At 38.5% G+C, this 244,438-nt stretch overlaps 26 protein-coding genes, 2 long non-coding RNA genes and 4 pseudogenes across 62 annotated transcripts; 17 read left to right on the top strand and 15 right to left on the bottom strand.

The window, feature by feature from the left end:
• Positions 1 to 22,392: 22,392 nt before the first annotated feature.
• On the top strand, positions 22,393 to 23,668 carry LOC126630051 (ribonuclease S-7-like; annotated as a pseudogene).
• A 5,295-nt stretch (positions 23,669 to 28,963) lies between these two features.
• Positions 28,964 to 38,173, top strand: LOC126630044 (F-box protein At1g30790-like). Its single transcript, XM_050300215.1, has 5 exons — positions 28,964 to 29,072; positions 29,294 to 29,419; positions 35,815 to 37,394; positions 37,523 to 37,571; positions 37,660 to 38,173. The coding sequence occupies exons 2-5, from the start codon at positions 29,326 to 29,328 to the stop codon at positions 37,854 to 37,856; spliced, it is 1,920 nt and encodes a 639-aa protein (XP_050156172.1). The 5' UTR covers positions 28,964 to 29,072; positions 29,294 to 29,325; the 3' UTR covers positions 37,857 to 38,173.
• A 7,376-nt stretch (positions 38,174 to 45,549) lies between these two features.
• Positions 45,550 to 48,222, top strand: LOC126630037 (uncharacterized). The gene is made up of 5 exons (XR_007625930.1): positions 45,550 to 45,792; positions 47,136 to 47,351; positions 47,451 to 47,599; positions 47,666 to 47,744; positions 48,037 to 48,222. It is a non-coding gene; the product is annotated as an uncharacterized LOC126630037 (long non-coding RNA).
• A 24-nt stretch (positions 48,223 to 48,246) lies between these two features.
• LOC126630024 (ACT domain-containing protein ACR4-like) lies at positions 48,247 to 49,450 on the top strand. The gene is made up of 3 exons (XM_050300206.1): positions 48,247 to 48,522; positions 48,627 to 48,751; positions 49,160 to 49,450. The coding sequence occupies exons 1-3, from the start codon at positions 48,458 to 48,460 to the stop codon at positions 49,264 to 49,266; spliced, it is 297 nt and encodes a 98-aa protein (XP_050156163.1). The 5' UTR covers positions 48,247 to 48,457; the 3' UTR covers positions 49,267 to 49,450.
• An 831-nt stretch (positions 49,451 to 50,281) lies between these two features.
• Positions 50,282 to 53,589, bottom strand: LOC126630013 (receptor-like protein EIX2). Its single transcript, XM_050300196.1, has one exon. It carries the CDS (start codon positions 53,409 to 53,411, stop codon positions 50,346 to 50,348), a length of 3,066 nt encoding a protein of 1,021 aa, XP_050156153.1. The 5' UTR covers positions 53,412 to 53,589; the 3' UTR covers positions 50,282 to 50,345.
• Positions 53,590 to 67,093: 13,504 nt separating this feature from the next.
• LOC126621689 (light-harvesting complex-like protein 3 isotype 1, chloroplastic) lies at positions 67,094 to 68,725 on the bottom strand. Its single transcript, XM_050290240.1, has 3 exons — positions 67,979 to 68,725; positions 67,730 to 67,867; positions 67,094 to 67,591 (listed from the first exon to the last, which is right to left on the bottom strand). Exons 1-3 carry the CDS (start codon positions 68,331 to 68,333, stop codon positions 67,341 to 67,343), a joined length of 744 nt encoding a protein of 247 aa, XP_050146197.1. The 5' UTR covers positions 68,334 to 68,725; the 3' UTR covers positions 67,094 to 67,340.
• Positions 68,726 to 68,840: 115 nt separating this feature from the next.
• Positions 68,841 to 71,723, bottom strand: LOC126621619 (glutamate dehydrogenase 2). Its single transcript, XM_050290158.1, has 8 exons — positions 71,324 to 71,723; positions 71,091 to 71,204; positions 70,256 to 70,552; positions 70,031 to 70,147; positions 69,693 to 69,943; positions 69,501 to 69,576; positions 69,331 to 69,417; positions 68,841 to 69,235 (listed from the first exon to the last, which is right to left on the bottom strand). Exons 1-8 carry the CDS (start codon positions 71,429 to 71,431, stop codon positions 69,050 to 69,052), a joined length of 1,236 nt encoding a protein of 411 aa, XP_050146115.1. The 5' UTR covers positions 71,432 to 71,723; the 3' UTR covers positions 68,841 to 69,049.
• A 1,856-nt stretch (positions 71,724 to 73,579) lies between these two features.
• Positions 73,580 to 76,506, bottom strand: LOC126621712 (mediator of RNA polymerase II transcription subunit 31-like). 8 transcript variants are annotated; one of them, XM_050290290.1, is made up of 7 exons: positions 76,394 to 76,506; positions 76,109 to 76,206; positions 75,908 to 76,029; positions 75,708 to 75,786; positions 75,333 to 75,607; positions 75,145 to 75,206; positions 73,580 to 74,166 (listed from the first exon to the last, which is right to left on the bottom strand). In XM_050290290.1, exons 1-6 carry the CDS (start codon positions 76,416 to 76,418, stop codon positions 75,194 to 75,196), a joined length of 612 nt encoding a protein of 203 aa, XP_050146247.1. In that variant the 5' UTR covers positions 76,419 to 76,506; the 3' UTR covers positions 73,580 to 74,166; positions 75,145 to 75,193. The 8 variants fall into 8 exon arrangements, with proteins under 8 accessions (XP_050146247.1, XP_050146255.1, XP_050146236.1 ...); XM_050290298.1 differs by having other exon boundaries at positions 75,150 to 75,206; XM_050290279.1 differs by lacking the exon at positions 75,145 to 75,206.
• Positions 76,507 to 80,680: 4,174 nt separating this feature from the next.
• On the bottom strand, positions 80,681 to 81,915 carry LOC126621694 (uncharacterized). Its single transcript, XM_050290253.1, has one exon. It carries the CDS (start codon positions 81,864 to 81,866, stop codon positions 81,183 to 81,185), a length of 684 nt encoding a protein of 227 aa, XP_050146210.1. The 5' UTR covers positions 81,867 to 81,915; the 3' UTR covers positions 80,681 to 81,182.
• A 3,636-nt stretch (positions 81,916 to 85,551) lies between these two features.
• LOC126621708 (polyadenylate-binding protein 1-like) lies at positions 85,552 to 95,624 on the bottom strand. Its single transcript, XM_050290277.1, has 6 exons — positions 95,367 to 95,624; positions 95,162 to 95,264; positions 94,260 to 94,330; positions 86,810 to 87,001; positions 86,573 to 86,697; positions 85,552 to 86,129 (listed from the first exon to the last, which is right to left on the bottom strand). The coding sequence occupies exons 1-6, from the start codon at positions 95,496 to 95,498 to the stop codon at positions 86,084 to 86,086; spliced, it is 669 nt and encodes a 222-aa protein (XP_050146234.1). The 5' UTR covers positions 95,499 to 95,624; the 3' UTR covers positions 85,552 to 86,083.
• A 2,746-nt stretch (positions 95,625 to 98,370) lies between these two features.
• LOC126621583 (cell division cycle 20.5, cofactor of APC complex-like) lies at positions 98,371 to 101,727 on the top strand. 2 transcript variants are annotated; one of them, XM_050290125.1, is made up of 8 exons: positions 99,075 to 99,356; positions 99,505 to 99,603; positions 99,928 to 100,119; positions 100,204 to 100,473; positions 100,558 to 100,660; positions 100,734 to 101,050; positions 101,150 to 101,314; positions 101,470 to 101,727. In XM_050290125.1, exons 1-8 carry the CDS (start codon positions 99,282 to 99,284, stop codon positions 101,605 to 101,607), a joined length of 1,359 nt encoding a protein of 452 aa, XP_050146082.1. In that variant the 5' UTR covers positions 99,075 to 99,281; the 3' UTR covers positions 101,608 to 101,727. The 2 variants fall into 2 exon arrangements, with proteins under 2 accessions (XP_050146089.1, XP_050146082.1); XM_050290132.1 differs by lacking the exons at positions 99,075 to 99,356; positions 99,505 to 99,603 and adding an exon at positions 98,371 to 98,399.
• Positions 101,650 to 104,204, bottom strand: LOC126621668 (superoxide dismutase [Fe], chloroplastic-like). Of its 2 annotated transcripts, none has more exons than XM_050290213.1 (9): positions 104,038 to 104,204; positions 103,899 to 103,945; positions 103,675 to 103,752; positions 103,176 to 103,364; positions 102,738 to 102,909; positions 102,511 to 102,629; positions 102,375 to 102,401; positions 102,245 to 102,268; positions 101,650 to 102,135 (listed from the first exon to the last, which is right to left on the bottom strand). In XM_050290213.1, the coding sequence occupies exons 1-9, from the start codon at positions 104,126 to 104,128 to the stop codon at positions 101,929 to 101,931; spliced, it is 954 nt and encodes a 317-aa protein (XP_050146170.1). In that variant the 5' UTR covers positions 104,129 to 104,204; the 3' UTR covers positions 101,650 to 101,928. The 2 variants fall into 2 exon arrangements, with proteins under 2 accessions (XP_050146170.1, XP_050146175.1); XM_050290218.1 differs by having other exon boundaries at positions 103,675 to 103,749.
• A 1,195-nt stretch (positions 104,205 to 105,399) lies between these two features.
• LOC126621664 (metacaspase-1-like) lies at positions 105,400 to 107,288 on the bottom strand. The gene is made up of 5 exons (XM_050290207.1): positions 106,696 to 107,288; positions 106,291 to 106,621; positions 105,987 to 106,107; positions 105,704 to 105,883; positions 105,400 to 105,609 (listed from the first exon to the last, which is right to left on the bottom strand). Exons 1-5 carry the CDS (start codon positions 107,051 to 107,053, stop codon positions 105,553 to 105,555), a joined length of 1,047 nt encoding a protein of 348 aa, XP_050146164.1. The 5' UTR covers positions 107,054 to 107,288; the 3' UTR covers positions 105,400 to 105,552.
• A 6,089-nt stretch (positions 107,289 to 113,377) lies between these two features.
• LOC126621652 (metacaspase-1-like) lies at positions 113,378 to 115,639 on the bottom strand. The gene is made up of 5 exons (XM_050290198.1): positions 115,050 to 115,639; positions 114,294 to 114,624; positions 114,053 to 114,173; positions 113,740 to 113,943; positions 113,378 to 113,573 (listed from the first exon to the last, which is right to left on the bottom strand). Exons 1-5 carry the CDS (start codon positions 115,420 to 115,422, stop codon positions 113,514 to 113,516), a joined length of 1,089 nt encoding a protein of 362 aa, XP_050146155.1. The 5' UTR covers positions 115,423 to 115,639; the 3' UTR covers positions 113,378 to 113,513.
• Positions 115,640 to 117,311: 1,672 nt separating this feature from the next.
• LOC126621557 (uncharacterized) lies at positions 117,312 to 123,508 on the top strand. 4 transcript variants are annotated; one of them, XM_050290095.1, is made up of 15 exons: positions 117,312 to 117,909; positions 118,353 to 118,781; positions 119,020 to 119,400; positions 120,068 to 120,131; positions 120,429 to 120,577; positions 120,913 to 120,988; positions 121,065 to 121,154; positions 121,237 to 121,308; positions 121,443 to 121,529; positions 121,604 to 121,669; positions 121,847 to 122,008; positions 122,093 to 122,155; positions 122,262 to 122,357; positions 122,455 to 122,616; positions 122,687 to 123,508. In XM_050290095.1, exons 1-15 carry the CDS (start codon positions 117,409 to 117,411, stop codon positions 123,349 to 123,351), a joined length of 3,063 nt encoding a protein of 1,020 aa, XP_050146052.1. In that variant the 5' UTR covers positions 117,312 to 117,408; the 3' UTR covers positions 123,352 to 123,508. The 4 variants fall into 4 exon arrangements, with proteins under 4 accessions (XP_050146052.1, XP_050146050.1, XP_050146063.1 ...); XM_050290093.1 differs by having other exon boundaries at positions 121,847 to 122,017; positions 122,461 to 122,616; XM_050290106.1 differs by having other exon boundaries at positions 121,847 to 122,017; positions 122,729 to 123,508.
• Positions 123,509 to 123,840: 332 nt separating this feature from the next.
• On the bottom strand, positions 123,841 to 126,208 carry LOC126621685 (casein kinase II subunit beta-2-like). Its single transcript, XM_050290224.1, has 5 exons — positions 125,988 to 126,208; positions 124,743 to 124,964; positions 124,525 to 124,634; positions 124,225 to 124,390; positions 123,841 to 123,971 (listed from the first exon to the last, which is right to left on the bottom strand). Exons 1-5 carry the CDS (start codon positions 126,124 to 126,126, stop codon positions 123,841 to 123,843), a joined length of 768 nt encoding a protein of 255 aa, XP_050146181.1. The 5' UTR covers positions 126,127 to 126,208.
• Positions 126,209 to 133,354: 7,146 nt separating this feature from the next.
• On the top strand, positions 133,355 to 135,285 carry LOC126621635 (putative pectinesterase 63). The gene is made up of 4 exons (XM_050290182.1): positions 133,355 to 133,894; positions 133,978 to 134,184; positions 134,569 to 134,810; positions 134,900 to 135,285. Exons 1-4 carry the CDS (start codon positions 133,397 to 133,399, stop codon positions 135,063 to 135,065), a joined length of 1,113 nt encoding a protein of 370 aa, XP_050146139.1. The 5' UTR covers positions 133,355 to 133,396; the 3' UTR covers positions 135,066 to 135,285.
• Positions 135,286 to 138,238: 2,953 nt separating this feature from the next.
• On the top strand, positions 138,239 to 145,520 carry LOC126621644 (putative pectinesterase 63). Its single transcript, XM_050290193.1, has 4 exons — positions 138,239 to 138,982; positions 139,372 to 139,578; positions 144,841 to 145,085; positions 145,188 to 145,520. The coding sequence occupies exons 1-4, from the start codon at positions 138,479 to 138,481 to the stop codon at positions 145,336 to 145,338; spliced, it is 1,107 nt and encodes a 368-aa protein (XP_050146150.1). The 5' UTR covers positions 138,239 to 138,478; the 3' UTR covers positions 145,339 to 145,520.
• Positions 145,521 to 149,058: 3,538 nt separating this feature from the next.
• LOC126621700 (receptor-like protein EIX1) lies at positions 149,059 to 149,994 on the top strand (annotated as a pseudogene).
• Positions 149,995 to 150,447: 453 nt separating this feature from the next.
• Positions 150,448 to 152,631, bottom strand: LOC126621784 (uncharacterized). Its single transcript, XR_007623191.1, has 4 exons — positions 152,369 to 152,631; positions 152,199 to 152,267; positions 151,395 to 151,454; positions 150,448 to 150,628 (listed from the first exon to the last, which is right to left on the bottom strand). It is a non-coding gene; the product is annotated as an uncharacterized LOC126621784 (long non-coding RNA).
• Positions 152,632 to 154,853: 2,222 nt separating this feature from the next.
• LOC126621748 (uncharacterized) lies at positions 154,854 to 156,087 on the top strand (annotated as a pseudogene).
• On the top strand, positions 155,830 to 181,401 carry LOC126621758 (uncharacterized). Its single transcript, XM_050290338.1, has 6 exons — positions 155,830 to 155,908; positions 178,705 to 178,771; positions 178,926 to 179,008; positions 179,172 to 179,222; positions 180,239 to 180,362; positions 180,835 to 181,401. The coding sequence occupies exons 2-6, from the start codon at positions 178,756 to 178,758 to the stop codon at positions 180,948 to 180,950; spliced, it is 390 nt and encodes a 129-aa protein (XP_050146295.1). The 5' UTR covers positions 155,830 to 155,908; positions 178,705 to 178,755; the 3' UTR covers positions 180,951 to 181,401.
• LOC126621508 (receptor-like protein EIX1) lies at positions 158,495 to 185,713 on the top strand. Of its 4 annotated transcripts, none has more exons than XM_050290042.1 (2): positions 158,495 to 159,721; positions 159,791 to 161,991. In XM_050290042.1, exons 1-2 carry the CDS (start codon positions 158,799 to 158,801, stop codon positions 161,736 to 161,738), a joined length of 2,871 nt encoding a protein of 956 aa, XP_050145999.1. In that variant the 5' UTR covers positions 158,495 to 158,798; the 3' UTR covers positions 161,739 to 161,991. The 4 variants fall into 4 exon arrangements, with proteins under 4 accessions (XP_050145999.1, XP_050145983.1, XP_050146006.1 ...); XM_050290026.1 differs by lacking the exon at positions 159,791 to 161,991 and adding an exon at positions 182,896 to 185,713 and having other exon boundaries at positions 158,657 to 159,335; XM_050290049.1 differs by lacking the exon at positions 159,791 to 161,991 and adding an exon at positions 183,191 to 185,713 and having other exon boundaries at positions 159,342 to 159,630.
• Positions 162,380 to 191,722, bottom strand: LOC126621526 (uncharacterized). 11 transcript variants are annotated; one of them, XR_007623084.1, is made up of 10 exons: positions 191,388 to 191,722; positions 190,783 to 190,916; positions 190,336 to 190,521; positions 190,127 to 190,238; positions 189,998 to 190,032; positions 189,768 to 189,920; positions 187,773 to 189,654; positions 163,239 to 163,667; positions 163,003 to 163,089; positions 162,571 to 162,848 (listed from the first exon to the last, which is right to left on the bottom strand). XR_007623084.1 is itself a non-coding variant. In XM_050290066.1 (9 exons), exons 2-9 carry the CDS (start codon positions 190,851 to 190,853, stop codon positions 162,778 to 162,780), a joined length of 3,111 nt encoding a protein of 1,036 aa, XP_050146023.1. In that variant the 5' UTR covers positions 190,854 to 190,916; positions 191,388 to 191,721; the 3' UTR covers positions 162,380 to 162,777. The 11 variants fall into 11 exon arrangements, 6 of the variants coding, with proteins under 6 accessions (XP_050146023.1, XP_050146025.1, XP_050146012.1 ...); XR_007623085.1 differs by having other exon boundaries at positions 163,256 to 163,667; XM_050290066.1 differs by lacking the exons at positions 163,003 to 163,089; positions 163,239 to 163,667 and adding an exon at positions 186,956 to 187,042 and having other exon boundaries at positions 162,380 to 162,848; positions 187,259 to 189,654; positions 191,388 to 191,721.
• On the bottom strand, positions 169,446 to 173,474 carry LOC126621766 (uncharacterized). Of its 3 annotated transcripts, none has more exons than XM_050290357.1 (6): positions 173,210 to 173,474; positions 172,426 to 172,958; positions 172,293 to 172,343; positions 172,072 to 172,158; positions 171,932 to 171,997; positions 169,446 to 171,809 (listed from the first exon to the last, which is right to left on the bottom strand). In XM_050290357.1, the coding sequence occupies exons 2-6, from the start codon at positions 172,487 to 172,489 to the stop codon at positions 171,781 to 171,783; spliced, it is 297 nt and encodes a 98-aa protein (XP_050146314.1). In that variant the 5' UTR covers positions 172,490 to 172,958; positions 173,210 to 173,474; the 3' UTR covers positions 169,446 to 171,780. The 3 variants fall into 3 exon arrangements, with proteins under 3 accessions (XP_050146314.1, XP_050146305.1, XP_050146310.1); XM_050290348.1 differs by lacking the exon at positions 169,446 to 171,809 and having other exon boundaries at positions 171,816 to 171,997; positions 172,426 to 172,515; positions 172,592 to 172,958; positions 173,210 to 173,470; XM_050290353.1 differs by lacking the exon at positions 169,446 to 171,809 and having other exon boundaries at positions 171,816 to 171,997; positions 173,210 to 173,473.
• Positions 191,723 to 194,418: 2,696 nt separating the features above from the next.
• On the bottom strand, positions 194,419 to 197,960 carry LOC126625410 (uncharacterized). Its single transcript, XM_050294513.1, has 8 exons — positions 197,353 to 197,960; positions 196,559 to 196,706; positions 196,298 to 196,448; positions 196,024 to 196,149; positions 195,851 to 195,931; positions 195,497 to 195,689; positions 195,146 to 195,416; positions 194,419 to 195,006 (listed from the first exon to the last, which is right to left on the bottom strand). Exons 1-8 carry the CDS (start codon positions 197,554 to 197,556, stop codon positions 194,744 to 194,746), a joined length of 1,437 nt encoding a protein of 478 aa, XP_050150470.1. The 5' UTR covers positions 197,557 to 197,960; the 3' UTR covers positions 194,419 to 194,743.
• A 7,441-nt stretch (positions 197,961 to 205,401) lies between these two features.
• Positions 205,402 to 208,978, top strand: LOC126628541 (cytochrome P450 714A1-like). Its single transcript, XM_050298277.1, has 5 exons — positions 205,402 to 205,737; positions 206,929 to 207,155; positions 207,258 to 207,502; positions 207,627 to 207,978; positions 208,193 to 208,978. The coding sequence occupies exons 1-5, from the start codon at positions 205,440 to 205,442 to the stop codon at positions 208,619 to 208,621; spliced, it is 1,551 nt and encodes a 516-aa protein (XP_050154234.1). The 5' UTR covers positions 205,402 to 205,439; the 3' UTR covers positions 208,622 to 208,978.
• A 2,073-nt stretch (positions 208,979 to 211,051) lies between these two features.
• On the top strand, positions 211,052 to 217,610 carry LOC126632490 (uncharacterized). 8 transcript variants are annotated; one of them, XM_050302918.1, is made up of 13 exons: positions 211,052 to 211,546; positions 211,659 to 211,750; positions 212,436 to 212,481; positions 212,649 to 212,695; positions 212,855 to 212,948; positions 214,547 to 214,786; positions 215,119 to 215,161; positions 215,264 to 215,333; positions 215,507 to 215,552; positions 215,630 to 215,728; positions 216,064 to 216,132; positions 216,236 to 216,407; positions 216,551 to 217,610. In XM_050302918.1, exons 6-13 carry the CDS (start codon positions 214,577 to 214,579, stop codon positions 217,408 to 217,410), a joined length of 1,569 nt encoding a protein of 522 aa, XP_050158875.1. In that variant the 5' UTR covers positions 211,052 to 211,546; positions 211,659 to 211,750; positions 212,436 to 212,481; positions 212,649 to 212,695; positions 212,855 to 212,948; positions 214,547 to 214,576; the 3' UTR covers positions 217,411 to 217,610. The 8 variants fall into 8 exon arrangements, with proteins under 8 accessions (XP_050158875.1, XP_050158867.1, XP_050158885.1 ...); XM_050302910.1 differs by having other exon boundaries at positions 212,855 to 212,952; XM_050302928.1 differs by having other exon boundaries at positions 212,608 to 212,695; positions 212,855 to 212,952.
• Positions 217,611 to 219,076: 1,466 nt separating this feature from the next.
• Positions 219,077 to 221,893, top strand: LOC126630897 (receptor-like protein EIX2; annotated as a pseudogene).
• A 436-nt stretch (positions 221,894 to 222,329) lies between these two features.
• LOC126582587 (receptor-like protein EIX1) lies at positions 222,330 to 230,468 on the top strand. The gene is made up of 2 exons (XM_050247070.1): positions 222,330 to 222,514; positions 227,405 to 230,468. Exons 1-2 carry the CDS (start codon positions 222,330 to 222,332, stop codon positions 230,376 to 230,378), a joined length of 3,159 nt encoding a protein of 1,052 aa, XP_050103027.1. The 3' UTR covers positions 230,379 to 230,468.
• Positions 230,469 to 239,231: 8,763 nt separating this feature from the next.
• LOC126590353 (protein SRC2 homolog) lies at positions 239,232 to 240,559 on the top strand. Its single transcript, XM_050255847.1, has 2 exons — positions 239,232 to 239,820; positions 239,911 to 240,559. The coding sequence occupies exons 1-2, from the start codon at positions 239,364 to 239,366 to the stop codon at positions 240,501 to 240,503; spliced, it is 1,050 nt and encodes a 349-aa protein (XP_050111804.1). The 5' UTR covers positions 239,232 to 239,363; the 3' UTR covers positions 240,504 to 240,559.
• A 279-nt stretch (positions 240,560 to 240,838) lies between these two features.
• Positions 240,839 to 243,903, bottom strand: LOC126590069 (autophagy-related protein 18c-like). The gene is made up of 5 exons (XM_050255593.1): positions 243,626 to 243,903; positions 242,291 to 243,151; positions 241,859 to 242,114; positions 241,559 to 241,682; positions 240,839 to 241,071 (listed from the first exon to the last, which is right to left on the bottom strand). The coding sequence occupies exons 2-5, from the start codon at positions 243,044 to 243,046 to the stop codon at positions 240,978 to 240,980; spliced, it is 1,230 nt and encodes a 409-aa protein (XP_050111550.1). The 5' UTR covers positions 243,047 to 243,151; positions 243,626 to 243,903; the 3' UTR covers positions 240,839 to 240,977.
• Between the last annotated feature and the right edge of the window lie 535 nt (positions 243,904 to 244,438).

Raw genomic sequence — 244,438 nt, 5'->3', positions numbered from 1 at the left:
GATAACATTAATCCACCACGGTCATATTCTGGCCTGTTGTTAAAAGTGAATAAACTACAACGGTTTTTAATCCCGTGATGGAATATCAAAACCACCACGTGATATGCTTATAGTGGTTACTTCAAATGACCACACCGCCTTTTGAAAATTCACCACGCCATCGGCCGGTGGTGGATGTTTTTATGTTTTTTTTTTAATATAGTTAGAATCATTATATTACTTATTATTTATTACTCTATTGATTATTGATTGCAACAAAATATTTCTTTCATAATTTATTATTTATTACTATATTTGAAATACTACACTTTTGTTTAACTTTTAAATCCTATAACATCCAATAGTCCTAATTAAAAGTGATGCGGAGAAATTTCAATCAATAAATGACATGATTGTTACAAATAATGATAAATAAAATCTACAAAATGTGGAGGGAGGCAAGGAGACCTCCATTGCTTTCGTGACCACCCTAAACACCCAAATTTGGTTTTGTCTTCATTGCGATTTGACCAAAACAAATAAAAAGTGATAATTATAATTCAAAAACTATGTAAACAAATAAAAAGTGATAATTACAATTAAAAAACTATGTAAAATAAAAATAGTGTTGTAGACATAATTTACTGAACAATTATGGAGGCTATAGAGAGAAAGGGGTGCGGCATGGATAGAGAGAAATAGAGAGATGTGTAATTGTGAGGTGTGTGTTATTCCACCCCATTGTGCCTTTATTTATAGTAGTAGGAAGGGTAAAACCTTTCCCTTTAGGATTACAACATTTAATAGGTAATCTAATCCTAATAGGAATATAAGATACATTCTCAGATTTCCTAGGATTTACACAATCACATTCATATTCTAAATATGATTGCAACACTCCCCCTTGAGTGTGTAAATACTCAACAAACCATCATATCAGATCTTCAGCAGATAAGGTAGAATAGTTGATGAAGTCATCGGCACAACGGGTGATCGCGAGTCTCAAATTTAATTTGAAGTATGCATTTGTAAAAACTCACAAAAACCTCGCTATGGTAAAACCCAAGGAATGGGGAAAACCCATAGACTAAGGAGAAAAATAAGAAAATATGCATAATGTCTAAAACAATCGTCAAACTGGATGAAGGTAGTGAACTCAACGGAGTATGATTATCCCAGGATGGGTGCTTCGTTAAAACCTAGTTAGGTAGCAAAAACTCAGTGGGAAAAATGCTCCTAATCGAAGGGAAAAATAGTACATTAAGATCATGTGAGTATACTTCTAGATACTCCCCTGAGTTAGACATAACTTCTAAATAAGAGAACTACAAGCGATTCAACTCAGATAATTAGGCATACCAATTCCTCGGAAGGTTGACTTTGGCAGTGACGTCGTGTAGCGGTCGGCAAGGTTGTTTGGGATCGGTTTGCATGACTTCAATCTCTTGATGCTTTACTGATGTAGATGTAGACGCAATATGTCTTGGCGTTGACTTCGTTGATGTATCATGGTTTGGTCGGGTTGATACATGTGGCATAATCTTCATGGATCGTTATTGGGACTCAACGATAGATGAAAAATAGCAAGTACTTCGAATATGCTCAACAAGAACTCCTAACCATGTCTCACTTGTGGCGTAGTGAAGTGAGGTGAGTCTTGGAAAGATTCAAAGATTTTGCAACTAAGGTTATATCGTGGACCTCCAAGATATTGCGATATCCCTAATGGTAAAGACATAACCATTTGGGGATTTTGCCTTGTGTGGGTTTGATAAGTAACCAGCGTCAGCATAACAAACAAGGTTGGATCCGCTGAGATGCGTTGGGATTTGCCCATGTAATACCTTCAGGGTATGTCTTTAATACCAATTCAGTGGTTGCGTGTAGGCGCGGTGCTGTATCTTTACCAAGATTAACAGTGAAGGATATGTCTTGTCTAAATACAATGAGCTAAGTACAATGAAGCGCAAAGTTGAACTTAGATAAGGAATTTCGGATTCCATAACCTCTTCAAGGGTTTCATTTACATATAACGTGTGGACGATCAAAGGTATACTCAAAGGTGACACATTCGGGGTGTAGTTCGACTTGTAGACCAAAATACCGTCAGAATAATGCTTTAACTTCAAGTCAAGGCATAAGTCAGTTTTCCCAAGATCCTTCATCTCAAATTCCATCTTCAGGCGCGAGTCAGTTTTCTCAAGCTCTTCTAGAGTCTTAGTGAGATTCGTGTTTAACGACATAAACTGTAACTCTAGCAATTTGGAATAAGACTTCATAGTTTAACTCGCAAGGGCATAATTCATCCCTGACTGATCAAATAATCACTTAAGACGGGTATACCATATCTGTCGAATTGTAAGTGAACGTCTCAAACAAGTTAAGAGGGTGTTCCGTGGTTTTGGAACTATTTAAACCAATCCATGTAATTCTTCGGGAACTTACATGTTATTCTCCGTATCAATATCCCCATGGAGAAACACTAACCACATTTCATAATGCTGCTATTAATCACATGACGTTTGAGAGAAACCTTGCGTCGTAAGGTGTGCATCATATCGCACTATTTCATTCATCTCATAACGCTTCCTTTCCCATTTGTAACACAACGGAGTTACCTTGGGCAGTGTAGGAACGACAGGTCCAATACACATTTTGGTAAGGAATTTGACCTGGATTGTAACTTTAGTTATCCAATCAGTTCTATGTTGTCACTTAATCAACGGAACACAGTTCGATATCGTCACTTTTCATTTATGTCGGTAGCTACCATATAAGTGAAAACATCATCGATGATAATCTCATTTCAATTCCATTTTCTCATCCAAACTAGTATACTGGACCAAGAACTTCAAGTCTCGGGAGTAATCTGGATTAATCTCATGAGATGGAAATGATTTGAGACAACGATCGAGTTTAGATTCATTATTGTGCCGTGTCTTCCTCTTCTAGGGAAGTGAATCCTACGAACCGAATGATCTGTCATGCTCCAGGCTAAGACAGATTGATTGGTTATCCGTCGGTGTACCGGACCGTTCAACAGGAGCGTCCAAACCGTCCAACAAGGACGGCACACCATCCAGGGATGTTGACTCGACGTCTGTTAAGTACGTTTATCCTTGCAGGCATGTTTGCAGCTTGTATATGATCTCGTCACTTTAGCTAGATCAAATAAATGCGTCTGAAGCAACATTCTGAAATCTAGAATTCATCGCACTTGCTTATCACACTTGTGCGGTATGGGGATCGAGATGAGACATAGTGGGCAATGTTCACGCAAATTCGCACCGTTCTACAGGAATGTTGACGTTCTTATCTCCCCCTAACGGCGGGAAGACGGTTTCATTAAAGTGACAACCCGCAAATGAGCGATAAAGAGATCGCGTGCAAGGGCTCGAATAGAGCTAGTGTGAAGGAGAATCATGATCGACAAAAGATTCCCATCCTTCTTTGAGGACCCAAGGTGGTATGTTGCGGCGGCACAACTTGGCACATGGAATGCACACCCAAATGCATAAATACGAAAATCGTCAGGTTCGTACCCAGTAACCAACTGTAACGTCATATAGGTTGGGTGGCAATGGGCCTCAAGGAAAACCAACATAACTGCGTACAAAGATTGCATAGCCCTAGGCAGAAACTGAAAACTTGGTACGTTTACCAAAATTCGGGCGATCATTTAAATTGCGCTTTATGATCACTAGGCGAGGCTATTTGGGGTGAACATGGGAATTCGATGTTCAATTAGAAACCCAAAATACATGCAATACTTTATCGAAAACCGTCGATGTAAACACTCCGGCATTATCCAGTCTCCGGGACCTTTAGGGATAAGTAGGGTGGTTAACCCATAATCGGCCCAGAGGTTTAGCATCAATGTGTGTGGATAAACATGTGACCAGTTTGTCGATTCATCAACCAAAACATAAGTATTTATATGGTCCACGTTTTGGTTGGATTAGTCCACATATATTCCCTTGAATCCACTACGAAAATGGAGTTGTTTCGTATCTTTGCTAGGAATGATTTAGAAAATCAATTTCCCTAATGAGCATGCTTGGTAAAGTGTGCTTGTAGGCATAAGATCCTTACTTCGGGTAAGGAGATGTGTTGTAGCATCATTGTTCGACCTAAATGTCCCAAAAGGTCGTGCCAAATCAAGTAAACTGCTCAATCACCCAGCTCTAGGTCGGCCACATGTGGTGTATTCCCAGTTGGGAGACAACCCATTGGCTCCAAATGAAAGCTTCAGGCTCAGTGTTATTTTTTTTTGGAGGTGGTGCAAAGATATTTCACTCTATTTTCTTTAGTGGTTTCATTTATGATCATTGTCATCTCGAATATCCTTAAAAACTCAATGTCAGGGAAAATTTAAGGTCCTTTAAATGGTGATGTAGTACCATTCATATAACGAGGAGCGTGCCAAATGCTCTTAATCAGGTTGGATATACCTGAAGTCGTTGTTAGAGATGTGATTTAGGTGTAAAGTTAGTGTGCGTAGTATGCATTCATCCAGACAACTAACTTTCCCACATTCCCACCTAATCACGTGGTCAATTGAATTGGTCACATGTATTCAAGAAACATGATTCAATTAACTCATATGTGAGGACAATATCAATAAGATTATCCATAAGTAAAACATACACCAAACTTGAATCCAAGAACATGGAAAAATGTTCACAAAGTAAACCAAAGTTACTTTGGTGGATTCGGCCAACAAGGCCATTCATGTCACAATTTTGCTATTCCAACGATATTCAGTGGAGCAAAATCAATCTCACATATTGAGTACTAGAATGGTACTCCTCAACAACATTGGTAAGGGCACGAACAGGTGCATAACCAATGGTCTATTCAATCAAGATAGAAGTAGATTTTGCAGGGTTAAGGTTTGGGAATATTATCCCGTATTCTTGAAGTTTTAGGTCTTGGGTGCCAAGGATCACGCGTCGGGCATGATGCCACACCTTGGCAGACCCTGATTCTACCATATGTTTGTCAAAACAAACTCAAAATTGGATTGTGAGAGAGTATGCCATTCAGTGTATCCTTGCCGAAGCAGTGCATCACCATTTAGTAGGCTTTGACCAAACTGGGTCCATACCTTTCTCTCACGTTTGTGGTAGTAATCAGATCTGAGAATTTGATAAACTTCTGCTATCTACACTGCTGCTTCAGGGGCGAGTTAGAAACAAGGAATGACGATAAAAGTATTCTCCAGTCAAAATTCGATCGGATTTATAAACTTCATAATTGTATCATTCATGGACGTAATCATGGTTTGCTTTGGGCAATATCTTTCATGATTAGACGGTCCGTAGAAGCAAGCCAAAGAGCCATGGAATCCTCGTTCGGGAGGTACTTCCATTTGTAATGCTTTGAGCATAAGTCTTCGAATGAAGATCATGGCAGAGGCTTATTCAGCTCTTCCATGCCATTGTTGGCTTCAATGATTTCTCAGCTTCTTAATAGTCATGTGGAGATTCACATCTTGTACCCCACATAAAGTGGTTTCTATTGGAAACGTCCAAATCAGGAAAATCAAACTTGTGACGGTTCGACAATTCACTGAATTTGAGGGAACAAGATTGTGATTGGTGCTATGGGAATGAATCATCCATAAGCATCAAAGTTAGAACATTCGAGTTCTAAGAAATGGTTTTCATGAAAATCGTCGGGTTTTCATGGGTGTATTGTTTTATGAAAACTTCTGGTTTCAAAGGCACTAAATTCGAAACTACAGGTTCGATTTAGTTTATGAACATTTAGTTCATAAAAGAGAGGTTCCTGCAAGAAACTCAGAATGCAATATACTAACTTAGTGTAGTGGATTTGAGTTGTCTTCGGGAACTCAAGTGTGAGAGCTTCGTTTCTACGAAAGTATATGACGGTTCAAATAAGAGAAATAAATTATTGAATTGTTAATGTCCAAAAGTGATCTTCAGGTCAATAATTTTGGATTCATTATCAGATTAATGGACTGCAGGTCACTTTTAATTAATTCAATAAATCGGGCCATACATGGTCGATTGTAGAAGCTAAATAATATTAACATACAGGTTAAATTATTTTCGAATGCTAGAATAATAGCTTGTGGGTTGAAAAATGCCCCAAAATAATTTGGGCATGGGTGCCGTGAAAAAAAAAGGAAGGCACGGGTTGCCTTGAGTAAAAACAGCAAGGCCCAAAAGGGCCTTGGGGTATGGTTGTAGGCCACCGGGGAGGGAACGAAACCCCAACCGTAGCTGGGTGTCGGTTTTGGGCTGTGGGGAGTTCACAGGCAGGTCCAGCTCATGCTGGCCTGTGGGTTGTCATGGGGATCCCAACGAAGGTTGGTTGCGTGAAAACAGCCCCATAGTGACTGCAGGTCACGGGCTTGGGTATGGGTGGCGCAGGGACAAGCTCAGCATATGCTAGCTATATGTATGCGGGCCAGAGCAACAAAACCCAGCAACCAAAAAGGTTGCAGCGTGTGTATGGGAGGACAACCCAGACAATTGGGCATGTTGGATGGCTGCGGGCCAAGGCCAGTGTGCATAGGCTCAGGGCTACAGGCCTACCGAGGTAAAATCCAGGCCTAGGCCTGGTGATTATTTGCACAATGATGGTGAAGTGGTGTGCCGCACCATGTCCTGATTCCCCCATTTTTTTCTTCAAATCCTTTAGGGTTTAGGAAAACCCTAATATGCTTCTAATTTCTTTCGATTCTTTGACTCACAAATTCCACATAGCAATTATTGCGTAATGCATGAAACAAATATATATATTGACAAATATATGAAACATATACAATATATATATCGGAAGGTAAATATAAATGTAGGGGGTTCATGCATCATGGGGAATGTTTTCATGCTTCATGGGTCGTTTCAAATATCTTCCTTTATTTTAAGCATACCTGAGTAGCAGAAAACGAATAAGCCTTTGAATTTGTAGAAGATCCTTCTCCGAAAGCCGAAATTGCATCTCCAATTCGTTGTATCACGTTCAACATAGAAAAATTAAATTGAATCAATAGCATGTAGATCAATTCAATAAAATAATCAAATTAATCATGAAAATAATGATTAAAGACGTAATACTCCCCAGATTGAAAATCAAACTCTTTTGTCAGCGCATCGTCAAGAGCGTACTGATAACGTGTTGTTGGCATAATTTACTGAACAATTATGGAGGCCATAGAGAGAGAGGGGTGCGGCATGGATAAAGAGAAAGAGAGAGATGTGTAATTGTGAGGTGTGTGTTATTCCACCCCATTGTGCCTTTATTTATAGTAGTAGGAAGGGTAAAACTTTTTCCTTTAGGATTACAACATTTAATAGGTAATCTAATCCTAATAGGAATATAAGATACATTTCCAGATTTCCTAGGATTTACACAATCACATTCCTATTCTAAATATGACTGCAACAAATAGAACTATATATGTAAAATTTAAGATATCAAATTTTTACCATAATTACAACATAAAAACTGGTATATATAATTTTATTTAAATTTATTAACCCATTAATGGGTGTTGCGCCGTATCAGAGTCGGAATATACTTTTAGTTTTATGGCTATAAGAGGGTTCCAATGATGATATAATTGTAAAACAACTAACATAATAAAAGTTAATATATTTTTTATTGGAAAGAAAACATAATTAAAAACCCACGAAACGGAGAAACTGTCGTTCAAGTTCCCACCAGTCGCTTGCAGTTATATTTGGTTATCCCCACAATTCTTCTTTTCACATCGTTCTTTTTTTCTAGGTCGCAAAAGATTATTCACTGATCTCTCTCTATAAATTTGGTATGAATTGAGTGGTCTTGTAGTTGCATTTGGCTCTTTTGCGATACTCTCACGATCTCTCAAGCTCGCAGCCCTCTCACTGTCTCTTTCTCTCAGTGAGTTTGATTTGGATTGTCTCTCTCTCAGGTTAGAATCTCAGTTTCAGACTATATGGTCTCGATTCTGGTAATTTTTCTTGCCTCTTGATTCTGGTATGTCAGTTTCCTAGAGTTTCTTTCTACGAATTTTCTTGGTATTTCATCATTTTTCCACAAATTCTAACCCTATCTATTCTCCATAAGTTCTCTCGTTGTTTAGGGTTTTTTCGTTTTTTTATATGTTTTACTTCCTCACTAATTGCTAATATTGAGGATTTTTTGTAATTGGAGCCATTCTAACCAGTTCGCTGGCTCTTTTTTTTTGTATATATATATATTTTTAATTGTTTTTGTCATTTGTTATCACTGATGATTTATAATGTAATTGTTGTTTTGGGATTTTAAAAGTATGTTGAGGAGGTACGTTGATGTGCCATCAATGTCAGAGGAACAACAAGGATTGGGTAGTTCGCTGTAAAGAGTGTAAGAGGAAACGATTTTGTATTCCTTGCATACAGAACTGGTATGCATTAATCTGCTCTATATTGCTTTAATATTTGTGATTATAACTTACTAAAGATCGATGTTGGGTTGGTAGAATCCAGTAAATGACCCATGCTTAATTACTGTAATGTAAGCCCCATGGAAAACTGCCATCTCTCCACTCTCGCTCTCTCACATACACACAGGAAAGCATGCACATTGATATTCATATGCTTGATACTAATACATGAGGTATATTTGTGTCTCTCTTTCTAGATTTTCACTATTGTTTTTCATGTCACAATACTCTAGCTAGTAAGAAAGTTAATCTATGATAGTTGGTTTGAAATAAAAAAAGGAGCCTTTAATTCTAGCGATCATTTATTTTTTACAGGCACCATGTACTCAATTGGACCATGATTGCTTGCGCCTTTGTGTAATTGATTTTGTGGATTTAATTTTTTTTGTATATGATGTCCTTGAGTGATAAGTTTTGATTTCTAAGCTTGATATTTCTCCTTATGTCTCATAGGTGGTTGGTGGTTCTAATTCATGAGGGTTTATAACTCATATCAACTACTACATTTACAGATACCTGCAAATTTGAAGTGTGATTGGCGTGCTGGAGATGTGTGTCTTCTTGAAGAAACGATTGTAGGGAAGACGAATATCATTGGAGTATCAAGGTTGGAACTAGGACTTGATCAATTTTGTTTTGGAGTGTGAAACAAAGTCTATACATGTTTTGGTACATAAATGTAAAATAAAACTTAGTGAATTTGTGTAAATGTGCAATTTTGTAAATAAATATCTTTATTATATATTTATATATTTATTAAATAATATTTTTTATATTTTTTATTTTTTGATTTTTTTTAATAACGGGCACTAGCTGTGATCAATTTGTAATCCACAATGGCCATAGCACGTGATGTTAGCTCTCAATCTATCACAGACATAATTTGTGGTTACACTGCATTTGACAACGGGCATAGCCCGTGGTAGAAACAAAGACTTTTTACCACATCCAGAATACTAACGAGCATGATGCCCATGGTAGATTGTAATTTATCATGGGCATCCACCGTGATAGATGGGCTTTTTTCTTCTAGTGACTGTTTTCGTATTGAAATTTTAACACATTATTATATAAGTTTTTACACTCAAAATATCTTTATATATATATATATATATATATATATATATATATATATATATATATATATATATATATATATATAGCAAATATATAGTACTGTATTGATGATAGTAACGACTGTGATGACTTGGATACGAAGCTGGAACTTCTATGATGAATGTGCCAACGATGACATGAAATAGACTTATAATGCAAGCTAATTTAAAATGAGCCTTGGAATCCAGTTCACTACAGGTTCTCTAAGCCTGATCATGATAAGCCGCCTAGCGCATTGGACAGCAAGTGAAACAAAAGTGGGCAAAACTGAAGTGAACACAATGATATATCCCTATCACCGGCTTCACTCGGGAAGATTAGTAGAAGATCAAGAGGTGTGATACTGTACCATCTAATAATTTCTCCTGGTTTACAGTGTCTACTTCCAATGCGCTTGGAGTAGTTCCATAGCCAACTAACCATTCCACCACCTATGAAGATTCTCAGCTTTTTATATATACATTTTTTTTTCAATTATTCTAACCACATATCTTCTTTTGTGCTCTGACCAAATATTATTTTTCCTTCATATCTTTCATGTTTTAACATTGGCTCATAATATGTTGATAAGGTTGGATTTGGTCAAAATTTATGAAATAACTTGGTATATCTTTAACAAATTGGTATTTGTAAAATAATAATGTCAACATTTCTAGTTTGAATAAATTCTGTTTCAAATTCAAAGGAAAGGCCGGTTTTATGAGTGTCAGTTGCTTAAGATAGTGTGACCGCTCTTTTGCATTCAAGTTTGAATCTTTACTTTGTGGACTATAGTAAATTAAAATAAGGAAATTATATAACTTCACTCTAGATCCACTTTAAGCTTTAAATGTGATTGTCACTCTATTGTACAATTACTATTAAGTACAAAATGAAATTAACAATAAAACAAAAATTTATCAATAAACCCACACCCAATAGTCAAACATTTACTATCACACAATCTTTCTCTAATGTTCTATTTGGCTAAATCTTGAAGACGCTCATCAAGCACTTTTTGACGAATGGGTGCTAGTTTTGAAGTTTTTGATCCTTCAACTAAGGTATGAATCGATTTATGCAAGTTTTTTTAATTTATTGTTTTGGTTTCTGAGTAGACGACCAAATTGGGCTGCTCAATCTTCTCATTCTATAGCCTTGAATTTCTTACACCCCAAATGCTCATAAAAGCATCAGAAAGTGGGCAAAAATGGTGTTATCAAGCTTTTCCAAAATGGTAATTGCATAAAGGATGGCTTTATGTCATCTTCCGATAAATTAATTCTCACTAATTCTTATTAGTTTTGATTTTTATAAAATAATGAAGAAATGAAAGGAAAGACGACTGACATGTTGGAAGAAGACAACGTTAGAGGAGAGGACATATGTTTTGATTTTGGGTTTTGTTTTATGAGGTTTATTTTGGGTTTCTGAGGATAGTTTAAATGGATCTAACAATTTCTTACATGATACGAAAATGATAAGAAAATAACGGGTTTTAGGTCAGCATGATAACTAATCGGATCGTTATTGGGTCATCCTTTAAGAACCGTTAATAACAGGTCCTTAACGGGTTTACACACAAATAACCCATGGGTAACCCGTTTCTGCCCACTAAGAAAAACATTATTCAAAGTTAAACTACTAAAAAAACTTACTATAAAATACAATAGTCATAGTGTGTGTGTATATATATATATTGTGTATATTAAATATGTATTATTGTATTATTCTCTGTATAAGTTTTAAAAAAAAATTAAGTTTTGTTTATTTATTTCTGTTATGAGAGTTTCTTATTAGGAGCTGCGACACGGCCATATGAGCCGCGACGTCGATCCAACCATGGAGCGAGGCAACATGGAGCGAAGTGTGGTGGGAGGGGCAGACCGATGAAGAAGACGTAGATGGGAGGGAAGAAGTGGGGAGGGGCGAAGGTCTAAGGGCTGGTTTGGTATTGCTGTGCTTTGAAAAAAAGCTGCTGTGAGAATAAAGCAGCAGAGTGTTTGGTAAATTTTTTTGTAAAAATGTTTTTAGAAAAAAAAAGCTGTATGATAGCGTTTGATAAACTTTTATGTAAAACAGCTGTGACTGTGTGAAATGACCAAAAATAGTATAATACTCTAATAATTTAATTTTCTTACCAAAAAGGGTATAATATTTTATTTTTAGAGTTTTTGTTATGTAAGTTAGTTTTATCGGCACGTTGGAATTCTTTCTCATTAGCAGTATTTGCAATACATGTGCCTTTGTTAGTCCATATTTATCTTTTAGTTGATTAAAAGGAAAATAACCCATCACAAAATAGTGTGTACAAAATGACTGAGACCTTGTTATATTAATGAAGACTCGTAAATAAAATGGATCCCTCAAGATGGATGGATTACTCGCTAATAATTATACGATCATCACACTAGATCCAAATTCTGTCTGCCGGTTCCCAACCCCCTCCCCCCAATACATTTGTATATGCATACTTGCAATAAGGGAAGATGAACAAACGTTATGACCATGATTTGTGATTAAGCTGTATGAATTCTGCTTATTTCTTTCTATTTTTTCTTCAAAGCAGATGGAGAGCACACGTTTCTGCACAGTCGGTCAATGGATGGATAGCAACGGGGACAAGTAGCGTTGTTGAAAGCATCACGGTACTGACTTTGAGTCCACAATGGGATGATCTTTGGCTGGTCGGCTTTGAAGGCAGCAGGAACACATGCGGTGATGATGTTGACTAGTGATTTGGTGAAAGCAAAGCCAAAGACAGTTTAATAAATACACATGCATTTAAAAGATCCTGCATAAATACAATAATAGCATCAGTGCATCAGAATTATAGAATTGAGATTCTTTCCGGTTCTCATTGTTTGAAGGACAAGGACCAGCAAATTCAATGCATAAATACAATGCTAGTTTTGTTCGCAGTAAACCAACAACACACACAGACCATAATAGACACATTTGGCAAAAGTTTAATCCTCACTATAATAGTGATCTGTTAGACAACTACCAAACCAAGTTTGCAGGAGAATTCAGAAACTCTCCATAACCAAGTTTCATGTAATGGTGGAATGAACAATCCTCAAAGTAATAATGAAATAACATTGACATGGGAAAGTAAGAAAAGGAAAGTACAATATGAGCTGTTGATTTTAAATTTATGCAGCGAGCTCAAGAAAGGATATGAGGGCAGACTCAACTGAAAACGAAAACCAATAGCGCAAAAGTTTCAGCGTCCTGATATCAACATTGTGTACTACCTACACCAGAAGAACAATCCCGAATATTTTTCTCCAGCTTCAACCATATAAAATACCAATAATGAACTATACCCCAGAAGGTTATTAATCAAACACAACCAACCATAATCACAGAGGCCAACTCTACAGCTTCGAAAAGTTTAGAACCATAAACTTTTCCCAAATTGTTCGATTGAAAAATTAGCCGACTGAACCTTTATCCGCACTCAATTTGTCATCAATCAATGTGAAACCGAATCAAGTTTCAGGGTATGATCAAATCCCCATACCATACAATAACCAGCATGAATACTAATGGCGAAATAACAAAAAAATTGAGATCATTGATTTCCGATTCTCAAATACAAATGCACCAACGAGCTATAACACTTACCCAAATCGTACCTAAATTTCATATCAAAGAATTCAGAAAAAAAAGAAGAAGACACATAGCATAAATGAAGAATTCAGAAAAAAAAAAATATGTAAAACACGATAGCACTGAGAGAGAGATAAGATACGAGCACTGACCCGGAGGTTGGAGTTTCAGAAGAGACTGCGAGAGCTTTAAGAAGACGATGAAACGGCGTCGAAGAGGGGTGAGCTGAATTGCAAGACACGCATGACAAATCAGAAGCACAGTTCACAGATCAGAAGCAGAGCAAAGCTTTATAAGAAATTATCCCTTACCTAAACCCAAATCAGAAGCAGACCTTCTAAAAAAATGAATAGAGAAGTAATCAAACTTCTCTCTCAATTTTTCTTGTTTCCTCCACAAACCCTAATTTTTTCCCCAATTAATTTTTTCCCAATTAATTTTTTCCACAAACCATGTCACCTTCCCCATTTAATTTTCCCCACCCTCCATCCCCAATTGTTTTTCCCGACACCCATACCCTCATCCCTTTGCTCTTCCCACTCCTCTTTCCCTCTCAATCTCCCATCCCCAAATTGAAAAATCCAAACAAATTAATAAAAAAATTTTACAAGAGAAGCTTGCCAAAGGAACCTGGAGAAACCTGGAGAACGAGAGAATGAGAGAGATCGCTGGTTTTTGGAATGAGAGAACGAGAGGACGAGAGAGTGGTTTACCAGGGGTCGGGTATGCGAGAGCTGAAGGCGAGAGGGAAAGGAGGGCAATTTTGGGTTATTGAAAATTTCATTAAACATACAACTGTTCACCCTTGTTTTCGAAATAAGTTGTTTTTGGAAGCTGCTATTTGCAGCTTCAGGTTTTGGGCTTTTTTTCACCCCTAACTTTGAAATAAAGTTGTTTTTGAAAGTTTACCAAACATCAAAAATCCTCACAGTTTTTTTTCATCACAACTTTTTTATTAATCACCTCAATCCCAAACTGCACCTTAGCAGTCTTTTTGATTTCGAGGGTTCTCGTTGGCTAATGAAGCATATAGTTGAGGTGAGTCCCTATCAGTCTCATTAAAATTAGTTCATGCGAATAATAAACACGGGATTACATTAGCTAGTATTCCTAGCCAGTCCAGTAAAACTTAATGAGGCCAAACAAACGCGTCCTTAAAGTCTTAGTGACTAGCAGAATCAACAACGGATTTTGGAAAAACTAATTTCTTGTCTCAAGTAATAAAATGGTTGAAAATTATTGTATGGGTCGCGTTCTTTTTTCTGCTCTTGAAGTTTTGTCCTGCAAATTTTTTTTTGTAAAAAAAAAAAGTTTTTTCACTTATGCTCACCGATAGATTACGTCATTGGAAGAAATAGTTTGGAACCTTTGTTGACAGGGCATGAATATTCTGTAATACCGTGGTAATGATATCCATTACCAATAATGTACCATGAAATTTTGGTACGGTACAATACCGTATCATTACCGATTGGTACAAAAAATTTGACACAAAATTGGTATGGCACAGTTGGCAATTTGGTTGGGACGGCAATTTGGGAAAAAAAATCGACCCCTAGAGAGAACAAAAAGAAAGATAACGACATAAAATTGTAAATGAAAAAGTAATTAAGAAAAAAGAAATTTTTTAGGGTAAAGTACAAAAAACTACCTCAACTATTGGTGTCACGACACTTTCATACCTCATCTTTTAAAATTGACAATGTCATACCTCATCTTACGAATTTGTGTCAATGTCATACCTCCGTCAGTTTTTCTGTTAATTTCTCAATTAATTGCTGACGTGGCTTGATTCGGGACCCACTTTCTATTAAAAAATTATTAAAAACTAAAAAAAATCATTTAATATTTTTTAAATATTAAAATAATAAAGAAGGTTATTAAAAAAAAAAAAACCAAACAAAACTTCCCCCATGCGCCCTCTCTCTTCTCCCCCATCTTCATCTCCCTTCATCTTTTTCCTACCTATTGCAACCTAGAAAAAAAAAAAATTATTTGTCCCTTACCCCCCAGGCGACCTCTCTCTTCTCCCAATCTTCATCTTCTTTCCTCTTCTTCCCCCTATTTGCTGCAACCCAGACAAAAAAAAAAAAAAAAACAAACAAACAAACAAAACTCCCCCCCCCCGCCCCCTCTCTTCTCCCCCATCTTCATCTCCCTTCCTCTTCTTCCTACCTGCAGCAACCCAAAAAAAAGAAAAAAAAAACTAAACTTTGTCCCTCCCCCCCCCCCCAGCGGCACCCTCTCTCTTCTCCCCCATCTTCATCTTCTTTCCTCTTCTTTCCCCTATCTGCTGCAACCCAGAAAAAAGAAAAGAAAAAAAAAACAAAACTTCCCCCCCCCCACCCAACCTGCAGAAGAAGAAGAGAGAGAAGGAAAAAAAAAAGGTCCCTCCCCCCCCACCCAACCTGCAGAAGAAGAAGAAAAAGAGAGAAAAGGGAAAAAAAAAAAAAAGAAGGATACCAGTTCGTCCATCCCCCACCCCCCCCGCGCGCGCGCGCGCGTATCCACCATTTTCCCTCCACATCGATTCCTCCCATTTTCTCAGCGCCTAAGTTCTCAACGAGATCTGGGTTTTTTTTTTGGGAACTTTAACGAAAAGCACCCGGTACTGTTCACTTTAACGAAAAACCACATTTTTACACTAAAAAGTCAATCCTGGTACTATTCACTTTACCCTTTATTTTGTCCTTATCATTAAAACTCAAAGTTTTCAAGCCCTTTTCATTAGTTTTCCTTTTTTTTTTTGGGTTGCAGGTAGTGGGTACGAGGTTGGGTGCAAAGGGTGGGTGGGAAGGTGGGGAGGTTGGGTGCGGAGAGTGGGTGCGCGGAGAAGAGGGGGTGGGGAGCGGGGAAGACAAATTGGATTTTTTTTTTCTCTTTTTTCTGGGTTGAAGTTGCAGGAAGGGGGAAGAAGAAGATGGGGAGAAGAGAGAGAAGGGGGGGGACGAATTGATTGTTGGTTTTTTTTTTTAAATTTTAATATTTAAAAAATATTAAATGATTTTTTTGAGTTTTTGATAATTTTGTAATAGAAAATGGGCCCCAGATCAAGCCACGTCAGTAACGAACTGAGAAATTAACAGAAAAACTGACGGATGTATGACATTGGCACAAACTTGTAAGATGAGGTATGACATTGTCAATTTTAAAAGATGAGGTATGAAAGTGTCGTGACACCAATAGTTGAGGTAGTTTTTTGTATTTTACCCAATTTTTTATTGAGCTTGGAACATGGGTGGTACATCACGTGTCATTATATATATAAGGGAGAAGTTTTGTTTTTAAGGTGTCTAATTTTTTAATACAAATATCTCACCACTTGTATAATACACCTATGAGATGACCCACACATGTATAATTTTTGTCACTATCTGAAATAAATAGAAAACATTATATCTCTATAAAACATAGCTTTATAATTTATCTTTATGTGTAATTGTTCCTTTGAATACAAATATAACAAGGATTAATTTGTAAAATTAAATAATTAAATAATAACCAATCGTACCACATAGAGACTATATGATAAAAGAAAAACTAATGAAAATGGCTTGAAAACTTTAAGTTTTAACAATAAGGACAAAATAAAGGGTAAAGTGAATAGTACCATGATTAATTTTTTAGTGTAAAAATATGATTTTTCGTTAAAGTAAACAGTACCAGGAGTTTTTCGTTAAAGTTTCATATGATAAAATCAAAGGAACTTTAACGAAAAGCACCGGGTACTGTTCACTTTAATGAAAAACCACATTTTTACACTAAAAAGTCAATCCTGGTACTATTCACTTTACCCTTTATTTTGTCCTTATCATTAAAACTCAAAGTTTTCAAGCCCTTTTCATTAGTTTTCCTTAAAATCAATTGGCGCCCTTCATTACTTCTGGTGTGAAACTCGATATTAAAAAGTGTGTGTCAAAAGATAAGTACGTGTAAAAGAAAATATGAAAAAATGTGTACCAAAAAAATGAAACCTGACAGAAAAATTAGAATTAATTGCTAAGGGCATTTTTGTACAAAACTGTAAACAAATCAAATCTGAAAAGTAAGAAAACCAACCGACAGTTGGGTAACAAGGGACACACTAGCAAGATGCGTTCCCAGTTCACCGAAGAAGAAGAAGATATGACGCGCGCGAGTTCATGGATTTTAGTAGTGGTGATTGGTCCAGGGCATAAGACGAGGTGCATGCTCAGACTCGGACTCAGCCCCGGGACGACGATACCGCCATCCCCGACCTTGACGCTGACGGCGGTTTCTCTTCCCTGGAGGGAATGTTACAGCGGGCCACATGCCACTCCGATACCGTCCAATTGAAAGAAAAGGCGCGAGATGTCCAGCAATTGTGTCCCGCCGACCTAAAAGGCCGGCTTGAGATAAATCAGCTCATCGTCGGATGGGCAGCTGATGCAGATTGTGATTGAAAACTTGAGGAAACCGTCGCTGTCGTTGGGAGATCGGCATCGTGGTCTGGAGGGGCTGCTGGTGCTGGTGGAGCCGATTGATAATGCAAATGGTAAGTTGTGGGAGCCAAAAATTACTCCTCCACTAAACAAGCCGCTAGCATGCTAAACATGAGGAGTGAGGCTAAAATAAAGGAGCATAATCAGATCACTTCATGAAATGTGGAATGTGGAACATGGAGAAATAGAAGGAAAGTGGGACTTACAGCCCAAGACTTGAATGCCTATAAAAGGCTAATAATCCCACCAGAAAAGGCAGAGAGAGGTATGAGATCGTTCTATATTTTACAAGCACCTTGAATAAAAACTGACTTTAGCGTCGGAGTGTTTTCTTGCAGGTCCCCCACTCTCATTGATGGCAAGCAAAGATGATGCTTAAAGCTTCTCAACGTATTCAAGATTACTTGTTGGTGGAGAATTGAAGTATCTGAGATTTTCCGCTCCAACGGTTGGTGCCGTCTGTGGGAATTCGTACAAAAAAACCGTATCGAGAAGTCGGTTTCCACCTAAGCCACAATGGGGGCACGGGCCAAAAACCCCAAACAGGGAAGCTTTCTATTCACTCTCTCTATTATTTCACTGACAGCAGCACAACATATATGATATAATTATACATCTTCTTGCCATAGCACAATGTGGGAAATGATTGTTGCAATCCTTTGGGCTTTGGAGGATCATGAAAGCACTTTTGTGTAGAAATCTTGGACTCCAGTTATCTCCCTTTTATTTTGTCAAATATATTTACCACTTGAATTTTGGAGGTACTGATGTAGTTTCACTTCCAGCTTGGGGAAACGATCCCAAATTGTGACGCACAAGGTTCTATTGTATTAGGGGGTAGGGTCCTATGAAGCCAAGCTACCGCATCGTCATGTAACACCAAAAAGAGCCCAAAGTTGGATGCTCGACATGCTCATTATCAGTGGCGGATCCAGGATTTCAAGATCGAGGGGTCCCAACATAAAAGCTCAAAAAAAAAATATTAGACTAATTTGGTTCCATATTATTATTTTCTACTGAATTTGGTTAATTGAATAAATCAAGATTAATCTCAAATGTAATAAAACCAACAAATTCTCCTCAGCAACATATCGCAAATAGTGACTCTACAAAGATAAAAGTTGTAAATGTAACATATATCTTATTAATTGGGAGTTGGGACTCTAGAGCTAGGATTTAAAAACTTATATAAATTTGGAAGAAATAAAATTAGGCAGCTAAGGGCGGTGGAACGGCAAATGGTGGTGGAGAATAGGGAAACTTGGGTTTAAAGTTGGAAGGTTGCAACGATTAGGGCTGTGAGTTTTTAAATATAATTTGGGGATACTGGAAAAGGCCGGAGATCTCGGGCTCTATAGAGAAAACATAGATATTTTAGTTTTTATAATGACCCGGCTCAAACTCCGCCGTGTAAGTTTATCTTACATTGCCGGTCCCAAGCCCGGATAAAGGAGGAGGGGGAGGGCGTCAGGTAGTCGACAGCCGGCACTCCATGATCACGTCGAATCCTTATGAAAATGAATCCAGAACAAAATCGCGATAAAGCTAGGGCGTCACCCGTAAGTGGCACGCTGTGTGGCCCGAGCATAGTGATAAGTGAGCAAGGGTCGCTGTATCTCCATCGGCACCCGGATGCAGTGTTAAATGAGTAAGGGGGCTATAGAAACTTATTTTCGAACGACTCCACTCAAAGTTGTTTGGGAGCATATGCTCCTATCAACTTTACACGGGACACACAAAAGAAGTACTTTGATCCTATTAGACGGGGAAGGGTGAAGAAGCTATGACAGAAGGGTAGAGTTCAAGAGAGCAAAATGCGTTTAGGAACGTGGAATATAGGAACCTTGACGGGAAAATGTATGGAAGTAGTAGAAGTTATGGTGAGGAGAAGGATAAATATTATGTGCCTACAAGAAACTAAGTGGGTTGGTCGTAAGGCAAAGGATCTAGAAAACTCAGGGTTTAAACTATGGTATTCGGGCACAAATAGAACGAGAAACAGTGTTGGCATCATCGTGGACAAGACCTTGACACAAGATGTTGTAGATGTCAAGAGGGTAGGAGATAGAATCATGGCAATCAAGATTGTAATAGGACAAGAACTTATCAATGTGATTAGTGCGTACGCACCTCAAGTAGGGTTGGATACGAGTTCGAAGGAGAAATTTTGGGAAGACCTTGCAGACTTGGTGCAAGGAATTGCTCAGACGGAGAAGTTATTTATAGGAGGAGATTTAAATGGACACGTGGGCAGGGAGACAGGCAACTATGGAGGTTTTCATGGTGGCCATGGTTTTGGGGAGAGAAACGAGGATGGGGAAGCTATCTTGGATTTTGCAATGGCATATGATCTCTTCTTAGCCAACACCTTCTTTAAGAAGAGAGAAGAACATGTGATCACCTACAAGAGTGGGTCGTCAAAAACACAAATAGATTTTCTTCTAATGAGGAAAGAGGATCGTATAACTTGTAAGGATTGCAAAGTTATACCAGGAGAGAGCGTGGCTAATCAACATCGCTTGTTGGTGATGGATGTACATATCAAAAGAGTGAGAAAAAAGAACAAGACTTGGAAGTGCCCAAGGACTAGATGGTGGAATCTAAAAGAAGAAAAACAAGCCATTTTCAAAGAGAAAGTAATCACCCAGTGTGTGTGGGATAGAGAGGGGGAAGCTAACCAAATGTGGGATTCCATGGCTAGTTGTATCCGAAAAGTAGCAAAAGAGGTATTAGGAGAGTCTAAGGGCTTTGCCCCACACCAAAAGGAATCTTGGTGGTGGAATGAGGAGGTACAAACAAAGGTGAAGGCTAAGAAGGAATGTTGTAAAGCCTTATACAAGGATAGGACCGATGAAAATGGTGAAAGGTATAGAAAAGCGAAGCAAGAGGCGAAGAAAGCTGTGAGAGAAGCTAAGTTAGCGGCTTATGACGATATGTATAAGCGACTAGATACCAAAGAAGGAGAGTTGGATATCTATAAACTAGCTAGAGCAAGGGAAAAGAAGACAAGGGACCTAAACCAAGTGAGGTGCATCAAGGATGAGGATGGAAAGGTTCTTGCTACATAGAACGCGGTTAAAGACAGATGGAAAGGTTATTTTCATAATCTTTTCAATGAAGGACATGAAAGGAGTGCTTCTTTAGGGGAGTTGAGTAACTCAGAAGAGTGTAGAAACTACTCTTTTTATCGTAGAATCCGGAAGGAAGAAGTGGTTGTAGCTTTGAAGAAGATGAAGCATAGAAAAGCAGTAGGCCAAGACGATATACCAATCGAAGTGTGGAAAGTTTTGGGAGAGACAGGTATAACATGGCTCACTCACCTTTTCAATAGGATTTTGAAAACGAAGAAGATGCCAAATGAGTGGCGAATGAGCACTTTGGTGCCTATCTACAAGAATAAGGGCGATGTACAAAATTGCATGAACTATAGGGGTATTAAGCTAATGAGTCATACAATGAAGCTTTGGGAGAGAGTCATTGAGCATAGATTGAGGCAAGAGACACGGGTTTCGGACAACCAATTCGGGTTCATGCCAGGGCGCTCAACCATGGAGGCAATCTATCTCTTACGAAGATTGATGGAAAGATATAGAGATGGGAAAAAGGATTTACACATGGTCTTTATAGATTTGGAAAAAGCGTATGATAGGGTCCCAAGAAACATTCTTTGGAGGATTTTAGAGAAGAAAGGAGTACGAGTAGCATATATCCAAGCTATACAAGATATGTATGAAGGAGCAAAGACTGCCATAAGAACTCATGAAGAACAAACCGAAAGCTTTCCCATAACTGTAGGATTACATCAAGGCTCATCCTTAAGTCCTTACCTTTTTGCGTTGGTAATGAATGAGTTAACAGGACATATTCAAGATGATATTCCTTGGTGTATGCTTTTCGCAGACGATATAGTGTTGATAGATGAAACTCAGGAAGGGGTAAATGCAAAGCTTAACCTTTGGAGAGAAGTGTTGGAATCTAAAGGTCTTCGCCTAAGCCGATCAAAGATAGAATATATGGAGTGCAAGTTCAGTGCAAATGGAGGCCAAAACGAGTTAGGGGTGAGGATCGGAGATCAAGAAATACCAAAGAGCGACCGTTTTCGTTACCTAGGATCTATCTTGCAAAAGAACGGAGAATTAGATGGAGATCTCAACCATAGAATACAAGCTGGATGGATGAAGTGGAAGAGTGCATCCGGCGTGTTGTGTGACCGCCGTATGCCACTGAAGCTCAAGGGAAAATTTTATAGGACGGCAATAAGGCCGACGATGCTGTATGGCACAGAATGTTGGGCGGTGAAGCATCAACACGTACACAAAATGGGTGTAGCGGAGATGAGGATGCTTCGTTGGATGTGTGGGCACACGAGAAAAGATAAGATTAGGAATGAGGATATCCGGGGTAAAGTAGGAGTAGCCGAAATTGAAGGAAAGATGAGAGAAAATCGGTTAAGTAAATATTTTTCATAGAAATAGCCTCTACAATTCAACAAAAAACAAAAAGAAGAAAAGAAAGTGTTTTAAACATCAATACCATGGGTAAATGATTTGTATATAATTAAGAATTTTTCAATTTAATTCCATATTTACCATAAAGGGAAGAAAAGCCATAAAACTAAGTGGGTTTCTTATTGAATGATATTCATGACATTCAGGTCGAATGAAATTGGAAATTAACTTATTCTTTAGATGGGGAAGGTGGCATGTGTAATGGTCGTGATGGAGTACTTGAAAATGTATATGTTTTATTTGTTGGTGAATTCTTGAAATGGAAACAAAACAATAATCTGTGTTGGATACAAATTTCTCACAGCATGTCCACACATGCATGCAGTTTCTTTTGCCTACAAATTGAAAACTTGATGGTGATATGTAACAAGTTATATACTGAATTGCAGACTTGTATTGATTTTCATTTGTAGTGGGAGTAGGAATGTTACTTAAGTTTTTCACAATTTCACATCTGTTTCGATCGTTTCATTTTAACCCCTCCACCACCTCCACCTCCCTCCACCCCATAGGTACTATAAATACATGCAACTTCGTCTTCAAAACATCAGGTAGAAATAGAAATGGAGTCCAAGTTAGTGCAAGTCATATTTTTCTTCTTGTTTCTCACTGTTTCATCCGCTTACACACCATTCCAATACTTTATGCATGTTCAGTTCTGGCCAGCTGCTGAATGCCAAGATAAAGGGGGGGGTGAATAAATGCCACATCATGCAACCATCTCATCTTCGGTTCACTATTCATGGTCTCTGGCCTGCGAATAAATCATCCTCTTCATCCCTTAACTGCATGGGGGATGCCTTTAATGTGAATGAGGTAATTATTCACAAATTAAGTCTCAATAGTTAATATGCATGTGTGTCCCTACGTGTGTGTATGTATGTATATATGTATCATTATATATCTCCCTACATGTGTACCGTATATGTACGTGTGTTTCCGTGTATGTACGTGTATTCTTAACTAGTTTTCTTCTTATGTTTTAATTAAATAATATATGTAGATGGATGATGCACTGAAAAAGGACCTACTCAGTTCGTGGTGGGACTGGAAAGATGGGAACCATGTCGAATTCTGGCAAAGAGAGTATGATAAGCACGGAAAGTGCTCCGACAATGTGTTCCCGAAGAGCAAGTACTTCCGGAAGACCCTAGCGACGTACCGTGATTTTGATATAGCTCAAATCCTGCAGAAGGCTAATATTGTACCCCAACCACTTCAGCCCAAGATGTCGTTGTACAAATTGTACTCCATCGATCAGATAACAAAGGCCATTGAGTCCGAAACCGGCGGACATTCCGTCAATATCAGATGCTATCAACAAGAACAGAAGAAGAGCAAGAAGAGCAAGAAGGGAAGTAATCTATTAATATTTTTGGCCCAAGTCGCCCTCTGCTATGATGAATCTGGCAATAACAGAATTGACTGTGATCCAGGCCAAACAACCAGTTGCAAGTTTAACGGCGGAGACCCGGAAACTGCACCAAGTATAGCCCACATAAAGCTATGGTAACAACTGTAAGATCAATATAAATGAAGTCAGCGGAATAGAATAAAGTGTTTCAACACTATCGTGACTGTTTTAGCTGAAACACCTATTATACAAATTCCTTGTCAGTTTACAATCTTAGTTAATTCCAATATCTTATATCCTCACGTCTCCAAACTAAAGATGATCAAGTGTTCAGCTCTCATTAGAACTTACATTATCCCACTAGAGCTAACACTTGATTCAACAGTAGTTCGCCTTATGTGAAGTTATTCTTAAATGGCCACGAAATCAGCACCAACTTGAATCACGAATACAAGTTCAGGTCATTAATTAGTATTCATGAAGAACTAAGGGGTAACCTGTTCAATTCGTCGAACAAAATCCCCATAATTACATTCACAAAACTGACTAACACATTGAACTCCCACAAGATTTTGTGTAAAATGTGTCTGTAGATGTATAGTTTCTCACATCCTGCACTTGGTCCCCTTAACAATTGATACATCAATTTATCTTAATGTTTCATATTGAAAATCTTGGTTGTTTGTCCTACTAACCAATCATAATATTGTCAAATGCCATTATGCATAATAAAATATACGCATACTGTCATAACTAAAGATGTGCGTCTAAAGGGAAAACTTCGAAACAACCACACGACTTTTAAGACTTCATTAGTGTGGAAACCTTATCAATGAAGAAGACTTTATTAATACTTATTCATAAATACCAGTCATGTGAACTAGTAACTGATAACAAAACACGTTCCAGGATTTACTTGCTCCCACTAGTAACTTTATTAAAACTTTATATGTAACAAGTTAAATACTGAATTGCAGACTTGCATTGATTTTCATTTGTAGTGGGAGTAGGAATGTTACTTAATTAAGTTTTTCACAATTTCGCATCTGTTTCGATCGTTTCATTTTAACCCCTCCACCCCATAGAAATGGAGTCAAAGTTAGTCACTACATGTCATAAAAAATAACAGAAGTGCGAATATATATATCTCACCAACAAGTTTAATGTCTGTGTTCTCCACAAACCACTGTGCTCCATCCCTCATAAATCCCACATAGCTGCTGTCAAACTCATTCTTGAACATAAGCCGCCTAAAATTGAAGTAAGCTCTAGTTAATATAATGTTTCTTTGATAAATACACCATAATCTCATGCCCTCTCGACGCAACAGGAAGCCAATTTGCAAACTTATTCCCAAAATTATAGTTCTCAACCCTAATTAAGTTATAATAGCAAACATGTAACAGCAATTGATAAATACACCTCTATAATCTGTACAGCACACCCAAATTCCCAAAAACCCTAGAATGACGATACATTTAAAAACGGAAACAGAAAATTAGGGATATTAACATGATCAATGAGGGGTTGTATTATAACCCATTAATTGGGCAAAAAAAAAAAAAAAAAACTTGTGTTCAATCTTGTGAAAAAAGGAATTTGAGTAGAACAAGTTTAACATGATCAATGAGGATATTAACAAGTTTAAAGAACACAAGGAAATACTTGTGTTCAATCCCCTATAATCTGTACAGCACCCAAATTCAATTTAAACTTGTGTTCAATCCTTGTGTTCTTTAAACTTGTTAATATCCTCATTGATCATGTTAAACTTGTTCTACTCAAATTCAATGTTTACCAAATTTCTGTGAGTTACTGCTAACTCATCCTAAGGTTGGTTCATAGTCCAAAAAACAATAGTGTTGATGCGTTGAATTCTCATTTTCCTTTCGTATTTCCTTGTCCTCTTTAAACTTGTTTTACTCAAATTCCTTTTGTGATTCAATTTGTATTTTGAAATATGTGGGGAATTGTTGGCATTTTTTATTGGGTATTTCAAAATACAACTCCTCATTGATCATGTTAATATCATTCTTAATGATTTTTTCCAATCTCAATTTCAGTTTTTTTTTCTTTTCGGAAACCAAAAACTGAAGCATTAAAGCGGTTATAATATTGGGGCTATAAATTACATTTTCTCTTTGAATATGCCATCTTGATTAACCCATTAATTGGGCAATTATATTTTTTGAAGAAAAATTGGGCAATTATATAGTCTAACGTTTCTAGACCATGCTTAATCATGTTTACTTTTCTCATGTTCTATATAAAAACAACTCTTCAAGCCGTGAGTATTATGGTTGATCTTTACCTAGACTACTCCTTCGCTATTGAACTTCAAATATTTTCTTTCCTCCAAACCTCATCTAGTCTCAGAATATCCAAACTTTCAGATTCCATGTCTTAAGCTAAGATTGTTATGTACTCCAATTTTGCCGGTTGCCTGGGAAGGTCTTATTGATGCCCTTGTTCACCATACCATGATATTACCCCATGAGACAAATGCGACAAAAAAGGACAATGGTATGGAACAAATAGGAACATGCAAAGGAAACGGTAGTGAAATTCAAAAAAACGGATACTTAAAAAGCACAAAGCTCATTATGACACCACTGATAGGCATCATGTCGACTAAATGTGATGTATCTGTTCACTTAGCGTGCTTGAACACGTGGTGTTATTTATTGCATAAACTTGATACCTCTCTCAGTGATTCTTCTATCATCAGAATGGTACTAGAGCCTGTTGTTGACGCAGTATTTCAAGTTGATCCTGATAGTAAGAAAATTAATCAAAGTTCTGATCTTAAGGCTTAATCAGTTTCCTGTATATGATTTTTTCTTCTTCTTAGAAATCTTAATTAAAAAGCTTAATCAGTTTCATGTATAATCCACCGCCAGCGATCCACAACAATTTTCAGGATGTGTCTTCAAGTCCGACTCTCTGGAGCTCATCAACAACATCAAGGGTGACTTCAAGAATGGAAACTGGATCATTTTTCCCTTGCTAATCCAAATTCGGAATCTCTCCATTCGTTTTCATTGGATCAATTGGCGGTGGTTCCTCGTCAAGCGAATTGTGCAGCGGATTAGGTTGCTTCGCAATGTAAAAGAGGGATGCACTCTGATGTTTGGGTCATAAGGCCCCCATACTCTCTGGTTCACATTTTATCCAAAGATGGTCTCCCTTGCCCCCCATAAAACTTTGGAAGTTGCGTTTGGGAAGGATAGCAGATTGGACCTCAGCCTCGCTTTTGTGTCGTGCTCTGCCTTCTTCCCAGGCTTAGCTATGGGCGAGACCTCTTTTGGCTTTCTTTGTTCTGTATTTCTTTACTTTTACTCTGCCTTGTTCTGTCTTTCTTCCTTGTATTGTTGTTTGGCTTATGGGCTCTGCCCTTAATGAAATGCCACCTCTTGTCCAAACAAAAAAAAAAATCGTTAGAGGGAGAGCGTGAGTGGTGTTGCAACAAAATGGGACAAGATATGTTGGTGAAAATTGTACTATCTCTGCCTCCCAAAACTCTGATGCGATTCAAATGTGTCTCTAATATGGTGAGTAAATTGGTAGACCTTTGGTGATATTCCGTCCCAAAATTTAGTTTTATTTCATTTTTTGAAGTATTTCAGAGATTGAATTGGAGATAGTTCATTAAACTCTCTGTTTTTTTAGAAAAGAAGGAGTGAGGGGTATTTTGGTCATTTCAAGTTAATGGGCACTTTAGTAATTTGACCACATTTCTATAAATGGAGGTGCGGCTTCTGAAAGACTCCAGAGGCTTTCCATAACGGGAAGGGACCTGCTGACCCGTTTTTAGGCGATCGGGTCGTCGACCCGCCAACTTGACCTGCTCATATCTGCTTCATTAGATAGATAAGATGCATGCATACCTTTCACCAAATTACTTCAGTCTAAAATAGAGGTTCAATTGCCACCAAAGGCCCAATTCCTAGTGTAGAACAAAAATATAGGCGTAAATATCAGTTTACTACCCTCAAGTTTCGTGGTTTTCAACATTTGGTACATGAAGTTTTTTTTTGTCCCAGAGGCATACCTAAAGTGTTAATTTTGGGACAGTCTCATACATCTGTTAGTCAAATTGTTAACTCTGTCGTTAATTGATGATGTGGCGCCTATGCTGGACAATGACTGGACGCCATGTGTCATTAAAGAGTCCAAGTGGAAATTAAAAATTCAAAAAAAAAATTTATTTAAAGAAAAGTTATTAAAAAAATTAAATAATAATAATAATAAAGCAAAACCCAGATGGTCTTCCCAAGTCCCCCGTGCCCACCTTCCCACCCCATCACCCGCAACCACTTATCTCCCCACCCTCCCTCCCTCCCTCACTTTTCCCTTGTTAAAATCTTGACCACCTTAACCTCTCCCAGAACCTTCTCACCAGCGTCCTCCCCGCCACCCTCCCTAACCTCAAATACCTCGACCTCACCGGAAACAATTTCTCCGGACCAATTCCCGACTCCTTCGGTCGCTTGCAGAAACTCGAGGTCCTCTCTCGTCTACAATCTCATCAAAAGCACCATCCCCCCGTTTCTCGACAACATTTCCACCCTAAAAATGCTCAACCTTTCCTACAACCCGTTTCACCCGGGTCGGATCCCGGCGGAACTCGGCAATTTGACAAACCTTGAGGTGCTCTGGCTCACCGAGTGAAACTAAGTTGGTGAGATTCCCGACTCGCTGGGTTGTCTAAAAAACCTCAAGGATTTGGACCTCGCCATCAACGGCTTCGAGGGGATAATGGGACAGGAGAAAGAGGGCGACGGCGGGATTGTTGGGATGGGGGAAGGGGGTGGGCTCGGGTGGCGACGACGGGATTTTTGGGAGCGATGATGGGGGATGGGAGAAGGTGGGATGGAGGCGCAATAGGGAGGGAAGTGGTTGCAGGTGATAGGGGTGGGAGGGTGGGCATGGGGGGATTTGGGGAAAAGGATCTGGGTTTTGCTTTTGCTTTTTTTTTTTTAACTTTTGTTTAAATAATTGTTTTTTTTGAATTTTTAATTTCCACGTGGATCCATTAATGACACGTGGCGTCCAATCATTATCCACATAGACGTCACATCATCAGTTAATAGCAGAGTTAACAGTTTGACTAACGGATGTATGAGACTATCCCAAAATTAACACTTTAGGTATGACTCTGGGACGAAAAAAACTTTATGTACCAAAAGTTGAAAACCATGAAACTTGAGAGTAGTAAACTGATATTTACCTAAAATATAGATACAATGAATGCATATCTCAATACATTAAAATTGACATGATTAAGATCTACTCTAAGAAATGCAAATATTATACATTTTTTTTCGAATAACGCATCTTCACAGTACAATGCAAGCTAAAATGAAGGCATAATCCACATTATGCCATGTTCACAGGATGTGACAGAAGAAATGAACTCGGGCTAAAATCAAATTACATGTTCCATGAGGCCCACAAAGAAAGCAATGGATAATATTAGGTGGGCCCAACTTTTGAGGTAGAGGGTTGAAGAAACGCATCTCTCACACTCGGTCTCTCCTCAGGGTCGTAGAGCAGAACACAAAGCCAGCTGGTGCGGCCTCCGTCGACTCCTTCTCCGGCGGGGGTCTCTTTCGTCTCCGGTAATTTCTGCAACAATTAATTAAAATCTTTACTTACTAATCCTAATCAGTTTCTATGGTGATGATATGCACACACGCAGATCAGGATGTATGTAATCGGACCTTGCTTCCGAGAATTAATCAAAGATTTGATCTAAAATCTGAATCAGTTTACTGTTTGTGATTTTTTCTTCTTAGAAATCTTAATTAAAAAGTTTTCATAATTTGTTGTTTATCGTTAGAGGGAGAGCGCGAGTAGTGTTGCAGCAGCAAAATGAAAATGGGACAAGATATGTTGCTGAAAATCCTACTAACTCTGCCTCCCAAAACTCTGATGCGATTCAAATGTGTCTCTAAATGGTGGTCCGTGTAAGAACAAGTTTATAACACCTTATTCAAGAATCAAAGATTCATCCAATTGAACCACAGCCGATACAAATTTTGTATTTTAAACAGATATGAGAGTCAAAGTTCTTTGAAACATACCTGCATTATTTGATCCTGATGAAGAAGCCATTCCAGTCTTCTTGCTCAAAACCTTCTCCTCTTTAACGATAAGAAAAGCTCTTCTAATCAATAGGTCTTAGAACTCTACAAGCTTACGATCGCAAGAGCAGGGGTTTGAGCTATATATATATATATAGCATTCCTCTGTCCATTCCCTATCAGAACCGGACTGAGACTCAAAGCTACAAACCAAACAGAATTATGAGACACTATAAAGTTCCAATACCGAGTCTTATTCCAAAACCAATTAGAACTTCTCTCAATCCTGTTAACCCAAATCAATAAGGATATCTTAACTACTTTAAACAAAAGACTTTTCTATATCAATCTTAAACGATATAACCGGTCCCAACTTATATTTCATACTCACAATCTTACATTCTCCCACTTGAGTATGAAACACAATAACCAGTATTTAAGATTTATAGAAGTGATCACTAAGTCTTATGCAAGCTCTAATCATCCTCTCAGATTACAATCATAATGCATCTCAAAATAAGGAACTGAAGAATCTACTCTGTACATCACAGAAACCAATTCAACAATTACTACTTATCCAATCTGCAATTAAGAATCGTATAAATCACAACACAGAGCACAAAATGTATAACTCTCACTTGAGTAATACAGCTCTCATAATTCGAATCAAGTCAATGATCTTTAACCATTCAACATACCAATAAGCATGCATCAACCAAATCACAAAACTGATTTCTTAGCAAACTTACTTTTATTGAATAAAACTTGTTTTCTGGAACAATTAATCACATTGGAAGAATTGAACACTTATTGAAAACCAAAATAAGCTACTTACTAAACAAAACACTAACTCAAATAAAACTATCTAGCTACGAAGACTTGCTGTCTTAATGTCATCAAATTCGAATGAACACTCCAACAGTCTTCCAATTTTGAAACAGTTTACTCCCACTGTTCAAAAGACTCTACCACCCCCATCTTAGCAACATGTCCCTTATATAAATTATTTGGCAAGGCCTTGGTAAGAGGATCTGCGATCATTGCACCGGTAGACAAATACTGAATATCTATTTCCCCCTTCTTGACCATCTCCCTAACTTTAAGAAACTTTACATCCATTAACCTCGAGGCCGAAGTTCTTTTGTTATTCCTTGAGAAAAACACAGCGGCATTGTTATCACAGAACATTCTTATAGGCCTTTTGACTGAATCTACAAGCTTCATATCAGAAATCAGGTTTCTGAGCCAAACTGCTTGTTTCATTCCCTCAAAACATGCTACAAACTCAGCTTCCATAGTTGAAGTTGACACAATAGTCTGTTTAGCACTTTTCCAAGACACAGCACCTCCACTCAACTTAAAAATGTATCCTCCAGTTGATTTTCTTTCATCTACATCCCCAGCAAGATCAGAATCAGTGTATCCAATCAACTCTAACGGATCACTGTGCCCATAAACCAACATAAACCCCTTTGTTTTCTGCAAATATCTCAACACTTTCTTGGCTGCCACCCAGTGAGCTTCTCCAGGATTTGATTGAAATCTTCCTAAAAGTCCAACAATGAAAGCCAAATCAGGTCTGGTACATATGTTAGCATACATAAGGCTGCCAACTAAAGAAACATATGGTTTCATCTTCATCAATTTAGTCTCAAGTTCATTTTTAGGACATTGATCACGAGAGAACTTATCACCCTTATTTACTGGAACATCAGCCTTATTGCAGCTTTCCATATTAAACCTGTTAAGCACTCTTTCTATATATCCCTTCTGAGATAAACCAAGGAGTTTCTGTCTTCTGTCTCTTATGATTTCAATTCCGAGAACATAGTGAGCTTCCCCAAGATCCTTCATTTCAAAGTTTGAACTCAGCATGCTCTTCGTCTCTTTTAGCAACTGTACATCCGAACTTGCAATCAAAATGTCATCGACATACAAGACCAGAAAAATGAACTTGGAACCCTTGAACTTAAGGTAGATACAATCATCCATCTTGTTTTCAATAAACCCTTGTGAAGTAACTACTTGATCAAATTTCAGAAACCATTGTCTTGAAGCCTGTTTCAAACCATAGATTGATTTATTCAATTTACAGACCATATCCTCTTTCCCCCTTTCAACAAATCCAGGAGGTTGTGACATAAAGATCTCCTCATCAAGTTCACCATTCAAAAATGCAGTTTTGACATCCATCTGATGCAATTCCAGGTCAAAATAAGCTGTCAAGGCCATTATCACTCGCATTGAGTCCTTGGAAGAAACTGGTGAAAAGGTGTCATTGTAGTCAACTCCCTCCCTTTGTGTGAATCCCTTTGCAACTAATCGAGCTTTATATCTCTCAATTCTTCCCTGAGCATCTCTCTTGGTCTTAAATACCCACTTGCAGTTTACTGGTTTAGTGTTATCTGATGGCTTTGCTAAAGACCAAACATTGTTGTTTGCCATTGACTCAAGTTCCTCCACCATTGCTTGCTGCCATAAGACTGCTTGAGGACTTTTGATAGCTTGCTGATAGGTCATAGGATCATCTATATCACCATAATCGAATTCCGTTTCTTGAAGATACACATAGTCTTGTGAGATCACAGGTTTCTTGATTCTGTTAGACTTCCTGATCTGTGGTTGGTCAGTTAAATTCTCATTTGTTTGAACATTGAGATTTTGATTCTGAGTCTCTGATCGATTCTCAATGCTTGCTTGATCATTGCTCTCAGCTTCTGCCATATCATCATCAAGATCATCGGCAGTTGGGTGAGATCTTTGCAATACTGGTACTTGATTGTAGGTTAATTGAGAACAATTTTCTGATTGCACCATCTCTTCAAAATCGAATGTTTCATGTGTCATATCTGATACATCTTCATCCTCCAGAAAAATGGCATTGTGAGTTTCTTGAATCCTTGTGTATGCTTGTGTACAATAGAATTTGAAACCCTTTGACTTTTCTGAGTAACCGATGAAATAGCATGTAGTTGTTCTTGGATCCAATTTCTTCTCACTTGGGTTGTAGAATTTTGCTTCGGCTTTGCATCCCCATACATGAAAGTGATTGAAGCTTGGCTTTCTGCCATGCCATAATTCAAAAGGTGTCTTGGGCACAGATTTTGAGGGCACTCGATTTATAATATAGCTTGCAGTTTTCAATGCCTCTCCCCAAAGAAAATTTGGGAGCTTGGATCTTGAAATCATGCTTCTCACCATTTCCATAAGAGTTCTATTCCTCCTTTCTGCCACTCCATTCTGCTGTGGGGTACCAGGAGTGGTATATTGAGCCACAATCCCTTGACTTTCAAGAAAATGAGCAAATGGACCCTTTTGTTGCCCTGCTTCTGTATGCCTGCCAAAGTATTCACCTCCCCTATCTGATCTAACAACTTTAATCACATGGTTTAACTGTTTCTCAACTTCACATTTAAAGACTTTAAAACATTCAAGGGCTGCCGATTTCTCACTTATTAGGTAAACATAACTAAATCTCGAGAAGTCATCTATGAAGCTTACAAAATAAGTATTCCCACAAATGGTTTTGACAGGAAATGGCCCACAAATATCTGTGTGAATGACCTCGAGCAATGCATTACTTCTTTTAGCATCTAATTTTCTAGTATTAGTCATCTTGCCCTTGATGCAATCAACACATTCTGCAGCAGTTTTAATGTCTATTGCAGGGATCAAATTCATTTTAGACAACTGAAAAACTCTTTCTTTCGAAATGTGTCCTAGCCTCTTATGCCAAAGTATAAAAGATTGATCAGAAGCATGCATCCTCTTAGTTGCAGTATTCAAAACATGTAAGTCCTCAAATTCTACATTGCACTGTATTTTCCAAAGATGGTCATGCTGAAATGCTTTTCCATGTAAAGATCCCCTTTTGAAAAACTTGACACACTCATCATCTCCTACAAAAACATACTTTTGTTTGACCAGTTTTGATGCAGAAACAAGATTTCTTCTCATTTTGGGCACATATAACACATCATTCAGTTGCATTGTAAAACCAGTGTCTAATCTCAGTTTGACAGTGCCTATGGACTCAACAGAAACTTTGGTTCCCTCTCCAACAAAAACATTAAAACTGTTTGTCTTCTTTTGTTCTTTAAAACCATGCAAAGTGTTAGTGATATGCACAGATGCGCCGGTGTCAAACCACCAAGAGTTTGTAGGAATATCAACAAGGTTTGTCTCCTCACAGACATAGACATCAGTTCTACCTTTAGATCTCAGCCACTCCTTGAATATTTCACAATCTTTTCGATAGTGACCCTTAGTCTTGCAGTGATGACATCTAATCTTCTCAACACTTTTAGTTCTTACCTTAAACTTATTAGACTTAGAGGAATTGAAACTTTTAGCAGGCATAACAGATTTATCATAAGATTGTGGTTTAGAAAATTTACCAACATTGGACTCCTTCTTTCCTTTGGCAACTTGGACAAAATTAACAATTTCAGACTCCTTTCCCTTTTCTTGTTTCTGTCTGTTCTCTTCTTGCACGCATTGAGCAATGAGTTCATCCACTGTCCAAGTCTTGTCTTGAGTGTTGTAGGACACTTTGAGTTGACTGAATTTGAGCGGCAATGCTTGGAGTATCATAAACACAAGTTGTTTCTCTCCAATATTAACTTCCATGGAGTTAAGTTTTTCAGCTGCATCAGTCATTTTCAGAATGTGATCTCTTATTGATCCACCACCTTCAAATTTATAAGAAGTCAAGAGGGACATATATTGAGCAATCTCAGCCTTCTCTGATTCTTTAAATTTGTTCTCAATGGCTTGGAGATAATCTTTTGCAAGAGCTGACTTCTTTATTCCACCACGCACAGTGTCTGTCATACCACTTTCTAGTATCGATAGTGCCACTTTGTTGGCCCTGGTCCATCTCTCAAAATCAGCCTTCTCAGCCTTAGTGCTTTTGTCTGTTAAGGCCTCAGGTTGTGGATTGTCAAGTGCAATGTCATACTCATTTAGTGTCAAAAGCAATTCAATCTCTCTTCTCCATCTTTTGTAATTGCTTCCACCAGTGAGTATTGGCACTGCTGCTAAGTTTAGTGATCTTAGTGAAACTGCATTAGACAACAATGAAATCATCACTATGAATCTTAAAGATTCTTGATTTCAGTCTTTTCACTACCAAACTTATTCATTGAATCAACTTATTCATACATATGATCTGATATTTTTAAAGACACATATAGAATAAGCAATTCAACGGGATTCATCAATATCTGCATTAGAGTCACCACAGATTGCACAATATACATATATATAGTCTCTGATGTCAGATATATAAGCGGAAGCATCTTTCAAGAACAATCTGTATTACTTTTGACTTATGCCAGATAATCATACATGAATCATATCAATGTTCATATAATCTGAAATAAATTCGAATTTCAAGTTCATACCTTTTGTAGTTAACTTTCAAGATTCGTCAATTTCAGCATCTATTTCGACTAAGAATCATGAATCAGAGAAGTAATCAGGAAGAAAAAAGGGTCGATCACAGGTGATAAGAGAGAGAGTCCTCTTCGAAGAACATACCAATCGACACCGTTTTTCTTTTAATTTTTTTTTTTTTATTTTTTTTTTATGACTTGTCTAAAGGCTATTTTAACGCAAACGGCACCGTTCTTAACTAAAGCCTCTAAGAACCCTAAGAGCCCAGTTCGAAACCCAGATAATATGTTTTCATGTTTTTTTTTTTTTTTTTTCGGTTGAATTCAATGGTTGAACCCTACTGGCTCTGATACCACATGTAAGAACAAGTTTATAACACCTTATTCAAGAATCAAAGATTCATCCAATTGAACCACAGCCGATACAAATTTTGTATTTTAAACAGATATGAGAGTCAAAGTTCTTTGAAACATACCTGCATTATTTGATCCTGATGAAGAAGCCATTCCAGTCTTCTTGCTCAAAACCTTCTCCTCTTTAACGATAAGAAAAGCTCTTCTAATCAATAGGTCTTAGAACTCTACAAGCTTACGATCGCAAGAGCAGGGGTTTGAGCTATATATATATATATAGCATTCCTCTGTCCATTCCCTATCAGAACCGGACTGAGACTCAAAGCTACAAACCAAACAGAATTATGAGACACTATAAAGTTCCAATACCGAGTCTTATTCCAAAACCAATTAGAACTTCTCTCAATCCTGTTAACCCAAATCAATAAGGATATCTTAACTACTTTAAACAAAAGACTTTTCTATATCAATCTTAAACGATATAACCGGTCCCAACTTATATTTCATACTCACAATCTTACAGTCCGCTCTCATCAACAATCCGGGTTTCGTGTCAAAGCACCTCTCCATCTCCGCGAACAACAATCTCACCACTCTCCACGTCTTTTTGGCGCGATTAGTAGTGCAGCGGCAGCATGAGGAGGTGGAGGAGGACCCCAAGTGTAACAGCACCACTAAGAAGGAGGAGATTGAAGAAGTCTTATCATTTCTTGAGTTTTGCAAAGACGATGATAATACTGATGACGAGCATGGCAATAGCTGCTCTCTTGTTGGTGTCCAGGACATCATTATTCCTCAATCTTTGATTCAAAATATCGGAGTGCCGGAACAACAATTTGGTATCGAAGGCCACTGCAATGGCATCGTTTTACTGTCTAGTGAGAGTAGCCTAGTTTTATGCAATCCCGGAATTGGGGAATTCAATCGTATTCCCGATGAGCCATGCCTTCCAATGTGGCCCTTGGACCAGCCGGATGATTACGATGGGCAAGACCATCTTGAAACTGGTTTTCATACTGGATTTGGCTATGATCCCATGTCTAATGAGTACAAAGTTGTGACCTTTACTACTTATTTTCAAGAGGCAGGTGAAGACAGCCGGAGATTTCTTAGTCGGCACAGAGCAGTGGTATACACCATGGGTTGTGATTTTTGGGAAGAGATCAACACAGATTCTTTAGAAACCGAAACTACTTTGTTTTGGCCTAAGCATTTCGAGATGTCCTTCAAGGGAATGTGTTATTGGCTGGGAATTGAGCAAGATAAGGAATTATTTCCATTTGACACAGCTGAGCATCGATTCCATGCGAATGGGACATTGATCATTTCCTTCGATACAAGTCGTGAGGTATTTCACGGTATACCCTTACCATCTGAGCTCCAACAGTTTGTCCGGTCGAATCACCTCTCTTTGAAGCTTACTGTTTGGAATGAATCAGTTGCTTTTTTTGCCCTTAGTGTGGACCATCGTCGATATCCTGAACCTTATGAAATGTGGGTGATGGATGATGACTTTAAGGGTGCTTGGACAAAACACTTGACTATTGAGGGCACAGATGATCAGATACGTAGGTCTAGACCTGTGGCGTTGTGGGGCGATGAGTGTCTTATGGTTGACAGTGATGGATACGATGGACACGTAGTTTTCTTTAATCTTTGTACCAAAAAGCTTAAGCATATTCCCATTGAAACAAAACATTATGAGAATGTTTTTGTTTATGTGAATAGCATAGTTTCGGTCATGGGACGCAGCCACAAGCTTACGAGCATAGAGAATACTTGCTCAGATAAAGATGAAGATGCGATGGTGATGGTAGACGGGGAGAGGGAAAGCTGCAAGAGGTTGTACTCATATTCGGTTTGGGCCATTCCACCGGCTGATGTTTCCCATAGAATCAAGAAGGTGATGGAGGGCCTCCAGGCAGAGTTTGGTGGGCCGGAGATCGAACCTCACATCCCCATCTTGGGATCCATCCAGATGATGAGTCGTGAGGATGCCCTTAACAAGTTTAGATTTGCTCCTATGGATGACATCATTGCTAAAGTTGATCGGGTGGTTACTAAGAATTACTATCACCAGTGTGTTTCATTATTGATGGATCGAGAGGTATATATTTTCTCGATCCCTTGTTAATAAATATTCATTTTCTTGATGTTTTGTTTCCTTGTCATCTTTCTCGTTTTGGTTTCTTGAGCTTGAATGGACTCATTTATCATTAAACCTTCTTTTCTTAGTTGTTTGAAAATGCCCAACGTTGGAGCTACCATTTCGGTTTCTACAATAGTAAGTTGTTGTTTACAGTAACTTAATTTCTTCTCGTATTGACGGGAATGTACGTATGTAATCTGCGTGTCTGCAATATTTGATGCAGGTTCTATGCCATATTTGAGTCTCCTCTACGGGAAGTTGACGGAAGAAGAAAGGAAAAAAGCTGGAGAAATTGTTAGTATTCTCGACGAGAGCATTACTAGCTTGACCTTCCCCATAACTCACTTTGCATTGTATGAAATGGACTACGATGACAGATCTCTGAAATCTTGGACCAAGATTGCTGAAATCGGTCGTTAGACAAGCTCTCTGGTTACATATATATGCATAGCACTTGGCACGCTACAAAAAGTATGGGCACCGCACACAATAAATTCGTTGGGCCCTTTGAGGCCGAAGAGCACCAACATATGTGCTAGTAGACAAATAGCAACAGTGCAGCAACAATAATTCTATGTGTGCCCTTTATGAGTGTGTTCTTTGGTCAAAGGACACAATAGAGTTGTTTGTGTTATTAAGGCAAAGCACTATAGAGCCTAATTTGTGCCTTCATTCTGATAGTTCTGACAACCCTTCTCAACTGATTGGGCACTTTTGTGTAATCGTGCCCTATACCAAATTTTTTTTCCGCATGAATTACATCCTGCCCACTTGCATACTAATTATATCGATCTATAATTAATAAACCTTAAGCTGCATCAGTTGAGAGGAAAATTGAAAAAAAACAAAAAAAAAAAAAACAAAGAAAAAACCTTAACTCAAATTCACAAATTGGGTGAGGTATGAACATTTTTTTTTTGGATGAATCCATGGTATCCCCCGCACATAGGCGAGGACTAATCCCTCGAGCCGAGTCAGACCCTATTCGAGGGGCAAGCTCTCTCCCAATGCTAGCTTATCCATTCACAAGGCTCGAACTCGAGACATTTCTCAAGGGGAACAAGCTCTTTACCACTTAAACCACCAAACATTGGTTAATGAGGTATTAAGATTAGAAACAATATCTGAAGAGAAAATAGAATGAGTTTAACTAGGTAATATCAAGTGAATGAAGTTGTCTAACATTTTACAAGATAACAGCATCTAAAATCTACCAAAATCGAGGTCCTCCTATCTCAACATCGACATGAATATCATCCAGTATTAATGCCAATATATTACTCTGGACAACCTCCACTGCCACTTTTTTTGCTAGCATTATACACATAATACAAGAGAGTGGAGTGTGAGTGAGAGAGAGAGATTCGATGAGAAATGAAGAGAGAAGTATGGTGGGTAAATAAGATAGTAGAGTGGTAAGTGATTACCTGAACATTACTATAAACCAACAATGCCTGATGACGAACTAAAATATAACAACCACCAAGACCATAACGCAGCGGGGTGCACACAAGGGATATCGCACGCATGCAAAATATCCCATACAAACAACAACCGGTCATCACCACATGCAATATGTGTGACACATTCGGAGAAACCGAAAATGACATTCAAAGTTCGCGAGTCTGACGCATAGGGTCTGATAAAAGGATTTACAAAGTGTTTCCGACCTACATGCAGCCGATTAAGTTCCTAACGAACTTTCGTTTAAGAATCAACAGTGGTTTTTGAACTCTGCCTCGGGCCCACAAGCTTACCTGTGTTTTCCCCCAACACTCCTTACTTCGAAAAGATTGACAGATTAAACTCTATTAATCGATTAAGAAGCAACTGTATTCATCATCATTACAAAAAATTTTGCACGACGTTCGAGATTGCACCACTGAGTCTGAAATGTCTCTGCTACATCGTACGAAATTGGATCATATACAAAGATAGAAGACCAAACAGTACGTATTCTAAAGCTGGAGAAAGGTTGATCGAAATAACATTACCTCAAAAGTCTGGTCATGACTCAACAACTCTGTGAAGAGTTTGACCTGACAGAGTAGCGATGCCACTATCACCTTGTTCCGAGACAATAGGTGAAATCCGAGTGACTCTGCTGATATGGCCATACTTGTTCCACAAGACATGAAATCTGACCCGAGCAATTCCAATTGTTGTCGGCGATGTTTCATCATCACTTTTTCCTTTACTAGTTTTGAAAAAAATGGAGTTTTTAGATTTTATGACTTAAATAAGATATTTTTATATTTTAAGATGAATCATTTCCTAAATCTAATTCAAGTATTTATTATTAAAACTTACCATATTTAAGCATTATAACATTTATAAACCTATTCTTAAGTCATGTATATTTTTATGCTCCAATCATACTAATAGATAAAGATTTATTCAAAATTGAAATTCTTATAATTAAAAAAAAATCAACAACAATACATAAAAAATTTATATGAAAAAAAACTCATAGGTATGGAGTATTGTTACAAATGTATGGGTACATAAAATTGTGGTACGAATACATTAATACATAAGTTTTAGTACAAATGTCTCACCTACGTAACTATAGTACACACATAAGTATGTAATATGCATATATATATATATATATATGGAGAAATTCACGCATAATGAAGAAATTGAACTTATCACAAACTCAACTATCGTTCACGTGCGCTACAAGCAAATCTGAAACCTTATCACAAACTCTTTCGTACAAATCCTTCCAAAAGTCGTGGAACTTCAAAAAATCCTCTCACATAAATACGTGGGACTTAGGACTCGTTTAACAAGGACTAGCGATTAAAAACGTTTTTAAAGAAATATTATTTAGTTCTAAAGACACTTGAAATATTTCTTACCATTTATTTAGGCGTAAAGCCCAACAGGCCCCAAGTTGATAAACCCGTCACCCTTTTCCGCGCTATGGCGCGAAAAGACTCCCAATTCCAAAAATCCAGTGCGACATTAGGGTTTCACCTCACATGCTACCGGTAGTCTGGGCACTGCTGCTTCCTCTCCCCCACCGCAACGATGTCCGGATTTTCAGACCAGCTCGAAGAAATCAAATCCCTGATTTCTTCAGCCGCCACCAAAGCAAACAAGTCATTCGCCTACTCCACCCTCTTACACCTCCAGCAGAAATCCTCCAACTGCCACGGTTCAATTCAAATGCTTGCACGGAGCTGCCGGAGCCTCATCCGTCCGACCGTCGCCGATGTTCGGAACAATGACGAAGAAATGTGAGTTCTTCCGATTCGAAATGTCATTTTTCTGGTTTTTTCATTTATTTTAATGGCATGGTTTAACTGAATACGTCTTGGATGTTTCTTTTTTATTTAAAAAATTTGCAGTGCAACTCAGGCATTGAAATGCTTGGGCTTTATAATCAGTGACGGATCCAGGATTTCAAGATCGAGGGGTCCCAACATAAAAGCTCAAAAAAAAAAATTAGACTAATTTGGTTCCATATTACTATTTTCTACTAAATTTGGTTAATTGAATAAATCAAGATTAATCTCAAATGTAATAAAACCAACAAATTCTCCTAAGCAACATATCGCAAATAGTGACTCTACAAAGATAAAAGTTGTTAATGTAACATATATCTTATTAATTGGGAGTTGGGACTCTAGAGTCTAGGATTTAAAAACTTATATAAATTTGGAAGAAATAAAATTAGGCAGCTAAGGGCGGTGGAACGGCAAATGGTGGTGGAGAATGGGGTAACTTGGGTTTAAAGTTGGAAGGTTGCAACGTTTAGGGCTGTGAGTTCTTAAATATAATTTGGGGATACTGGAAAAGACCAGAGTTATCGGGCTCTATAGAGAAAACATCGATATTTTAGTTTTTATAATGACCTGGTTCAAAAAGATTGTTGTTTTGGCTAGGTCATTTAAAACAAAAATTAAAAACCTCTTCTTTTTCTTTGTTATAAGTACTACTGCCTGCACATCCATGGAGGCAACAAGCCTTTCCACTGCACATGCCCAAATTATTGGAGGGTCCCGAAGGTCGATCATAAATGTTTCTTCGGGCTTTCGAAGGGTCCCGAAACCCCCTAGGTCCCTATATGGATCCGCCAGTGCTCATTATGGCTGCCAAGACCAAACCACGGTGACAGGTGCACTTATAATTACATAGGGATTGTACTGAAGCTTTCAGTCACTGGTTGAAAAACATTTATACAAAGCGAGGAGCAAATATTTCCAGTTATGCAGTGGAAGAGTTTATTTCCTCTATCTCTTTTACGATTTATTTCCTCTGTCTCTTTTACGATTTTGCATGAAATACAAATTCTATCAGTACATATTTTCGTCATAACAAGTTAAAGAGATTGTGCTTACCAATCCTCTATCGCTTTGTAATTTGACAAAGAAAAATCTTTCAGCGCTTTTAAATTCTACATGAAGAATATTCTTATCTGAGTTCATAATAGAATGTGTGTAGTCCATATTACGTTTTGGATGGAACTTCTAAACTGTTTCTGTTTCATGAATTGGCCAGGAAAGAAATTACTTGTCAGTCATTATTGAATTAGATTCTTTGGAGATTGTCAAAGGATTGAATATCTAGCTTATGTTGACTCGACTATCTTTCCATACTTGAATGCAATACGATCTAAACCTTTTCAAGTGCTTTTATTCAGAAGTGAGTACCATGATTAGTGAATCATGCAGAGTATGCACACCGAAAGTTGGGTTTGGAGACCCCTATTCTCGATCTATATTATTGGCGATGAGACCTTGCATTCAAATGAGATAGATTTACACTGGTCAAACTACACTAGGAGAAGGGTTTGAAGTTGCAGACCTTAGACCATTCTGAATCGTCCCGTTATTCTACTATAGGGAACCAAACATAGGAAGAAACACCATTGAAGAAAGAGAACATTGAGTAACATGTGAAGACACATGACAAGGTTGGACCAGAGGAAATTTCAACCTACACGAAATTATCGTCATTGCGTGGTGGCTAGTGTTAGTGTGCATCCCTTGGCTGCATAACAAAAGTTTGAATGGTGGGACAAGCCACTATTTAAGATGTTAGATTTATCAAGGTAACGTTCGCTTATGATCCATATTTGGCAAAATTGACTAGGAGATGATGCACAATGCAGAGGTACGTATGAAAACTGATGTTAGGCTGCGAGTATTGTTAGTATAGAGGCTATAGACTCAGTAATGCTAAATATGAAGGTGCAATGTATATCAATTAATTCGAGATTGATGCTTATTGGAATTGGAGTGGCCCAGCTGTGCTTTTCCTCGTGGATTCAAAGCTCTTATGTGAATACACATGGAAGATAAGCTCTCATGCCTCATTTGAACACCATCACATTTGATATTTGAATTGCTCTTATATGGACGAGTATGCATGATTCTCATGAAGGGACAAAACTTTTGCTTGACCAAGTTGAGTCTAAAAAAAATTGTTGAAAACATTCGCATGGTCAAGACATGGGCTACGGAGAAGATCGAAAAGCCACTTATATGGCTAAGTGAAGATGGTGTCACGTGTGCTTCTCAACAAAGCTTCAATATTACTGCTGGAGGAGACAAAAATTGATATCTTCAATTTAGCTAACATATTATACATCAGTTTGTGGTCTCCATAACATGAATTTCTCTAGTTAATTTATTATTCTCTATATGGCTATGACAATGAGAAAGTACGGAATTGGTAACTCGTGCAAGGCCAGATATGAATTGTGGAGCAATATGAATACTCAAGCGCTAGGGGAACCAATTGCATGCACACAAAGCTTCTAAGCAAAGAAATTGCAGGGTAAATTCACTCTGACAGTAAGGAAGTTGCCTGCTAGATAAGAATTTCTATCCTATATATGCTCATTGGTAAGACTTCCGCTAATTTGAAATACAATTACTTTGGGGGCATGTTAGTCATACACAAATGTATGGTCGAATTCCAAACCTCATGATCGGTGATCGTTTGACCGAGTGTTGAAGACCCAAGACCGAATCATGGCCGAAACTCGAGACCGAGGGTTGAAAATCCAAAACCCATGGTCAAATACCATATGATCGTAGCCAAAGGCTAAACTTTGACCGTATGATCGTAGCCAATGACTAAACATTGACCGTATGATCGTAGCCAAAGGCTAAACATTCACCTATGATCGTAGCCAAAGGCTAAACATTGACTGTATGGTCGTAGTCGAAGGCTAAACTATGATCGTATGAACGTAGCCGAAGGCGAAATATTGACCGTATGATTGTAGCCGAAGGCTAAACATTCACCTATGACCGTAGCCGAATGCTGAATTATGATCGTTTGATTGTAGCCGAAGGCTAAACATTGACCCCTTGGTCGTAGCCAAAGGCTAAACTATGACCGTATGATCGTAGCCAAATGTTAATTTATGATTGTGAGATCATAACAAAAGGCTAAGTTATGATCAATTGATCGTGGCCGAACGATAATATGACTGTGTGATCGTAACCAAAGGGTAAACTATGATCGTAGACACAAGCTAAACTATGATTGTAGCCGAAGGCTAAACTCATGATGATATCTCAAGTCAAATGAATTTTTGCAAAGAAAACATTTTTCCTCTACAAACCCTAAATGATATGTGTTTGCAAAGAAAAAAAGGGGCAGTGTGGGAGCCAAAAATTACTCCTCCACTAAACAAGCCACTAGCATGCTAAACATGAGGAGTGGGGCTAAAATATAGGAGCATAATCAGATAGTTCATGGAATGTGGAATGTGGAACATGGAGAAATAGAAGGAAAGTGGGACTTGGAGCCCAAGACTTGAATGCCTATAAAAGGCTAATAATCCCACCAGAAAAGGGAGAGAGAGGTATGAGATCATTCTATATTTTACAAGCACATTGAATAAAAACTGACTTGAGCGTCAGAATGTTTTGTTGTAGGTCCCACTCTCATTGATGGCAAGCGAAGATGGTGCTTAAAGCTTCTCAACGTATTCAAGATTACTTGTTGGTGGAGAATTGGAGTACCCGAGATTTTCCACTCCAACATAAGTTTGATTTGGGATTTTTGTTATTTGGATGATTAGGGTTTGATTAATGTGGTGAATTGAAGCGATTAACTTGGTGATTCTTAGATTTGAACAAGCTTGGGGGAATTGTTGCGGTTATAGGAGAGCTTGGGTACTTGGGAAGGCCAGTTAGTTAAGAAGCAGGCACTCAATTCTCTCCCTTCTATTTAATCCAACAGGATCCTTTCCAGATTCTTTTGGTGAGGATCCTGGGAATCTGTGAATTATGTCCGTTCATCATGCGATCATTTTTTGTCAGGTATTGTTTATGTTTAATTTTAAATAAAAATATTTAAAATAATTTTTGACCACACGATGTACGATGAACGAATACGATTTACGAATTCCCAGAATCCTCACAAAGAGGATCCGGATTCCTATTTAATATCTACCGGCCTTTCGTGTAGACTACATTTATTCACTCTCTAATCCTTTAATGAAAGGGATAGATTATTTGTAGGACTCAATTTAATAATTCAAACCGTCTATTTTATAAGTTTTGATTCATAAATAATTTATGCAAAAATTCAATTTAATTTGAAATCATTGTCATAATTGAATTTCAATGTCTCTTAGAACATAATGTTTGTCAATTTCTTTGAACTCAATTAGATACCTTAAATATTTTCGATTTGGCTAATATTTTGCAAGAATCATCTATGAGATACAACTTGAAAAATAAACAGTTCAGATCGTTGAAGTTTGATGTAATGTGGGATCTCACAACTACCCTTGAATAAAATGAGACATGTTCTCTTAAAGACTCTCTATTCGCACATGAAAACAATTTTTGATAATTATAGTGGCGGTGTATAGAATTATTTTTTTCCTTTATGCGTGAATAAATGTAAAAAGAAAAAAAAATTATATGCGTAGCGCACTGTAATGTTTAAAAATACATTTTCGTACGCGCTTTTGTGCATGCATAAAGTTTAATAATTAATTAAATTATTTACATACTAAAACTATAACATAAAGTTTTTGTTTATTAACAATAAAATGACTCAAATGCCCTTGCTTTCTTCTCCGTTCCCCAATCTTTTTCCTCCTTGGAACAGTGCAAAGACGGCTTTATCCATGCTGCCCACGGGTCGATCTTCATCTGCGTACGCGTCGATCATCGTAGAATGCTCCGCTTCGACTACACATCTTCTGGAATTTTCGTTCCGTTTCCACTTCTTTCTCTCAAAAGCTGGGCTTTTCCATTTGCTTCCGGCAGTCTCCATCGAACTCCAATTCTCTCTCGTGATTTTCCACGAACCACAACGTATGCTACCTATCCCGTCCCGATTCGTAGAAAATTCCTCAAGCGGCCTTCATTTCATGGTAAGTCCTCTGTCTCTCTCTAGAATCTTGTTTGGGTAGGGTTGTTCATTTCCTTCCGAATTTCTGTGCCATTTTTTTGGGGCGCAAATGGTCCCAAATTCAAATTTCTGTAAATTGATAAATTAGTTGCAGGCTTTCAGCTTCCTAGTGGCTAAAGCATGTTTCTTGTTTACTACCCAATTGCATAATTTCACCAAAGTTACAGTTTCTTCTCTCTCTCTCTCTCTCTCTTTGTGAAATAGTTTGTCGATTGTTAACTGGTGAAGATTTTACTGTTCCTGTTTTAGTAACTGCAATGTTAATGATGTTGGTTGAAAGCAATTCCTAGTTTGGGACTGTTTAGGATGTTTTCAAGTTTTTCTGGTTGCTGAAAAAAGTATGCTAAAGAGTAAATTGATTATATATTGGTAAAAGGGGTGTGCTATCTACACACCCCAAATTACTTCTCACACACCCATTGTTAACTTCTCACACACCCATTGTTAATATCACACCCCTTGGTAATATTGCTGGATTTCTAAAGTTGTAACCAAATAATATTTACATAAGGTTTTTAATATTAAAAAAATTGTGAGAATGAATATGCATATATGTCAAGAATGATGCAGTAAACCAGAGAGGGGGTCATCAGCTTATAGATGTGTTAACACATCCAATGTGTTCTAAGCTTTTTTCTACTTAAACATGTTAACACATCAATTCTGAAAACAGAGAGGGAGTCATTTTTCACCAAGCTTTTCATGATATATAAAGATGATGTCTCCATCTTTAATTCATAAGGCTTTCTTCCACAATACCCTTCATGCATAGTTTAATGGTTTACTGCATCTGTTCAGACTTGAAGTATGTCATGTTAAAGATGTCTTAGGATTATAATGCAGCAGTGGAGTTTTATTGGACTCCATTTCTGGTGGAGTCAATTTCAAATGATCAAAACATGCACAACATACTAAATCGAATAATAATACCCAAATCAATGAAAAAGCTTTCAAAACATACATTTGGTGGATGAACACTTTGAACATGAAAGTTCTGTAAGTAGCCCACTTAAAATTAGAAAAGTAAAAGTTTAATTTCATAGCAATTTCAATGAATTCATTTTGTTTTGTTCGCTGTTTTGATCGAAAAGACGAGTGTAATTCGATCAAGGGGCGACAGAGTACGGTGAGATAGACTGGCCGTTGGTAATTCCTTCTTTTGTTTGCTCTAATTCTGTATCAGCAAATGGAGGAGAAATTCACGAGACTGGTTGTTCTATCTAACTACTTGGAGTTATGTATGTCTGTGTATTCTTTGGACTTGATGCTCAATACTCTTTATAAACCTACTTCTTCCTTTTGCAGACTGACGCTTCAGTCAATTCCTGGATGAAGCATTTAAGAACTGTCACATAATTGTTGAGACTTTATTTTGGAGTTTTGCGTTTAATTTGGTGTTTGTGTGGAATGTTTGCAAGAACGGTGTTTTCTTATGGGCAGACCAACAGTGTGCAATGGTTCCAAAATAGATTCGGGTATCATTCATCGAGCTGTTAGAGATGTCATTATAAAATTCAGATGGTAATGAGCTATAAACGATCTCTTAATTTGAAATTTGATTTTTACTTGATTAAATCTGATGTTTACTGTGTTGAATTTGGTGCTACTTTATGTTTTCAGATGTCCTGCTAGGAGTTTTTAATTCTGAGTACCAACCTACTTGGAATTGCACAATGAGAAAATTGACGACCTCTCTTCTCAAAAAAAAGAAAATTGACGACCTCTTTGCATTAGAGAACCAAAAATTTCAGATTCATGAGAGTTTGGAGGTTGCTACGAACCCTTTTCACATATTTAGTTAGCTTCTTTTAAGTGAACTAAATTTTCTTGTGCAGCGAATATTTGTTGCTGGCCTCATGGAGGAAATTGTCAGTAATGTCTAACAGGTGTTGAAGCTCGTTGAATCTGGAGAAGGTTTGCACTTGGAAACCAAAACTTGAGTTTCTGGGTTTTTGGTTTCACTGTAGTTTTTCACTTGAATGTTCATTCTTACATGCACCTGCAAAAATGTTTCTTACAGTTAATAGGCACTTTTAAGAGGTCGCACTTGGTGCGATGGCAAGTGCCTTCGCCCATGAGCGGTAGGTCTCGGGTTCGAGACTTGGGAGCAGCCTCTCCATAAAATGGGGGTAAGGCTAGCCGACATTCACCTCTCCCAGACCCTGCGTAAAGTGGGAGCCTTGTGCACTGGGTACGACCTTTACAGTTAATAGGCACTTTGGAGAACAAATATGAATGCTTGGAGTAGTAGATCTCACACAACATTCAGAATGGTATTTGGAGTAGTAGATTTCAAAGCCATATTCATATATTATACTTTTCTATGTAGAGCTTCCAATTAAATTGTGGAATTACAACTAACTCCGAAGTAATGGTATTTGTATCTTATGAGGCAGTTGGGATATTTACTTATATTTTCTGTGTAATCCCAATTGAAACTTCTCTCTCTCTCTCTCTCTCTCTCTCTCTCTCTCTCTCTCTCTCTCTTTTGGTGAGATTTACAAGTATCCTTTTCCGATTGGTTACAGACTTACAATGGTTCCGTTCATCTCTCCAATTGCTTTTTTTTTTATTCTCTCTAACCTTTTGTCTAATTTTATTTTGGGTGGCTTTCTACAAAAGTTAGTATGAGCTTTTCGCATGACATGGATGATGAGTACGAGAAACTCATCCGGAGAATGAACCTACCAAGGTATATGCATAAATCATACCTTAAATTCCTCAAAATCACTTCAATTATTTCCCATGTCCCTTATTGAGATTTACACCTCTTCATCCAATGTTGTTTTGTGTTAGGGTTGTAATTGATAACAGAGCAAACAAACATGGAATACTTCTGGAAGTTGTAGAAGTACTTACTGATCTCAACCTTATTGTTACAAAAGCGTACATATCTTCAGATGGTGGCTGGTTCATGGATGGTAAAAATCCTTATTTACGAACTTTTTCATCGCTGTAAAAATTGTCGTTTTTTGTTCGAGGTAGAAACTGATAATGTGATTTGGCTTTGAAATTCGTTTTAAATGCCGCTGATCAAAATGGAAACAAGGTTACAGATGAGGTTTTGGATTATATTCTAAAAGCTAATCCAAAACTAATTGTGTTTGCCATTTGTTTTTGCTGCTTTTGCAGCGAATGATGTAAAAATACCTTATTCAAAAGGTTACATTTGTTTGGTCTACTGTGGTTACATTTTTTATTTGATTAAGCTTTGTTATTGTGTATGTATTGGCTGTTCTGTTTCTTAAGATTGTGATTAAAAGAAACCTTTTTGAGATTATGTGAAAATTCATTTTGTGAAGGAATTTGATAGTTAAATGTTTCTTCAGGTATGAATGGCTCCCAAAAGAAAGAAAAGACTGCAACTTCATTAACTGACGGAATCAATCTCAACATAAAGGAAAGTTTCTCTAAGTGTGCTTTATTCCTAGGGTGAGATTTCAGTTTATTAAATTTTTTTGTTTATGTGGGTTTTGAATTTTATGATAAGATTTTTTCTTAATTGGTACACAAAAGCGAATCAAATCTGTGTTCTTTGGGTCTGACCTTTTATTGTTTTGTTATGAAATTGTTAATTGATTGCATATTGTGTTAATTTGATACATTTTTTTTGGGTGCTAGCTCCAATTTCATGCTCTAAGAAAGTTATGGTTCATTTTTCGTAGCCAATATTAAGTTATCAATATGCATAAGAGATAAATTAGTTTCAATTCTTAAATTATCAGTATACAAAAGAAAGATCTATTAGTTTCAGTTTATACTTTTGGAAAGTTAGAGATACCTCTATTAGTTTCAGTTTAAATACTTTTGGAAAGTTAGAGATAGCTCTATTAGTTTCAATTTATATACTTTTTGAAAGTTAGAGATCTGCTGAGCATGTTGGAAATTTGAAGTAGTACTTTTGCATGCTCCAAACTGTGACCTATAGTTCCTTTAATATTTTTGTTCCATTTGAATTGATAGAAAATGGCATGCTGAATCCATCATCAATCCTACTACTGTATGTTTATGTCAATATTCATTCCACTGAATTTAACTATGGTAGTCTTTCAAACATAATTATATCCATACAATTTTTAATCCCGCAGCAACGTGCGGGCATCAAATTCTAGTAGGTAACTAATTCGTAAACCATTTTCACATTTTTCTCATGTCATTCAGTTTATATTTGCTGAATGAAGAGGTATGTGTTCAGAAAACGTCTTTTAGTTTTATAAGAGAGAACTTTTTTAAAACAAAGTAAAGAAAAATACAATCAAACAAAAGGATGAAGCTTGACAAAATCATACAAGACAACCATACTGGCATATTCGTCACAGCGAGGAAAATGCCAACAAACAAGCATACCTGTCATTCAATTTATTTTTGCTGAATGAAGAGGTTCTTGTTCAGAAAAAGAATCTTTTTATTTTATAGGGGATAATACTTCTAAGCCAAAGAAAAATACAGTCAAACAAAAGTTGAAACTTGACAAAATCATACAATACAACAAACTCACTCAAATACGAAAGAAAGCTAAACATATTCCACAATTACATGGTACAGTTTAAGAACTATCCTATTCAGCAATCCTGAAAGAAGAATGCTCCATGGCATGTTTACCAGCAAAGAACCAAGCACAATCCAAAACCCCGTAAAGAATCCAACTCCCAAGCTCACGTAGAACCACTTGTCTTCAAGTATATGGTATCCTCCCCCTCCGTCTTGCTCAACTGTTGGTGGCGGTATCACTCCAACCGCGCTGCAATTGTTGTCGAGTGGAGGTCCGCAGAGTTCATTGCCGAGGAAGCTAGACTGATTAAGGCTCTGCAGCTGAGTGCTTTTTGGAATTTGTCCTGTCAAATTGTTGTAGGACAAGTTCAAGTGACTAAGAAATGTCAAAGTCGTCATGCTTGGAGGAATTTCACCATGGAGTTGGTTCATGGAAAAATCGAGAGATTCTACCCGTGCCATATTACCAATCTTTGAAGGAATTCTTCCGGTGAAGCTATTATTCGATAAATTGAGTGATTGCAATGCGAGGAGGCTGGTAAGTTCTTCAGGGATCTCTCCAAACAAAAAGTTGCATGAAAGGTCTATGCTTTTTACGAATCCCAGAATCTTGTTATATTCCACTTCTCTCCCTTTCGTTACCAAGATTGCATTACACCCTCCTGGCCTAAAGGATACTGACAAATTAGCCATGGCGCTCAAATTGTGGAAGCATCTTGGTATCATTCCCGAGAGTTTGTTATGTGCAAGGTCCAATATCTGGAGCCTTTTCAAATAACAAACTTCATGAGGAATGTCTCCTTTAAACTCATTCGAACGAAGGTTCAGAATCAGCAGCTCTGAAAGGATTTTCCCTATCCATATTGGTATCCTTCCGACAAACCCATTCCCACTGAGGTCAACATCTGACAACAAGGTACAGTTCTGTAGGGAATGTGGCAATTCTCCGTACAGGTGATTATTGCGCAAGTGCAGCCATCTTAGCCCTTGCAAGTATCCCATGGACATTGGGACATTCCCAGTTAGGTGGTTGTTTTCTAAATTTAGGGCGTGCAAGCCTCTCCAACTCATCCAACAGTCGGGTACTTTTCCAGTAAGACGATTGTTCCCGAGATGAAGAAAAAAAAGTTGCTTTGGTTCATTCGGCCTATCACAGAAGAAGTGGAAAACAGATCCAGAAAATGATGAATTGGAAAGATCTAGCCACCACAATGAGGTGGGAACAATAGGCAATGCACCAGTGAAATTGTTAGAACTAAGATCTACCACTGACATAGGACTAGCAACTATATTTTGAATCTGCCCATACAATTGATTATGAGAGAGATTCAGATACTGTACTTGGGAAGTTAAGTTCCAAAACCAAGTTGGAACAGTACTTGAAATTCCTGTACAAGATAAGCGTAGATGTGTTAATTGCGTTTGTGTCCGCAACCACATTGGCCATTCAGGTCCCAGATGCCAGGAATCCAATTGCAAAATTTCAAGTTGAAAAGGAGGAACCCAATCTCGACTGGTTTTCAGAGTAAATGAGTTTCCATTTGCAATGAAATGCTTCAACTTTGTAAGGTTGCTAAAAGAAACTTCCAACACTGCACCTTCTAACGAATTATTAGATATATCCAAATCTGTAAGCATTTTGAGTTGACCAATAACTTCTGTGAAAGTTCCATTAAACTGATTTCCAGATACGTCCAATTTTTCTAAGCTTGACAGATTTCCTAGGGACATTGGAATGGGACCTGATATATTAGTATACCTCAACGACAATGACTTTATTCCATCTGGGCCACATCTGGACAAACTTTCAAAGATTTCGGATGGTCCTTGAACTGTGAAATGGTTCTCTGACAGATCAAGAACTTTCAACTTACAAAGATGTCCCAAAGAATTTGGGATTTTCCCTTCCAACTGATTATAATTTAAGTCTAGATTGACAAGGGATGTCAAGTTTCCAATGGAACTCGATATTTCACCACGTAAGGCATTCTCAGAAAGAAGTAAGGACTCAAGATTGTTCAAGCTATACAACCATTTTGGTATGGTAGAATTGAAGTCGTTCGACCTGAGATTAAGAACTTTAAGACAAGTCATATTCTGAATACTGCTTGGAAGTTGTCCTGTAAGTTGATTGTCTTCTAGACTCAATGCAATGTCTTTTTGGTTAAACAGCCATTTGGGAATCGGATCAAGACTAATAAAATTGAATGACAAATCAATTTCCCTCAAAGATGTGATATTATGTGAAATGCTAGGAATTGGACCTTGGAAACCACAACTCTTGAGATGAAGAGAAACTAGATTTTTAATACTCAAAACCCACCTCAGCATCAAAGAAATATAATTGTTTCCCGAAAGATCAAGGACGACCAGGGAAGTAAAATTTGTGGTGGGTAGATGGGGAATTTGATCAAGTTGACAATTGGACATAATTAACTCTACCAAAGAAGGGAGCATGTTTGTAACTTGCAACCAATCAGATGCTTTGCTAAGATTTACAAAACTCAAGTCCAAGTGTTTCAACAGAGAAAGACCAGAAATCCACTGAAGGTTATCAACCTTCATATTGGAACTACTGAGATTGAGATAGCGTAGACTGGAGAGATTTCCCAGTTTACGAGGAGTTATTCCATAAAACTCTGAGTATGCAAGGTTAAGGTGTGTTAAACTTGTCATAGAACCAAAGAAACTAGGAATTTGTGTTCCATTGAAATTATTGTTACTCAAGTCCAAGAAGTTGAGATGCTTTAAACTGAGCAAAGAAGGATTTATCTTACCACCGAACGAAGATCTAACATCCCAAAAAGAGTGAATACTATTAAGGTGCAGCTCGTGGACGTGGCCGGTTATGTGATCACAGACAACTCCTGTCCAACTGCAACAGTCTGAATCTTCTTCTGCAACCCACGATGCAAGCCGATTGGCAGGGTCCTTGAGATCTTGCTTGAACATCAGAAGTGCTTGTCTTTCGCTTTCTTTGCAAAGTGGAGGCCAACCGGGATTTCCATTGCATAAACCAATACTGAAAGTAATGGTTGCAATGGCTAGAAACCTGATTAGTAGTAAAACAACTCTCATGGTTCTCTCCATAAAGTTCTAGTGTATGAAGCAGGTGATGTGTATGAGCAATGAACAATCCAGAGTAGTGCTACCTATATATACTAGGGAGCCTCACCTTTTCTAAACCATCCTCTACGGCATGAGACCGCATTTTCAAAATCGGTGCATATCAATGAGTAGCAGTCGGACGGACTCTTGGAATCTTTGACAAAAGTTTCACAGATGATAAGACCCCACTTGGAAAAGGTGCACATCAAAATCGGTGCACATTAAACTAAGCGGCTATTTAGGACTAGCTAGTCCACATCTACAGAGACACAAGTTAATTTAAGACCTCACTTGGATCTGAGGATCGTCGGTTCTTCAAAAGGTATTTGGAAGTGTAACATAAATAGAGGTGAAAAATTATTTTCTTTAATGGATGTGATATTGTAATACCCTGAAAAATGTAAATATAGGAATTTGGTATTCATAATTATGAATATGTAAAAAGAATTGGGAATTTATTTTAATTCATAAAATTTTAGTTTTAAAGTAAAATAGTTACGAGGTTTAAAGTTTGGATATTAATTATTGAAAATCTGTAGACCTTTCAAGGTCAAAATTTATGTTTTTGAATAAAGCTCGATCTCACGAACGCGTAAGTGTAAACAGAACGCAATTTGGAGATATAACGAAGAAGTTATTAACGCTTAAAGTCAAGGGTAAAATTGTAAATTTATCATTTATAGAATGCTTCAGATTTTTTGAGCCAAATCTGGAAGGCCACGTGTGTGGTCCAGATTAAAAGTAAGAAAAGTTAGGCGGTGGAGATGGAAGATAAAGGAGAGAAAGGAGGGAGAGAAGGAGCCAATCAGGAAAGGGGGAGATGAGAGAGTGACCAATGAGAGAAGGGAGAAAGGAGGGGAAAGGAGAGGAAGGAAGTGCACCGGATCCTTCGACCCGGCTCTATGTCTTCGACCCGACCCGGCTTTCTCCACCTCCTCCGGTGACTTTTCGTCGGTTTTTCCGACGAATGATGTTACCAAACCATCTTAAAAAGGTTACATGACCTCCCCTTGACTGATTCTATCATAAATTAGATAGGTATTGGTCCTGAAACTGTGCAAAACCCCACGGTGGGTGCGTGAGTTCATAGGTGGCGATCCACCAAATCTGAAACAAACTCTTCCAATTACCCCCACCAACATGTTCCTTGAGAACCCAGGAATAAATCCCAAACAAGGTTTGGGGCGTCGGAGCTGCTATGGAGTCGAGTCGAGGACACCCAAATTTCTAGGGTTCCGTCGGTTTTGGATCAAATTGGAGCCTTTCTAGACCAAATTGGACTTGGTCACAGGTATAAAGTTTTCTCTACTCTTTGAGATCTTCCTTTCTGTAATTTTTGAAAATTTTTAGAAATAATTGAATTTTTCGGCGAGTCGGGACGGCCGAACGCTACCCGCGGCGGCGCACGGCCAGGGAGTCGACAATTGTTCTTTATACAAATTTCATTATTCTAATTATGTTTTTGAGATCAAAATTGATGTGGTTTGAATACTAATACGATTTTGATATATGTTGGATTAGCTTCATATATTCAGATTTTGTTTGATTTTGGAATATGTGAACTACGAAAAGCTTGATCCCACTCCAGGGTACGTAGGTAGTCTAACAGTGTTAGATGCAGCCTTAAATAACTTGAGAAATAATTCTTAGAATGAGAAGTGTGTTATAAAAGGAAATAGAGACAAGATGAGAATAAATTTGTACGTTTGGTGTTTAAAATTTTTAATTATGAATCAAGGTCGGAAACAAGACATAGAATTAAAGGAAGGAATTTAGTAAATAATTTGAGTTTTTACCTTATTTTTTTTAGTCGGTTTTGAATTTAAGGTAAGGATTTGTGAATTGAAGATAGTAGAAAATAAACAATTAATGGTAATCAAATGAACATGATTTTTAGGTTGGGCCTATCAAAAGTAATAACATTATTTCCCGAATTAAAGAATTTATTCGGGGCGGGGTGTTACAGATATTTAATGGGATATGATATTATGGGGATTGGAACTTGGAAATTACAACCCTAATGCAAAGAGAAATGCAGATTTACTTGTTTCATGGACTCTCTGTCATCACATAATGTTGATACGAGAATTGACGTTAAATTGTGAGGTGTCATAGTTCTTCTTAGCATTTCTCAAGTGCAAATGAAAGTAAAATTTGTGATGCTGTCTGGAATAGCATCTCCAAAGGAGTTAGCAAAAACTTTTCTTTTATAAGTGTTGTGTGCTAACTCATGTGGCACTTTAATGCAATTTCTCAATAATATAAAATCGCCAACTGTTCAATGAAATCCAACAAACCAATATTCAAGCTTGTGGTCTTTTGAATCAACTTTTCTATGCAAACATATGACACCCTAACACTAAGAAAGAATAAGAATGTCGCTAACGTATTATACAAGTAGGAAAAAGAAAAACAGAGGAATAAAAGTACGCGAAAGACTCCAACAAATGCGGAAAAAAATGATGTTGAGTGAACAGCATCTGTAAGAGCAATTAAAAAGGTGCGAGCACGGCCTCCATGAACCAAATGGAAGAAAAGTTGAAAAGTACTGTCAAGATTTTCCTTGGAAAAAAAATAGAAAAAAACTGAGATTCCAACAAATGAGTAAAAGTGCGACGTGCAGAGCATTCCTTTAGTAAAGTAATTAACTAAAATAAAAATTCAGGAGAAAAATTGGCACAATTTTATGAGTTCGGATAATATGTCAATAAATACCTCTTTTCTAAACCAATTTCTTTGAAAGTGTTATTTGCAAACTTATTTGACATTTTTATGCTACTTTAAAAAAAATTCACTCTAAGTTACTCTTCAAATTTTATCTTTTATTTTAAAAAATTAATATTTTAACTCTATAGTATCTTGTGGGACCCAAGTTTTATTTTCAAACTCTACTAAACATTACTTTTGAATAAAATATATTGAAATATTTTTGCTACTCTCAAATGATGGTGATGCTCACCTACCAATTTATTACCGTTGAATGAATTTAAATTGCACTGAAAAAATGTTGAACAGTGAACAAAGTATCTACAAATAATGCATTGCATTTCATTGCAAAAAGTGGGAATACAGAAAAAGTAGTATATCGGCAGACAAAGACTAACACCACTAAGTGCATTAGTCTGACCCAATTGGAGATAATATTAGACCATGTGAAACTTGCTTGACTATTAATTAATTAAACCGCGTTTTTAGCATACAACAAACTGAAATTTGAATCCAATAACAAGTATTTAATTCATAGTGGAGAAAATGCACGATTTCATCATGCATGAGATCAAGATGCATTCACTTCACCTTATCATTCCATTTTTATATTAAGACGCCACTTGGAATTGGAAATGCTCGGTCCTTCAAATACGTTGTATTAATATAAGATGAAAAAGAATGTGTACTACATACGAAGCATTCACAAAAGTTTAAGCATTGGACCTCTCTGTGTTCTGATTTGATCTGCCATTGGCAACGAGAACGAGGCTGGCCACATGATGACGACAGTCTGATATCTTATCCCCTCAAGCGGATAGGCGGGCGAGAATGGCCCGATCGTTCGGTCCGGGAAAGTTGGGCCCACTGGATCGCCCCACTTATTTGGAGGGGCTGGAGCTGTTTTTCTTGAACTTGGGGGATTGCATCACCCAATTGCCCAGTGGAGTTGCTCTTATAGCCTTGTAAACAGGTTGGGGGGCATCAGGCCCAGTCTTGTGGATTCTTGATAGGATTTTGGCAAGCTCACAGGACGCGTTACAAAGGCGTACATAACCTAAAACATAATTTACAAATAATTAGAATTTTGGACAACAAGGAGGAGAGGTAGAGAGGAAAAAAGAAAGTTTTTAAGGGTTTTGCGAAAGATGACAAATTACATGGTCATGGTCGTACCCAGTGCACAAGGCTCCCGCTTTACGCAGGGTCTGGGAGAGGTGAATGTCGGCTAGCCTTACCCCCATTTATGGAGAGGCTGCTCCCAAGTGAAAGCCATATACACATATAGTATAAAGGTCGTACCCAGTGCACAAGGCTCCCGCTTTACGCAAGGTCTGGGAGAGGTGAATGTCGGCTAGCCTTACCCCCATTTATGGAGAGGCTGCTTCCAAGTCTCGAACCCGAGACCTACCGCTCATGGGCGAAGACACTTGTCATCGCACCAAGTGCTACCACTCATATAGTATAAATAAATAAATATAGATCAAAATGACAAATTACAAACTCAACAAATAAATAGAGATAAGGTGCTACCTGTGCGCATGCAAGAGAGAAAAGTAAAGAATCTGCACACCTCCAATGGCTTCCCCAGAAGTGAAATTTATTCTAAGACTTTGCAGAATTATAACATTTTGTTCAAAGTATCGATTCTTTGTATGATAAAACTCTAAGGCGTCGAAAAAGCTTCCATTTTTTATTCTTCACAAGTATCCTATCTCAAATTTGCATGAGAAATTCAAATTCACTATTTCAATAGTACAATTTCTCCAATTCTTCAGACCCTCAATAAAAAAAAGCACAATCTTTTTACTCACTAACGATAATGGGACACAATCGGGCACAAAAACAGAGTAATTACAGAAACTGTCAATCCACACCTTAAGATCGAGGAGCAAAGAGTACAATTGCTGGCACGCGAGCTTAAAAGCGCGAAGAAGGATGCCAATACCAACCCTGACGTTGTACGACAACAGAAACCTCTGGCATAGATTACCTATGTCATGGGCGAAGCAGGACTCGTCACAAGTTATAAAATTGTGGTATGTGCTGTTTTTTTTTTTTTTTTTTTTTTTTTTGTGAAAAAAAATGTTTCTTTAACTGAGGCTCAATGTATTGCACCGATAAATTACGTCATTTGAAGAGATGGATCTTTGGAATCTTCAATATTCGAAAAATCACATTTTGAAACACCCTTGTCGCGCGAAAACAAAGCCATCCTTGAATGCTAGCGCATGAAGAGGGGAGGGAACGAAGCTATAGTTCTTCACAAGAGCAGCAATAAAGTTCCCCTGGCAGTCACGAACAACAATACCAACACCCCCGTGTTGAGACCCTTGTTCCAGGCACCATCAACATTTAGCTTTGAGCTGTCCCTGGGTGATCTTTGTAAAACCATTTTGTGAATGACAATGAATTATGCCGAGAATAATTGAGGGAATAGTTGACTTGGCAATTAAGTTAATGAAATCTCTAGAACTCTCGGTGCCTTAAGGAAATAAACATATTAGAGTCCTAATTACATGCAATCAATTAAGGGCCTTTATTAAGTAAATACAAGGAATAAGAGTCATGATGGGACTATAATAAATGAGATATGATTTGGGTTGATATCCTTTCCGATAATAGGGAGGAATTGATTGAAACCCTAGCTATATAACCTAGGAGCCGTTCCTGCTTCCATACCGATAGAAACTCACGAAAACTATAAGCCTATTTCAATAGTAGAGTTCATTGAGAGGTACTGGAAGTAGAAGACTACTTCTACTTTGTTCGCAAGGATCAATGGCTTCACCTTCATAATCATGTCTTTCGAATTCTACAGATAAGTTCAATATAATTAGTCGATCTCTATTTCATATTGATTTGATTTATTCGTGATCCTAATGTTTTGTTGTTGTGATTTTAGAATATGTCTTACATGTGGTATCAGAGCCACACAACAAGCTTAGGGTCCGATATAAAGGTATAAGCAAATTTATTTACTGAAGATGATTCACATACTAAAGAAAATTTGCTTATCGTTTTGGTTGGATGCCTTCTAGTGTTCCATCTCATGAAAATTGGTTTTGATGCTTCCGCAATTTTGTGTTGGTGTGCAATGATTTTTCATGGTTAATAATATATATATAATTGGTGTTAATTGTCACAGCCCGTCCTGGAATTATTAATTCCGAGGACGTGAAATTACTAATACGACCTTAAACGGGATTAAGGTGCGTAAATGTACGATATTTGTTTTACCTAAAGTTCCTAAACTATTGTTAATTAGAATATTAATAAGTGTTAGGAACTTAAACTAGGACTTGGATTACATTTCTATGTATTAAATTTGTGTTTGGGGTTATGTAGGGCTCACACCCTAATTCCCTCCCCATTTTCCGTATACTGTCCTTCACCCTCTCTCTCTCTTCCTCAGACCCTCACTCTCTCTCTCTTCCTCTCGAACGCACGGGTAACCACCAAAACCACCTAAAACTTATATCAACGTCGGATTTAAAGCTACCATTGCATTCCTGAGGACTCCACGATCACATAGGTACCAATTTAAGGTGAGTTTTACTTCGAAAACCCTAGTTTCTAAAGACCCCGTGAATGTGTACTGTTCATGATCTTTGAAGTGGTTGTGTTTTAGGCCAAACTAAGCTCACAGGGAGCTTTAGGAAGTCCCAAGGAAGCTCGGGGTGTGTCATTTGGAAGTTTTGGACGTCGGAATCACCTAGTTCGACGTTGGCCGAATTTCTTGAAATTTTGGAAGGTATGATCCCGTGGTTTTTAGTGTTTAAAACCCTTCCATCGTGATTGTACATGTTGAATGCTTCAATTTGGTATAAAATTCGAGAAAAATGGACGAAAAACGAGTAAGAATAGTTAGATTGAAAATTTCCCAGTTTTCCGGTGACCGGAGTCCGGCGAGGGAAGACCGGAGAAGAAACAGGAATATTCCGTTAATTTTAACGGAATATTCCTAACGGCAGTAACATAATAGGGTTAAGTTTAACGGAATATTCGGAGTTTTAACGAAATATTCCTGACGGCGTTAACTGACGCCGTCAGCATGCATGTCACGTGGCCGTGCGTGGGGGGCGCGTAGGTCCGTGCCACTTCAGGCGCGTGGGGGAGCGTGAAGGGTCCAAAAATTATTTTAAAAATATGGGGATGATCCTGAGGTTGTGTAGGTCACCGTGGTATATTCATATACCGAATTTGAGCAATATATGAGGAGTTATTAGCTAAGAGTTGGGTTATGCGTTAAATAACGTTATTTCGGTTACTTCTTGTATAGGTGAGACTTATAGCGAGGAGGAGCACATCCAGGGGCGTCAAGGGGGTTACGACCCGGCAACATACCAGTGAGTGGGCATTGCTTTTTATATATATACCTATATACTCGATTTCCCCAGAAATCAACTTAAATGAAAAGTATGTTGAATTGAAATGTGAAATATAGTTTGGTTTGCCATGCATAGAATTTCATGAATATTATGAATTGATGTATGATGCATATATGTGAAATGGTGTTGTGGACGCACAGGTGAGTATCAGGTGAGTATCAGGTGAGTATTATTACTGCTATGATGATGTTGAGATATATTGAGCTCATAACCTGCACCTTGGTATTAGTGCTTATATTATTCACCCTGCATCGCATGCTCACCTTGGATCCAAGTAGATGCTAGTCGTACAGACCACTAGGGGTGGTTCCGACATGCCAGTCGTACAGACCATTAGAAGGGTTCCGACTGGTAGGTGACCTTAGATTATGTGCACAGATGATTGATGAGAGAAGCACTAGAGCATATTATTACACCATTAAGTCGTACAGATTACATTAGGTAGTTCCGACTTATGTGCAGTGTAGTGCCGTACAGGTCATACTAGGTGACTCCGGCAGGGCCGTACAGGTCACAGTTGGTGACTCCGGTTAAATGAGATTTTGAGCTCTAAATTCAGCCGTACAGGACCATTGTAGGGTCTCCGGTTGTTTATTTCATTCCACCTGATTTACATTGATGCATTCATACTAAACTGTTGAATTTGACATGGCACATTTTTTTATTGAATCTGTTATGAGATTGATGATTGAGATGGTTGATATATATATGCTTATATACTATTTTTCTGGGAAAGTATACAGGTTTTCAAAAAGGGGTTATAAATGTGGATTTATGAAATGTTTTGGAAAAGCTTTATTTTCGCCCACTCACGTTTTCTGTTTTGCGCCCCTCCAGGTTCTAGTTGAGACGTTGGTGGTCTACGAGGACTTCTTCGGCGTTCTGACAAACTAAATAAATGTAGGATTCACCCGAGGGTGTTGTAAATTAGTTATGATCCTACTTGACTGCACCTAGACGCTTATGCTCTGTTTATGTGTGTTTAGTACACTCTTATGCACATAGAATGTTAAGTTGTTAATAACTGAAATTAGTGGTTTTTTTGTTTTGTTGGTTCGTATTTTATTATATTATCGTTTCCGCCTGCACTTATGGTTACGTCACGCCCACGTGACGGCCAGCATGTCTTAATCTTCGGGTTAGGGTGTGTCATTAATTATATGAGATAAATTATTTTTTACTTATATTTTGGTAAAAATAATTTTTTAATTTGGGTTTTTGGTTATATAATTTTCGAGCACTACTTTACAACCTAATATTTGAAGCTCGAATTTTTCCTTATGGTTTTGGCTCTCTCGGCACTTTCCGACGAGAATAACTTCTTGTTAGGAGACAACTTGGGTAAGATTTAATTTGAATTACAATTTGTATCAAATTTTCTTTTGTATAAATTACATGAATTATATAATTGTTTTCGAATACAAATTTTCCTACGAATCAATATGGATTTTGGTATTAGTTTCTCGGATTTCATGCTTCTACTTACGTACTCTTATTCTTAATTAATATCAGTAATCCTAATGATATTCTATTGAAGGGAAGAATTGCATTAAACATGTTGCAATTTTCTAATTATGTTAGCAATCTCCTAATCAATTTAATTTAATGTTGACTAATTTATTTTGGTGTTGTATGTAGATTTCCTTATGGAATTGTTTTTAAAATCAATTGGTAATTATCATCTAAATTGGAGGAGATTCTAAATTTAAAATATATTCCATTAATTGTTTTATTGTGAGATTAAAAGTATTTTCATAATTATTGATATTGCCCATATAAGGAGAAATTATTTTAATACGTTTTCTTAAAAGGGAAATTAGTAGAGTCTCCTTGAATTTGGGTTGTGCATCACAATACAACTATTATGGTAATTTAAGCTAGATTAATATTGCAATTAATTTACCCGTTTTGTATTTGATTTGAATTAACTCATTTCATTTACTAATAAAATCTATTATACAAAATCTTTTAGAATTAAGGAGTTACGTATTTTGGATTTCATGTTTCCATATTTTAAATTTGGATATGTATCATGCACTCACAAGGCTTGTGATTTCTTTTGGATTTTATGACTAATGGTTGAGATCGATTAATAATGTTGAGATATTGTTCCTTATATAAGCCTAATTTTGATACATATAGATTGGTTTATTTTGTCCAAACCAACTATTTTGTGAGTCAACAAATTTGTTTGAGAAATTTTAATGTTTTGGACATATTAAAGGTTATTTATCTAATGAAATGAACCTTTAATTTATTTAAGAAATTTTAGTGTTTTGAGCATATTAAAGATTGTAAATTGGTTTTATTTAAATTATGAATAAATCTGAAATTTTGGTAGAGCTTGGGAAATACTGATGGAGTTTTGCATACCTTGCAACGTGTCCTATTTGATTACGATTTTGATAGATTTTCCTAACTCCAAACTTTGTGAAAATATGTCATGTTATATTATATAATGGATTGTATACACAGAAAAATTTTCATCCCTTTTGTACAAGAAATGCATTTATGGTAAATTGTTTTTAAGTGTGATACTATGTTACTGGAATTTTGCAGCATAATATGTTTGTGATATTATTTTGATATACCTACGCAACTTCTAAATTCATGAAATTTTAGTATGATATGCATTGAGATTTTTTTTTTTAAATATGAAAATTTTCACGAGCATTGGTTTGATAATGAATTATTGGTGAATTGTTTAATCTCGAGGCTGTACTGCAGAATTTATGGGGTTTCTGCAGCACATTCCATTCGATTTTATTTTTAGCTCACTTGTAAAATCGAAAAAATTATGTAATTTTAGGGGACAGTAAATTTATATGTCTACTTCATTTCTGAAATTTTCATGCACATTGGAGGAAGATTGAAGTTTTGGTGAATTATTTAGTCTCGGGTATGTTTTGTAGAATTTCTGTTGTTTCAGCAGCACAACTTATTTCGAATTTGTTTTAGTACACTTGTAAAATCTCAAAAATGATGAAATTTTGGGAAATAACATATTGTTATGTTTACTTTATGTCTGAAAATTTTGATGCATATCGGATGAACAATGAATATTTGGTGAATTTGTAATCTCAGGTATGTACTGAACATTTTCTGCTGTTTCTGCAGCACCTCTCTCTTCAAATTCATTTTTGGCTCGCTTATAAGATTTTAAAAAATCATAAAACTTTGCAAAATAGTAGTCATATATGTCTAGTCATACTTGAAAATTTTCAAGACAATCTAAAGAGAATTGAGTTTTTAGTGAATTTGCAAACTAAAGTAGTACTGTTGAATTTTGGTACTTCAAAACTAGTTTTGTTATGTGATATTGTTTCACTGATTTGTGCATATCTATTGGTTATTTTATGCAAATTCTTATACTAATGACTTTGATAGACAACACTGATTAAATTTTTATTTAAAGATGTATTGGTTTATTTTGCTTAAACCAATGTTTTGTTTGGTCATCAATTCTGATTATGATGATAATTGTCTTTTGAGAGAAAATTGGAAAGTGGCATCAGTTTATTAATTGATCATTTTGGTCCATATCAAATAACTGAGTAACCATGTTTCCTCTTTCCAGAACTCTATTGTTCAATGTCAATAACGACATATTTTTGTGTCTGATTGAATCTTTTGAGAATCATTGAATATCCAAATACTGTTCTAAATGATTATTTTGAAAAATCAGAATTCTAGTTTATATGGTAAATACTTTTGTCCCAATGGGAATTTCAGAAAATCACTCACCAATTATAAATTAGTATTATAGCAAATCATAAAGTACTTCTAACATATTTTCATCTGGCCACAGCTGTTGAAGTTATATGTATTTTGTGTATTTTATGTTTTGGCTAGCTATGCAGGTACTTTCTTTGCATGATTAGTTTCTGCCCAAAGGTGTAACAATCATGCAATTGGCAATTCGTTTGATCCTCCACAACTCGACTACTTCCATGATGAATCTTGCAAAATCGAGAATGAATAGGTAAATTTGCCAAATCTTTTGCCTTAATTTTCTTTGAGTTCTAAATTGGATTAAAATTATTGTTGAAAATTTGATGTTATTGAGATATCTAAGTGTTTATTTTAATCGACTTTGTTTTAGAATTAAAACATAAATTTTGAATTTAGGATTCTCTTATTAGGTTTCATTTTAATGTACGACCTAATCTTTAACGCATATGTGAGTCTTCTCTCATACACTAAAATAAAATTTGTAGTCAATGCATAAGTTTTTTTTTTATTTATGGAACTTTTTAATTCTAACCTACATAAATATATATATATATATATATATGTTTATATATATGTATTTGATCTTCATTGATTCAACTAGCCTATATTTTGTTATATGAAAACCACTTTCTCTAGTGTTTAATCTTGCAATTTTGAGTGTTTGCCCAAGTGGGAGAAATAATGTATTATGGGCTTCACACTCATCATTTTTTGCATGCTTTTAATGGTCATAGTTTTGGTAGATAAAACGTACATTATCATACTTGTTTATATTTTATTTGTTATATATGCAATTAATCTTGTAGGAAATTCAAGAAGGGTTAATGAGTATATTCTGCTCAAAAGTGTTTTGCTTGTTAATTCTTGTATGTTGTTCAAGAAATTGGACTTGTGATTTATATGTTATTGATGGATAATTAATCTGCTCAAAAGTGTTTTCTTATTCAGTACAACTATAAATCAATGTATAGTGAAGCATGGAATTGACAAGATGGTATATACTTCATCTGCTCAAAAGTGTTGAAGCTATATACGTTTACCCTTGTATTTTATGTTTTAGCTATGCAAACCTAATATAATTAGTTTCTGTCCAAAGATGATTCTAGAATTATATGCTTTTGATGCATTAGAAAACATTTAGTTAAAGTTTTCTATTTCTGTCAGATGTTAGATGAACAAAACTGACCAAATGATTTTGTATAGTTTTTCAGTCACAAGAGTCACCTCCCTACATATATCTAGAATAAAGATGTTGAGCTCACAAATTTTATGTTTTAGATCTCATGACTAATGTTTTGCTAATGGGAGTATTTGAAAGGTATATGTTTCATTTTGTAGACATTGACAAAGTTTTTGTTTTTTACTCTCTTAATCAGTGGGAGTAATAATAATTTATATAATTTTGTCTCTTTTAATCAGTGGGAGTAAGTGATTACCTTTTGTGTTAAAATTTTGAAGTGTTAGTGGCTGATACTTTAAGAGTAATTTTGTTTAAATTTTGTTCATAAGTTTTAATAAGAGGTCCTGATTTTGTAAACAGTATGTCGTATTTTACTTGTTATCTTATTATATTCTAAATTGACAGAAAAGTTGGATTTAGTTACCAACCTTGTTGAGTTCTTTTGTGAACTACTTTTGTACTGAAATATATTTCCATATTTTCAGTTCGACTATTGTGAGCTAATGTTTTGACTATTAGCTCTTGATATCATGACTTTGTTAGTAACATAGTGCTTTGAGTTAAGTGTGAATGTAATCATGGAGTGCAAGGAACTGTCAAATGTATGCCTTGTTTTCCTTGGTTCTGCATTTAGTCTCAAAGTGACAAGTTACTTGAAAGGTATGATTGCATACTTTAGTGGACTCAAGTGATCACCATATATATTTATCTCGTTGAGGTATTCTCATTGGCATTCAAGTGGGAGAATGTAAAACCATTTTGTGAATGACAATGAATTATGCCGAGAATAATTGAGGGAATAGTTGACTTGGCAATCAAGTTAATGAAATCTCTAGAACTCTCGGTGCCTTAAGGAAATAAACATATTGGAGTCCTAATTACATGCAATCAATTAAGGGCCTTTATTAAGTAAATACAAGGAATAAGAGTCATGATGGGACTATAATAAATGAGATATGATTTGGGTTGATATCCTTTCCGATAATAGGGAGGAATTGATTGAAACCCTAGCTATATAACCTAGGAGCCGTTCCTGCTTCCATACCGATAGAAACTCACGAAAACTATAAGCCTATTTCGATAGTAGAGTTCATTGAGAGGTATTGGAAGTAGAAGACTACTTCTACTTTGTTCGCAAGGATCAATGGCTTCACCTTCATAATCATGTCTTTCGAATTCTACAGATAAGTTCAATATAATTAGTCGATCTCTATTTCATATTGATTTGATTTATTCATGATCCTAATGTTTTGTTGTTGTGATTTCAGAATATGTCTTACAATCTTTTCCACTTAAAATTATCCGGATTGGAGGATCTGGGTTGGATGGGAATTGGCCTTAATATTTTAAAGTGAAAGATGAAACTTAAATAAAAGGTTGAAGAGTAGGTTGGAGTGACGAATTTAGTGCCAAAATAGGTTAGCAAATGACACTTTTAGAGAAAAGATTTGCTAACTCATTTGGAGATGCTCTTAGAGCCCATTAAAGAAGATAAGGAAAACTAATGAAAAAGGCTTGAAAATTTTGAGTTTTAATGATAAGGACAAAATAAAGGGTAGAGTGAATAGTACCAGAATTGACTTTTTAGTGTAAAAATGTGTTTTTTCGTTAAAGTGAACAGTACCGGGTGCTTTTCATTAAAGTTCCCTTAAAGATAAGCAAGTGAAAGATTCATTATCACTTCATATTGAAGTTAAATTAAGCATGCTTCAAGCCCTCGGATTAGTACGACAAACCCCCACCCTGGAGTTCTAAATCCTTGGAGGTGAAAGCATAAAAGCAAAATGATTCGATCGTGTCATTGTATGTCCATAAAATGGACTGGAACTAAAGAAACATATAAATGGATAAGCAGAAGCGCTTATAGTTAAGATAATACAAATTTTCTTTTGGAAGGCAGATTTAAATCTTTTTTCCAGTTTGATCGTTTTGATCTTGCCACGAAGCTTGCCATTGCTTGTCGTAGAAGGTAGCTTCATCGGCGAGCTTCCTAAGGTTTCCGAGATCTTGTGTTCGCCTAATGAGTATTATAGCAGTGACTGTCACGAAAAACCCTGCCTTGCAGATGAAGTTTCCAGTTTGCCCGACAACCCCGATCCCCGTCAAGGCATCTACAACATATGCCATGAAGAATCCCACCATTGCCGCTCGACCTAATTACAAAGCAACAAAAATTGAAATTGGGTGTATAAGTTCATGTGACGTATAATAAAGCAATGCGTGCAGCAAGAGATGTAATTCTAATAACAGAGAAGTGTGAGTGTGTGAAGTGATGGGTGATTGGAAACAACCGTTGATCAGCTCAGCCTCCGGGAGATAAGATCTCATCATCCATGCCCACCATGGTATGATGGAGCTCCTAAACACTACCGGGTCATCGTTCGTAGATGCTTCCGGGTGAAGCTCAAGGAACTTCCTCCTTTTTGCTTCTGCAGTGCCAACACGTATAAAATCAACGATATTCTAATCGAATTTTATATTTGGATTAAATCGAACAGAAGCACAGAAAAATTACAACTCAAACTGAACAAATTACAAACCTGCTAGAATCATGCCATCCCAATCCATCTTGCCATTTTTGGAAAACATATTCAGATCCCATGTCCCATTCTTCCACCTTTCGTCCCTGAATTTCAAGACAGACAACTCTGCGCCCCCGAGACCATCCTCTGATTTGGAGTCAGCAGCATCCTCTGCCTTGTGTTTTTCGACGCGTAAAGCAGATTCCTCTTGTGCAGATACGTTCAAACTATTTGCTTCCACATTCAGAGCAACAACAAGTGTTGCTTCTTTTGTCCCCAAAGAGCAAGCTCCTGGTTTCGATTGGGGCTGTTTTGTGACTTGATGTGAGCTGCAAACTGTTTGCAGTGAAGCAGAAATGGCAATTGAAGCCATAGCCTTATCTGAGAGATTTTTTTTTCTTTTTGTTCTTGTTGATTTGGTTCTTCAGCTTCTTGATTTCTTCCCCTTTAGCAAATGAAATTGTAGATAGAATTGCTGAAAGTGGGGAGGAAAGCCCATGCTTTGAAATTTGAAAGCTTATCCTCCCTCTCCTGTTTTTGTCAGTGAAGTTATGGGCAGGCTTTTTGCTGCATCTGCTTTAAATATTACTTTGAAGAACAAGTAAAAATTGCCAGAAGTGACTGCCAAAGAAATCACTCCTTGGAAAGGGGAAATAATTTCCACACACCCCCTTGCTTGCACACTCTTGTTTATTTTTGTTCATTAATTCTTCTTTGATCTAATTCAATCCAAAGATTAAAAATAAACAAGGGCGTGCAGGGGAAGAATAATGCACTCAAATCTCTTTTCGAGATTAAATATTACATGGAACTATTTACCATAAGCACTACTGATGGGAGTATAGGAGCAGAAACTAGCAATTTTATCATTTAAGACACATTGAAACAAGAAAAATCAGAATTTTTTTTTCTTAATAAATCAATCCCTCTAATCAAATACAAATTCTGAATGCAAACAGTTACCGCCGAAAAAGAGAGCTGAGAAATTTGGAGGTAAACTAAGAATAGCTTCAAATCTGCCTTCTTCAGCTATGACTATATATGTAAAGGGGGAAAAAAGAAATGCAACAGGCTAACAGAAGAAGCTCCTTATGCTTCCCAACCCCTTAAGTTGGTGGCGCGCGCAACCCGGTTTACACCCAATGTGAAGGCACCCATTCTGAGATTACAATCATAGGTCTTGCACATGCTCTTGATGTTATGAAACGCCCGAGTCATGTACCTTTGAAGCTCGTTATTCACTTTCTCTTCCTCCCACATAAACCCTTGAATGTTCTGCAACAAAATAAATCGAATTTCAGTATGTTAAAATTATGTCTCTAATATTCAAATGCAGCTTTGAAAAATCGAGCTAAAGTCCTGTCAGTCACCTGAACCCACTCAAAGTAGCTAACAGTCACACCACCAGCATTTGCATATATGTCTGGGAGTATGATAACTCCTTTCTTGGATAAAATCTGCATCAATAAAAAATCATCTCAGAACTGGAACTATCTTTTTCCGTATTCAAAATCCCGGAAGAATGAAAAGGTAATAGTACCTCATCAGCTTCTGGATCGGTAGGGTGATTTGCTGCCTCAACAATGAATTTTGCTCTCACAGATGAAGCATTTTCCCTTTACAATAAGATGATTAGAACAGATCAATCAATGACAGTGATTCTGCAGCCAATCGATGTAACATTGTACAAGAAACAATGAAAGCAGTGATTTTGTCGGAAAAAGGCTCAAACCTGTTCAAAACTCCACCTAAAGCAGAAGGGATGAGAACATCACATTCGTGTATAAGTATCTCATTAGGGTCCATGTTATCTCCGCCACTGAAATTTAACAAACTCCCAGTGCTTTCCTTGTGCTTAACCAACTCAATGATATCAAGTCCATTCGGGTTCTTAACTGCACCAGTAATGTCACTCACAGCAATGACCTTACCACCTTTCTCATGTATAAGCTTTGCTGCCCAGGATCCCACGTTTCCGAAACCCTATAAAAATTCACCCAAAACTCAACTTGTTTACATCATTACCGAAACTTCTTAACAAACATGACAGCATCAAATGTGCATACATACCTGAATAACAAAAGTCAAGCCCTTGCATGACTTCCCATATTCTGCAAGTAAAGCTTCTGTTCCAAAAACAACACCGCGTCCAGTTGCAGCCTCCCTACCTAGTGATCCCCCAAGATCCTAAAATCCCAAATACAAGAGATAACTTAGACAGTTCCAGTGACATATATTTGATCCAATTCTAGGAAACCGATTTTTGGCTTAATTTTCTCAGTGTGGAATACTTACTATGGGCTTTCCAGTGACAACAGCTGGTGAGTGACCATGAAATTTGGAGTACTCATCCAAAATCCATGCCATGGTCTGAGCATTGGTGCCCATATCGGGTGCGGGAACATCAGTATGAATTCCAATGAGATCATGGATTTTCTGAGTGAAGACGCGAGTCAGACGCTCCAACTCGCTCATACTTAAGTCCCTTGGGGTGCATCCAATTCCACCCTTGGCTCCACCATATGGAATGTCTGCCACAGCAGTCTTCCAGGTCATCAGCTGAGCCAGGGCATTCACTTCATCCGGATCAACCTTTAAGAAACAAACCAACAACAAATTCAATACAGAATTCACCAACAGAACATACATTTCGCTAATCCATACCCATTTTTTCTTGTGTGATCGCATATGAACAGTTTATCCAAAAACACAATTACAGGTAACGCAAATGCATCATTACACTAGTTCTTAACATATTTATGCAAATCTAATCTCTAATTAAAAATTATACCAGTTCGATTAGTACCCAAAAGTTCAGAAACAAAGTTCATGCCTTTTTTTTTTTTTAATTACTGAAAAGAATCGAACCCTGAACATATCATAATCCTAACACGTTACTCCCACCCCACCCTCGCCATTTGGACCGAAAAGCTAATATCTTTAACGATCATTCCTCCCTCCTGGCCTTTTTCTGGAATATGATGATAAAAGTATTCAGTTTTATCTCCAAAAAAACAATCAAATCACTGGACCCCAAAACCCAAATAACATCTTGTCGAACAGAAAACAAATAGATCAAGAAAAAACAAGAAAAACAAAATACAAAACCAAATTTAGACATCATCCTCACCTCAGGATGATATCTGATCCCTCCCTTCATTGGTCCACGTGCATTATCATGTTGCACTCTGAATCCAACGTACGACACCAAGCTTCCATCGTCCTTAGGAATTGTGCACTCCACCTAATCAACACACACACACACACACAAAGTTCAGAACTTTCTCGAGAAACAAACAGAAATTAATCAAAACATTTACTCTAAACAAAAAAAAAAGACAGAAAAAGCAGCTGATGAACAACCTTGATCTCTCTGAAGGGGATCAAGAGACTCTTCTCAATTTTAGCATCGAGTCCGAGAATACGCGCGGCGTTTTTGAAATTGCGGCTTGTTGCTGCGAGGGCGTTCATGGCTGCTGATCAAACTCGAAAACGGAGAAAACCCAGAAAAAATGACGTGATGGGAAATGCTCAAAGCACCAGAAAAGCTCCAAATTTATAGGAAAGTAACTTGGGTTGTGGTAAAAATGGTGAAATGGGGTAAATGAGACAGTCAAAAACGAAGACTACGAGTTGGGCAAAGGGTGAAGTGGTTGGTGAGTATATATAGGGGAGGAGGAGTAGAAAATGAAAGCTGAGCTGCCACTGATTTTAGGGAGAGAAAGTAGAGAGAGAGAGAGAGGGATTAGCGCTGTGTGTATGCTTAGATGGATACACTAATCAGGATTTATAGGGATAGGATTGAAGAGCTTGGTCAAGCAAATAGCTAACAAGAACAGTGGTGAATTTACGAAAAAGCCACTTGGATCTGATGTTTGGTGAGCTATGAGATGAAGGGTATAACCGTCAATGTGGTGAGCAGTCAAGGAAAGCCGGCAGGTTTTAAGGGGGGCGGCTCATCACGTGAAATTATGTGCATGGCATTAATTAAATTATATTATATTTTAATTTGAATTTTTTGTTTGTATTTGTCACGCCACTTATTTGGCATCGAGTAATGCTATTCATACAATATTTTTATATTATATTTATATACCATCTTAGTTTTCATTTAATGTGGAAAGCCACATCATTTGAAAATTTTGCAAAATCCAAGGAAATGAAAGAGAAAAACTTATCGTATATCACAATCATCATTTTATTAACTAGTTTTTCTTAATTATTAGTTTATTAAATAATGAATTAAATTTAAAAATCTGATTAATTCAAATAATGTAACCATTCACATCAAATGTTACCTAAAATCGTATGAAAATATGGTATAAATAACATTACTATTTGGCATCCCAGTCCGTTGATTCCCCCAACTTCTTAGTAACAACTGCGTCACGACAACTCAGAGTTGAATGGGAGGGAGATGGGTGATGGCCAATGAAATTTTGCCAGGTGGAAAACAACCTCCGCGGGACGCCGCGCGCTAGGCTACTAGTTTGGACCGCGTTTCGCCGCGTTTTGGTGATGACGTGGAGAGAGACGATTGAAAGGAAAGGGGATGTCTCCAGTTAATTCTACCAAATCCACCAAAAATTTTAATTCGGACCCTTGAAATTTGATCTAACGGTTAAAGTTATTATAATTTTTAAAGAAGATCCTTATTTTTAGCCGTTTGATCAAATTTTAAAGATCTGAATTAAAGAATTTTGTGGATTTGGTAGAAAAAATCCGGAGATGATCCTTGATTAAAGGGAGTTTTAACGAAAAATCCGCGGTAACCATATTTTTACATTAAAAAATCAAACCTGGTACAATTTACTTTACCTTTTATTTTGTCTTTATCCTTAAAACTCAAAATTTTCAAATCATTTTCATTAGTTTTCTTTTGAATAAAATGGAAGGTGACTGTATAACGTGTTGGTTTTGATTTTTATCCTTTTTATTTGCTTGAAAATTAAAAGGTGCCGTGCTGTATCTGAATTGTATTTATTTTGTTAAAATATTGGAATAAGTTTTTTTTATCTCTTTGTTTCTACATGTGGAGATATTTTTCAGTGTGACCGATACACGGGGTGGTACACCACGTGTCACTAAACAAATGGTGGGATATGTGTGCTAAAAAGTTAATACCTTAAAAAACACAATTTCTCACCGTTCATATTAAAACACGTGATGTACCACTTGTGTTCCCGTCACAACTAAAAATTTCTCCTACCTACCTGTGGTTTGGAATAAGCTAGGTCACTCATTTGGACAGACGTTTCGCCGCGTTTTGGTGATGACGTGGAGAGAGAGATGAAAGATTGAAATGGAAGGTGACTGTATAACGTGTTGGTTTTGATTTTTTATTTTTATCCTTTTTTATTTGCTTAAAATTTAAAAGGTGCCGTGCAGTTTCTGAATTATATTTACTTTGTTAAAATATGAAAAAGCTCGGTCTCAGCACATTATGATTGAATTTGGAAGGAGAACGTGCTTGGTATCTAAATACGTGAATAGCATGCTCTAATATTATAATGTACGACCGAGCATTCAACGCAAATCTTTTGGTAAAAATTTGGTAAAAATTGGAGACCAAAAAGGTCCAAGCTTTGGTGATTTCCTTAAGAAAATAGGCACAAGCGATGAGATTCATGAAACGTTCGATTTCTCTCTTCTTGAAACTTTGTCCACTTTGCTAGCACCTAAAGAACATCAATCTTTTTAAACAAAAGAGGGGGAATCAAACTCAAAATCTCGAGCACAACGGCAAACGCTTTTAACTTACATACAAATCCCAAGCAAATATGACTCATGAAATCAGATTTTCATGTAATTAGTCTTCATCAAATGCTTGAAGGCAAATAATGATGTATACCGCTTAGCCATCGTATCATCATGGAGTTCAAATTCGGAGAAAAATCATTCCGATCAATCCAAGGCAAAGTACCTTTTACTCTACCAGTAAAGATTGACAACCCGATCGAAGGGCAGTTCTGAGTTAGGCTTTTAGCAAGGCACCTCAACAGATCTTCAACTCAATCGAAACAAGTAGAGGGCATAAACAAAACTGTCTTCCAGATGGTCTTCTCAAAGCTTTGTGATATAACGGCACGTTCTCACCAACCAAACTCCCAAGTGCTCATAAGTGCCCTCAAAGACTCTAACATCATATCCTCAGAATTTGAAAGATGGAAACTGCTGCACTGCACCTTCAGTTCTTGACCATTCTCCTACAATCAACGACAATTTTCTAAACACATACTAAAAGCCTAAAATATAATGAACAAGTTAACTTATCGCAGCCAAAGGCCATTCTTTCCATGATTTCAAAATACAGTAAATATTAAAAGTGCCAAGATTCTGCCACTGGATAACGAAAATCGCAGACCATCCACAATCTCAAATGGTCAGCCAATAGGGTAAACATACCATTGCACTAAAATGCAGTGCAGATTAGTTGTGAATATACTTTAATTTAAATGAAATGCAAAAAAAAAAAAAAAAAAAAATTGATACAAAGAACTCCTTACAACACAATTTTCCCGTCGTGTAGGCCAGACAAAAATTAAGGTGCCCATCTACTTGAAAACATTAAACTAGTACAGCTTTGAGATCAATGAAACAAGCATCTTCTAAGTCACTCTCACCAAAATGGCTCAGATTTTTTACTAGTTCGCTCAAAGAACAACTGCAGAGTAGCTGTTCTCACCCTGAGAGTTGTAGTTTAACAAGAGCACATCATCATTGCCATGTATAGGTGGGAGGGGGAACAAAGAGTATAACAAAAAACCACGAACAATTAGGAGCGATACGATATGTTCACAACACCTGGTAGCCACTTGATAAGCAATTCGAAGTTGCCCCAGCTACTATTTCCACTTGCTTGTGTAGTTTAACACCCAATCCCACCCCAAGAAAAAAGACAAAACGAAAGAAAAGAAGAAGAAACAGAAACTTCTTTGGTCCTTTTCCATTCTCCTCCCAATTTTCAGCTGGCAGCGAAAATTACATAATCTGATGGAATATGCGGAATGTGATAAACTAGTCACTGAATGCTACCGCTAACCAATAATTTCATAGAGCAGAAAGATTCAGTGAATTAGCTAATCACTATCAAAGAAACAAGAGAGAAATGCAGATGCGGTGGATACTATATATTGCCATAATGTTAATCTCGTAAGCCTGCAGACCAAGAAATTAAAACTTACCTCACCTGATTTATTTTCCATTGCTGTTATTATGTATGATATTGTCAAGTTAACCGTCTTTCCTATAGTAATAACCACATGCATAAATCAGGAAACTGATCTAGTATGGTCTTTTGGTTAAAAATTGCAGAAAACATGTGCTTCCAGAATAACAATTAACATAAACTAGATAAAGTTAATTAACATACTTCCTCTTTCGTCGATCAACCCCACTATTCCTCGGTTCAACTTTTGGAGCAGACCCAGGGGGCATAGCATACTGCATAGGAGAAGGGGCTGGAGGAGTTGCTGTCACAGAAACAGTTGTAGATGGCACAGGTGGAACGGGAGGCACAGATTGCTGAGGTGGTGCAGGTGGTGGAAGTGCAGGAACAGGTTCAGGGAGGGGTCTCGGTAATATATGTTTTAAACGGTTGTTCCTATAGTTCTTCCAGAAGTAGAATTGCTGCCTATGTGCCAATTCCTAGAAATAAAAAGAAAAACCAGATGAATATGCTGCTGGCTTCAACATACAGTTCCAAAGAATTAAAATTTCAAGGGAGAAAATGCATACAGAGACTGACCTTGTTTCCGGGATGTGCCATTGCAGCGCGAAAGTTTGCATTTTGAAGTTGCTCAAGAAAAAACAGGCAATGAGGATACCTGAACAATTACAAGGAAACATGTCAAGGGGCAGAAATTAAAACCTCAGAAAACAATGTAAGACCATTCAATCAACTCAAAACGACAACAAAGCTATCACACGAGACGGGTTTCCGCTCGCATTATAAATCTCGTATACTCGGGACGCTGCCAATACTGAAGATGTTTCAAGTACCCAATGAAAGCCTCATCCTCAAAGTAACGATTCTGAGCCAAATCTACATTACATATACAAAATGTAAGCTGCAGGGAATCAAATGCAAGGACAAACTTAAAGGGAAAAAAAATCCAAATAGTAAGAGATATATATACACACACTTACAGTGAATGTAGGTGGGATTTGCGAGGCACTGGACGAACTCCAATTCGAGCAAGAATCGCTGCCGGCCGTCATCTGGGTCCTTGTAAATACTGTTTGTCCTGAAATTACAAGCACAAATCAATCAATCGAACGAGTTCGTTCTCTGTTGCAATCAAATGGGTAAAATTTAAGAAATTAGCTAAGATGTGTTTGGCAGCCGAGAAAGTGGAGGAATCAGAAGGAAAGGCAGAAACTTTAGTGATGAATTGAACTGAAAGGGGAAAGGAAGAAGGTGGGTTTGCTTACGGGGGTGGAGTATCGGCTGTGTCATCACTCTCTGTGCCGGACGCCATTAAATATCAACACTTCTAATCGGAAAGCACCCAGATTTCGGAAGCCATCCGACGGAACAAATCATGTAAATATTAAAAAAGATAAAAGGAGAAATTTTGTCATAAAATGTTATAAATTTGTGTTCTACGGATGTTGGAACTGGTCGTTCCAGAGGGAAGAGTTGGAATGAAAAATCAGCCAAATTTCGTTCCATGAGACAACCGGTTTCACAGTTTTTAGGCCCATCAAAAGTGGTCCCGTCCCGTCCCACGTACCAAACGGTTTCGTAACAACTAAAGCAACAAGTATGGGCCGGGCCGGCCCAAACAGACCCCAATCACAAAATGACTATTTAGCCCAGTGCGGCATTGTCACACACAGTCACTGTTTTTAAATAGAGTGATAATGTTAGACTATTTGAATTGGCCCTGCAGTTTCTTCCTTCTTAATGCAAACAAAATCTGGCAAACATGTTTAAAGCAGATTTTTGGTTGCTTAATACGATAGTTAACAAAATTAGTATATTAAGAACCTACAAAAGGGACCTAATGCAGCTTTTACATGGTTAAATCAACAGTATATTATCCCGGATTTTGTTTGCATGGTTAAAACAGATTTTTCTTGCATTTTGTTTGCTTAATCCGACAGTTTGATTTTTGTATCATCTGGAGCAGTTCAACCTTTTATACAAAACAATTTGTGCAACACTAGTTTAGTAATTTTTGTTTTTTTGTTAGACCTTGTGATTGCAACTATCTGTTTATTCAATTACTTGTTTGCTTGCATATTGTTTTACTTTTTCTTATTTCATGTATGCAATAGATCTCGTATTGAAGTTGTGAATTTAGAGGAAAAGAGTTGCACGCGCCTACAATTTGATCTTGACCAACTACTTTGCTCACATGCTTGTGCTGCATGTAGACACTGACAAATTTCATGGTATCATATGTGTTCCCATTATTATACCATAAACTCTTTAGTCATTGCGTATGCAAAAGCTATATGGCCAGTTGGAGATCAGATTGATTGGATAGTAACTGATGATGTGAGTGAAATAATTGTCCTACCACCAATTACACGAAGAAGATATGGTAGGCACAAAGAAAAGAGGATCCCATGATGTGGAGAAGAAAAATCAACTCAAAAGTGTTCAAAATGTGGTTCAAATGACCATTATAAACAAAACTTGTAGGAATACCGTTCCACTTCATCCTACTTTGTGAGAGATTTTTTAATGTGACCGGAACGCGAGGTGGTACACCATGTGTCATTATACAAATAGTATGATATGTGTGTTAAAAAGTTAATAAATTAAAAAATACAATTTTCCACCACTTATAAAAAATACACGTGGTGTACCATCCGTGTTCCGATCACAATTAAAATTTTCTCCTACTTTGTAGAACTTTTATTATGTTTAGGTGTAGTGAATAAATATTTTGAAGTCGAGACCTAACAAAAGAAGTAAACCAGAAGTGTCGACTTATATGATCTTATCAATTCTTTTCTTTGAATTTTTTTTTTCAATAAATCATGAATTTGTCTAGACTGGTTTAAGTTTAATATAAGTATGTTGTTATAGCCGTTTGTGTGGAGTGTGTCAATTGAAAGAGGAGGGGAGACAACTCAAATGCCGACAAAGGGGATGTCGTTGTTGCATAGCTCAGGTCGGAGTTTTGACCGTCATATTATTATTTTAGATGTACGTACAATCATTTAAATTTGACAAAAAAGACAATCCTTGGATTTTGGATATCTGCACTATACACTATACATGAATTCCTTTTTGCCGGGAACCGTAAATCTGTTACAAGGACATAGAATTTAGTTTGAAGTTGAACATATGTACAGTGAAGATGACAATTTCGTTGTGCATGTTTATGAATTTTGTTAGTGCAAGCTGAACATGATTATAGCACAAAAAGTATTTTAGTTAACAACTAATAATACATATAAATTGAGGGGTATTTTTATCTATTTAAGTAAATTTTAAGATATATTTGAACGTTTTTATAAAAATTAACATTTTTTTAATTTAAAAGTTAATTTTTGGTTATATTTGATAAATTATCTTTCATGAGTCATCTAATAATAAGTTTTAACGTGGAGTGTATGTACTAATAAAAAAAACCCTAATTTTTTTTTTATTATAATCTCTCTTACTAGACCTCTCCTCCTCCTCAATTTCTCCGGCCTTTTTTCTTGATCTTCTCACTTTTCCGTCTTTTTTCGTCTGTCTTTCTTCTTCTTCTCCGTCTGCAGTTGAATACTTTTCCGTCTTTTTTCGTCTGTCTTCTTCTTCTTCTTCTCCGCTTTCAGTAGTTGAATAGAAAAGATGCGTCTTTTTCGATGATATCAACATCAACCCACCTGCGCTGCCAAATTTCCCCACACTATATAACTATTGCGCTTAGACGCTCGATAGTTCAATTCCTCGAGTCCCCTTGCCATAAGCAAAGGTTAAAGAACTGAATAATATGGGAGTTTTGATGTGGCAGGAGCTGGAGGCTTGATATGGGCATGAAGTTTGAAGGGGTTGAAGGGGAGATCTGGGTAGGGTCGACGCAGGAGAGTTTTGATGTGGCAGGAGCTGGATACTGAATAGGCAGTTCTCAAGTATCCCCCTCCGCTGCCAAATTTGACAGCAGTTTCAAATATTTTTTAATTAATTATTAAATGTTTTTTATTAAAATTTTATCAAATCTGCTACTCTTCTTCGGGAAAAGCGCTTTCTTTTAAGAATGTATCTGGTTCCATCTTTCTTTCTTTAGTTAACCCACCTTTTTCCAAAAGGGATTGTAGTAATTCAAGTTTTACACTTTTTGCCTAGAATTTGTTTTTCAATTGGACGTGGTGCATATTGTGGTTGTTTCGGTACTACATGAGAATCTCAACCCCATCGTCTTCTTCTTCCCTTTTCTGAGAACCAAACCCCGAAACAAACATCACGATCTCAACCTAAAACCCTGAAACAAACGGTGTTTGGATTTCGATAAAGAGGAGAATTGGTATGGTTTGGTTTGCATGGATTGCAATAGTCAGGAGGAGTATAAAATGAAGGACAAAACTTGTGTACTCAATGGGGAGTATGTAATATACTGACCATCCTATCAAATAACGACACGCGTCATTTTAGACCCCACCCACTCTAACTACAACTAGTTGCCAAACATTCCTATTCCTAGTGCCAAACATTCATATTCTTGCATCCAAACATCCTGCTTCTCCCTCACCAACCTTCACCAGACTGTTCTCCCCATAGCCCTCAATGCCGGCCAGTAGCCCACCCTTTCCACCACTTCCCTCATGCATCTCCTTCTCTTTGTCTCATCATAGTCTACAATTCTGAACATAGAACTTCAAAATTCCAATCTCGTGATTTTTCACGAGCTCTAATCTCAAGGAATTTCAAAACCCAGTTTTGCCGAGTGGGTTGCATCACACGTAGTGGGGGTGGGTCATCGGAGAAGAGAGGATTGAGGATGAGTGGCCGGAGAAGAGACGGAGTGTGTTGGGGTCGCTGGAGAAGAGACGGAGTGACGTGGGTTGCTGAAGAAGAAACGGAGAGTTTTCTGGAGATGGAAGGCCGGGAAACGAGGGAGAAGAAGGGTGTTTGGCCAGTGAAATAGTGAATGTTTGGCTATAAAAATAGAGATGTTTGGTTGCGTGGTTAGGGAATTTATATTGACAGGTGTCGTTTAATGATTGCTTCACGTAACAAGGTCAGGATATTGGGTCCCCTCTAGTGAGGACCCAAGTATTGTCCTAAAATGAACAAGTGTTGTAATTTTATTGGGTCACATAATATGATCAGCAAGTTGGGTACTCTCCGGTGAGTGCCCAAACATTATTCGAGATGTTATTCCATGTTATGCCATATCGGATTTAGTTTCTCGATTAGAAAATATTGTGTTGTCATTTCTTACCTTTATTGTTAATTTTGATATTTTGATATAATGTTGTACTTAATATAGTAATCTTTTTTGAGAGAGGATCCTCGTCGGATCCTCTTTGTAAGGATCTCGTGAATCATCTAATCACATCTATTCATCATACATTGTGCTGTCAATGTCAGGTACTGTTTATATTCAATTTTAAATAAAAAAAATTTAAAATAATTTTTATCCGCACGATATATGATGGATAGACGTGATTTGAGGATTCCAAGAATCCTCACAAAGAGGATCGGGGAGGATTTTTTTTTTATATGTAATCTCTCTTCTCCCTCATTTTCCTCGGCCTTTTCCCCCTATTATCTTCTCATTTTTTCCGTCTTCTTCATCTTCTTCATCTTCTTCATCGTCATTAAAATAGCGGATTTTTCGATGATATCAACATCTTCCGACCTGTAACTTTCAAAAAAGCTTGCCTTTTTCGAAACCTGACAAGCCCAATATTTTCTACTTTGGACTATCGAATCCTTCTCTCCTGCCATGGAAGCAAAGGAAAAGAATTGAATAATATAGGAGTTTTGATGTGGCAGGAGATGGAGGCTTGATCTGGGAATGACGTTTCAGTTTCGTATTCTTTCTGCCATTCTCTATCAAAGTTGTGAGAACAGTTCCAGATGATATGTTGGCACGGCTTTTTCTCGACTGAGCTTTCAAGTGTTTTGTTTTGTTTTTACACGGTTGGTACTTGGTAAGGATTTTTTTGCTAATTTAATCAAAAGGAAACGAAATAATTATTTCCACCTTACCAAAAGGCATATGCCTAGAAATTCATGAGACTAATGCATTTACGTAATACAATCACCATATAACTAAAGCATCCCGTTCTGGTTTTGGGGTTCTTCGGTGCCCTTTGATATGATCATCAGCTCCTTCATTTTGTCACGGACATAACGAATTGCTGCCTTCATTCTGTCACAGACATAACGAACACCTGCCTTCATTTTGTTACAGACATGACGAACACCTGCCTTCATTTTATGACGGGCATAACGAACAGCTGCATTACCTAGTCTTTTTAGGGTTTGGTAGGACTTGGTCACAATTATCACAAAATATATGACCCAACATGCGAGAGTAAACCAACCAAAATTTGGAATGAGGATGAGCATCATTAGAATCAATGCAAGAGTTCCGCACAAGAGGCTGAGGTTGTTCACCAACTCATATATCTCTGTATTGTTGGAAGCTTGGAATATATTGACAGTCGCCAATGACCCCGCGTAAGTGAATAAATCAGCAATCAACATCACAATAGCGTTGTGGTCTGTAACAAATGGAGACGGCATATCTCCGGTCGCATGCTTCACCTGGAGGAGGACTCCTAGCATGGTAAGGAGAAAGAATATACATTTGTGTTCTGGCCGTAGAGAATTGTACTGACCACCCTCCACCCTAGTGCTGCTGCTGTGAATGGTATACATAATGGATGTGAAATTTACATAGAGGATATATGCCCACAACGCAAGCACATTTGCTAGCCAACTAAAGAACATGAGCTTATCTAAGACCCCGTTTGATATGCATACTATTAATTGTTTCTTCACTCTTCTTCATTCGTCATTTCTTCCATATATGTACGTACATATTACATTTCTCTTATATTTAATGCACACAAATGTTAAAAGTGAAACAATTATCAAACATGTACTAATTGAATTTCACAATGGCTTATCTAATCAAGTTAAAATGTTACAAAACCAAAAAATTATTAGGTCGTACAATACTATGACATCAGCACATGGTAATTCCACCCAAAATTTGGCAAATATTTCATTGTTATACTGCTGGAATAAATTAAAAAAAATAAATAAATAAATAAAATAAAAAAACTTGAAGAAAGAAAAATACCCCATGACCACCTCCCATCTCCCTCCCCGATGATTCCCCGTCCTTAGCAGTTAGCCCCCATAGCTTCACCCCTGCTATGAGGCTGCCGCCCCTCTCTATCTCTTCCCCAAAACCTCAACGATTTGTGCATATGGTAAATACAATTATAAATAACCATTAATTTGGACTACTAATTAGCGACATGGATTATTCCCACCAAATGGAATGGCAGCTGGGTTGCCAGGAAGGACTTTCCGGCCAACCTGTGTAACCGCAAGCTCATCGGCGCGCGTTTCTTCTCCACCGGCTTCGAATCCACTAACTGCAAGATGAATGAGACCACACAGAGTACCGCTCCCCTAGAGACTCCGACCGTCACGGGACTCACACGTCTACTCTCGGGTATGCCAAGGGACTCTGGCTCGCCGCGTACAATGTCTGCTGGGGCGCCGACTGCTACTAAATTTAAAACACCGGTCAAATAAAACTCTCCCAAACTCGGAAACTCCTACTATCTTTCTAACCAAACACATCATTTTTCTCTTTTACTAGTTTCCAAACATCCACTTTCTCTCTCACTAAGAACACAGCTGCCATACCTCCACCAACCACCTCCCTCCCCATTCTCCCGAAGCCATGGCAGCTCCATCCCCAAATTTCACCAACCCATGATAGATCATATCCATCTTACTAACCTTATGTAGGAAATTTCATCCATAAGAAAAATTACTAAGGTGGTTGAAATAATTTGGGGAAATTTGGGCTTATGTACTGCCCCGCCAGACGACAGAGAAAGGTTGGAGGAGAAGTGGATGGCATCAATGGATGAGACCATGGCAGAAGCAAGGAGGAGAGAGGCTAGAAGGGTCCCTATTTTCTTTCTTCTCCGTGCGCGGTCATCTTCTCCGAGAAGAAGACAGCCACTGCAACCTGCAACCTACAACCTGCACAGACCTCATGCTTGAGTACGAGGGATCCTCGGAAAATTTCTAGCAGCGATTTAGGATCACCGCCGGGTCATGTGACCTCCCAGGTCCCTATGTGTATCCGTCCTTGCCTAGAGACTCCGACCGTCACGGGACTCACACGTCTACTCTCGGGTATGCCAAGGGACTCTGGCTCGCCGCGTACAATGTCTGCTGGAGCGCCGACTGCTACGAACTCGACATCCTCGCCGCCGTCGCCGACGGCTGCGATGTCGTTTCCCTCAGTGTAGGCGGCGTCGTCGACCCTGCGATACTATTTTTTTTCACTCTATAATTCCTCCACAACACCCCCACAATCCAAGATTTTAGGATTATTTTGCGTCGAGACAACGGGTTCTAAACAGAAGGCAGATCTTTTTTCCCAGCTGATTTTGAAAGAACAAAATATGAAAAGGGGAAAAAAGAGCTTTCCAAATAACTATCCAGAAATATGAGAACAAAATCACAACATACATGCATACATGCTGCATGGCGAAGTACGGAAAACGAGCAAACGGGCAAAAGTAAAGCAAAGAAAATGTACTAACAGTGGGAGCCGTCTAGAGTTAACCAAAGTTGAGTCCTCCATTGCACTGCTTTGTGCAGAGCGCTCAGTCGTACTCATTAATTCCCTCCTCCTTCTTCTTCTTCTTGTTGTTGTCAAGTAAGTCTTACCAAATGGTTTTTTCATCTGAAATTTCGGGGGACGACAAAGGGTTACATCGTATATTCCCCTGTGTCAATTTCAGGTGACGACATAGGATCGTCGAGGGACGGTATTCCTTTGTCGTGATTTCTTTGTTCCATCGATGAGCTCTAGTTAATCTGTTGGAGGTCAAGAGAAGACGGATTGACAGAGTTCTGATTTTATTAACAGTAATGTTATTCATACCATGTTTTTGTACCACATTTTTATACCATCTTAAATGGCATCTGACGTGGACAGTCACATCATTTGAAAATTTTGCAAAACCCAAGGAAAAAAAAGAGAAAGACTTCTCGTATACCACAATCATCATGTAATTAACTAGTTTTTCTTAATTATTAATTTATTAAATAATGAACTAAATTTAAAAAATCTGATTAATTCAAATGATATGGCTGTCCACATCAAATGCCACCTAAAGTGGTATGAAAATATCGTACAAAAACGTGGTATGAATATCATTACTCTTTTGTTAATGGAACCAAAAAGAGTCACATTATCTTGTAAAATAAAGAGTAAATTACTGATTTCTCCCTTGAAATTTCACTTAGTTTTCGAATTCCCCCTAAACTTTTCAATTGGAAAATTAAGGACTTAAACTATTTTTTTAGCCGATTTCCCCTATGCTGTTAGTTTTTCATTCATTCCATCCAAATTCAGTTGCCTTTAAAGACCCTAGATTTCTAAAATGTTGATGTGTGCAAATCTGTGTGATTCTATAGCTTATGTGTCAAAAGGTCTAGCGAAGTGATGTTTTTGTCCTCAAAGGAGAGTCACATAGTGTGCACGTGATAAGAGTTAACGTTAATTGGGTGAAATCTATGTAAAACTAACTGTAAGGGAAAAATCAGTAAAAAAAAAATAGTTCAAGTCCGTGATTTTCCAATTAAAAAGTTTAGGGTAAATCAAAAGTTAAGTGAAAATTCAACAGGAAAATTGGCAGTTTACCCTAAAATAAAAACCCTTTTATTTGTGTTCATTATTTGTCCACTTCTGAGCTCACATATTTTTTATTTGTGTTCATCAGTGTCCACTTCTGAGCTCACATTGTTGACATTGAGTAGAATTACAATTTCATCAAAACAAATTAAACAATTCTTCAAATTTGAGATCCCAACTGATATTGTTTTGTTTTTATCCACACTCCTTTCGAACATGCAGACGTGACGTGAGAGGAGCCATGCAAGAGTTTGAACCCCCCTCTCCAACTTTGAACCAGCACGAGACTTATAATTTAATTAATTAAGAGATTCACCCGCACGCAAAGGCTTGTAAACAAAAATTTGTTATTTGCCCGCAATTAAAGTCATAATTGTTTAGATATAAACTCATAGCAAAATTGTACTACCATGTCCCATGTCCGAGCTACGACTAATTTAAGAATTTTTTTCTATGGTAAATGTTTTCATTTTATAGAAAAATCTTGCAACCATACCAAGTTTAACTATCCAAGGAAGACTCAATCCATTGTTCTCTTTGCTAGACCAAGGAATAGGTTCAAGTCCCGCTAGCGGAAATTCCTCTTGATAGGCGATCTCAATCCATTGCTAATATCAGCAACCATATTTCCTACTAAAAAAAAACCCTTTAGCTGAATATATTTCTTAGGAATCAGGATGCCTAAAAAGTGATTTAACCTCTTGGAAATCAAATCAAACCAACAATCTGACAACAAACAGGTTCACTTCACGCGATCGGACATATAAGACTGTCCGATTTCACTAGCTCCATTCAGATAACTTATAAGTGGTGTCGACAAATACAGACGATTCATACAGTTATATTTCACTACTTGAATCATAAAATCGAATGCAATAACAATTCTTTGGCATAGGGGATCCTTCAATGTTATGAAACATCGACAATGGTCTTAAAACTACAAATCTAAGCACATAAATCTGTAAAAAGGAATCATCTCTGATACAGCATTTGCACATCTGCCTTCTCTCATCCCCCTCCACACATAAACTAAACCCTTTTTGTGCACTACAAATTCGAGAAAGAATCAAGTCGGCCTTTGCCATGCAAATGGTTTGTTCAACTTCTTTTCTCCAGTTCCCAAAACTATAGATATGCCCGTAATAAAACATAAATGGCCCTCACACAGTGCAGCCACCTAGCAATCTAAATTTGTCATTGGTATGGTATAGGACCATAATCAAACATACATGGCCTTCCGCACAATGTGGCCACCTGGGGATGTGATTCATCATTAGAATGGTCGGTATCGCATGGGCCGCCTGAACCTCGGAAACCTCCTGAACAAAAGAAAAATCAGGTCAATGGCATGTCACAATATGAAGAGCTCATGCAAAGTTTCTTAAAGTGAGTGAGACAAACAAAAACAAGGCTACAACTTTCGAGCAATGCAACTAACGAAGTAACTTCAACAGAATTTCAATAAAGTTAATCAAGCTGCAATATTGACAACTTGATACAGGAGAACATTGTAGCCTATGAGAAATGGCCTAGTCCTTTAAGGTCGTTTTAGTTTCCAGTTTTGGCGGTTTAAGCATTTTCACCTTTTTCCCTTTTGCTAGAGACAACATATTATTTTCCAAAAGACAACATAATATCGGTTTAAGCACAATAAATATAGGCTGGCCTTTTGCTGGAGACAACATATTATTTTCCAAACTTCCATGCCTCTTTTGACTTCCTTAAAAAACAACAAAGTAGAAAAGGAGATCATTGTGCTTACCCATAACCAAACGCAGGATAGAAGGGTGCAGCAGGCATGAAAGGCCTCCGAGATCGAGAAAATGGGCTGGGGCGCCTTCCTCGATACTGTTTCAGTCCAGGAACGTTTGTACGCTTAGCAGAGACCTGTTAATATACCAAAACCAGTCACTGTTACCCAATTGATTGACTAAAAAATCAATATTCAAATAAGTATAGAGACCTATACATAAAATAAGAAAGAAAAAAAATCAAGTACCTTCAATTGACGGCCATGCAATTCTGATTCATTTAACAGGAGAGCATTCTGAACAGCCTCAACTTCAACAAACTCAACATAAGCAAATCCTTTTGGTTGACCAAACTTGTCGGTCAAAATTGTAACTCTGTTAACGGTTCCACAAGACTGAAAATGCTGCTGGACTTCCTCAGGAGTACATGCATAATCAACCTGAAGGTGAAGTTAAACAATAGGTTCTCACTCTTGGCCATAATGCTTCCAAAGATCACCGCAAATATCACATGGTAACAATTTAAAAGAAATTCTTCCCTAGTGCAGATGAACTTAGTCAAAGACTTGGGAAAGCATACTAAAACTTGAGACTGCAGCTTATAAAGTACATTGAACTATAAAAAGGTCGTACCCAGTGCACAAGGCTCCCGCTTTACGCAGGGTCTGGGAGAGGTGAATGTCGGCTAGCCTTACCCCCATTTATGGAGAGGCTGCTCCCAAGTCTCGAACCCGAGACCTACCGCTCATGGGCGAAGGCACTTGCCATCGCACCAAGTGCGACCTCTTATAAAGTACATTGAACTATACATTAACTAATACTAAGTATTTGTTACAGTTTAAGTCAACTGATCCAACTATATCTTTGTTACAGTTCAAGTCAACTGACCCAACTATATCTAAACCAGAAATTATCCAAACTAGCTATTCTTTCAAGATTAGCATGGCTGTGGACAGCAGGTGGCTACTTGATTCAAATCTCAAACGAGAACTTACAACAACAACAACAACAACAAAGCATTTTCCCACTAAGTGGGGTCGGCTATATGAATCCTAGAACGCCATTGCGCTCGGTTTTGTGTCATGTCCTCCGTTAGATCCAAGTACTCTAAGTCTTTTCTTAGAGTCTCTTCCAAAGTTTTCCTAGGTCTTCCTCTACCCTTTTGGCCCTGAACCTCTGTCCCGTAGTCACATCTTCGAACCGGAGCGTCAGTCGGCCTTCTTTGCACATGTCCAAATCATCGGAGCCAATTTTCTCTCATCTTTCCTACAATTTCGGCTACTCCTACTTTACCTCGGATATCCTCATTCTCAATCTTATCCTTTCTCGTGTGCCCACACATCCCACGAAGCATCCTCATCTCCGCTACACCCATTTTGTGTACGTGTTGATGCTTCACCGCCCAACATTTTGTGCCATACAACATCGCTGGCCTTATTGCCGTCCTATAAAATTTTCCCTTGAGCTTCAGTGGCCTACGACGGTCACACAACACGCCGGATGCACTCTTACACTTCATCCATCCAGCTCGTATTCTATGGTTGAGATCTCCATCTAATTCTCCGTTCTCTTGCAAGATAGATCCTAGGTAGTGAAAACGGTCGCTTTTTGTGATCTTCGCTAGATTGCTCCGGTCATTAGTGTGGATAAGTATATAAATGGATAGAGATAGGAAAGCAAACACAAGATGTACGTGGTTCACCCAGATTGGCTACGTCCACGGAATAGAAGAGTTCTCATTAATTGTGAAGGGTTTACACAAGTACATAGGTTCAAGCTCTCCTTTAGTGAGTATAAGTGAATGATTTAGTACAAATGACATTAGGAAATATTGTGGGAGAATGATCTCGTAATCACGAAACTTCTAAGTATCGGAGTGTGGTGTCGTCTTGACTTGCCTTATCTGTCTCATAGGTAGATGTGGCATCTTCTCTGGAAGTACTCTTCCTCCATCCAGGGGTGGTATCTTTAACTGGTGGAGATGCACAAGGTAATGTATCAATTTCACTTGAAGCTTACTTGTAGTCTCAAGCTTGGTCAAGCGCGATACAAACCATGTAGTAGGAGTCCCCCCAGTCGCCGAGCTAGGGGGTCTGCTGAAAGAGGTGACAGACAAGGTAAGCAATCAGAGCTCCGACTGATTGTTCACCTTCTCCCCATCTTGCAGCAGCATGAAGGATAAAGAGAAGAAAAATGAGAAGAGATGATATGAGATACTTTTGCTTTTGAAGAAGTAACTTTCCACAGGCTTATTCTTGAACTGAGCTGGAGGGTTTTCTGGTTTCCTCCAGAGTATAAGGCCGACTGAAGAATTTGAGGGTCAAAACAAGTCCATCAAATCTAGAGTACGTTCCACCCTGCTGATATGGGATACTTTTGCTTTTGACAGAGTAATGGATGTATCGGCACGTGTGCTGTTACGCTTGTCTCCACATGCTTCCTTGTATCCTTCGCACTTGCCCTATCTGTTCCTCAAGCAGATGCGGAATCGTCCCTGGAAACATAAGATGTTGAAGATGAGTACTCGAGAGCAATGCCAGGTAAGTAATCAGGTAAGGGGTTCCAGGCAGTCAGTTCCTGGCTGGAAGCTTGGTTCCAAGTGCTGACTGATTGCTCTCTTTCTCCTTGTCTTGCAGGTAAAAACAAGGCCAAAGGAAAAGACAGGGAAAAAGCATGATATGGGATACTCTTGCTTTTAACCCTGATGATATGAGATATTCTTGCTCTAGTATAGCTTGTTTGCAGAGGTATTATCGGGGGGAAAGAAAGCTGAATATTTCGAAAGGCTTCGTTGGGAGTGCCCTCTCAGATATGATGAAGGGTTGAGCATTTTTGCAGGTCTGCCTGTCCATTGGGGATGGAGGTCGACATATATAGGAGTCTCCCTAACAACAAGTAGTAATGCTATTCCTTTACCCTGCTTGGTCATAGCACGGTAGTGGGAGCTGCCAGTTTCACATGTTTTAACTCTGTCAGAGCACTTTGAAAAAGTGGTCTGTGGTATCTGGCTCTCGAGATTCGGAGAACGATGCCTCTTCGATTTTTGAGAAAGCAATCATGCTGGGGGTCTGGCTCTCGAGATTCGTAGAGCAGTGTCTCTTCGATTTTTTAGGAAGTAATCATGTTGGGAGTCTGGCTCTCGAGATTCGGAGGGCGGTGCCTCTTCGATTTTGGAGCAAGCAATCCTGTTGGGAGTGTTGTCTCGAATGTGAGTAAAGGTTGGGCATGTTTGCTAGTCTACCTTGCCACGAAGCACAAAGGTTGACACACAGGGACTTTCCAATTATCCAGCAATGGTACTGTTCCTTTACCCTCTCTTCGCTTTTGAGAGAGTAGTCATGTTGGGAGTCTGGCTCTCGAGATTCGGAGGACGGTGCCTCTTCGATTTTGGAGCAAGCAATCTTGTTGGGAGTGTTTTCTTGAAAGTGAGTAAAGGTTGGGCATGTTTGCTAGTCTACCTTGCCACGAAGCACAGAGGTTGACACACAGGGACTTTCCAATTATCCAGCAGTGGTACTGTTCCTTTACCCTTGTGGGTAATAATATGATAGCTAGACCTTCAAAATTTATGTGTCTAAACTTTGTTAGTGCTGTTTCTTTGCTATTCTTTTACCTTTCTTGGTCAGAGCGATGTAGTGGGAGCTGCAAGCTTCACGTGCTCAACTTTGGCAGAGAACTTTGGCAAAGTTATCTGTGGTACCCATGAGCTATGGTTGCGTGTGGGAAGTGGGTGATTGAACAGTAAGATTCATGTGCTTTCTACTTCACCAGAAGTCTTCGACAGAATGCCCATAATTTCTGCAAAGCTGAGTGTGCGTGTGACAGGTGCTGACAAGGCTAGAAAAGTAGGTGCCTCTTCGATTTCTGAGATCAGCCCTCGTGGTCTCTGAGCAGCCCAGCTTTTGAGAAAGCGAGCGCCTCTTCGATTGATTCGGAGAACGATGCCTCATCGATTTTTGAGAAAGCAATCATGCTAGGGGTCTGGCTCTCGAAGATTCGGGGAGCAGTGTCTCTTCGATTTTTGAGAAAGTAATCACGTTGGGAGTCTGGCTCTCGAGATTCGGAGGGCGGTGCCTCTTCGATTTTGGAGCAAGCAATCTTGTTGGGAGTGTTTTCTCGAATGTGAGTAAAGGTTGGGCATGTTTGCTAGTCTACCTTGCCACGAAGCACAGAGGTTGACACACAGGGACTTTCCAATTATCCAGCAATGGTACTGTTCCTTTACCCTCTCTTCGATTTTTAAGAAAGTAGTCATGTTGGGAGTCTGGCTCTCGAGATTCGGAGGACGGTGCCTCTTCGATTTTGGAGCAAGCAATCTTATTGGGAGTGTTTTCTCGAATGTGAGTAAAGGTTGGGCATGTTTGCTAGTCTACCTTGCCACGAAGCACAGAGGTTGACACACAGGGACTTTCCAATTATCCAGCAGTGGTACTGTTCCTTTACCCTTGTGGGTAATAATATGGTAGCTAGACCTTCAAAATTTATGGGTCTAAACTTTGTTAGTGCTGTTTCTTTGCTATTCTTTTACCCTTCTTGGTCAGAGCGATGTAGTAGGAGCTGCAAGCTTCACGTGCTCAACTTTGGCAGAGAACTTTGGCAAAGTTATCTGTGGTACCCATGAGCTATTGTTGCATGTGGGAAGTGGGTGATTGAACAGTAAGATTCATGTGTTTTCTACTTCCCCAGAAGTCTTCGACAGAATGCCCATAATTTCTGCAAAGCTGAGTGTGCGTGTGACGGGTGCTGACAAGGCTGGAAAAGTAGGTGCCTCTTCGATTTCTGAGATCGGCCCTCGTGGTCTCTGGGGAGCCCAGCTTTTGAGAAAGCGAGCGCCTCTTCGATTTCTGAGATCGGCCTTCGTGGTCTTTGAGCAGCCCAACTTTTGAGAAAGCAAACGCCTCTTCGATTTCTGAGATCAACCCTCGTGATCTCTAAGCAGCCCAGCTTTTGAGAAAGCAAACGCCTCTTCGATTTCTGAGCAGGCGCCTCTTCGATTTCTGAAGCTCCGTCGAGTGCAGATTTTTATAGAGGCTGGCATTAAGTTCCAAAGCACACTTGAATCTCCACCAGTAGAAGCTTCATTCTTGCACTTCTAAGATCTTGATTTGTCCGACCTCTTCTCTCTTCAACACCTTTGAAAATGTCTGGCCCCTCCGACCGTCGTTTTGACTTGAACCTTGTTGAAGAGGCAGCCCCGCCTTCTCCAGACAACATATGGCGCCCATCCTTCGTCTCCCCTACTGGTCCTCTTACCGTTGGGGATTCCGTGATGAAGAATGATATGACCGCTGTGGTGGTGGCCAGGAACCTTCTCACTCCCAAAGATAACAGACTACTTTCCAAACGGTCTGATGAGTTAGCTGTTAAGGATTCGCTGGCTCTCAGTGTTCAGTGTGCAGGTTCTGTGTCTAATATGGCCCAACGCCTATTTGCTCGAACCCGCCAAGTTGAATCCTTGGCGGCTGAAGTGATGAGTCTCAAACAGGAGATTAGAGGGCTCAAGCATGAGAATAAACAGTTGCACCGGCTCGCACATGACTATGCTACAAACATGAAGAGGAAGCTTGACCAGATGAAGGAAACTGATGGTCAGGTTTTACTTGATCATCAGAGATTTGTGGGTTTGTTCCAAAGGCATTTATTGCCTTCGTCTTCTGGGGCTGTACCGCGTAATGAAGCTCCGAATGATCAACCTCTGATGCCTCCTCCTTCTAGGGTTCTGTCCAGTACTGAGGCTCCAAATGATCCCCCTCCGGTGCCTTCTCTTTCTGGGGCTCTACCGACTGCTGAGACTTCTCCTAAGCAACCTTTGTGAAGGCTCCGTCTTGTGTGTTTATTTTGACTCATGTATATGTACATATTTGTAGCTGATCGGGGATATCAATAAATAAGCTTTCCTTCATTTCAACGTATTGTGTTAAATACACCAAAGCCTTCTTCGCTAAGTTCTTTGAATTTTCTTTTGTTGAAGCTTGTATGTTGAAGCTTTCTGAGTGGAGCATGTAGGTTGGGGTAGTGTTCCCTTAATTTCCCGAGTGAGGAAAACTTCTCGGTTGGAGACTTGGAAAATCCAAGTCACTGAGTGGGATCGGCTATATGAATCTTAGAACGCCATTGTGCTCGATCATGTGTCATGTCCTTCGTTAGATCCAAGTACTCTAAGTCTTTTCTTAGAGTCTCTTCCAAAGTTTTCCTAGGTCTTCCTCTACCCCTTCGGCCCTGAACCTCTGTCCCATAGTCGCATCTTCTAATCGGAGCGTCAGTAGGCCTTCTTTGCACATGTCCAAACCACCGTAACCGATTTTCTCTCATCTTTCCTTCAATTTCGGCTACTCCTACTTTACCCCGGATATCCTCATTCCTAATCTTATCCTTTCTCGTGTGCCCACACATCCAACGAAGCATCCTCATCTCCGCTACACCCATTTTGTGTACGTGTTGATGTTTCACCGCCCAACATTCTGTGCCATACAGCATCGCCGGCCTTATTGCCGTCCTATAAAATTTTCCCTTGAGCTTCAATGGCATACGGCGGTCACACAACACGCCGGATGCACTCTTCCACTTCATCCATCCAGCTTGTATTCTATGGTTGAGATCTCCATCTAATTCTCCGTTCTTTTGCAAGATAGATCCTAGGTAACGAAAACGGTCGCTTTTTGGTATTTCTTGATCTCCGATCCTCACCCCTAACTCGTTTTGGCCTCCATTTGCACTGAACTTGCACTCCATATATTCTGTCTTTGATCGGCTTAGGCGAAGACCTTTAGATTCCAACACTTCTCTCCAAAGGTTAAGCTTTGCATTTACCCCTTCCTGAGTTTCATCTATCAACACTATATCGTCTGCGAAAAGCATACACCAAGGAATATCATCTTGAATATGTCGTGTTAACTCATCCATTACCAACGCAAAAAGGTAAGGACTTAAGGATGAGCCTTGATGTAATCCTACAGTTATGGGAAAGCTTTCGGTTTGTCCTTCATGAGTTCTTACGGCAGTCTTTGCTCCTTCATACATATCCTTTATAGCTTGGATATATGCTACTCGTACTCCTTTCTTCTCTAAAATCCTCCAAAGAATGTCTCTTGGGACCCTATCATACGCTTTTTCCAAATCTATAAAGACCATGTGTAAATCCTTTTTCCCATCTCTATATCTTTCCATCAATCTTCGTAAGAGATAGATTGCCTCCATGGTTGAGCGCCCTGGCATGAACCCGAATTGGTTGTCCGAAACCCGTGTCTCTTGCCTCAATCTATGCTCAATGACTCTCTCCCAGAGCTTCATTGTATGACTCATTAGCTTAATACCCCTATAGTTCATGCAATTTTGTACGTCGCCCTTATTCTTGTAGATAGGCACCAAAGTGCTCGTTCGCCACTCAAACGAGAACTTAAACACACTAAAAAAAAAAAAAAAAAAAAAAAAAAACCTCAATAATTTGTAGCCTACAGGAAAAAAAGGAAAACAAAATCTAAATAAACATAAAAGTCACCTAGTAAGTGCAATCTCTCCTAGGAACTCAGTAATATCATAAACTCGATATCTTTAAAGTCTGAAAGATTTGATCCCTCCAAAATAAATTTGACATATGAAAATAGATAGAGATAAAGAGAGCAGAGCATGAAAACACATATCCATTATATAAAAAGGTCGAAATTAAAATGAAAAAGGGAAAGGGTTGTTGAGCCTCACATTACCAACATAGATGGATCTAGAATCCACCTCCTCCTTCTCAGCCTGAGACGCAGAACCACTTGAGGAATCTTCATTCACAATCAAAACATATAAAACAAAAAGTATTAGCTACTGATAGATATCTTTACTTGAAGCATTACTAGAGTAAAATTTGACAGAGGATATCATGTTTCATCAATTACAAACATGAACAGTTCAGAAATACTACTTATACACATCATGTTAGCCTACTGTGAGACAGAAAGATTCTTTTGAGAACCAACAAATGTATGTATACCTCAACAGCGCCCTAGATGGGCTGACCAACAGAGAAAGACCAAGGACGTACAATTAGACAACACTAGCATACTGTGCAGATGGAAACTAACAGAGTTCAGTTAGTTATAGTTACGCAGCAGGGCCAATCTAGTTTACATAAAAGGACAGTGAACCATTAAAGACAGCACTCGTGCATGTACCCAGAACAAAAGTACCAAAATCCAATTGTACAAAACCAAACACCTTCTAATTCAAGCACTCTATCCATTAAACCAGCGACAACTAACAACATTGGTCTCAGCACGCGTGAATGTACCCAGAATAATCAATAAAATTCCAACTCGGGTACCGTATCCATTCAATCGACGACAACTAAGAACATGGACCAGTTAGACGCATCATGATTCGAAAAAAAATCAAATCTTTCCATTATTTTAAGCTTTTGTGAATCAGCATTCCCCAAACACAATCACAAAGGGACAACATAGCGGATTTTGACCTAGCATTACCTACACAGTCATCATTAAGTTCCAATTCAAACCCACCAAAAAACCCAATGCAGCCTAACCCTAGCTCAAGAAATCATCCCCAAAACACCCAAAAGAAATAAAATTACAAAACAGAAAAGTAAAATCCGATACCTTGAACAGCGCCCATCTCCTTCTCGACCTTGGCCTGCATGTCGCGGAGAGCACCAGCCTCCTCCTCTATCTCCTTCAGCCGCTTCTTCATGTCCTCCAGCTCCTACACCACATTGAAACCAGAACCCGACCCGAATCAGCCCAACCGGGTCAAACAAAAAGCTAAGGCACCAGATTTACGAGGCTAAATTGATTGAGGGAGTACCTTGGAGTTAGGGTCGTCGTTGTAGTCTTGGTCGTCATCGACCCCGTCGGCCCTGGACGACATGTCGACGTCTTCGCCGTCGTCGTTGGGGATCTCGGCGCCGTAAACCTCGTGCTCCTGTTGCTCCTCCATAGCACTCTCTCTCCGTGGCTGTCGGATTGAGTGCGATTCGGAGAGGTCTGTGTGCGTGTGTCTGGTTTTTTGAGGTTTTTGGTTTTGGGGATATTATATATTTGGGATCGGGCGGTGCGGCTTGGCCGCTTGGGGTTGAGGAAGAATGCGGCTCAAATTTGAAATTTTAGGGAATTTGTAGGGGTATATTGGGGTTTTTATGTGTTTATCCGCTTGTCTTTGATTGGCTGGTTGGATTCGGACTTTTACGGGCTGATGATGAACGTTTACGATTGAAAGAAAATCATGCGGCTGCCGTTCGCTTCTTATTTTTCGTTTTGCTTTAGGTCACTATTGGCGTACTAAAGTCATTTGGCTTTCCGCGAGAGAGTAAAATTCCCTCGTCTCCTATTTCCATAATTTTTTTCTCTTCTCCTCTTATATTTTGTTTAAAATCAATATAAGATGTTAATATGGATTAATCGTAACTGTTCAAGTAGGAGAGGAAGAAAAGGAATGAGAGATAGATTAGGAAGGAAGATAATCCTCATTCTTCTGTAAGTGGCCAACATCATCATCAACTGGGTCTTAGTATTAGGTCCCAACCACTAATTTTGGCTTATTTTCTGGATTAAATTTAGCATAAATATAAGTGTTAACCCACAATTTTTTTTAGCCCAATGATTGAAGAAGATTTAGGCGAGTTTAAAATTTAAATTTTGAATTTTAACCCAACACAAGAAGTTAGTCTAACATAAGAGCTACTATACCTAAAAGAATTTAGCATAGAAATTACACTAGGAAGGGGAAAAAAGTTATGAAGACATGAATTTGAAGGTGTTTACTTGACTTTCACAAAACAACCTAGACATTAATTGAAGTCGTGAACCTTTTAATGCCTAGTTTATTAATAAACATTGCAATTTTGAAATTTCGGTTAGTTGGAATGGTTTATGATCATGACAAAATGATCGTATGAGAATACAAAAGTGGCGTCGACAGCAATAATCGTAAAAGTTAAGATTGAAATCGTTAGAGGAGGCCCCGAGTTCGTATCCTCTCTCTCGATCCATTGTTAAAATTAAGCGAGACTAAAAAATGGTGTGCAAGTCGATAAGCGAGTTCATGCACTAAATTTTCAGTGAAGAAAGTGAAAAGCAGTGTCACTTTGGCTTCAAATCCACCGGCGGCAGCTTTTCTTTCTCCCTGGTGCTTTCTCTCATATTTCAAAGCCAACGAAACCGTTGAGACGCGGTAACCGGCGGTGAGGAGGAAGGTGGAAGTCGACGATGGAGGCGAGTGGCTGACGAGGGTCGGTTGGGTGGAGAGTTTTGTTGGCTGTTGATTTTTTTTTTCTTTTGAAATAATTGGAGGAATGATCCCTAATGTTTTGCTCTATTGGAGTTTTGATCCATAAATTTTAGCTCAATTGGATCTTTGGTCCTTGAATTTTAGCTCAATTAGATCGTTGGTCCCTAAACTTATTATAATGTGGAGCAATAATTGTTCTTTTAGTTAACTCCGTTAAAATTTATATCCAATTTTATCCAAAACAAGGGTTTAAAGGGAAAAAATTGGATAGAAGTTCTAACGGAATTAATAGAATAATCATTACTCCGCATTATAACAAGTTCAAGTATCAATATTCACATATTTTTAACTCAAAAGGCCATTTCTCCATGTAAACATAATGGAGGTAACACGAGTATTAACATGGAGAAGCCAAGGAAGCAATGGAATCTCCCTGTATTCTCAAGCACATACTCGAAAAATTAAAAACAAAATGACTAATATTGTCATATCACACTACGTTAGCTTTATGTTTCTTGCATATTTCTTATGTAATGGATGTGCTTTTTTTTTTTGTGAAAGTTGTTTAGAAACCCAAAAGCACTTCATTGTTTAGGAACCCAAAAGTATTTGAAGTGCTTTTGGCAAAAAGTACATAACTAATGCTTCTTCAAATGCACTTCCAAGTTGGAACCCAAATACACTTTGATCGAAAACGTTTTCAATCATTTTAAAAACACTTGTAAACATTCCAAATTATTTGCTTATGCATAAACTCTAAGCAATCATATATCCATCAAAGTAAAAACCTTTTAACCAAAAGGATCAAGTGATGAGGCCTAAGAAAACCAGTCACTAAGAAAACCAGTCAACAAGAACAAATCTTTGTTAGTGGCCAAGGCATTGACTCTTTTAAAGATGTGGCATTTCAAATAAGTTAGTGATGTTGCCCACTTCCTAGAATCATCTCAATCGCAAAAGCAGCTCAAAGATGCTTTTTCTCTGCATTAAAAAGCCAAAAGCCAAAAGCAGCATAACACTCCTCTGGCCTAAAATGGCAAACTGGCAGTGAGTCTCATTGAGGCAAGAAAAAAATTGCATTATATATGAATGAAGACATATTTTTGATCAAGTTGGCTGCCAGATTGACCTCCATGATCTTCCCTATTGCTCCAAAGAATATATTCTCTGGTGTCAGCCAAATGGTGCAAACAAACATAAATGAAATAATAAAAAAAGAATTATGGCACTGAAATTATTTTGGTTCGTTTTACAGGGCTATAAATAGAGAGTTCAAACAACGATCTTTGCATCCCCATCTCAACATTGTAGCGAGTTTACGAAGTCTCAGCGAGAAAGATTTGAGCCTACGACTAATCACTTAACAGGCGAATGCCGGAGAGAAGTGAAGAGAAGAGAGGTCTTGCATGAGAGTTAGAGCCTTGTTTGGTAGCCAAGGATGACTTGCCTGCTCTACCTAGAGAGACGAACTCCACTTGTTTGTATGAGGAAAACTCCTGTTTGGCCAGGCAGGCATCCCTGGCTAATTTGACAGGCTCTTCTTTCTCATGCCAGGCCTTCTCTTCTTCCTTGAGCAGAACTGGGGAAACGATGACTTTTTCGTGAAAAAAGGTGGGAGCTTTTAATTTGGCTAAATTGCACTAATAGTCATTGTAATTTACTCAAGTTTTCACTTTCGTTCTTATACTTTGGAAAATGTTAAATGCTATTCACACATCTTTTTTTTTAATTTCTCACTATCCTTTGTTAATTTTTTGTCATTGATCTTCTTTACTTCATTCGATCTGACGGCCGAAATTAATAGAGATATGTGGGAAGTAAAAGTGATTGTGTGGATAGCACTACTGTATCCTTTTTCCTAGCATTTTTGTCCTTGTAGTGATGTAGTTTCATTTTGTTTACACTGTTAGTCTAATTTGTCAAAAAAAAATTTTCCCAAGTTGGGTTTTTCAAATGAGAAGATATGCACAAAAATGAATGAAAAGTTTAACTTAGCTGAGAAAATGAATTAAACGGTAAACATAACGAAGGTATAAGAACGAAAATGTAAGAAAAACTATACAAACCCTGAAAATTCGGGATCTTTGTGACAATAAGAAATAAGTTCAACTACAATGATACATATCACTCAGTGATTTAAATTTTATGCAAAATGTAACAACGATTCATTAAATACTAATATACAAAGTATAACTATTGATTTTCCGAACCACTCAGCAGTACGTACTAAAAATTGGTCCTAAACTCTAGAGACCCCATTTCAACCCAAGTGGGCCCAATCTTTCTCTGAGTCGTCTTCTCAACAGAAGCAACGGTTGGATTTGCTCCCGTATGTAAAACTATTTGGCGGGAGATTTCGTTTCTGCGGACAAAGATATTTTCTTTTGCATCTTCTTCCTTCATCATCTTCATCTTCTTCTTTATTGCCAAGTAAAGAAGGAGTTTGTATATTCTCTACATCACCAATTCGCCAGCAACACAAATTATCGAAAAATGCAGGAACTTCAATCGGATTGGTGCTCCCCTACTCGCCTCCAAACCAGCCCCATTGCCCGATTCGATTTTCCGGTACGAATCACTGCATCCATTACCCTTTATCTCCATCAAGATTTCACCTTTCTCCGCCGTTTATCCATGCGTTGTTGTTTTTTCGACATTTGGTTTCTGATTTGGTGTCCTCAAATTTTGGGTTTTGTTTATGCATCTGCAAATTCAGGGAGATCGGTTTATACCCAGTAGGAGTTTGATGGATCTTGATCAAGCCCGCAGTTTATTGACCAACAGAACAACGCCGACCCGCAATTCGAATTTCAATGTATGAATCCACATTGCTTTCAATTCATCAGTTTTTGGTTTCTTTCTTTGTCCTTTTGGGAAACTGTTTCTGGGTTTTATGGGGGTTTAGTTTTTACTTAAATTTGAAAGTTGCATTTAACTTCTGAATATCAAGATTTGGGCCTGCTCCAATTCCATCAGCTTTTAGTTTTTTTCTTTGTTTTCTGCTAAATTGTTTGTGGGTTATGTTGTTTTGTAGTTTTTACTTCTGTTTGAGTGTTGCATCTAACTTCTGATGAATTTCAAGATTTGGGCCTGCTGAGTTTTCTTGTAAACAGTTCTCGAACTTGTTGGGTCTTTGCAGGATGTATACAGACGGAGCTTAGAGGACAAACTGACTTTGGATTCGGATGGGAATCCATTTAGGATGTTGGTTTTTAGGGGAAGTCCAAAATCAAACCGAAAGCCGATCCGTTCTGTTGATCTGATGCGACAGGATGAAGCAAAGGAATTGGACGGTAGTGTTAAAAATGTTCTGCCTCGAAGAATGCCTAAGGTACTAAAAACGAAACGGTTGTCAAACGTTACCAAATGGTCTATATTTTTTGAAGTTTGATCTAATTGAGTGCAAATGCTGCAGGGGGAAGCTAGGGTTCTGGATGCAGTAAACATAAAAAATGACTTTTACTCCAGCATCATGGATTGGGGGAAGAACAGTATTCTTGCAGTTGCTCTGGGGAGCGATTTGTTCCTCTGGAACTCGACGAACAGCGAAGTGCACAAGCTGCTGCATGTTGATGATCAGCGTGATTTCCCAACAAGTGTAGCCTGGTCTGAAAATGCTAAAACTTTAGCCGTTGGATATAGGCGATCCAAGCTCCAACTTTGGGATGTTGAGACCTCCAAGCTTGTAAAATCTCTCTCAAACACCCTCTCGTGAGTTTCGAGTTTTTTCGTTGTTTTCAAACATTTGGTTCATCTGTTTGACACACAGGTTAGGAGGTTTGAAAACCATAAGGACAGGATAGCCACCGTTGCGTGGAATGGTCACGTTTTAACTTCCGGCAGCCGCGACACATCCATCATCAACCATGATGGTAGGTCAAAAATATTGTTTCACATTCATCTTATTGCAATATTTCATATATTTTTTGTGAACTGTTTTGGCAGTCAGAGCAGGGAGCAATGTGGCTTCCAGATTGCAGGCACACAAAGAAGAAGTGTGCGGTTTGAAATGGTCAGAAGGAGGCAATGTACTGGCAAGTGGAGGCAATGAGAATCTTCTGTACATCTGGGACTCATCGAAAATGAACTCGAGCCGTTTTTTGTTTCGGTTTAGAGAGCATTGTGCTGCAGTCAAGGCCCTCGCATGGTGTCCATATCAGTCTGAGGTGCTTGCCTCTGGTGGAGGCACAGAAGATGGGTGTATTAAGTTATGGAATACAAAAAAGGGAACCTGCATTAAAACCATTGAAACCAATGCTCAGGCAAGTTATAGAATTCAGTCTCCGTTTTGTGAGCTTTTCGTGGTTTTTTTTTCTTTTCGGTCTCTTGTTAACTGCAATCAGTTCACATTGTATTTCCAGGTCTGTGGACTGGAGTGGAACAGGCATCACAAGGAGATTCTGAGTGCCCATGGCTATAGTCGAGGCGAGCTCATCAAGAATCAGCTGTGCATTTGGAGGTATCCCTCTATGGAGAATGTCGGAAACTTGAATCGCCACAGATCCAGAATCCTCCACGTTTCCCAGGTTTGACAACCCGTAAAGCTTATTGATCCCCATACATCCATGAATATATCTCAATATTCCTATTTAGCACTCATCGCGTGAGTTCAAATAGTTGTTAAAGCGAAATATCTTCAGAAGCATCTAACTTGGTTTCTTTTGATTGATTTTCGGTGCAGAGCCCCGACGGGTTAACTGTGGTATCAGCTGTCGGAGATGAGACACTTCGATTCTGGGAGATCTTCGGACCACCAAGCATTGACAAAATCTCTCCTCTGGATAGTCTCTTATCTCTCAAGACTTCTCCCTTACGATGATGCGGATAAAATCTGGAGTTAGTTTATGGAGAAAAGAAAATGTACATGAACAGCTCTATAGATTGTAGAAAACCACAGAGAAATATACATGTTCCCTGATGACTTTTGCACTGCCAAAAATTTCCTTGAGAAAAATCAAGAACGTGTTGTATTACTTTTTGCTAAATCGTGCCCTACATTCTATCAACTCATTCCTCAAGGATACACAAAATTTGGCACATGCCGCCTAAACTCAGATGACCTCTATTACATTCGGTGTAAAATAGAAGGCAATGAGCCTATAACTGTTCCCGGATTGTCTAGACTGCAAATAAACTGAACTCATTCGGTCTCTGAGTCATCGCTCTTGTTGTCCACATAAATCTCTGGAACTTCGCCGTCTGATGTTTTCTCCTCCTCTCTCTTCTTCCTTTCCTCTTCTTCCTCTCTTTCAGTAGCTCGAGCCTTTGCTATTTCAAGCCTAGAACTGACTGCTTCCCACGATACGAGTTTCTCCAAGAAGATTGATAAGTAATCTGCTCGCCGGTTCTGAGGGAAGAATCAAAGATGTGGTTGTTAGATGCATTGGTATAAGACAGAATGCATAGGTCCCAAATCATAAGACGGAAGTTCAAATGTTCAATAAACAGAGACTCACCTGAAAATCGAGGTAGTAAGCATGCTGTTGAAACAAAAGCAATTTAAATCTGTTAGTAATGGCTTTTCCCAAATGAACTGAGCAATATAACTATTTCCATATAGGAAGAAACATGGTAAATGTCTAATACCTCCCAAACATCGATAGTAAGGAGCGGCTGCAGAAATCAATATGAAAACTCATTACATACAAGAAAGAAAAGTCTTAATGTGAATGGTAAGATTTCCTAAAGACTGTAGAGTAGTACAGTACTCATCTTTACTCACAGAATAATCCCAAATAAGCGGGTTAACGGCATTAGGACTCTTCACCACTACAAGCTTCTTGTCTTCATCAGATGGCTTAGGATTTACTGCGTTTCCAACATCAAGTCTATTCGCTTTATCTGGAAAAGGCAATACATATATTAGTTTACGCAAAATTCAGCATGGAGAGGAACATTAAACTTAAAGCAAATAATATGAAGTGTCATGGTGGGAAGACAACTACTCACATGCAAGCCAAGCCCAGCCAGAACCCAACTGTGTAGTTGCAGCTGACCTTAAGTCGTCAATCAATCTCTCAAAAGAACCAAAGTCTCTATTAATTAGTTCTAGAAGTTCCCCGGATGGTTTTCCCCCACCACCTGGTTTCATGGATTCCCAGAAGAAGTCATGGTTCCAGATCTGCAAACAGGTAAAAAAAGGAGTGAGTAGTTAACAATATGGCATTGATGCACAACAAAACATTATAAACTTGAAATTGCAAAAGACGCATCGGGTGGATTAATCATTATCTACCTTAACATTCAAGTAGTCGTAAATTCACCAATACCGAATATAAGCTTAAAATGTGTAATTTCAGGTTGAGATGCACTTCTCCACACTTCCAGAATATAATCGACTAAAATAATTCAAAATTGTTATAGCAATCCATGTCACGGACAGCATACCTGCGCTGCTTGGTTGAAAGGTGGGAGCAGATCCCCCTTGTTGTATGTAGCAAGTATGACATCTTTCAATGACAATTCATCTAGTTCGGTTCCTGCTATCAACTTGTTTAGGTTATCCACATAACCCCTATGGTGCTTCCCCCAGTGATACTCTAATGTCTCCTTGCTCATATGCGGCTCCAACGCATCCTGCTCAAAACCAAACATCAAAACAAACTGTCAAATTTACACAGCATTGTCATACAAAGCGAACAAGTACCCGAATTTTACGGTTCATTTCCAGCTAAACTAGCCAGAATTCTCAATATATAGCTACTCAAAGTACAGTTTCTTATACAAGTACCCGAATTTTACTATCTCAATATGGTTAATAAAAGATGAAAGCTTGTAACTTTATGGAAATGAGTCAAAACCCACTGGTAAAACAGTGATTAGCTACACAAAACCAGCTTGTATTTATATATAAGAAACTTCATATGTAAAGAAAAAGCTTACTTACCAGTGGATATGGAGGAGGCTTCAGCTCAAATTGTGCCCTAATATCGATGGCACCGACTTTCCATCTGCATTTTCTCTGCTTTGACAGCATCAAATCCCAAATTAAAATTTTATATAAAACGAAATCAAATTTTCAAACATTTTCTTCAAAATTCTCAGAAACCAACGGAAACCCATTTCTGCTTGTACGAAAATAAAAATTTTAAAACTTCGAAATAGGCGAACCTGTTTCTTTGGCCATTGCAAACTGCGTCCCAGACTTCCACTGAGCCCTGCAAATTTCGATTAACCGTTAACTTAATGAAAACCCATTTGCACACAGAGGAAGAGACGGAGGGGGGAGGCGGGTAACGAGTGCAATGACCTTGACAGGACGGACTCAGTGCGCACGTTAGCGGACCAGTCGTGGCTTGCGGTGCTGTTGCTGCTGCTGCAACTCCGATTGGTGTTACCATGTCTTAAAGTTGAAACTTCGGATAAACAAGCAGCTCAACACTTTTAACAGGGGATGAGACTGAATAGTAAATGTTTATTTTGGCAGGGGCTTGAGTAAAATATATCAACTTTGTTGGGTCTATCTTATCGGTCATTGTGTCAACATTTTTATTGGAACAGAGATCCCAGCCGGATCTCTCCCACCAAATCTTAAGGATCCGGAGATCCGGACAATTGAAATTTAATCAAACGGTTATGAAGGGCTTCTTATTTGTAGCCGTTTAATCAAATTTCAACGATCTGAATCTCCGAATCCTTAGGATTTTGGTGGGATGAAATCCAGTTGGAATCTCTGTCCTTTTTTTGGGTCAATCATTGTGGCAACTTGATGTCGTTAAATTAGGTAAATAGTGCTGAAATTGGAATTTACTTTCCAAACCACTATTGGAGAACAAGATTTGAACTTTGCACATTAAATTAATAAATCTAATTTGGCCAATTATTGTGTCAAAATGGAGTGTAGAAATAGAGCATTGAATTACTCGATATTGTCCTAACTTAATTATTTATTGTTGAGTTTTGTTACGAAATAGTTCAACTTAATTATTTATTGTTGAGTTTTGTTACGAAATAACTCAATTAATCATCTATTGCTAGGTGGTGAGTTTTATTACAAAAGATTTTTTATTTTCTTATTTTCTGGATGTGAGACTTATATGCCCCCCTCACATGAGACCACCACATAATAGGCTACACGTGAAACCAATCTCACATCGGACATTATGTGCGAAAACATAGTGTTACATTAAGTTTGGTAACTTGGGCATGACACGAACCCGCATAACTCACAATCAACCCCACTCTAATATCATGTTAAATAATGTCCCATGAAGGCATAGTTGCCCCATTAGGGCATGCACTTCCTATGTTTTTTTTTTTTTTTTTTTTGGGTGATGGCGACTTGGAGAGTTGGAGTTTTGCAAAATCCACTTGGTTTGGTGAAAGGAGTAGGCAACTCAGTCGAATGTGGTGCCAACTACCTCCAAATGAGAAAAAGGTCTGCAATCTCACTCACTGCGTGACCATATTCAACTGCGGACGATTCAGTTTTGTTGTATAAGTTTAGTTTGAAATGGAACGGAAAACTAAGAGATGTGATGCGAATGCATTTTGCAGGTATACGAGAAGATGGCAAAGAAGGACAATGCAAGGTTCCAGAGGCAGTGCAGGCAGTTTATGGAAAGCCGCTCGTGGTACTGCGAAATGGCAGATCATGAGGATAACAGAAAAATGTGGATGATTTCAGCATAATATTGTAATGTAAGTGATAAATATGCGTTACATTTTCCTTGGTTATTAAGCCTGTGATTTTGCTGGTGCTTAGGAAATTTGGACTTTCACATTTCCTTATACAGAACAGGAGAACGAAAACAGATGACGAAAATCACAGGGAGAATTTCTTCTTCAGCTTAAGCATTTTACTTGATGTTAGCTGCGGTTCCTGCAAAAGATATGACAAAGGAAAGTTCAATAAACGGAACATTTCTTATGCCTCTGAACTAATTCAAAAGCAATGACGATCATTTTTTTATTACCTGTGTCAACCTGCCAGCAAGACTCGGAGATGACGTTGAGGTACGGTCTTCATTCTCCTTGTTGAGAATAGTAGATCTTACCGCCCCCATGATGCTGCCGTATGTGGTTCCATGTCCATGCTCGATGGCTTGGATGAAAGAAAAAGTCATGACACCAGTTGGAGTTGTCGTCGACAGATTCTGTGCAGACAAATGAACATTAACCCCATTTGTTTATTAGTCACATTCTAGTACAACAAATAGTTTGAGAAATTAAGATGTTGTCTTAGAATTTTTGAAGTACTGAAGCATCAGCAGAGGTCTGATGATCATCGCAGCCACTGAGGCATATGACCTTCCCGCCATTTGTTCCTTTCCAAACACCCAATTGAGGGCTGTGATCCTCCCATACGTATCTCCCACTTCTGCATCCATAAATTATGCTAAACTCTTTGAGTACAACTTGTCCACATTAGATTTTGCAGAGTGATTTGTGCACTCTCATTTTCTCATCCTTTGGATTGAGTAAAGGAAGAGTGCAGAAGGAGAAAACTCGAGTGTGAAAACCCTAGATTTTAGCAACAAAATTTAAAACTCGGCCGAGTTACCTGTCGATCCTGCAGAGGAATGCTAAATCTAGAGCAGTACCGCTATGGCAAGCATCTATAAAGGCGTGGAGCTTCACCCCACGAGGAAGAGGTCTTACAATCATTGCATTGATCTCATCGTCTGAAATCAGTCCCCGACTCTTGAAATCCACGGGACACAAGTTTTCGTCATATCCATCCACCTCATCCCTGGTGTAGTTCCTCTTTCTTTTTCCGTGGCCGGAATAATGGAACACCAAGGAGTCTCCTGGTTGGCAACCTTGCACAAGCCAATGCAGAGCCCTTATCATGTTTTGTTTGGTAGGATGCCGATTTGGGTCAGTTTCTTCTTCTGCAAGTAACTCTCAGACTGTTCAGTTTCTAGGAAAATAGGTTTAATATCAAATTACCAGGTTGAGAAGTTACCGGTGAGCATGAGAATGGAGGAATCCGGGAAGTGGAACCGATTGACAAGCAAATACTTAATACATTTTGCATCATTAATGCAGCCCTTAAGCTCATGCTTGGAATTCTTATACGACACAGCGCATATCACCGCTCGTTTGCATCCCCGAGCCAACATAGGTGTCCTTGGTGGTATTTGGCTGTACGGGGGGGGAGGCAGGGCGAGGAGGGGCGGTTGATGAGGCGGGTAGTGGTGGGAATACGAGTACGGGGCTGTGTAGGTGGCAACCCGGCATATGGGGCAGTAGACGGGGGCTTCGCCTGGCCGTAGTAGCTGCACCTTTTTGTGGCAGTTCGAGCATTGTACGGGCATCGACATGGTGAGAGAGTCTGGGGGGGAACGGGAAGAGAAGATGATGTGATCATCAACCGCAGATCATGGGACTTTATATATTCCAAATCTCCAACTTCTCCTGTTAGTTTGGTCAATATTCGAACATATCTATTCTTCTAATGTTTCTTTAGATGCTTTTTGCATCTTGTTCTTCGATTCTTTTCTGTTCGAACATATTAATGTTAAAAAAAAGGCTAATTTTTTTTCGTGATCCTTGTGGTAATACCCTACTTTTAAAGAGACTCATGTGGTGAAAAAGCTATTAATTGTAATTCTGTGGTGAAATTCGTTATCAATCATAGTCCAAATTGGATTTTTCCTCATTCTTCTGATATTTGTAGAGGCAAAATTGTTATTTTCATTTTTATTGATTCCATGAACCAATCATAAAGCGCTATATTGACATCAATTTTTTTATTTTTAAAACGTTTAGAGCTACAATAAAAGAATAAATAAACAATAAAATTACAAGGTTCATATTATCAGACTTTTTTATTTCAAGAAAGCCAAGAGTCCAAATTCAAGGTTTAAAAAATCACAAAGTACCTTGCCACGTATTGAAGGAAGGACCACCGGTTATTTTTTTGACTACTCATGATTAGGGTCTACTCCATTAGGGTTTTTTATCTAGTTAATAGCCTTCTTTTTCTTCTTGATCTTTTCATCATTCAAGTGCCGTGTGGCTCCCTATGCCTCAAGGAAGATTAGTTGTCTTGCATGCTTTTAGGAGAGATGATTTGCATGATTTAAGGAGATTAGTGTGGCATCCTATGATGGCTGTCGTAAGTGTTGAGTGCATGGCATCCTATGCTGGCTGTCATGAGTGTTGAGTGCAGTTTGCAACTCACTCAAACTCTTATATATATTTTGTGTAACCTTTGTATGAATATAATAGACAGAATACCACAAAAATCTACATGGTATCAGAGCGGGCATCATTCTGAGCCTGTTCTGTATATCAAAACTGCTGTGTTTATTTTTCAAAAACAATGGCAGATGGAAGTCCAGGGGATGTAAGCATCATTGCTTCTCCATCTATAAGCGCATCTGAAATGGATATCAATCCAAACCAACGTCTAAGTTCAGTGTTATTGAATGAGTTTAATTATTTGCCATGGGCAAGGGCTGTTAGTCTTGCTCTCGGTGGAAGATCCAAGCTTGGTTTCATCAATGGCAGTCAACCTGCACCAGATGCTTCTTCTCCAGAATTTGGAGGATGGCTATGTAAAGATCAACTGGTCATGTCATGGTTGTTAAATTCTATGGAAAGGAAGGTTGCTGAAATCTTCAGCTATTCCGAGTCGTCTCTCACTCTTTGGACCACCGTGAAGGAGATGTATGGAAATCAAAACAATGCAGCTCGCATCTTTCAACTCAAGAAGGATATCTCCAATATACAGCAAGAAGGTAAAAGCTTTGTTCAACATCTTGGTTCTTTGAGAAGCATGTGGAATGAGTTAGATGTGTACAGACCTCACACTATTGATTCCTCAGTGCTCCTTAAAAGAACTGAAGAAGATAAAAATTTTCAATTATTGTCTAGCTTAAGTTCAGAATATGAGGATTTGAGAAGTCACATTCTCATGAACCCGGAGCTACCATCTTTCACTAGTGTCTGTGCAACTATCCAACGCGAGGAAGTAAGGAGAAAAGTCATGAATAATGGTATAAAAACCAACGTGACAGAAGCTAGGGCTTACCTGACAAATGAAAAAAGGTATAAAGGAAAAAACCCTCATTTGAAGTGCCTACATTGTGACAACATCGGGCATGTGAGAGACAAGTGCTGGATCCTACATCCAGAACTCAAACCTGACTTCATGAAGGATAAATCCGCACCAAAGACAAGTCGAGCACACCCTCGTGCCAACACTGCAACATCTTCATCTATCAACAGTTTTGATACCTATCAACAGTTCACTGCAAATCCTGCCACCCTTTTAAATGAGTTCGCAGTGTATCTCCAACAAAAGAAGGGAAGAAAGGAAGGATCTGTTGATCATGAAGATGGAAGTACTACTGCATTGATGGGCAAATTTGCAGGTTTTTTAGCTGATGCTGATTGTGTACCTCAGACAGATTTGAAAGGTATTGTAACTGCTTTCCAAACTGCTCTTAAAATAAATGAGTTACATGATTTTTGGGTTGTAGATTCTGGTGCCACAGACCATATGACTAATCAAATGTCAAAGTTACATAAATTTGAGAAACTACATAATCATTCACATGTATCTGTTGCTAATGGTGAAGGTGCTAGGATTGTAGGAAAGGGAAAAATCCATCTGATATCTGATCAAATAGAGTCTACGGCCCTATATGTCCCATCTTTTCCATTTCAACTTCTCTCAGTGGGAAGAATCACAAATTCCTTAAATTGTTTGGCCATTTTTTCACCAAAAAATGTCATTTTTCAGGATTGTATAACCAAGAGGACGATTGGTGAGGGGGTTTTCATTGATGGTCTCTATTACATATCGAAAAGCTCTTCCTGTGGGTTCCATGCCAAGTCAAAATCCATCCATAACTCCATTCAAGCTGTCTCCTTGTGGCATCAGCGACTAGGCCATCCATCTCAACCTATCTTGTCCACCTTATTTCCTGATTTAGGCAAAGAATCAACCCACTGTGAAACTTGCCATTTGTCAAAGGCAACAAGACTACCACTAGGGTCTTCGATGTATACAGTTTTTCAACCTTTTGAGCTTGTACACTCTGATATATGGGGACCTTCAAGTGAATCATTTGATGGTTATAAATATTTCATAATTTTTGTTGATGATTATTCAAGAACCACCTGGTTATATTTGTTAAAATCAAAAAGTGAGGTGATGGAAGTGTTTAAGGACTTTCACAACCTTGTTAAAAATCATTTTTCTTCTCAAATCAAAACCCTAAGGTCTGATAATGGCACCGAATACATGTCCCAAGTCATGACTCAATATTTGAGTAACAATGGAATCATACATCAAACTAGTTGTGTTGGCACACCCCAACAAAATGGTGTTGCCGAGAGAAAAAACCGTGATCTCCTTGAAAAAACTAGGGCATTGATGTTACAAATGAATGTACCAAAACGTTTTTGGTCTCAAGGCGTCATGACAGCTGCTTACCTGATCAACAGGTTACCTAGTAGGGTTTTGGGGTTCAAATCTCCAATGGAGATAATCAAGAACAGAAAGGTGGACTTGTCTCATCTTAAAGTCTTTGGATGCATCTGTTTTGTTCATGTTCAGCCCTTACATCGAGACAAACTTGATCCTAGGGCAACTAAATGCATTTTCCTTGGCTACTCGTCCACACAAAAAGGGTATAAGTGTTACAATCCACAACTTAAGAGATTAATTGTTTCAAAGGATGTTCAATTTCATGAAACTAATTCTTATTATAGCAAGTCTCTGGATGGTACAAGTCAGGGGGAGATTATCTTGGACATGTTTCCACTGCCAAGGACTGAGATACTCAACAATTTGGGTGATCAACCTCATACAATGGATCTTGTGGTCCCAAATCAACCGGCCCCATATGACGACAACAACATGCCTGTGGAAGATGAAACTCTACGCAGTATTGAACCTGAAGAATCTTCAGAGGAGTCTCTTCCTATCATACCTCGACGAAATCCAACTCGTGAGAGGCACCCACCAGCAAGACTGCAAGACTTTGTTACGTACAAGCCCAAGCACCCCTTATCCAACTACTGTTCTTACCAAAAGTTGTCACCTAATTATATTGCCTATTTGAGTAATATATCTGCACATGAAGAGCCTCAATCATTTCAAGAAGCTAACCAATCCCAGGTATGGCAACAAGCCATGCAAGATGAATTACATGCACTCGATCAACATAAAACTTGGAGCATTGTGCCATTGCCCAAAGGAAAAAAGATAGTAGGCTGCAGGTGGATATACAAGATTAAATTCAACTCGGATGGGTCTATAGAAAGACACAAGGCACGATTAGTAGCCCGGGGCTTCACTCAAACATTTGATGTGGACTACAAGGAAACCTTTGCCCCGGTTGCAAAGATGAACACAGTGCGTGTCCTCTTGTCCGTGGCTGTCAACAAAGGGTGGCTTATGTATCAAATGGATGTCAAAAACGCCTTCTTACATGGTGAGCTTGAAGAAGACGTCTACATGAGATTACCACCGGGTCACTCTCAAAGTCATAAACAGGATGTTGTGTGCAAACTGCACAAATCAATTTATGGTCTTAAACAATCACCGAGAGCCTGGTATGCTAAGCTTAGTTTAGTCCTTATCAGTGTTGGTTTTGAAAGAAGCAATGCGGACTCCTCTTTATTTGTACGCTCAGGCACCGCTGGTACATTGGTTGTTCTTGTGTATGTTGATGACTTGATCATCACCGGAGATAACGCTGAAGAAATCAAAGAACTCAAGCATTCTCTTCAGCAACGCTTTGCAATAAAAGACCTTGGTGTACTGAGATACTTTCTTGGCATCGAAATGGCTACCTCTCACAAGGGCTTCTTCCTTAACCAGCGCAAATATGTTCTTGATCTCCTTAAGGAAGCAAACATGAGTGATGCTAAACCGGTCCCTACACCTCTCGACATTAAACTCAAGCTCAGCTTAGAGGGTCAACCTCTTCTGAACATAAGCTATTATCAGCGGTTGGTTGGTAAGTTGATATATCTGACCATCACAAGGCCCGACATTACCTATGCTGTCAGTATTGTTAGCCAATTTATGCACTCTCCCACAATGGAGCACTTTAATCTAGTCAAAAGGATACTTCGGTATCTAAAAGGTTCTGTGGGCCGTGGTATAATCATGAAGAACAATGCAAGTACTCAGATTACAGGTTATTGTGATGCAGATTGGGCTGGCAATTCCATTGATCGTAAGTCTACAACGGGATATTGCACGTTTGTGGGAGGCAACCTTGTCTCATGGAAAAGCAAAAAACAAACGGTCGTTGCAAGATCAAGTGCTGAGGCAGAATATCGGGCCATGGCATCTACTGCGTGTGAACTAATTTGGCTCAAAGGTTTACTGTGTGACTTAGGTGTTTTCAATCATCAATCCATGTCTCTTTTCTGTGACAATCAAGCTGCAATGCACATCGCTTCCAACCCAGTTTTTCACGAGAGAACCAAGCACATCGAAGTCGATTGTCACTATGTTCGTACACAAGTTCAATCTCAGGTTATCCAAACTCATTTTGTAAGGAGCTCGGATCAACTTGCGGACCTATTCACCAAATCCTTGGCCTCTCATCAATTTCAGCTTCTTCTTGCAAGCTTGGATCCATCAACCTTTTGGATCCAGCTTGAGGGGGAGTATTGAAGGAAGGACCACCGGTTATTTTTTTGACTACTCATGATTAGGGTATACTCCATTAGGGTTTTTTATCTAGTTAATAGCCTTCTTTTTCTTCTTGATCTTTTCATCATTCAAGTGCCGTGTGGCTCCCTATGCCTCAAGGAAGATTAGTTGTCTTGCATGCTTTTAGGAGAGATGATTTGCATGATTTAAGGAGATTAGTGTGGCATCCTATGATGGCTGTCGTAAGTGTTGAGTGCATGGCATCCTATGCTGGCTGTCATGAGTGTTGAGTGCAGTTTGCAACTCACTCAAACTCTTATATATATTTTGTGTAACCTTTGTATGAATATAATAGACAGAATACCACAAAAAATCTACACCACGTTTAGGTTAGAATATAAGTTATTATGCAAACATTGAATTTAGTTTTATTTTAAGAAGAACAATGGTGGACTGGATGTCTAGGTTATGTGAGAGAGAGGGGGGAAGGTGGTGGCTATGGCTGACAAGGGTAGGGATTTCTTCTTTTTTTGTTGATTATAAAAAAGTGGAATTACCAAAAAGAAAAGAAAAAAAAATGAAATGACCTTTTCAGCCCTACATGTGGATGAGATTTTGACAGAAATTTCAATTTGGACTATGATTGATAACGAACTTCACCACATGGGTCGATTTAAAAGTAATGTCTCACCACAGGGATTAAGAAAAAAATTTAGCCTAAAAAAAATATCGCAGGCTTATTCGAAGCTATTTAGATGTCGAATAATTTGAAATGACTAAGCTTTTGACTCTATTTGTTGACATTAAAGACATAGGATTTCGAACTTGACAGGGAAAAAGGACTAATTAGGTGGGAATTATTCGTCGGAAGGCTGTTTACGTTGTTTACTTGGTGTAGCTTGTTCTTGTTCCAATGCAAGGAAGTTTCAGACACAGATTTTATCGGTTAGGGTCTATTTGATATCGGATCTACACAGCATGCCTAACAGCCATCGAGCATCATCCAAGAACACAGAAAACATAGATCGGTAAACAACAGAATTAAACACAAGCAGATACAAAATTGGGTTTCTCTGAGAAGTGTACACACGAATAGGAGGCCGGGACACGATTAATGAATGATCATGAGCAATCGTAGGGAAATCCTGCTTCAATAACTACAAGGAGAAAGGCTTCGTATACACATCAAATGGTTGATTAGCGGTTAGCTGTGGTTCCTGCACCAAAGATCGTTCAAAGGAGAGTTAAAGATGCTAACCGAAACCGAAACCAACTTAATTGATTTAAGATCAAGTTTATCAAAAATCTAATTCTATGGGAGCGTTTAATTGCTCACGCATTTTGGAATTTTGAATATGGTCACAACGAGTGCAAAAATAGTACCTGTCTTATCCCGCCAAGACTCCCTCCTTTCAAAAGCATGGAGATAAGAGATGTCACAATACCACCTCCACCATCATTGTCTGTGTTACGGATGGTAGATCGCATTGCATTCAACATGTTACCGTATGTATTTCCATGTCCACGCTCGATGGCTTCGATGAAAGCGTAAGTCATGGCACCAGTCGAAGTAATCTTTGACAAAGCCTGCACACGAGGAGCGTTAGCTTTGTTTCCTTTAACAGCCTTATGTCAGAAAAGGAGACGCTGCTAGTCTAGCATAAATAACAGTTTAAGATTTTGTCCAAGGCTTTACTGAGGTATCAGCAGAGGTTTGATCATCATCACAGCCACTAAAGGAAATGACCTCTCCACCGTTTGTTCCTTTCCAAACACCTGATCTTGGGCGATGATCCTCCCATATGTACTTCCCGTTCCTACATTCAAATATAACAATGAATAAACGAAAAAAGTACATAGAGCAATGATAAGCACAAAACAGATTGCAGAAGTAACATTAAGCACAGATACATAACAAAATATCGAGCTAGAGTTACCTGTCCATCCTACAGAGATACGGTAAATCTAGCACAGTACCGCTGTGGCAAGCATCCACAATTGCATGAAGCCTAGCCCCGGTGGGAAGAGGTCTGACGATTGTTTCATTGATCTCATCATCGACAATCATCCCCTGAGTCTCAAAATCCGAAGGACATAGCGTTTCATCAAATCCATCCACCTCGTCCCCAGTGTAGTTCCTCTGTTGTGATCCATGACCAGAATAATGAAACACCAAAGAATCCCCGGCTTGACAACCTTGCACAAGCCAAAACAGCGCCATTCTCATGTTTTGCTTGTTCGGGTGCCTATAAGGATCAGCTTCTTCTTCTGCAAGCAATACACACATATAGATTAAGATAATAAGTTATCTACGTTAGATTTCTACGAACATTAACATAACGAAGTTCTAAAGAAACCCGAGTGCATTACTAAAGCAAGCTTTTAACTTTTTACTACCATTTCACAATTGTTAATTTGTTATTAATCATACTTAATTGATTACTTAAATGGTAATTGCATAAAATCTACAGAAAAACACCCACCTTGCAAATAAATAATAAAAAAAAAATCGATGCTTTGCAGCAAATTAAGAACAATTCAACGATTGCGAACCATAAATGTGGAAATTAAGAACGCAAGAACTAGTCTTTGCTGACCCATAAATTAAAGTCTTACTCAAACAGATATTAACCATACAATTCAGTCCACACGCAACATCAAGCGTTGAAGAAATGGGAAGAGAAAGAGGTTACCGGTGAGCATGAGAATGGAGGATTCTGGAAAGCTGAACCTGTTGACCAGCAAGTACTTCATACACTTGGCGTCGTTAATGCATCCCTTGAGCTCGTGCCGGGACCGCTTGTACGACACGGCACATATCACAGCTCGCTTCCGCCCGTGCACCGACTGAGGAGGCACCGGCGGCGCGCGGTTGTAGGGAGAAGTGGAGGGCGGAGGAGGGTTGTGGTTAGATGCGGAGGAGGAGGAAGAGTAGGGCGGAGGTGGAAGAGCGCGGGAGTCGGCGATGCGGGTGAAGGCCTGGCACAGGGGGCAGCGGATCGTCCTAGCGCCGGGCGGCAGCTGCAGCGGCGTGTTGCAGCTGGAGCAGTCTACCAGCAACGGCATGCCGGAACTGAATTGAATTGGATTGGGAGAGATAGTTGTGATCGGAAGGATAGGAAATGGTGGGGAGGGAGAGGGGTTGCAGCAAAAGGAGAAGGCTTATATTGACTTGGCGGAATGGTGGAGTGGTTTGTGACTTTGGGAGGAAGGTGACGTGAAATGCGAGGGGAGAAGAAAGCGAGAGAGAGAGAGAGAGAGGGAGGGAAGTGGAATTCAATTGGACCAAATCACAACGGAGCAATGACACCCAATGTTATAATCTTAGTTTGGTTTTATGCTGAATTATACTCTCTGACACCAAAAACACGATAAATTTTTCAATGTGTCATGAACACGATTTAATATTATGTCATACACCAAACATAAAAAGGCCAAACTTGAAGTGGTTGCAACGTTCTTCACACATATGACTGATGTAATTACTCATCTTTCAACTAAAAGACATGCTGGTTCCTTATAGTCGTTTATCTTTTATAGCGTGAGCTGATAAGGAGTTAATCAAGTTAAAATAGTATTTTTCTTTTTATATGAGATCTTTTAGTGTTATGAGAATACGACTCCATATAAAAAATGTAATGATACAATTAAAAACTTGAACAAAAAAAATTTATTTAATTATATTATGACATTTTGTGTAAATGATCGTATTTCCAGCGTATTAAAATAAATTGGAATATTACTGAGACCAAAACCAATTTTTCCTTTATTTATGCATTAACAAAATTGTGTAGAATCTTTCATAATTGAGTGATGGGCTACTGGACGTTGCCCAAACTTCCCAGAGCCCAAAACGCCTTCCTTGTTTGCTCTGCATACACGACGAAGACCTACACCTGAAATAAAAGCTTATTGATTTTTTTAAACAAACAATATTATTGACACTAAAAAAAAAAAAGTGAGTTTGGCCTCACAGTAAACTAGTATAATATGGTTCAAATTCGTTTTTGGCGAGAGTGTTGAACTTAAAATCTCTCACTTACAAGTGAAGAGAAATCATATTAGACTGTAATACTAAGTGACAAAATTTATTTGGTTTTTGGTACCTTAGTTTCGGTTGTGCTGATTTTGTCCCTTCAATTTAAGGACACTCCCAATTGGTGTCAATTCCTTGACAAATGAGAAGTACTGGCCATATAGGGGACCTTTAAAATAGTAAACTATATAAATATATAATTGAGAAATTAGAGTAAAAAAGAGTTAAAATAATTTGGGAGGGGCTAAAGTGATCAGGTTCAATCTCGCGATGTTAAGAGAAAGGGGAGTGAATAGATGCACAATAACTTAAGAAAAGGAAATGGTCTACAATTTTTAGATTTTAAATGTTTTTATTATCTACAACAAAAATGACAAAAAGATTAAAAAAAACAAATTCTGTCCTCATTCACTCACATCTTCATGTGAGGTCTCACGAAAATGACAAGAATCACAACGACTAAACTATAGTAACAAAATTGACAAATTCAAACTAGAAGGGAAAAAAGGAACCTCAACAAAATTAGGGGGTGCAAATGTGAAATTTGGACCTCAACATATACAACCCGTTGTTTCAACCTAGCACATACTAATTAGGTTTAATTATCACTAAAAATGAATTTAAACCACATTCATCAGGTTTAGCTTATTTCCTATCTTTATAATATAAATAATATTATTTATAAAAAATAAAAAAGGTGATGCAGAAGTTATATGACGGAAAGATGAGAACTTTTTATCTCCCCCACACCGCAACAAATCAAAACCCTTTTGACTGATTGATAACTTAGCAGATACTAATTATCGGATTAAGATTCCCTTCCCCCACCATCCCCTAATTTTCTCCCTTTTTCCTCTTTTTCTTTCAACGGTCAGGATTGTATTGATTTCATAAAGTTAAGAGAGAGAGAGATAAAAAAGAAAGAGCAAGCGAGAGAGAGGACTCTCACTCCCACTCTGCCACTTTCTCCCACACTGTGATTATTTTCTCGGGAAAGTGACGGAAGACAACTGAAAATGGTGGTCAAGAAAGGTCAATCAGCAACCCATTTGGGCAAGGATTCAAAGGTGGAAGTTTGCAGCAATGAAGATGGCTTCAAGGGCGCATGGTTCCCCGCCAAAATAATCGACTCGAAACCACTGATTCCGGCGACGAAGAAGAAAAGGAAGAGCTTTTCCGACGGCAGCAGCAACTCCTTCTCACCCACCAAGGCTGAGGTCCAGTACGAGACTCTGGTCTCTGACGTCGACCCGGACAAGCCCCTGACGGAGTTTGTCGAGTTGGGTCAAATCCGGCCGGTGCCTCCGGACGACAATGTCGACAGGCTCTTCGAGCCCGGCGACAAAGTCGACGCCTTTCACCTCGATGCGTGGTGGCCCGGGGTTGTGATCAAGCGCGAGGAGGATGCGTACACGGTGGGGTTCATGTACCCGCCTGATCTGCTTGTGCTGCGGCGGTCAGAATTGCGTTCTCACTGGGATTTGGCGGACGGCGTTTGGGTCCGAGCCAAAAAGGAGGTACTGGTTCTGGGTTTTTGGTAATGCATGTGGGTTTTGTTTTCTGATGCATGATTTTTCGAGGTTTATGGTTGCATAGGGTTTTTTGTGTGTTTATTTATGATTTTTTTCTTTGAAGATTTGTGACATGGGTTTTCATGATTTAAGAACATGCAGGTTGTTTGTACATATTTGGCTCTGCCTTCTGTTGTTTTGCTTTTAAATTCCCCTTTTTCACTTTAAAAAATAAGTTTTTCTCCACCTTGATCGCTTGTTTTGGTCCCCCAGTTTCATCATATCTTGGCTAATGTTGTATTTATCTACCATGAATGTTTGTATTGATCTCTTTTGCAATGAATCTGACTTTCTTCTAATTTTGGGAGAGTGTAGAAAATTTTCTTATGCTAGATATGGTTGTCAATTGTCATAGACAGAAACTGACATTTTTCACCATTGTTTCATAGATGATGATGGTATCAAATTTCAGCCCTGGGACAGCAGTTGAAATGAATCCGGACGAAGAAAGACTATTTTATGCTTGGTTTCCAGCAATTTATCTTGGTCAACTGGGGATCGACTCTTTCTTGCTTCAATATAAGAAATCAAACAACAGCGATGATAAAATTGTCGTACGTGGCCATCAGATTCGGCCTCAGCCTCCAAAATCGACTGAAAGAGATTTTAACTTGTTGGATAAGGTGGATGCATTCCATGGCATGGGTTGGTGGGTCGGAGACATTACAAAAGTTCTTAAAGGAAACAAGTATGCGGTCACTTTAAGTTGCACGAGGCAGGAGAAGGAATTCAGCCTTTCAGAATTGAGGACTCACATGGATTGGACTGATGGAGGATGGGCTACTATGAGCCATGGAAAATGGATTACTGAAGTTCGGGTACGTGTATTTTTTCCTATTGTTTTATAAGTGGAAAGGTGATGGTCATTACTTGTTTCTTATGGGCAAGATGGTAATCATGTTTGAAACATTCTGTGTCTTGGAAATGAGATCATTAAGATGTAATTTTATTCAGAAAGATTTAACGATGTCCATGTAAATTCAAGTTGCTATGCTGAAGAGCATTTGATGGATTCAAATTAGTTGTGTGTGACTAAATTCTGGCGGTTCTTTTCAGGAATTTCACTTTAGAAGGGGGTCTGAAGCACAATCAAAGCATTCATGTCAGAGTTCCAAACGTGATTATGAATTACAATCATGTGAGAGTTACGGAAACTCTGAAGTAGGTACACCACTTCGAAAGAAAACACCTTGTTCTAGGATCTCAGTGAAAATTCAATCGAAGCCCTTGAGTCCTTGCACGGATAAATTACCTTATGGAAAGACCAACAAGAAATTGAAAATGTCTCCGCAACCTAAGGATGATGCAACAATTTTAAGTCTTTACAAGAAGTTAAAAGGTGGGCATTCAGATGACTCCTTATCTTTGGAGAAACCGTTTGCAAGGAGAACGCTGGTTAAAACTCTAAACAAAGAATCCCCAGTTATTAATGTTTTGGTAAGGGAACTCTTTGAAAAATGTTGTTGGTATTTAATTATTTATTCTCCTATTGCTGAGTGTTCCTTTGTGGTATACAAATTCATGATTCCAGTCTTCCCTTTCTAACCTCATTAACTTGCTCTATTCTATGCATTTTACTCAAGATACCCTGTAATCACAGAGAAGTGTGTTGGTTCACTCAGTATTGGTCAAAGTACTTGAGTCAGTGAGCATTATCAAAACTACTTATACTATACGGGCAACACTCACCGACTCAAGTAATTCCAATAGCAGGGTTAAATAGTGCTCATCACTGGGGACATGTCGGTACATAAAACTACTCAGTTTTCATCTCTGCTTGATATTTAATAGGAAAACAACAAAAATAGGTCTCTGTTGCCTCTATCGTTTGTATGGCATAATAATGCCTGATGGAAATATTCCAAGATTAAGGTTAGGTTCATATTCTCGGAGGCCTCTGTATTCATTCATTTTGCTTGAGTAAGCAGTCCAAGCGGCTTGCCTTCTTTTAGGTCCATTCAAGGATAATTGGGATCAAATGTTTTCATCTTCATTATTTGAAAGTAGAAGGGCTATACAAAGAAAGCCGTGCACTATTTTTCCACTGATTTTGTTCTTCTAAAACCTACTGGTCCTGATTAAAATGCGTTATTTGCTCTTGCAGAAGATTGCGAAACTGAAGGTTAGAGGACTAGATGATCAAGCATTAACTCATTTCAAAAGAAAAGGTAAACCACGGAAACCTCAAAGTGACATCCCATGACCTAGAGTAGGACATGATAGGAGGGGCATACCACTGAAATTGCATGGTAAAAAATTCAATAGCCCTCAGAAACAGACATATACATGATAGGTCCACATAATCAACCAATAATTTTGAAGGCAAGGGTAAACCATGAATATCTCAAGCTGATATCCAATGGCCTAGGGTAAGACATAAGAAACTTTTGACATTACATGATATTTCTATGCTAATAGGTTCATTGGATAATCCACATAAAATAAATGTGTATAAACTATTGCAGGCAAGAAAAGCAGTGAAATTGAAAAGACCGGTGAAGTAAATGTTGGAGATGAGCATGTAATGGACAACACTGAATCTTCTGGTATCAGGTCAGAGTCTGAAGCAACAGGGGGATCTCATGCTGGAGCATCATGTCTGCTCCCTATGGAGGTATTTATATCTGAAGCCAGTATGCTATGCTTCTTTCATTTGTCTCTACATAACAGAAGTTCAGAACTGTAGCCTACATTAAGCTTTTGCGTAAATTCCAATGCATGACCAATATGACAATGTAAGACCTCTCTGTTCAAAACAAAGAGATGTTTCTCTTGTTTGTTGAAAGACATTTAAATATGAAGTGTTGTTTTTTTATCCATAATTAATTCGAAGGTATTCAGCTGTCCAATAATCTCTTGAAAAGTTATGGACTTGGAGGTACCATATTGGGATTTCTTTGCTTCTAGTTTAGTTTTATTCATCACGATGTTTGTTCTTAACTCATTCAGGGGGTTGGACAGAATGAAGATGGAGTGACCAGTGCAGTAGAAGGGAATGGAAAACTGACTGCATTGCTTGTTGAAGGTGTGTATATGTCAAACCTACAGCATTCCGTAGATCTGTAATTATTTCAAAATCTAATGTGTGCCAGCATGTGCAGGCGAGGAACATAATGGCGGTGGATCTATGGCTGCGGATTGCTCGAATGATATATTCGAATTGTCTATGATCACAAGGTTGGATTTGAAAGGTATGGGAGGCTAACAACCCCAAAAATCCACCAAGCACAGTGGAATAGAACACTGTAGTCTAAATAATTTCTACTTTGGCAGGTGAGAAACACGATGGAACTGGAGTTGTTACTCAAGTTGAATCGACTGAGACTCAAGTTGCTAAATATAAAGGTGTGACACATCACAACCTGAAGAACCTTAAGTTCATAAAAACTAATTACAGGAACTAGTGTGTAATTTAATTTGAATGCTTCTTACTTTCCCCATCCCATCACTGCTCTGCTCTTACTTTGTCAAAATCTCAGGTTCTGACGATGCAATGGTCGAAGAGGAAGCTGTACATTCTGCAATGGATATCGATAAAGGCATTACAAGTATTACAGTAGGCTCAAGTAAGCTATCAAGAATATTTTGAAGGAATTTCTTTGGCTATAGTTGTTTGAATAACGTCAATGTTGTGTTATAGGTAACCCTGCTGGGATTTCCGAACAACAAAGTGAGGTCAGAAAACAGGTTGAAACTGGCGTAACAGGTGACGTTGACAGTCCACATTTGCCTTTTCTGAAAATTCTACAGTAGGGGAAAAACATTGAAACCATGGATGTATTCAAACTATTGCTAGGCCAAGAGAAATGTTAGACTAAACATAATAGGGATGGACTTTTTCCTTGTTTTCCCCCTATGGAAGTACTTGTCTTATTCATTTCAGGTTCTGAAGAAGCAATGAGAGAGACGGAAACTGTAAATTCTACAACGGATTACTTGACACAAGAAGGTCAGGTGGTTGTGACTGGAGTATTGCCAAAGACATCTGCTCATGATCAACCTTTATCACTGTGCATAAATGAAGTGCATTCTGTAAAAACCATAGGTGGTACAAGTAAGATATTGTGAAGAAAATTCAGTGGATTCCTTTGCCTGTAGCTCTTTGACTAACATCAAGTTTGTTTCCTAGGTAACCTTGTTGGGACTGCCAACCAAGAGGTTAATGGAAGACAAGTTGAAATTAGTGTCACAGGTGAGGTGGAGAAACACGACAGTTCCCCTTTGGTTTTTGTAAAAAATTGAATCCATGGGTTCCTTTACCCGTAGCAAGTTTGACTAATCTCAAGATTGTGTTCTAGGTAACCCTGCTGGGACTCCGAACCAACAAAACGAGGTTAATGGAAGACAAGTTGAAACTGGTGTCACAGATGAGGCTGATGCGGAGCAAAACAACAGTACTTATTTATCCTTTTTCCTTTTGCCCTCATTTGGTAGTACTTATTTTTCCTATTTACTTTTGTCTTGTTTGTATGAAATTTCCATGTTATCAAGATGCAGTGAGACAGGCAGAAACTGTTGATTCTCCAATGGGTTGCTCGACAAAAGAACTTCAGGTGGCTGTGACTGGAATATCCGAAAAGGCATCTGCTCATGATCAACCCTTTTTGTTGTGCACAAGTGAAATGCATTCTGTCAAACCTACAGAGGGCTCAAGTAAGCAAATGTGAAAATTTTCAATAGATTCCTTTGACTAGTTATTTTGATTTTGTCGAATCTGTTGTAGGCAACCCAGCCGAGACTGATAACCAACAAAATGAGGTTACAGGTACACAAGTTGAAACTGGTGTCACTGTTAACATTGAGCAACAAGACAGTCCAGATTTGCCATTTGTGAAATCTTATCCTGAAATTTGGGAAAAAGTTGAATCTATGGATGCATTTAGAAGATATCCGCAAAAACCACATTTTTATCCTTTAGTTAAGTGTGGAGAGCTAAGTCGTGAATCATTAGCCATTGCAAAGATGTTAACCTTTGCCTCTTTGGTTGAGAAGACCTCCAAGGTGAACATTGAGGTTCCTGACGACTTCTTTGATAGTAGCTTCCAAGAACTAGGTGATTTAGAAACGTTTGGATTTGATGTCAAGGCAGTACGTGACCGTCTGAACTCTTTGCTAGAAATGAAAGTTCAGTTGGGGCAGCTTCAGGACAAGTCAAAGGAAGTTGAAATTCAGATTGCTGTGCAAACTCAAGAAAGAAAGAAACATAATGAAAAAATCAGTGGGGTTGCTAAGCAGATTAAGGACTTGCAGGATCAACTGGTGGTGCTGATGTCAGAGGACGCGGCCAAAGGTACTGAAATTAGCAGGTTGCAATCCGAAGAAAACGCAATCACTGAAAGCATTCTGAGCACCCGTCGTAACTTTGAGAAACTGAGCGAAGCATGGTGATCCTTGTGATAACATTCGTTTGACTGTAATGGTGAAAGTGATACCAAGCTAGTCTGTAGTTTATTTTGTAACAGCTATTAGCCCTACAAATGGTGGCAACAGGTATCTGTACTGCAGTGTCGTCAGCCAGTAATTAAGTTAACCTCTTTCTGGTGTATATTTAGCCTCTAGTTTCCTTTCAGCAAATTTTGGGCAAGAACCCATGATTGATGGAGAGAAACTTGTACAATTTTGATGTCATGCGCAGTCCTTGTGTTTTAACTTTTTCACGTGACATCTCGTGATTAGTTTAAGATATTGGTATCTTGGCGTCTAGTTAAACTTAAAACTGAAGAAATGAAATTTTACACATAATTGCAAAAGAATCATTGATCCACAACCTAAAACCAATTAAAACTAGTGAACTGCCCCTGTTTCTTTTCCTACAAGGCAACAACACTGCTTGCTTGGACCCCTTTATATTTTCTTCACCAAGAGAAGCAAGATTCATTATTCGTTGCAGACTTTGAAGCCGTATATTCTCGGAACAAAGTTCTGAATCGCCTTCTGCGGCTTAAGATGCCCGTAGGTCAAGAAGAAAAGGTGAGGAAATGTGGTTCCAAAGTAAGCTCCATCAATTTCTGAGATTGTTGTCAAGGCAAACATTGAAAAACTGCTCCAGAACAAAACAAAATTGGCGTAATCGAAAATTCTAGTTTAAGCCATGTATGGCAGACATCTGAATTTAAGAAATGAATATGCACTTAAGAATCGCATGAAATTTAACAGGTGGATATGAGCTACTTAAAAGACAATGTATACTATTCTTAGGTATTCATAGATGTATAGTAGAAGCACTCGTCGTGTCATTTACAAAGTCATACATAAGGATACGTTCTTGGTGTCTGGATTGTGGGGAATAAATGTCTTCACACTTGGGACAATAGATTTGTACGGTGCTTAATCTTGGGATGTCTGACTGACCAACAGGCAAACAACGTTGTTTATTGCAGTTAACTCTTGGACATCTGCCAAAATCATAGTTCCTGTACTTCTCCAACTGAATTGCACTGTTAAATTAGGAAGCCTCAAATCTAATGCCACACTCCGAAACATGAACAGTATTTCGGGGTGTGACACCTAATATTTTGAAAGAAAATAAAGCAATTAATATGTATTTTGTAAACACCTTACCATTGCAGACAATCCTTTGTTAGTTGCTATGTATCTGGCATGTATTAAACCATAGAGCATCTCCGCCGCGGATTCGATCAGATTGTTCTGTTCCTCATCAGTTAAGCCATCTGTTGATCTCATTGGAAATTACATAATAACTTAATAGCTTCGTACCGCAATGGCAGCTGAAATCTTCATCAAAGTAATTTTGGTTGATGGACTTATCTGATTCTTACCATTGGAAGACTCAACGTCCAAAATTAAATCCAGTGCATAATCATAGAACGGTACATGATTTCTTAAACCTGAACGGTTGAAATCATCGAGGATGTAATCGTCCTCGACTTCACAAAAGAATTCATTTCCTTTCTGATTGCAGAACCATGATATCCAGGATGCATTTTCATCATCATAGCATCTAACTTCTGAATCTTTGCAACTTGTATCAGCTGATTCCGCTGCACATTTGTAGTGGGGAAACATACATTCAAAAGATTAATTATAAACACATCAGAAAGAATGCAACCTGGGGTTTATAGAATTAAATCAAAACCAAATTGTTGAACAAAAATGAGCTAGAGACACTACTACAAAAAGGGGCAGTAGCCTCGGGTTCATGCTCACGGTTCACCAACCGTGGATTTTGATTAGCCACGGCTAATCTTATGTATGCTATCATGGTGTTTTGGAAGAAGTTTTTTTCCTAATTAATTGCCCATTCCGACTTACTCAATAAAAATTCGTGCCAAACACATGATGAATGGTGAAGAAAGTTGGTTCCACCATAAAATTAAATGGTAATATGAGAGTAACTCAATTACTTATAAGCACATTTAATGTCCATTCTTTCTCCAATTAATGTAGAATGGATACCCTAAACACGCACTCTCACGTGTGATGAACTTTTAAACTTAGAACGTGGATAACACAAATCGGGTGACGTATGTGTGGCTGTTGAGCTTTAGAGTTGGCCAACCTGCCCTGATACTAAAAAGAAAGTTGAGATTTCACCATAAAACCAATTGGCAATATGAGAAGTAGTCCAAGTACTTATGAGCATATATATACTTTGTCCCTTCTTTTCCCAATGTGAGATTCACTGTCAATAGATGGGAAAAAGTTACTATAGCTTAAAACCAAATTCAAAAACCTTTTAACATGAATTAGTCGATCTATTCAAATGATACAAATATGAATCCTTAAGCAAACGTTGATCTAGTTGTATTTATCTTCCACAATTAACATTGGAAGATGTTTTAAGTTTGAATTTCCCAGCCCCAGTGATAAAAAACGAAAATGCCATGACATGTAAGTTTCGTTAACCATTCTGTGATGAACATAATATGAATTACTGCAAAACCTAGTACTGGGAAAATAACAAGGAAATTAATTTTGAAAAATGTGTACGTGAATATTGTGGGATTATGCATGCATGCATGCATGCATGAACGTTGAATAATGTGTGTGGAACTGAAACTTACCCTGATCATAGAATGTATCTATGTCATTGGGGTTGGCGGCAAGTGACGTCGAAGGAGCCAAAGATTTGTCTCTGAGTCGATTAGGATTCAAAGCCGGTTCAGAACGTGATCTAATTACACCTCTGTGATTTTTAGGCATAATAATATATACTCAGTCTCTCCCTTGATCTGTCTGGACCTGGAAGCAATGTGCAATTCCGGTTTCTGTATCGACGGCTATTTCAACGTACATTTGGATCTGGAAGTGGCAATCAAAGGGGAAAATAATTTTAATTTTAATTTTTTATTTTGATGAAATACTTGATGTCTTTTTTGTTCTCGGGAAAATAAAAAAAGTTTAGAATAATAAAGAAATACTCTTTTAATTTCTAAATAAATAATAAAGAAATACCAAAGAGCGACCGTTTTCGTTACCTAGGATCTATCTTGCAAAAGAACGGAGAATTAGATGGAGATCTCAACCATAGAATACAAGCTGGATGGATGAAGTGGAAGAGTGCATCCGGCGTGTTGTGTGACCGCCGTATGCCACTGAAGCTCAAGGGAAAATTTTATAGGACGGCAATAAGGCCGGCGATGCTGTATGGCACAGAATGTTGGGCGGTGAAACATCAACACGTACACAAAATGGGTGTAGCGGAGATGAGGATGCTTCGTTGGATGTGTGGGCACACGAGAAAGGATAAGATTAGGAATGAGGATATCCGGGGTAAAGTAGGAGTAGCCGAAATTGAAGGAAAGATGAGAGAAAATCGGTTACGGTGGTTTGGACATGTGCAAAGAAGGCCGACTGACGCTCCGATTAGAAGATGCGACTATGGGACAGAGGTTCAGGGCCGAAGGGGTAGAGGAAGACCTAGGAAAACTTTGGAAGAGACTCTAAGAAAAGACTTAGAGTACTTGGATCTAACGAAGGACATGACACAGGATCGAGCACAATGGCGTTCTAAGATTCATATAGCCGATCCCACTCAGTGACTTGAATTTTCCAAGTCTCCAACCGAGAAGTTTTCCTCACTCGGGAAATTAAGGGAACACTACCCCAACCTACATGCTCCACTCAGAAAGCTTCAACATACAAGCTTCAACAAAAGAAAATTCAAAGAACTTAGCGAAGAAGGCTTTGGTGTATTTAACACAATACGTTGAAATGAAGGAAAGCTTATTTATTGATATCCCCGATAAGCTACAAATATGTACATATACATGAGTCAAAATAAACACACAAGAGGGAGCCTTCACAAAGGTTGCTTAGGAGAAGTCTCAGCAGTCGGTAGAGCCCCAGAAAGAGAAGGCACCGGAGGGGGATCATTTGGAGCCTCAGTACTGGACAGAACCCTAGAAGGAGGAGGCATCAGAGGTTGATCATTCGGAGCTTCATTACGCGGTACAGCCCCAGAAGACGAAGGCAATAAATGCCTTTGGAACAAACCCACAAATCTCTGATGATCAAGTAAAACCTGACCATCAGTTTCCTTCATCTGGTCAAGCTTCCTCTTCATGTTTGTAGCATAGTCATGTGCGAGCCGGTGCAACTGTTTATTCTCATGCTTGAGCCCCCTAATCTCCTGTTTGAGACTCATCACTTCAGCCGCCAATGATTCAACTTGGCGGGTTCGAGCAAATAGGCGTTGGGCCATATTAGACACAGAACCTGCACACTGAACACTGAGAGCCAGCGAATCCTTAACAGCTAACTCATCAGACCGTTTGGAAAGTAGTCTGTTATCTTTGGGAGTGAGAAGGTTCCTGGCCACCACCGCAGCGGTCATATCATTCTTCATCACGGAATCCCCAACGGTAAGAGGACCAGTAGGGGAGACGAAGGATGGGCGCCATATGTTGTCTGGAGAAGGCGGGGCTGCCTCTTCAACAAGGTTTAAGTCAAAACGACGGTCGGAGGGGCCAGACATTTTCAAAGGTGTTGAAGAGAGAAGAGGTCGGACAAATCAAGATCTTAGAAGTGCAAGAATGAAGCTTCTACTGGTGGAGATTCAAGTGTGCTTTGGAACTTAATGCCAGCCCCTATAAAAATCTGCATTCGACGGAGCTTCAGAAATCGAAGAGGCGCCTGCTCAGAAATCGAAGAGGCGTTTGCTTTCTCAAAAGCTGGGCTGCTTAGAGATCACGAGGGTTGATCTCAGAAATCGAAGAGGCGTTTGCTTTCTCAAAAGTTGGGCTGCTCAAAGACCACGAAGGCCGATCTCAGAAATCGAAGAGGCGCTCGCTTTCTCAAAAGCTGGGCTCCCCAGAGACCACGAGGGCTGATCTCAGAAATCGAAGAGGCACCTACTTTTCCAGCCTTGTCAGCACCTGTCACACGCACACTCAGCTTTGCGGAAATTATGGGCATTTTGTCGAAGACTTCTGGGGAAGTAGAAAACACATGAATCTTACTGTTCAATCACCCACTTCCCACACGCAACAATAGCTCATGGATACCACAGATAACTTTGCCAAAGTTCTCTGCCAAAGTTGAGCACGTGAAGCTTGCAGCTCCCACTACATCGCTCTGACCAAGAAGGGTAAAAGAATAGCAAAGAAACAGCACTAACAAAGTTTAGACCCATAAATTTTGAAGGTCTAGCTACCATATTATTACCCACAAGGGTAAAGGAACAGTACCACTGCTGGATAATTGGAAAGTCCCTGTGTGTCAACCTCTGTGCTTCGTGGCAAGGTAGACTAGCAAACATGCCCAACCTTTACTCACATTCGAGAAAACACTCCCAATAAGATTGCTTGCTCCAAAATCGAAGAGGCACCGTCCTCCAAATCTCGAGAGCCAGACTCCCAACATGACTACTTTCTTAAAAATCGAAGAGAGGGTAAAGGAACAGTACCATTGCTGGATAATTGGAAAGTCCCTGTGTGTCAACCTCTGTGCTTCGTGGCAAGGTAGACTAGCAAACATGCCCAACCTTTACTCACATTCGAAAAAACACTCCCAACAAGATTGCTTGCTCCAAAATCGAAGAGGCACCGTCCTCCGAATCTCGAGAGCCAGACTCCCAACATGATTACTTTCTCAAAAATCGAAGAGACACTGCTCCCCGAATCTTCGAGAGCCAGACCCCCAGCATGATTGCTTTCTCAAAAATCGATGAGGCATCGTTCTCCGAATCAATCGAAGAGGCGCTCGCTTTCTCAAAAGCTGGGCTGCTCAGAGACCACGAGGGCCGATCTCAGAAATCGAAGAGGCACCTACTTTTCTAGCCTTGTCAGCACCCGTCACACGCAACAATAGCTCATGGGTACCACAGATAATTTTGCCAAAGTTCTCTGCCAAAGTTGAGCACGTGAAGCTTGCAGCTCCCACTACATCGCTCTGACCAAGAAAGGTAAAAGAATAGCAAAGAAACAGCACTAACAAAGTTTAGACACATAAATTTTGAAGGTCTAGCTACCATATTATTACCCATAAGGGTAAAGGAACAGTACCACTGCTGGATAATTGGAAAGTCCCTGTGTGTCAACCTCTGTGCTTCGTGGCAAGGTAGACTAGCAAACATGCCCAACCTTTACTCACATTCGAGAAAACACTCCCAACAAGATTGCTTGCTCCAAAATCGAAGAGGCACCGTCCTCCGAATCTCGAGAGCCAGACTCCCAACATGACTACTTTCTCAAAAGCGAAGAGAGGGTAAAGGAACAGTACCATTGCTGGATAATTGGAAAGTCCCTGTGTGTCAACCTTTGTGCTTCGTGGCAAGGTAGACTAGCAAACATGCCCAACCTGTACTCACATTTGAGACAACACTCCCAACAGGATTGCTTGCTCCAAAATCGAAGAGGCACCGCCCTCCGAATCTCAAGAGCCAGACTCCCAACATGATTACTTTCTCAAAAATCGAAGAGACACTGCTCTCCGAATCTCGAGAGCCAGACCCCCAGCATGATTGCTTTCTCAAAAATCGAAGAGGCATCGTTTTCCGAATCTCGAGAGCCAGATACCACAGACCACTTTTTCAAAGTGCTCTGACAGAGTTAAAACATGTGAAACTGGCAGCTCCCACTACCGTGCTATGACCAAGCAGGGTAAAGGAATAGCATTACTACTTGTTGTTAGGGAGACTCCTATATATGTCGACCTCCATCCCCAACGGACAGGCAGACCTGCAAAAATGCTCAACCCTTCATCATATCTGAGAGGGCACTCCCAACGAAGCCTTTCGAAATATTCAGTTTTCTTTCCCCCCGATAATACCTCTGCAAACAAGTTATACTAGAGCAAGAATATCTCATATCATCAGGGTTAAAAGCAAGAGTATCCCATATCATGCTTTTTCCCTGTCTTTCCCTTTGGCCTTGTTTTTACCTGCAAGACAAGGAGAAAGAGCAATCAGTCAGCACTTGGAATCAGGCTTCCAGCCAGGAACTGACTGCCTGGAACCCCTTACCTGATTACTTACCTGGCATTGCTCTCGAGTACTCATCTTCAACATGTTATGTTTCCAGGGAAGATTCCGCATCTGCTTGAGGAACAGATAGGGCAAGTGCGAAGGATACAAGGAAGCATGTGGAGACAAGCGTAACAGCACACGTGCCGATACATCCATTACTCTGTCAAAAGCAAAAGTATCCCATATCAGCAGGGTGGAACGTACTCTAGATTTGATGGACTTGTTTTGACCCTCAAATTCTTCAGTCGGCCTTATACTCTGGAGGAAACCAGAAAACCCTCCAGCTCAGTTCAAGAATAAGCCTGTGGAAAGTTACTTCTTCAAAAGCAAAAGTATCTCATATCATCTCTTCTCATTTTTCTTCTCTTTATCCTTCATGCTGCTGCAAGATGGGGAGAAGGTGAACAATCAGTCGGAGCTCTGATTGCTTACCTTGTCTGTCACCTCTTTCAGCAGACCCCCTAGCTCGGCGACTTGGGGGACTCCTCCTACATGGTTTGTATCGCGCTTGACCAAGCCTGAAACTACAAGTAAGCTTCAAGTGAAATTGATACATTACCTTGTGCATCTCCACCAGTTAAAGATACCACCCCTGGATGGAGGAAGAGTACTTCCAGAGAAGATGCCACATCTACCTATGAGACAGATAAGGCAAGTCAAGACGACACCACACTCCGATACTTAGAAGTTTCGTGATTACGAGATCATTCTCCCACAATATTTCCTAATGTCATTTGTACTAAATCATTCACTTGTACTCACTAAAGGAGAGCTTGAACCTATGTACTTGTGTAAACCCTTCACCATTAATGAGAATTCTTCTATTCCGTGGACGTAGCCAATCTGGGTGAACCACGTACATCTTGTGTTTGCTTTCCTATCTCTATCCATTTATATACTTATCCACACTAATGACCGGAGCAATCTAGCGAAGATCACAAAAAGCAACCGTTTTCGCTACCTAGGATCTATCTTGCAAGAGAACGGAGAATTAGATGGAGATCTCAACCATAGAATACGAGCTGGATGGATGAAGTGTAAGAGTGCATCCGGCGTGTTGTGTGACCGTCGTAGGCCACTGAAGCTCAAGAGAAAATTTTATAGGACGGCAATAAGGCCAGCGATGTTGTATGGCACAGAATGTTGGGCGGTGAAGCATCAACACGTACACAAAATGGGTGTAGCGGAGATGAGGATGCTTCGTGGGATGTGTGGGCACACGAGAAAGGATAAGATTGGGAATGAGGATATCCGAGGTAAAGTAGGAGTAGCCGAAATTGTAGGAAAGATGAGAGAAAATCGGCTCCGGTGATTTGGACATGTGCAAAGAAGGCCGACTGACGCTCCGGTTCGAAGATGTGACTACGGGACAGAGGTTCAGGGCCGAAGGGGTAGAGGAAGACCTAGGAAAACTTTGGAAGAGACTCTAAGAAAAGACTTAGAGTACTTGGATCTAACGGAGGACATGACACAAAACCGAGCGCAATGGCGTTCTAGGATTCATATAGCCGACCCCACTTAGTGGGAAAAGGCTTTGTTGTTGTTGTTGTTGTTGTTGATAAACTCATTAAGGATAGTATTGTTTGCCACTAAGTCATTTAATGATAAAATAAATCTTTTTTTTAATATTATTAAGTAACAATTTTTGTCTTGTATTCGTCACGTTTGAACTCATAAGCTCCTCCAACCAAAAAAAAAAACTCATAAGCTCCTCCAACAAAGTATAGACGGTTAATATTTATGACTAATTTGGTAACATAAAATTGAGAAATGCACATTGCTAGGAATTTCAGAGAAGATGACGGCTATACAGGAAAGCAAATATATATATATATATATATGTATGTATGTCAATGATAGGATTTTTGGTCCTTGCCCATTGATTCTTATCTGCAACGCAGCTGGAAGACAAAGGTCTTACCAGTTCCAGTTGCAGTGTTACAATCACAGACTTCCGTTGAGGCATTTGAACACCCTACACCTGTCATCTTATTAACTTAAATAAGAACTAGCCGTTACAATTTGAAACAAACTAGCCCTTGCAATTCTTTGAGGGACTTCTCACAAACCAAGAAACCAATTTAGGTTCCAACATAGATTCAATGTTAGATCATACCCAATTTAAGATAAGATTAATTTTTTTTTAACAAACAATATTGACTACATGTGGAAGATGTGTTAAGTCTCACATTGGACTAACCATATTAATGGGCTAGACGGGCGGATCAATTTCTTGTATTCAAATTATATGGATTTGCGGTTTACCTATTTCTAGAATTCTAAACAATTGGCTCTGTTAGAAGTGTGCCTGTTGCCAAGTAATACATGGCTGAATGGCTAATGCTTTTTCGGCACCAAATTAATAGAATCATAATCTCTACTAATATGTAGAAACAAAAAAATAATAATAATAATAATTGAGTCGTAAAAGAATCAATTTAAGACCCACGAATTCCTCCATCCCTCCGTTTTCAGCACACCAACTCTGAAAATAGAGAAGTGTATGACTAATTGAATTTTAATCCTCTATAATATGGACGATATATATAGTGCCATATAGGCATATAGGTTATTCTAATGTTTTCTTTGACGGAGAGAGAGAGAGAGAGAGAGAGAGAGAGAGAGAGAGAGTACTTCAAGAGGGTTGAGTGAATAAAAAGAATTTTAAGATGTAAAGTGAGTCGAGTTTAAGAGTGTTGCAGTAAATATATCAATCATAGAACCATAATTAGGCTATCCATGTTCCTTCCCAAATTAAGCTGTTGCTTCTATAGCTAGTGGTTTTTTATTTCGTTAATACAAAGGGTGGATTTGAAATCCAAACAAACATAAACCCCAAATGACGAATCAAACTATCCGAAAAGTTATCCAAGTCTCCCATATTTTGGGTTAATAACCCCTCTAATCTTACACTTTGCCTTAAAGCACCTCATGCTTTGTGGACTATAAAATCAAAACCTTCCACCACTCTAATCAATAGCACCAAAAAAACAAAATAAAAATAAAATGGCCGGAAAAAACAAATGCATGGTCGTCCATGCAGCTTTAATCATGACAATTCTCCTCTCTGCCACCATTGCCATGGCGGACGACAATACACCGGTACCAGCCGCCCTTTCCCAAGTCAACACGTGGTTCAATAACAATGTGAAGCCGTACACACAGCGGCAGAAAACGCTTGACCCTGCCGTTGTGACGGCCGAGGCTGGTCAAAAAGTCATCAAGGTCATGCAAGATGGAAAAGGAAACTTCAAGACCGTCACCGACGCCATTAATAGCATTCCGGCCGGGAATACCAAACGTGTCATTGTGTACATTGGATCAGGAGAGTACAAAGAAAAAATTACGATTCCGCGAAATAAACCATTTGTCACATTATATGGTTCTCCAACGAATATGCCAATTTTGACATTTGATGGCACGGCCCAGAAGTATGGAACTGTAAACAGTGCTACAGTGATCGCAGAATCCGATTACTTTGTTGCTGCTAATCTTATTATTAAAGTAAGTTGTTTACGTCATATCACGTGATATTACCGTTATATAATTATTTTTGGTTAACATTTTTGGTGGATTGGTTTGTGTAGAACTCTTCACCAAGGCCAGATGGGAAAAGAGTGGGAGCGCAGGCAGTGGCATTGAGGGTGTCGGGGAACAAAGCAGCCTTGTACAATTGCAAGCTGTTTGGGTTTCAGGACACCCTTTGTGATGACAGGGGCAATCATTTGTTCAAGGACTGCTACATTGAAGGCACTGTGGATTTCATTTGGGGAAGTGGAAAGTCTCTCTATTTGGTAATTAATGCCTCCCAATCTAACCCATAATTCCTAAATAAAGCCGGTGATTTTAACCTTACATGGCAGAGTCTGACCGTAGCAATGTATTTCAAGTACATGTGAGAAAAAAGTTACATATGATTGACTTATACAATTATCTTTTTCTTCCATTAAAAAATTATGTATGAGATCATGTCATATATAGGAACAACATTAGTCAAGTGGGGATTATTTGAGTCTCATCATATTAACAGTGGAATCCACATGATTGTTCCCCGTCCCCCTCCCAAAACATTATTTGGGTGGGTAAACATATAGTTAATCTTTTTGTTTGTCTAAGTCATGGTTTTGAACTTTTGATGGTTGGTGATTAATAATGCAACATATAATTAATGGGTGCAGAACACTGAGTTGCATGTGCTGGGGGATAATGGAATAACGGTGATAACAGCACAGGCAAGGGACTCAGATTCGGAGGACACTGGATACTCATTTGTTCACTGCAAGATAACTGGGACAGGCATTGGCACATACTTGGGAAGGGCTTGGAGGGCCAGACCCCAGGTGGTGTATGCATACACCAACATGACCAAGGTGGTAAACCCTGCCGGATGGAGCAACGATAACCACTCTGAACGCGACAAGTAAGCAGGATTATGTTAATTAAAACAAAATTAAGCATTTTCGTATAATTAATTTTTGAAATTAATTAATAAGTAATTTGATATTGCAGAACTGTGTCCTACGGAGAGTACAAGTGCATGGGTCCAGGTTCAAGTAAGAATAATAAGAGAAATTTGAGCAAAGAGCTGACTGACGAACAAGCCAAGCGTTTCATTAGCCTTGGCTATATTCAGGGTTCCAAATGGCTGCTTCCTCCTCCAAATCCAAAAGTGTAGTTTTATATATAGTATACGTATATACACTACTAATAATACTGTTAGGGCTAGGGAAATAGTTGATTTTTCTATGTATATATTTGGGTGCCATTGAGCAAGCCACACGCATGCATGCCTCATGCAAAATGTACTTATATCATATTGAGCTAGCAGTGTATAAAACTAATATCGTGCCTTACTTTGTATAGAATCCGCTTATATATGCACATATATTCGACTTTGTGGACCGGTTAGCATTCTTATAACTACCTTTCAATTTGCAGAAAATAAGAATTTCTTGCATTTTCAAAGTGTTATCGATGTATCTCCTAAAAAGCTTGAACTTTTTAATACCTACACGAAAGAGAAATGATAGTATCAAATACTGGTTCAGATTCTAGAGTAATATATCCATCCTCCTTGAAAATATCCATTTTCAAGAAATTAGGTAGGTAAATAATCCGCAACTTATATCAAATGAGGCATCAATTAGCTTAGGCCACTCTACATTGTATTTCAATGATCAAACCATTTATCTTTTAATTATTCTCTTAATGATCATTTCTACCAAAAGTTACATAAGTCGGAACACATATGACCGTTCGTTAAATAGTAGTTATTTTAGTGTTTCTTTGAAGCATCAAATTTGTCGATTTTCTTCACTACAATTGGATATATATGTTAATGATTTTGGATTGTCTAATTTTTGCAAAGATGACCTATTAATGATAGATCAAAATATAGACGGTATGAATTGTTGAAAAAATTTATATAATGGGGGCACAAGGCATCCCTCAATACAAGGGGACGGTAAATACATAAAGAAATGATAAATACACTATTTTTAGCTTTTACACACACTATTTAATATGGAACTTTAACGAAAAGCACCCGGTACTGTTCACTTTAACGAAAAACCACATTTTTACACTAAAAAGTCAATCCTGGTACTATTCACTTTACCCTTTATTTTGTCCTTATCATTAAAACTCAAAGTTTTCAAGCCCTTTTCATTAGTTTTCCTTATTTAATAACCCTTGTTTCGGGTTGATTTATTCAATCTGATAATTAAAATTAAAGGTGTGTGTAAGAAGTTGAAATAGTGTGAAATAATCAACTCCCTATGTGTATTATGCATATCATATATAGCTAAACCAAAACAAATCTATAACAAGTTAGAGTTCTGGATTTTGTTTTTGGCATCATTGTAAAGGCTGAGACAAAAGAAATTAATACCAACAGAGACAACAAACCTATATATTTCCAAAAAGATTAATTATTAAGGAATTACTTCAGAATTAGTACACGATAATTATATATTTCTTTAGTTATTACAAGCGATATTATTACTCTAAATTACACTAAAAAAACATAGGAGAATTTGAGCATAGGACACAATAAATTAAAGAGAATCATACTTTTTATTATTATTTTATTATTTTATAAATGTTGCTACCTCTCAGCACACTATAATGGTGCATAGGAATGGAGGCAGCTAAGGCACAATGAGACGGCTCCCTACTTATTAAAGTTTTGTGCGAAGTAAAAAAAATATGATGCTTACATAAGGGCAGAGAATATATGTATCATATTATTCATGCTTCTTCAAATAAATATAAAGTGAAAGACAACAATTAATTCTTCTACTTAAATGTTTGATTCTGCATTAGTTACTGTGTTTTGCAAATTAATGTAAAAAGAGTGACTAATAAGAAGTATAAGATTTATGAGATAAGAGAAAATACTTCACATTCGGAGCATGAGTGTATATATATATTAAGTGAGTGTATATATATATTAAGTGAGCTCCAAAGCATGCTAGCTCTTGCTCGAAAAACAAATGGAGACGAAAATTGAGGAAGAAATATTATTAGGGTTCTTAGGAGAATAAAAAAGGAATTGTAGAGAGAGAGGATACGGAAAGGAAGAGCGGAGTTGGCGAAGAACTTTTAAAATATGGAAGGAAAAGAAATGGCCGATGTTAATGCGCTAATTTCCTACAAGGTACAAACAAAATCGGTGGGGGAAAGTAAACATAATGACTTTAAATATGATGAACCCACTCTAACTAATATCGAGGCTTTTTTTTGAGAAATCTCCACACTGATGAATTTGATAAGTGATAATTATAAAGTTAGGGACAATTTAGTGTGTTAGATGCAGTGGGAGGCGTTGGCGTGATCATCTGGAATGCGGTTGGGGATTTTATAGCAGCTACGGCTTTGAAGTTGACTGGTATTACATCACTTGTGCTTGCGGAGATTGCAGCTGCTTGTGAAGCTGCTTTATTTGCTCACCAATGGCAGAATGAACAGGTGATATTGGAAGGTGATGCACTATTGGTGATAGCTGCAATTCAAAATAATTTGGCGGCTAATCATGGGCCATTTGGGCATTTGATGGATGACACAAGACGGATCCTACAATCTTTCCAACTGTGGAAAGCTAACTTTGGGCCATTTGGGCATTTGATGGATGACACAAGACGGATCCTGCAATCTTTCCAACTGTGGAAAGCTAACTTTGTGCTAAGAGATGCCAATACAGTGGCTCATCGGTTAGCTAGATTTAGTTTAACTTTGGAGCATCCCGTCTCTTGGTTTGAGGACCCTCTTGATATAATTTTTGATCTTATTTTGGAGGATAGTTTTAATTATTAAGTTTGTTGGTGCGGGACACTCTTTTTCCCTTCATTCGGGTTGATTCCTGGGAAGGTTTTTATTGAGACCCACTGTTAGCATCATTTCTCTGATTGTACGTTGTTCCAGTTATGAAATGAATATCGTACTTGAATTTCAAAACAAAAAAAAAACTTGAATTTATTATATTTAAGTACTTTAATTGATCAGTTGAGATTTCCAAATAATAAGTATAATAATAAGCTATCATTGTGAAAAAAATGCATACAAGTTGGCCTAATAAAATTTGAGGAAAAAAAAAAGCAATGAGATTATAGAAGATATTCTACTATCTTAATTTTTTTTTTCTCAAGTATAACTGGAGATTAAGGTTGCCCCCGCTAAAAATGTTTCTCGCTCCCCTCCCTATGGTGCAACAATGTTATGGATTATTACTGTCTTTAGCTACTTTTAATTTTGGCTATGCATTTTTTAGTAGGTAATATAATTAGCTCTCAAGAGAGCCCTAAAATATTAGGGAGAAAGCCTTAGAATCTGAGACGTATTATTGCCATTAAAAATCAACATGTGCGAGAGCTAGAGCTCTCTAACCTCACATATTTTGGGTCAATCCTATAATCATGGATTGTGGTATTATTCATTCATGAACAACCATCAACCTACTGCTCTAGCTAATCAGTAGAATAAAGCTGAAAAACGTAGATTTGAGATTTCACAAAAGTTTAGATTGTTTTTGTATAGTTTTCGAGCAAAACTTAACTTTTTTTAATTTATCGTGCGTCAAGAAGGAGAAAGATGGCCGGAAAAACGCCATGCATGTTCATTAATGCATCTCTGATGATAATAACAATTCTGCTCACTTCAAGTACCGCTGCCATCGCCGATGATACGATACCGATACCTTCCGATAGTTCCCAAGTAGCTAGCTGGTTCGATAATAATGTGAAAACCTACAATGAACGAAAGTCAACGCTTGACCCTGCCCTTGTTGCGGCTGAGCATGCTCCCCAGGTCATCAAGGTCATGCAATATGGAGGTGGAAACTTCAAGACCATCACCGACGCCATCAATAGCATTCCAGCCGGGAACACAAAACGCATGTTTGTGTACATCAAAGGGGGAGTGTACAACGAGAAAATCACAATTCCACATAACAAACCCTTTGTTACATTTTATGGATCGCCAAAAAGTATGCCAAATATTACATTTGATGGCACCGCGCAGAAGTATGGGACTGTGTATAGTGGCACATTGATTGTGGAATCAGACTATTTTAGGGCTGTTAATCTTGTTATTATAGTATGTAATTCTCCAAGGAAAGTACTATATAAGGGGACTCTCTTAAAAGTGAAGTTCTTCGTAGACTTTTTGTCACCTCATGTTTTCCGCACAATGTTTTACGGTAGTGCTATCTACATACCTATTTTTACTTCATACCCCTCTTAATTTTTGACCATCGGATCAAATGAATTGAAAATATCAATGAAAAAATATTAATAAGGATGTGTGGGAGATAAAAGAGGGTGTATGAATAGCACTATCCTATTTTATAGTGTTGGGCATTGAAAGTCTTACTTTTGAGAGAGTCCCCTTAGAATTCATCTTCTCCAAACTCACACTTAGAGCGTCATTTTGATGGTAATTAAAAATTAATAGATTAATGTAGGGATTTTTTTGTTTTGTTGTAGAATTCAGCGCCGGAGCCGGATGGAATAAGAGAGGGTGCACAGGCAGTTGCAGTGCAGATATCCGGGAACAAGGCAGCCTTCTACAATTGCAAAATGATTGGATATCAGGACACCCTTTATGATTACAAGGGGTTACATTTGTTCAAAGACTGCTTCATTCAAGGCACTGTAGATTTCATATTTAGAAAAGGAAAACCCCTCTACTTGGTACGTAATTAAGGTCCGTGAGAATTTTTTTAGGTTGAACGTCACATTGCAACGTAGAGTTACATAATCAACTTAAATAATTATGAAGTGTCTTTTATTTGCTAATGTTATATTTAGAAGTATAAGTTTATAGTCGACCCACCCATGTGTTGAAATGTAATCTTATCTTGGCCCAAGACAATTGATCCGGCCCATACACAAAGAAAAATCCATGCACATGCTAGAGAATTCTAGCAAAGTTCAAGTTGGTGGAAGAGTCTAGAAGAATGGTGAGGATTCCACCAACATACAAGATTAATGTAGATAATTCTAGCTTAGGAAGGTAGTGGAATTATCTAGATATCTCTAGCATGATACTTCCATGCTTCTCCAAGGTTCCATCCATGCCTATAAAAGGAGAAGGCATCCACACCATTTGTAACAACCAAGAGAGCAAGTAGTGAGAAGTGAGAAGAAGCAACAAAGCTTCTAGGAGTGTTTGAGTGTTTCTTCTTGTACTAAGTTTGTGAGTGAATAAAAATCTTGTGTAATACTTTGAGTATTCCTTCTTTCTCTTGCCTATCAATTCCGCTGCATTACATTCTTCTTTGTGAGATAAACGTCTCCAAAGTAGAGAAGTCTTTTTAAGCCCCAACAAAGTGGTACCAGAGCTATGGCTAGCAACGCTATGGCAGCCTTCCAAGTTCCAGTGCTCGACAACAACAACTTCGATAATTTGAGTATCAAAATGAAGGCCCTTTTGGGAGCACACGATGCATGGGAAGTCGTGGAGAAAGGCTACACTGAGCCAGAAGATGAAGCTACCCTGTCTCAACCCCAGAAAGAGAGTTTGAAAGATTCAAGAAAGAGAGACAAGAAGGCTCTCTACCTCATCTACCAAGCATTAGATGACAATGGCTTTGAGAAGGTCTCCAGTGCAACTTCTGCCAAGCAAGCATGGGAGAAGCTTCAAACCTCTTACAAAGGAGCCAAACAAGTGAAAAATGTTCGTCTTCAAGTATTAAGAGGTGAGTTCGAATCTCTACAAATGAAAGGGTCTGAATCAATCTCTGATTAATTTTCAAGAGTCTTAGCCGTTTCCAATCAATTAAAAAGAAACGGAGAAAAGTTAGAAGATGTTAAAATTATGGAGAATATACTATGCTCGTTGGACCCCAAGTTCGAGCACATTGTCGTGACGATTGAAGAAACTAAAAACTTGGAAGAAATTAGTATAGAGCAATTAATGGGTTCGCTACAAGCATATGAAGAGAAACATAAAAAGAGGCAAGGGAATGATGAGCAGCTCCTCAAGACGCATGTTCAGCCAAAGAAGAAAGAAGAAAGCTTCGATAACGAGAAAAGCCAGTACGAAAGAAGTGGTGGTCGAGGACGCAGACGTGGTTGGAACTTCAACAACCATATCAACTATGAAAGAGGAGGAAGCTCAACAAAAGGTCGTAGAAGAGGGCGCTCAAACTTGAGGTATGAAAAATCTCAAGTTCAATGCTACAACTGTCAAAAGTTTGGGCATTATGCTTGGGAATGTAGAGCTCCAAGCAACAGACTTGATGAGAAGGTCAATTATGTGAAAGAAGAGGAAGAAGATAATGACATTGTGCTACTAGCATGCAAGAACAATGATGGAGACCAAGACTATACATAGTACCTTGACACCGGCGCCAGCAACCACATGTGCGGAAGAAGAAGCATGTTCGTTGAGCTCAATGAATCGGTGAGTGACAACGTTTCTTTTGGAGACGAATCCAAAATACCCGTAAAAGGAAAAGGTAACATCCTTATTCCCCTGAAAAATGGCGGTCACCAATTAATTTCAAATGTCTACTACGTGCGCAATATGAAAAGCAACATTTTGAGCTTGGGTCAACTCTTAGAAAAATGTTATGATATTCACATGAAAAATTATAGCCTTTTTCTTAGAGATGACAAAGGAAGATTAATTGCCAAGGTGAAAATGTCAAAGAATAGGATGTTTCCTATGAATATTCAAAATGATGTTGCAAAGTGCCTCAAAACATGTTACAAAGACACATCATGGCTTTGACATCTTCGTTTTGGGCATCTTAATTTTGGGGGATTGAAGTTATTATCCAAGAAGGAGATGGTGAGAGGCTTACCGTGTATCAGCCCCCTGATCAAGTTTGCGAATGATGTTTACTTGGGAAACAGTTCAGGAAAAGCTTTCTAAAGAAGTCGACCACAAGAGCCCAGAAGCCACTCGAGCTCATTCATACCGATGTGTGCGGTCCAATAAAACCAAGCTCTTTGGGTAAAAATAATTATTTCCTTCTCTTCATTGATGATTTTTCAAGGAAAACCTGGGTGTATTTCTTGAAGCAGAAATTAGAAGTCTTTGGAGCATTCAAGAAATTCAAAGCCGTTGTAGAAAAGGAGAGTGGTTGCAAGATCAAAGCCATGAGATCTGATCGAGGAGGAGAATTCACTTCAAAGGAATTTCAAGAATTCTGTGAAGCCAATGGAATTCGTCGACCTTTGACAGTTCCAAGATCCCCTCAACAAAATGGTGTGGCGGAAAGAAAAAATCGAACCATCATCGACATGGCTCGAAGCATGCTCAAAAGTAAGAGATTGCCTAAAGAGATGTGGGCAGAAGCGGTAGCATGTGCTGTCTACCTATCAAATCGGTCTCCAACAAGAAGTGTGTGGGGAAAGACTCCGCAAGAAGCATGGAGTGGAAGAAAACCAGGTATCTCCCATCTAAGAGTTTTTGGAAGCATAGCCCATGTACATGTACAAGACGAGAGGAGAACCAAACTCGACGACAAAAGTGAGAAGTTCATCTTCATCGGCTATGACTCAAATTCAAAAGGCTATAAGCTGTATAATCCAAACAATGGGAAAACGGTGATCAGTCGAGACGTGACGTTCGATGAAGAAGGAGAATGGGATTTTGGCTCCCATGTAGGTGATCTTCATTTCTTTCCTCAGTTTGAAGAAGATAATGAACAAGGGATGATGAAGCAAGCAAGAGAGGTTCAACAAGAATCCACCACTCCACCTGCTTCACCAATATCAACCAATCATGGCAATTCACCAGCATCAACATCATCAAGTGAGAGTCTAAATGAAAGAGAAGTACCACACACAAGAAGTCTACTAGATCTCTATGAGTTAGCTGAAAGACTTGATAATCCTACACTTTTCTGTCTCTTTGCTGATTGTGAACCAGTTGACTTCCAAGAAACAATACAAGATACTAAGTGGAGGAAAGCAATGGATGAAGAAATTGAAGCAATCCAGAAGAATGATACATGGGAACTCGCTATTCTTCCGAAAAGACACAAAGCCATCGGAGTCAAGTGGGTGTACAAGACAAAGAAAAATGCCAACGGAGAGGTCGAAAGATACAAGGCGAGATTAGTGGCGAAGGGTTATAGTCAAAGAGCCGGAATCGACTATGATGAGGTATTTGCACCTGTAGCTCGGTTGGAAACTATACGATTACTAATTTCTTTGGCAGCTCAAAACAAATGGAAGATTCAACAAATGGATGTGAAGTCCGCTTTCCTAAATGGAGTCCTTGAAGAAGAAGTCTACATTCAGCAACCGACAGGCTATGAAATCAAAAGGCATGAAAATAAAGTTCTGAAGCTGAAGAAAGCCCTCTATGGGTTAAAACAAGCGCCACGAGCATGTAATAGTCTCATCGACAAGTACTTTCAAGAGAACAACTTCATCAAGTGCCCTCATGAACATGCTCTCTACGTCAAAGTCAAAGATTGAGATATTTTAATTGTGTGCTTATATGTGGATGATCTAATCTTCACCGGAAGTAATCCAAGCATGTATGAAGAGTTCAAGAGAGTGATGACCAAAGAATTCGAGATGACCGACATTGGGTTGATGGCATACTACCTAGGCATTGAAGTCAAGCAGAACAAAGAAGGCATTTTCATCTCCCAAGAAAGCTACACAAAGGAGATACTGAAAAAGTTCAAAATGGAAGACTGCAAGCCCATAAGCACGCCAATGGAGTACGAAGTCAAACTAACCAAGCATGACGAAGGAGAAAGTGTAGATCCAACATTTTTCAAGAGTTTAGTTAGAAGCTTGCGCTACTTGACATGCACAAGACCAGACATTCTCTATGTCGTTGGATTAGTCAGTCGCTACATGGAGAATCCCACAAGTACACATTTGAAGACTGCCAAAAGAATTCTTCGATATCTTAAAGGTACTATTAACTTTGGCTTGTTCTATTCAAGTTCTGATAACTGCAAACTTGCTGGATATAGCTACAATGATTGGGCAGGAGATTCCGACGATAGAAAAAACACTACTGATTTGTGTTCTTCATGGGAGACATTGCATTCACATGGATGTCGAAGAAACAACCGATTGTCACTCTTTCTACCTGCGAAGCTGAATACGTAGCTGCTACCTCATGTGTCTATCATGCAATATGGCTGAGAAACTTGCTAAAAGAATTAAACATGCCACAAGAAGAGCCAACAGAGATCTATGTTGACAACAAGTCTGCAATAGCTCTAGCAAAGAATCCAGTATTCCATGATAGGAGCAAACACATAGATACCCGCTATCACTACATAAGAGAGTACATTGCAAGAAAGGATGTGCAAGTGGAATATGTGAAGTCACAAGACCAAGTCGCCAACATATTCACCAAGCCACTCAAACAAGAAGACTTTGTTAGATTGAGGAAATCAATCGGCATCACAAGACAATATTAAGGGGGGATGTTGAAATGTAATCTTGTCTTGTCCCAAGACAATTGATCCGGCCCATACACAAAGAAAGATCCATGCACATGCTAGAGAATTCTAGCAAAGTTCAAGTTGGTGGAAGAGTCTAGAAGAATGGTGAGGATTCCACCAACATACAAGATTAATGTAGATAATTCTAATTTAGGAAGGTAGTGGAATTATCTAGATATCTCTAGCATGATGCTTCCATGCTTCTCCAAGGTTCCATCCATGCCTATAAAAGGAGAAGGCATCCACACCATTTGTAACAACCAAGAGAGCAAGAAGTGAGAAGTGAGAAGAAGCAACAAAGCTTCTATGAGTGTTTGAGTGTTTCCTCTTGTGCTAAGTTTGTGAGTGAATAAAAAATCTTGTGTAATACTTTGAGTATTCTTTCTTTCTCTTGCCTATCAATTCCACTGCATTACATTCTTCTTTGTCAGATAAACGTCTCCAAAGTAGAGAAGTCTTTTTAAGCCCCAACACCATGTTATATTTTTTATCCTCTTCTCATGTATAGTGTGATAATTTGGTGCAGAACACTGAGATACATGTCGTAGAACGGAATTTGACAGTGATAACGGCACAACAAAGGGACAGTGCTTCGGAGGATAGTGGATTTTCGTTTGTGCATTGCAAAATAACTGGCACCACGTATGCTCGTCGGACATATTTGGGTAGGGCTTGGGGAAGCAGCCCTAACGTGGTGGTTGCCTACACCGACATAGCGGATATTGTCCACCCTGAACGGTGGAGTGATTTTGGCCACCCTGAACGTGAATCGTAAGCAAATTCTTTCCTATTGTTTTGCCCATTTTTTTTTAAAGTGCTTTATTATTCTTGGAATCCATGTATATTAATTTGATTTATGTGGTATTTTTGCAGCAATTTGTTCTATGGAGAGTACAACAATTGGGGTCAAGGGTCAAATATAACCAGTCAAGCTCGCTACACCAGAAAACTAAGCGATGCAGAAGCAAAACCTTTCATCAGCCTTGGCAATATTCAGGGTTCCAAATGGCTTCTTCCTCAGTAGCATTATTTGAAAATATATAGGAAATTATTTTTTACCTATTTAGATGAGGTTAACTGAGAAAGCCTATGTATTACGTACAGAATTACATGTAACACATTGATATGTGTTTGAAAAAAAAGAGTGTAAATTTGTAATCAGTGACTTGTAAATCTGGAATCAAATTATTAATTATAAGACACTAATTAACCAGCCAACCCCACCCACTCCTTCCTTTCCCCTTCAAGACATTGTCTTTTATTTTATTTTTTATTTATTTATTAAAACCTCGGCTGTATAAAGAGAATTTTATTGATATTGAGAAACAAGTTACGCCTAGTCATGAGCTAAAAGCATTATCTCTCATAATACAAGAAAAAGAATACCAAAAAAAAAAGGAGGGACATAAATTTTATGCCTCTAAAAATGAAAATAAGAAAAATACAAATAAAAGTTAGGGATATGAAACTTAACCTCTCTAATGTCAAACATAAAAGTCTAAACCTAACCCTGAAGAATTTTTAGGTACGTAATAAAAGATAGGGGCCTTTTTAGTATTTGATATTAATTTTTAAATTAAGATACTTGATGTAGAAATAGATATTTTTCATGTATTTAGCGGATTTTTTTTTATACATATCAATGTACAAAGAGTTGGCGGTCAGAGAATTCTAGGACCCCACTCGAGGCTCGGAGCTCGCTTAGAACTCCGAAATTCTCAGGGCCGGCCTTGGTCAATATATCCGCTTAGGACTCCTTTCGGTTACCACCCAAAGTTGGCGGATTGCTGTTGTGCATTTCAGATCTCTCTATTCATATGGATCGTCGGAATGAACATGATCTGAATTGAGGCGAGAATTAGACTGCCACGCGAATCACTGTCCCGAAAAGGTAGAAAATATGGTCACAGATATGAACTTTGAAGATATTAGAAAAGCATCACAAATCTTACTTCACTTGACATCAGTGATCGTTCTGAGAACACATTTACTTCTTCAATGCCTAGCTAGGTGGATTTTCAGACTTCAAAATCTAGTTTTTCTCCTACATATTGGGTCGGCCAACACTTAAGTGTTGTTTTGACAAAAAAAAAAAAAAAACACTTAACTGTTGTAAACACTTGTTATGTTTCTCCTTATTCCTTTCTTCTGTGTTTTTTTCTTTTCTTTCTGTCTCAAGAAATTGATTTTTCTTTTACTATTCTTACACCTCAGAAACAACTTGTCTAGTTGTTTCGAGACTGATTAAATATAACAAATTGTCATACGAGTGGCAATCTACCACAGTGGTGGGGAGGAATGTGGCTCTTAAACCACGGCGTGGGTTCGAACTCCGTCGGCTCCCTAATCTAAAATCTAATCTAACAAATCTATTGTTTGACAAAAAAAAATGTCATGAATATTTGGAACTTTCCATTTTCCCTTTCATGGTAAATCGCCAAAATGGTCCCTGAGATTGTCCACCATCCATCATTTTGGTCATTCCATTAAAAACTCCATTAAGTGTCCCGGAGCTCTTGGCCGGAAGTTTAGGCAATTTTCAAAGCTTCGTAACTCAATCGTTTCTTAACCAAATTCGACCCATAATATATCAAAATGAAGATAGGAAAGTGTAGAATAAGATTATACCTATTTCAAAGTCCAATGGTTGCCAGAGATGGCCGAAAAATAGCCTCAAAGTTGCCTGGTCCGAGTGAAAACTTGAAAACTCGCCGAAAACTGGGTAAACTTTAAACGTTCATAACTTCTTCAATACTCAACGAAATCAAGTGATTCAAAATGAAAATCATACTTCTCGACAATACAAAGAGAATTGTACCTTTTTTGACGGCTAAATAGCCGTGGTTTGGCCGGAAAACAGCTCGAAAGTGGCTAACTCGAAACCAAGACAGCCACTTTCGAGCCATTTTCCGGCCAAAACACGACGAGTTAGCCATCAAAAAAGGTACCATTCTCTTTTTATCGTCGAGAAGTATGATTTTTGTTTTTGAATCACTTGATTTCGTTGAGTATTGAAGAAGTTATGAACATTTAGGCCTTGTTTGGCAGCTCGGACTGTACTGACTATATTTGTCGGATAGGATAAATAGTCACCGGACAGTACTGACTAAATTAGTCGGGCGTTTGGTGCAGTATCAGATTAATGACCGTATTATTTATACAGTGTTTGGTATTATATCGGATAGGAGGAAAACTTAAAATAAAATTAAACTTAAAAAAAAAAATGAAACCCATATCTCTCCGCCGCACCTCCAAACTCCCTCCCTCTCTCCATTCTTCTTCCCCGACTACATAATAGAAGAATCCCAAATAATGAAACCCAGATCTCTCCGCTGCACCCCCAAACTCCTTCCCTTTCTCTCTTCTTCTTCTCTTTCCCCGACTGCAAAAGAATCCCAAACCCCCTTACTGGCCTGGGCTCAGCCTTGGCCTCTGAGAATTTTTGGAAGGGCTCCCTTCGGGGCAAAGCCCTGCAATTCTAAGTCCAAATTTCTTGCTACCTTCACAATCTCCTGATTCAAAGTTCCCAGGTTCCTCACCTGCCAGTTGTAGGCGATGGTAAAAGGAGCGGAGAGCGAGAGTGAGAACGAGCGGAAGTTCCCAGGTTCCTCACCTGCCAGTTGCAGGTGATGGCAGAATGAGCGGAGAGCGAGAGTGAGAAGGAGCGGAGAGCGAGAGTGAGAACGAGCGGAGAGCGAGCAGAGAGCGAGAGCGAGAACGAGCAAGAGGCCGACTAAGTTATACGGAGAAATTGGACGGGATTAGGAAGCAGGTATACACCGAGTAAAAAAGGTGGGCCCAGATTATTTAATCCGGTGCTTATTATCCAAACGGCACCAAACACCGTACACCGTATTATTAGTACTATTTGGTGCTTTATACGGTGTGCCAAACAGGGCCTTAAAGTTTACCTAGTTTCCGGCGAGTTTTCAAGTTTTCACTCGGAACAGTCAACTTTGAGGCTATTTTCCGGCAATCTCCGGCAACCATTGGGCTTCTAAATAGGTATAATCTTATTCTACACTTTCCTATCTTCATTTTGATATAGTATGGGTCGAATTTGGTTAAGAAACGATTGCGTTACGAAGCTTTGAAAATTGCCAAAACTTCCGGCCAAGAGTTCCGGGACACTTAACAGAGTTTTTAACGGAATGACCAAAATGATGGATGATGGATAATCTCAGGGACCACTTCTATCGATTTGGAATCTCATGGACTAAAGTGATGAGTTATGCAAATCTCAGGGACCATTTTGGTGATTTACCCTTCATTCTATTTTTCAAACTGTGGGCCTTTCCATGCCAATTCGATGAAAAGTTGAAGCTGTAAGCATCTAATTGGCAAATTTGTCAATACTTTCGAGCAATATGACGAGGAATACGAGCTCAGCGACTAAATTTCAAATCTTTTCAAGCGTTGTTTGGGATTTAGATTGAGAACCAAATATTTTAAGTTTTTTTTATATTTTTAATTATTTGTCACTCAACAGCAAAAAGATTAAAGTGTGTTGTGTCTGAGAATCAAAATAACTAGTTTAATCCATCTTATCATCTATGAAACTTTTGTCAAAGATTCCAAGAGTCCGTCCGACAGCTACTGTTATTGATGTGCATCGATTTTGAAAATACGGTCTCATGCCGTATAGGATGGTTTAGACAAACTGCTCATGCCGTAGAAAGTGCTCATCCGTAAAGGATGGTTTAGAAAAAAGTGAGGCTCCCTAGTTTATATAGCTGGCACTACTCTGGATAGCTCATTGCTCATGCACATCACCTACTTCATACACTAAAACTATATGGAGAGAAGCACGAGAGTTGTTTTACTACTAATCAGGTTTCTAGCTATTGCAACCATTACTATCCGTATTGGTTTATGCAATGGAAATCTCCGTTGGCCTCCACTTTGGAAAGAAAGCGAAAGACAAGCACTTCTAATGTTCAAGCAAGATTTCAATGAAGAACTTACAGGCCTCCTCGCATTGCAGTCATTCAACTTATCAAAATATCGCTTCACCGGAATAATTCCCTCAAAGATTGGTAATATGAGATGGTTAGAATCTCTCAATTTGTCCACGAACAAACTCCATGGTGAAATTCCTTCGAGCATGACGAATTTGACATTTCTAAGTCACTTGAATTTGACCTACAACAATTTGACGGGACAAATTCCGGAAAACACTCAACTGCAGAGCCTTGATCAATCTAGCTTCGTCAACAACAAACTTTGCGGACCTCTGCTCTACAAGATTTGCAAAGTGAATGGGGTGATACCGCCACAAACAGTTGAGCAGGACAGAGGAGGAGGATACCATTTACTCGAAGACAAGTTGTTCTACATGACCTTGGGACTTAGATTCTCCACGGGGTTTTGGATTGTGCTTGGTTCTTTGCTAGTAAACATGCCATGGGGCATTCTTCTTTCAGGATAGGATAGTGCTTAAACTATATCATATAATTGTTGAATATGTTTAGCTTTGTTTTGTACTTTGAATGAGCTTCTTGTTGTTGGCATTTCCTTTGCTACAACGAATAAGCCAGTATGGTTGAATTGTATGTTTTTTTTTTCAAATTTCGTCCCTTTGTTTGATTGTAGTTCTTTTTCACTTTGTTTTATAAAAATATTATCCCTTATAAAATTAAAAAGACTTGTTCTCGTAACAAGTACCCCTTCATTTAGCAAACGTAAATTGAATGACATGGAAATGTGTGAAAATGGTTTAGAGAATAGTTATTTGTTAATTAATTATTAGCAAACTCGCATTATTTCATGGTTGTATTTTCAATTGGTTTTTTATTTACAGTTTTACCTCTCAATCTTTCTTTTGTTCTGTCTATTCTTTCCATTCTCTCTATTCTCTCTCCCCTTCTTTTCGTAGTACTTCTCTTTCTTATTCGTACAAATTCACGTGACACCTTTCGGCTTTTTTCTACTCAATATCTTCTTTCTTGCTCTTTTCATTGATCGAACTTTGTTCATCCTTTCTTTTATTTTATTTTTTCTGCCATTTTGACACGCCCCGACCCTGATATTCCCTGAATACCATGATAGACACTTGCTGGCTGACACCCAAGGGTGACGGAAGCCATTAATTGATACAAAAGCTAAGAATAAGAAATAAATAAGGGTTAGAAATTTAAAAATACGAAGAATTAATAATTTCAGGAACGTTCTCAGAACATACAACTAAATCTAATCACTAAAAATAATTAAGATAAAATTGGATGAATAAGGAAGTGGGTCCTACATCGAGAGGATCCGAAGATGCTACTGTGGAAGTGTCTTCACGCCGGGATTAGGTGCCTTGATTCTAAGTCCTGAATAGGGGCGCAAAACAAAGGTGAGTGGACCAAGTTTATATATACAATAATAATAAAACAGTTATCAACATACTAACCCCCAAAGTTTATATAAATGAAAACTACTAGCATAATAAGTGATGGATTTAATAAAAATCCTAGCATGCCAAAAATATCTCAAAAGCCATATTGCGGAATCTCATCGCATAAATCAAAACAGTAAACGTCTCATAAATCGTCTCGTAAGCGCGGTGTGCTGCTAGTAAGATCACCGAATAAATATAACTCCCGGCCCAATGCCTGCACCTAAGTCTCTGTGCCCGTAGCCAGAGATAACTCCCTCCCGGCCCAATGCCTGTCACCGTGTCCCTCAGCCTTTTGCTAGGGATTATTTCTCCCGGCCTAAATGCCAACACCAGATCCTCGCCCCAGGCGGCATAGTATCCACCAGGTACGCACAAATAGTTACGCCTCTCTTAAATAACCACTTCATAGCATAGGTTACCGATCATCGTCTACACTATAAAGAGGGGTTCAAAAACATGTTCTAGCATCCTATCGTCATCTGTCAGATAGTCTACCAGTTCATGATTTTTATAGAAAATATGATATATTAAAATATAGTTCAAAATAGGCTAACAATTAATTCCTCACCAAAACACGAGACAATAATCAATATCTTAAATCATCAGGCTTCACATAAATCAAATCATAAATCCGTAGGCATGCTAATCATTTATGCAATTACTATAAAATCATGTAATTTTAGAAAGGGTCCACTCACAGTACTTCGCCGTCAAAAGCTGCGCCACTAGCAAAGACGGAAACGTCACAATAATTGCCCCTAAGCACATTAAAGAGTCCAATAAATTAAACTATATAATAGCAATTGAATTTGGGAAAATGGACATTGGAAACGGATTCAGAACATCGAATTACCCTAAGAAGGGTCCCGGACGAAAACCCGAAAAGTCAATCCTAAAGTCAACGTTGACCGGGGGTCAACGGTCAAATTAGGTCAAACGGGTTTTAGGCTTGAAATCCGGATTAGGGTTTAGGTTTAGGTTAAATAGGGTTAGGACCTATTGGGTTTTGAACTAAATAAAATAAGGGAATTGGGTTGGATGGGTTAGGCCCTAATAGATTTTAGGAACCTAGGGCTTTTGGGTTAAAAGGGTTTAGGGTGGAAAAATTGGGGTTTGGGCTTTAGCCCAAACACACACACCAAAAACACACACACACACAGGCACAAGGCCCTAAGGCCTCACAAGGGCAGGGCTTTAAGCCCCCTTTAAATCAAAACCGGCCCAAGGCCATTTATATAAGGCCCGAGCCCTTTTTGGGTTTTAAAACCAATTAACAAAACTTAAAAACTAAAGGGGCTAGGGTTTTGGGCTTAAGACAACACGGGCCTAAGGCCCGAGGGAGAGGGAAAGGCCGGGTGGCCTGTTGCCAAGGAAGAAGAAGGCCGGAAATTCGCCCGGAAAACCACCCCACTTTAAACGGCCATAATTTTGTCACTACTCAATGAAATCAAGCGAGACAAAAACAAAAGTTGTAGCCCTGGAAGAGACGAAGAGAATCATACCTCACACGACATCTAACACGCCGTGGTTTGGCCGGAAATTTCCTCGAAAGCCTCGGAGGTCGCCAGAAACTGGGTAAGATTCAAATGCGTATAACGTCTTCAATACTCAATGAAATTGAGTGAAACAAAAAGGAAAGTTATAGTACTCGACGAGACGAAGAGATTGATACCTTTCACGCCGGCCAACTCGCCGTGGTTTGGCCGGTAATGGCCTCGAAAGCCGTCGGACTCGCCGGAGGTTATTTTCTTGGTTTCGCTGAGTTGCGCAGAGGCAAGAGGAAGAGGAAAGGGACGAGGTTTAGATGGTGATTGTGTCTTCCTCGAGCAGGGAGTGCAGCTGGGTGTGAGTGTGATCATAGAGAAGAGAGGAATAGAAGTATACGGGAAAGGGAAGAAGGAGAGGAAGAAAGAGAGAAGAGGGCTCGGGGACAAAATCAGGGGGGGTGGGTCCCCTTGGCTCACCATTTAAGACCAAAAACAAATTTTAAAAGGAAGATAAATTTCCAAACTTGATGAAAATACAAAAATACCATTTATGTACAGTAAATTCCGGGACGGGTTGTTAGAGAGGCATTCTCTGTCACAAAGCATTCATATTGATGCCAATATACGTAAAGTTTGTAGATTTGAAATTGGATACATTATGAAGCAGCTTTGTTGTTCCTAGAATAAATAAAAACTACTCGACTCGACATGTACCGATCTGTAGTTGCTTGACATCCTAAGCATAAGGGTTAAGAAGAGGGCTCTGTTTAAATCTCTGAGAAGTGCAGGACAAGGGCATAAATTGCACGTACAAAAGACCTGGAAACAAAGTATTACGGCAGGAAAAGAAGTAAAAAGAAATGCCAGAAGTATAGGGACCGGTCCCTCGTCTCTGCATGTGGATGAATGCATCATGCATGCTACAACGACAGTGAAGGAAGAATATAAAGTATTACCGAAACTTCATCTCATTTGGTTTGCTGCCCCTAAACGCGGAAAGAGAGAACGATACTGTATGCAGGTGTAGAAAATTTGCAAGAAAATAAATAAATCACAGAGAACGATACTGTGTTTTTAGTGATGTAATTCAAGTTCTGTTTATTTTGATTTTAAATTACATGATGGTGTACCTGTATATTTGTCTAATCTGTCTTTTTGTTGTTGTAAGCAATGTGTTGCTGTTGTGTTAAAATAGTACATATCTGCTATTTGGATAATGTGTAACAGAACAAAATTATGTTACAAATCTGGGTTGACAACACTAAACAAAAATCTTAACTTAAATGCCTCAAAGTCACTTCAATTATTTACCCTACTCAACTTAATTTAGTTCCCTTTTTTTCTCAAATTTGTTTTGTGGCATGATTGTTTGATCCTTTACTGAATAGTTGTTAAGAAATGGTGATTAAAACGACTCATATTTTTTGCAATTTTTTTGTTCTGCAGAAATATGCGGTGCATGATAGGCGAGAATTCTTCTTCATTGTGAACATTTTGGTAAATCTTGTCTTTCAATATTTTTCTATTATTCTTTGCATTGTTCTTTCTTGAGTTTTATGTGAGATTTATTGGAATGGTGGTTGTTTAGTGGTTTTCGACGTTGCTGATAAAGGCTTATCTGCCCTCTCACTTCCCATACACTCTTATCCCTTTCTATTTTGTACGGTCATGGTTAAGCCACATCAAAATTTTATATTGATTTTTTTATAGAGATAATAAGACAAAAAACAATAGTAATATAAAATGTTGACGTGACTTAACCGTAATCACACAAATAGGAGATGATGAGAGTGTATGGAAACTGGGAGGGCAAAGAAGCCAGGTCCATTTTAGTTTAAACTTTCAGTAACCCAAGGCAGAGGCAAATTTTGATTTTTGCCTTCCTTTGGGGGGTGGGTCGGACAAGCATGTAACAAAGATTATAATCTTTGGAAGTATTTGGTGATCAACTGGACAATCCTATTAGTGTATCCATTGGAGGTTGTTTAGATTTATATCTCTACTTTTTATTTTATTTTTAAGTATGTCTACAAATCATAAAGATGCTTCTGAAGAATGATAAGTAACAATTTCCAAAATTTTATTGAAATGTTTTTTCAATGGTGTAAAAGAGCTAAAATTGAACAGTTCAAAAAAAAAAAAAAAGAAGCTAAAATTGAAAGACGGGTTCGTTTTTTGTTCTATTTTTTGTTTTTGTTTTTGGATTGCTCTTCTGGTTGAAAAAAATGAACATTCTTTGTAATTTTTTCTCTCATTTCACTATCTATTTCTATAAAATCTCATACTCATGAATATTGTCATCAAGGCGGATGGCATGAAAATGTTAATGCATTTTCCTTTGCCAGTTTATCAATTTGAATTCCACTTTATTTGTGATTTGTTAATTGAAATATGTACTAATTTATTATTTTGATTATGTTGTTAATTGACATTTGTAAGCTTTTGATTATTTTTGAAAGGTTATATATTTTATGCTAAAGGATATGGATTGTCTACCTTCCCTATACTCTCATATTGGTCACGATTAAGTCACGTTAACATTTTATATTATAATTACTTTTTATCTTATTATTTTTATAAAAAAATTTATATAGAATATTAACGTAACTTAACTGTGATCATATAATATATTTACGAGCTATGAAAAGAATATGAGATGGGAAGCGCAGACCATAGAAATAGAAGGCTATGAAATGGGGAGCGGACAATCCATATCCTTTTTTAGGATCCTCCCCCTTCCCCCTGAACAAGAAATCCGAAACCCACAGCCCAAAACTCACTCATACTTCGCCCCTCTCCTTGGCTTGCCACTTTCCTCATCTCCCGGTGGTTGGTTCTCTCCATTCCATTCAATTTCGGTGACTTCTTTCTCTGCTCCTGGGGATTTTATTCTCTTCCTGGTTGCTCTGATAGAAAATCGTGATTGCTTGATTTTTTTTTTTTTAATTTAGTCATTTTCCATGGTTCGAATTGAAATGCAGCTGAATCTATCTTCCTTCGGCAGCGTTTTGGCGAATCCGTTTGTGTTCAATGGCTATTTGAGCGAGGGCACTGAGAGCTCTGGGGTTTCGTTCTTGGTCCCCTTTTTGCTGTTTCAAGGTGGTGCGATGGATTTGTCAAAGGTCAGCGAGAAGATTCTGAGCTCCATTAGGTGTGCCAGGTCGCTCGGCCTTCTTCCTTCTGCTTCTGATCGCCCCGAGGTGATTGAAATTTCAGTTTTTGCACGTAATGCAGCTTTTAAGGCCTCCAATTCGATGCGTTTAGTGTTTAGTTGTGTGAAAGTCGATTGTTTCGGAGTAAAAGCGAGTTGAAATTGTGTAATTAGATCATATAATTTGAAATGTTTGTACCAAGCGTGTGTATTTTGCTTTATATGCTGAATAACAGTTTGGTTTGGTAGATTATCTGCGGTTTCGTGTTAATTAAGAAGGTTAAGTTTAATAAGTATCATTTTAAGAACAATGCTTATTAATCTGGCAGTCGTAGTTAATTCATTGTTAAGTAGGGAATGAAAATGTTATGCTTACTGCGAAATTTAGCTGATTGGTACAGGGTTAAAATAAACGTTTATTTTCTGTCCTAAATGTATTCATGCGTTGTTTACCTTCTCGAACAGGTTCCCTCGCAAGATGCGGCTGCTGCAGCGGTTGCATATGCTATTGCTGGACTGCCTCCACATCAAAGGTTTAGTCTCTCATCAAGCTCTGAAGAATTGAGCTCAATATGGAAGCAGACATCATGGTCAAAAAGTGGAGGAGATAGAGGAAGAATTCTATGAAGAGTTGCTACTGTATAATTATGTTTTTTTGTACATTTTCATTTGAATTTTTGCAAAACATAACACATGAGGAAGTATGTTGGTATTTGATTTTGATTTTAGTCGTAGAAATTAACAAACATATAATTCATACCTTTTCAGGTGATGACATCGACAGTGTCGACATCTTGGACATGGGGTTGTGGTTTGTCAACTATTTCCAGGCCAATTTTATAACTATTGCCCATCTGTTCTGCTGAGGTATTTTTCATTTTTTTTTATGTTTATAACTTTATATTTATATGTTATTCATCTTTTGTGGGCATTCGTTCATGGATATTATACGAAATTCTGAGAATTTTATTTAATTGAGTTTACGGCCGTTCAGTAATTTTATTATTTCCAGAATCTTCTAATCCTATTGATGCAACGAGTCGAAGGGGAGCTGCAACTTCACTGAAGCTTTCAAATTTTGCCGACTCACTCATTGTAATCTCTCTCTCTGCTTATCCCTCAATCTCCCCCTTCCCTCTCACCCTGTTTTTCTATCCTGTTGCATTTGGGTTTTTTCCTGTTTCTCTTTCTGTTGATCTAATTTGAGGTGAAGTTCGAATTTTGGTTGAATTGGAATGTGGGTTTAATGGGTTTCCTTTCGTTTGTCAATTCGATTTTGTTAGGATTGGCATGTGGTTTTTCAAGCTTTTGCAACCACCTTGGGTAATAATTCTACTCTTCATTCCATAAGCTTCATTTTGAATGCCTAGAGAAATTTGAATTGAAAACATGGAGTTTTAGGAAATGCCCATGTTCTGTAATTTTCCCCATTTGTTGTTTTTTGCAATTTCTTTGATCTTGTTAGCCATATACATGTTTTCCTCTCTTCTTTACATTCCGAATCTTTAAAATCCTTGCCTATTCGTTTGAGTTCTCATATATGTATCCACGTTTGTTTGATTTTGGTTTCTAGGTTATAATCTTAATCAGCAAGATGCAAAACAACGAGGGAATCATCACCCAGCTCTACATCCCAAGAAAATGCTATTCAATCGAATCTAATTGTTGAACATATACATGAGAGTTAACATCATGTTTCTTTGCAAATACCGCTGCTCACCACATTCAAGAACCATTTTAACATAATAGGTTCTATTTGGATGATTGGAGTTTTAAACCTTTTCTTTCCCCCAATTCCACATGAACTGAATTTGAATGGTTTATTGTATCATATAGGAAAAAGAGAAAAAAGATGTGTCTGTCAGGTTCGGTTCTTCTTAGTTTTGGGTTGGGCGGGTTCGACCAGAAACCCCTCGACCTCTTTGAGGAAAGGGCCTGACACACGGGGGCACTGGCGGATCCCGCCGACAGGAGTACGGGAATATGAGATGATATTGAAGGCATCCTTGCAAAGCATCTGCCTGCTTGATTCAAATACCACAACCTCGGTTATTGTTTTGGTGAGGTGTTCTATTTATATGAAAATCTTTGAGTCTTGAATATTTTAGGCATTGTGTCAGCAACTTGAGATGATTGTAAAGTAGTACATGTAGCGTTGATGCCTTTTACTTTACACTCGTATTTGTCTTGTTGGAATTAAACTTGCAATGTACATATTTATGCCAAGAAAAAGTCAGGGCATTGGAGCCTGATATTCTTTGTTAGAGTTTCTATTACAAAATTAGGGAGCTATCCTGTCCATATATGCTTCTATTTAGTAAGATTGGGGTGATAAAGATTTCTAAGGTGTTTTCTGAGTTGTTTTGGAGCTGCATTCATTTCTTGGAATACCACATTAAGAAGCATTTGTCAATTGATGCCTTATGGACAATTTTCGATATTTAATCCTCCCTTTGTTTGCTTTGCTTGATGGTTATTCAATGTGCCGTCAAATTTTAGTATCTTTATGTGGAAATGATTCATAGCTATTGCGGATTATAGCAGCACTTTGTTTTGATTTGTAAACAAACTATATACTTTGTCTTTGTCTTGGGTTACAATATAATGTTTGACGATTGAATTTGTAAGATGGTTTAGCAATTTTTTCATAAACTTATTATTTCTGCGAGATGCACAAGTATTGTCCTTTGCCTTTCTACTTTTCTTTTTCTATGTTTTTCCGCCATGTTGTAGGCTAATTACTTGAAACTATTATATTGATGACACAATATGATCTACAAATGAATGTTTCTTATAGCTATCCATATATGGCAGCAAAAGTTTGACTTCATTGGTTCTTAGGTACTACAACGTATTTTTAGTTGCTTTGTGTGGAAACTATTCATGCCTATTACAACTAACATAGTCAACGCCCGCGGCAAAGTGGGGGCACATTTTCTAGTTATAAGTAAATGTATGACATTGAAATGTTATACACATGTATGAGGTTGCAGTTGTACCAAAACTTAAAAGAAGTAAAATGTATTACCCTTTTTACTTGCACATATTCCTGTTTGACGCCAAGTTTAGGTAGGAATATTATATCGCAATAAATATCACATCAATCAAAGAAATTAATTTTGAACATAATTGGCTGCTGAAAAATCAGCAGCCAAGTTCTGTCCATTAATTTTTCATCTTTATCTATACAACGTATTTGAAGGACCGGCATTCAAAGAAAGTAATTATTTCATCTTATCATCTATGAAACTTTTGTCAAAGATTCCAAGACTATCCGACTGCTACTCTCATTGATGTGCTAGAAAATGTGGTCTCAATCTCATGCCGTAGAGGGTGGTTTAGGAAAAGTGCACATGTCGTAGAGGATGGTTTAGAAAAAGTGAGGATCCCTAGTATATATAGCTAGCACTACTGTGGATGGTTCATTGCTCGCACACATCACCTACTTCATACACTAAAACTTCATGGAGAGAAGCATGAGAGTTGTTTTACTACTAATCAGGGTTCTAGCTATTGCAACCATTACTTTCAGTATTGGTTTATGCAATGGAATTCCCGGTTGGCCTCCGCTTTGCAAAGAAAGCGAAAGACAAGCCCTTCTGATGTTCAAGCAAGATCTCAAGGACCCTGCCAATCGGCTATCGTCGTGGGTTGCAGAAGAAGGTTCAGACTGTTGCAGTTGGACAGGAGTTGTGTGTGATCACATAACCGGCCACATCCACGAGCTGCACCTTAATAGTTCCTACTCTGATTGGCATTTCAATTCTTTCTTCAGTGGTAAGATAAATTCTTCTTTGCTCAGTTTAAAGCATCTCAACTACTTGGACCTAAGCAACAATGAATTCATAACACAAATTCCTAGTTTCCTTGGTTCTATGACAAGTTTAACACACCTTAATCTTGGAAACTCAGCGTTTGGTGGAGTAATTCCTCATAAACTGGGAAATCTCTCCAGTCTACGCTATCTCAATATCAGTAATATCTATGGTCCCAGTCTGAAGGTTGAGAACCTGAAGTGGATTTCTGGTCTTTCTCTGTTGGAACACTTGGACTTGAGTTCTGTAGATCTTAGCAAAGCATCTGACTGGTTGCAAGTTACAAACATGCTCCCTTCTTTGGTAGAGTTGGATATGTCTGATTGTGAACTTCATCAAATCCCCCCTCTACCCACCCCAAATTTTACTTCCCTGGTCGTCCTTGATCTTTCTGGAAACAGTTTTAATTCTTTGATGTTGAGGTGGGTTTTCAGTCTTAAAAATCTAGTTTCTCTTCATCTTAGTGGTTGTGGTTTCCAAGGTCCAATTCCTAGCATTTCACAGAATATCACGTCTTTGAGGGAAATTGATTTGTCATCCAATTCTATTAGTCTTGATCCGATTCCCAAATGGTTGTTTAACAGAAAATTCCTTGAATTGAGTCTAGAAGCCAATCAACTTACAGGACAACTTCCAAGCAGTATTCAGAATATGACTGGTCTTACAGCTCTTAATCTCAAGGAGAACGAATTCAATTCTACCATACCTGAATGGTTGTATAGCTTGAACAATCTTGAGTCCTTACTTCTTTCTCGCAATGCCTTACGTGGTGAAATATTGAGTTCCATTGGAAACCTTAAAAGTTTAAGGCACTTTGACCTTTCACATAATTCAATGTCAGGTCCCATTCCAATGTCCCTAGGAAACTTATCAAGTTTAGTAGAACTAGACATATCTGGAAATCAGTTTAATGGAACTTTCATAGAAGTTATTGGCAAACTCAAAATGCTAACAGATTTGGATATATCTTATAATTGGTTCGAAGGTGTGGTGTCGGAAGTTTCTTTTAGTAACCTTACAAAATTGAAGCATTTCATTGCAAAAGGAAACTCATTTACTCTGAAAACTAGTCAAGATTGGCTTCCTCCTTTTCAACTTGAAAGTTTACTATTGGATTCATGGCATCTGGGACCTAAATGGCCAATGTGGCTTCAGACACAAACGCAGTTAACAGATCTAAGCTTATCTGATACAGGAATTTCAAGTATTATTCCAACTTGGTTTTGGAACTTAACTTTCCAAGTACAGTATCTGAATCTCTCTCACAATCAATTGTACGGGGAGATTCAAAATATAGTTGCTTTTCCTGATTCAGTTGTTGATCTTGGTTCTAACCAATTCACCGGTGCATTGCCTATTGTTCCCACCACGTTATATTGGCTAGACCTTTCCAATTCATCATTTTCTGGATCTGTTTTCCACTTCTTCTGTGGTAGGAGGGATGAACTGTACACACTTGATATTCTTCATCTCGGGAACAATCTTCTCACTGGAAAAGTACCCGACTGTTGGATGAATTGGCCATCATTGGGATTCCTAAATTTAGAAAACAACTACCTAACTGGGAATGTCCCAATGTCCATGGGATACTTGCACAAGCTGCAATCGCTGCACTTGCGCAATAATCACCTGTACGGAGAATTGCCACATTCCCTTCAAAACTGTGCCAGTTTGTCAGTTGTTGACCTTGGTGGAAATGGGTTTGTCGGAAGCATACCAATATGGATGGTTAAAAGCCTTTCAGGGTTGCATGTTCTTAACCTTCGTTCAAATAAGTTTGAAGGAGACATTCCCAATGAAGTTTGTTATTTGAAAAGTCTCCAGATATTGGACCTTGCACATAACAAACTCTCAGGAATGATACCGAGATGCTTCCACAATTTGAGCGCCATGGCTGATTTTTCAGAATCATTTTCTCCAAGTAATTTTTCGGTTCTATATGAGTTTGGAGTTCCAGAGAATGCAATCTTGGTAACGAAAGGGATAGAAATGGAATATCGCAAGATTCTGGGATTCGTAAAAGGCATAGACCTTTCATGCAACTTTATGTATGGAGAGATCCCTGAAGAACTTACCAGCCTCCTCGCATTGCAGTCACTCAATTTATCGAATAATCGCTTCACCAGAAGAATTCCTTCAAAGATTGGTAATATGGCACGGTTAGAATCTCTCGATTTTTCCATGAACCGACTTGATGGTGAAATTCCTCCAAGCATGGCGAATTTGACATTTCTGAGTCACTTAAACTTGTCCTACAACAATTTGACGGGACGAATACCAGAAAGCACTCAGCTGCAAAGCCTTGATCAGTCTAGCTTCGTTGGCAACGAACTATGCGGAGCTCCACTCAACAAGAATTGCAGCACAAATGGGGTGATACCGCCACCAACAGTTGAGCAGGACGGAGGAGAAGGATACAGTTTACTCAAAGACGGGTGGTTCTACGTGAGCTTAGGAGTTGGATTCTTCACGGGGTTCTGGATTGTGCTTGGTTCTTTGCTGGTAAACATGCCGTGGAGCATTCTTCTTTCACAGTTGCTGAATAAGATAGTGCTTAAAATGTATCATGTAATTGTAGAATATGTTTAGCTTTGTTTTGTACTTTGAGTAAGTTTGTTGCCATTTTCTTTGCTGTGACGAATATGCCAGTATGGTTGTGTTGTATGATTTTGTTAAATTTCATCCTCTTGTTTCATTGTATTTTTCTTTCAGGTTTGGCTTTAGAGGGGTTAGGTTTCATATCCCCCTTCCCTTGTATCGTTTTTGTTTTCGTTTCTAGAAATGTAAGGTTTATGTCCCCCCCTTCTTACTCAATGTTGTTTTTCTCCTTTGCTTGACATTATGAGAGGTAATGTTTATGTCTTCTCATGACTAGGTGTAACTTTTTTTTTTCCGTTATCAATAAAATATCCCTCGTACCATCGAGGTTTTCTTAAAAAATGAAAAAAAAAAAATTATCCCATATCACATTAAAAGACTTGTTTTCTGAACAAGTAACTCTTAATTCAGCAGAAGTAAATTGAATGACATGAGAAATGTGTGAATATGGTTTAGGGATTAGTTACCTATTAATTAATAATCACTTCTCTCCCTTTTCTTCGTACTAATTCACGTGACACCACTCTCTCACTTCTACGAGAAAACCCAATTGCTATGCAGCTTTGAATTGCTCGTGGAGCAAGCAAAATGGTGACGAAGGAGTTAGCATGTTCCTATGTTATTTAGAGGCATTCTCTGTCACAAAGCATTCGTATTGATGCCAATATACGCAAAGTATATAGACTTGAAACTGGATACATTATGAAGCAACTTTGTTCCTAGAATAAATAAAATCGACTCGACTCAACATGTATCGATCTGTAGTTGCTTGACATCCTAAGCATAAGGGTTAAGAACAGGGGTCTGTTTAAATCTCTGAAAATAACAGAACAAGGGCATATATTGCATGTACAAAAGACCCGGAAACAAAGTTTTACGACAGGAAAGAAGAAAAAAGAAATACCAGAAGTATAGGGATAGTCCCTCGTCCTTGCGTGTGGATGAATGCATCATGCATGCTACAACGACGGTGAAGGAAGAATAGAAAGTTTTGAAGAATCTGACTCCAGTACTCTACGAGTCTCTAGCATTAGCGAAACTTCATCTCATTTGGTTTGCTGCCCCTAAACGCTGAAAGAGAGAAGAATGACCTTGTTGCAGCTGAAACACAGATACTAGAGAGTATTGGAATCTTAATGAAGCGAACTAGGAATGGAGCGTAGAAATTCTGTATGCAGGTGTAGAAAATATTTGCAGGAAAATAAATAAATCATAGGAAACGATACTGTGTGTACTCGTCACGTGGAAAGACAACCTTTAGTTGCAGGTCCTGCAGCTGCATCGTGGTTCTCTTGTGACTTATGTGAACTCTGCCCATCAAATCTGCTAATATTTGATTGAGCTGTATGCACAAATCCAAAATGATTATTAGCATGAGGAAAAAATTAACATCCAAACATCTAAAGCAAGGGTTAGCGAGGGAGGGAGGAAAGGAGCAAAGGAAAAAAACACAAAGGCAGGACGAAATTCTAACGAAAGCAGGAAACTTACTAGAGTACGGTTCATACTTCCTTGTATGAAGCGAAGACTTTCTGAGTACACTGTCAGCATCATCCTCTCCTTCAGAGAAAACTGACGGACTAGACCAACCAGTTTAATTGGCATCTCCGTTGCTCTTCCGGGCAAATTTGAAGAGCCTCTTCAGTCCTTTCGGTGCATCCTTTTGGAACACAATGGCAGGAGGATTTTCAGCGTTTCCCCACTCAATATTATATGGTTCGTTACTTTCTTCTTGCAGCATCTGGGACAGAGAATGACAGACACGAGGACTTGACAGTGCAGCTGGTGCAACATTGGCTGAAGCGGTTACCTGAAATGATGAGTTGTTACATGGGGACATGGCCTGATGCTCCTCTATTTCCACCCAAGCACTTGGGGAGATGGTTGATTCTTCTTCAGCTTGAACTTGCAATGACAATTCTGCAACATTTTTTAAGTCATCATTACGATCAGGAGAAACTGCGTCAACATGTTGTGTCTCACTACACATCAGGCTATCATTTACCAGAGCTTCTGGTTCCACAGCATCATTTGAAAGGCCGACTGACACATTATCTGGCTCGAGTTTCAATAATATTTGTGTTCTTTCTCAAAGATTCCTCCGATTGAGGAGAAGTTCTTGTCTTGTTAAGGACAGGACCAACACCAGGGCTCGTTCAAGTACCCTTCCGAAGAAATGGTTTTGATTCCACTGGCACTACACTGAATTTCTTGGTCACCTTGTTGTGCTTTGCTGGAATTATATCAGAATAATCACCAGAAGTTGTCACTACTTTAGGTTTTGTTGTTTTACCACTCTTTTTCACTGCTTGCTGCTGCTTCTCATTTACTCCCTTCAAGCTCCAGTCATCAGTAATCACGGATTCCTTCACATTCCTCTGTCACTGTGGGGGTCATTCCACTTGAGCGCTGGGTGGTGTTGGCTTGGGTTTTTGACGGGTAAGGGCAGTGCTGGTAACCCCAACAGGAGTTCTAGCTGGCGATGCCCCTGCGGCTCTCGGTGTTGGTGTTGATGGCCACGACTTGCATGTAGCAGGCATGGGTGATGTTCTAGGTGAAGCCTTCTTTGTAACAGAAGGCTTTGCATTTTCCTTTCTAGGATTTGCAGGTTGAGATACTTTTCCAACTGATTTTTGGGGCTTCTGCGTAGCACGTTTTTTTATCAATATCCGCCTTTGTAGAGGACATTTCGGCTTTCCTATCATCAAGAATTCACTGCACGGCTTTAAATTGTGCTTCTTCCTCTGCTCGCTTTCTGGAATTCTCACCTTGTAGTTTTTCATCTCTCTTTTCTTTGTAGTGGTCATAAAAGCCACCTCTCTGTTCAGACGGAAGGCTTTGATTTCTGGTAGCTTGAGGCTTTGTAGATTTAACAGGCTTCACAGGCTTAACAGGTTTAGTTTCCGTCATTTTCATCAGCATTTGGTTCAATTCTGCTTCCCTTTCTTGACTCCATTCTATTGAAGCTATTGATTTTCGATTACTTTTCTCTCCCAGATTTATAGTAGAGTCTGCTTCAGTGGTATCATAGTACCCTCCCACGGTACTGACCAGGGTTCGATTCCCTGGATGCGCACCAGTTTTATGCGTTGGTAATGGATGAGTTAACAGGACATATTCAAGATGATATTCCTTGGTGTATGCTTTTCGCAGACGATATAGTGTTGATAGATGAAACTCAGGAAGGGGTAAATGCAAAGCTTAACCTTTGGAGAGAAGTGTTGGAATCTAAAGGTCTTCGCCTAAGCCGATCAAAGACAGAATATATGGAGTGCAAGTTCAGTGCAAATGGAGGCCAAAACGAGTTAGGGGTGAGGATCGGAGATCAAGAAATACCAAAGAGCGACCGTTTTCGTTACCTAGGATCTATCTTGCAAAAGAACGGAGAATTAGATGGAGATCTCAACCATAGAATACAAGCTGGATGGATGAAGTGGAAGAGTGCATCCGGCGTGTTGTGTGACCGCCGTATGCCACTGAAGCTCAAGGGAAAATTTTATAGGACGGCAATAAGGCCGGCGATGCTGTATGGCACAGAATGTTGGGCGGTGAAACATCAACACGTACACAAAATGGGTGTAGCGGAGATGAGGATGCTTCGTTGGATGTGTGGGCACACGAGAAAGGATAAGATTAGGAATGAGGATATCCGGGGTAAAGTAGGAGTAGCCGAAATTGAAGGAAAGATGAGAGAAAATCGGTTACGGTGGTTTGGACATGTGCAAAGAAGGCCTACTGACGCTCCGATTAGAAGATGCGACTATGGGACAGAGGTTCAGGGCCGAAGGGGTAGAGGAAGACCTAGGAAAACTTTGGAAGAGACTCTAAGAAAAGACTTAGAGTACTTGGATCTAACGAAGGACATGACACAGGATCGAGCACAATGGCGTTCTAAGATTCATATAGCCGATCCCACTCAGTGACTTGGATTTTCCAAGTCTCCAACCAAGAAGTTTTCCTCACTCGGGAAATTAAGGGAACACTACCCCAACCTACATGCTCCACTCAGAAAGCTTCAACATACAAGCTTCAACAAAAGAAAATTCAAAGAACTTAGCGAAGAAGGCTTTGGTGTATTTAACACAATACGTTGAAATGAAGGAAAGCTTATTTATTGATATCCCCGATAAGCTACAAATATGTACATATACATGAGTCAAAATAAACACACAAGAGGGAGCCTTCACAAAGGTTGCTTAGGAGAAGTCTCAGCAGTCGGTAGAGCCCCAGAAAGAGAAGGCACCGGAGGGGGATCATTTGGAGCCTCAGTACTGGACAGAACCCTAGAAGGAGGAGGCATCAGAGGTTGATCATTTGGAGCTTCATTACGCGGTACAGCCCCAGAAGACGAAGGCAATAAATGCCTTTGGAACAAACCCACAAATCTCTGATGATCAAGTAAAACCTGACCATCAGTTTCCTTCATCTGGTCAAGCTTCCTCTTCATGTTTGTAGCATAGTCATGTGCGAGCCGGTGCAACTGTTTATTCTCATGCTTGAGCCCTCTAATCTCCTGTTTGAGACTCATCACTTCAGCCGCCAATGATTCAACTTGGCGGGTTCGAGCAAATAGGCGTTGGGCCATATTAGACACAGAACCTGCACACTGAACACTGAGAGCCAGCGAATCCTTAACAGCTAACTCATCAGACCGTTTGGAAAGTAGTCTGTTATCTTTGGGAGTGAGAAGGTTCCTGGCCACCACCGCAGCGGTCATATCATTCTTCATCACGGAATCCCCAACGGTAAGAGGACCAGTTGGGGAGACGAAGGATGGGCGCCATATGTTGTCTGGAGAAGGCGGGGCTGCCTCTTCAACAAGGTTCAAGTCAAAACGACGGTCGGAGGGGCCAGACATTTTCAAAGGTGTTGAAGAGAGAAGAGGTCGGACAAATCAAGATCTTAGAAGTGCAAGAATGAAGCTTCTACTGGTGGAGATTCAAGTGTGCTTTGGAACTTAATGCCAGCCTCTATAAAAATCTGCACTCGACAGAGCTTCAGAAATCAAAGAGGCGCCTGCTCAGAAATCGAAGAGGCGTTTGCTTTCTCAAAAGTTGGGCTGCTTAGAGATCACGAGGGTTGATCTCAGAAATCGAAGAGCCGTTTGCTTTCTCAAAAGTTGGGCTGCTCAAAGACCACGAAGGCCGATCTCAGAAATCGAAGAGGCGCTCGCTTTCTCAAAAGCTGGGCTCCCTAGAGACCACGAGGGCCGATCTCAGAAATCGAAGAGGCACCTACTTTTCCAGCCTTGTCAGCACCTGTCACACGCACACTCAGCTTTGCGGAAATTATGGGCATTCTGTCAAAGACTTCTGGGGAAGTAGAAAACACATGAATCTTACTGTTCAATCACCCACTTCCCACACGCAACAATAGCTCATGGGTACCACAGATAACTTTGCCAAAGTTCTCTGCCAAAGTTGAGCACGTGAAGCTTGCAGCTCCCACTACATCGCTCTGACCAAGAAGGGTAAAAGAATAGCAAAGAAACAGCACTAACAAAGTTTAGACCCATAAATTTTGAAGGTCTAGCTACCATATTATTACCCACAAGGGTAAAGGAACAGTACCACTGCTGGATAATTGGAAAGTCCATGTATGTCAACCTCTGTGCTTCGTGGTAAGGTAGACTAGCAAACATGCCCAACCTTTACTCACATTCGAGAAAACACTCCCAATAAGATTGCTTGCTCCAAAATCGAAGAGGCACCGTCCTCCGAATCTAAAGAGCCAGACTCCCAACATGACTACTTTCTTAAAAATCGAAGAGAGGGTAAAGGAACAGTACCATTGCTGGATAATTGGAAAGTCCCTGTGTGTCAACCTCTGTGCTTCGTGGCAAGGTAGACTAGCAAACATGCCCAACCTTTACTCACATTCGAGAAAACACTCCCAACAAGATTGCTTGCTCCAAAATCGAAGAGGCACCGCCCTCCGAATCTCGAGAGCCACTCTCCCAACATGATTACTTTCTCAAAAATCGAAGAGACACTGCTCCCCGAATCTCGAGAGCCAGACCCCCAGCATGATTGCTTTCTCAAAAATCGGTGAGGCACCGTTCTCCGAATCAATCGAAGAGGCGCTCGCTTTCTCAAAAGCTGGGCTGCTCAGAGACCACGAGGGCCGATCTCAGAAATCGAAGAGGCACCTACTTTTCTAGCCTTGTCAGCACCTGTCACACGCACACTCAGCTTTGCAGAAATTATGGGCATTCTGTCGAAGACTTCTGGTGAAGTAGAAAGCACATGAATCTTACTGTTCAATCACCCACTTCCCACACGCAACAATAACTCATGGGTACCACAGATCACTTTGCCAAAGTTCTCTGCCAAAGTTGAGCACGTGAAGCTTGCAGCTCCCACTACATCGCTCTGACCAAGAAAGGTAAAAGAATAGCAAAGAAACAGCACTAACAAAGTTTAGACACATAAATTTTGAAGGTCTAGCTACCATATTATTACCCACAAGGGTAAAGGAACAGTACCACTGCTGGATAATTGGAAAGTCCCTGTGTGTCAACCTCTGTGCTTCGTGGCAAGGTAGACTAGCAAACATGCCCAACCTTTACTCACATTCGAGAAAACAGTCCCAACAAGATTGCTTGCTCCAAAATCGAAGAGGCACCTTCCTCCGAATCTCGAGAGCCAGACTCCCAACATGACTACTTTCTCAAAATCGAAGAGAGGGTAAAGGAACAGTACCATTGCTGGATAATTGGAAAGTCCCTGTGTGTCAACCTTTGTGCTTCGTGGCAAGGTAGACTAGCAAACATGTCCAACCTTTACTCACATTCGAGACAACACTCCCAACAAGATTGCTTGCTCCAAAATCGAAGAGGCACCGCCTTCCGAATCTCGAGAGCCAGACTCCCAACATGATTACTTCCTCAAAAATCGAAGAGACACTGCTCTCCGAATCTCGAGAGTCAGACCCCCAGCATGATTGCTTTCTCAAAAATCGAAGAGGCATCGTTCTCCGAATCTCGAGAGCCAGATACCACAGACCACTTTTTCAAAGTGCTCTGACAGAGTTAAAACATGTGAAACTGGCAGCTCCCACTACCGTGCTATGACCAAGCAGGGTAAAGGAATAGCATTACTACTTGTTGTTAGGGAGACTCCTATATATGTCGACCTCCATCCCCAACGGACAGGCAGACCTGCAAAAATACTCAACCCTTCATCATATCTGAGAGGGCACTCCCAACAAAGCCTTTCGAAATATTCAGCTTTCTTTCCCCCCGATAATACCTCTGCAAACAAGCTATACTAGAGCAAGAATATCTCATATCATCAGGGTTAAAAGCAAGAGTATCCCATATCATGCTTTTTCCCTGTTTTTTCTTTTGGCCTTGTTTTTACCTGCAAGACAAGGAGAAAGAGAGCAATCAGTCAGCACTTGGAATCAAGCTTCCAGCCAGGAACTGACTGCCTGGAACCCCTTACCTGATTACTTACCTGGCATTGCTCTCGAGTACTCATCTTCATCATCTTATGTTTCCAGGGAAGATTCCGCATCTGCTTGAGGAACAGATAGGGCAAGTGCGAAGGATACAAGGAAGCATGTGGAGACAAGCGTAACAGCACACGTGCCGATACATCCATTACTCTGTCAAAAGCAAAAGTATCCCATATCAGCAGGGTGGAACGTACTCTAGATTTGATGGACTTGTTTTGACCCTCAAATTCTTCAGTCGGCCTTATACTCTGGAGGAAACCAGAAAACCCTCCAGCTCAGTTCAAGAATAAGCCTGTGGAAAGTTACTTCTTCAAAAGCAAAAGTATCTCATATCATCTCTTCTCATCTTTCTTCTCTTTATCCTTCATGCTGCTGCAAGATGGGGAGAAGGTGAACAATCAGTCGGAGCTCTGATTGCTTACCTTGTCTGTCACCTCTTTCAGCAGACCCCCTAGCTCGGCGACTTGGGGGACTCCTACTACATGGTTTGTATCGCGCTTGACCAAGCCTGAAACTACAAGTAAGCTTCAAGTGAAATTGATACATTACCTTGTGCATCTCCACCAGTTAAAGATACCACCCCTGGATGGAGGAAGAGTACTTCCAGAGAAGATGCCACATCTACCTATGAGACAGATAAGGCAAGTCAAGACGACACCACACTCCGATACTTAGAAGTTTCGTGATTACGAGATCATTCTCCCACAATATTTCCTAATGTCATTTGTACTAAATCATTCACTCGTACTCACTAAAGGAGAGCTTGAACCTATGTACTTGTGTAAACCCTTCACAATTAATGAGAACTCTTCTATTCTGTGGACGTAGCCAATCTGGGTGAACCACGTACATCTTGTGTTTGCTTTCCTATCTCTATCCATTTATATACTTATCCACACTAATGACCGGAGCAATCTAGCGAAGATCACAAAAAGCGACCGTTTTCGTTACCTAGGATCTATCTTGCAAGAGAACGGAGAATTAGATGGAGATCTCAACCATAGAATACGAGCTGGATGGAAAGAGTGCATCCGGCGTGTTGTGTGACCGTCGTAGGCCACTGAAGCTCAAGGGAAAATTTTATAGGACGGCAATAAGGCCAGCGATGTTGTATGGCAGAGAATGTTGGGTGGTGAAGCATCAACACGTACACAAAATGGGTGTAGCGGAGATGAGGATGCTTCGTGGGATGTGTGGGCACACGAGAAAGGATAAGATTGGGAATGAGGATATCCGAGGTAAAGTAGGAGTAGCCGAAATTGTAGGAAAGATGAGAGAAAATCGGCTCTGGTGATTTGGACATGTGCAAAGAAGGCCGACTGACGCTCCGGTTCGAAGATGTGACTACGGGACAGAGGTTCAGGGCCGAAGGGGTAGAGGAAGACCTAGGAAAACTTTGGAAGAGACTCTAAGAAAAGACTTAGAGTACTTGGATCTAACGGAGGGCATGACACAAAACCGAGCGCAATGGCGTTCTAGGATTCATATAGCCGACCCCACTTAGTGGGAAAAGGCTTTGTTGTTGTTGTTGTTGTTGTTGTTCCTTCGTTAACTGCCAGTTTAGGAGCTTCAATAGTACTTTGATCTGTGGGTAAAAGATCAGACTCTGGTTTCATTTCTTCTGAAGATGTTGGCGCCTCACCATTCTTTATATCATTGGAAGTCACTGGACCACTGTCTCCAGAGGCAATTTCAGATTGACTTTGGGTGGAAGTTTCCCCCAGACCTGAGCTCCATCTTCTTAATACAGCTTTATTTGTACTCACAGAGATATTTGTTAACGAGCTCCTTTTTTGAGCATCTGCAGCAGCTTGATCTCTTTGTTTGCTTTTGAAAAGACTAATTGCATCTTGAACACTCATCCTTCGTGCATTGTTTTCAGATTTCTTGTTTGAGTGTTCAGGTTCACCCTCTTCTGAAAAAGGCTTTTCCCTAGAAGGAAAGTAATTGAGGCTCTTAATAGTTAATGCAGCAGCTCTGCGTGACCCAGTTCTTCCTATTTGAATCCTCCGCATTGGAGATGCTGACCTTCTAGGTGCGGCACTTCTCATAAGACTCCGACTTCTTTCTGCAGATGTTTGCTCCTCGTCACTTGACTCAGAAGACTCCCCACTTTGGGTTGAACTCTGTCGCTCAACCTGGGCAGCTTTTGCAGGCGAAACACTATATTTTACTGGCGTAGCGAAATTCATCGGCTTAGATATCTGTGCACTCCCATCTGTCTCAACATTGTCATCTCCAAAATTACCCGACATGTCATATTTTTGAGGATCACCAATCTTGCCTTGTTGATACTATTCTAAAATTTTGAACAGAGTATTCCTGTGTTTCACCATGATACTGACTTTGTAAGAACATTTAGCAGATAAATCTTCAAACAACGGATTCTTTCAGAGCAACTAAGAAGCTAATATGCCAGTGCCCTTTCTATTAATCTAAGTGACTACCTAACCTGAAATCTGTTGTTCCAAAATGTTGAGAAAAGTTTGCTAAATTTGAAATCTCTTTAGAGTTGAATGAGGAATACAAGCCTTTTCAATGGCGGTCATTAATTCCCTTCTTAATGCAGTGAGCCTCAAGTCCAGAGCCTGCAAAAGTTCCATCCTGACAGCACAAATTCCTATAGTGTCATGCTGATGCAATATTTTGAATACATCCATGGTTTCAATGTTTTTCCCCAACTGTAGGACTTTTCAGAAAAGGCAAATGTGGACTGTCAATGTCACCTGTTACACCAGTTTCGACCTGGTCTCTGACCTCACTTTGTTGTTTGGAAATCCCAGCAGGATTACCTATAACACAACATCGACGTTATTCAAACAACTATAGCCAAAGAAATTCCTTTAAAATAATCATGATATCTTACTTGAGCCCAATGTTATACTTGTAATGCCTTTATCGATATCAACTGCAGAATGTACAGCAACCTCTTCGACCATTGCATCTTCAGAACCTGAGATTTTGACAAAGCAAAAGCAGAGCAGTGATGGGAAAGGGAGAGTAAGAAGTTTTCAAATTAAATTACACATTAGTTCCTGTAATTACTTTTTATGAACTGAAGGTTCTTCAGGTTGTAATGTGTCATACCTTTATCTTTAGCAACTTGAGCAACAACTCCAGTTCCATTGTGCTTCTCACCTGCAAAAGTAGAATTTATTTAGGCTACAGTGTTCTATTCCACTGTGCTTAGTGGATTTTTAGGGTTGTTAGCCTCTCATACCTTTCAAATCCAACCTTGTGATCGTAGACGATTCGAATATATCATTTGTGCAGTCCACAGCCATAGATCCACCGCCATTATGTTCCTCGCCTGCACATGCTTGCCCACATTAGATTTTGAAATAATTACAGATCCACAGAATGCCGTAGCTTTGACATATACACACCTATTGCTGGATCCTTCGAGTATTCAACAAGCAATTCGGTCAGTTTCTGAGGACTATTGATTTTTTTACCATGCAATTTCAGTGGTCTGCCCTCCTATCATGTCCTACTCTAGGTCGTGGAATGCATCAACTTTATCCAACAAGCTAAAATCTCTTTCAGTCGAATTTGGAGGCTGAGACCGAATCTGATGGCCCCACTTACGACAATTTTAACATCGCTGTTGTTTGATTTCTTACATTGAAGCAAGAAAGAGTCGATCCCCAGTTGACCAAGATAAATTGCCGGAAACCAAGCATTAAATAGTCTTTCTTCGTCCGGATTCATTTCAACTGCTGTCCCAGGGTTGAAATTTGATCCCATCATCATCTCTGAAACAATAGGGAAAAATATCAGTTTCTGTCTATGACAATTGACAACCATATATAGCATAAGAAAATTTTCAAAAAAAAAGTCATAAATAACCTGCATGTTCTTAAATCATGAAAACCCATGTCAGAAATCTTCAAAGAAAAAATCATAAATAAACGCACAAAAAACCCCATGCAACCATAAACCTTGAAAAATCATGCATCGGAAAACAAAACCCACATGCAACACCAAAAACCCAGAACCAGTACCTCCTTTTCGGCTCGGACCCAAACGCCGTCCGCCAAATCCCAGTGAGAACGCAATTCGGACCGCCATTTTCAGTTGTCTTCTGTCACTTTGCCGATAAAATAATCAGAGCGTGGGAGAAAGTGGCAGAGTGGGAGTGGGACCTCTCCCCTCCGCTCGCTCTTTATTTTTTCTCTCTCTCTTTAACTTTGTGAAATCAACACAATCCTGACCGTTGTAAGAAAAAGAGGAAAAAGGAGGAAAAGTAGGGGGAAAGAAAATCTTAATCCGATATCTGCTAAGTTATCAATCAGTCAAAAGGGTTTTGATTTGTTGCGGATGCGGGGGAGAGAAAAAGTTATCATCTTTCCATCATGTAGGAGAGAAAAAGTTCTCATCTTTCCATCATATAACTTCTACGTCATTTTTATTTTTAATAAATAATATTATTTATATTATAAGAGTGAGAAGTGAGCGAAGTCTTATAGTGAACGAATAATAATGTGGTTCAAATTCGTTTTTGACGATAATTGAACTAGTATCTCTGTAAAGGCGGAGACAAAATAAATTAATACCAACAGAGACAACAAACCTATATATTTCCAAGAAGATTAATTGTTAAGGAATTGCTTCAAAATTAGTACACGATAATTATATATTTCTTTAGTTATTACAAGTGATATTATTACTCTAAATTACACTAAAAAACATAAGTGAATTTGAGCATAGGACACAATAAATTAAAGAGAAAGATTATATCTTGCAAGAAAATCTACCACGCATCTATATTGATGATTATCTAAACGTTGCTACCTCTCAGCAGTCAACACAGTTGAATATCAGAGTGCGCAACGAACAATACTAACAAAGTAATAGAAATATTATTGATATCAAACGAGAATGCCGAAACAGCTACAAAACCCTAAGAGACTACATTGTGAATAACTTATTAAAACTAACTAATACAAGCACTACTATATATAGTGAAAACTAAAGCAAACCCTAATCCTTAAAGGATATAGAAAACTAAAGCACAATCCTAACCCTAATAGGCAAGGAAACGAAACCCTAATACTAATGGGCAAGAAACTCTAATATCCTTGTCCCACAAGAAAACCACAAACAATAATAAAATAATAACTAAATTTTCCAACACCCCCCGTCAAACTCATGGCAGTATACGACATGGGTTTGCAAACAAGCAGATGTGGATGCAAGCTCCATTAGGCGGACAAGACAAGACAAAGCGAACAAGCGAGCAAACAAACGAACGAACAAATGAGCAAACAAACGAACGAACAAACAAGCATTCGAGCATGGTAGTGATGCGAAGATGCGAGTTTTTGCAGCAGCAGTGGATCATGCAGGTGAAGTGGGGCGAGTTGAACTGGTGCAGATGCAGCAGATCTTATACTGGTGCATGAGTGGTCCAGGAGTGGGTGATTCTGCAAGAGGGCAAGGTTGCGAGGAATGCAATGTCGAGGGTGTGAGTTCAATGAATGACAAACAGCAGTGCGGAATGGCTCAATTCTGGCATGGCTTCAGATGACAAATTGATAATAACCAAAGCAGATTAAATCCCGAAGGATTGAACTTGCTCTGATACCAAGTTGAATATCAGAGTGCGCAACGAACAATACTAACAAAGTAATAGAAATATTATTGATATCAAACGAGAATGCCGAAACGGCTACAAAACCCTAAGAGACTACATTGTGAATAACTTATTAAAACTAACTAATACAAGCACTACTATATATAGTGAAAACTAAAGCAAACCGTAATCCTTAAAGGATATAGAAAACTAAAGCACAATCCTAACCCCAATAGGCAAGGAAACGAAACCCTAATACTAATGGGCAAGAAACTCTAATATCCTTGTCCCACAAGAAAACCACAAACAATAATAAAATAATAACTAAATTTTCCAACACTATATGTATCATATTATTCATGCTTATTAAAGTTTTGTGCGAAGGAAAAATAATAATATGATGCCTACATAAGGGCAGAGAATATATGTATCATATTATTCATGCTTCTTCAAATAAATATAATGTAAAAGACATATATAACTTGAATTTATCATATTTAAGTACTTTCACGATCAGTTGAAATTTCCAAATAATATGTATAATAATAAGCGATCATTGTGAAAAAAAATGCATACAAGTTGGCCTAATGAAATTTGAGAGGAAAAAAAAAAGCAATGAGATTGTAGAAGATATTATACTATCTTAATTTTTTTTTCTCAAGTATAACTGAAGGTTAAGGTTGCCCACACTAAAAATGTTTATCGCTCCCCTCGCTATGGTGCAACAATGTTATGGATTATTACTGTCTTTAGCTACTTTTAATTTTGGCTATGCATTTTTTTAGTAGGTAATACAATTAGCTCTCAAGAGAGCCCTAAAATATTAGGGAGAGAGCCTTAGAATCTCAAAAGTATAATTACCATAAAAAATCAACATGTGCAAGAGCTAGAGCTGTCTAACCTCACATATTTTGGGTCAATCTTATAATCATGGATTGTGGTATTATTCATTCATAAACAACCATCAACCTACTGCTCTAGCTAATCAGTAGAATAAAGCTGAAAAACGTAGATTTGAGATTTCAGAAAAGTTTAGATTGTTTTTGTATAGTTTTTGAGCAAAACGTAACTTTTTTTTAATATATTGTGAGTCAAGAAGGAGAAAGATGGCCGGAAAAACGCCATGCATGTTCATTCATGCATCTCTGATGATAATAACAATTCTACTCACTTCAAGTACCGCTGCCATCGCAGATGATACGATACCGATACCTTCCAATAGTTCCCAAGTAGCTAGCTGGTTCGATAATAATGTGAAAACCTACAATGAACGAAAGTCAACGCTTGACCCTGCCCTTGTTGCAGCTAAGCATGCTCCCCAGGTCATCAAGGTCATGCAAGATGGAGGTGGAAACTTCAAGACCATCACCGACACCATCGATAGCATTCCAGCCGGGAACATAAAACGCGTGTTTGTGTACATCAAAGGGAGAGTGTACAACGAGAAAATCACAATTCCACATAACAAACCATTTGTTATATTCTATGGATCGCCAAAAAGTATGCCAAATATTACATTTGATGGCACTGTGCAGAAGTATGGGATGGTGTGTAGTGACACATTGATCGTGGAATCAGACTGTATGTTGTTTGAAATATGACGGCAAGTTTTGCACGCTGCCCACGCAAGATAAAGTTGTATATGTATGCATCTGCTAATAGTGTACAAATTTTCACTTGGTCTTTCCTTTCTATTAATTTGTGGATCAATTTTAGTGGCTTATCGTTGGTGAAAAGGTTAATTAGTCTCATTACTTGAGATAATGAGGATATTAAATTGTGATTACGATTTCAAATCCGCAGCGGAACGGCATCTTTGTTAGAGCAACTCCAGCCTTGCTGGTTGCTCGGGGACAGTGGAGAGGAAAGGGCCCGAGGCGCTGTGGACTGAGCTCCAGCCGTGTGGAGCCCGAGCGACGGTGGGAGCCCGAGCGAAGGGGGGTGGGGAGTCGACGGGCCTGTGGCCCGAGGGCTCTGCAATTTTTTATTTTTTTTTGTGTCAGAGAGAGAGAGAGGGGGACCGGAGATTTTTTTTGTGTCAGAGAGAGAGAGAGAGGGGGGGATCGGAGCTGGGCTTCCATGGGTGCGGAAGGGAAGTGGGTCGTCGCGGGGGCGGGGGGGGGGTGGGGGGTGGGTCGTCGCGGCGGGTTGGGGGGGGGAGGTAGTTGGGTTCTGGTTTTTGCAGGGGGTTCTCGGGGGTGGGAGGAGAGGTGGAAGAAATGGATCTGGGTTCGGGTTTCTGTTTTTTTTTTTTTTTTAATTAACAATTTTTTTAATTGGATTAATATTATAATATTTTTAATGTATAAAAAATTATTTATTTTTACCAAAGATTCTGAAAAGATAACGACACATGAAACGATAACATTGAATAAAAATCTTATCGAAATCCTTCGCTAAATAATTGTTTTTTTAATTATAAAATAACACGTGGCGCAACGAGAACGATTTAAGAATTCTTATCCGAAATTACAAATAATTTTATTTTGTATTATTTAAACAAACAAAAAAAACTATTATTTTAATTGCCTATTGCCTGGGGGAGGGTTCCAAGGGTGGAGATGCAAATGACAATTACTGTTCATTAATGTAAGTTACTATTCATTTAAGGCAGTTACTATTCATTAATGTCAGTTACTATTCATTTAAAGCATTTACTGTTTAAAACAGGAAGGCTCTATGTGGAGTTGCTCTTAGTGTTTTACGTAATGCTATCTCCACACCCTAGGCTTTTCCTTATTTCTCCCTGCTCTTTGCTTTCCCCAACCCTAGGATCCTCCCCCTTCCCCCCGATCAAGAAATCCGAAACCCACAGCCCAAAACTCACCCATCCTTCGCCCCTCTCCTTGGCTTGCCACTTTCCTCATCTCCCGGTGGTTGGTTCTCTCCATTCCATTCAATGTCGGTGACTTCTTTCTCTGCTCTTGGGGATTTTATTCTCTTCCTGATTGCTCTGATAGAAAATCGTGATTGCTTGATTTTTTTTATTTTTGATTTTTATTTATTTATCTAGACAGTGTACTCTTTCTCTCTCTCTCGATCTAATTTTAAGTGATTGAAAATTGGGTTAGTCATTTTCCATGGTTCGAATTGAAATGCAGCTGAATCTATCTCCCTTCGGCAGCGTTTTGGCGAATCCGTTTGTGTTCAATGGCCATTTGAGCGATGCCGCTGAGAGCTTTGGGGTTTCGTTCTTGGTCCCCTTTTTGCTGTTCCAAGGTGGCGCGATGGATTTGTCAAAGGTCGGCGAGAAGATTCTGAGCTCCGTTAGGTGTGCCAGGTCGCTCGGCCTTCTTCCTTCTGCTTCTGATCGCCCCGAGGTGATTGAAATTTCAGTTTTTGCACGTAATGCAGCTTTTAAGTCCTCCAATTCGATGCGTTTAGTGTTTAGTTGTGTGAAAGTCGATTGTTTCGGAGTAAAAGCTGGTTGAAATTGTGTAATTAGATCATATAATTTGAAATGTTTGTTCCAAGCATGTGTATTTTGCTTTATATACTGAATAACAGTTTGGTTTGGTTGATTATCTGCGGTTTCTTGTTAATTAAGAAGGTTAAGTTTAATAAGTATCGTAGTTAATTCATTTGTATTTTGGTTTGGTAGATTATCTGCGGTTTCATGTGTATTTTGCATTATATACTGAATAACAGTTTGGTTAAGAACAATGCTTATTAATCTGGCAGTCGTAGTTAATTCATTGTTAAGTAGGGAATGAAAATGTTGTGCTTACTGCGAAATTTAGCTGATTGGTACAGGGTTAAAATAAACGTTTATTTTCTGTCATAAATGTATTCATGCGTTGTTTACCTTCTCGAACAGGTTCCCACGCAAGATGCGGCTGCTGCAGTGGTTGCATATGCTATTGCTGGACTGCCTCCACATCAAAGGTTTAGTCTTTCATCAAGCTCTGAAGAATTGAGCTCAATATGGAAGCAGACATCATGGTCAAAAAGTGGAGGAGATAGAGGAAGAATTCTATGAAGAGTTGCTACTGTATAATTTTTTTTTTTTTTGTACATTTTCATTTGAGTTTTCGCAAAACATAACACATGAGGAAGTATGTTGGTATTTGATTTTGATTTTACGAAATTCTGAGAATTTTATTTAATTCAGTTTATAGCCGTTCAGTAATTTTTTTTATTTCCAGATTCTTCTAATCCTCTTGATGCAACGAGTCGAAGGGGAGCCGCGAGTTCACTGAAGCTTTCAAATTTTGCCGACTCACTCATTGTAATCTCTCTCTCTCCCCCCCCCTGTTTTTCTATCCTGTTGCATTTGGGTTTTCCCCTGTTTCTCTTTCTGTTGATCTAATTTGAGGTGAAGTTTGAATTTTGGTTGAATTGGAATGTGGGTTTAATGGGTTTCCTTTCGTTTGTCGATTCGATTTTGTTAGGATTGGCATGTGGTTTTTCAAGCTTTTGCAACCACTTTGGGTTTGGCAAAGGTAATAATTCTACTCTTCATTCTATAAGCTTCATTTTGTATGCCCAGAAAATTTTGAATTGAAAACATGATGGAGTTTTAGGAAATACCCATGTTCTGTAGTTTTCCCCATTTGTTGTTTTTTGCAATTTCTTTGATCTTGTTAGCCATATAAGCATGTTTTCCTCTCTTCATTACATTCCGAATCTTTAAAATCCTTACTATTCGTGTTCGTGCGAGATGCTCAAGAAAACGTATTTGAAGGACCAACCATTCAAACAACGTAATTATTCCATCTTATCATCTATGTAACTTTTGTCAAAGATTCCTAGGCTCTGTCCTACTGCCACTCTCATTGATGTGTTAGAAAATACGGTCTCAATCTCATGCCGTAGACGTAGAGGGTGGTTTAGAAAAAGTGTTCATGTCGTAGAGGATGGTTTAGAAAAAGTGCTCATGTTGTAGAGGATGGTTTAGAAAAAGTGAGGCTCCCTAGCATGTAGGAAAAAGTTTCCACTTTACTTTTCTTTGATGTTTGTATCATTCGTTTTCCGCCTACAGAAGGTAAATTCTTCAAACTCAGCCTTTTCTTCTCATTATTTACTAGGATATTGCTTCTTTAACAATTATTGTCTGAAATGACGAGTTTACCTAATAGTTCTGCCGACCACGATATTGGATTTATTGCTATGAATGCACATTTGCCTTCAGAAGGCAATTTGATGCTCCTTTCTATGCTACTTTGTTATTGTCAGTTTGCCACTATTTTGAGCTAAGATCTAACATTTTCGCTATCTTGAGTTTAGATCTAACTTTTTCACCAACGGAATGTTCTGCCGACTTTGGGGTTATTACATAGCACTTTTACTCAAACAGATTTGTTTTACTTTTTGATCTTTGAGTGAGTAATTCCTTGTGATCTTTGAGTGAGATTTGTTCTGCAGACCTCGGTTGATATGAATTTTGTCGATACTAGAAGAGAATATGATTGTTAGAGTTGTGGATTAAATCATTTACATGTTTGATATGCCTAGCTAGCAAGGAGGGTCTATAGTCTTAACTACGACATGTACGAAGGACTGTTCCCAGTTCCAGGTGGGGCTGCGAATACGATTAGCCTTAAAGTTCTGTCTCTACAGATGGACTAGCTACTTAAATGGCTGTATGTATATTTCAACCCTTCTTTTCATCTCTGATCAAGAAAAGTCAAAGCTTTAATTATTCTGCATGACTTTTGATGCATTCATATCTTATGGAATATATCAGAGTTTTTGGCCAAAATATTCCAATATATTTTATTCAACGATAATAAATAGGTAGGTGAGCATTCTCATCACTCGAGAATGGTGGGCAAAAATATTCCAGTATATTTTATTCAAAAGTAATGTTTAGTAGAGTTTAAAAATAAAACTTGGGTCCCACAAGATATTATAGAGTTAAAATATTAATTTTTTAAAATGAAAAATAAAACTTGAAGAGTGACTAGAGTGAAATTATTTTAAAGTAGCATAAAAATGCCAAATAAGTCAGCAAATAACATTTTCAAAGAAATTGGTTGAGAAAAAAAGTATTTGTTGACTTGCTTTCCGAACTCATAAATTGGTGCTAATTTTTCTCCTGAATTTTTATTTTAGGTAATTATTTCACAACAGGAATGTTCTGCAGACTTGGGGGTTTGTACATAGCACTTTTACTTTCTGTAGGAATCTCAATTTTTTTTTTTCATTCTTTTTTCCAAGGAAAATCTTGACAGTAATTTTCAACTTTTCTTCCATTTAGTTCATGGAGGCCCCTGCTCGCACCTTTTTAATTGCTCTTACAGATGCTGTTCCCTCAACATCATTTTTTTACCCCATTTTTTCTTCAACTTTATATACATAGTAAATCACCAATGTTAATGTGCCAATTATCTTATCACCTATAAAACTTTTGTCAAAGATTCCAAGAGTCGGTCCTACTGCTACTGTCATTGATGTGCATCGATTTGGAAAATGCGGTCTCATGCCGTAGAAGATGGTTTAAAAAAAGTGCTCATGCCGTAGAGGACGGTTTAGGAAAGAGATACTTATTGATTTGATCTCCGAACGTGCAAAGGGGTTCCAATTTTTCTCCTGAATTTCTATTTTAGTTAATTACCTTCATCAAGGAATGTTCTGCAGACTTGGTGGTTATTACATAGCATTTTTACTTGTTTGTTTGCATCTTTCAGGTAGTTTTACTCCTCTGTTTTTCTTTTTCCTACTTGTATAATACGTTAGCTACATTCTTAATGTTTCTTTCTTAGTGTTAGGGTGTCATATGTTTGCAATATCTGCTATTTCAGTTTTAGTAAACCGCCCCTGCTTCCAGATATTATGAACGCAGAGGTGCTGTTTTCCTACCATGCCACTTACCCCTAAGCTGTGATCATCGAGAAGGATATCTATTTCAACATTTGATGCTTAAATCGTTTTTTGTTCGTGTTGAATTTGATTGAACAGTTGGCGATTTTATATTATTGGAAAATTGCATTAAAGTGCCACATGACTTGGCACAGAACACTTATAAAAAATGTTTTTGACGCTGTTACAGAAAGCATCACAAATTTTACTTTCATTTGCACTTGAGAAATGCTAAGGGGACTCTCTTGAAGTGGAGCCTCCATGGACTTTGACACCTCACAATTTAATGTCAATTCTTGTACCAACTTTGTGTGATAACAGAGTCCATGAAACAAGTGAATCTGCATTTCTCTTTGCATTAGGATTGTAACTTCCAAGTTCCAATCCCTATAATATCATATCTCAGTAAATATCACATCCATTAAAGAAATTAATTTTCATCTCTATTTATGTTACACTTCCAACACTCAAAAGACTTGTCAAAGTGGGGTCTTAAATTAACTTCTGTCTCTATAGATGTGGACTAGCTAGTCCTATATAGCCGCTTAGTTTAATTCCATCTTATCATCTATGAAACTTTTGTCCAAGATTCCAAGAGTCCGTCCGACGACTGTTACTCTCATTGATGTGCACCGATTTTCAAAATGCGGTCTCATGCCGTAGAGGATGGTTTAGAAAAGGTGAGGCTCCCTAGTACATATAGGTAGCACTCCTCTGGATTGTTCATTGCTCATACACATCACCTGCTTCATACACTATAACTTTATGGAGAGAACCATGAGAATTGTTTTACTACTTATCAGGTTTCTAGCCTTTGCGACCATTACTTTCAGTATTGCTTTATGCAATGGAAATCCTGGTTGGCCTCCACTTTGCAAAGAAAGTGAAAGACAAGCACTTCTGATGTTCAAGCAAGATCTCAAGGACCCTGCCAATCGGCTTGCATCGTGGGTTGCAGAAGAAGATTCAGACTGTTGCAGTTGGACAAGAGTTGTCTGTGATCACATAACCGGCCACATCCACGAGCTGCACCTTAATAATACCGACCGTCATTTGGGTTTCAAATCTTCCTTCGGTGGTAAGATAAATCCTTCTTTGCTCAGTTTAAAGCATCTCAACTACTTGGACTTGAGTTACAATAATTTCAGTACAACACAAATTCCTAGTTTCTTTGGTTCTATGACAAGTTTAACACACCTTAATCTTGGACAATCAAAGTTTTATGGAATAATTCCTCATAAACTGGGAAATCTCTCCAGTCTACGCTATCTCAATCTCAATAGTTCCTTTAATTTCTATAGATCCACTCTGAAGGTAGAGAACCTTCAGTGGATTTCTGGTCTTTCTCTGCTGAAACACTTGGACTTGAGTTGGGTAAATCTTAGCAAAGCATCTGACTGGTTGCAAGTTACAAACATGCTCCCTTCTTTGGTAGAGTTACATATGTCTGATTGTCAACTTGATCAAATTCCCCATCTACCCACCGCAAATTTTACTTCCCTGGTCGTCCTTGATCTTTCTGGAAACCTTTTGAATTCTTTGATGTCGAGGTGGGTTTTCAGTCTTAAAAATCTAGTTTCTCTTCATCTTAGTGGTTGTGGTTTCCAAGGTCCAATTCCTAGCATTTCACAGAATATCACATCTTTGAGGGAAATTGATTTGTCATCCAATTTTATTAGTCTTGATCTGATTCCCAAATGGCTGTTTAACCAAAAAGACCTTGCCTTGAGTCTAGAAAACAATCATCTTACAGGACAACTTCCAAGCAGTATTCAGAATATGACTGGTCTTAAAGCTCTTAATCTCGGGTGGAACGAATTCTATTCTACCATACCTGAATGGTTGTATAGCTTGAACAATCTTGAGTCCTTACTTCTTTTTAACAATGACTTACGTGGTGAAATATCGAGTTCCATTGGAAACATGACATCCCTTGTCAATCTTCTCTTAGATAATAATCTGTTGGAAGGGAAAATCCCAAATTCCTTGGGACATCTTTGTAAGTTGAAAGTTGTTGATTTGTCAGAGAACCATTTCACGGTTCGAAGACCATCCGAAATCTTTGAAAGTTTGTCCAGATGTGGTCCAGATGGAATAAAGTCATTGTCGTTGAGGTATACTAATATATCAGGTCCCATTCCAATATCACTAGGAAATCTGTCAAGCTTAGAAAAATTGGATATATCTATAAATCAGTTTAATGGAACTTTCACAGAAGTTGTTGGTCAACTCAAAATGCTAACGGATTTGGATATATCTTATAATTTGTTCGAAGGTGTGGTGTCGGAAGTTTCTTTTAGTAACCTTACAAAATTGAAGTATTTCAATGCAAATGGAAACTCATTGACTCTGAAAACTAGTCGAGATTGGGTTCCTCCTTTTCAACTTGAAAGTTTGCAATTGGATTCATGGCATCTGGGACCTGAATGGCCAATGTGGCTTCAGACACAACCGCAATTAAAATATCTGAGCTTATCTGGTACAGGAATTTCAAGTACTGTTCCAACTTGGTTTTGGAACTTAACTTCCCAGTTAGGTTATCTAAATCTCTCTCACAATCAATTGTACGGTGAGATTCAAAATATAGTTGCTGATCGTAATTCATTAGTTGATCTTGGTTCTAACCAATTCACTGGTGTATTGCCCATTGTTGCCACCTCATTATTGTTTTGGCTAGATCTTTCCAATTCATCATTTTCTGGATCTGTTTCCCACTTCTTCTGTGATAGGCCGGATGAACCAAAACGACTTATTTTTCTTTTTCTCGGGAACAATTCTCTCACTGGAAAAGTACCCGATTGTTGGATGAGTTGGCAGCACTTGTTATTCCTAAATTTAGAAAACAACAACCTAAGTGGGAATGTCCCAATGTCCATGGGATACTTGCAAGATCTGAGATCGCTGCACTTGCGCAATAATCACCTGTACGGAGAATTGCCACATTCCCTACAAAACTGTACCAGTTTGTCAGTTGTTGACCTTGGTGGAAATGGGTTTGTCGGAAGCATACCGATATGGATGGGTACAAGCCTTTCAAAGTTGAAGATTCTTAACCTTCGTTCGAATGAGTTTGAAGGAGACATTCCTTCTGAAATTTGTTATTTGAAAAGTCTCCGGATATTGGACCTTGCACGTAATAAACTCTCTGGAAGGTTACCGAGATGCTTCCACAATTTGAGCGCCATGGCTGATTTGTCAGGATCATTTTGGTTTCCACAGTATGTCACTGGTGTTTCTGATGAGGGTTTTACGATTCCAGATTATGCAGTCTTGGTAACGAAAGGGAAAGAACTGGAATATACCAAGAATCTTAAATTTGTAAAGAGCATGGATCTTTCATGCAACTTTATGTATGGAGAGATTCCTGAAGAACTTACCGGCCTCCTCACATTGCAGTCACTCAATTTATCGAATAATCGCTTCACCGGAAGAATTCCTTCAAAGATTGGTAATATGGCACAGTTAGAATCTCTCGATTTTTCCATGAACCAACTTGATGGTGAAATTCCTCCAAGCATGAAGAATTTGGCATTTCTGAGTCACTTAAACTTGTCCTACAACAATTTGAGGGGACGAATTCCGGAAAGCACTCAGCTGCAGAGCCTTGATCAGTCTAGCTTCGTCGGCAACGAACTATGCGGAGCTCCACTCAACAAGAATTGCAGCGCAAATGGGGGGATGCCGCCACCAACAGTTGAGCAAGACGGAGGAGGAGGATACCGTTTACTCGAAGACAAGTGGTTCTACGTGGGCTTGGGAGTTGGATTCTTCACGGGGTTTTGGATTGTGCTTGGTTCTTTGCTGGTAAACATGCCATGGAGCATTCTTCTTTCACAGTTGCTGAATAGGATAGTGCTTAAAATGTATCATGTAATTGTTGAATATGTTTAGCTTTGTGTTGTACTTTGAGTAAGTCTGTTGGCATTTTCTCTGCTGTGACGAATATGCCAGTATGGTTGTGTTGTATGATTTTGTCAAATTTTATCCTCTTCTTTCATTGTATTTTTCTTTCAGGTTTGGCTTTAGAAGGGTTAGGTTTAATGTCCCCCCTTCCTTGTATTGTTTTTGTTTTCGTTTCTAGAAGGGTAAGGTTTATGTCCCCCCTTCTTACTCAATGTTGTTTTTTTTTCCTTTTCTAGGCATTATGAGGGGTAAGGTTTATGTCCCCCCTGACTAGGTGTAACTTTTCTTTTCGTTATCAATAAAATACCCCTCGTACCGTCGAGGTTTTCTTAAAAAATACAAAATACAAAAAATAATCCAATATAAAATTAAAAGATTTATTTTCTGAACAAGTAACTCTTCATTCAGCAAAAGTAAATTGAATGACATGGGAAATGTGTGATAATTAATTAATAAAAGAAAGATCTATGGGAAATGAGAAATAATCCCATGTCATTCAATTCCCATGTCATTAAATTGTAAATGAAAATATTATCTGGTTCGTTACTTTCTTCAGTCCTTTCGGTGCATCCTATTAATTAATTATCAGCAAACTCACATTATTCACATGATTTCGTGGCTGTATTTTTATTTATTTTTCATTTACAATTTAACCCCATGGATCTTTCTTTTGTTCTCTCTCCTCTCTCCCCTTCTTGGCATTACTTCTCTCTCTCTCTCTTCTCTTTCTTCTTCGTACTAATTCACGTGACACCTCTCTCTCTTCTACAAGAAAACCCAATTGCTATGCAGCTTTGAATTGCTCGTGGAGCAAGCAAAATGGTGACGACGGAGTTAGCATATTCCTATGTTATTTAGAGGCATTCTCTGTCACAAAGCATTCGTATTGATGCAAAGTTTACAGACTTGAAACTGGATACGTTATGAAGCAACTTTGTTCCTAGAATAAATAAAATCAACTCGACTCGACATGTACCGATCTGTAATTGCTTGACATCCTAAGCATAAGGGTTAAGAACAGAGGTCTGCTTAAATCTTTGAGAGGTACAGAACAAGGGCATATATTGCATGTACAAAAGACCCGGAAACAAAGTTTTACGACAGGAAAGAAGAAAAAAGAAATGCCAGAAGTATAGGGACGGTCCATCGTCTTTGCGTGTGGATGAATGCATCATGCATGCTACGACGACAGTGAAGGAAGAATAGAAAGTTTTGCAGAATCTGACTCCAGTACTCTACGAGCCTCTAGGATTAGCGAAACTTCATCTCATTTGGTTTGCTGCCCCTAAATGCTGAAAGAGAGAAGAATGACCTTGTTGCAGCTGAAACACAGATAGTAGAGTATTGGAATCTTAATCAAGCAAATTAGAAATGGCGCGTTGAAATTCTGTACGCAGGTGTAGAAAAACTTTGCAGGAAAATAAAAAATCATAGAAAACGATACTGTGTACTAGTCACGTGGAAAGACAACCTTTAGTTGCAGGTCCTGCAGCTGCATCCCGGTTCTCTTGTGACTTATGTGAACTCTGCCCGTCAAATCTGCTAATATTTGATTGAGCTGCATGCACAAATCCAAAATGATTATTAGCATGAGGGAAAAATGAACATCCGACCATCTAACTTTTCTCTACTACAATATGAAATACAATCTTCTTTTGTCAACTATCTGCTTTCACAACAAATTAAAGCAAGGGTTAGCGAGGGAGGGAGGAAAGGAGCAAAAGAAAAAATACACAAGGGCATGACTAAATTCTAACGAAAGCAGGAAACTTACTAGAGTACGGTTCATACTTCTTTGTATGAAGCGAAGACTTTCTGAGTACACTGTCAGCATCATCCTCTCCTTCAGAGAAAACCGACGGACTAGACCAACCAGTCGAATTGGCATCTCCCTTGCTCTTCCGAGCAAATTTTAAGAGCCTCTTCAGTCCTTTTGGTGCATCCTTTTGGAACACAATAGCAGGAGGATTTTCAGTATTTCCCCACTCAATATTATCTGGTTCATTACTTTCCTCTTGCAGCATCTGGGACAAAGAATGGCGGACACGAGGACTTGACAGTCCAGCTGGTGCAACATTGGCTGAAGTGGTTACTTGAGATGAGTCGTTGTTACATGGAGACATGTCCTGATGCTCCTCTATTTCCACCCAAGCACTTGGGGAGATGGTTGATTCTTCTTCAGCTTGAACTTGCATTGACGATTCTGCAACATTTTTTAAGTCATCATTACGATCAGGAGAAACTGGGTCAACATGCTGTGTCTCACTACACATCAGGCTATCATTTACCAGAGCTTCTGGTTCCACAGCATCATTTGAAAGGCTGATTGACACAATATCTGGCTCTTGATGCTGACTCACAGGATCAGAAGCGCTACCAATCACCTCATCCTCTTGAGTTTCAATAATATTTGTGTTGTTTCCCAAAGATTCCTCCGATTGAGGAGAAGTTCTTGTCTTGTTAACGACAGGACCAACACCAGGGCTCGTTCGAGTACCCTTCCGAAGAAATGGTTTTGATTCCACTGGCACTACACTGCTTTTCTTGGTCACCTTGTTGTGCTTTGCTGGAATTATATCAGAATAATCACCAGAGGTTGTCACTACTTTAGGTTTTGTTGTTTTACCACTCTTTTTCACTGCTTGCTGCTGCTTCTCATTTACTCCCTTCGAGCTTCTATCATTAGTAATCACAGATTCCTTCACATTCTTCTGTCGCTGTGGGGGTCTTTCCACTTTAGCGCTGGGTGGTGTTGGCTTGGGTTTTTGACGGGTCGGGGTAGTGCTGGTAACCGCAACAGGAGTTCTAGCTGGCGATGCCCCTGTGGCTCTTGGTGTTGGTGTTGATGGCCACGACTTGCGTGTAGCAGGCATTGGTGATGTTCTAGGTGAAGCCTTCTTTGTAACAGAAGGCTTTGCATTTTCCTTTCTAGGATTTGCAGGTTGAGATACTTTTCCAACTGATTTTTGGGGCTTCTGCGTAGCACGTTTTTTATCAATATCATTCGCCTTTGTAGAGGACATTTCGGCTTTCCTTTCATCAAGAATTCGCTGCATTGCTTTAAATTGTGCTTCTTTCTCTGCTCGTTTTCTAGAATTCTCACCTCGTAGTTTTTCATCTCTCTTCTCCTTGTAGTGGTCATAAAAGCCACCTCTCTGTTCAGAAGGAAGGCTTTGATTTCTGGTAGCTTGAGGCTTTGTAGATTTAACAGGCTTCACAGGCTTAACAGGTTTAGTTTCCATCATTTTCATCAGCATTTGGTTCAATTCTGCTTCCCTTTCTTGACTCCATTCCATTGAAGCTATTGGTTTTCGATTACTTTTCTCTCCCAGAGTTATAGTAGAGTCTGCTTCAGTATCAATTGGACTAGATAAATTTTTCTCAAATCTTCCTTCGTTAACTGCCTGTTTAGGAGCTTCAATAGTATTTTGATCTGTGGCTAAAAGATCAGGCTCTGGTTTCATTTCTTCTGAAGATGTTGGCGCCTCACCATTCTTTATATCATTGGAAGTCACTGGACCACTGTCACCAGAGGCAATTTCAGATTGACTATGGGTAGAAGTTTCCCCCAAACCCGAGCTCCATCTTCTTAATACAGCTTTATTTGTACTCACAGACATATTTGTTAACGAGCTCCTTTTTTGAGCATCGGCAGCAGCTTGATCTCTTTGTTTGCTTTCGAAAAGACTAATTGCATCTTGAACACTCATCCTTCGTGCATTGCTCTCAGATTTCTTGTTTGAGTGTTCAGGTTCACCCTCTTCTGAAAAAGGCTTTTCCCTAGAAGGAAAGTAATTGAGGCTCTTAATAGTTAATGCAGCAGCTCTGCGTGACCCAGTTCTTCCTATTTGAATCCTCCGCATTGGAGATGCTGACCTTCTAGGTGCGGCACTTCTCATAAGACTCCGACTTCTTTCTGCAGATGTTCGCTCCTCGTCACTTGACTCAGAAGACTCCCCGCTTTCGGTTGAACTCTGTCGCTCAACCTGGGCAGCTTTTGCAGGTGAAACACTATATTTTACTGGCGTAGCGAAATTCATCGGCTTGGATATCTGAGCACTCCCATCCGTCTCAACATTGTCATCTCCAAAATTACCCGACTTGTCATCATTTTGAGGATCATTGCTCTTGCCTTGTTGATACTGTTCTAAAATCTTGAACAGAGTATTCCTGTGTTTTCATCATGATACTGCCTTTGTAAGAACATTCAGCAGATAAATCTTCAAACAACGGACTCTTTCAGAGCAACTAACCCTTTCTATTAATCTAAGTGACTACCTTACCTGAAATCTGTTGTTCCAAAATGTTGAGAAAAAATTGCTAAATTTGAAATCTCCTTAGAGTTGAATGAGGAATGAGAAGCCTTTTCAATAGCAGTAGTTAATTCCCTTCTTAATGCTGTAAGCCTCAAGTCCAGAGCCCGCAAAAGTTCGTTCCTGACAGCACAAATACCTATAGCGTCATGCTGATGCAACTCAAACGAAATCTTAAATGAAGAATTAAAAGGACATACTTCGAAGCATCTGATGGTGCAATCTCAGCTTCAGACTGTTGATAAAATCACACATTAGTTGCCGGATAACAGAATAGTTATTAAACCGTACACATTCAAACATCAATCTTGAAAGACGGGAGAAGGGACCTGGCCATATAAAGAAACATGAAACTTTTTGGCGTCTTCCAATTGAGATATTTCTTTTTCAGTAGCAGTAACAGTATGCATTACTTCTGGTGAACCAGTAATTTGCAGGAATCTGTGATGAAGCAAAACAATGTGTATCAGGAAATAAAATGGATAATTAAACTGAAGATAAAGAAACAAGAAAAACTAAACATTAGAGTGTTTAAAACCTGGTTAAAGTTGATTTCGTGAACCAGGCAGCACCATGCAGGCTTTTAGGAAGTCGGAGTGTGAGGTTAGCATTTGATCCCTTGCAATGCAATTCATTTACTTCCGGAAAATGTGGCAACAACGGTTCAAGTGCCCCGCCTGCTAACTTTTCTACTTCTCCGTCACTGGAAACAAGCGCCTCATACCTAGACCATCCTCAAACACATTAGTGAAGCAAACCACAAATAAAAGGAATCACTTTCATGGACATTTTGAATTTTTCATCGAATCATATCTCCACAAACCCATTCTAGTTAAAGTCAAGATCAAAGGTTTTGTAAAGTTTGTTGTAATTTTGATAACGCACTAGTATATACAGAAAGAATAAATTTTTATGATCCAATAGAACCGAAGAGCAAAAATATACCCTTAAAAGAATTAAATTTACCGAAAGGCGAGAACCTAACCTGTTCTGGGACGGAAAAATCTGAAATTCAGCGTAGTCCAAGGGTGTACCAGCATCAATTTCCGCCTCCATTTTCAACTGAGCAGAGACAAAGAGAGTGTGTGCCGAGGCTGCTAAAAAGTAGAAATTTTTATGCTGCACAAGTGCAGATTCTGGTAAGGCGTAGGCGCACCGACAACCCAAAATTCAAACTAATTGTACTTGAAAAGGAATAAAAACACAATGAAAATATCCTTCTCAGACTGAGAAATGCAATCACAGTCGTACATTGCTTCTCCATATCAAAACCATTGCTCAAAAATACCAAAATTCACTTGAAACATATTTCTTTTTCGATCGAAACTCAGCTGAAACTTGAGCATTTCATTTCATATACTATAAATTTCCGCAGTTGAAATGCAGATCTAGAAAACTCACAAACCAAACCAATCACTCCTAATCCCACCAAACATCTCAAGAACAATACATCGCAATATCAAATAAATCCGATTCAATTCATTTCATCCGCACTTCATTGATGTCGAAACCAAATCAAACCAAAAATTCAAAAAAAATCGAAATCGAAAACTAAAATAGTAACTGCAAAACATAACAGCCAATGTCTACCTTTCAGGCTGAGAGATCCGAGAGCGGGCAGGACCGCGAGTGAGAGACTGTGAGCTCAAACGGCGAATGCAGGAGGAGGAGGAGGAGGAGGAGCGTCTGAATCTCCCAGTCGTCTCTTTCACACTCTCTCTCAGTGTAGGTAGCCAGCTCGCAGCTGCAATGCAACGCACAAGACTTGTAGAAATAAAGACACCGCCATGATTGCTGTTGCTTGTTGAACCAAAAATCCAACGCATATTTGTGGCGGATTGGAATTGGATGGTACCACTTGTCCTCCGCTCGCGTACCTCTCACGCTCTCCCTCCACCTTCGTTTTCCTGCGGGCTTTTTTCCTTCCTTAACTTTACTTTTTCCACTTTAGTCACTTTCATTTCAATTGCTAGCATGTTTGATTTTTTTCTGAGAATAATGTTAGTTGTGGCACTTTCGTGCCGACAGATTTTTTCATGTACTGGGTATTCAAAGTCGGTATTTCACGTCTCATCGTATAAGTAGTGAGATGATATGTTTTTTGAAAGAGTTTAGCTTTCATAACACATGTTTACTGTCATTAAAACGTTTGATATCACTGATACGATTGATATGTATAACTTTCTTATCATATATTGTTGCATCATTAACACAGACACAACGTGTGATACATAAATGTTAGCATGTTTGTTTTTTTTTTGAGAATAATGTTAGTTGTAGCACTTTTGTGCCGACAGATTTTTCAAGTACTTGGTATTCAAAGTCGGTATTTCACTTGTCATCATATAAGTAGAGGGGGAATATGTTTTTTGATGTCTTTCTACTTGTGTTATAACTTATAACACATATCGATTTTTTGAAAGAGTTTATCTTCCATTTGACATGCGTTTATTGTCAATGTCATTGAGACGTTCGATATCACAGATACGATTGACATGTATAACTTTCTTTTCATATATCGTTGCATCATTGACACAAACACCGGTTGTGCCACGTAAATTTGTTTAATACTTAAAGAGATGTGAACTACGTATATATTGAAAACGAGATGTGAATCATGTGATTTGTAGATATGATTCAGATAGGAGTACTCATTTTTAGTCTTGTAGTCTTGTTTATTTAGCAAGCGAAGTCCTACGGCCCCGTTTGATGGGCTGAATGTGGTTCAGCCTTAGAGATAGGATTAGATTGGCAGTGACTTGTAACTTAAGTATAAGAATATGTTAGATAACTCACTCTATTTTGAACTCGAAACTCATCATGTTCATTCATTTCCATCTCACATTTCACACAACAAATAACATAACTCAAATCAATTTTAATTGATTACAACATATCTCATCCAATCTACCAAATGCCGCTGCATGTCTAAAATTGTTAAAAGAAAATTAAATGGCATGGTGGTAGTTGCATATTACTTTACCCCCATTGGATTCCATGTATTAAATTGATTTATCTGTTTATTTATGATTAGGACTTTGATTTCAAACCCAAACTAAACAGTATTTAATGAAAATGTAATAATTAACAAGATCACAAAGAATCAAAGTGAAAATCGAGTATTTCTCAAAAAAAAAAAAAAAAAGGTGAAAATCAAGTAATGTAATTGTTTTATTTAATTTAATTTATTTTTAACTTTTTCTTTCCATGTTTTGGGGTTGGAAATTCCAAAAGCGACCGCCGTTTGGTTTGTTATTCCCAATTTCACATGCAGCTCGTGTCGTGTTGATTAGAAAATTCAAGGACAAGAATAAAGAGAGGAACTTGTTTCCAAAAGGAAAGCAATCTTTCAGAATTCGATTTGCTGCAATTAAGATCCAACATACAAGACGAAACGACTCCGTTTCCCATGTCACTAACAACTCGAATTCTCTCTCGTCCTGTATTGTTATCACCTCTTGAAAAATGTTGCATATGTTGTCACGCACAACAGCCGGCACGAAGAAGACACGTACATAGGGCCACCACTGTTTGGACATAAAAATTTAAAAGTGTTATTGAACAAAAATATTAATTGCCACAACCAAATTATTTAGAGGTGTTTTTAAAATAATTAAGTACTCTTTGAAATTACTTTTAAAATTATTTTTAAAATGACAGAAAGCGTTTTTAATGAAAATATTTTTTAAATCAATTCTTAGTAAAAATGATAGTTAATTCTTGAAAAGCACTTAAAGTGAAGCATATAACGGGTTTATGTGCTTCTTCTATGAAGCACTTCAAATATTTTTGGGGCCTACAAACATTTCACTAAAATACTTTTGGAACCCAAAAACACTTTCTAAAAAAACTACTAGTCATTTTAAAAGCACTTTCAAAAGAGTTCATAAACTTAAACTACCAGAAACATTTTTGACGATGTTTGACATGAAAAAAAGAAGTATTTTCGGTTGTAAAAAATACTTGAATTGATTTATGTGTTAGGCGCTTATCCATAAAGTATTTACATTTTTATAAAATATTCTTTTAATAAACGCGTTATCACTCGAATCACTTATGAACAAAAATATTATTAGAGAAGCACTTTCAAACAGGTCTGACACCTTCAAAAAACATTTTCAAGTGTTTATAAAAAATAATCGAGTTTTTGTAAAATATCAACATGCTTTCATCAAAAGCTGCTTGGAAGTGCTTCTACAAAAGTAATCGCAAACGGGACCATATATCTTGTTGTAAATGAGTGGTGGTGCTGCAGAAGTAGCACGAGCCTCTCAAAGGGACCTTCGGTTGGCAAATCGTAAAGCTGCCGATCCACTCATACACATGCCTTGGTATTTCCATATGACGCTTGATTGGTTATTGCGAGCCTTCTAATCCATGTAAAGTTTTCACACCAACTCCACTTTCTCAACACAAAGCCTATCCCTCTCAGAAAAAGTAGGAAAAAGTGAGCTAGCTGCGCCATGTTCGTGTGGTCACACCAATTCCACTTCCTAACATTTCCAGCTCCATTTATAGTAAAGATCCTTAACGAAACACTTCTGATACTGTTCACTTTTAACGTTAAGAACATTTCTACTCTAAAAAATCACTCATGGTACTTTTCAAATCAAAAGGAAAGTAGAGTTAAAAGAGTGCCAAAAATTAGATAAAAAGAGCGTCCAAAGGACCGAGGCAAACTCAATTCTACATTTATATTACACCACCATGAAAGAAATCGGAATTCAGGTAAAACGAAGAGACTAATGGTACAAGAAGTTCTCAAGCTCAACAGACACGAGGAAAGAAATCGGATTTAAGGTAAAACAAAGGGATTAAGGGTACAAGAGGGAATTAATGGTACAGTTCTAGGGAGTTGTTGCGGTGGGGGGCAGCGAGATCAAATCAAACATCTAGATGACCAAGAAAGAATCTAATGGACATGGAGAATAAACTTGGAGAAACTATTAGTTAGACCATACGTGAACTAGACCGAGCCTATTGCCCGTGTAGATCTCGTTGCGCTCTTCGTCGTAGAAGAGGGCAGTAATGTCTTCCAAGGCTTCTGCAACTGTACTCCTAATTCGGGAGGAAAGGGACCGCTTCTTTGAATTGCAACTGCTGCCACAAGCCTCACCACTACAAATGCATTCTTTTTCAGCGTTGTTGGTAGCTCTTATCTTAGCAAGGCATTTTCCAGTCAAGATATTGCTGATATTGATGGATCCGGCTGCAAAAGAGATTTAAACAGCGTTAGAGATTCAAAGACGTAATGGACCCTCCATCCAATTAGATCTCCAATGGTGATCCAGTGGTGGATAGTCAAAGATCAGATCAGATAGTGGTAGTAAGGCAAAAAACAACTTTACCATTTCCTTCCGACAATGGATCATCAGAATCAGCCTTGCAGTAAGAAATAATAAGATCCTGGTCACTAGTAATATATATGTTATTGGTATTGCAGTCGGGATGCCACAAAAGATGATCCTCAAATGAAGTCACAAGTTCTCCTCTAAAGTTCCAAACAGCCACTGTTCGATTCCGAAACGTCAAGAATAACTGATTCTCATATAGAAATATGAAGGCTGATGGGGTCATGAATTGAGTTCTGCTTACTTCTGTCATCTCAAAATTGCGAACCTACAGATGATAGCAGTCAGACGTGTAAATCCAAATGAATAGATTATAGTACTTCTGCAAGATATCAAGAAAGTCCTCACATCAAGAATTTGAAGGTTCTCATTTTCTTGCTTTACAAGAAGCTTCTCGTTGAACTGTTCGATGAAATCCACCTTCTTATTCCGATGAAGGAGATGGTTAAAGGATTTGAGAACAGTACCATCCTCTATAGACAGAATCTTAAGAGGAACATGACTGCTAGCTTTAGTAAAAATCAACAGCATGATCCCAGGACTGTAACAGAAACAAAAGAAAAATTGGAAAACAGAAGCAACATAAATGTCCACTAAGCAATAACAAAAGGAGTACCAAACGCATAAACCACCACTAGTGCGAGTGTGTGGCCACACACAGAGACATGTTTAAGAAGGAAGAGGCGTCCGAACTAAGCTTACCTGATCTTAATCTCTTGGACATGCTTATCCGATATGGAGTACAACATTGTATAGTTTTTCAGATCAAACACCTTGTATATACTGGTAACAATATAGAAGCATAAGGAAGGTAAATCAAATCAAGAAGACAATAGTGTATTAAAAACAAAGACCGATAAGACAGAATATTTTACCTATCCTGTGCAGAATAAGTAAGAACCTTCCCATTTACATCATCGAACTCTACAAAACCAGGCCATTTCAGTGACTCGGATTCAAAAAGAGCAAATCCAGCATCTGGTTTACCCCTTCGTATGTATCTGGATCATACAATTTGACAGAATATTCAGAAAGAAATAAGAGAAGAGGGAAGTAAATTGGGACAACTACACTGTCATTTCTTTTGAACTTCCTTTCCTTTTCTGTGTATCTAGAAGGAAGGGGGGAGCGTGGAGAAATTTTACTTACTCAATCCTTGTGCTTCGGCATTTCAAAGAACTGAAGTTGTCTGAAGCATAAACCGAGACAGTGATAAGTGAGTCATTGTTTTTATTGTAAAACAAGCTTCTTATCACTTCATCAGGACTGACATTCAGAAAGCATATTCTCTGGTTGGTTTCTGCATACAACAATATAAACATTACATATTCCCTTTTTTTCAAACATTTATAGGTTACAAGACTAGTGCATGCAATATAAGATCAGAAATACAGCTAATACAGCTACTACCTCGGCTAAATGCTGCACAAACACCAGACTGTGCGAGGGCAAACACAATGTCACGTGCTGCTACAATTTCAATAATTTTGGACCTCTTTCGCAGGAAAGGCAGAACCATGGCACAATGACCTTTCGGATCATGCGTATCATATTCATCCTATGCATCCAAATATCATGACAAGCAGAAATTAGGTTTTGCGGACACACACTAACACCGCAAGTAAAAAAATAAAAAATTCCACTCATATTTCAAATGCATGTGTACACAATAACATGAGACAACTAGACAGCACAAATTCAAATCACCAATCTTGAAACTCAAAACTTCCTTACTGCATCGTGGTACTTCTTTATACAGCATGCTTTCAAGTGTTGGCATTAGTAACACGACATCGACCCAGAACAACTACTCGTGGCACTACAAATTTGATGGTAAGAACCTCACATGAATAAAAGATGCATTTGCCCAAACTAATCAGGAAGTATTAACTAAAACATTCACACACACGAATACAGAAGCATAAGTACGTTTATGTTGATTGAATGCCATAGGAAGGATTTTCTGCTAGGGAACTTGACAAAGTAAATCCATTTCTTAACAGCTAACAGAAAGATCAATCAAAATTAAGCTACAAATGCAAAAAATTCATAGCAAACCCCCCTTTTTTCAAGTTTTGTGAGAGGATCTAACATCCTAATAACTTATCAACAAAAACCCATTACTTAGTTTTGGTTTTCGAATTAAATGAAAACCATCGAACCAAGCATAACAGGTAAAAAGGCATCAAAGATAGAAAGAGTACCTGGAGGCGAATATTGCGAAACCTCTCTTGGGCATCGCTCATAGTGAAAGCACGGTCGCGCTTGGAGCTGATTTCGCGCCTCTGAAGCTTCTTAACGCTGTTGACGAACCCATCAACCCCACCAATACGAGGTCGTTTCTTCGCCACCACTCTCCTACCGTTGCAAGGCCGAGGACTCGCCGAGATTCTCCTTCCCCCTTCCATCAATTTCTCTCACAGAAAAACCCCAGTAAACTCACTTCAAACCCAGAACCAGAGAGTAACACATATCTACTCCTCCAATTCCTCTCTAATTACCCAATTTTTTATCTTTTGCAGCATCGCATAAACCCTAAAAACTCAAGGAAAGCAAATTCGGGAGGAGAATAAACAAAAAATCTAGGGCTTTAGCTGCAGAGACACCCACACACACACACACACACACACACACACACACAACCCTAATTTCAGAGACAAAACGGCGTCGTCTCCCTCTATCCCTCTCTGTAAGCGGAGCACTCGGAGGTCGAGCTCTGCGACGGAGAGGGAGATTTTTGTTTGTCGGATTGTGGATGCTCAGTGTGTCTTGCTCTGATCCATTTTCAAAAATCTCTCTTTTTGGAAAAGTAGACGGCAATTACCGACGGCGGTTTGGTGGGCTTTTATATCAAATATTGGATCAGAACGAGCCCATCCAAGTGTTTAGACCAACATTGTTGGGTTTCGGATGGTTATCATGATGCCCAATTGTAATTTGGAAGCCCGGTTTAAAGCCCAAACTGTGAATTTGGTTTTTTGGTCTTTAGTGCTTCAATGAAAGAAGCACATGGCAAGTGCTACTCCAGAAATTGTATTTTTATGATTCATAAGCTCTTCCAAGTTTTCTTCCAAATGGAGGTAGAAGCATTTTTGGTTTCCATAAGATGCTTTAGCTCTTCTATAAGTAGGGCTCGCTTGGAAGTACTTTTAAAATGACTGAAAGCATGTTGAGATGAAAATGTTTTTGGGTTTCAAAAGTACTTCAAGTGTTTTTACAAGATTTACTTGCATTTTTATAAAAATTGATTCAAAAAATATTTTCACTAAGAGAGGTTTCAATCATTTTAAAAGTAATTACAAACGAGTCTGTAATCTCTAACATGGTGCAAGTGTTTGTGTAAGAACTACTAATGCTCGTAAGTGATTTGTTAGAAACATATTTATTGGAAGAGCAACAAATGTTTTCTTAAAATTCCAAGTGACTTCTAAAGAAGAGTTATTTCTTTAGCAAGCACAAATAAATTCTTTTATAATTTAGAAGCACTTTTTTATTTTCTTACATATCGCGACAAAACACTTTTTGATTATCTGAAAATGCTTTCTTCTAATGACGGTTTCAAAAAATGCGTAAGTATCTTGTAGTGTCATGCATTATACCTAAATTCCAAACGGCACTTTGAAATTGCATGTATGGAAATGGCAAAGAATGATTTGTTTGGTACAACATGAATACAGTATAACGTTATTTAGTATTTTGTTCTCTCTTCTTGGAAGTAACAAGATAGTATCACCACTTTATCCAACCAAGAGATCTCTTTCTGTCTTGGTGTAACCAATTATTGAACCATACAGTCCAACACGAATGGATGGTTAGATAATGATGAACTCATCAATCTAACGGCTACAATTATGTTCTTACTTAAGAACTACCGTGCAAAAGTGATTGTTTAAACTGTTGTGTTAGACAAAATGCAATAGATTATGACGAACTTATGGCGCGTTTACGTAACGGTAATGAAAATATGAGGAATTGAATTGAGCGAGAATTGAATTGAGGATAAATTGAATTAAGGAGTTGGAATGAGGAGAAATCAGAATCAGATTTCTGTTAAAGCTGTTTATTTAAATGTTCTGGAATCGGAATAGAATTCCATAAAGCTGTTTACTAATTTAGCAGAATCGGAATATAAACCAGTATGATTACTAAAATGCCCTTGTCCCAAATCAAATATTTTATATACTTTAATGGGTTTATAAAGGATAGTCTTGGAAATAAAAAAAGTAAGTGAGGGTATAAAGGGAACAAAAGTGTCATTCCGATTACCCAAATAATCAGGAATGAGATTACCATCTATATTTAGGAACCAATACAAGGAATTGAATTCCAAAATTTGTGTGGGTCCCACTGCTTTTTTTATTCCTCCATGTTTAGTAAACACCGGAGTATTCCGTAATTTGAATTCAATTCCACATTCTCATTCCAATTACGGATACTTAAACACGCCATTATATTGCACTAAAGAACGATGAACTCGTCAACCTAGCATGTAAAATGGTGTTAGCTTAAGCGACGGTTAGCATGTACAGACTTGGCATTTAAAACTACCGTGCTGACATAAACTCAACTGCTTATGATAAATTACAACGCAAAAAAGAAGATGAACTCGTCAATCTAACAGCTACAACCGCGTTCATTCACCCGACAATTCACCAGTGAAACTGACAATTGAGTTCACTGAACACATTCTGTAATTTCTCTAAGATGGTGGATCCCCATCATTCCTCTCTACGCCCATGTGTGTGTGTTGTATGGTTGAAAATTGTTGAGATGAAGTGGAACGTGGCTGGCTCTTGTCCTTAAAGTGAAGGACTATTTGATTAACGAAGAACCCTAACCTGTCTGATGGACAACAGGGAGTACCCCCAGTCCCCACACATTGTTTAGCCACGGGGCAATCCTATGTTCCAAGGACGGCGCGGGCCGCCTGTTCCTGTTCTTTACTTTCTACATGTATCCAACAAAAGACGATCTCAAAAGCTAATAAAGCCCCATGCTTTACAATGATCGAAAGATGAACGTCTATTGTACATAATTTTAACTTGTTTTATAAATAAACTATTTCTACAACTCAAACCAATGATCTTTTGGTCATAAAAAAACAACATTTTCATTGCGTAAGGGCTCGTCCTCTCTATTGTACTCAATAATGCATAAAAACATTGCTGATTATTGGAGCATCATACTTGTGCTACTATTCCAATAGTCCCCTACAACTAATAGCCATTAGCTGGCAATAACTGTTTGAACCGTAGATTAACAAAATTACGTTGATTTAGTAATCCAAGAAGTAATTGGATAAAAATAATAATGATATGCGTAATTGTACAATGTTGAGAGGAATTTTCTCGTGCAATAGCTGTATGGATCATTAAATTATGTTAATTTAGTAATTCAAAATGTGTTCGCGTAATTAATAATAGTGATTTGAACTATTAGGTCATTATAGTTGTGCTAATATAACGGTACACTCTGTATGTTCATATAACAAACAATCTCGGCCGCAAGTGCGATTAGGGCATAATTAGTTGAGAGTTGGAAACAAGAAGATAGTTTCAAAGCCTCTCAAACAAGATCAATTCACAAGATAAGTTTGGTCACATCAGTGGTCCATTAGATATATGAGATAACTCAAGTATAAACTATAAAGTGGTCCTAAAAAGTAATTAGGAACCTCGAAGATCTTTTGTCAATTTCTCACATATGAGTGTGTGCAAATTGCAACGCATGTGTTATTTTCTAGTAAGAAAAATGTTAAGATATTATTTTTAAGTTAGACTCTTCATAAACTCTCTATCATCTCACAGTTTAACGTCAATTTTCGAGCCAATATTACAAAAAATAGTGTGCTAAAACACGAATTGACATAGAGTTCATAGAGAGTCTCACTTTTGAGAGAATCTCCTTAACATTTCTCTTTTAGTAATTAAGATAGTCTTTAGCGAGTTTCGATGTAGACAATTTTTTTGTGGTGGGCAATTTATAAAAACAAAAAAATTATGGAGCTAAGATCTTTATGTAAGTTTTCAAAAAGACTTGTGGTATGACTTGTCCTTGAGATAAGATATCATGCCCTTCCCCTAAACTTTTTGTTTTAAAAAAAAAACTAAGACAATTTTGGGGTAATGCTAATCAAACTAAGAGAAGTACTAAGGAAACTTTCTCAAAGTAAAACTTTTTATGGACTCTCTGACACCTCCAAGTTTTACGTCAATTCTCATGCTAACATTATAAAATATTATGCAAAAAAATGAGGTAACAGAAAGTCCATAAAGAGTCGCACTTTTAAAAGTGTCTCTTTAGTATTTCTCTGAAACTAATTAAGTTAATTATACTTGCATTTCTCATGTAGTTAAATGGGTGTAGTCAAACTTGGATTTGAGAGGATTTTAAAAGACTTTAAAATTATAGTGTAGTCAATTAAAAGATTTTAAAGGATTTTAGAATCCATTCAAATCTAGGTGTAGTCAATTAAAAGATTTTAGAATCCATTAAAATCTAGGTGTAGTCAATTAAAAGATTTTAAAGGATTTTAGAATACATGAGAATTTCATTAAGTTGTGGATTTTGTGGGATTTGAAAGCAAAAAGTATGTATAACCAAAACTAAAAAGAATTCAACCTCACCCCCTAGGATTTCAAATCTTTCCCCCACAATCCACCACAATCGATTCAAATTCTTTAAAATCCATATGAATTTTATAAGAGTCTTTAATCCTCTTTAATCCTATCAAATTTATCACTTTTAAAATCCTTTAAAATCTTAGTTTGACTACACCCCTTAATGTTTTGTAAATGGAGTAGGATTCTTTCTCATTCTATTATCATCTCTTTCCCTCCCCTTCTCTCACACATTATTTTTTATCTTATTATCTTTATAAAAAAATTAATATAAAATGTTGACGTGATTTAACCATGACTGTTCAAATAGAAGAGAAGGGAAAAGAGATTAAGAGGGGAAAAAATCCTCCTCCTTTGTAAATCACTATTTCCGCTCGCCAATGGTTTAGCTAGCTAGCTTAGGTGGAGCCCGGGATCGCCACTTTCACTGTTGCCACTCCCATATTACTATAGCCCATCCCGCGTGCATCTACAACAGTGATGGTTGTTGAAGGGACTCGAAGCGTGTGATTCACATAGTTTTGGAGTCGCCATCTATTATTCCAAGATTAAAATCCATTATTTAGTCTATGTATTTTAAATACTTTATTAAGATAATATCGATGAGATGTTTATGATCTGTTCGGTGTCTTATTCAAAAAATTTCATAATTTAAAAAAAATATTTCTTAAGAACATTATTTCTAAAAAAATAAATTTCTTTAAGGTTAAAAAACTTATTTGATATAAGATTTAAAAATTTTACATCTTAAAACTTAGAGTGAACAAAAGCAATCCAAAGAGAAAGGTCGCAAGAGTGGGAGAAGGACGAGAGAGAGAGAGGGAAAGAAAGAAAGAGAAAGGATCAGAAGAGATAAAAAGAAAGAGGGAAGAGATAAAGAAGATAGAAAATGAAGAGAGCAGACTAGAGGAGTGAGAAAGAAGAAAAAGAAAGGAAATGTGTAGAGAGAGAAGAAAAGAGAAAGAGATTTGGAGTGAGAGGGGAAGAGAGAAAATATAAAAAATGGATTTTAAGTTTAAAGACTTTGAAAACTATTTTTAATGTTTTTAAGTTAATCTTGAGTTCAATTTTGTAAAATAGTCATACCAAATAAATTTTTAAGACCTAAAACTATACAAGTGTTTTTTAATTTAAAAAATTGGATTCAAATAAAGTATCAAATACTTTTACTTTCTTGCATGTGCTATTGCTAATTTGAAACAAAATTTGAAGAAGTTTATTTTTGGGAGAGTGTAATTTTTGCTCACCGCTATATTAATTATCGTTGGATTAATTTGAATTTTAAAATTTGTGTAACAAATAAATTAAATTAAATTCATCCAACGGTAATTATGGAGTGATAGACATCACTACTACCTTAAAGCGATGAGCAAAAATATTTCTTTTTTGGGATAGGACTCTACCTCACCCACTCTCGATTGACTCTAAAATGGTTGGTGTGAGAGAGGTTTCACTTTGTAATTGGGCTCCATTTTTACTAAAATGTTATCGATGCTTTTTTTATTTTTTTTATTTTTACAAATAATAAATCATTTACAATAAAATCGTGGGCCTTTTTCCCTCGCAAGATCCCCGTGCCATTATAAGGGACCAGGATTCTCTTCTGAGCTAAGGATGAGGATCCTCCTTATTAAGGGATGTGGGCCGTTGGATGAAAATCCAACGGTTACAATTATTATAACTTTAAAGGGACTTCCTTATTTGAAGCCGTTGGATGAATAAGCCGTTGGATTTTCATCCAACGGCCCACACTTATTGATGAGGAGGATCCTCATCCTTAGCTCAGGAGAGGATCCTTGTCCATTATCAGGCTCAACAAATGGAAAACTGCTTATGAGGTTGCAAGTAACAGGCTCTAAGCATTTTGTTTCATCATGCATGAATTTCAATTATTCTAATTCAAATGTAAAAAGGAAAGTATATTGTTCTAACTAACTTAGCTAAATTATTTTGGAGACGACATCTCTTCATATGTAGCAAAACATAAACTTCCATTTTTTAATTTTGGATCCTATTATATGTGTAAAAATGCATGTCATCAGCACCGTATTTAACTTGCGGACATCAGTGTATAAGATTGCCGACTAACCCTAATAAAATTAAATTCAACGAAATTGATTTTGTCCATTTCATCAATCTTGTCATCGGCATAACAAGTACATGATCATTCATTATGATAAAGGAGTTAAAACGTGCCTTTGTCTTGCAGCTCCTTTTTGGGCTTCATGCCTACCGACTTGCAAATAATGCTAATCCATTCATATTAATAAGATAAATGCTCAAGAGATTTTCTCAAAAGCAAACTTTTCGGTGAACTTTGAGTCCTTTTATGTTTTTACATTTTATAATATTAGTATGAAAATTAACGTTAAACTATTAAATAGTAAAAAATCTTACTCTAAGGGAATCATTTTAGTATTTTTCCTTCTCTTCCCTTCTCTTCCCTTCTCTTCCCTCCTCTTAAACATGCTCTTAAACATGGTAAGCTCTTCAACCTTTTATGTGTTTCCACGTACAGATTATTTAGTACAGATTTACTGGGCAGAGTCCTATTTTATATCAATAATGCCAGACATATCAAATCTGCATACAATTTTCCTCATTGATTATTTAGTACATATGTCAATATCTTGCCTGTCAAAGTAAAGGACCAGAGAAGTTGGCTACTATTTGCATTTAAATTTGAATGAAGCAAAGAAAAATCAAGAAGGATTAAGAGACGGAAATAAATTTAGGTATATAAAAGGAGAAAAATGATGTATAAAATTGTGAGGAATGGTGTCTATTTTTTTCATTTGCTTTACTCTATGTATCTTTTCTACTCATTACTTGATATGTGTATTCTACTAACAAATTAAATTATATAATTAATATATTAAAATCTTAGCTCTAACTTTCTACCTCAAAAACATGAATTATGTAATTCAATTTGTTAGTAGAATATACGTGTCAAGTGATGAGTTATAAATAAATAAGTAAGAAAATGTAAATAGGGAAAGTAGCTAGCATTCTTCAAAAATTATTTTCAAAGTGGATCCTAATTAGAATAGATAGGGTGGTATCACTTGCTTAATAAACAAAAGGGGGGCGGAACCTTGGTACCAATTTTTTTACATAACTTTTAACACATATTTTTTGTGAGGCTCACTCCGTAATGTATTTTAATGATCCGAACCATCTATCTTTTAGAATATCATTTATAGATCATCTTTTGCAACAAAAAAAAAAGACAAATCGAAAACCAATAAGACATTCATTTGTAGTGAAGAAAATAGACGAATACAATGGTAAATGCTTCAGTTCTATATAGAAAAATATTAAACTCTTTATATATATATAAGTCGTTTTTTTTTTATTGAATATATAAGTCGTTCTTCATTGCACACAAACTAGAATTGACATGTTTTCTTTTTTTGGCTTCAATAAAATATTTATAATGTGATTTACAATTAAGAAAGAAATAAATACATCTTTACTTGTATGGAGCTAAGCGACTGTGGTAATAGTTTTTTGTTAGACAATTAGCATATTTTATAATATTCAAAATAAATATAAGTATATTTACTTCAATAATTCAAAATGACAAACGTTTGATAATAACATTTCTGCTGGTTCATAGCCTATATATATCATACTGAAACTGAGAGAGAGAGATAGAGAAAGAGAGAGAGATGGAGGTGTCTCTTCTGTTGAGAATAATTTCTTCCATGGCTGTCGTGGGACTGGTTGGCTTCTTCCTCCACCTCTACAGCACTGTTTGGCTAAAATCCGAGAGGGTCAGAAGGAATCTCCGACTGCAAGGCATCAAAGGCCCTGCACCTTCTTTTCTGTATGGGAATCTTCCCGAGATGCAGAAAATCCAACAACAGCAAGAGTTGAAGCCTCCAAACCTGCTGGCTGCTGAGTTTGTAGCCCATGACTACACCTCCACTCTCTTCCCATACTTCGAACACTGGAGAAAACAATACGGTATTCATTAATCCTTCTCTGCTTGTTATAGTCCCATCCAATCCAATGTTTGTTCTTTAAGCATTTATCTGTGGCCTGCTATATATGTTATATATATGAATTTTTATACGTAACACAAAGGCTATGACTCCTACACATGTCTGTAAATTTTTTATTTATTAAACGTGAAAACAGAAAATTTATTAGGGAAATAAATCCAAACAAATGAATGGATATAATAAAGCTAAGAAGAAAATAGAGTTCATAAGAATTTGATTTTTGCTGTGAAAATTATGGAGATTGAAGAGGGGAGTCAATGGTCCCGCTCAGTCAATGGGATTTGGCGGAATCTGGCCTATGCAAACCATTTTTAAGATGCTTGGATTCCATACACACCTGTTAGAGTTTGACTAGGGCATGTCAAAACTAAGCCATCTTAGGGTTGTGTATATGTTTTTGCATAAATGTTAGAGAAATATCTTTAGACCGTAGTTTTAAGTGACAATTTTGTACAAATTTTTAATACAATATACTAGAATTTTACTATTTTATTTAGGATGATTAGAACACGGGGGGGCCACATCTAATATATAGTATTAGATTATAAAAATTCTTATTCTCAAAATTATCAACCAAAATTGTTGATGTGGCATGATTGATAATATAACAAAAAATAAAAGTTATTTTATAAAAGTTTGAAGATTTAGATGAAGGTTTATGAGTATTAAGTAATGATTAAAATGGTTGTACCATGGGAGGGTCATATCTGAAGTACTCGAATGATCAAAATGGGCTTCATTTCTGTTCTTTATACCTTGTTCAATTCCTTCGGCACGTGGGCATCTCCTCCAAATCATGTATTAATATGCTCATGATCAATTCATATCTGTTCTTTCAAATGACCATAAACGCTTCAACATAACTAGAAATGCTCTAACATGATTTGGTTAGAAAAAGTTAAACATTCAAAAGTGTTTCGTCAGGAATGACGGGAAGAAATTTCAGATTTTTAATGAATTTTCCGATGTGCTGCTAATAATAGTGTTTCAGCAATAACACTTACAAGCAAAAGTGTTTCCTGCATAAATATTATCAAAAAAGCTCTTATCTTACTGTACTTCTCTTTCGAACGTTGAAAGATGTTCCAATTTATTATCTCTCTTTTATCTGTTGGTAAGAAAAGTAGTGACATGAAGTATGAAATGCTTGCAGGTCCAGTGTACACATATTCAACAGGAATGAGGCAACATTTGTATGTGAACAACCCAGAGCTAGTGAAGGAGATGAACCAGTGTATGAGTTTGGATTTAGGCAAGCCTTCTTATGTAAGCAAGAGACTTGCACCCATGCTTGGCAATGGCATTTTGAGGTCCAATGGCATTGTTTGGTCACAGCAAAGGAAGATTGTTGCCCCTGAGTTCTTCTCAGACAAAGTCAAGGTAATTAAATCCGGTTCCGAATCAAAATTTCGAACAATGAAAAAATGTTTTATTCCATGATTAATATGTAAACTCAGACTTATCATTGAGATAATGTGGCAGGGCATGGTGTGGCTGATGCTGGAGTCTGGACAGACATTGCTTAGAAAATGGGAGGACTCCATTGAAGCACAAGGCAGTGTGAGAGCGGAGATTCAGGTGGATGAGGACTTGAGAGATTTCTCTGCAGATGTTATATCAAGAGCTTGTTTTGGAAGCTCTTACGTAAAGGGCAAAGAGATTTTCAAAAAGCTTAGAAGTCTTCAAGAAGTGATATCCAAGCAAAACTTCCTCTTTAGTAATTTGGGGTACGTAAACTTTCCATTATTTAACAATGTACACTAAACTGCAGATCTGAGCGTAGTTGGCAGTTTAGATTACATTCGATTGTCGCTACACGAAAAAATAATTCATAAATGTTGAAAAATGCAGTGGATTGAAGAAGACAAACGAGATAGGCTGTTTGGAGAGGGAGATTGAATCTTTGATCTGGGAGGCAGTGGAAGAAAGAGAAGGCTCGTGTGACCAAAAAGATTTGTTGCAGACAATACTAGAGGGAGCCATCAATGACCAAACCCTAGGGAAAGGTTCATCCAAGGGCTTCATAGTTGACAACTGCAAGAACATATATTTTGCAGGCCATGAATCCACAGCTGTTGCTGCCTCTTGGTGTTTGATGCTTCTCGCTTTACATCCCGAGTGGCAAGCCCGAATCAGGGCGGAGTTGGTTCAAGCTTGCCCGGATGGCCTGCCGGACGCAAACTCCCTCCCTCAGTTGAAAACGGTACGGGTGTTTGCATTGCTCGTTATGTTAGTTAATTATGTTCAATGTTTAGTAATGTTCTGATACCATACTATGTTGTCACTATACATTCAAACAAAGTCTTACTAAGTTGACGATCCAAATTGACAGTGTGACAATACAACTAAGTATTGTCTGCACATTGAAACAATAGTCCACCTGAAAACATAACATGTTAGATTGTTTGACCATGCAGATGGCCATGGTGATTCAAGAAGTCATGCGTCTATATCCGCCAGCCGCATTTGTGTCGAGAGAGGCACTCGAAGACACTCAAGTGGGAAACATGACCGTTCCAAAAGGCGTATGCTTATGGACATTGATCCCAACATTGCACAGAGACACAGAAATTTGGGGACCAGATGCAAATGAGTTCAAACCAGAGAGGTTCACCGATGGAGTCTCAAAGGCATGCAAGTTTCCCCAAGCTTATATCCCATTCGGGTTGGGGCCTAGGACATGTTTGGGCAAAAACTTAGCCATGGTTGAACTGAAGGTTGTGCTCTCACTTGTTATCTCCAAGTTTTCTTTCTCTCTATCTCCAAAATACAAGCATTCTCCTGCCTACAAAATGATTGTGGGGCCAGGAAATGGTGTACATATTATTCTCCAGAAAATCTGTTGACTGATTGAAAAATAAGTCAAAATGATTCAAGCAGATGGAAGAGGATCATCTCTGGGATCTTCATATCTTATCCATTTATCATATATCATGCGGCCATTTTTCATCAGGCAGTATTTGTGTTTAATTTTAAATAAAAAAGTTAAATGACTTTTAACAACACGATACACTATGAATAACTAAGATGTGACGATCCATAGGATCTTCACAATTTGGGTCCAGATGGAATCCAAACCCCAAGCAGATAGCTAGGTGTTTGTTGATCGGAATTATATAGATAAAATATGTCATGTCTGCAAAATGTGGGATGGTGGAATGTAGATGAACGTTTTCTTATATAATTTATTGTTCTTTTTTAAATTTCGTTGCTCAATTACTATCTAGTATTTGTATACATATGCCAAGTTTTGATTTACTTGTAATAAAAAATGACTCGTTATTTATTAGGAGTTGAAATTTGTTCGCATTTCATCTCACTCGAAGGTGTCAAAACTCATGAAATCAATAGTAATTGTTTCATAACCAAATAAACAATACAGAAAGCAAATTCAGACATAACTTAGTGAATTTACATCGTCATTCCAATAGGCCGATAATATGCATCCGAATGAAATTCGCAAATTTACATTGTCTTTATAATCGAACGATCTATGGATCTAAAAGAAATATGTACATTACATTCGGATGAGAGGAATGCATTCAAACAAAGTCATCATGCACTTCTCTCTAATAAACCAAATAAGAGAAAAATAAGTGCATGATAATGTGTCATGGAGTTAACAACAATCTCCTTATAAAATCATGGAATCACATACAAGAGAAAAGAATGCACAACAATTTTTGGTAGTGCTATTCACACATCTTTTTTTACGTCTCACACATCTTTTTTTACATCTCACAACATCCTTTATTAATTGGGGTGTGATATCCACACATCTTATTTTACTTCTCACACACCTTTTTAATTTTCTGCTATCGAATAAGATGAATTGAAAAAGATCAACGGACAGAAATTATCAAGGGATGTGTGCGAAGTAAAATGGAGTGTGTGGATAGCACACCCTTATTAATTTTTTGTTTATTCTCTTTAATGCATTCAATCAAATGACCAAAAATTTATATAAGTACGTGGAAGCATGGAAGAAAATATCCAAAATATCGCCGATACGTTTTTTTGAGTTAGCGATATTTTAATGAGTATCCAATGAGTTTTCGTTAAGATATCGCGATATTATCGATAATATCGCGATATTAGATATAATATCGCCTAATATCGCGATATTAGTCCAAAAATTTCTGAAAATTTTGAAGTCTCAATTTTGAGCATAGAGGGGTTCGAACCCCTCCCACTTAACTCCTTAACGCCTTAACCACTATACCACTTATGTTGTTGTGATAATATGCTACAATATTTATATATATTCTTTTGTTTTGAATTATTTTTACAAGAAACAAATTTGCACATTTTCCAAATTTTTTGTGGTATTATATTTTAAATTGTGTCAATTAATTACTTAGTCAATGGCATGTGGTTTTTAATTTTTCTATTTTTTATTTGGTCACTTACATGGTAGGGCTGGAAAAAATTCCGGAAAATCCCAAACCAAACCGAAAAAGTCTCAAACCCAAACTGAAAAATCCCAAACCAAAACCATCCTGAAGTTTGGGAATCCCATCTCGAAAAATACCGAAATTTTCGATATGGGATTGGTTTCCAAATCCCATTTGTTTGGTAATCCCGAAAAATACCGAAGTATTCGGTTTCCTATTGACTTTTGGGTTTTGGTTATTGAAAACCATTGTCATGGTTGCTAACTACTCTTCAAAATACACTCACTCTACACATAGAGATGATGAAGATAGTGAAAATTTTGAACCTCATAGGAACTCTATGTGGTACTAAGTCACTCATGTATCTTACCATACAATGTATAAAGTGTAAAATATTGTACTAATTCATTATATATAAATGATTATGGTGTGTTTAGACTTCTTTCATTAATTTCTACATATTTTCTACACTCACAATATTTGTCAGCTCGCTATATAATCAACTTGATAATGTTAAATCCATCATGCAATGCATTTCCTTCCAATTTTTTGTGATAAACTAATAGATAATTGACTAAATAAACATCCTGCAAAGTTTCAATAAAAATTTCCAAGTTTTTCTTACAATTTCCGTGGTTTCCATGTAATTTTTATCGATATCGATATTATCCCGATATTTCCATCGATATTTCCGTGTTTTCGAACTACCGATATTTCCGATATTACCGATATTTTCTTCCTTGCGTGGAAGGTAAAAGAATGTGTGAATAACCCAACCCTAATTTTAATTTTATTTTTTGTATTGTTGGCAAAAATTCCTTGGTGTAACCCTAGAAAATTGATGTAATGTAAGAATATGTGGGTGATTAATGTAATTTCACGAAAAAAAATTGTGGGAATGGTTCGTAGTGTCGTACCAAATTTATGAGAAACATGATTGAGTTGGCGCCTATGTTGTTTCCGTCGCAACTTTGTAACTTGGATTGAAACCATCACGAGATTTTTTAGACGATTTGCAAATAGCAATTCCATACAAGCTTTATCCAATTCCTCCTCCTCCACCATGTTTCCTGAAATTCACAGAGACCAAAGAAGCAGCATCGATTCAGCACCGCCTTCTTTTACTTGAATGGCGATAATGGTGTCAGATGCCGATCCAGAAGAAGGAGCTCAGTGCAACCCATCAAAGTTATGGACTTTTGGGCTCTCAATCCTCCCTTCATACAAAGAACCACTGAAATTACCCCAAAAGATCACAACTTTTGAGTGCTCCAGCTGCTTGGAATGTCTTCAGACTCTCAGAGTGTGCAAGAACACCTTATCATTCATCTGGGTCCAACAGTTCTGGGGCTTTCATCATTGCTTACAAATTTGAGAGTGAGTATTTGTAAGAAAACCCATAATTTTTATTCTATTCTCTCTTTCTCTCTTAGGGTTTTGTTAATTTTCAGCATAGGCAGTTTATGCAATTATTGAATTAATTTTGCAGTGAGAGTAGATATTGCAAGAATCTTCTTGAGTACTTGGGATTGGTTCAAACCACCATAAGTCGGTTTCCAATGGTTGCGGAGATGGATGCTGGTATGCCCGTGTCTGCATTTTCCTGTTTATTTAAGTGCCGTTTTTATCTAAAATTTAACATAATTGACTTGATATTTAGCTTCATGAATTGTTACTTACTTTTTTCTTTGTAGTATGTACCATATGAACAAGCCTTATCACATAATTGGTTCGTGTTTGAAAGCATTGCGCACAAGGCATTAATCAATAAATAGATGTAGAAACTAATGTGGTTTTATCAAGAGCTTCGAAAAGTCCAATAGTGTATTAGTTCTAGTCTCTAACGAATGAAGTATATTTGGGAAACACACAAGGAGTTTGTAGGCATTATCAAGTGCTTCATTTACTGATTTAGTTCAAAAGTTCTATAACGGATGATGCATTTTTCAGAAATCATATCTAAGCTAGATATGTGTTTTTCATTTTTGTTCATTCATTAAGAGAGTTACTTAGAAATTGCTATAATAGTGAAGATTTGGTTTGTAAAGGCTTATGAGGAATGAATTCAAAATCACACATGGAAATGAAGCAAAGTAATAATTTGTAACTCCTCATTTTATTTTCATTTACATGACTTTTGAAAAAAATAAAGCTCTTGTTCATTTTAATCGCTTTTATCACTGCAGTTTAGAGAAGTAAATCTGAGTTTAACTGTTAAGTTTTGTTTTTGAACCATGCATTATTCTCACTATCAGTGTTTTGCCAGATGTGACAAATGCCACTGCACTTGTTCAGCAGAACGCATTTGTCAGGTAAAGTGTTTCATGCACCGGGTGTCCCGTGCTAGTCATTATTCGTTCATATCCAATAAAATCCACCTAACTTACCTTAAATGGGGGTGGTATTTATTGAGGCGCTTTATAAAATGGCCTTCTTAGGGTTTATTTGAGCAATGAGGATCGATGTTATCGCGGTGCAGGTCTTATAAATTCTTTCTCTGGTCGGTTTCTTGAAGAAGAGCAATTGGTAACTATCGCTTTTGAATGAAAGTCTTGCATTTTGTCTTCAATTGTGTTTTGATGGCCGCAGGAGAGTCTAAGAAGAACAATTGCAGATCCTGATTGCTCTTTGATAATCTTTCTATGATTTTGTATTTTCACTAATAATTTTTGCTGCCATGATCAGGATATAAAGGGATTGAAGGTTTACCAGTGGTGAATTGTTTTGAGTAGATCAGTTGCACGGATATCAGATTTACAATAATCAAGGTAATCTGCTGGTAGGTGAGTCCTGCTAGAAAGGAAGAGTATTTCTGATAATCATAAATATAAGAGTGAATTTTTTTTTAGCCCTTCCCAAAGGGCTTTGTACCTTGTTGATTCTTTAATTGTTTTTATATCAAGTGGTGTTTTGGGCTTAATTGTATTCAATCCTATCATTTATGTTGTGGTTGTCATCAATTTATGATATTGATGCGTTAAGATTTTGCCTCTTAGAGAAGCTCTGATGCCGAAAATGTTGTGATTGGTAAGAATTGATGGATTTGGAGTAGTCTTGGAAGTTCATTGATGTAAAAAATGTTGTGGCTGGTGCAAAAAATGATAGATTTGGAGTAGGCTTGGAAGCAGTTGCATTGGCATCAGATCTTCAAGCACACTAGCTGGATATAAAGCTAAACCCAGAGTCATATTATTTTTGGCATCTGAGCTTAGTTCAAACTTCCAACACCTGATTGCTTATCAGATTGTTAAACAGTTCATGCCCAAGGGGGAGAAGTCAAATGGATGGAGGAAAAGATAACCTTGTATACTCTAGTTTGGTTATAAATTAGAATGTCAAAGGATTGTAGGGTTCTGCCATGTCCCTAATTCGAATCCAGGTCCAGAATGCAGGTTGAGGGATTTCTAGGTACAAAAGACAGAAATTTTCCTCATAGAAAAAACAGGTCTATCAAATTAGCAATATAATGAAGAAACAAATAAATAAGGAAAAAGCACATTTGCTTTGTTCATTATGTAGCCTGTCATTCAGTAAGTATTTTTTTTTTTTCATGCATCTTCTTTTGTGGAAAATGCCAAAATATGGTGGTGGTAGTACTCATTGATGCAGAAACACTTGCCTGTTGTTCTTTTGGAATACGTATTCTACTAGAATTGGACTAGAAAATTCCCTGAAGTGTCCTTTTAGGAGATTGAACTGCGAATAAGAAATTTAGCTTAAGAAAGTTAACATAATTACTCATGTTTCACTGCAAATAAGAAATTTAGCTTATGAAAGTTAACATAATTACTCATATTTCATTCTGCATAGTAAAATACGATTGTGGGTTTGATTTTTTTGGTTTGCATTTATTGTAAAACTTGCAATGTTTCAGTTGAGTAATACCTGAATTTGTGTTCCATCACATTGTAAATCTAAGATCAGGTGGCATCAGTTCATTCATTTTTTTCCCCATTTTTCATGGTGGATTATAATGCAAATCAGTTTTTTAAATGAGATGAAAAGGGGGCCCAATCTAAAAAAAGCCTGAAAGATGTGATGGTTTCCTATCTAAGAGGATGTGAGAGAATATGAAAGTTCAGTGAGTTTTCTAACTATGCTCTTAAGTGAGTTTTGTAGTAAGAGGAGCACCTATCAACTTGGTTTTGTGAAGTCTGAGAACCTCCCCACAGATTAGTTTAGGAACAAATATATCCGATGTAACCCTTACCCTTCTACTAAAACTAAACTTTTGTGGAATCACAAGGAATTTCAGTGCCTTTAATTTTTCTGACACTTTTACTTTTCCAAAATTGAATATATAACATGAATATCTAAGAGTCTTCTTGAAATTACCATGCTTCTTCCCTAATATTTATCACTTGATTTATGGATCAGGAGACTGGAAAATAACAAATAGCAGTAGCAATGATGTCGAATGGGGAAAGAAGAAGAAGTGCGAGATTGTTGGAACTTGAATCAAGGGCGGAAAGTAAGGGCACATTAATATGTTATGCAGAAGAGGATGTGTCTTCTGAAGAAGATGATTCCTGCCATAAACGGAGAAGAAAAAGGGTTAAGAGTAGACCTGTCCAAGATCTGGCTGCAAGTAGAAATGAGCATCCTTTGAAAACAGAGGTGTGTCCTTAATAATGCTGTGAAAACTGGAACAGTTATTGAACAAGAGGTGGAAATGTTGAATTGTGTTAACATAGTATATATTTATGTATGTATACCTGATATAAAATAAATATATCAGACTATATGATGATTAATTTATTGTTTTGAGTTTTTTTAATCAAGCATAATTTCTTAGTAATAAAATCTGGTAGGCACTCTGCATTCTTTTCTAAATACTTGTGTTTTATTTAAGTTATTTTATTTTGAATGGAAGGACAAGTTTATTTATTGTGGATTTTGCACAGGTGTCATTGTTTTTTATTCTTTTTTCTTTTGTTCATAAATTGTAGGTTGGTAATTCGAGCAACAACAATTGTACAAACTCCGGTGGTGGTATGTACTTCTTTTCCTCTTAAGATTTAAATTGCAACTTTATATATATTTATGCTATGATGGAAAAGACTCACTAATTCATTTTTCTTGTATTTAATCAAGTAGCTGCACTATCGGAGACACCTCTACCAGAATCAGGGAAGCTTGAACTGCTTCTTAGCGTTCTGCAAAAGTAAACACTGGGTTATGACATCTTTTCTTAGGGAGTATATATAGTTAGCCATGCTATAATATTTACGAAGTGAATTTTTTTTTCTTTTGCTCGTATAAGTGATTAGCTCCTTCTTCAGTGAATTCCTCATCAAGAAAGTTAATGCCTTTATCTTTCTTCAACTTTAACTACAGGAAAGACTTGTACAATATGTTTGCAAAACCAGTAAACCCACAAGAGGTTTGCCCTCTTTATTTATGGTCTTTCCAAGTGTATATACTTTTATAGTTGCTAATATATGGTTCTTGATGTGAAAGGTTAAAGGGTACAATGATATCATTAAAGAGCCAATGGATTTCGGCACGATTTCAGAAAAACTCAGTGGAGGAAGCTACAGAACACTGGAAGAATTTCAGGTGTGCTTCTATACTCCTTAGTTCTCTACTTGTTTTTCCTTTCAGTAAGGCTCGGAAGAGAGAACTGGTTTTTGAGCTTCTGTATTTAATCTCCTCTCCCCTTCTGTATTTGCTGAAAAATTTGAGTCAGCATGTGTATACACATTTGTTTCGGCGTAAACAGGTCGGCTGGGTTTGGTTCATAAGTTTCCTTATCAAATTTAGTTTTTGTTCTACTTTATGGTGGTAGGATTAAAAGAAACTCTGTTCCATTCCATCACATTTGTGATTGTATTGTTAATACTGATACACAAATCTGGTGCTTTAGTTTTGATGTTCATTTGGTTGATGTACAGCACGATGTGTTTTTGGTATTCAGTAATGCAATGTCATACAACGCTCCATCTTCCATCTTTAATCGAAAGGTCAGTCCACTGAGCACTGTTGTTATCGTCAAGGTTGACCAACATTTTATGCTCTTGAAATCTCCATTTTCTCCTTAACTATATTCAATTTATGGTTGTCCAGGCTTGTGATATGAAAAATCTAGCGGTGGAATTGTTTGAAGCCCTCGAGAAAGATTATAAAAGTTTTGAAAGTGTATGTTCCTCGAAAATATCAAGAGCTGGTAAGAGGAGCAAGAACATCATGAACAGTTATGCTGATAGGTCAACTTATGGGATGCCTTTAAGGGGTCGGTGTAAGTACAAACTACGCATGCCCCAAGTTCAACTTTGAAATTTACATTTTGGCTACAGTAATTATAAAGTACTCGACTACCCTTATTTCATATGAGATATTGATCAAGGACTTAATTCAGTATTCTGCATTTGCTTGTAACAGCGCAAGGGGTTGCCGAGCAGAAGTTACAAACAGCCGGAGTTCTTAATCCTTGTAATTCAACTTCAAACTTTCAGTTTAGTGATCTAGATCTTAATGTGGCATTATTTCAGAATGGCATCATAAATACTCAACCTTCAAATATCCTTCGGAGTTCCACCCCACCTCTATACTCCGGTGCTCAAACAAACATTGAGCACCATAATGGTCAGTATATTGGGACTGTGCCCTCAATCAATGCCTTGTTTAACAACAGCATTGGGACTGATGTTGGTAGGGGTAGGAATCCTTTTATAGCTGGTCTGCCTGCTTCAGATCTAAGGGGGAACTGTGAAAAGGTTTATGGCCAGTCACCGCCTTCTTCGATAAGGTGGCATTGCCCTCCAATTATTTCTAATTCAAGTTGGAGCCCAGCCTTTGGCTCCACACATGGGCTGAACTCAAATTGTTTTGGAGGTGGACAGCATCAATTTCAACCTATGGGTGGTAGTGGAAGCACACTGTATGGAAGTAATAGTTTCGAGCAGGCAAGCCAAGGTCTGAACGGGTTGAGGCAAGCGGAGATAGGACCACAAATACCTGACTTCAAACCATTCCAGCAGCAAGGGCAAGGCTCGGGCACACCAGCCTCTGGAATCAGCATGAGGCCTATAAATTTGTCAGACATAGATCAATGGTTTGGGCATGGTCGGAGTGGAGGGGGGTCAAACACTGGAGCTCCTCCTGCAAGCTCACTAGGGCTAGGTGCCGCAGAAACAAACATGTTTCCTTGTGACTTTCGGCACTCTGGGGGATCAAACGCTGGAGCTCTTCCTGCAAGCTCTGAGGGATGTGATTGGAACCCGTGGAACTTTCGGCCATGAAGGTTGGATGAATATGTTGCGTGACTAAACATGTCAGTGTGCCCGCAGTTCTATTTTATCGTACCTTTTCCATTTCGTGAGAACATAAGAGTTTGAAGTTATGCTTTGTTGTTTATATTGAAAATGCTGAGATGAACTCAAACTTTTGGTTTTGGTTTTTCCTAGACAATTACAATCCATCTCCTGCTTGTTGCTTTCAATTGCCAACTTTTTTATTGATAACAGCTTGACTAAGATTGGAGCATCGTTGATAACCATCCACCTTGGTTCAAAGGCTTGTAGTTAAAATGGTTAACATTTGCTTCCGTCTCGAAGGTTGTAAGTTCAATTTTCCTCTCTCATTATCGCTTGTATATATATATAGTTGTACACGGGTTGGATTTACTGAGCTCGCCGCCTTCGCCGGCCTGCGGGCGACTGAAGGAAGGCACGACATTTGAAAATTTGATGAAACCAAATATGTCCTCGGCAGCAAAAATGGGCAATTTTCGAACAAGAAAACAGAGCTATCTTGGGATCAAAGTCAAATCGTGATACATAATACGTTTATTTAAGCTAGTATAAATAAATAAAAGACTAATTCTTTGAAATTACGATGACAAAAAATTTGAATTTTGGTCGACCTTGGACTGGAAGCATGCACTGTTGTCAATTCCACTTTCAGACTCCGGTCGTGTGCTTTTATTTATTTATTTTTATGTATCTAATATCAAGCACTACCTAAAAACTACTTCTACTCCATATTAAATGTTATACGATCACGATTTACAAGTGTTTTTGTTCCATCATTCAAACAAAAAAACTCCTCTCTCCCCGATGAAACTGTGATATGTTATTATTTGAAATCATCCTCATTATCTTATGGGTGTAAGCAGCCATACTATAGTAAAGTTTTGCTAGTTATTTTTCGGGTTGCCGCCACTAGAAGAATTTCAAGCTCCGTCCTTAATGGTATGGGGTGAACTGACTCGTGAAGCCGAAGGACGGCTCTTTGTTCTGGTGGTAAAAGTCAAAATACTCGTACGTTTTCATACTTCATCAGGGTGAAAAAGACCATCTCTATTTAGTCTAATTCATGAATTGACCCCAAATATAACACACACATGTATGTATTGGTATAAATACACATAAGTTTGTATACTAATTCAATAATTTGAGTGTTCCAGGATTCTGTTATATTTTTCACTACAAGTTTGTAAACACATACTTTCTTTCTAACAATATGTATATTTTGTTTGTAGATGTAATATATGTATAAACAATATTCTTTGACACATATTTTCAATACTTTCTACACCTTAGACAATATTTTTAACCCCACAACAACACGCGAGCACAACTACTTGTACAATCTAAATCAAAGCTCTAACAACTGGAAATTGATAGTCTAGTTCATAGTTCACGCTTGAACATCAAACGTTGCAATTTCAAATTTTGAACGTCAAATGTTGAAATATTTCAACCTTTGACGTTCAAGATATGAAATCTAGTCAATAATGTGGACTACAAATAAGTTTATATTCCTTTAATAAAGATTATATAACTTCTTTAAGAAATTTGTTGTGGAAATTATTAATCTAGAAATATATATATATATATATATATATATATATATATATATATATATATATATAGACACACCCTCATTGCTCATACTTGATTCATATAACTCAACTTTATGGAGAGCCCCATGAGAGCTGGTTTACCTCTGATGATCAGGTTTCTAACTATTGCAACCATTATTCCATTTTTCAGTGTCGGTTTACGCAGCGGAAGTCCGGGTGTACCTTGCAAAGAAGGTCAGAAACGAGCGCTTCTGATGTTGAAGAAAGATCTTAAGGATCCTTCAAATCGGCTCTTGTCATGGACTAGTTATGGAGACTGTTGCAATTGGACTGGAGTTGTCTGTGATCACTTAACTGGTCACATTCGCGAGCTCCGCCTCACTAATCCCAATTCTCATCAGGATATCCATGAGTCTTATGGAGATAACTACTATAGGAATACTTGGTTGGGTGGTAAGGTAAATCCTTCTTTGCTCCATTTGAAGAATCTTAACTACTTGGACTTGAGTTACAACAAGTTTCAAGGATTGCAGATTCCTAGCTTCTTTGGTTCTCTTAAAACTTTACGATATCTTAACATCTCAGAAGCTGGTTTTCAAGGATTAATTCCTCCTCAATTGGGAAACCTCACAAATCTACGATATCTTGGCCTCCGTGATGACACACTGAAGGCTGAGAATCTCGAATGGATTTCTGGTCTTCCCCACTTGAAACACCTCGACATGAGTTTTGTTAATCTTAGCAAAGCATCTAACTGGTTGAAAACAGTGAACATGCTCCCCTCTTTGGTAGAGTTACGTATGGTCTATTGTCAACTTGATCACATTCCCCCTCTTCTGCCTATCATAAATTTTACTTCCCTTTCCATCCTCGATCTTTTCGGGAACCCATTTAATTCTTTGATGCCTAGATGGGTTTTTAGTCTTACAAATCTAATTTCTCTTTCTCTCAAAAGTTGTGGTTTCCAAGGTTCAGTTTCCATCCATCCCTCCACAAATGCCACTACATCTCTCAAGGGAACTGATCTTTCGTTGGACAAGCTTTGTGAGTTGATTCATCTTGACCTGTCACACAACAGGTTCCATGGAAGTGTATCTGAAGTCTTTGAGAGTTTGTCCGGGTGCAGTTCATTTCGAATAGAGTCATTGTTGTTGGGGTCTAATAATCTTTCAGGTCATTTGACAGAGCATGTTGAAAAGTTTAAAAGAATAATCCACCTTGATCTCTCGTGCAATTCAATATCAGGTCTCATCCTAGAGTCATTAGGAAATCTATCGCACTTAACCCGATTGCTCATTTCTCACAACCAGTTTAAGGGAGCTCTTCCAGAAGGTATTGGTCAGCTCGGAATGCTGACTGATTTCGATATATCTTATAATTTCTTACAAGGAATAGGGTCAGCTCACGCCCTAGATGCCAATAATGCAAGAGGATTGGCTTCCTCCTTTTCAACTTCAGCGTTTATGGTTGGATTGTTGGCATCTAGGGCCTGATTTTCCTATGTGGCTTCAAACACAAACGCAATTGGTGGTTCTAAGCCTACCCAATGCAGGAATTTCAGATACCATTCCAACTTGGTTTTGGAACATATCTTTGCAGTTGCATACTGTAAATCTCTCTCACAACCAAATGCATGGGAAGCTTCAAAATATAGTTGTGGGGGGCGCCATATTGACCTAAGTTCTAACCAGTTCAATGGGTCATTGCCTCTGGTTTCCTCCTCAGTAAGGATACTAAATCTTGCAAACTCTTCACTTTCTGGATCTCTCATCCACTTCTTCGGTGATAGGATGGACGAGCCAAAAGAACTTACTTCTGTATATCTTCGGGACAATCTTCTCACTGGAGAAATTCCTAATTGTTTGATGAACTGGAAATTGTTGTTAACTTTAAACTTGAAAGGCAACAAGTTAACTGGGAATATTCCAATCTCCATAGGGTACTGAAAACAGCTGAAAGCACTGCAGTTGCAAGATAATCATCTATCTGGAGAATTGCCTTTGTCCATGCAAAACTGTTCGAATTTGCTTCTTGTTGACCTTGGCCAAAATAAGCTTTCCGGAAGCCTTCCAACATGGATTTGAGAGAGCCTTTCGAATTTGAGGGTTCTGAACATTCGTTCAAATAAGCTTCCAGGACACATTCCTCATGAACTGTCAGCTGAAAAGTCTCCACGTATTGGACCTTGCACATAACAACCTTTCCGGAATAATACCAAGATATTTCAGTGCCATGACCACCACGCCAGATGTTTACAAGGTATTGTTGATGTACGACACTTATCTGGATAATGTAAAGTTGGTGACAAAGGGGAGAGAAGCAGAATATGGTTGGATAATGCTTAGATTGGTAGTAATCATGGACCTTTCAGAGAACATGATATCAGGAGAGATCCCTGAGGAACTGACCAGCCTCCGCGGTTTGCAATCATTGAATCTATCCAAAAATCTTTTGACCAGAAGAATCCCTTCAGAACTTGTTAACATGAAATGGTTAGAGTCTGTGGATTTATCAATGAACCAACTTGATGGTTGGATTCCCCAAAGCACGAGGAGTTTGACATTTCTGAGTAACTTAAACTTGTCCTACAACAATTTGACGGGAGAGATTCCAAAAAGCACTCAGCTTTAGAGCCTTGGTCAGCTTGCTTCATCGGCATGAACTTTGGCGGAGCTCCACTGGACAAGAATTGCAGTGCAGATAGGATGGTGCCGCCAACAGTTGAGCAAGACAGAGGAGGAGGATACCGTTTACTTGAAGATAAGTGGTTCTACCTGAGCTTGGGACTAGGATTCTTCTTCAATTTTTGGAGCGTGCTTGTTTCTTTGCTGGTAAACATGCCATGGAGCATTCTTCTTTCTGGATTCCTGAATAGCATTGTATTTAAACTTCACGATGTAGTTGTTCAATACATGTAGCTACTTTTGTAGATTGCAAGACTTGGTTTTTACCCGTTGAATGTAAAAGTTTGTATTTCGACTACATTTCTCAAGTGACTGTTCTATATAACTTGTATTCATGAGCGGTGCTGCCACTTGTGAACTTTTTGATTAATATTAGCATAGGCTGATTGTTTGACACCACCGACCACTCAATTTGGTCAGAGAGCACCACTTCGATGGAACGTTGATCTGTCAATTTTCAAGAAAACGAAGGCTGGTGACTTTGCCTTCCGTTAATTTCGGGGGAAGATGAAAGTCCGAAAAAAATAAAATAATCAAAGCTTTGATTATTTCTGTATGAATTTTCAACCTTTCAACATTGTCAAAGGTTCAACAAGTCTGACTGTCTGCCATTGTGTATGTATATATATACACGCGCGCGCACATCATCTACTTCATAAACTAAAACTTTATGGACATAACCATGATAGTTGTTTTACTTCTAATCAGGGCTCTAGCTATTGCAACCATTTCAATTAGTTTTGGTTCCTGCAATGAAAATCTGGGCTGGACTTCGCTTTGCAAAGAAAACGAAAAGCAATCCCTTTTGATGTTCAAGCAAGATCTCAAGGACCTGCAAATCGGCTTTCTTCGTGGGTTGATGAAGAAGATAAAGGATGATACATTCCTGATCTCTTGGGATTGTTTCCTGTTTCATCATGATTTCCAGATTTCCCTGTTTTATTAAAACATTCCCTTTATGTATTCTTTGTAGATTAATTATACTTGTAAATCAAGTCATTGTACACTATTTAAATCAATGATAATGCACCCTCTAAGGTATCGAGGGATTGAGCCAAAATACCTTCTTTTACTTTTGCTGTCTTGTCTGCCATTCCTCCTTTGAGTTATCTTTTATGGTACTCAGAGCCAGTGACTAACGTCTTTTTTTTTTCGGATTCTTCCTACTCTTCTCCATGGCTGCCTCAACCAGTTTGACTACTCCTTCCTCCGACATCTTCCCTTCTGTTTCTCATGCGATCTCCATCAAACTTGACTCTTCCAATTATCCTCTTTGGTTGGCTCAGTTGCTACTTGTTCTTCGCAGTCGTCAATTGTTGGCTTTTGTTGATGGTACTTCCATCTGCCCCTCGGCGTTCTTGTCCGACGATACCGGCAACGCCTCTTCCAAACCCAACCCCGCGTATGCTGACTGGGTTCAGAAGGACCAGCTTGTTCTTTCTTGGATCAATGGTTCTCTTGGTCACCAGGCCCTCGCCGCCACTGCTCGTCATTCCACTGCCCGTGATGTTTGGGTTGCTCTTTAGCAGCGTTTTGCTTCTACAAACCAAAGTCGCATTCTTCAACTTCGTACTGCTTTCTTCCAGACCAAACGAGGTGATTCTTCAATTTCTGACTTTCTTGATAAGATCAATGGTATTGCAGATCAATTGGCCCTTGCCGAGGCACCTGTTTCTGCTGATGACATGGTGCCGGTCGTCATGTCTAATGTCGGCCCCAAATTTGAGAACACTGTTGCTGCTGCTCAGGCCCGTGACAACCCCATTTCCCTTCCTGATCTTGAGGCTCTTCTTCTCGCTGCTGAACTCCGCCTTGCTGATCCTCCTGCTCCGCCGGACTCCAGCGTCTCGGCCCTGGTAGCCTCCCGCGGCTCTTCTGCCTCTCGTGGCCGCTCCTCTTCTGATCGCGGCGGCGATCGTGGCTCTGGCCGTTTCTCATGTGGGGGTGGTCGTCCTCAACATGATGGGTTTCGCAACAATGGTGGTGACGGCTATCGTGGCTATCGCGGTGCTGGTGGTTTCCATGACCGTCCGTTTCGCGATCGTGGTGGTGGTCGTTCTCAGCACGATGGCTCTCGCTTCCGTGGCTCCAACAATGCTTCTGGGGTTCTTGGTCCAGCCCCATCTCACGGTTCCTCCCGTCCTCGCTGCCAGATTTGCAATACTTTTGGTCATGGTGCTCTTGACTGTGCTCAACGCCTTAATTTGGCTTATGAAGGTCGTCCTCCTTCTTCCCGTCTCACTGCCTTGACTGCTCAGCACTCCCAGCCTTGGCTCATTGATTCCGGGGCCAACTCGCATATCACCAATGATCTCAATACGTTGTCTCAGTCCCGTGATTATCGTGGTGGTGATTCCGTCGGTGGTGTCGTTGGCGGTACAGGTTTGCCCATTAACCGTATTGGCTCCTCCACTCTCTCTCATAATAATATTTCTTTTAAGCTTAATGATGTTCTTCATTGTCTGGATGCTTCTACTTCTGTGTTGTCTGCTAATCGGTTTATGTTGGATAACAATTGTTATATTACATTGTTTCCTTCTTGTTTCTATATTCAGGATATGGAGACGGGGACGATTCTTTTTTCGGGCAAGAGTAGCAATGGCTTTTATCCCTTTTCCTCTTCATCACCGACTGCTTATGGTCGTGCTGCTTTTCTTGGTGTTCGTGTTGGTAGTGATGTCTGGCACTCTCGTTTAGGCCATCCATCTTCTTCCATTTTAAAATTTCTTTTTTCTAGGCATTCGAATAAGTTGCCTGTTTCTGGCAACCTCAATCTCAATACTTTTATGTGTCATTCTTGTCCCTTAGGCAAAAGTGTTAAGTTACCTTTTTCTGCATCATTGTCTGTTACTCAAGCTCATCTTGAGCTTATTCACTCCGACGTGTGGAGTGCGTCCAATAAATCTGTTAGTGGTTTCCAATATTATGTTCTTTTTGTTGATAATTTCTCTCGTTATTCTTGGATTTATCCCATGAAATTGAAATCTGAAGTCTTTAATATTTTTACTCACTTTAAGACCTTGGTTGAAAATCAATTCTCCACTAAAATTAAGATGTTTCAGTCTGATGGTGGGGGCGAATACAGTAGTCACCAATTCAAGAATTTTTTTCTTCACCATGGTATTCATCATCGTCTCTCATGCCCTCACCATCCCGAACAAAATGGTTTGGCGGAACGCAAACACCGTCACATTGTCGACACTGGACTTACTTTAATGGCCCATGCGTCGATGCCTCCTGCCTATTGGGCTGAGGCCATGCACACAGCAGTTTATCTTCTCAATCGCCTCCCCTCTAAAGTACTTGGTTTTATGTCTCCTTATCAAAAGTTGTTTCTTAAGGAACCTGATTATAGTTTTTTAAAGACCTTTGGGTGTGCATGTTTTCCCTACCTACGACCCTATAATATTAATAAACTCCAATTTCGTTCTACTAAATGTGTTTTTCTTGGTTACTCTCTCAATCATCAAGGTTATCGGTGCTTAGACATCTCTACTAACCGCATCTTTTTATCACGCCATGTTGTGTTTGATGAAGGTAATTTTCCTTTCAAGGCCATCTCTGGCTCTCTTGCCCCATCCTCCCCGGCCTCGTCTCCTCCTTCTGTTTTAGAAATCACTGGGCCTCTTCCGCATGCCCCCCGACCGTCTAGCAGCCAACCGGTGGTTGTGTCCCCCTCTTTGGAGACTCATCAATCCAGTCCATCATCCGACCCACCACAGCCGGCCCTACAGGTTTACTCCCGTGACCCTCACAGGCGGGTTCTTTCTTTTGCACAAGCAGCAACCCCATCTGTCACTCCCAGGCCCACGCCTGCTGTTGCCTCTGCAATTCAACCTGATGCGCCTCCCGAGGCTCCATCTGCTGCTGTACCACCTGCCGTGCCCTCTACTTCCCATGGTATGCTCACCAGGTCCAAAACGGCTTCTCTTAAGCCTCCTAAATATGTTTTTTCTGCTGCCATTTCTTCTTCTACCGGTCCTATTGAGCCTACTTGTTTTAGTCAGGCCAACACTTTTCCCGAATGGCGTACTGCGATGGCCAATGAATTTAATGCACTTCAACGTGCTGGTACTTGGACTCTTGTTCCTCGTACTGCTTCTATGAATATTTTGCCAAACAAATGGGTGTTTCATATTAAACAGAATTCTGATGGGTCTATTCAGCGGTATAAGGCTCGTTTGGTAGCCAATGGTTTTCATCAGCAACCCGGCCTTGATTATGGTGAAACTTTTAGTCCTGTTGTCAATCACTCTACTATTCGCTTAATTTTGGCTCTTTCAGTTCAGTTTCAATGGCCTGTTCGTCAGTTGGATATTCAGAATGCTTTTCTTCATAGCTCTTTGTCTGAGGAGGTCTATATGCACCAACCTCGTGGCTTTGTTGATCCACAGTTCCCTCATCATGTGTGCCGCCTTCGTCGTTCTTTATATGGGCTCAAGCAGGCGCCCCGTGCATGGTTCCAATGTTTTTCCACTCATTTGGAAGATTTGGGTTTTCGTCCCTCTACCGCGGATCACTCGCTTTTTACCTATATTCATGGCTCTACTCGCATTTATCTCTTAATTTATGTTGATGATATTTTGGTCACCGGGAATAATCCCTCTCATATTGTCACCCTCATTAAGAATTTGGGCATCTGTTTCTCTATGAAGGACCTTGGACCGGTTCATTATTTCTTAGGCATGGAGGTGGTCCGCACTCCATCAGGTCTCTCTCTTTCCCAACAAAAGTATGCCACTGACCTACTTCACCGCACCAAAATGCATGGTGCCAAGCCGGTTCCTACTCCTGCCGTTAGTGGGCGACGGCTCAGTCTTCAGGATGGTGACCCTCTGCCGGATCCTACTGAATACCGAAGTGTTGTCGGGGCCCTTCAATACTTGACTCTCACTCGTCCTGACATCAACTTCGCCGTCAACCAAGTCTGCCAATTTCTTCACCAGCCGACTTCTACTCATTGGGCCGCCGTCAAACGCATTCTTCGTTACCTTGTCGGCACTACTTCTCACGGTCTTACCTACACGCCTGGTTCCTTTTGTCTTACGGCATTTTCCGATGCCGATTATGCCGGGGATCCTGATGATCGGCGTTCAACCGGGGGCTATTGCTTGTATCTGGGTTCCAATCTTGTCTCATGGAGTGCCAAGAAACAAAATGGGGTCTCTCGGTCCAGCACTGAAGCCGAGTATCGTCAACTTGCAATCACCGCTGCCACTCTTTCATGGTTTCGTATGCTGTTCCGTGACCTCCAGTTTCCTCTACATTGTCCTACACTGTTCTGTGACAATATCAGTGCTATATCCCTTGCTTCCAACCCGGTGTTTCATGCCCGCTGGATTACCATTATGTTCGTGAAAAGGTTGTTCGCAAGGAGATTGATGTTCGTTATCTTTCTACTCATGATCAGATTGCTGACATCTTCACCAAGGGCCTTTCTCTTCCTCGTTTTCGACTTCTGGTTTCCAAGCTTCCTGTACTTGATTGTACTGTCAGCTTGCGGGGGCGTAAAGGATGATACATTCCTGATCTCTTGGGATTGTTTCCTGTTTCATCATGATTTCCAGATTTCCCTGTTTTATTAAAACATTCCCTTTATGTATTCTTTGTAGATTAATTATACTTGTAAATCAAGTCATTGTACACTATTTAAATCAATGATAATGCACCCTCTAAGGTATCGAGGGATTGAGCCAAAATACCTTCTTTTACTTTTGCTGTCTTGTCTGCCATTCCTCATTTGAGTTATCTTTTAGAAGATTCCGACTGTTGTACTTGGACCGGAGTTATCTGCGATGACTTAACTGGTCACATCCGCAAGCTTCATCTTGGTAATTCCAACCCTTCATTGAATTTCAACTCTTCCTTGGGTGGCAAGGTAAGTCATTCTTTGCTCAATTTAAAGCATCTCAACTACTTGGACTTAAGCAACAATGATTTTCAAGAAGCACAGGTTCCAAAGTTCTTTGGTTCTCTTAGAAGTTTAAGATATCTTAACCTCTCAAAAGCAGGATTCGCAGGAATAATTCCTCATCAGTTGGGAAATCTCTCGAGTCTACGCTACCTCTCTCTCAGTGATTACATGCTTAAGGTTGATAACCTTCAATGGATTTCTGGTCTCTCTCATTTGGAACACCTGGACATGAACTCTGTTGATCTTAGCAAAGCATCCGACTGGTTGCAAGTCACAAACATGCTCCCCTCTTTGAAAGAGTTGCATATGTTCGACTACAGACTTGATCACATTCCACCTCTGCCTTCAATTAATTTTACTTCGCTTGCCATTCTCGATCTTTCTGCAAACATGTTTGCTTCTTCGATTCCAAAATGGGTTTTCAGTCTTGAAAATCTAGTTTCTCTTTCCCTCGGTAACTGTGGTTTCCGGGGTCCAATCCCAAACTATCCACAAAACATCAGCTCTCTCAGGGAAATTGATTTCTCGTTGAACAATCTTAGTCTTCCGATACCCAAATGGCTGTTCAACCATAAAGACCTTGCTTCTTTGAATCTAGGATACAATTCTCTTGAAGGACCAATTCCACATGGTATTCTAAACATGACTGGTCTTAAAGTTCTTAATCTCGAGTCGAACCTCTTCAATTGTACTATACCTGAATGGCTGTACAGTTTTAGCAATCTCGAGTCCTTGTTTCTTTCTAACAATCACTTGCAGGGTGAAATTTCAAGCTCCGTTGGAAAATTGACATCCATTGTTAGCCTTCGGTTGGATAATAATCAGCTGGAAGGGAAAATCCCAAAGTCATTGGAAAAGCTTTGTAAGTTGATGGATCTTGATCTGTCGATGAACAACTTCACAGTTGGAAAGGTATCAGAAATCATCGACAGTTTGTCCGGTGTGTGTGCTTCAGCTAAAATGAAGTCTTTGTCGTTGAGTTATTGCAATCTTTCTGGTCATTTGACAGAGAAGATAGGAGATTTTAAAAATTTAAGCAACCTTGATCTTTCTGGTAATTCAATATCAGGTCCCGTTCCAGTGTCACTAGGGAATTTTTCATTCCTAGTAAACCTAGACATCTCTGACAATCAATTCAATGGGACACTTCCAGAAATTATTGGTCAGCTCGAATTTCTTACGAATTTGGATGTGTCATATAATTCATTAGAAGGCGTGGTGTCTGAAGTCCATTTTACTAGGCTCACAAGACTGCTGGAGTTCAATGCAAAAGGAAACTCATTCATTCTGAATACTAGTAAAAAATGGCTTCCTCCTTTTCAACTTCACCAGTTATACCTAGATTCTTGGCATTTGGGGCCTGAATTGCCTAACTGGCTTCGATCACAAACTCAAGTTTGGTCTCTAAGCTTGTCGAATACAGGGATTTCGGGTGCAATTCCAACTTGGTTTTGGAACTTATCTTCCCAATTACTTTATTTGAATATCTCTCACAATCAATTGTGTGGAGAGGTTCAAGATATGGTGGTTGGCCCTTCATTAGTGATCGACATGGGTTCTAACCGGTTCAATGGTTCATTACCTTTGGTTCCCTCCACAGTTTATATGCTAGATCTTTCCAATTCATCCTTTTCCGGATCTGTCTCCCGCTTCTTTTGTGATAGTGTGGACGAACCAAAAGAACTCTATCTTCTCAATCTTGGAAAAAATCTTCTCACCGGAAAAATTCCTGATTGTTGGATGAATTGGCAAAAGTTGGCGGTCTTAAATTTGGAAAGCAACAATTTAACTGGGTACATTCCAAGCTCCATTGGATACTTGTTCAACCTCAAATCATTGCAGTTGCTCAATAATCAACTATCCGGAGAATTACCTCTGTCCCTACAGAACTGTACCGAGTTGTCTGTTGTTGACCTTGGTGGGAATAAGTTTATCGGAAGCTTGCCAATGTGGATAGGGAAAAGCCTCTCAAATTTGATGCTTTTGAACTTCCGTTCGAACAAGCTTCATGGAGACATTCCTCATGAACTCTGTAATCTCATAAATCTCCAAATCTTGGACCTAGCGGATAACAATCTTTCAGGGACAATACCAAGATGCTTCCACAATTTTAGTGCCATGGCCACCTTGTCAAATTCAAACAGTCCGAATATTTTGTTGTTTGACATTTTTTCTTATGGGAGGTACCTAGTCGAAGCAATCCTGGTGACCAAGGGTAGAAAAGTGGAATATCGCGAAATTCTTGGATTGGTAACTAGCATGGACCTTTCGAACAACATTATATCCGGAGAGATCCCTGAGGAACTGACCAGCCTACTCCATTTACGAACACTGAACTTATCAAAAAATCTTTTGACTGGAGGAATCCCTTCAAAGGTTGGAAACTTGAGACGAATTGAATCTCTTGACTTTTCGATGAACCAGCTTGATGGAGAAATTCCTCAAAGCATGAGGAGTTTGACATTCTTGAGTCACTTAAACTTGTCCGACAACAATTTGATGGGACAGATTCCAGAAAGCACTCAGCTCCAGAGCCTTGATCCGTCCAGCTTTATCGGCAATGAACTCTGTGGTGCTCCACTTGACGATTGCAGTGCAACTCGGGTGATACCGGCAGCAGTTGAGAAAGACAGAGAATACAATTTGCTTGAAGACAAGTGGTTCTATGTTAGCTTGGGATTGGGATTCATGTTCGGTTTTTGGACTTTACTTGGTTTGTTGCTGGTTGACACGCCATTGAGCAATGTTATCTTAAGATTCCTAAATAGTATCGTAGGAAAAATTTATGGTGTAATTGTTGTATAATTTTGACACAATGCTGTTCTTTTTGCTTGGTTGTGATTTTCTCGCAAATGTTACAACGAGAATTACAATGACACAATCTATTCACTTTGATATGACCTGAAAGCATTGTTTTCAAATTTTCGTTGCACCAAGTTTCCGTTTGAACATCTATATAGAGATGTCTCGTGTATTCATCCCCATCACGTACTTGAGTCATATAAGTTATATAACATAAATTCATGGCGATGCCGATTAGAGCTGTCAAACATACTACTGATGACCAGGTTTCCAACTTTGCAACCATTCCTGAATTTTGAGTGTTGGTTTATGCAACGGAAATCTGCGCGTGGCATTGGCAAAAAACTAGCACTTACGATGTTCAAACAAGCACCTATTGTTATTTGCCAGTTCCCAGCCAGAACTCAGAAGATTAATTTGGTGATTATCCACTTTTATGATGATAACAATTCTTTCAGCTTAATCAAATAGGATGGTACTGCGAATAGTTGAGCAAGATGGAGGAGGTTACCGTTTACTTGACTTTGAAAACTAGTCGAGACTGGATTTCTACTTTCCAACTTCGGCGTTTATGGTTGGATTATTGGCATCCAGGGCCTGAATTTCCTATGTGGAATCAGACTCAAACGCAATTGGTGGTTCTAATCCTACCCAATACAGGAATTTCAGATATCATTCCGACTTGGTTTTGGAACATATCTTCGCAGTTGCATACTGTAAACCTCTCTTACAACCAATTTCCTATGTGGATTAGACGCTGTTGTAAACTGAAATAGAAAGGAACAAAGTTACCCAAAACATGTAAAAGTCTTGAGTGGTGAATGATTCTTGGGATGAGTTGCGGACTAAGTTGTTCTCTTTAAGACGTATTGCATCTCTGCCTAAAGTGTGCAAGCAGTTCACAAACATCATGTCGTCCCAAGGATAAAACAGCCCAGAATCTTCTTCTGATAAAATTCTTCCTTGCACATCGGAAGAACCTTCGAACTTACACATTTTCGATATGTTGCTTTTTAAATCAATATATGTAAAAAATTCTTCATCTACTTTCTGCAAAATCGCATAACATACCTAACAATTTTTTTTTATATATAAGAAAATAGACGTTGGGGGTGCTAATTATTATGAGGATGCAAAATCGTAGGAAATTAACAGGAATATTCAAAAAACGGACGAGACCAAACCGTACAAATCACAACGGACAAAGTTATGTATATGGACTTGATCTTGGAATCCCACCTTTAACAACAGTTTACGTTTTATATTTAATGTTTGTAATAAACCAAAAAATAAATATATTTTAAATAAAAACATATTTACTCCAACAATCCCCCACTTGTTTTTGTTTAAAAATCGTTAATCAAGCAACATATTATAAAGCTATGCATAAGTAAAGGTGTTTCTCAACTTGAACCTGTACATAGTGTTAGTGATCCAGATTATACTAGAGTAACTTATAGTTTTGAACTTTATCTCTGACAACACCACAAACATAACTTTAATAAGGTGAAGTTCAAAAAGCCAACACATTACGGCCATGTGCTTGTATCCCAGTATAGTGAACGCTTTAGAAACTTGTCCAAGATTTCATAGGAAGCAGCCTCACTTCCACATTCACATAGGTAAGACTATCAAGGATATTCATGTAGCTAGATATCCCACTCAACATAGAGTATAGACCTTACTAAGAGAAAAATTCTCAACCTAAAAACGCTTCAGGATGCCATGCTTCTTAGGGATGGACATGGAATAATATTCCAAATTAAAATTAGCAAGACTTCACTCATATCACTTGTGACTTGTTATTACCATTTGAACCTATTTCTTGGGATCTCCAGTCTATAGGTTGGGTTGCTATCACAAATGACTCAATTTTCTACGGGCTTTAGTCTCATCCCTTTCGAGGTTTTCCAAACATTTTCTCGTGCTAGTCCTTTCATCAAGGGATCAGCCAAGTTTTCTTCAGACCGTATATGATCCACTCTTACAGCTCATTTTGAGAGGTAATCTCTTATAATGTTGTGCTTACGGCGTATTTGTTGCATTTTCCCATTATAATAACGGTTTTGCACTTTAGCTATTGCCGCTGTGCTATCACAATGGATCAAAACTGTTGGAATCGGTTTCTCCTATAAAGGGGTATCTGACAGTAGGTTTCTTAACCATCATGCTTCTTCGCTTGCCGTAGCTAGCCCTATTAATTCTGATTCCATAGTAGACTGAGCCAAGATAGTCTGTTTCTTCAACTTCCATGACACAGCCACGCCACCAATACTAAAAATATATCCACTAGTGGCTTTAGAGTCATCTGAAAGGGTATTCCAATCAGCGTCGCTGTAACCTTCTAGGACAGCGGGAAACTTCTCATAGTGTAATCTGAAATTCATCATTCTTTTAAGGTATCTCATAAGCCTCTCTATAGCATGCGAATGCTCCAAACTGGGTCTGCTCGTAAACCTACATCATAAGATATATCATGCCTAGTGCAATCAGTAGCATAACGAAAACTACCAATAATGCTCGCATACTCAGATTGTTTAACACTGTCAGCAGTGTTCTTGAACAATTTTACACTAGGATCATAAGGAGTACATGCTGGTTTACAATCAAGTATTACACTAGCTTCACCCAAGTCTTTCATATCAAGTATTACACTAGCTTCACCTAAGTCTTTCATATCAAAATTAGCACATAACAAAGTTTTGACATTATTTACAACGTAAATATTCGAACAAAAAATAAGCAGATCATCCACATATAGGCATATTATAGTGCATATATTATTTTCAGACTTATAATAGATGCATTTATCACTTTCATTTATTTTAAATCCATTTGAAGTAACCAAACTATCAAATTTTGCATGCCATTGTTTAGGAGCTTGTTTCAATCCATAAAGTGACTTATCTAACTTGCAAACTTTATTTTCTTGTCCTGAAATAATAAAACCCTCTGGTTGATCCATATATATTTCTTCCTCTAATTCACCATTTAAGAAAGCTGTTTTAACATCCATTTGGTGCACAACAAGATCATGAATAGAAGCTAAAGCAAACAATACACGAATAGAAGTTATTCTAGTCACAGGTGAATAAGTATCAAAGAAATCTATATTTTATCTTTGTCTATAGCCTTTGGCAACAAGTCAGGCTTTAAAATTTTCAACTGAACAGTCAAGTTTTAATTTTCTTTTATGAATCCATTTGCAACCAGGTGGAAGATCCACCAAGTGCAAGTTTGATGTGACTCTTGGGAATCCATTTCATCATTTGTAGCTTCTTGCCACAAATCTGCATCTAAAGAAGTTAAAGCTTCTTGAATTGTATTAGGATCTTCTTGTAAGTTATATACATGGAAATCCGGGCCAAAATCTTTAGCTATTCGAGCTCTTTTACTTTTCCTAGGTTCTAATGCAGATTGACTATGTTCTACAACAGTAGGTTCATAAATTTTAGAAGAATTAGAACCCCCACTATTTCGAAGATTAAAAGGAAATTTATTCTCATAAAAATTAGCATTAAGTGACTCAATTATGACATGGTTTTTCAAATCATAAAATCTATATGCTTTGTTATTACATGCATAATCAATAAAAACACATTCATATGCTCTACTAGCCAATTTCGATCTTTTTGGATCAGGTTTACGAACATAAGCTAAACAACCCCAAGTTCTGAAATACAACACATTTGATTTCTTATTTTTCCAAATTTCATAAGGAGAAATATTTGTTTTTGAGTTAGGGATTCTATTTAACACATAACATACAGTCAACACAATTTCACCCCACCAATAAGAAGCAGCTCCAGAACTAAGCAAAGTAGCAACAGTCAATTCACAAAGAGTTTGATTTTTTCTTTCTGCTTTACCATTCATTTCAGGAGAATAAGGAGCAGTAGTTTCATGAATAATTCCATGAGACTTAAACAAATTAACAAATTCAGTAGATTCATATCCTTGTCCTCTATCATTACGAAATCTTTTAATCTTACGATTAAATTGATTTTCAACTTCAGTCAAGAAAGTTTTGAACATGTCAATAGCTTCACTTTTATTTTGCATAAGATAGACAAAACAGTAATTCGAACAATCATCAATAAAGGTAATAAAATAACATTTTCCATTTCTAGTTAGCACTCTATCAAATTCGCTTATATAAGAATGAATTAAATCAAGTGGTTCAGATTCTCTATTGACAGATTTATGTGAAGTTCTAGTGATTTTAGCTTGACTACAATATTCACATTTTTCAAAATCATTCAATGATAAGTTAGGTAAAAAACCTAAGTTACTCATGTTCTTAACCAAGCGTTTGTTAACATGACAAAGTCTAGCATGCCAAGTATTAAAAGAAGACAACATGTACGTAGAAGTAGATATTTCATCAACATTTAATTTAAACATCCCATCAGTAGCATATCCCTTTCCCACAAAAACCCCATTTTTAGTGAGAGTATACGTATCTGCTCCAATGGTTTGAGTGAATCCAGCCTTGTTGAGAAGAAAGCCTAAGACCAGATTCTTCATTATCGCTGGAGCGTGCATCACATCTTTTAGTATCATGGTTTTTCCAGAGGTGAACTTCAACCCCACCTCTCCAATACCAGCAACATCTGTTGAATGCAAATCACCCAACAACACCTTCTTCCCTCAGCCACATAATAAGTCTTGAAAAGGGAACGATCATAGCAAACATGGCGAGAAGCACCAGTGTCCACCCAGCATCCCTCGGATCCATCAACTACGTTGATTTCTAATATCATTGCAATCAGTTGCTTTTCAACAAGATTTGCCTGAAAACAGAGTTTTCCTTATAATGCATGGCAGATTGAATACGTCTTAAAATTGTTATAAATTGAAATAGAAAGGAACGAAGTTACCCAAAAAATGTAGAAGCCTTGAGTAGTGAATGATTTTTGGGATGAGTCGCGGATTAAGTCGCTCTCTTTAAGACGTTTCGCGGCTCTGCCCAAAGTGTGCAAGCAGTTTACAAACATTACGTTGTCCCCAGGATAAAACAGCCCAGAACCTTGTTCTGATAAGATTTTTCCTTGCACACCGGAAGAACCTTTGAACTTACACCTTTTCGATATGTTGCTTTTTAAATCAATATATGTAAAAAATTCTTCATCTACTTTCTGCAAAATCGTATAAGATACCTAACAATTTTTTTGTTTTATATATAATATATAGGGTAAAAGACTGTTTACTACCCTCATGTTTCGTGGTTTTCAACATTTAGTACATCAAGTTTTTTTCGTCTCAGATTCATACCTAAAGTGTAAATTTTGGGACAATCTCATACATCCGTTAGTCAAACTGTTAAGTCTCCTGTTAACTGTGACGTGTCGCACTGACTGGGTGCCACGTGTCATCCACGTTTTTTTTTCTCTTTTTTCTTTCTTTTCTTTTCTTCTTCCTCCTCTGACTGCAACTTTTTTTTTTCTTCCTCCTTCTCCTTCTTCCTTCCTCCTTCTTCCTTTCCCTTCTTCGTTCTTCTTCTTCTTCCTCTGAATCTGGGGGAAGATGAAAGCTTTTTCTTTTTCTTTTTTTTTTAAGGAAGAAGAAGAAGAAGAAGAATAAGAAGGAGGAAGGAAGAAGGAGGAAGAAGGGGAAGGAAGAAGGAGAAGAAGGAGGAAAAAAAAGAAGTTGCAGTCGGAGGAAGAAGAAGAAGGAGAAGGAGGAAGAAGAAGAAAGAAAAAAAAAAAACTTCCCCAGATTTTGGAGGAAGAAGAAGAAGAAGGAAAAGGAGAAGGAGAAGGAAGAAGAAGGAAGAAGGGGAAGGAAGAAGGAGAAGGAGGAAGAAAAAAAAAATTGCGGTCAGAGGAAGAAGAAGAAGAAGAAGGAAGAAGAAAAGAAAAGAAAAAAAAAAACGTGGATGACACGTGGCGCCCAGTCAGTGCGCCATGTCATAGTTAACGGGAGACTTAACAGTTTGACTAACGGATGTATGAGACTATCCCAAAATTTACACTTTAGGTATGAATCTGAGACGAAAAAAACTTGATGTACTAAATGTTGAAAACCACAAAACATGAGGGTAGTAAACAGTCTTTTACCCTAATATATATATATATATATATATATATATATATATATAAGAAAATAGAGGTTGGGGGTGCTAATTATTATGTGGATGCAAAACCGTAGGAAATTAAAAGGAATATTAAAAGACGGACGAGACCAAACCGTACAAATCACAACGGACAAAGTTATGTATATAGACTTGATCTTGGAATCCCACCTTTAATAACAGTTTACGTTTTATATTTAATGTTTGTAATAAATCAAAAAATAAATATATTTTAAATAAAAACATATTTACTCCAACAGACGCTCGAATAAGAAAAAAACTTTCCATTACTAGTTGCAGAATACTCACAAGTAGAGACATCTATATTAGGGGTGGGTTCAAAAAACCGAAAACCGAAAAAAACCGAAAACCAAACCGGACCGAGGCCGAAAAAAACCGAACCGAAAAAAAAACCGAACCGAAACTGTCAAACCGAACCAAACCGAATCTGGTCAGTTCGGTTTCGGTTTTTGAGGTTCGGAAACCGAACCGAACCGAACCGAACCGATATAAATATTTATTTATTTATTTTCAATATTATAAATATTTTAGTCATACAATCATAACAAAACATAACTCGTTGCCAAGTTGGTTTCTGTGAAGCTTTTCAAACTGCAAGGCATGGGTTCGAACCCTCATGCCTTTAGGATTTTAGAGAATTTTTTAAATTTTTTTGGAGAAATCTACAAAACCCTTTTAACCCTAGCCAGCCACAGCAGCCACACCTTTTATTTTTTTTCATTCTTCTCTTCTCTCTCTCGTGTTAAATTCTTTAACCCTAGGCAGCCACAGCCGCCGCAACACCCTTTAACCCAGTAACCCTCTCTCTCGGTCTTCAACTTCAATCACTCTCTGTGAGAAAATCTTCAAGACCAAGTGCGCTCAGTGCCATACCGTCGACTCGTCGAGAAAGGCACCGGTCACAAGCAGGGTAATTTCATCTTCTCTCCCTTCACTGAACCTTGTTTTTCCTTTTATTTTTTAGCTTTTGATTTCGATGATTTATTGATTTTTGTTTGGATCTGTTTGGATCTGACAATTATAATCCCTTTTTTGCATTTGGTTTTTGGATTTGTGTATTTGGATATTTGTTTCAATTGTTATTTGGATTACTGATTCGATCTCTGCTACGTGCCTCTTTCGAGGTCGTTCCCGTCATCTCACGTCGTCTCGCCCCCAGCTCCGTCTACCGCAGCCCCCAACTCTACCGGAAACTAGTTGAATAATAAGTGTTTCCGTTTACTGAAGATATTGTGTAACGCAGAGTGCAAAGACGAATCTTAATGTGGAGTAAGTTTTATTTTCGATAGCAAGAGACATAAAGCAACGGCTTGCAGATACCGACACTAGGGCTGAGGTATTTCATTTGCTTTCCTGGTTTTGTATTAAAAAGATACAATCTAAATTTATTTTTTCGAAACTCGCTTGTTCAAGGATTTGAATGACTTTGGTTTTGTTCCAGCGTTGTAGGTTTGGCTGAGTCAAATGGTTATATATACATTGAGGCAAATGGTGGTCTAAATTAGCAGAGGACTTCAGTAAGTTTGACTCCTCGTCTTGTTGATCAGTGGATGAATTTCTGTATGACACAGTTATACATACAAATGTCCTTGGCCTTTTGTTTAAGTTCTAAAAGGGTAGGTGGGGGTGAAGTTGGTTGGTTCTATTATATGTTTCAGTCTGTTTGAACACTGGAAATAATGTTTTTATTGTCATAAAGGTGCAAAATTTGTGATTGTTAATTCATAAGCTGAAGGAAAATTATGTTTGTTTGTGCTCAGGGGTCGTCAAAGGCAGGAAATCGTGATTGGATATCGCGATTCATGGTCTTCACCTCTGGTGTTTGTTGGATTGCTGGTTCATGGTCGCCGGAGCTTGCTTCGAAGGCAGCAAGGGAACTAAGCAGCTAGGCAGCTAGGCTTTCAGTTTTTTTCTTTCTTTTTCGGGCACAAACAGTTCTTTTTGGGTTGTTGTGCTGGCCCATTTTTTTGTTTGTGTTTAGTTGTGGGCTTTTGATATGTATGTAAGTTTAATGAAAGTTTACATTTTATAAAAAAAATAAAAAATAAAAAATAACCGAACCGGACCGAAACCGAACCGAAAAAAACCGAAAAAAAATTGAACCGAACCGAACCGAACCGAAATTTCGGTTCGGTTTCGGTTTTGGCAAAAAACCGAACCGTTTCAAACCGAACCCAGCCCTAATCTATATGAGACTAATAGTCTCATTGTTACAGATAGCCTTCAAAGTCATATTTGTTGGATTTTTTAGGATATGAGTTAGAGTGGGGCAATCCGTTAGGTGTGAGATTTAATCACAAAAGGCCTCGAGATAATTATATTTAAACCCATTATTTTCTTTTGCACCCACCGATGTGGGATTCCAACACTCCCCCTCACGTGTAACCCCATTTAGTGGTTCACACGTGAAGATCCACACATCAACAATTGAATCTCAGAGATCAGCTCTATATTAAGAGTCCAGACTTGTTTTCAATGGAACTCAGAGGCCGGCTCTCTATTAAGAGTCCTAGCTTGTTTCCTTTTTGGTGACAAGCTCATTGGCTTGCACAGGCCCAAACATGGCTCTGATATCATGTTGGATTTTTGGATTGGTGGGTCCGTTGAGTCCTACTCTAACAATACCAATATTATTTCTAACTTTATCACATGCCCAATTCGTCATGTGTGCTTTTTTATTGTTAATTACCGATTCCTGCCCATCTGTGAAGCACTTTTGGCTGGGAAAAGAAGTTTGACAAAAGGGGTTATCGTTACCCCACAATGTCGGTACGGTATAAAAGTTATCTCACCTCCAAAGTAAAGTAGCAGTTTAGATAATGCTAAACAGCTTCCCTTCTTTTTCTTCAAGAAAGTTGTCTCTCAGCTCCTCCCTTTCCTTCAACTAGCCTGGCATGGGGAAGCTCTGGGTTGAAGTGTGCTTGATATCCGCCCGAGGGCTCAGGCGTTCGTCTTCGTTGTGGAAGCTCCAGTGGTATGCTGTTGGGTGGACTAATCCGAATAACAAGTACTGCACCAAGATTGATGCTTCTGGAAATGAGAATCCGGTGTGGAGAACCAAGTTTGCTACCTTGATTGAGGGCTCGGAGGCGGACTTGCAGGATCTGGCGCTGCACGTTGAGGTGTACAGCAGAGAGCCTATCTTCCTCCGGGAAAAGCTTCAGGGGACGGCGACTATTGTCCTGAGAGAGTTTCTGGCTAAGCATAACAAGAACTCTGAGGCTCCGAGGCATGGAGCTGAAGAAGTTGGGAGCTACCAGTTGCGGAAAAAGAATTCCAACAAACCTCAAGGGTTCGTCGATGTCTCAATACGTATTTCTGAGGATATGGAAGCTCGAAGCTCGTACACAGGTATTCATAATTCATTGAAAAACTTCGAAAGATCTTGTATAAATTGAGTTTCGAATGTGATGTGGTTATCGACTTCAATTCTGTTTTTAGGCAGTGAAGGAGGACCTATGGATAACAGCATTACTATCACCTTGGCTACCGGAGACGGATCTGCACCAGCGATACGACCTGTAGCTCGACAACAAAGGCCGGAAGATCAATTCCGTATCAACTCCCCATATGCACAACCAATGCCCTTCCCTCCAAACTATTCCAATCCATCCGCAGTCGGACCAAGTTACCCACCAGCCAGCGCAACAAGTTACCCGCCCGCAGGCGGACCAAACTACCTGCCAGCAAACAGACCAAGCTACCCCCCAGCAGGGGGACCAAGCTACCCACCAGCAGGCGGGCCGAGCTATCAGCCGCCTAGAACTCCATCACCGCCTCCCCCGCCTTCTAATGTTGGCTACATACCTACTTTTATCCCGAGAACAGACCGAATGCAGGAGACATATATCAATATGCCAGCATCTGGAGCACCACCTGGTCGTAGAGGAGCAGCTGGTGTTGGAATGGGAATCGGAGCTGGAGCGCTGGCGGCTGGTGCTGTGATCTTTGGTGATGACTTCATGTCAGGATTCGATGTTCCTTCTGGCTTACAAGATGCTAGTCTTACCATATCAACTGATCCTCCTTTCTGACCATGATTGTAATTAGCATCAGATTATGAAATGAACATTTGTTGGTTGCTTTTTAATTACAACTATTAAACATCCAAACAGAGATCTGTAATGGAAGGGGTTTTACAGATATTGTATTATTCTTCAATATACAAGGATTTCCCATACAACCATTGTATTGGACTGAGATTTTTCAAGCCAGAACTTGGAACATTTGGACAAAATGCACGATCAAGATTGTTCGAGAAACCAGATTGTTTCGGTTTCAATGTATTGTGCCGTTTCTGAAGCTGAAACAACACTGTTATGATTGATAATCCTAGCAATTTATGGGACAGGTTTTGCTTCTGGCAATGTAGCTTTAAAGATTGCTTTATTTTACGAGATGCGGTGAAAAGGAACATAACTCTTCCAAATATTTACATCCAACAGAGATTCCGAATCAATATTTACATGGGATGAAAGAATGTATGGTTGAATGAATCATTCGAAATTCTATCTTGGCCTGCTTTCGGTTTTTAGAAAGCGTACATATTCCTGCTGCACCATCTCACCTCCATTCACTGGATCAAAACTGCATTTGTAGAAACTGATAAACCAGAAGAAGAAAAAAAATCAGTGAAGCAGGGGTGGGAGACAAATAAAAAAGGTCGTACCCAGTGCACAAGGCTCCCGCTTTACGCAGGGTCTGGGAGAGGTGAATGTCGGCTAGCCTTACCCCCATTTATGGAGAGGCTGCTCCCAAGTCTCGAACCCGAGACCTATCGCTCATGGGCGAATGCACTTGTCATCGCACCAAGTGAAGAAAACACTTAAGGGGACAAATGAATTGGTAAAAAAAAAAGGGGACAACTTAAGGGGGGTCGATTTTAAGTAATCTTCATTACGAAACAAAAACTACTTATAATTTCAATCACAGACCTAGATGAACTGTTGAGGAATAACTTATAATTTCAATCATGGGCCTAGATGAACCGTTGAGGAATAATTACTCGAATATTTCAACTATTTTAGGCCAGCGGAAAATGCAAGGACAAATAGAAACACATACATGCACACACAAAGAGAGAGCATACCTCCCATCCATGCCAACAATGATGACACTGTTTTGAGAACCAAATGCGGTAATGAATTGAGTGTCTTCTGGCAAGTGGAACTGAGCAAATGACCATTCGGAGCTAAAATATTTTGGTAAAACCCCTGCAATTGTCCAAAAGATTAGTTTTAGAAGAAAACACTTAAAACCGTTCAAGGGCAAGAAGTTACGGAGAAATCCAAACCAAAGTCCCTTACACACTTTAACACGTAGACACGTAGTATCCAAGCAGATGACACATGGTAGTCTTGAAAATAAATTTTGAGCACAATTTTATTACCTCTCATGAAAGACAATGATGAACTAGAATTGGCACCAGTGTTCGGAGAAATAAGAGGATCCGGGGAATTTGAAGAGTTCTGCTGAAACATTGCCGGCCCTTGAGCAGAATTATGAGCGGATAAATCCTCCCCGAGTACTCTAACTCTGAGGCTGAATATATGCAAGGTACCCTTGTCACTTGATGCTGCCAACCACTGGACATTTGGGGAGAGAGCAATACTGTAAATTTCTGCTCTATCCACTCCTCTGCGTACCTACAGAAAGGCAATAGACTAATATATAAATACAAATGAACTTTGTTCTTCTATTCGGTAATTCACAGCATGCTAGTTTAAAAAATTCATTTTGTCATACAGAATCTGAACCCATTCATCATAAACTTGAAGAACAACCATAACATATTACTAAAAGTTCACATGCAATATGCTACCTCTTGTAAATGAGTCCCATCCATTGTGTTGAATATTCTTATCAAAGTACCCTTATTACTAGCAGTTGCAAGAAGCAGCCCGTCCATTGTCAGGGAGAAGCATGCAATATGAGAATCATGAGCATTGATTAACTTCGTCACGTTCAGCCCAAAATGCTCAATTCGAACTTGTCCTCGTTGAAGGCCTGGGCAGGCCAGCACAGATGTATTTGGATGGTGTGAAAGGCAGCACAATCCCCTAGGATTTGCTACAGTCTCAATCTGATGCAGCAGCTTCAGATCCATAAAGTTATAAGCATATATCTTGTGCTCAAGAACAACTACTATGCGATCGCGCCTTAACTTTACTGCACAAACCTCAGACCTGAATGAAAATTCACCAATACATCGGCTCTGATGATCATTCCAAATCATAACCTTGTTAGGTGGATATTGTGAATTGTCCCCGCTACCAACAAGTACAAGAATGTTGCATCGGAATAGCATCTCCACAATTTTGAATCCCCCACTTTTCAAATCACGTCTAAAAGTTTCTTTGAAAGGCTCGCAGTTGTAGATGCGAAATCCATTGCTTGTGCCGGCAGAGAAGCAACCGTTGTCTTGATTCCAAAACACAGAGAGCAACTCCGTTTCACTGTCATTAGTGTCTGGTTCAAGCGGGCTAAAAGAACCAGAAGCCCCAGAATCCGGTGATTCGTGCATGGCAAGCCTTGCAGGTGAATGTATTCCTCGAGATGTTGACACTGTTGAACTCATGTCGGAATCAGGCTCACTTACAAGTTACAACCCACTTCCACAATCAAAAATCATGCGACACGACAGATAACCCCGAATCAAAGATGGATAACCACAATATCAACTCTGCCATTCCAATAAAAAAAAATAAAAAATTCAATGCTAAATTCTTCAAATACAAGAAAAGCAGTTTATATCAGTTACTAAAGCTGAGAGGAGATGACCAATTACTCATCAGGAGCAACAATGTCAAACAGAAAGTATAAAAACTGAATAACAATATCAAATCAACATTGTGAAGAATGCTAAATCCAACTAATTCGAAACAAAAAGTAACCCGAAAGAGATAAAACTTACAAATTCTATATAAATTATCATCCTTTAAAGAAAATATCCAATACCCATTACCAGATTAAACTAATTGGATTTAAAACCTAGCAGATCACCAATAAATTAAGCACATTTCGCAATAAATTATCCATCTTTTCACAGTAAAAGCAATGAGAAGATCATGATCAAGTAAATCTGGACAGCTTTATTTTCAGATAGGATCATATTCCAGCAATCAATAACCAAAATTACGAATTTTCACAAACTTACAGTTGCTACATCGTCAGTGATCAGCAAAAAATTGAATCTTTCTTGGAGCCGCAGATGTTCTATAAACAAAAAATGACTAATCGAATTAATTAATTATATGCATGGGAGAAAGAGAGAGGAGGGGAGTGGAGGAGAACAGCAGGAAGGAGACGAAATTAGATTCATAGTTTGAGAGTCGATTGCTGAATTTCGATCTGAAACTGGCACCAGACGAGGCGAGAGGAGACGACAAGGAGACGTCTGTTTTTCCCTTTTTTATTTTATTTTCGATTTTCTCTTTTTATTTCCTTTCCCCTCTCTATTTAGTTTTAATTTTTTAAGGTTTGTTTTAGCCGAAATAGTCATGCGATTGTTATAACTCTTCATTTAGGTCATTAAGATTTAAAATCAACAAATGTGATCATGAGATTGTTCATCGTCAATCATTTTGGTTTTTTAGTGAAAAATCTCAGTTAAATTGAAAAAAACCACCAATTCAAGTGAAAATGTTGATTTGACAAAAATACCCTCAATTGAATGGAGATTTTTTATGGCATGACCAAAATAGTTGACGGTTGGCAATCTCAAAGATCAAAGTGAAAAGTTATGACAATCTCAATAACCATTTTAGATTAAAAACTTTTTTTTATTGAAAATTAGCCCAATTAGGTGTTTTGGTCTTTGAACTGATATTTATAAGGTTCTTTCTCGTCTCAATTAGTCACAATATTTACATGTATTTTGTATCATCATTATTTGAGGGCCATAATAGTTCATATGAATATATGTATTAAGAATGAGTATCCTCTTCGGATCCTCTTTGTAAGAATTATG

Source organism: Malus sylvestris, chromosome 1 (assembly GCF_916048215.2).
Source record: "Malus sylvestris chromosome 1, drMalSylv7.2, whole genome shotgun sequence".
NCBI lineage: Eukaryota > Viridiplantae > Streptophyta > Magnoliopsida > Rosales > Rosaceae > Malus > Malus sylvestris.
Note: the sequence above shows the minus strand (reverse complement) of the source record. Positions and strands in the feature narration are given on the sequence as shown.

Bases quoted from the DNA above. Each gene is read 5' to 3' on its own strand.
- LOC126630044 (XM_050300215.1), top strand. From the start codon at position 29,326: ATGAAAATGGGACAAGATATGTTGCTGAAAATCCTACTAACTCTGCCT. The intron at 29,420-35,814 runs TGTAAGAACAAG...TCTTACAGTCCG, and splicing joins TGTCTCTAAATGGTGGTCCG to CTCTCATCAACAATCCGGGT. The intron at 37,395-37,522 runs GTATATATTTTC...TTCTTTTCTTAG, and splicing joins CATTATTGATGGATCGAGAG to TTGTTTGAAAATGCCCAACG.
- LOC126630024 (XM_050300206.1), top strand. From the start codon at position 48,458: ATGAGCTTTTCGCATGACATGGATGATGAGTACGAGAAACTCATCCGG. The intron at 48,523-48,626 runs GTATATGCATAA...GTTTTGTGTTAG, and splicing joins CGGAGAATGAACCTACCAAG to GGTTGTAATTGATAACAGAG. The intron at 48,752-49,159 runs GTAAAAATCCTT...ATGTTTCTTCAG, and splicing joins TGGTGGCTGGTTCATGGATG to GTATGAATGGCTCCCAAAAG.
- LOC126630013 (XM_050300196.1), bottom strand. From the start codon at position 53,411: ATGGAGAGAACCATGAGAGTTGTTTTACTACTAATCAGGTTTCTAGCC.
- LOC126621689 (XM_050290240.1), bottom strand. From the start codon at position 68,333: ATGGCTTCAATTGCCATTTCTGCTTCACTGCAAACAGTTTGCAGCTCA. The intron at 67,868-67,978 runs GTTTGTAATTTG...TTGGCACTGCAG, and splicing joins GGATGGCATGATTCTAGCAG to AAGCAAAAAGGAGGAAGTTC. The intron at 67,592-67,729 runs GTTGTTTCCAAT...CTTTGTAATTAG, and splicing joins GGAGGCTGAGCTGATCAACG to GTCGAGCGGCAATGGTGGGA.
- LOC126621619 (XM_050290158.1), bottom strand. From the start codon at position 71,431: ATGAACGCCCTCGCAGCAACAAGCCGCAATTTCAAAAACGCCGCGCGT. The intron at 71,205-71,323 runs GTTGTTCATCAG...TGTGTTGATTAG, and splicing joins TCCCCTTCAGAGAGATCAAG to GTGGAGTGCACAATTCCTAA. The intron at 70,148-70,255 runs GTAAGTATTCCA...TTGGGATTTTAG, and splicing joins TTGTCACTGGAAAGCCCATA to GATCTTGGGGGATCACTAGG.
- LOC126621712 (XM_050290279.1), bottom strand. From the start codon at position 76,418: ATGACACAGCCGATACTCCACCCCC. The intron at 76,030-76,108 runs GTAAGTGTGTGT...GATTCCCTGCAG, and splicing joins AAATCCCACCTACATTCACT to CTTACATTTTGTATATGTAA. The intron at 75,608-75,707 runs GTCAGTCTCTGT...TTTTATTTCTAG, and splicing joins TGGCACATCCCGGAAACAAG to GAATTGGCACATAGGCAGCA.
- LOC126621694 (XM_050290253.1), bottom strand. From the start codon at position 81,866: ATGTTCTTTAGTTGGCTAGCAAATGTGCTTGCGTTGTGGGCATATATC.
- LOC126621708 (XM_050290277.1), bottom strand. From the start codon at position 95,498: ATGGAGGAGCAACAGGAGCACGAGGTTTACGGCGCCGAGATCCCCAAC. The intron at 95,265-95,366 runs GTACTCCCTCAA...AATGTGGTGTAG, and splicing joins ACGACGACCCTAACTCCAAG to GAGCTGGAGGACATGAAGAA. The intron at 87,002-94,259 runs GTGAGGCTCAAC...CTTCACCTTCAG, and splicing joins GATCCATCTATGTTGGTAAT to GTTGATTATGCATGTACTCC.
- LOC126621583 (XM_050290125.1), top strand. From the start codon at position 99,282: ATGCAGGAACTTCAATCGGATTGGTGCTCCCCTACTCGCCTCCAAACC. The intron at 100,474-100,557 runs GTAAAATCTCTC...TTTGACACACAG, and splicing joins ATGTTGAGACCTCCAAGCTT to GTTAGGAGGTTTGAAAACCA. The intron at 100,661-100,733 runs GTAGGTCAAAAA...CTGTTTTGGCAG, and splicing joins ATCCATCATCAACCATGATG to TCAGAGCAGGGAGCAATGTG.
- LOC126621668 (XM_050290213.1), bottom strand. From the start codon at position 104,128: ATGGTAACACCAATCGGAGTTGCAGCAGCAGCAACAGCACCGCAAGCC. The intron at 103,753-103,898 runs GTTCGCCTATTT...ATGCTGTCAAAG, and splicing joins TGCAATGGCCAAAGAAACAG to CAGAGAAAATGCAGATGGAA. The intron at 102,136-102,244 runs GTGAGTCTCTGT...TTCTTCCCTCAG, and splicing joins CTTACTACCTCGATTTTCAG to AACCGGCGAGCAGATTACTT.
- LOC126621664 (XM_050290207.1), bottom strand. From the start codon at position 107,053: ATGTCGATGCCCGTACAATGCTCGAACTGCCACAAAAAGGTGCAGCTA. The intron at 106,108-106,290 runs GTAACTCGGCCG...TTATGGATGCAG, and splicing joins TTCCTCTGCAGGATCGACAG to AAGTGGGAGATACGTATGGG. The intron at 105,610-105,703 runs GTAATAAAAAAA...TATCTTTTGCAG, and splicing joins TTGCTGGCAGGTTGACACAG to GAACCGCAGCTAACATCAAG.
- LOC126621652 (XM_050290198.1), bottom strand. From the start codon at position 115,422: ATGCCGTTGCTGGTAGACTGCTCCAGCTGCAACACGCCGCTGCAGCTG. The intron at 114,625-115,049 runs GTAACCTCTTTC...TATTGCTTGCAG, and splicing joins CTCCATTCTCATGCTCACCG to AAGAAGAAGCTGATCCTTAT. The intron at 114,174-114,293 runs GTAACTCTAGCT...ATTTGAATGTAG, and splicing joins TATCTCTGTAGGATGGACAG to GAACGGGAAGTACATATGGG.
- LOC126621557 (XM_050290086.1), top strand. From the start codon at position 117,409: ATGGTGGTCAAGAAAGGTCAATCAGCAACCCATTTGGGCAAGGATTCA. The intron at 119,401-120,067 runs GTAAGGGAACTC...TTGCTCTTGCAG, and splicing joins CCCCAGTTATTAATGTTTTG to AAGATTGCGAAACTGAAGGT. The intron at 122,358-122,454 runs GTACTTATTTAT...CATGTTATCAAG, and splicing joins TGATGCGGAGCAAAACAACA to ATGCAGTGAGACAGGCAGAA.
- LOC126621685 (XM_050290224.1), bottom strand. From the start codon at position 126,126: ATGCCTAAAAATCACAGAGGTGTAATTAGATCACGTTCTGAACCGGCT. The intron at 124,635-124,742 runs GTAAGAATCAGA...TGAGATCAACAG, and splicing joins GGACGTTGAGTCTTCCAATG to ATGGCTTAACTGATGAGGAA. The intron at 124,391-124,524 runs GTAAGGTGTTTA...AGTGCAATTCAG, and splicing joins ACAAAGGATTGTCTGCAATG to TTGGAGAAGTACAGGAACTA.
- LOC126621635 (XM_050290182.1), top strand. From the start codon at position 133,397: ATGGCCGGAAAAAACAAATGCATGGTCGTCCATGCAGCTTTAATCATG. The intron at 133,895-133,977 runs GTAAGTTGTTTA...TGGTTTGTGTAG, and splicing joins CTGCTAATCTTATTATTAAA to AACTCTTCACCAAGGCCAGA. The intron at 134,185-134,568 runs GTAATTAATGCC...TAATGGGTGCAG, and splicing joins GTGGAAAGTCTCTCTATTTG to AACACTGAGTTGCATGTGCT.
- LOC126621644 (XM_050290193.1), top strand. From the start codon at position 138,479: ATGGCCGGAAAAACGCCATGCATGTTCATTAATGCATCTCTGATGATA. The intron at 139,579-144,840 runs GTACGTAATTAA...AATTTGGTGCAG, and splicing joins AAGGAAAACCCCTCTACTTG to AACACTGAGATACATGTCGT. The intron at 145,086-145,187 runs GTAAGCAAATTC...GTATTTTTGCAG, and splicing joins GGCCACCCTGAACGTGAATC to CAATTTGTTCTATGGAGAGT.
- LOC126621508 (XM_050290026.1), top strand. From the start codon at position 158,799: ATGGAGAGAAGCATGAGAGTTGTTTTACTACTAATCAGGGTTCTAGCT. The intron at 159,336-182,895 runs GTTGAGAACCTG...TCCACTCTGAAG, and splicing joins TCTATGGTCCCAGTCTGAAG to GTAGAGAACCTTCAGTGGAT.
- LOC126621766 (XM_050290353.1), bottom strand. From the start codon at position 172,489: ATGGCTGTGGACTGCACAAATGATATATTCGAATCGTCTACGATCACA. The intron at 172,344-172,425 runs GTATGAGAGGCT...CTACTTTTGCAG, and splicing joins CACAAGGTTGGATTTGAAAG to GTGAGAAGCACAATGGAACT. The intron at 171,998-172,071 runs GTAAGATATCAT...GTTGTGTTATAG, and splicing joins AAGTATAACATTGGGCTCAA to GTAATCCTGCTGGGATTTCC.
- LOC126621758 (XM_050290338.1), top strand. The intron at 179,009-179,171 runs GTAATCTCTCTC...CGATTTTGTTAG, and splicing joins ATTTTGCCGACTCACTCATT to GATTGGCATGTGGTTTTTCA. The intron at 180,363-180,834 runs GTATGTATATTT...TTTTTATTTTAG, and splicing joins GACTAGCTACTTAAATGGCT to GTAATTATTTCACAACAGGA.
- LOC126621526 (XM_050290066.1), bottom strand. From the start codon at position 190,853: ATGGAGGCGGAAATTGATGCTGGTACACCCTTGGACTACGCTGAATTT. The intron at 187,043-187,258 runs GTAAGTTTCCTG...TTGTGCATGCAG, and splicing joins GAAGTATGAACCGTACTCTA to CTCAATCAAATATTAGCAGA. The intron at 162,849-186,955 runs GTTGTCTTTCCA...TCTGTGTTTCAG, and splicing joins TGCAGGACCTGCAACTAAAG to CTGCAACAAGGTCATTCTTC.
- LOC126625410 (XM_050294513.1), bottom strand. From the start codon at position 197,556: ATGGAAGGGGGAAGGAGAATCTCGGCGAGTCCTCGGCCTTGCAACGGT. The intron at 196,707-197,352 runs GTACTCTTTCTA...TTGGATGCATAG, and splicing joins TTCGCAATATTCGCCTCCAG to GATGAATATGATACGCATGA. The intron at 195,007-195,145 runs GTAAAGTTGTTT...TCTCTTTTGCAG, and splicing joins TCCATTGTCGGAAGGAAATG to CCGGATCCATCAATATCAGC.
- LOC126628541 (XM_050298277.1), top strand. From the start codon at position 205,440: ATGGAGGTGTCTCTTCTGTTGAGAATAATTTCTTCCATGGCTGTCGTG. The intron at 205,738-206,928 runs GTATTCATTAAT...AAATGCTTGCAG, and splicing joins ACACTGGAGAAAACAATACG to GTCCAGTGTACACATATTCA. The intron at 207,156-207,257 runs GTAATTAAATCC...ATAATGTGGCAG, and splicing joins TCTTCTCAGACAAAGTCAAG to GGCATGGTGTGGCTGATGCT.
- LOC126632490 (XM_050302937.1), top strand. From the start codon at position 214,577: ATGATGTCGAATGGGGAAAGAAGAAGAAGTGCGAGATTGTTGGAACTT. The intron at 215,334-215,506 runs GTAAACACTGGG...CTTTAACTACAG, and splicing joins CTTCTTAGCGTTCTGCAAAA to GAAAGACTTGTACAATATGT. The intron at 215,553-215,629 runs GTTTGCCCTCTT...TTGATGTGAAAG, and splicing joins AACCAGTAAACCCACAAGAG to GTTAAAGGGTACAATGATAT.
- LOC126582587 (XM_050247070.1), top strand. From the start codon at position 222,330: ATGGACATAACCATGATAGTTGTTTTACTTCTAATCAGGGCTCTAGCT. The intron at 222,515-227,404 runs GTTGATGAAGAA...TCCTCATTTGAG, and splicing joins CAAATCGGCTTTCTTCGTGG to TTATCTTTTAGAAGATTCCG.
- LOC126590353 (XM_050255847.1), top strand. From the start codon at position 239,364: ATGGGGAAGCTCTGGGTTGAAGTGTGCTTGATATCCGCCCGAGGGCTC. The intron at 239,821-239,910 runs GTATTCATAATT...TTCTGTTTTTAG, and splicing joins AGCTCGAAGCTCGTACACAG to GCAGTGAAGGAGGACCTATG.
- LOC126590069 (XM_050255593.1), bottom strand. From the start codon at position 243,046: ATGAGTTCAACAGTGTCAACATCTCGAGGAATACATTCACCTGCAAGG. The intron at 241,683-241,858 runs GTAATAAAATTG...GGACAATTGCAG, and splicing joins ATCATTGTCTTTCATGAGAG to GGGTTTTACCAAAATATTTT. The intron at 241,072-241,558 runs GTATGCTCTCTC...CTGGTTTATCAG, and splicing joins ATTGTTGGCATGGATGGGAG to TTTCTACAAATGCAGTTTTG.